We start from the raw sequence: 209,347 nt of genomic DNA on the forward strand, positions 1-209,347 counted from the left end.
GTAAGTGCGAGGAACGTATATTTAATCATTAAAATTAAAGCACAAAACGTTAATAATACGAGTAAAAGGATGAAAAAAATGTTTTGTAAGCCATTCTGCAAAGAAAACTGAATGTTTTTATGAAGAAGTGAGAAAAGATTTAAAAAAAAAAAAAATGCCAACACTTAACACTGTATCGGGAATTCTAAACATATACTGCTGCGCTGTTTTAAATTTTTTGTAATTTTACTGTTGCTGCTATGGAGTATGTGCGAGGGAAACGATGCTTAAGAATAAAGCTAAAAAAAAAGGGGGGTTAGCAGGAGTGAATGCAACATCAGACTGATAAACTGCGAGCTCAGCAAGAGCGCAAAAAACTTTAACAAGCCCTTTTGGGCGACTGTTAAAATCTGAAACCTTTCAAATTCTTTTTCATGTATTTTTATTTTTAGTACCTGATTTTTATTGTAGTTTCACATTTATTTATTACGTATTTTGTGTACTTTAAAATTTGTGATTAATTACTGCATTTTTGAAATAATTTCAATTGTTTTAACATTCTGTATATGTAAATTTGCGTACCTAGATGTTGAATTGTGAAAAAAAGTTTAAAGATATTAGCTTATTAAAAATCTACCAAGCCTTGGCGACAAAATGTTCATGACCAATCAGAATTATTTGACCAATTAGAATTAAAATTTTTATCGTTGATTCAATATTAACTTAGTGATATTTCAGAAATTTCCAAAAAACACGATTTTCAGAAGTTAGAACCGAAATTTTGTTGAATGTTCAAGAGGTTGGACGTTTCCCCCTCTCTTCTGAGTATAAAATCTATCAATAACTGAGAGCTCGGGTTAATCGAAAATAAATTTGCAAACTGAATTTTAACTGAGTTAGGACAGAGCTTCATTAGAACAAAGCAGCTCTCCGGCGCACGTTCAAGAAGATACAAGGGAAGGAACCTGCAGAATGTTCAATTTTCTAGGGAAATCATTGTAGAAATTTTGTTCTTGTATCAGAGGACGCATAGTATAGCAGAGAATGCCAGGCCGCCGTCAACGGAGGCAGTTTCAGCAGTTTTACGACAAACAGTTTTACGAGGGGCATGGTGATCGGATTGAGAAGAGCAGGTTGGTCCATACAGCAGATCTCAGCTGACACAAATCTGAACCCCGTCAGCAGTCCACCGGGTGTGGCAACAATGGTTGGAATAGGGAAATGTGGCAAGTTCGAGGAGGTGCCATTGTAGCCAGAGTGACGTCAGCACGCGGGTAGTCGCATCCGCCGACAAGCGGTGGTGCAGATGCAAGGCACTTCTACCACCATTCTGCAGCATGTTCAAGACATCCTGGATGTCCCCATATTGAAGAGAACCATTTGTCGTCTATTGATGATAGTTAGAGGCCTGCATTCGTGGTGTCCATTAGAAAGACTGACATTGACCCCATATCATAGACGCCAACGTCTGCAATGGTGACGGGCTGGAGAAATTTGGATGGCGGAATTGCACACGGTCGTGTTCTCAGATGAGTCAAGCTTCTGTTTCTCCAATGATAGTCGCTGCGTACGAGCGTGGCGTCGATGTGGAGACGAGACCAATCCAACAGCAACTGTGGACCAATACACTGTTGCTGTCAATATTAACATCAATAACGCGGCACTATGGTTTGGGGCATAATTTCGTATGATTCCAAGCCATCTATTGTTCGTCTTCAGGGCACTATGATGCTTCAACGAACCGTGGATGATGTGGTGCTGCCGGTGACACTTCCCTACCTTCAGGGAGTGCCCAATGCTCTTTATAAGCAGAATAACACCCGAACATACACTGCTCGCATCAGCCAACGTGCTGTGCAAAGTGTACATATGCTTCCCTGGCCACCGTTCTCTCCTGATCTCTCACCAATCGAACACATTTGGGATGTGATCGGACACCATTTTCAGACCCTGCCATTGCCACTTTCAAAAGACGAACTGTGGCAAATGTTTGAAAGGGAATGGAGAGCCATTCCTCTGGACACCATCCATAGTCTCATTGACTGTACCTAGACGTGTTGCTTCATGTATCGCCGTCCAAGGTAGTCCTACAACCTACTAAGGGGACGCTATTTTCGCTCTGTATTATGCATATCATTTCGAAATAGAGATCACTTATTTTTCGTTGCTGTCTCTCTCTGTTCGTCGAGTTTCATCACTCTCTGGGCTCTCCTTCTTGATGTTGTGTTTTCAATGTCGGGTAGTGTATAACTCGCCATGTATTTGAGAATGCAAAAGAGATAAAAATGTTAGATAAATATGAATTTTCACTATTTAAAATTCAAGGATATATAGATTTTTTACTGTCTTAAATTCATTCACTTAATAATTAAAGAACTAAATCAACAATTTTAAATTTCAATCAACAATTACAAATTTTTTAATCAACAATTACAAATTTTTTAATCAACAATTACAAATTTTAAAGTAAGAAAGATACTCCATCGATAAATATTATGTGTCAAAATGTTTTGAAAACACAGGAGTTTACTGAACATCATTTTTAATATTCACATAAAATATTATGCATAAATTATGAAGAAACATGAACTTCTCTACGTACTTTTATAACAGAAAGTTACATCTGTCATATAAAATTATGTCGAAATAAATACAAATTACTTAGTCTTATTAGCAAGATAGAAATGAATTTCACATTCTGTTATGTCCATTCATTTAAAGGTCATGATCATAACCTATGCTTTTGTGTAAAAAACTTGCATAGAAAAGAATTAAATGCTATGTGTAGCTGATTTTGTCACACATGTAGGTGATAAAGCGAAATGAATTCAAGTCGAAAGCTGCACTTTCTAAAATAACATAAATTTTCAAGATATATAACATTACACATTGCACATCTAAAATTATTAATTCAGAAAAATTATATGCAAACAAAAATAAAACATTTTTATAATAAACTCTTTTTATATTTAACACGTGAATATTGTAATGGAATCTCTCATCATTTGGAAAACTTTTGTCTTTTGTATAGAAACCTGAGTGCTATTGAAATTAAAGTATAGAGCATTGTGATACATTAAATTTAAAATGACATCAGTACAATTATTTGAGTTCTAAATCAATTTCGAATCTATTGCTTTCTATCTGCAAACAAGTAACCTTTATCAGTGATTTATATGAAGTAAATAACCAATACGATGTAATTATGTAATTAATTTCATTTTAACGATCAGACTGTAGTGATTTAATCTTAATTGGTTCATATGACAGAATGAGGCATCTACAACATCGTTTTTACATTCATATCTGTGATAATGTTTTTTATATTGCCTGTATTTAAAGATCGTACTCATTTGAAAAGTTTGTTCGACCATAAGAACGCTTCCTAAAAAGTGTTTACAAAAAAAATCTTTTAAAACTTCAAACAATGATTCCTTTACTTATACACAACTGTAAATTGAGCAACTATTAAAAGTTCATAACCTTGCTACTTAAAGTTCTAAAAGTATGCCGTATTAAAATGTTAATTCATTCAAAGTTACTTATGAACTATCGGCAAGTTATGCCTTTGACTACGATCAAATTATACACGAGCACAGAGTTAATTAATATTCAACAAACTTTATCTGTTCTATCTGGTGGATTACATCCTTAAGCGAGAATACGCTTAGGCAACTCCCTCGGAATTCACAATTGCTAAAAATCAAATCTTTTCAAACAAAACACTTTTAAACAAGCTTTTCCTTCAGTTTACCCCTATAAAAATGACTCTCAGCAAATTCGAGGGACAAACAGAAATCGCTGTAAGCTCCAACGAGAGCTACCTATTTAAAAGCAAACTAGCACTAAATATCACAGTCAGTATGGTGGTCTTTTTACGCTAAAAGACATGAGATGAAGTTAACCTGCCTGGGTTTTAAGCTCTCTTTTGCGTGCTCTTGATTTGCATAATCTTGTGGTTTCTTGGAATGCGTATATGACATAAATCAGAGATATGACCGAATTTGAATTTAGCATAAGTAAAACGCAAGATAGTTGTCACCAGTTCTTGCTGTAAGTATAAGAATTTTTCATTAAAAGAAAACAAATGAGCACCTGAAAATTAAACTTACGACCGCAGAAGAATTTCCTAAAATTTAAATAGGAACTATAAGGAAGGGAATCCGTGTATAGCGCATTAGAATTTTTTCCGGAGTGGGAAACAGGAAAAATGAACTATACTCTCGACAAGATTTGAAACATGACTTTTGAATTTGCTAGTCATACATATTACTAATTGCATGATAACACGCTTAGAATAATGCGATAACTCCTTATATTCTCCTCCACATAAAGGGAGACTGGTGAGAACCACTAAACTCATTCGACCAAATCCGGAGAGTGCCGAGTTATCTTCCACAGTATTTTAGTCCGAGCAGCAGTGTAGAGCACATTATATGTTTTTTCGGAGCGGGAAACATGCAAAATCAGTTATTACTTTATCGAGATTCGAACATTTGATCTTGCAGCTACTAGTTGGATTTACACCATATATACCCCCCATGAAGAATGCAGGGAATTCTTTACATCCTTGCATACATTGAACTAAAAAAGGAAGGAGGCGAAGGACTCGTTAAAGCTTCCGTGAAAAACTTACCAAAGGACAAACCCATGAAAGAAATTTATAAGATAAGAATAGTTCTGTAAATTAAAGTTTACAGAACTTTTTTTATCTTATGCATTTATCAATGTCTTATTTAATAAAACTAAAGTAAACTTATTTATGTACTTATGTAAATGTATCTTATTTATGTAAACTAAAGTTTCATAGCTTACAAGATTAAAAATAATCGAGTATTCGAAATTCCTATTTTAAGTTTTGTACTAAGAGTAGTGACCAAAGAAAAAACATTCACAAGTTTGTAGAGATATTAGGTTAATTGGAAAAGCCGAAGAGATGAAAAATTAGCAACCACCTTCGCCGGGAATCGAACCACGGACTTTTGGAATACGTGCCCAGAGAACAAACCACCCCACTACGAAGGCATACAAAGAAGGCGGGAGAAATACCTTATATACTCCCGCTTTTAAAGGGCGACTGGTGTTTTTAGGGACCCAATCGCCAAATCCTGGATGTGGAGAATCATCATCCAACACCCTTTTAGTTTGGGTGCCACTGTAGAGACATTAGGTACTTTTTAAAAGCAGGGAAGATGAAAAATGAGCAACGCCTTCGCCGGGAATCGAACTGCGGACCTCTGGAATACGCGCCCAGCGTGCAGACCACCACACCACGAAGGCATGTGAAGAAGGCGGGAGAAATACCTTATAAGTTCACAAAGAGCTCTTGGAAGTGTTTAAAGTTGAACTCAAGTCATCCAGTCTTCATCTGGCAGATATAGGATCAGCGCTTGGTGACAGTTTCAAAAGAAAGAAAAGAGCATGTGACAGAAATATAATGTGCCCTTTTCTTCTGTTTGCCTTCATCTGCGTAGGTTTTAGTCACATGTAACGAGCTGCAGTAGTTGCTTTAAACATTCAGAAACTTGATCTGAGAAATTTCAAGGGTAGACTAAATTTAATACAGGAAAACATACGGAAGAGGATAGTAATCTATAAAATTTCAAATTGCCCCAATTATAAAATTCGAAACACCAATAAACAGAGTAACAGTTGAAAACATAGAAATTCGCTTTAGAAAACAACTGACAAAGAATCAGTACTAGGACAATAAAGGACAAAATCTTTCTGAACTGCATATAAAAAATCAGCTTTAGTAAAATAAAAGAATTAATCATGGACAAAAATTAAATTCTTTAAAGATACGTTAAAGCTCTAAAATAATTATTTAATAAAAGTATAAGGTATTTGTCCCACTTTCCTAGCGTGCCTTCGTGGTGTAGTGATTTTGCACATTGGGCCGGTATTCCAGAGGTCCGTGGTTCGATTCCCGGCGAAGGCGTTTGCTAATTTCTCAATTCTCCTGCTTCCAAATAACCTAATGACTTTACAAGAGTAAATGATATATTTGAATCAATTTTTTAACTTTCTCAGATAATAAAAATTCATTCAGTTTTCGCCCACATTGATAATCTTAAGAATAGAAAAAAGAATATTCCTTATTTTTCTCAAATAAATATCTCTGCACTGCATTCCTCTGCTAAACGCATCGGATAAAGGATGTGTAAAAATATCTTTCGCAATCAACACCCAACAATCATTTTAAAACAAGGTAGTACCATCTACATATACATCTAAAAAAAGTAATAGAATATCTTTTGCTCTTACCAAACTTGTTTCTAGTCATCGGTGAATTAAAGAAATAATCATCATAATTTCTTACTTAGTTATTCAAAGTTTTACTGTCTTCGGTTTACCCCACCCCCATTGCGAAATTTAATTCGAGAGACACAGTAGATACGATAAATAGAAATTTCTGAACTAATAACGAACGGTTTAATAGTCAGGTATAGAACAGCCCTAGGTATCTTACTCAGACAAGCTGATTTATTACCTTAGAACTTTTTATTAAATTAAATTGTGACCTGTTAGAAGTAGCTGCTAAAACTTATCAAGTTATTGTACGTTTTGTTCGGTTTTCATTACCCATAAATTAGTGGCATATTAACATATTAAGTTTAGTTGGTTATTTGTTTAGTTTTTTCTATTTCAGTTAGTTAAGGGTGAGAATTCGTCATCCTTGCCTATTTCTTCAAACAGCAGGTCATTAGCTGAAATAACACTTATATAAAATGTTCCATCCCTTGCAGCAATCTAATTGTTACTCTAATGGGCTTGCATTTCTTAGGTACTAGAAGCCTTTAAATCAAAACCATCTGAGAATTCTTGCTAGAGATGCAAATGCATTCCCCCCCCCCAGCATATTATACAGAGAACAAAATTGGAATAAAAGGATCTAGACCTCACTCACTAAGCTTGTTCTAAATAGAGCGGGGTGGGTGGGAAAGAAGGTTGATTTTAGTTTATACTTGTATCGCTGCCCCGTCCTCTTCATCCTTTACAGATTCCTTCCTTAATCCTTACAGTCTCCCTTACAGATTTTAATATTCGTGCTTCAAGTGAAGCTTATTGATATAACATGAAATCTCTGAATAACGCATAAGCTTAATTTCACATGCGTGTTATAGATTTCTCATACAGATTGCGATCGATTGAATAATTATTATATTTACTTATACATTAATAGGAGTACTTCTGTGTAAATATCAAGAAAAAATGGTTTCACTTTTACCAGGTATCACAGACAAAATTCAAACTAAAATGCATTCAAGGAAAACGGCTGTATAAGAAAAAATGCACCACAATTGTTTACTTAATAAAGCCCATAAAATAATAAAGCAGCATACTTATTAAAAACTGGAGAAATCGGTTTATTTCTTTTGATCACAAAAATTATTTACATGGAGATATTAAATATAATTAAAAGCTATAGCTTTATGACACTAAAACAATTGCTTTCTCTAAAAAATGCATAGTTGCAGTTAAGCAATGGTTCCTCCAACTTGTCATAAAAATCATTAACATACTTTTGATAACTTTATTAATAGCCTGTTAAATTCCATAAATTAGTGAAGATGGCATACTGAAATATTACAAAAATCAAACTTAATATCTGAAATAAAGAACTGTATAACTGAATTAGCATCTTTGGGGAGAATACCCTAGAATTTCCAAAGAAGGTAGTTGCATAACTGATGCATGTAGAGGAGTCTCTTGGGCTTTTCTTAAACGCATCGGAAATTGCCCCCAAAATCGTTAAAAAACTGGAATGGTCTAGCAAAACATAGACTAATCAGCTGTTACAAAAAGTGTTGAAAAACTTGACAGAACAATTCTCGGTCAATTTTTAAACTTCATAAAACCAAAATTATCGCCTCAATGTAAAACAATTTGTATTCAAAGATTCATTTATTATCGTGTCTCCGAGATTATTATCATATCATCAAGAAACCTCTCAGAACAAATTAATAGTTACTGTCGTTTTTCTCAATAGGAAAAAAGTCTGTTACAAGATTTGATCCAAGAATTAATTTTAAGACATATTCAAAATTAACCATTCCTATATTTGTGTCGCTCAAGCTAACTGCTATACTTCGGTGGCTTCAGCTGCGACCAAAAGCGCAAAAGGCATGCGCCATTCAAACTGATTTATTCTAAGTATACGGTGGATGGACATCAATCATATCTTAGGGATTTTGACTGTTTTCTCAATTTATTTGCATAGCGTTCAAAGGGCACAGACATAAGGAGAAAGAAAATTACTTTCAAGTAATCTAAGTTGATATGCTGATCTTGATTTATAATTAGCTGTTTTTATTACATTGTGTTTCGTTTGGTGCATTTATTTATTTATATATTCGTAAAAATACGAATGTTTTCCAAATTAGTTTTTCTAATACATATATTATTTTACAATAAAGCGCAATATATAAATTTTATATTATTTTATAGTATATTTCACGTAGCCTCTCACTTCATGACACGATTAACGCCCCTTTTGGACGATTCTATGTGTTTTGGCATGCGGTTGAGACGGTTGAACTACATTAGCTCGAAGAAGCGTTAGACCAGAAGGGCTATTAGTCTCGAATCAGCTTTTTGCGCCGGTTTACTATAAACGGCGTATCACTTTTTAAATTGTTGCCATCAAATTTTATCGCTCTGTATTATATTTAAAGAAATTAAATAACGAAGAATCTGCTTGAATGTATGTATGTTTCTCGCACTGTGAAAAAACGACGTTACCTAGAGACACATCAAATTTTGAATAACTCAAACCTCCAAACATCAGCACCAGGAAGCCTGAATTTTGAATTTCTATTTTGTTTTATTGCGTATTTCATATTTTGTAAAAGGTTTACGAATTGTAAAGTAACAAACTCAATGATTTCAGAGCAATGACAACACTGTAAGGAAAAAACATTTTTATTTCCAAGCGCGATACTGTATATTGGAAATTCTAAAGATATGCTGTTTGCAAATATTTTGTGATATTGCTGTTGAGTTGAATTTTATGCGTTTTAATTCGAAGAACATAATATTTAATAAATTAAGGTAACGCACAAAACATTAAATAAATGACGCTTTGGGCGTAATATAAAATCTGAAAGCTTTCAGAAAGGCAGTAATAGAAGAACTTAGACCCTTAATATACCTTAATAAAGACCCTTAATATAGAGAAAAAGAACTTTGTTCCTCTATCTTTGAGAAGTCTCTGTTCGAAAATCATTGGTAAATATAATGCATGTTTGAATGGCTGTTCGAAATGAAGCCCATCCGAACAACGACTCCACCACTATCGTGTTGAAGAACATCATGTGATCGGAAGGCTATCAGGTGTATACTCCGAAGATTATCAGGTGTATTTATCTCTTCCAGATCACATAATGCGCCCAGAATAATTTCTAAAGAAAATCTATACCCATCAATATAAAAAAAATCGGTTCCAGTTAATGCTCCGCATTATTTTAACTAGGTACATTTCGTACCTTGAGTCAATGGGAAATAAATCTCCTCATTTAGAGACCTCTTTTATGAAGCCTTTCATTGACAATGTTTCGAGATATTTGAGATCCTATGCAGCTAAGGGATAATCTGCAATTTTTAAAGTAGTCATTGATTTGTTTTTCAATTATAACCAATAAAAGAAACTGTGACACGTTTTCGGTTTTGGTCTAAGCATCGAGACACATCTGCTTGTTAAACCTCATCAAAAGTTTGGAAATGATGTTTTATAATATTTTAATTCACTGCATAACTTTGCTTGTTATCTAGTTGAAAGCCTTCCGATCACATGCTAATTTATGACAACATTCAGTCTCGCATACTCGAGTTGTCATTAACTTATCGGTTACTATGGGTTTTCAGTTTTAATTTCTGAAAATAATTTAATTGCAACTTTCTAAATAAATGTCCATAAGAAATAATGATTTTATGCAACTGAATTCGTAACCTAATTTCTGTCTTCACAAGGTCCCTTAATAGTGACATCATTTTTAATTAGTAACTAACTGCATAAAAAATTCGAGAACGTAATCTAAATGTTTCATGCTTTTTTTAGTTTAATTAAAATGGCTTGAACGGATACTGAGATTTTCCATACTGATCTCACACTTCTAAATCTATATGTCTAAACTAAGAAATGTTCAGGCATTTGCTTTATAAACAAGCAAATATTATCTTCTATGAACATTCAAGTCAATTGACTTGCTCATATATATCCGCTTTATTAAAATGTGAAACTTTAAAAATCTCAGCTGGTGAGCTTATTCTATCGTAATAATGCCTATCGGTTCGAAACAACACCTATTATTTAATTTATAACATAATATTAAGTAAAAGAATAAAATTAGTATTTTAATCTCACGGATACCGATTAATGTTGCTATCAAAAAGCTACATATTGGAAACAAAATTCATAAATTTGATATCAGTTATGATTATATTAAATTTATTACTTGAGAACTTCAGTCACAGATGATCAAATTAGTCAGTCAAGGCAATTAATATCATTAAGGAAAATTTATACGAAAATAGAGTTCATTTGGTTCAGTTATAGCGGATAGGAGGTCCGCTGCTTGAGTCTCAGCTTAAACCTAGATCATTTCAGGATTATCATGACCTATAATCAAGCCGAGATTTGAACTACTAAGAGAACCTGTTAACTATTTACACCACGAGAGCATACAGTAATTTTTTACAAATTTAGCCAGAGAATATCTCAATCTGCAGAGAAACGAGAGTGTAAAGAGCCTATATATGATCATTTAACGATAAGATTAGTCAGCCAACTCTCTTCCAAAAAGATAACTCTGCTTCCAAAAAATACATTAATTACACAAGTTTGAACATCGGTAATGAGCTAGAGGTGAACGTTTTGATATGTCCTTGTATTTACAACCATTGCTTGAACAAATCGTGCAATAATTTCAAAATGAAATATCGTTTATGCTTGAGAGTTTAGCGCGAGAAAATTAAATGATACACACAGGTATTTTTTAATCTTAGTAAACATTAAAATTTATTTGATATCTAAAAATATTTGGCTAGGTATAATCATGTATGAAGCAAAACGCATAAATAATTTTCTTAACATCATCAGCTTGGGAGTTACGTTCATAGTCAGTTATGCACAATTTTTTCGTCTTTGTGCATAAAGTATGGTTATACGTTTTTTAAGCTAATATACTGAATAACAACAATTCTTTTATTGCGAAAAAAAATATCGCTGTGTTTAAGTCTCAGTGAAGTAATTTATTCGGATTATTTTGACAGGAATAGGCCATTATTCCCTTCTGCGTCGCTTATAGCCTTAGAAATATGCACAGATTTATACATAAAACGTAAAAAGAAAACTTGTGCAAGTTTAATTTGAGAAACTGAGCTATCATTTCTAATCTTCTTAAAGAATCCACAGTCAATATTATCTGCTGGCTAACAGAAATAGTTAAACGATAACAAAATGTTCAGAGTGTTTTTTAATTTATCTTTTGAGTTTATTTGTATTTAGGTACAGTTATTGCCGAAGGATGTGAGCAAATGTACATCTCGGAAATAAGTCAAAATGGTTTTAATGGAAAACACTCTAATTGCTTCCAAAGGTTGTAAAAAACCACAAGTTTTGGCTGAAATCTGTTAATACGAATCATAGCATTTAACTCTAACCTACTCATTCATGAATATAAAGGAATTCGCCTTAACGGGCTAATTGTTAAGAAACTTTCTAATAAGTTCTTCCTATTAATTCAAACTATTTAAATAGTCCTCAAAAATTAAAATCGTCTCAAAAAAAGCTTTTCAAAGATTATTACAATATTTATTTGGATACAATATACTGTACGCTATTCGTGTGATGGACACTTTATTTTTACTTTCAAGCATATAGACTGAAGCATTTAAACATGCTCTTAAATTTTTCAGTGCATGAAACGAAATATTTTGGAAATACAGCCACCATGTCACCGCTATTTTAGAATTCTCATCAGATGAAAATTTGTACCCACAGAAGTTTTCTTTGAGAACTGGGAAGAAGTAAATATTACTTAAAATCAAATCAGTAACATATGAACTAAGGAAGGTCTATATAGACGACAGACGATAGAGTGTATGTAATATATCTGATAAATATATGGCTGCTGTACTTTGATATCAGAAAATGTAACAATATGTTTTTGGAAAAAGCATCTCCAGTTAATGCAGTTCAATTCAGTACACTACTGATATATTTATACTATGCTGTAGGACGTCATTTGAATTTACAAAACGAAATATGTTCCTTGTAGGTGATAATATTCACCTATAGATGATCATTTCTTTTCGGTTTGGTTTTCTGGCAAAGAACGCGAGGGTTGTCTGCCTGAGGGAAGGAATGCCTTCTTGAAAGACTCTGAAAACCACGTTACACATGGATAAAACCATGAAAATGCCCATGCAAGTTGTCATTCGACAGGAGTTTAATCCGAGTAGAACTACCAGGGCACAGCAACTTTACCGCTTGGTCACTAGTGAGCGTCGTAACTATTGAGAAACTTAAAACTGCTAATTATATTGTTCAGATCTGACCCGATGTGATTTTCTGTTCTTCCCAGATTAAAAAGAAAACCTTTTCGACTATAGATTTTGAAGTGATTAGGGCGCAAAAACAAAGGTGGCACGGTGGCTAAACGTGGCACAGTGAGCAAGATATCATATTTTACAAACTAAATGCCAAGATACTTATTCTCCACTTAGAAAAATGCTCAGTCACTAACACTATCTGAAATAGTCAGGTTTCCAAAGAATATAGAAAGTGCACCATGTGTTTAACGTACAATACATTCAGACGATAATTGTAATAAATTGAAATCAAATAACGGTTTAATAATTTATTTAAAATGAACTGCTTTTAATGTCAGTATTAAACATTCTAACTTTTATATACATTATGCCATTGATCAGGTTAATGTTAACAACAGAAAAAGTGAACCAAATTAATATAACTAAGTTAATATTATGTTCACTAATTAGAAAGTAGGAAAACTCATCATTGAACAATACAGTTTGAATTAATTTTCCATTATAAACCTCAAGAAAGATCAATAAATCTGCTTATCAGTTACTTCGTAGAGATAAATTGAGATATCTACACAAAAGTTATCTTTAAATACTGACGTAAAACTATCTTTAAAGCAACAGTTTTAAAAGATAAATGAATAACTAACATAGTAAATAATTTGCGAATTATCTGTGTTAGGAGAGCTTTAGGAATCATAGTTACTGATTTCCTGAGCGGATGCTTACTTTTATGTATTTCAGAACGAAAACTTACATGAAATCCACTTCGGATTGCTATATCGTAATAACAATTTTAATATATTTAGGTAAAATGTATATGTTTATGTCAAAATGAAATTATAATAAAAATAAAATATGCTAAATTATGTTACTAGTAATAGTTCAGTAAACTGCGTGTAATCTATAGGAAAATGATTCAACAATAAAACACTTTCCTCGGTACAAAAGATCTTAACAAAAGCAGTTTAATTTTGTTTGATTTTTATTTTATTTCAAAACAAGCACTTAAAAACTCAGAAGAAAAGACCTCAAAATTCTGCTCTTCCGAAAACAAATGTTTACGATAAAATCGCAACACTTTACTGTAGTAATCCAACCATTTTAAAAGCTTCAAAATATTAATTCAGATCGGCCGATTTCTTGTAGAATCTCTAAAAATAAACATCGAACAAAAAGAAAGTTTCTTCTTTAAAGGCGTATCGAAACGTGTCGAACGAAAGCGAAAAGATCCAACGGAAAAAGGGGAAACTGAAGAATCGAAAAAAGAAGAAAACAATAATATTAAAAAATCAAGCAAACAAACAAGCAAACACTTGCTCCGATTTTCTGTCCGCTGTGTGAGAGTATATCCCGCCAGAGGCGTTCCATGCCTTCAAGGTTCAGTGTCCTATATTTTGCAAAATGGCGATTCCCTTTTTCTTGTCCCAAATAGGTCGGCCATGTCTTATTGGTCCAGGCGAAGTATAAAAGTTTTGGAAGGCCGGTCGCCACAGCATTCATTCGCTTTTTCCTCAAAGTCAATTAACCCCAACAAACGCGGAGAAAGTTTTTCAAGCGAGGCGGGAGTGATCTCAGGTAGGTCCAACTTCTTTTGGGTCTTCCTCACCAATTGCTGGATATTAGTGCCGACATTTTTATTTCAAGTGGAATACTTATTGGACACTGTCCAAGGTTTTATAAACGGATGGACTTAAGTTCTTCAGCGCATTGCCTTATCGAGTTATATCCTCCTTTTAGCCTTTGTGATTAAAGGATATTACCCATCATTCAGAAGTTCCAATTAAAATCCTATTCCAAATTAACTAAATTTTTCGATCATTGTATCGATACGCAGTTTCCTCACTTTGCCTTCTATGATCAAGGAATAATACTGATAACTCGGCTACCGAGATCCCCATTATATTCTTCATCAGTTCATGGACGTCATAATATTAAATTCGTATATCATTATATTTTTGCAACTTCTGGTTAAAGGATATTACCGATAATTCACCTTAGAGTTATATTCAGATTTAGAATATAACTCTTTAAAATGCATTTAATTTTTGATTGTTTACAGAGCCCATATGCTACACATATCTTGAATGTCTTAACTATTGCTTTCTTATGTTTTAACAAATCATTAGCTTCTTATAGTTAAGGATGAATGGGAGCGTATACAATAATTAAATTGCATTATGAAATACATCTGAACTCTTCGAAATAATATTAAATATTTCTTGCATAATTTAGAAAAATTTTTGTCGTGAGATTCATTGAGTGAATATAGCTAACGATAATTTGGATTATTATATAAAAGCACTGCTTTTAAGTTGTTCTAGTATAAAATTATTTTTCGAAGATGATTTATTATTTCTGTTCATATACTCATTTCATGTTTTTATACATTTTTCTTATTTATATTAATTAGTTAGTTGGAATATTAAAAATAAGTCGTCTGATAAGATTTAAATAATCTATGCCTCAACAAATATTTCATTTTAAATTTTATAATTGTTATATATTTAACAACTTAAATTTTCTAAAATGTTATCAGAAATCTTCTGTGTTCTCTTCAACCATCCGTTTAAATGATAGTTTCTGCTTACTGCATATTTTTTTTTATCAATGAGGCACAGTTATAAGAGATGATCTTGTTACGATACATTTTTCTAAGTTCGTCTGCTTAAAACTCTATTTTAGAAAGAAATGTTTAAAATGCATTTTGAAAGATTTTTCTTAACTTATAATCACATATTTTATTATTCCAGTTAATCAAATGAAACAATGTTGAAAGAAATAGTCTTTCGCTAAACAAATTTCATTGCTATTTATTATGCTAGGTTTAAAACATTTGTGATAACGCAGAGATTGTGTGGCAAAATACAATTTTAGAAATTGACTTTTAATATTTTGATAGTGAAGTTTAAAACATAGCGTCTTATTTCTAATCAATTAAATGCTTAAAAAGTATTTAATTGATTAGAAATAAAGTGTTAATGATAAATGTTGGAAATTAAATAATGTTTTTCATAAATTAAAAGCATAAAAGCAGCATTGAAATATTAACTAAATATTTAATGAACAGAATTAAACTTTGCATTTGTGAAGTACAATTAAAAATTCTAATCTAGTTTGTTTTCAAGTAATTAACATTTTACTACGAAATTTTTGTTACAATTTAAATTGGTTTTATTTCTCTGCCGTTAAAATTCCAATGGAAACCAATACTCATAAAAAACAGATCCAAGATAACGATTTAAAATTGCTTTCTGACAGCTTCTGGAAAAGAAATATTTTTAATTTCTGTGCAGTGAGTCATCAACAAAGAACATAGCTGAATTTTGAAACTAGGCGAAATTTCTCCTTAACTGGAGTTAGGCTTTTAGTATTCTATATATTTCGAAAGAATTTAAATTGTTGTGAGTTGGAATTTTCATGACACTTCCTTTGACCTAAGTCCTTAAATCCCCAAAATTTATAAAATTAGACCATATTTGCGGTTGACGTTAACATAAAATTCAGTCCTCTGCTATGTTGATGAAATTCACATGAAAGAATAAGATAACTTTTTTTCATGAACATAATAATAATAATTGGATAAATATTTAAATTAATATTATTCATATATATATATATATATATATATATAAATATATATATATAAAACATGTGGACCGTTTTTTGTTGCAAATAATTAAAATATGTTGCAATCATCACCTGTTTACGGACGTTAGTTATAAGAATAAAATATATTTAAAATTCTGTATGTTTGACCTATCCATCTTTAAATAGCTTGAACTGCAATAAAATGTATTTCTTTCTTTGAAATCTGTCCCTACCGATATAGCCTTAAGATTGGTTTTTCCTGTTAGTACATATGCCAAAGGAAATGGTTACTTTACAGGCGTAACAAGCCATTTCGTTTTAGGTGAAACTGATAGACACAAGGAAAAACAACCTTCCAGAATCACCCGTTCTGGAGAATTGAAAGGATAATTAATAGTGTATAACAGCTGCTCGTTTGCATTTCTTTTCATTTTTTAAAGTTCCTTTCCATCTTGAATTTTACCTGATCTCTCACTCTTACTTATGAATTATTAATTTTATTCATACCTTTTGTGCCAATTTTTTTCTGAGAGCGCTTACAAATATTTATTAAAATAAAGTGCATAAAATTTCAGGATATAGTTTATTTATATTTAGCTTAACACCGAATGCAAATTCAGTGCCATAGCCTTTAGAAACTTTCAGTGAAATAGCATTTACAAACATCTCTTACTTTTTACAGCATAATGAATATTAGAAAGAAACGTTTCTGTCTTAAAATGAGAAAATGTTAAGATAGAAAATGTGCAAGCATATTATAATTCCTGAGCAAAATTAAAGGAAAAAATATTTCTGTAAAATTATTGCAGTTGTCAGTAAATTTCTTTCATTTTGCAATTAAATTCAAAATAATTCAGTTTGATTTAATTTTTGTTATATTTAACAAAAACGATTGTTTCCGTCCTTATGTCAAGAACAGTGTTCTGCCTAAATAATTACAAGTACATAATATATGGTTTTAAATCTATGTTTCAGAAATTATACTAGTGGCATAAAGTTTAATAAATTTGCTAAAACTGAAATTTGTCAAACAACAATTATGTGACGTTTTAAATGACACGTTGAATTATACTTTTGAGAAGCAACATACTGTTGTAATTTGTAAAGTAATAAAAGATTTTATGCTGCTTGAAATGACAATTTTCCTGTCGCTTGAAGGATTAATGAGAGTCAGGGAAAAAACAATTGAAGCAAAGTAAAAGCGTAATTTTGCAAGCATATTGTGTGCAAAAGTTAAAAGGGTAAGTCTGAGAAAGATTGTAATATACAATTAATTATGAAAGGTTCATAAAAAAGCCAGTAATATAAGTTCCATAGATCATGAAAATTAGCAGAGAGGTTGTACAGAAAATAAGCACGTAAAAATATGCCTAAATTCAGTTGCTGTTAAACTAACCTATACTTTCTCAATTTTTTTAAATATTTTGTGTAATTATTTTAAGTATATAAAGTAAGCATTTTAAGTATAAGTAAGTGTGTATAAAAAGGCTCACAATGCTGAAATAGAATATTGCAGCCTAATTTTAGAAATGACACTTAAAAGAGATTTAAAAATAATGAACATTTTCTCCTTTACTATCTTCCCAATAAATTTCATGCTTGTACATTATTTCTTTTCATACTAAAGAGCTCTGTTATAGGTCAGTTGATAACAATAAAATGATATTTACTTTTGAAGTATAACGATTAGACTTCGTCCATAAAACTTTAAAATACAACTGCAAAATAAAATATTTAATTAATTAAAACGCCGGATCTGATATATGAATTAGGAATAGGATTAATAGGAATAGGAATCTAATAGGAGAAATGTATTCTTAAGACAACTTAAATTTGCACTACAGTTTGCTTTAAAAACATAAATTCACACTTTATAAAAAGGCTCTTAAATAAACAAACGACAGTTCTTCATATTTGAATGAACAATTAAAGCTTTCTTGTTTTTGCGTAAAATTTAAATAATGACAGCTTATTATATGACAGCCTGTCAACTCCACATCACCATAATGTAAAGCGAAAATACAAAAGTAGGAGATTCTGTCTAAAAATGAAATATTATTTAATGAAAAGGTTGTACACCATAATAATTAAGTATTCCTTTGAGCTAAATTGCAATCTCGTACTTTCAACTAATAAAAGAAAAAATATATTAGTTACTTAATCTCCATCTTTAATTTTCCCAAGTGCTTCACAATACATCGAAGTTACATAATATATGATAATTTAGCACTTCTCAGATATTGTTGCGGAGAAAGAAATTAAATATTTACTGATTAAAATAAAGTCTGTGTTACCTAAAGCACGCTTTATTTCTGTACTAGTAAAATGACAGGATAGCATTTCAGTGAAGAATATATTCATTCTTTTTTCCTTTCTTTTGCCTGGAAATCGTAACATCCTGGCTAAATCGAAGTCTCGGAATAAAGTTTCTGTCTGATGTATTTAAATTACAGGAAATCTGACAATAGGAAATGGGATTGCTAAGACTCTTTCAAACTTTAAAGACAAAGATATGATGATACTATAAAGACCTTACTTTATTCTAACCAATTATTTTTAGTGAGACTTTTTTAATGACGTAGTATGGAAAATCTAAGTATTTTCAAAAGCAGTATTTAAGCTGCGGTTTCAAGAGTTCGTGAGAAGTAATAGCGGAGTTAGTTCCGAGTTTATGCTGCATGTTTGAAATAGCTCTAGTTGGTGTTAGTCACCCTCTTTAGATTTCATTTAGTCTCGGCTTTGCTGTGTGCAGTCGATTTAGCGGTTTAGATAACTAAGGACCCAGTCGTTTAGACATCGTAATTTATTGTAATTTTACATTTTTATTTTCTGTTCAATTAAGTTTAGCTACAAGTGGTGGTGAATTGTGAGCACAGACTGCGCGCATTTGTTACTTTAACTCAAATAAAAAGGTTATTTAATCCTTCTGAAGTATCTTCTACGTAGGGTATACCGTAAATGCTCCCTATAGTTACTCCCCTTACGCGCAGGTATAAATTTATTTCAGTCACGGAACTAAAAAAGAAAGGGGGAAAATCAAGAACATCTCGATTCTGTTTTAAACCGAGTAGCATTTTACGTAATTTAATCATCATTAAATTTTCATTTCGATCTATAATCATGAAATCAGTTCATTACAACTTATTGAAATGTTTTTTCGTGACAGATAGTGACCAGGACTTTCAGCAAATTGCGTGAGATCAACCGCGTGTGAAAGAGTTCTTCCTTCCGCTTCTTGATATTGCACTCTTCGTTTTTCCTTTTCCCTAACCGTTGTTTGCGCAGTCGGTCTTACAAGCACGAACAAAGGAGAAAATATCCTGTCAGTAGTTTTAGTTTGTAGATCATTCAATGACACAGTGAGAAAGCAGAATACAACTGAAAATGGAGACTTTAATTTAAACTTCAATTACTAAACTTTTAATTGGTTTAAAAGTGAGAAAAAATAGGTTTATCACTTCGCTATCATTTATGTACAGAAAATTGTTTTTATCAACGGTGGTTTATTCTGTGTTACGTGTTATTAATATGAATTGTGAAGAAAACTCGGTTCTGTTTAACGGAGCAGTAGTTAGGAAATTAAACCATAATTAAACTTGAATCTCGATCAATAATCATATGCAAAAGGGAAACCTTACGTTATATTCAGAAAGAAACTGAATTCTAGCTTCACGCTAAATTTAGAAGACAGACTCTGGCAACTTCGGGAATATATGACACGTGTTTTTAATTTTCAAAGAGAAAAAGCCTTCTGTTAGTTTCTCACGAAATGCATAGAACTTCTCTTTAAATTTAATTCTAGTCTAAACGTGAATTTATCTAATTTTAAAATGAGTATTATTACATAGAAAATGTACATCAAACTGTCTTATTCTATATAATATCGCAATTACGTATAAAAGATGTTATACATTTAGCACTTTTCTTTTAAAATATTACATGAATGCAATTTCATTCCTGTTAAATTCTCATATGAAAATACAGTTTAATTAATAACCTTTAAATAACAAATTGCCATTTTAAACATCTAAATTAATTAATATTAATACACTTATCACTTTGAAACACAACAAAGTCATACCAAAATTTAAATTAGAAAAAAGATAATTCTAGGAGTCAAACATATTTTATACTCCAAAGCGTCTATCTTATGACTATCTTTTTTCTTATAAGACATAACCAAGAACACTGCAGGCGCAACATATTTTTGCAGTGTTAGTACGTTTATAAATATTTAAAGAGAAATGTTTTCCTTCAATTTCCAGACATTAAGTAAAACTTCACTGGAAGTTTTTAACAGAGGTTTAGAATAACAATAAATTCAAAACAAGTTCAAGTTCTCTTTCATTGCTAATTTAGTCTTCAGTAAAACCCTACGCATGCGAAATAAACTGGTTTCAACATAAATATATTTCCTGACAGTAAATACAAAAACTGTTTATAGCAAATAAGACATTCGTGCTCTAGAAATGGCCTAAATAATTCCTATAATTGGCAAAATAACACTACTTAATAAAGAGCAGGATGTATCTTCAACGCTCGGCTACAATTTCAATCTCCCATCCCTGCAAGGAGTGAGTTAAACAAATAAAAACAACAACAAACGCTTCTTTTCGTTCAGACAGACGTCTATGCGGAAGGGAAAGATAAAAAATAGCCTCCAGTTACATTACATCACCCCGGTCACACGGAAAGCTCGGCCTTTGTTTGCTACTGACAGGGCGCATGAGTTACGCCTCCTCACTTTCACCGTTTCGCTGCTATTCGGGTCATTTTACCTCATCACTTTCCGACTTCAATAGGTCACGTGTAGTGCCGGCCGGAAGAAACAAAAGGGAGTCACAGCGTGGTCCAGGACAGACAGAAAACGGACCGGCTGTATTAATGATGAGCACTCGGAGTAGATAGTTACGCACTGTCTCTTGAAAAGAAAGAATCAGATTAAAAAAAAAATAAATAAATAAATAAATAAAAATACATCTATATCTGATGGATTATGCAAGGACATGTATTATCAATGTACTACAACGTATATTTTTTTAAATAATTGGAAAATGATTAGTTATCAATCCTTTCATGAGTAGAAATCACACTGGATTCTTTTATTTCGCGCAGCTTAAAAGCTTACCTTTTTATGGTTCTTTATCTCCACGAAAAACATGAATTCGAATGAAGTTTTAAGGTGCAGATAAAGAACTTTTACTTTAATTTTAAATTGAATAACTTCGCTTCTTCAGTCTCCTCTTTGATCTAGTTTATCTCATTCAAATAGGCTTAAAAATCTTAGTACTTAGTAGTACATTTGATGCAAACAGACATGAAACAGGCAATAATGTTTTTCTTTTTGTTTCTGGTAACTTTTCAAGTAAACTTACATGGTAAAAGAAACATAACTAGACTTAATTAATTCTTAAAAATTGGTCTGTTTTTATTTTTCGGAAATTTCAGGATCTAAAATCTATACTTTAGCTCAAACATAAAATGGCTTTTAACTTTGGGTGAATAAGCACAGCGCAATTACTTATTTTTTTTTAAATCCTAATCTTGCATAATTCTCTGGAGAATTCTAACGGAACTATAATTCAGAACTGTTGGTCTACAGCAAAAGGCTTTTTTTCATTGTTACAAAGTCCAATCAGGAACTAAGTATCTTTATTTCAAATATTATTGGACAGAAAATTGGCAAAGAATCCATCATTTCTTTTCATGAATAAACTTGTCATTTTTGATTGGCAAATACGTTCGAAAAAAATCTGTATGTTAGTATTACTCGGTCAAATTGTTAAAGTTTTCTATATGATTTTCAATCGTTCAATTTCAAACGAAACAAGTTCCTGATTATTGCATTTTTATATTTTATTTCAGTTCAGAAAAGCAGTTTTGCACATTTTGTCGAAACTCCATTTAACTTTAAAACGAGTTTAAAAGATTAAAGAAGAATTGCATTATTTAGTTTAGTATAGTATATGAGAATTCCCGTTCGCCCATGAAATATGCTAGAAACTTGCAATTTTTGTCCGAACTTTTTTCACATATGCATAACTTTCATTATATTAATTTTATTTTGATTTCTACTCAGCTGTTAGACTTAAGTGGCAGTCCAGTAGAAACTTCGATTTTTTCACATCCATTTTAGCTTCATTTAAAGCTAACGAAAAGTAGCTTTTTACAAATTTGTTTCAAAATTTATACAAAAATACAACTTTCAAGATTTTATATCAACTAATTTTATCTCATTAATTTCCAGGTCATAATCATTCCTTTCGTAGAAAGTGTAATAATACAAATAATAAAAAAAGTAATTGCCATTATTTTAGAGTTGTTTTATTTTTTTAAGTTCAAATAAATTTTGAACATCATTTTGGATGTTTTAGGTATATAGTTTCAATCATAACATTCTTCTCGGTCAGAATCTTCTTGACGAATATTTACATGAGATAAAAATCCAGAATCTCCTTGACGAATATTTACATGAGATATTTCAGTTATTTTGCACACTTTTAATGACGTATTGTGAATAGTGTTATATCTTAGGCCAAAGCTATTCCTTCTGCAAAATTCTTGCAAATGTTCAAGCAAAACTAATTCTATGTATCTCAGATATAAATTTTATTACAGAAAAATTTACTATACTTTATTTGCTTATTTAATATAAAAAGATAAAGCATGCGAATGTTATTTAGCGAAATGAAACAGTCATTAAAATGTTCAGCTTCAGCTTAAGCTTACATAAAAAATAAATAAAATAAATAAAACTTAATTTCATTCAATAATAAATGTGCTATCGTGCCTTTTTTTTATCTTCAACATTATACATTTCAATACATTTAGAATTTATCTCTAATTTTCTGAAACATAAATAATATTGCTAAATACAAAGATTTCCTACTGCAGAATTATTTTTAAGAATGAACACGCTCATTTATGTCGACTGAACGGATTTCTTTTATCGCTATTACTAATACTGTTTATTAGCACTGCAGTTATTTTATTGCCCACTCTACGTATTTCTGTTATCATATAATAATAATGCCAGTAAAAGTATATTATTGCAGACTTCTGCATTAACAAGTGTATATTTCGTAGCAAATACCTTAGAATCCGTATCGGTAACTGCAATTTGGTAATTGTATTATGTTTCCAGACTAACATGGGTAATTAATTAATTAGGTAGGGTACGTTAACCTTTTTTTTTTCTGATTCATATTTATGGTTGCTTCAGTTGTATACGGAATTTTGAGCAATAGCTTTTAAAATCCGATGAAGGAAAATTTTTCTTCTGAGCATAAAATTTAAATATATATATATTAATTAAGAGCATTTAGTTCATGATATCTTAGAAAATCTGCTTATCATTTTTCAAACCTAGATTACTGATGCAGAAATAGTTTGAAAATAAAATGTACATAATAAAATATTTTCAAATTTTTTTATCACATAAGCGCAGAAATTTACCATAAACAAATAATAAGCAATTTTTCCTTTGTTTTCTTAGAAACTACAATGCTCAGGCTAAGTCTTGGAGCGCTGCTGCTCACATGCTTGACGTTGGTGCACGCCAGTGGAGAATGGGAATCCTCTCACGATGAGTGGAAAGCTCAACCTATCAAATATATCATCAAAGAGAATCCGAAGCTCATCACCATTCCACACCATGTGCCGGTACCCAAGCCAGTTCACATTCCCAAGCCGGTACCCGTCATTAAGCACATTCCAGTGCCCAAGCCTTACCCTGTGCCACATGTCGTTCCCGTTGTTAAACATATCCACAAAGAAGTCCCTGTTCCCAAGGTGATCAATATCCACAAGGAAGTTCCTGTGCCCAAGCCTTATCCCGTTCCTAAGGTCATTCGTGTACCCAAACCTTACGTCGTACCCGTTCATAAAGAAATTCCCGTGCCTAAACCATATCCAGTTCATGTTCCTGTTCACATTCCCAAGCCATACATCGTCCCCATTCACAAACATGTGCCCATCCCAGTCCCGAAGCCAGTCCATGTGCCCATCGAAGTCATCAAGGAAAAGTCCGTTGTGATCAAGAAGCCAGTGCCAGTTTAGTGAGTACCACATATTTTTTAAAATTATCAGTCCGAGTTCTATTACATCAAATGAAAGTGCCAGATTTCTTATGATAATTTACTTTCTACACTTATTATAAACTAAACCTCAAAGCTCCAGCGTTTGTATACGATGAATTTCTAGCGTCAAGTTCCAAACTTTAGGCAAATATCTGTGGACAGCCGTATCTCAGCAGAATTTTACTCTTCTCAGAGTACCTGCCGTTAGCCAGTCAATGAATGAACCTGTAAATAAACTTTCTAACGTTAAATAACAAAATATTTTTGAAAGTTATAATAATCTATTCATCAGCTGATACTTTATAACATTACAATGATAATTAACACCAAGATAATTAAAATTAATGTCAATCTACTGGATTATCTATCAGCTTCTCACTTCCAGGGAAATTTTTTATGTAAATAATAGAATTTAACAGAATTTATATATTTCCTCGTAAAAAATTTAGTAATTACAACTTCAACATAAAAAAGAAAGATAAATAGTCCTAATAAAAGATATGCTATCTGTAAAAGAAAATCAGTGAAAGAAATATGATACTTTCGCATGACAGAAATTTTCTTGATTTTTAGATAAGATAAATTATTTGGGTAAAATCTTAACTTGAAACTTTTCAGTTCTGCAACTTTTAGAACATCAAAATTTAAAACTTTTCATTCAATTACCTTTGAAAATAAAACAAAATACCTCTTATCAGCTGAACTTTTAAAACAAACACTTTCAATTTCAAAATTCAGTTGATGTTACAAAAATCAAAATTTAAATTTCAGATTTTCAGTGGTACGATTATCAGAGTGCCAGCAGATTATTATTATAGGATTTTACTATTTAGGTGCACCAGAAAATAAAAAAAAAATATTATGACGAGTATTCATATGGATGCGTTAGACTGGCAATGTATAATGCTTTCGAAATGCTAAATCCATGTTTTCTTGAAGAAGCGAAATATTAAAATAATCAATTCCTTTTATCCTAAAAATTACACATAATATGTAAACAAAATCAGTGGCAGGAAAATGCTGTCTAGATTTGATATATAAAACACAAATGGAGCAGATATTTTTGCTGTTTTACATACGAATTTGTACACACTTCTCTCTCTCTTGAAATATATACTTAAGTTAAAAGACATTATATTTTTATAACTGACAATAATTTGTAACTCGAAGAAAAAGCAAATTTTGTTATTTTAGGTGCATAAAATGAAATGTGAAGTATTTATGAAATAATTCCATACATTAAATTTCAAAAAAACTTTAAATATTTCACTACAACTAAAATAGTTGCATAAAGTACATAAGCATTTAGATGTGTTACAACTTAAAATTACAGACAAATTTATTTCAATTTAAGCAGCACCATAGATGTGCAAATAAATCTTAATGTATCTTAAAACTGGTCCCACTACACTCAAATTGATATAATGAACATTTTTAAAATATGAATCAAAATCTGTAGATCATTATTGTAACTCTGTTCATTAAACAATGCTTAATAATTCTTTTTGCTTCTCATTCTTTAGCTTGGAAGAAAAACAACATCACGGCTGGGACAAGAAATAAATGATGAGAGAATCAATAAAAACCGAGGATGGCCATCAGCAACAAAGGAAAACCTGGGAGAATTCCATCAAATGAGAGGGGCCAGAAAGGGTGCAAGGGTTTCAACATCTCGTGGTTACATGTTTCTCCTCGTAGATATTTTAATTGTTGAAAAAAACAAAAGAAAAATACACACAAAACAAAAACCATTGGCTACGATTAACGGACTAAGGTTGCATGGATTGGATCTTCGGAATGAAGCACAGCCTGAAGAACGTTACGCTCTTCTATAGAGATATCTGTTTTGAGGCTGTGTTCTTGTACAATAACTGTACAGTTTACATTTTTGTTTTTATTAAAGTCATTCGCCTATTTATATATAAAAACAACATTTGTTTTTCTTTCTTCTCTCCTTACACATAAATACTTCACTAATGACTCCGTACACATGATACTTCGCTCTCTTAATGGGAGAACAATCTGTGAGCCCCAACATTCTTATACCATACAGCACATTAACAACCATCAGTAGAGAAGCAGCATTATTTAATTTAGCTGTCAGTATATTTATCTCAACACACAATAAATAATAAAGATAAGATAAATGGTACCAGAAATTGTGTTAATACATCAAAATATGTATATTAATTTATTACTCTCTATAAAATACAGTATTAGCATTTAAAAATTATTTTTTTAAATTCACACACAAGATTGGCCATGAGAAAGTTAACATGTATGAAACTATTTCTGTATTATCAAATTAAATATCAGCGTGATATTTTAAATGAACTTTAAAAGAGAATGCATCATGACTCTCTCAATCGTAAGCATTCATTTGAATGAGTTAAACTTATATGTATACCATTATGAAATATTAGGTTAGTTTTGTTTAGTTCATGTGATTACGGGAAGGCCTCGAGGGAAAAATTGCCTAAAGGGAGGGATGCCTTCGTGGAGGACTTTCTAACGGAACTGGCTCGTATACACGTTACACATGGGGAAAACCACGAAAACGCCCATGCAGCCAGCCCGTTCGCGGGATTCGAACCTCAGACTGAACTACCAGTGTTCAGCGCTCGGCCACTGATCAGCCGAAATATTAGATATGTAGCATAAAAGCATCAACGAAGAAGGCAATGACAATCTAAATAATTGTAATCTAAATGTAAAGCATTATCAGCATCTGCTGTTAGTTTCAATACTGCTGAAAAAATTATAAATTTATTATATTATAAATCACATTAACTCGTTGCATTATAAATTAAAACATTTAGAAATATTATTAGCGTGTTTTAGCGACCATCTTTGCTTAAAAATATTTTCAAATAATTAATTTTACAAATAATTCAGCCTGAAACTAGATTGGAAAATAAGCTGCATGCTGAAGATTTAATCTTTACCAAGGTGTTAGAAATATCTTCTGTTAACGAGAGTTATGATGCAAGAAATTATAAAAATTATCATTTAAATATAAATTGTCATAAATACAATACAAAATATATAAATTTCTACATAAATGAAAGCTTGAATACAATGCAACAATATGTGAAAAACGAATGGATTAAAAGGGAACTGAAAATCCCAAGATATGAATGTAAAGGAAATAATTTTTTTTAATTATGAAAATTCTGCTGATGCTCATAATTATCAATTTATTAATTAAATGTGTATTAGAAATTAAACGTATGCCAAAGTACACCAGGGAGAGTAACTGGAAAATAGAATAAATATTTAAACGTTTCTAACATTAAAATATGGAATTTGTAAGAAAGTTAAATAACTTTAAAATAATTTCAATAATTAAAATTGGAAAGCTTGATAAAGCATATATTGAATAATATTAGTGTGAATTTAGAACCACTTAAGAAATCCAATTTTTAAATTTAATAAAGCGAATTTTTTAAATTAAATTAGAACTGATTACCTAAAATGGTAAATTTGAAAGTTAAAACCATTCTGCTATCTAAGAAGATTTGTTCATATTTATCTAGACAAGAAAACCTATTTAAGGTGCGCTACAGATCCGATATTTGATAGAGTGATTATGCATCAGTTTGATGTATGTCATTAATTTATCAATTTTTTTATACAAAACTGATATATATCTCAGAATTGCAAAACAATATATATATACCAGCAGCTAAAATTTACAACTTGAAAAGTTTATAATTCTTATAGAGAATAAAAAAGATCTAGCTCATTATTCTTTTAAGCATCATAAAACTTTAAAATGAGTGTAAAAAAATTCATTTTTACTTTAGCAGACGCCAGATTTTAAATTAATAATTCCTTTGTATGCACAATTTTTAAAATATCTCGTAAATGAAAATAGAGGCTTTTAGTCGCAATAAAATGTCCCATTAATGGCGATAAATGACTTTTTTGTAGCACCCATCTTCATGGGAAGTTCTTAGAAAGAGGGGACAGAAAAACGTTAAGCAGTTCGTGGATTAGATAAAAGAAAGGAGGGGATCTCCAATTAAATTTCGCGCAGTTCGTATCCTACCAGAACCGAGTTCTTGAATGTTAAGAAGAGATCGTTGGCAACGACGCTGATTATTGTGCTATTTTCTCTCCCAGCTGTGAAAATTATAATTGAATACCTTGCTAACCGTACAGTAAATGGACTGTCCTTTCCAACGCTAAGCGAATACGCCGTGACTAGAAGAATAGAGTTTTGGAAGAGCTGATGGTCTAAATACTCTTGAAATAAGAACACCAGTGTTAAAACTTAAAACATAAAAATCGAACAATTCGCGCCGTTAGGTCACGGCGAAAATGTAAGGTTTGTAAGATCCGTAGTTAGAGCTGATATGCTGATTCTCATGAAGAACTGCAATGGCGTTATTTTAAGGCATACCTCACCTCGAGGATAGACTGTCAATACCTAATATTAAGCTTAAATTTTTGAACACCTACCAGCATTGCAAAAGAAGCGATGACACTTTATGCAAAATTTTCCCATTATTCTGCAATTGTAACGAAATTTTAGTACTTTGTAGAAAAAATCTTAAGCAAGCACACATAGTATGCTTTTCGAGAATATAAGAAACTTTTCATTTGCATCTAAATTTTATGCATTTGACATCATATATTAATGCTATTTCTAATAAAATCTTATAGCCGGAAATTTTCCGCATATAGAATACTACTGAATTGAACTATTTTAAGAACTTTTAAACATCTGAAGGGAAGCATTTTGAATGCATATTTGAAAAACATGGATGATTTTCTATGCGACACGTAATATCTTATTTCAAAAATATTTTTTTACACAATTAACACAAAGCTATAACTGTACATAAAAATTATCATTCGGATAAATTTGCATTTACATCAAATGCATTATTTAAAGAAAGCAAAAAAGAAGACTCAAATTATCAAGAATAGCGTTTGTTGTTTTAAAATAACTCGGTCCCTTAACGATTTTTAAATCTGAAAAATAGATGAAAGATTTTTATGTTTTGCCGAACGGCAATGCTGAGGACTGGCCGAGCGTGAAGGTTTGTAGAAGATAAAGAATATTTCATTAATTACAGAAAAGCTGCAATGGTGTATAAATATTACCAGTTGCTTATACACTAATGAACAGAATTGAGAGAATTTTCACATTTACGCGATTATCTCTAGAACTGATGGATAGATTTTAAGTGAATTTGGTCGGACACAGAATAAAATAGCAATACAATACTATAAGACAGAAAAATATGTTACACAAAAGTCATTCTACATACGCATGATGTGCGTAAGGCTCATTGGCGCAGGAAGGTCTAAAACAGAGGTTGCAAGTTTGAACAAGAAAGGAGGCTAATACAGGTTAAGGTCCTCTCTGACAGTCATTCAGCTCTCGCAGCGTGACTATACTGGAAATGAGGCAATTTGTGAGCCCCTTTAGTAGTTTGGCTCACACCTGCAGTAACATTGTTTGTAGGTTCTAGGGCGAGGGAGGCGAATAGTAACTGCTTCTCATGGGCATCAAGGACGTATTCTAAGATTTACGGCTGGAGATCTAGCTGGCCAATCTATCCGTTTAATACCTGTAACTTACCAGAAAATCTCTAGAGTCATTTTAGAATTCTTCAAAGTCAAGGAACTGAGGTAAACCGTAATGCTTTCGCCGGGACTTTTGGAACATTCGCTGAATATGCTACCATTACACGACGAAAGCATACGGAAAAGAGAGAGAAAATGAACCTTATAAATCATCCTTTAGATTAGTCTTGTATGAATGAGATTTATCAGTCATAAAAAATCAACCGAAAGCTAACTAGATTCTTGAAAAGACGAACAGAATTCAAAGATATTATGTTTGTAAGATGTCTTGTTATTTGCATCTCGATCTCTTCTGCGTACGAGACAGCTTGTTTAATATGATGCAGGAATTGATTTTGGACCAAACCTCAATCTCAACAGATGAGTTCCAAGTCAGCCTAACTATTGGTTATCTACTGGCAGCCTAGCTGAGTTCATCTCGAGAAAACCACGGAATTGCTATCCTCAAACATTCGAGGAACGGACTATAAATGCTACGAGGTATGGGGAACAGATCTTAAAGTCCTACATTAGCCTTTTTCGGAGAACAAGGTCTCAGTTCATCTGTTTCAGTGACAACGCTTTTCCATATAGCACAATCTGATGGTTTATCTAGAAAATAAGGGTATTAATCAGATTGGGCAGTTGGATCTTCAGACCTAAAGACAAGTCTGGAACACTCTTGGAAAACAATTACAATTCGCGGTTTCTCTTCTGAATCCTCTAGTACCTGAAAATAATATTATTAAGGGTGTCAAACCTGTTGCCACTGAGACTCATGAATTACACCATTTCTATTATGAAGTCACATTGTGAGAGCTGTGTGACTTTTAGAGAGGTCCATACTCCCTATTTGCGTCTTTTTTTGTTCGACCCTGCAGCCTAGGGTTTAAATCGGTCAACTACAGCCTCAATTTGTAAAATATGCGTGGGCTATTTCAAAAAAAAAAAAAAAAAAAAAACCCGAAGTCACAAACGCGTTTAATATATTGTAAAGAACGAATTCCTATGAGGATTCAGACCTGTAAAGATACAGATTTATCACTAAAAACACTGAACAAATGGTTCAAAGGTTCAACAATTCAAAGGTTTACTATAGCAAATCTAGAAGTTGAATGCGCTACGATCGAAAGATTTGATAAGACTCTGAATGAGGGGTTACAGCCGAAAACATCGCGGACGAAAACGTCGTGTAGAAAACAACGCAAGGAGAAAACGTCGTGGTGCAAAACATCGGGGGAGAAAACATCGCAATTCTAAAACATCGTGGTACAAAATATCGTTGTCAAAAATAAAGCGGTTCAAAAACTTCGCAGTTTAAAAGCATCGTCGTCAAAAATATAGTGGTAAAAAATAAAGTACGTACAAATCATCGCATGACGATAACATCGCATGCATGGGTTTTTCAAATCGCATAGTGACATATTGCGCAACTGAATTTCGTTATAAATAAGAAATCGACACCAAAAAAATTGATTGCATACATGAAAATGTTAAAGACACTTTAAGAATAAACAGAAACAAAACAATATGTAATTTTCATTAAAACAATATCAGATTAACAAATGTGAAAGAAAATAATTTGATCATTAACTAAGCAATTTTCATAGAGGTAACCTTATGCAGTTATTTATCTTCCTTTTTCTAAGCATTTTTTTTTTTAGACTGTACATTTCATGAAAAATTGTCAGTTAAATTTTATAAAGGAAGCTTATGATCTTTGTTAATTAACTATATAAATTTAAAATTCTTTTAAGCTTTTTAAGTTGCATTAATTTTCTACTCATTTTAAGTTTTTAAATGCTTAAGTTTACTTCTTATTTTTTCAGCAAAAATGTATTAGTTCGTTCAAATATATGAAATATAAAAATAAAAGAATCCCTCTTTACTTCTTGAGCTCTATGATCTTTATACGAATATGCATTTGCGTCTTTCAAAACCTGAAAACGCATACTTTTTATGACGATATATTTGACGACGATGTTTTTAAATTGCGGAGTTTTTAAACCGTTTTATTTTCGACCATGATATTTTGTACCACGATGTTTTCTATCCCGATGTTTTGTACCACGACGTTTTCTCCTTGCGTTGTTTTCGTCCTCCATGTTTTCGGCGGACACCGAATGAGAAGGTTAGAAAATATTTGGATGGAAACAAAACTAAAACATCATGTCATATGACTCTTATATAAGGCTAGTGATGTAAACGGAACTAAAACTCAAACAGCTAATAATAATTTTACAGCAATATTATTATCCAATTAAATGCACTGAGAACTGGAACTAACTCATGATATTTTGTACCACGATGTTTTCTATCCCGATGTTTTGTACCACGACGTTTTCTCCTTGCGTTGTTTTCGTCCTCCATGTTTTCGGCGGACACCGAATGAGAAGGTTAGAAAATATTTGGATGGAAACAAAACTAAAACATCATGTCATATGACTCTTATATAAGGCTAGTGATGTAAACGGAACTAAAACTCAAACAGCTAATAATAATTTTACAGCAATATTATTATCCAATTAAATGCACTGAGAACTGGAACTAACTCATGATATTTTGTACCACGATGTTTTCTATCCCGATGTTTTGTACCACGACGTTTTCTCCTTGCGTTGTTTTCGTCCTCCATGTTTTCGGCGGACACCGAATGAGAAGGTTAGAAAATATTTGGATGGAAACAAAACTAAAACATCATGTCATATGACTCTTATATAAGGCTAGTGATGTAAACGGAACTAAAACTCAAACAGCTAATAATAATTTTACAGCAATATTATTATCCAATTAAATGCACTGATAACTGGAACTAACTCACTCTGAATTAAGATATATCCTGAACACAACTTACTTGCTTTCTACACTTTGGCCTAACTGCACTGCTGCAAATATTCTATTTATCAAGAAATAATTCAAAAATTATGATCCGAAAGAAATATCGCATCACAAATTAATTAAATTTGTTAAACTAATAACAAAAATTCCAAATGATTCGCGCCATGTTAAAACAAGACTAAGCTAAAAACTTAACGTAGCTGATATTTTTCTGACACATGAATTCCATACCCAATTTCATCGGCTGTCGTCAAATATGTCTCCGAGGCCTATGTATCCTATCATGCGCAATGATCACGCCTCCGCGCCAGAAATAGAAATATATTTCCCTCTACAAACGAACTAGCTTTTATAAAGCAAAAGCGCGGCAGACTTGTAGTTTACAGCAAAAGCGCGGCAGACTTGTAATTTACAACAAAAGCGCGGCAGACTAGCAGAGGTACGTGCGGCAGACTAGTAGAGGTAAGTGTTCGGAGCAATGTCTCCTCGCGTAGACGGTGTTCGAGATTTGCAAGAACTACCTGTTCTCCTTTCTCCTAATAAACTTAAAATAAAATAACTTTACATATCAAATTCCAAACCGTCATATTTATTTTCAAAATCCGTAGAACTACAAGAAAACTATAACAAAAATCTGATGGTTGCCACTCTTACCGTGACAAACTATGAAAAGAAAGATAACAACTGAGGCTGGGTTCTAACACTACTCCCACCTTTTGATTGATAACATATACTTAATCAATCAAAACAAAATATAAAAAAATACTGTCCACACAAATATTAAGGCTAAATAGTAAACAAAAGAAAAAATTAAGTTCTTAAATTTCTACTCTAAAATAACTCAAGTAGTGTTCAGGTTAGAAATCTAAATGGAATTTTGATTTGTCGTCTACTTCTAGTCACAACAGTCAATGTCCTTTGATAAATCTGCAGCTGGATTATTCTTTGGTAATTTTGAGACTAAACTGTCTTCACCCTGCGTCTCAGTTTCATTTGCCTCATCTGACTCCAAAGATAAAGGTATTTCGAGGTTGAATATTCTCTGGATTGGTCGAACTAATTCTCCAGACATGGTTTTGACACGAAATACTCGAATGTTGCCGTCTTTTCCGGGATATAGTTCAATCACTTTTGCTAGAGGCCACAACACCTTGCGTTTGTCATCACATTTAATAAGAACTATATCCCGACTTTTATCTGTTGAGAAATCGGCACTGTAGATGGACGTTGCTCTAGCAGGCCGACATATTCATTTCTAAATCTCTTTCTCAAGAACTCTCGTAAATTCTGTAAATGCTTCAGTTTCTTATTGAAATCACCTTTATCAAGATGATCCAAGTCAAGAACCGATTGTGTGGCACCCTATGTTTACAGCAGTCTCCTTTAATATGTATGAACGCTGTGATCCTGTGTCGATAAGTGAGTGCCCTTACTGTCTTCTGCTTTTTGTTCGCGTCGATATTAATTAATAGTGTTTGAAGAAACACTTCATCTAGGAAATTTAGTGCTCGCAAGTGATACGTTTTGTGTTTCCTCTTCTTTATTCTTTTCAACATCATTGCTCTTTTGATTGGTGGGCAAATCCGAATACACGACACCCCAATGTCTTTTCGATCATATCAAACATCGTACATTTGTGTTGCATTTCTTGGCCCTGTGTCCAATTTTGAGGCAGAAGAAGCAACCGTTATTATTCTTAATTTCATCATTCTTTTGACTCAGAGGCATCTTCTGAGCAACAAAGCAATCTCGACTTTCATGAAATTTTTCACAAACTATGGAAGAATTCTTCTCACTATAATTGATTGCTTTATTTTGGCCTGAGAATTGCCATTTGCTGTAGGCACGAAATGTTCACTCTGGTACTTTTTATCTTTTCTACTTTCTTTTTTGGCACCCGAATCAATTAATTTAAATCCAGCTTTTGCCAAAGAAATTCTCTGCTCTCCTTCCACTTCATTTTTTAAAAACAATAATAATTTTTTCAATTTCTCAGAGTGAGAATTTTCTGCTGTAATTATTGATGCATAATTTCTAATCCAAACTCGTAAAATTTCCTCGGGAATGCAAGATTCCACGAGCGGAAACAGCATTGCAACGTATTTATCGCTCGTCATTCCTATTGACTCCAACGAACGTATATACGACTCTAACTTGTCATACAATTCTGATATACTGCATTTTCTCTTTTGATCAGAGACACTTTTTAATAATCAAACCTAATAATTCCCGAATATAGAATTCTACCAACAGTTCTTCCCTGCAAACCTATTTTTTTAAGCTTTCTATAACTTTTTCATAATTTTCGGCAGTTGCAGGGAAGCTGTTTGCAATATCCTGTGGTCTCGTACCGGGTACGGTCGCTTGAACGAGATAATGCATCTTATCCTCGTTTTGAATTTCTTTATCTTCATGTATTCGCCAAAATTGTCCCCAAAACGGTAACCAATCTTTACTTTCGCCACCGAATTGTTTTAACTCTATTTTAGGTAATTTCAGTTTCCGTTTGTTCGAATTCGGCGGAATACTACTAGTAGATTGTATCATTTGGCGATTGAAGAATAATTCCGTTTTTACTCGTATTAAATATAATTTTTCTTTGTATTCTTCCATTTTCGCCCATTCATTTTCAAACTGATCATTTGAAGAAAATTCTGAATTTAATAATTGAGTATCAAATGCATTAAGTTCAACAGATAAACGTTCTAAAGTAACAAGTTTCGTTTTTATAAATTCTTCATCAGGAATTTCCTTTTCTAATTCCTGCAAAATTGCATTAATTGTTCTCGTAAAAGACGCTCTGACAGGTTTTCGTTTCTCAATTAACGATTCCATTTCAATAAAAATAAATTCAATAAAGTCAAATAGAATTAAATTCGATAAAACCAATAAAATTACCTTAACTTGTTTTACCGATCACTTCCGTCGTCACCAAAATTGTTCGAGATTTGCAAGAACTACCCGCTCTCCTTTCTCCTAATAAACTTGAAATAAAATAACTTTACATATAAAATTCCAAAGCGTCATATTTATTTTCAAAATCCGTAGAACTACAAGAAAACTACAACAAAAATCAGATGGTTGCCACTCTTACGGTGACAAACTATGAAAAGAAAGATAACAACTGAGGCTGGATTCTAAAGAAAGATAACAACTGAGGCTGGATTCTAAAGAAAGATAACAACTGAGGCTGGATTCTAACAGACGGTGCTTTAATTATTAACAAACTAAAAGATTTAAAAGCAATAAACGCAATTTTTCATCTCTATCATTTTTATTAATTACTAGTTGAACTCGTGAAATTACACTACCTGAGCTCATTAAAATGATTATCTTTTATATATATATATATAATAACTATTTTAAACGGCTACTATTTAAACATTTCACCCAAATCACCAGTCATTGAATACATCGAGTATTCGATGAAAACGCGAACCATAACTTGCTTTCATTGTCGAGTGCTTTATAATAACTTATGAATCAGTTAACTTCTTATGACGCAGTATCAATAATATATATCCAAGCAAAAATATACTTAAAAATGAGTTTTCTTTCGAAGAATTATTAGTCCTAAGGAGCAATTTGCCCTGAAGGACTATTTCGTTTTGGCATTTTGCGTTGAAAACTTTAAAAGGCTGTATCACTTTTCAAATCGTTGTCACCATATATTATTAACCTGTCTTATATTTAAAGAAATTAAATACTGAAGAATCTAGATAAATGTATGTATGTTTCCTGCATTGTGATAAAACAACGGCACTTAGAGCCATCAAAATTTGAATAATGCAATCTTCCATAAAATATAGGCATGTGGAAGCCCTAATTTGAATTTGAATTTGAAATTTGCTTTATTATCGATTTCAGATTTTGTAACACTTCAACGAATTTTTAATTCAAAAACTAAACGATTTCAAAGCAAGCAATGGCAACACTGTACGGGAAAAAAAATTATCTCCAGCTCGCGAGACTCTGTATCAGAAATTTTAAAGATATGCTCATTTTAAAACTAATTTGCGATATTGCTGTTGAATTGAATTTTATAATTTGAGTGCGTAGAACACGGTAATTAATAAATAAACGTAACACACAAAACATTAAAAAAGAAGCTCATTTGGACGTAATTTAAACTCTGAAACCTTTCAGATTTTTTTTTTTAAATTTAATTTCTATTTCTTTTAAACTTAACACTATAAAGTATAATATTCATCACGAAACCTTAATAAATATCTTTTCAGGCTATCAAATGATGGCCTAAAATGATAGCCATCAAATAACGGCAAATTAAAAAGAATTATTAGTTATTAAATAGTAGTTGATGGCAACAGTCAAAAGCGCAGACGATGAAACAAAATTTTGAACCCGTGCGTAATAATTTTTTCTTGAATAGCTGACATCTGTCAGATTGTTGAAAAAACAAATAAATTTTACAAATATATTTCTTATCAACAGTATTCGAAATTTAATTATAAATTTCACTGAGTTTATTTTGTAAGTATAAATCCGATTATTACTTTCATATTCATTCTAGAACAACATTAAGTTTAACATTATTAATTATTCTTTAAGATCGAAAATAATATATAAATTAACATTTCAGTTTCTAAAGTAATGTACATTAGGAAATAAATCAAGTTACTTTCTAATTAATATTTAATTAAATATTTCTAATTAAGTATTTAATGTTTTTCATATATACATGCCAATATATGTATATGCAATAATTTTGTTCTTTCAGTTATTAAGCATGACGTCTACAGTAATGATGACGCCAAAACAGGCCCATCAAGAAGTAAGCCATTTTGTTTACAAAATTTAATGATAATCATGGTATGTATTATTTAGTTTAATATAAGATTTTAAAAGTTCCAAAATTGTAACCTGAAAATAAAAAAATTAAATGCAAGATATTATAAAAAGTATAAATAACAACATTATGATCTTCGCATTTAGCTTCCACTTTGACACTTCATTCAGATTCCAGTTAAACGCCTGAAACAGTTTTAAATTAAGCAGTTAAACGGTAGGAAAAATTTGCACCAGTTATCTGAAACTACCAGTTGGGAGTCTTGTGCTTTATTTAATTTTTAAAAAAAATCTGAAAGTTTTCAGATTTTATATTACGCCCAAAGGGACTTTTTTTAATGTTTCGTGTGTTATCTTTATTAAATATCTTGTTCTTCGCACTTAATCCATAACATTCAATTCAACAGGAATATCACAAAGTAATTTAAAAAGAACATATGTTTAGAATTTCCGACACACTGTCTCGCGCGCTGGAGATAAAAAGGTATCCCCTTATCTCGTACAGTGTTGACATCGTTTGCTTTGAAAGTTTGTTATCAAAAATTCGTTACATTTTTACAAAATGTGAAATGGATAATAAAAAAAATTCCAAATTAGGGCTTCCAAATGCTCATATTTGGGTGCAGGATTAGGTTATTCAAAATTTGATGGATCTAGGTATCCTTGTTTTATCACAATGCGAGACACATACAAATTTCTTTAAATATAACACAGAGCGATAATATTTGATGGCAACAATTTGAAAAATGATAGATCGTTTTAAAGTTTTCAACGCAAAATGCCAGAACGAAATTAACAGGTCTTTTGAGCTAAAAAATATTTGACTATTAAAGATAAAACTATACTTTTTTTTTTTTTTTTCAACTGGATCATACGTGCACTTGCCAGAATTATTTCCCGTAAGTCAGGCGGCAAACAGTTGCTTTTTGCTAGAATATAAAATTTGTTTAGTGAAAAGACAAAAATTTCCTCCGGTGTGTTAAGGGAGGGAGAGAAAAAATATTTAAATTCTACACCCTTTTATGGCATTAAGAAAATTTAGATAAAGCAACTTTTAGCACAAAAATTTCGCCAGTCTCAAAGCAAGTAAAAAAATAATTTACAAAGCATATTTACTACAAAAGTAACATATAAAATATACTATATATATAAGAATGCGGAATTACTTATAATCTCATCTATGAATAATAAGTATATTTTACCATTCGATTACAATCTAATACTTCTGTTTTAATTTGTGGAATATGAAATCTTATAATAAACTACACTAGAAATAACAGAATATTACATATAAGCAAATATGCATTACTAATATACAGCGCCTCAGGCTTTTTTCAAATATTTGTGTTTTTAAAATTTATTTGAATAAAACACATAGAAATTATAAAAGAAATGACTTTAGATTTTTTTCCTACGTACTGTTGTTTACTTACTTCAAAAGCTAAGTAATGAAATCTATTATTTAATTGCATTGTAAAATATACAAGCCATTGCCTTTTATAATTTATCATGGACGCCCCACGCGTTTATTATTGACGATATAAAACTGTAAATGAATTCCATGAACAGAATTATTTAATCTGTTGTTCTAATTAAATATAATAAATTATTTTCCTCCTTTTTAGTGCATTAATTATGATACAAGTTTTAAATAAAAGCTTATTGTATAAAAACCTTTTTTTCAATACATTTTATTTTATATTATTAAGAATCGTTTTCCACATACTTTTTTGCAATAATCAGTTGTAAAATACGTAAATATGTATTAATTAGTTGGAAAAAAATAGGCATTCTTTAATACCCCCAACCTTTTCTTTGCTGTTTGTTTTGGGGGGAAAAAGTGTCTCTCCCAAAAAAGAATGTGAGCCTCTGTGTTTATTTCAAGTACTTCATTAAAATTTTGCACAGAAAAATTACCATAAATGAGTTTATACATAATTACGTACATCAAAATTCTGCACCTACGTATTTTTTTACTTTTATTTATTCATTTTTCAGTGGGGAAAAGTATTTCCCCAGGATTTTACAACTATGGAAGGATCATGTCTATTTATAAAAAAATTAATTGCTGTGTCCTTATCTTCAATAACATATTTAAGAGGAGTTTTCCCAGAACAAGCATACGGAGAAAGAAGTCTGTGCGGTAAGAAACATAAATATATTGAGATATAAATTTAATATTTTATTCAGTCAGAATTTGGTATTATCACTGCATATCGTTCGGAAGAAGATTCTTGTATTCAGGATCGATTCAGAGCTTGAGGCCCAATTCACAGCATTCTATTTTGAGGCTCTACATTCTCAATTTTGCTTGTTTTAATAAACGAAAAGTAGAAGCTGTCTTGCATAAATATTAAATAAGTATGAGACAGAAACGATAGGTAAACTTTTATGTGTATTTTTTAATGCGTGTGCTTTTGCTATAACAAATTGAATTATGCGATGACTATCTCTACCTTTAGTTTATCATTGCGTTAAAAATGAAGATTTATGAGTTAAGCATTAAAAATTTATTACCATATTAGTAGCACATTTTCAACCTTGGATTCAATGCCTTTTTCACTCGTTCGAAGCAAAACGCATAAATTCACCGTCAGTTTAACGATATCTTAAATAGAAGTTAATAGCTTTTAAAACTTACGAACAGTGAATATCATATTATAAATTAAGTTTTGTAAGTCAACATTCGTGAGTTTCAAACTAATGAAGAAATTTATGTTTGTTTCTTTATTTAATCTGTGGCAAGTATATACGCGCTATCTGCCTTAAGGTAAATCAACTTTTATGTTCCGTCCCATCGATTAAGGCAGTACATGTTCAAAACCCTATCCTCTGTATTAGGCAGGAGAGTTAGGAGACAGTAAAAAAAAAAAACCACCTCAAGAGAGGGATAGACAAACTCACTTACTACAGACAGAACATTCAATCCCGGAATGCAGACTTTAAAATAAAACTCTCTCTTAGGCCTGACGCTGAATCGGAACACCGAGCATATGACTCATTCAGTGTAATTTGGCCGTCACACGACCCCTGGGATAACCGAAGTCAATATCAGTCACGCTGCCCTTTCATGTCAGTGAAAATCGGGTTCGTGTTATTTTGTCCTCAGAGCCGCTACTGTTATAGCATATAATATTAAGCGAGTGCATGCAACCCCATGGGTCTGTCTAAGGATGGATGATTTCGTGGAGGAATTTATAAGGGAAACTGAACTCGGACTCAACATTACCTCGATGAAACCCAAGAAAACAAACACGCAGCCAACCCATTCACCAAGATTTCAATGCGAGTCAAACTATTAGTGTTAAGCAGTTTTACCAACTCGTCAATTGGCGAGTTCTGAAGATTACGAGAAAGGAACAGCGAATGTGGAATCATCCGATTCCTAATGCGAAGATGGCGTGAACGTGAATAGTGTATTTCTGATGAAGTAAGTGACGCTCTACAATGAAAAAAAAAAAAAAAAAAAAAAAAAAAAGTTGGCATTTATCAAGGAAGAGTCTGTTTAACACATTAACACAAAAAAATTTAAATACATAAACAGATTCTTTGCAGTAACATTTCTGTTTTACGTGTTTTTAAAATAAAAACAGCTAGATATAGTAGAAACAAAAATTTCAGCATTTTGTAACATACATCAAATATGAAACTGAATGAAGTGTTGACTATGTAGCGATAGTCTAGATGTAAGAACAATTTCTTTTAGTCTCCCAATAATCGCTACATTAAGATTTGACTAAATTTGTAATCACAAAAAATTAAATTTCGATTTTATTATTTCTCATTTGCAAGAACTGATACGCTAGCTTTATGAAAACATCGTATAAGTCACATATTCATTCTCTACTTCTGTAGTGACATTAGGTTTTTTTCAGAGCATGGACCTTTCAACTGCTAGCTGGACATGCTACCACATACACTTCAAAATGCACGAGCGAATGCCATAATTTTGTATATTTTCTTTCCCTTTACAAGGCAAGTGGGGACAGATACGAGATTCAATCGACTAAACACGGGATATTTCGAATTACTGTCCACTACATTTTTAATTCGGGCGCAACTGTACGGTTTACATTTCTGCTGTAATCGGTATAGTGGTTGGTCTCAGGTTCGAATCGCGGGGGAAGAAATGGATGTTTGTAAGTGTTTGTGCGGCAAAGGAGCACTCAAAATACACGACAAGGCCAAAAGTCCTCTCAAGTGGTTGCTGGTAAGGGAAAAGAAATTGGAGACTCTGGGATCGCCCCCGCCAGGATGCTCTCCATAAAAACTGAGGCAGATTTTAATAGCCAGTGCGGCGGGACTACACTGCCACAACATCAAAGGTGAATAACTGGTGTACTGTCTCACTTACACTTGTACCTGTACTTGGTGTGACTGGTGTCCTGCCCCACTTACACTTGTACCTGTACTGGTGTGGCTTATTTTAACTGATGCCAGTTTACTTCTTATGTTTAAACCAGTCCTGCACTACTTTTCCATGAACTCCACCAGAATATGCAAATGAAGTGAGAATAATGAATAGTGAAAAAAGAGCGAAAATCGAACTTAGGTAGATATCGAAACAGAAATTAGATATAGAAAGATTTGGCTTCATCATCCTGACGAAATGAAACTCATCTGTTACAGTTCGCCTTAAGCGCATTTGCTACCACCTGATAAGTTTCTCTTTAATTTAAAATTAAGGTCTGTTCAGGCGGCAGACAACAAGCCAATCTTTACCTATTTTACACTATTATAATTACTTTCAAATGTCAATTTAGTTAATTGTGTTACTTCTGTAATTTCAGATGGAAGTTTCAATAATTTTTTTTCAATTATTTAACACTGTCGCATTTACATTGTGTTCTGCTTTTAAAAATTAAAGACAGGTCAATAATTCGTTCGGCAATTTTAGAAGGTAAGGCTATTATTTAGTTTAAATCAAATATAAACTTATATTTCCTTGTATTATATTATCATTACATATTTTCTTGGTAAATAAAGGCAAAACAGGAAAACGGTCTGTGGTAATATTCCGAAATTCCAATAACAAAATGAATGTAATGATACGCATTATGACATTGGCCTTTAAATCATTAAAATTTAAATTGCAAGGAAAGCGAAATTTAAATCCCAGTATTTCCAAATTTACGGAAGTTAGCAATAAAATTAAAATTAGTGATTTCGGATTACATAAGTGGGCTCTAGCTCAAAATACACTGAGGTGACAAAAGTCATGGGATACCTCCTAATATCGGGTCGGACCTCCTTTTGCCCGGCGAAAGGCAAAAACTCGATGTGGCGTGGATTAAACAAGTCGTTGAAAGTACCATATTTAGCCATGGTCCATAATTCCGAAAGTGTTGCCGGTGAAGGATTTTGTGCACGAACTGATCTCTCGATTATGTCCCATAAATGTTCAATGGGATTCATGTCGGCAGATCTAAGTGGCTAAATCATTTGCGGAAAATAACCCAGAATGTTCTTGAAACCAATCGCGAACAGATGTGGCCCGATGACATGGCACATTTGTCCTCCATAAAAATTTCATCGTTGTTTCGGTACATGAAGTCCAAGTGGTGCTGCAAGTGGTCTCCAAGTATGTGAACACAACCATTTCCTATCAATGATCTGTTCAGAGGACCCATGCCATGCTATTAAAAAACAGCCCACACCTTCACGGAGGCATCACTTGCTTGCACAGTGCCTTGTTGAGAACTTGGGTCCATGGCTTCGTGGGGTCTATACCACACTCGAACTCTACTCATCAGCTCTTAGCAAATGAAATCCTGACTCATCAGACCAAGCCACGTCTAGGGTCTTTTCCAGCCGTCTAGGGTACAACCGATATTGTCACGAGCTCCCGGTAGTCCATTAAAGCCAAATTTCGCCGCACTATCTTACCAGACATGCCCGTCATATGTCCCACATTGATTTCTACAGTTATTTCATCACGTCTAGGGTACAACCGATGTTGTCACGAGCCCACGGGAGGCGTTACAGACGATGTCGTTCTGTTAACAAAGGCTCTCGACTCGGTTTTCTGCTGCCATAGTCCATTAAAGCCAAATTTCGCCGCACTATCCTACCAGACATGCCCGTCATATGTCCCACATTGATTTCTAGTTATTTCATGCAGTGTTGCTTGTCTGTTAACACTAACAATTCTAGGCACAAGCACCGGTCTCGGTCATCAAATGCAAGCAGTCGGCCACTGCTTTGTCCATGATGGGAGGTTATGTCTGAAATTAGGTATTCTCGGCATTGTGGATCTCGGAATGTTGAATTCCCTAAAGACGTCGGAAATGGAATGTCTCTTGCGTCTAGCTCCAACTACCATTCCGCGTTCAAAGTCTGATAATTCCCGTCGTTCGGCTATATTCAGGCCAGAAACTTTTTCACATGAATAACTTGAATACAAATGAAAGTCCTGCCACAATGCACTGCTCATTTATATATTTTGTACGCGATACTTCTGCCATTTGTATATATTGTTATCCAATGACTTTTGTCACCTCAGTGGAAATCTAACTGCAATCGATAGTATTTTAAGAAACTTCCGTACAACTTACTCTTCAATGAAAGAGAGGAAAAGTACTTTATGTAATTTTATTAGGAAATTGTTTTGCACATTAATCTATCACTTGAAGTAATTATGATATTTTGTATATGGCATAGGATTTTTGGAAAATATATTTTAAGCAACTTTTTCACAGTACAGAGAAGCAATTCCACTAATAATACTTGGAAGATAAATTTAAGTTTCAATTTCCTGTTTCTAATTGCAGAAATGTTGAACTATAATTCTAATTTCTAAATCATGAATTATTATTATGTTCATTATTATAAAAAAATTAGACTTTATATTACCCACACAGATATATAAATTTTAATTTTAGGCATAAAGCTCAAAATTTTAACCGAAGACAGTGGAATCCCTGCAGTATCAAAATTTATTAATACAATACGAAGTTGCTATGATGCCGTGGATAAAAAATATGTAAGTAATTTATCTGCACTTAAAACGAAAGCAAATTAAAAGAATAGATTTATAAAACAATCTAATATCTTACGAGTATAATTACTAATTTTCAAAAGAATATCTAATAATAAAACCCACCAGTTTTTTATCACAACTTAAATTTCTTAATAACTTTCTAAAAACTTAAATTTCTTAATAATAATTTCAACTTTTCTACACTTGGTGCTGCTCTATTCAAAGTTCAACTTGTTCAATTTTCAGCTGAGAATAGAATTCAACATTTAACTTGGGACTCTCATTCAAAAAATCCTGTAATCAGAAAAATCCTGAAATCAGACAATTAATTCATTGCCACAATTGATTCATTGCACCACCAGAAAAGTGCTTAACAATACCCTCAGCTGAATGTTTAGATATTGTTTACATGAAGTATTGATGAGTACTGAATGGACAGGATAAAAGTGTAAAAGTGATACTGTTAGTGATGCACATTTCTGCACATTATAATGAAGTGCATAAGAATATGTCTGCAGTTAATTAGGGCAAAAACAAATGTGCAAAGTGAACTCTCTTGTAGCCTTGTAATGTAAAAGTAAAAATGCACATCACTTCTTTTAACTAATTTTCATCCTTTTTCAAATTTAAATTTATGATATGCCTTTTCTATCGTTTTCCCTTTTTCTTCAGGTTGTTGCGTTCACTTACACAATTTAAACCATATTACTTATAGATAGAAACGTTTTTATAAATTCTTTTTTTAAGGGGGAAAAGGTGAAGATGAGGTCTAAACATTAAGTACAAGTCCGATTCTATGAACTCCAAAAAGGGCCCCATTGCCTTCATAGAAGACTTCCTGGCTTATACTCATGTTACACATGGGGAATGAAATTCAACTGTGCAGCCAGTCCATCTTTCTGGGTTCAAAACCAAACCAGATCAAACTACCAGTATTCAACAGTCTTAATTATTTGGCCATTAGAAGAGCTCATTAAGCAAGGAAGATAAATTCTAATTAATATGCATCTAAAAAGAGTGTATTAATTTATGACTAAAAGGGAACAACAATAAAAAATTCCCGACAACTATTTTTTTATTAAAATCACATTATGTTTTGTAGCATAATTATTTAATATTTTAAATATTCTTTAACAATTTTAAATGAAAAAAATATTATTTTGAAAATAAATTTAACTTATTCTTTGAAACTTATAATATTAGTATATTTTCAACTTTTCAAAAAGTTTGAATTAGTAATTGTGTTTCAACAAAAATTACATTAATAAATAATGAAAAATTACATTATATGTGAATATTCAAAGTACATACTAAGATACTGAAATTTTTCAAATTTGGATCTTAAGGTAATGAATGCTTCTTTCATTATATATTACTTAAAGTTAACAGGGTCTTGTTCTTTTTTATAATTACACAATTTTTGAGCGTCAGATACATAATTTTTTCTAACAATGCTTTTCTTTGCAGCTTCAGCAGATGAGTCTTGGGGTAAGATAACAATTTTAATTTTCAAACTTTATCTATCCATATCAAAACTAATTTTAATTAAAACACACACATATATTAATGTTAAAAAATTAGAAATTTTTCATTTTATGATCACAGCACGATTTTGTTCCATTCTTATTCTATAAAAACATTTATTTTTTAAATAAATTGAGAATTTAACTTTTGATATTTCACTACTATTGTTCTTTCAACTTTAATTTCAAATCCTGATTGTATGAAAAAATAAATGATAGTAACAGCTATTGACTTATAATGTTACATACAAATGAATTAAATTGCAGTTATTGACTTATTATGTACAAGTTACAATTAGTTTCTTTTGAAATACTCAGTGGCGTAGCTAGGGTGGGGTAAGGGGGGACATCTGTCCCCGGGCGCAGCATCCAAGGGGCGCCAAATTGATGCTACGAAATTTTTTAATGGAATGTTTTCCATTCTTGACACACAGAAAGGGGCGCAAATTCTTCAGTTGTTCCCGGGCACTGGAAACTCTAGCTATGCCCCTGTAAATACTTAATATCTAATTATTATACTTTTTTTTTTCCCACCTAGATTTGCCCGAATTCCCAAAAGCGAGATGTAAGTTTTATCAAATACAATTTTAGTACACAAAAATGTCATTTTTTATATATGTCTAGTGTTATATAAAAAGTATAAAACATTTTAGGAAGTTATAGAAGCATATAACTTGGTGTTCCGTTACAAAGAGGATGAATATTCTATCACATGGTATGAAATATTGCATAACTTCTTTCATTTTATATATGACTATTTAGAAAAAAGTATTTAAATAAAACTATGTAAACTAGCTATAAAATTTATTTTAAATGCTAGACTAAATAGAAAGTAACACTATGTTTTGTATACTGAGTAATTATTTTTTCTTTTAAAACTTATATGTCCAGCAATGGCCAAATGGATAAAACCACTGAGCACTAATAGTTGGACCTGGGTTCAAATCCTGAAAGACTGACAGACCGAATATGTTTTTCAATATTTTCCCCATGCATAATATGAATACAAACTAATCTTTTATGTAATCATCCATAAAGGCATCTCTTCCCGCTGATGCATAGTCCTTCTAAGCTTTTACAGTATATGACTAAATAATTTTAAAATATTAACACATATATTAAACATTAAGCAACAACACTAATGTCCTTAAAAACAGAAGAGTTGAAAAGTATATAGCTATAACTATTTTTTTCCCTGAATACATAAAGTATGCATTACAGAACTAATGTAATTGAAAGAGAAAGATGTCCACATAAAATCTGAAACTATCACCCCCACAAAAAAGGCAGCCTTAAATTAGTGCAAATTTTGAATGAAACTCTGCAGATTATAAATATTATCAGACACATGCCCTTTTTCTTCAGGAGGAGGAAAGGGGGGAATTTTTGAATAAAATTTCAAATGAGTAGAATATAAAAATAATACACATTTTATATCCCAATACTGTTTAGTTTTCTCAGCATCATCCTTTGGCTTTCTCTAAACAAATGGAACTGAATTAAATAAAATTTTAATGATGTCTTCAAAATCATCATCCAAACTGCATTAAACCATAATCAGAGTTTATCAAGGTTTGCTGCATGTTGTGAAATGAACTAATGTAATGAAGCAATAACTGGCACGAGGCGCTGCTGTTCGTGACATCAGCCTGCGTGCTGAGTGTTTCCAATGGTTTGCTTGTAGAGAGAACGAAAGCTGATCTCGGAAGAGAAAGACTGTTTTGAAGAAAATAAAGAATGGCTTATTAAGAATTTTTTGTCTTTATTCATAATGCACCCAGCCTCGGGTAGAAGCAGCCCGCAACTGAATGAACTGTTTTGAATATATTTGATTTATATATTTTCTGTGTTCTCTTCGCAACACTGCAAGTCTACCATAATACATCAATCTTCATTTTATCATATCAACATTCATTTTATCAAATCAAAATTCATTTTAACAACTAGAAGGTGATGGGAAGAAAGAAGTGGTTAACATTAAAGAAGGTTCATGTTTGTTGCTGTAGTATAAGAAGTGGCACTGTCCTACTGAAAAATTATCCTGGGTAAACACTGCAAGTATAGAGATAATATAATGAGTCATAGAGTGTTGCAGATCTACTGAGAACTCGTTATTGTTGCTATGAGAAGTGATCTGCTGACTCCAATCTAATATCACTTCATACAGAGTATGCCTTTTGGCTGCAATACAGTCTTTTTGCCATCTCTCACTCCGTTGTTGGCAGATGCACACGTGACAATCATTTTGGCTTGATAAAATCATTATTCATCAAGTAAGCACAAAGTTCATGCACCATTGCAGTCCACCAGTATGTTGCCGAAGTATGAAAGATAATTTGAGAAGTGATTAAAGCAGCCATAACTTAAAGCATACTAAATGGTGATTGTATTGTAAAAGATGCCATTGGTAAATGTGTTATCTGTTCATTGCTGCTGTAGGACAAATACTGCCAATGAGTTAGAGCAATTTACCAAAAATATTCTAATAAGATCCTCTCTCAATGTTTTCCATATGTAATGTTCAAAATCTTACCTTTCTGTCTTACACCATTTTCCATCTTTGCCTATTCTTTCAATCACAGGACAGGCAGAAGTAGGCAGAATATGATAATTTCTACAGTGGCTGTAGAAGAACAGTCTAATCACACTAATGTACCACATTCACCTGGCAATAACAAGAAAATAAGCACTGTGTCCTTTTCATACACCTAATATGTCCTTAGTCGAAGCCACCAATGTGAATATATGATTGTATTTCATAATGCAGAAGCATCCTCACTCATAGATGAATAAGAACTAAAATTCTTATCTACACTTTTAGTAAAATGAAAGGTAATTTACATATGGGTACTTTTCAGTTCTCATTTCCATGGCATTAAAATTTATGGACCAATAATGCTGAATGCGAATTATTTCTTGAAAAAGTGTTTAAAGAGGAGATGTAGCTACATTCCTTCAAGATATTTTCTCTTTTTTTTTTTAAGGAACAGTCGAGTAATGAGCATTTCAAATCTACATATAAAAAATAAAAGAAATTGATTTTTTATGATATTAGGAATACAAAATTATTACTACTATCAAAAAAAAAAATCATGCACCTAGAAAGACTGTTTGATCATAATAAAATCTGATATAAGCAGTGAGGAGACAAAGATGAAAAACTGATTAAAACAGAATAACAATCAATCTATTTAGTAAGTAAACATAAGTACAGAACTGTTAAATATTAATATGACATCCAGCTACTATTCTTTGGAGACATGGGTTTATGTGCAACAGGGAGTTATCTCGCTGAAAGAATTCCAGATACATGAAACATTTTTCACACCACAACAGCTTATAGCATATAATGGACCATTATTAAATTTGGATTAAAATAATACTGCAGATTAAAATGCTGTGAAATTCCCTAATGATCACATAACATACTTAATAAATTCCCAATTGAGAACAGCAGGTGTGATTGATGTACATTGCTCCACTATGATGTAGGCAAAGTAGCAATGACAAGGCAACATTCACATATAAATTCTTTGATCACCTGAGCCAAGTAAAACCAGGATTAATTGCTGAAACCAACATGGCTTCAACTCTATATATTTCAGGCTTCTTGATACAATAGCAGATAACTATCGCTATAAATGCTCATGAGTTAGTGGTAGTAGAAGATACAGAGATGCCAATAGTGAAGATCAGCCTTCTTGCAGTGATGCTTCATGACACTAGACATTCAGAAGATGAGAGAGATATAGTTCTAAATAGCACATAGATGAAAAAACTATTGATGCACTTATGACAAGTATCACTGTTTATTACATGTTATTTTCAAAATGCTGTCATCCTAGATCTGTAGCTGCCTTCATGATAACTATGTGTATCTTGTTGGAAATACTATAAAAAATTGTCTGACTGTATTTTGCATGATCAACTCCTCCTGGAGATGATGACAACTTGATAGTGGCCTCCGTCAAGCTGGCTCAATTACAACCTTTGAGATTGTCAGGTAAATAACTGAGGTATTCATATTTGCTAATGCAAACAATATTTAACACATAAACAGTCAAAATGATACAGAAATTTAGGAATGACATTACATTTGTTTCAGGGTGCGCATCGCTCTTGTAGTTGAGAGCTGCTTGTTGTTGTTTATCTATTATTTGCATATCAAGGCAAAAAACATTTGCAAGTTTTGAATTTATTGGATAAATTTTCTAGTTATATGGACTCAATTTTTTTTGGGGGGGGGCGTGCAGTAGATGCTAAAAGTGCAATTAAATAAAAATACCAAGTTAAAAAGTTGAAAAACAAAACCATATTAATACCTGAAACAACACTATTTAAAATCCCATGCTCCTTTACTATGAGCTAGTATCAATTTGATCTGATTTGGGCAAATGATTGTGCAAGTTTAACACAAACAGGTAAAATCTTCAATCTAATGGATTTAAAATACTGATTTTCACAAAAGACTTTTATTATTGCACAAAATACATTTTAAAATAGCAGATGTTTTATTAATATACAACATTACTTGAAAGTTAAGTTGCAGTAGAATTTTTAACTCGAATAAGATAATAAAAAACAGACTCCCTACAATTTAAACCCAGTAGGCTTTTAAATTAGAAAATTATAAACATAATAAGAAATTTTAAATAATTTTATTATAGGTATTAACAAATATTTTTTTATTTAATTAGATATATACTATATAAATATAAGCTATCTAATTTATTGTGAGTCTTCAGATATATCAATGCTCTTATAACTTCTTCTGAAATCGAATTCTTATCTTCATTGTTACACTAAAGCATATCATCACTGATTAGATTATATAACATTTACTTCTAAATCACAATCTGAGTTTAATATTTAAAAGAAGATAAATATAATTTTAAGAAGTATTAATTTAGGGAACAGTAAAATGCAATGCAGTAAATCACTTATTGAGCAAATATAATTTCCAATATGAATTGTTCCCTTGCAAATAAGTTTCCATTACTTCATTCACATATATGTAAAGTGAATTATAAATTCAACTTAAAAAATTTATTTCTTCATTACTGAATTATTTGCTATTCAATGTTTGAAATATTAAGAAAAGGGTTTTTTTCCCCCTATAAATAAATCTGAGTTAAAAAGATTAAGATTATACATAAGATTATATAGTCAGTATTTTAAAATGTTATTGACATATTGTTTAAGGAAGGATTAATTTGAAGAAGAATAACAATGTTTTATAAAACTTTTAATTACTACTTTATAATACTTATTTTAACTGCTTAAGGCAAAATTTATAATATCTGTATTTTAGTGATCGATTATTCAAATTTTATTTTAGCAATAACAACAGAAAAATATTTTCACCAAATCTAAGCGATCCCACAGTAAAGGCCACACTTACAATGCTACAAAATTTATGTCAACTAGATGAACTCCTCACACCACTCCCTCCACATGCAAGTCTCAATATGAAGCTCCTGTATTATGATGATAGTAAGCAAACTTTTTTACAACTATATAACTGAAAGTATAAACTTATGAAAAATATTTCAACAAAATTAATATTCTAAATTTTAAGAGCATTAACACAGCTTTTTTTAGAAAAGCACTATTATTTTTTATAATATACTAGCATATATAGTTATCCTATTATCTACTAGCTTATATGTATTTTTACTACCTTCCTACTGACTCCTACCCAGGGGCCAACATGAGACAGTCAGCAGTTTAATATCAGAAACAATCAATTTATCAAAATGACAAAGTAAATGTAAATTTACTATAGGTAGTTCTGATGCTAAATGTTGACTATAATATCCACTGCCAACATGAGACAGTCGGCAGTTTAACATAAAAAACAATCAATTTATCAAAATGACAAACTAAATGTAATTTTACTATTGGTAGTTCTTATGCTAAATGTTGACTATAATACACACTGGTTAAATATTTTAATATTTTGAATACAGCATTAAATGTATATTAAATTTTACTACATAAAAATCCATTAGTTAATCCAGTGTTAAATAATTAGAAATTATGTACATATTACTGTAAATACTAAAATATTTAAATGATACTAAAATATTTAAAATAATTTTTTTCATATATAGATACATCATTTAACCTATTTTAATAACATTTTTCTCATTTTACTAAGTCACACCACCTGATTATGAGCCTGAAGGATTTGAGCCTAGTTCTACTACTAAATTCCAGTTTCCAGAAAAGGCAGTAAACATATTACTTGGACAAATTGCTACAGATTTTCATAGGTACTTCATTTAATTATTTACAAATGTATAATGATCAAGCATATAACAAGTGCTTTCAAAAATCAAAAACTTTTCAGCCATCAAATTATGAAATACTAATCAGTTTTTAATGATTTTTTAGTTACAAGTTTGTTTTAAAAACTACCAATGCTATAAACTACTCATTAACTCAGCCTACCTCTGAAGATCCTGTTATGATTGGATCTCAAGATAGAGTAAGTTTCTTAGGCGAATAGAATTTTTTCCTGTAATACATGAATAATATAACTGCAAAATACATTTTTTGTCTATTATGCCTTTATAACAAAAAAATGCATATAATTTTATATATGAACATATTAGGGATATACATAAATAATCAATTATTCCAAAATAAAGTATATTAACTCCTTCAAAGGACAATTCTATTATTTAATCAATAATGTAGTTATAACTAATAAAGATTGCTTGATTGCTTTTATAAACTCATTTCTTTTTGGTGAATAATAGTTTAATAAGGGTTTACAGCCATTAGATTAATTATCCTTTTTAACAAGTAGATGCTCTAGAAAATATAACAAATGGTAACGTAGAAGTGCCAAGAAAATATGGGTTTAATAGAAAATGTCCCATTTCCATTATTTTCTTTCAACAATTTTACTTATTTAGGTTTTTATGTTATTTTTTTAAGAATAAAATATATTCTAATCACTAATGCTGATGTATCTATCAGCAGTTTTAATAATAGGCTGGCCCTAGACTTAAATTGTTAGAATTTTTTTATGTTTTGAAATATGTTTAAATAAATCATTCCACTACTATTTCAAAAAATGTATAAAAAGTCTGTCAAATTAATGGTTGTGGGATTTTCGTTAAAAAGTACTATCAATTCTCTTTGAAAGTGGTATATAGGACCCTTTAGTAGAGAATGCATTACTTTTGAATCACATTAATAGTGAGCTACATATTCTACATGGATTCTCCTTACAGGAAATGATGAAATTTTTCTAAAATCCGAAGTCTGTTCATGAAATTTTCTCATTCCATAGAAATGCTTTGGAATAATTTATCACATCGATGTGGTGATTTCAGATAAGTTTTGTATCCTTTTCTCAGATCATTTATGTCTCATTATCAAATTTCAGTTAGCAGTCCCTTTTCAGGCCTGTCTGACAGGTCAAAAATGTCCACAATAAAATTCTGAAACCAATTCAGACATTTCTTTCCAGTGCTACTGAAACAACATACTATGAAGATTGAGCTACTTAGAAGGAGTTAAGTCAATCAGTTCATTTATGTCCATAAAAATAACTCATTAAAAAAAGTTAGAAGAAGATATGCTTAATTTCTTGAAAGATTAACACAAAACTAATCCTAAGCATCACTTAAATGATTATTTGATAATTTATAGGTATTCCTAATATAACTACTATAGATATAAATACACTGTTAATTATCCATCATTTAGAAAGTATAAGTTAATGATTAGCTTTATTTATAATTATCACAGGCAGAAACAGCTAGAGATACTACAGAAGATCATCAGTCATCGAAAGAAATTATATCAGGTATAAAAATTAGAAATTGATTTCTCATGCATACTTTTTTTTCATTATTTCATTTTTTTTAATAACCCAAAACTATGAAAATACTTGATTTAAAACAGATTTGTATTTAGAGATATATTTAAAAATATGCTTTGATTAATTTTACATATAAATGCAAAGCATACATCCCCCATTCATTTCACATACTAAGGGCGAAAGCAATTTAAAAAATGGAAACCAATGGAATGCAAATTTTGAATAAAATGAATGCATGAATTTTCTGCATATTGTGTGAATGTGTGCTAGTTTCCCTAAGAAAATTCTGTATAAAGAAAGATTTTGCCTTAAAGATAAAACGTCCATTAGATTGTAATTAAGGGTGGGAGGGGAAACTGCCAATGTAAAAATTAAAATCAGGCAAACAGACAACTTTAACTGGCATAGAATGAAAAAAATTAGTTTTTGAGGACATATCCAACAAAGGTCTCTCTTCTTCAGGAGCAAAAAATTTTACACATACTTTAACAATAAATAAGGATTCTGAAATTAAATTATTTAACTCAAAAACAGACAAATATTATTTATTTTCCACACTGGCAGGAGATAAATCTTGATGTCCTACAAATTAATTTAAAAAAAAAATTACAAACAGAAAAGAATATGTCATATACCACAAACATCTGATACACACGAATTTATATTTTCATTCTTGAGAAATTAATAACTTGCATGTTCTATATGAATTGTTTCTGAACTTCTGAGAGCTGTGCTTTCACTTTTTTTTTAAAATGTTACTTAGCAGGTTTTCATTTACGTACCATAAGCTTCCAGTATAACCATCAGTTAATACTTTTTAACTTTGAAATTAATATTTTAATCTTACCTCTCTACTCATAGCCTATTTTATTTTTTAAAAAAGCTCAATGAATAGCTTATATATTATTCATTAAAACTGAATGATTTCAGGATATAATGGGATCTTTGATACTCTGCAGCTACACACAGCTACTGCATTATAATATCAGGATAGATACAAATGTCAGAAATTGCTCCAAGCATTATACACGTTCTGAGCATTTTAAAAAAACTCTAGAAAATAGGTTTAATTTCAAATATACAAATCAGCACTGGTCTGTTGTTATCAGGACGGGGTCCAGAAATGTATGTATGTATGCATGTATAAATGTAAATACAAATGTATGTGTGTGTATACATATACATATATATGCACATATATACAAACACATGTTCATAGACTTCTGAATCCGGTCCTGATAACAGAACAGTACCTACAAATCATATATGTGTGAACTGTGAAAATTATTATTAAATGAACAAGTTCACTTTGCAATTTCAAACCACAACACAATGCTAAAAAATATGCATTATATCAAATAATATCAAAGTTTGAAATATTATATTATTATTTAATAGGTAAATGATAAAATAATTAAATACTCTTTCTCTCTCTGCAATACACACATATATATATACATATATATATATATGCTTTTTATTAAATAAGCGTTTTATAACTGTGACTTTTACAAAATGGAAATTAAATGTTTAGTCAACAAGACATTGATAATTATGAAGCTTTTAACATTACAGATTCTTGGAAATCAGATAAAGATGGAAAAATACAGAAAAGTCAAAAGTCTAAGAGATGCCCATGTACATGCACTGAAGTAAAAATAATTAATAATTTTATTATCATTTAACAATGTATTTATTTACACGTCACTGTAAAAAATGAATTGTATTTCAACTGTAAATATAAAACAAAACTTAAATCCTTAACAGAAATAAAGTACTTTTAATTTATTTCAGAGACATGATGATGATTTCATTGCATGCATAGTTTGCCAAAGCAAACAGCATAAAATTTGTTATGGCATTTTGAAAAATGAAGATATTCCTGAAAATTTCTATTGCAACGATTGCTTTTATAATCATTCAGATGGCATGCCTGAAACCAATTTAGTATACAGCTTCAAAGGAAACGAATTAGAAGTTAGTATGCATGTATTTTGTTATGTAATCATATTAAAAATGTATAATAGAATTTCATAAAACTCATGCTCACAATATTTTTCTTTTACACAAATTTTAAATGATTTGTATAATGCAACAAGAATTATTTTTTCAAAGGAAAGGACCATTTTTTTTTCGGAGCAAGCTTTTTCTTTTGGCTTCCAATCCCTCCTCCATTACAATTATATACTAATTTTAATAGGAGTAAAATGAAAGTAGGAGAACATAGCAGTTCTTTTTTTAATGTACAAAAGCTTTTTATTCCATTGACAAGCAAAATGCATTAATTTGATAAAAGGACTAGCAATTTTTCATTACTCTAAAAGCATATTTCCTTGCTGTACTGGCTGAAATCTGTATTTTGACAGTCTTGGCTCTGGAGGCACAACGTACACAAACTGAGTTCCCAGTTGTTACCCTCACTTGTGGATGAGTAGAATGGCAGACTTGCTCAATTATATCAATACCCTTCAAGATAACACTGAGGTGGCCTTCCCTTACCCTGAACAACATGTAGAACTAGAAAGGCTAAAGTACTTGAAAACTAATTTTTCTTTAGTCCTAATTTGTCCTTTAAAGGATACACTTCTCCTGCCTAATATGAAGAAGCCCATAGTGTTTTGAATTAAATGAAGCGGGATGGTGAGAATGTGATTTTATTTTTATAAAGCATACGTATCTCTCTGGAAACAATAAAATATGTAAGACACAACAGTTTGTACTGTGGAGAAACAGCAGCTCTTGGTAGAAAATTATTTTAAAGTAAGCTATTAACTTGAGATTTTTTATGAAAAGTAACAGCTCCATTGTTTCCACAAACTTACATGAGGATCAATAAAGAGAGAGAAAATCTAGTTTTAACCTTTAGAATGTTGGTAACCAGTTTGGTTAAAATACTGAAAAACTGTCTATCATCAAGATGTCTGAAATTCCATTTGCGATTCACAACAATTTCTTTGCCTTCCCCCATTCATTAATGAACAAAGAGGTGTGAAAATTTCAAATTATACCATTTCCAGTGCCTAAGAAAGGAGTTTCCTTTAGCTCCTAAGTCATCATCTAAGTAAGTCATCTTTAACCTAAAGATAAAAACATAGGACAGCTTTTGGCTATGAATAGCTATGTGGGTACAAATCACAGCTTGAATGTAACACCTGAAATATTACAATAATGAAATAATATTAGCCAAAAATAACAAAAATATATGCATACTTTAAAATTTTAAGATTTTTAAAGTAAAAATACAATGTAAATTTAGATCTCATTTCATTTCATGTAATATACATTTTTTTTATTCTTGATTAACCATGTACGCTTTTGTTTAGTTTCACTAACCAGCTATTTTATGTTAATGTGCTTCTTCGTCCTTCTCATATCCCATTTTCTGTCAGAATCTACATTTCTAGCTCACATGTATTCAAATGAGGTAGAAAAGAAATAGTATTTTCAAAGGAAGATTTTAGAGGGTAGAATTAGAGTGTGTTCTGCCTGTTGAAGGGCACATTGCATATCTGAATCTTTTGAGAGGTGTATTCTGTAGTGTTATTCTCGCCATTAGGCTTGTCATGCCAACTTGCATGTTTCTTGTGTTAGTCATTGGGCTAACTTACATTTACTTAGTTAATTTCTTTACCTTTAATTTAAGCCATAAATGCTGGCTATTCTGTAAGCTCAAGCAGTGCCTTACGTTAACTTTGATTTAAAGAAAAGAATCCTTTATACCCTTTCTCAGTGTCTGTGGTACTTTACAAGTACTATTCACTTAAGAGCTTTAAAAGTTTTATACATTTGATACTATCAAAGAAAATAAAACTTTATAACTAATAACAATTTAAATCCTTGCATAAAAATCTCTTTCTAGGAATTTTGTGCAATGCGAAGAGCTCTTGTAATTTGTTCCCAACTGAAAACTCTTACTACAGCTAACTTGGCAAAGCTACTAGGATGTACTACAGCATTAACAAATGCACTGATCAATCGTCTTGAGAAAGAAAAATTTTTAACAAAACGGTAAGAATTATGACATCAAATTAAAGCATAAAACTGTAAGTTTAAAGGTAAGATTAAACAGTCAGTTTTAAGAAAATAGCAACAAAACATTCTTTTAAAAGCCATATTTACAGCTTATTGGTTTGTAATGCAAAATTTTATTCACATGAATGCTAATTAATATTCTTACTAATAAATAATATTATTAATATAACTTATTTTCATTTTACTTAGAACAACTAAAAAGAGTGGATATAATGTCGAAAAAGAATATATATTGAATGTTGGCATCCCAGAATATTTTCCACTAAGGAAAAAACAAGGATGTGCAAATCCTCAGAATAGACTTTCAAGGAAAAAGGTAATTTGTTTACATGAAATTTATTTTGAAAACAATAAATATAACTTTTTAGCAAATTAAAAAACAAATAAAAATTCATGCATATTCAAAAGTTAATATCTTGTTGCAACAAAAGTTTTCAACCAAAAAACGTTCTTAATAAAGTTGGGGGGGGGAACATGAAAGCAGTACCTTTAGTGTAAGTAGTAATAACTACCCAAATCTATGATTTTTTGCCAATGTTTTGGTAGTTTCCAAAGTTTTCAAAGCCTTAGGCCAAAAACAGACCAACCTCATTTCGGATGTTCTGTTGCAGTATGGAAGATAGCCCCAGCAAGATGTAGCTTCAGGTGTGAAATAAGATAGAAGCTCGAATGAGTGATGTTGAGTCTACATCGTAGGGGTGGCAAAAGATCCCATTTGAATCCATACAGAGTCCAACTGGCGATGCAGACACATGTGATCTTGCATTATCTTGATGAAAAATTATTTTTTTGGGCTGGAATTCAGTGCGGCATCTTTCCTGTAGGGCAGCATCAACATGGTCTAGCATTTTATGTTTGTCCAGATATTCTGTGTGGATAATACCATGGCAATCCCACCAGATACAAAGCATGAACATTTTATTAGTAAAATTGTACTTTGCAACGCTGCCAATGGGCTCACCGGGTGCAGAACAAAACCCTTTTCAGTCTGTGTTGTTGAATTCATCAGTGACAATCCGGTCCAGAATTTGACCTTGCATTGATATCCAAGCAGATTAGTGCAGGCCCAAACAACATCTGTCCTTATCTGCTTGAGTCAGCTCATGCAGTAACCATCAATTGAACTTATACGTTAAGTTTATGCGATACATAGCATGATTAATGGACATAGCACTAGTGTCTAATTTGTTAAGTGGTTGCATACTGATCTTCCACAAGTTCTCGCACGCGAGCCTCATCAACATCAATAGGTTGGGCACAGCGCTCTGCTTCTTGAAAGTTATAGTCCTTGTTTTTGAACTTTTGGTACCAAATCTTCACAGTGTCATATGGTACAACATTAGTACTTAAAGCTATATACATGATTTGGTGACATTGTGTTGCTGACTTTTTGCAAAAGAACTGGAAGTAAACGATGTGTCTAATGTGGTAGAGTGATAATTCTATTTCAGACACCTTGTATTTAATGATAACGATATTTTTTTACAAATTTTACAACACAATGTTTAAAAGCAAGACTCTTTCTTACAGTTGCCAAAAATCGTTTGACAAATATTAAGCATGCCAACATGAACTGTTTGTGCAGAAAATATATTTGCAGTGCTAGGAAACTTCTGCTAAAACCCGATATTTTAAATAAACATAAAAAAGTGTATGCACATACATATACACACTCGTAAACTGACAAATCATTACAAAATTCAATAGGTATTACAATACTATACATTTTCATACATGGATACTTATATAACATATAAGTAACATTGCTTGGAGATGGCCTTCCATTAAACTGATTTTCAATTCATTAAACTATGGTGACTCTTGATTGTTAGCAACATTCTGACACAAAGTTAAAATTAAAATAATTTGTTGATTAGTTATCTTTTGACAATATTGTTATATATAAAAGCATAAGCGATACATTTGGAAAACCTGTCGTAAGAATTTATCATATAGTTTCATACGATCTATTACTGTGATATATATAATAGATAAGTAACAGATAGTAACAATAATATCAGATAGTAAGTATAATACATAAATAGCAGAATAACTTATTACTTCCTTCATCACAACTAAGTATTCACATTTATTAATTTCTTAAAAAGCATTTTAAGTAATACACACAGAGAACAGAATAATAGGCAAACATCTTGATAATTGTAAAGAATAATGAGATATGTGATCCATCAGGAAATTTAATAGCACTATAGAAAATCTTATGATGATTCTAAATAAGCCTTATTGCTACATGACTAAACCAGTCTTTCTGCAAGTATGCCACTTAAATATACAAGAAGTTATCTCTATATGAATTATTTAAGTTAAATGCTATCATAATAAAAAATTCTGATAATTGAAGGAAAAATATCAAAATCTCATTTCTCTTAAATGAGAGATATTAGAAGAATATTCTAAATTTCCCCATCAAATAACACAAAACTGAAAACCTGAATTTTTTCAACCAAGCAATTGCATACAGGACTTTGATCAACTTGCAGTATCAAGTTCTAAGACACCAACATAATTAACAATTTGAATTTCAGATAGCCAAGAAAATAACAACTTAGCTAGCCTTAAATTATAGGTAAGCTTTCTATGCTTAGCTAGCTTTAAATTCTAGCATTTACTGTAATTAAAGTGATGAGAAATTTACTGGGAAAAATAAGAGAGAGAGAGCAGAATTAATGCAAAATAAGTGTGTTATAAATATAAAATATGAAGTGGCAGTATAATCAAGTGGCTTACTGGTTTAGCAGAGATGTTTAAAATGTATTACAGGTCTATAAAACAACAGTTTATTTTGGAAGGTTTATAAAAAATGTTTTCATAAGATGAATGTAGAAGAACCTAAGTAGTTTTGTTACGTATCTCACTTGAATACTACAAATGAATAAATTATAAATATAATAATGCAAATATGAAATAAGCACAAAAATGGATTATGCATTTCTTCTGGCTGTTTTTTTTTTCGCCATGAAAGAAGTATGACAACCTTGCCCTATACAACTTCTTCCTTTGGAGGTAAGTGAAAGATCAGGTGGTTCTGCCATTCCCCATGAACTTAACAAATGGTTTTCAGCTGGTTTCAAAAGAATTACCATTCATACTTTTTAGAATATGCTTTCCAAGTATTTTCATGCCACCTTGATATAATATGCATAATTAAAGGAAATTGCATCAAATATTAAGTAAATAAAATTTAATATAGTTTTCTTTTAGATCTATGCATTACTTATCATTCTGTGATGTTAATTTTTAAAACTGAATGATTCTTTCAAAATTACCCTACATATATTTCATGTTAATATCAATATTAACATGAATAATCTATATATTAATTTATATTAGAAATCAGTAATAAATTTAACTAGTGAAAAATCTATCTTGAAAACAGGCCAGAAAAGATGAAAATGCAAAAAGAAGTCACGAAGAAGAAGATGATGATGATATGTGTATATCAAACGACAAAAAAAGAAATAAAAGCATTGTAGAGGAAGTAATTATATCATTCCAATAAGAAGCACTTTAATTTCTGCTTTTTAAAACTTATATTATTGATTCATTTTTTTATCAATACATACATGGGCCACTGAAAGAATGAACAGTTTGAAAAATCATGGCCATTTTCATTCTCTTTTATATTTTTTTTTTTTTTTGTTTTGTTTTGCATGTTATAAAGCATCCTTTGGAGATTAAAATGGCAATGCATGATGTTCAGTAACAAGTAAAACTTATTGAATTTTTTAATTCCAGTGAAAGATCAATTATTTAAACTTGAGAAAACAGCAGCAGCATTTTTAATGTATGCCCCAGCAATAACATCATCAGGACTGTATGGTCCAGTTTGAAAGAACTGAATCAAACTGTGATCTTTTCTTAAGAGGTCCTAAGTACACTGATGCAACAATGGTCTTTCAATGGAATAGAAACACCCAGTAAGATTTACTCATTGCTGGACTTTATATGTACACATTTTAATCTCCAAGGAATGCTCTGTCACCTCTCACCTGAAAAAAAAAATATAGCAAACAAATCATGTACTTTTCAAACTCTTCAATCTTTCATCGCCCTCTTGCTTTATCAGAAATTTTTTTAATGAATGCTGCATACCTTACAAGGTACAAAAAAGAAATGAATTCTAGAATTCTAAAAAAGTGCTTCATTCAGTGTAGTTAGTGTAGTTACTACATTCTCAAGTATTTATCACATCTTTAGTGGTTCATAACATTCCATTTCTTTCCCTTCTTATGAATGCAAAATTATAATTTTTTTTATTAAAACATTATTATTAATAATTATTTTTAAACAGAAAATTTATACATCATTCACTCAAAAATGTAACCATATTAATTAACTAAACTTCGACTTCAAGCCTTTAGTCTTTAAAAACCATTTAGCTTATACTAGATTTCATTCCAAGTATGCTCAAAAATTTATTGCCTCCCCCCCAAAAAAAGAAAGCCACAATAATTTACTCTTTGAAATATGCAGCTTCTAACACAAAAAATACTTACACTTTAATATGCTCTCACAAGAAGAACTAATGAAATGTAACATCTAAAGAACTTAATTGCTAAAACACTAAGCCATATTATCAAAACCATTTAGAACGAACTTCCTTATTCCAGTATTTTCACAACATTTATCAAACAAGAGATATCACATATTGATGCCACATATTTTAAACACAAATGATAAATTTAAGGGACAGCAAAATTTTTACTATCCCAGTAAAATTCTTTTATAACAACAGGTTCTGATCTAGCAATCTTTGAATTCCTACTGTCCATAAAATGTTCTCGATTTAATTTTTTGTATGGTGTTGAGGACTTTTAGATCACAATTTATTGGTTGCTTATTTCACACATATTGCTTGCATTAGATTGCAAATTTACATATTGCTTACATTAGATTACCATGTTTTTGCCAATTTAAAAGGAAAAAAATCCGAAATATGGTCAAAATATTATGATAAGAATAATTTGCAGTTATAGAACAAAAATTGCAGCTTTATAAAAATATTCCCTCATTCCTATCAATATTCTATTAACATGCAGTTACGTTAAATTATCTGTTACACATATATTAATGTTTAATCTACCATACAAAGAATTCTATTCATTCATAGTATATATGTTGTATGAAGTTTGAAATCCGGTATTCTATAGAATGCCTAGGTATTTATTGTATATAATGCTTAAAACTAGCCGGAATGCCAAATGACAAACTGGCAAAGTACGAAAATACATTTCTGATTCATCTCGAAGAACCAAACTACTTATCAGAAGTTAATAAATGATTTAAAAAGGCCAGAATGACTACTACGAAGAACCACAGAACTACCAGCCGCTGAATCGCTAGGATGTGATATTGTGGAAAACAAAATTACATTCATTTATTCTGTTAAAGAAAGCGTCAGTAGTATACAGTATTACATCACGAACGCCGAGTTATTTCCCATACTTCATGAAAACTCATTTGAGTACTGCACATGGACAACATGACAGGATGTTGAAAGAACTTTCAACCAAATACAAAAATGTTACATGTAATGATATTGAACTGTACAACCAGCTTTGTGAGCCCTGTTGGAAGAAATAAAAAGTATTAAAAAGGCCATTGTTGTGAAACTTATGATTGTTTCTGAATTCATTTCTATTGTCAGATAGATCTTACTGATTCCCAGAATCAGTCAGATAGAAAGTACAAATTTATTATGTTGTATCAAGATCATCTCACTATCTTCTTTTTACATATTTTGAATAACAGTTTTTTAATGCCACTCTTTCATTAATTTTTTCGAGGGATGAACACCTTTTAAATAATAGTCTTATCATAAATATTTTTTCATACTTTGCCTATAGAGCATTTGCCATTCTATAGATTGCCTATGTATTATGTACAATGCCCAGGGAAAATATGCAAATAATTTTCATATTTCGTACTTTGCCGAAAATCGTCCAACATTATACACAGTGCTTAGGCATTCTATAGAATACTGCCGTTTCATACTTTGCCAGTAACATATAAGTTCAGAGAGATCCCAAGAATTCTATGTTCCTGCGTCAAATTCTAATCCATACATTTGGAATATAATTAATTGAAAAAGTGCATCAAATGTATGACCCTTGAGGGACAGCATTTTGTGTTTAGATATCAGTGAAAAGATAATTTTCATCCTATTGGATTGTAGTAAAACCTCATTAATTTCTAGTATTTCTATCTAGATACTTCAAAAAGTGGTGAATTTTTCTAGTCCGTCAACCAGGAAAACTTTTACTAATTTGCAGTCCTTATGATTTCATTGTTTATTGATTTTATTTCAATAATCAACTCCTTAAAATAAATTTATCACAGAAAATATGCAAAGAAAAGTTATTAAACAAATTACTTTGAAACATACAAAACTTTTCTTTGCATATAAATAAATAGTTTCTATTTCATTTCTTTAAAGGTTGAGGTGTTAAGCATTCATAGCTCACCAGAAATTCTTCAAAGCCAAAATTCACAAAAAAGAAGTTCATCTCAGGTAAAAAAAAAAAAAAAAAAAAAAAAAAAAAAAAAACTATATAAATGTCTAATTTTTAATATCTTTTAGTGTTTCAGCAGTTAAATGTTGATAATAAATTCTAATTATTTTTTCTATATCTTACTAGGTATTTAGCAGTCAAGAAGTCTTTCAATCTACAAATAAAAAAAAGCGTGGATACTTCTAATAATTGGGACATTGACATTAAATCTTTAAGCAAAAAAATAGAAAGAAATCTCATTACCATTTAATACAAAACAGATTTGGCTTACAAATATTTCAATGTATGGATGAATTAAATATTCATGAAATTATAACCTGGATTGATCTTTACTATTAAACAAGTTCTATGTGGTATGCTACTTTGTTTCCATATTTATTATTCAGAAAGAGTACATAAATAAGAATGCTGACACTTAACACAATTTCTTTTTTTAAGTACACATTGGAGAATTATGGAGGAAATCTCCCAGTATAAACTCTGAGTGTGTTTTAATATTTTACTTGCTTTCTTATAACTAAAAGAATTTATTTTTGACTTTGAGATCTGTAAAAAACTACAGCAAGATTATCATGATAGAGGGATGTGTTGACTACAATTAAATCTTCTAAAGCCAAACAAATGGATTTTTTTTTTTAGCTGCTAATGGATGTTGTTTTCAGTTGTTACAAAAAAAAAAAAAAAAAAAAAAAAAAAAAAAAAAATTAATAACCAATTCAACTTTAAATTCATTACCAAATAAATAAACAGGTAATCTGAGAGATTAAATTTCTACATGAATTAATTTACTGCTATAAAAACTTAACCTCGAAATTTCTGAATTTTTTTATCTATCATTTCTTCTTTCTTGGTATATGCATATTCTTAAGATAATCAAACATAAATTATTTTCTGCATTTCTCTTAAATGTCTCTTCTTTATTTAAATAAATATATAACATTTTTTATTTAATCTTACCAAATCTTAACATCTTCAATCATCAGTCTTCAATCTTAAGAAATTTTATTTTTATTTAACAATTTTTATTTTTATTCATTAACAAACATAAATCTCTCCACCTGTCCGAAACAGTTGGAAAAACAGCTGACTAGACCAAGCTACTTGTTTCCAGTTATTAAATATCCAACATCTAACCTGCTTAGCCCAGGTAAGCATAGTTGTCATGCTTTCAGAGGTGTTCTCATTCAATGTCAGCTCATAAAGCCCATATAATACAGGGATATAATATATATCCTATTGCACAAAATGATTTTAGATAGTAAATGCTAGTTATGTTCATCCAGTGTTCTTTCATGGCCAAATATTTATGTTCATTCAGATGTTTTTTTCATGGACAAATGTTTGTCCTAAATTCAGAATTTTATGAGAATTTGGGTAGTCATGGTACACTTCAAGGGCCATACAAGAAAATCCATATTTCGCCTCTACTGCTGAAATGGTATGACCCATCTAATGAGCTTCAACTATTAGATGACATTAACAATACTGCAAAGCGTAAAAATTGGCTATTCTGAGAGTAAAAATACCTCTATAAGGGCTTTCAAAAATGTCTGCTACTTCATATATGCACTAGTGGACTCAATCAATGACACATATAGGCAGCATTAAAGTGCATTCTGCATCTGTTCCATGTGTACCAATTACTTTTTTTTGTCAACTCAATGCATTTTAATTTTTTAAACACTGAGCAGCTGATATTACCATCATGAAAGATTCCACAATTTTTACGATTATTTATACTCAGGGAAAAGTCAAATATTCATGGGATAAGAAAGAAGTGGGATGACTGCAGAATTAGCTTTTTTAACAATTTGTTGTTTAAATCTAAACACCAGTCAGTATATATCTAATTGCAGGCACTTAAAATATGTGTGTCATATTTTATACTCTATTTTTTATTAATTTTATTATTTAAATTTTAAAACATAACATAGTTTTATTACAAAGCAAATTTTGTCCAATTTGTGTGTAAGCTGGGACTATTTGTAAGTAAGTGTTTAATAGTCATGACTTATCTAGTCCAGTAATTATAATAGTAAATAAATAAATATGATGAGAAGTAACAAGAAAATAATTCAGTATTTAATGCTTGCATTATATTAGCAAAATGTACATCATCTAAGCATTTGAAGAGTAACATCAATATTTCTCCAATGTGGAGCAGCTAATGCAGGATCTAGAAGAAAAATAATAATAAAATCAATTGATGAAGAACAACATGAATTATATATGACGTAAAATAAGACAATCAATTATCTTTCATTAACAGCAATATTTATTCTAACTTTGTCTAAACTAATAAGACTTATTTTTAGGTAAATGAGATTAATTAAATTTCATTAAAGTTACTCTGAGGTAATGAAAAATATAACAAACAAACTTTAGCAGCCAGAATTATGCAAACATGAACTTTCATATAAAATTTTCCAATCCTTGATTATATATACGTGCTTATCCTACAATTAAATCTCTAATAAACTCATCGGAAGCAAATGTAAAATGTGACAAGTACTATAAAAATACATGTATCTTAATTTTATATTTGGTGAAAATCTCATATGTTTGCCTTAATCCTTTTTGGATTACTAAAGTGTTCAGCGAGTGTTTTCTCAATATCATCAGTATATTTAAAATTACATTTTGCTGTGATTTATACCTAATAAAATATTTTTGAACACAGAAATGATCTTTCTTTAATTTCATTCTTATGATTACTTTAAACCAGCAAATATATACTATATACACTATCCACCAATAAGTATTTGGATACTTATGATTAAAAAAAAAAAAAAAAAAAAAAAAAAAAAAAAAACATTTATTCACATTCAATAGTTTGTCGAGCCTCCATGAGCGTCAATTACAGCTTCAATACTCCAGGGCATGCTTTCTACAAGTCGTTGTATGATGACTATTGGTATTTTCTCCACTCAGCTTGGAGAAGACTTGTATGTTCCTTCACTGATGTTGGGCAGATTTTGCACTCCTTAATTCGGTGATCCAACTGGTCCCAGAGGCTCTCGATAACGTCTGGGTAGGCCAATCCATTCAATTAACCCATTTGTCACCATAACCAATCCATGCTGAAATTAACATGGTCCAACCCGTAAAACTGCCCCAATGTAAGAAGCACATTGTCATCCAAAATACTGCAGTAGGCATGGGTTTCGAGCTTGCCATGAATTTGGACCAAGGGCTACAGTCCATACCAGGAGAAACAACCCCAGATCATAATTCCACCTCTGCTGACCTCTATTGCGGGCACAATGCATTCTGGTTGGAAGCGTTTTCCAGGCAAATATTACACACAGACCCTGCCATCCGAGCATTTTTGTATTGTTCTGGAATATTTCTGAAATGAGTTAGGCAATTGTCATTAAATAGCATCACTGCATGACTAATTGCAACCTTTTCAGGATATTTCTTTTCAACAGAGTCCAAAACCTTTTTCTCACATTGCCAACACATCCTTTATCTCACTTGAAGAGATAGCTTCCTCCACTTCTGCCTCCTCTGAAGTCTCCTGCAGAAATTCTATTTGTTGCAGCATCTGTAGTTCCATCAATTTTTCCACCATCAATTTATCCGACTGTGCAGTAACAAATTCTTTGATATTTCCCTCATCCACTTCAAGGCCCAAGGACATTCCAAGATACACAGTAGCAGCATTTGAAATCCATGTCTAAATCCTTCAAAGTCTCTCTCAGTCACAATGTCAAGCCATGATTTTTTTTGATGATGCAGAGGTCAAGCTCCTTCCTGCTAGGCCATGCCAACAATTTTGAGATGTATGCCAATGATATAGTGGCTAAATAACTGTCTGTGGCAATAAAAATACATAATTAAATAATGCAAGAGAAATGCTTCTGCAGCAAGGTGAATTGAAATGGTGGATGAGTCTGAACAGTGTTGACATCACAGACAATTTGCCATGGACCTTACCTTATAAGAGACAGACTAGGGAAAGTGCACATCACCCATATGTCCGCAAGATGGAGTAGGAATGATCTGGTTTACTTTAACACTGAAACCTATGGTGTATGTATTAAATAACTTTTTTAATTATTAAATGTGATACATAGTATGAGTGATGAGATTACGTGATGTCATAATTTTTTCAAATTAGATTTAATGCACTTTTTACTGCATTTTGCACACTTTTTTCACATGCAATTCTTGTATAAACACCTTTACTTTGATAAAATGATAAAAATGCTACCATAAAATTGATGAACTTACTTTTGTGTACAAATAAAGTAAAATTAAATAAGATTGATGATTTGAAACAACATGATGTTTTGAAACAAATAAGGTAAAATTAAACAAGTTCAGATAATTTTTTAAAATTTTATGAGTATTTTCAGGCAGAGGTTTTTAAAATTATTATAACATTACATCATTTATCTGATTATATGATTATTAATTACATTAGAAGATGATCATAAGATGATTATTTATTTTAATAATTCAAAAAATTCAGAGCAAAAACTTTTCTGATTGTAATGGGGGCAAGAGATAAAATAAAATAAAATCTGAAAGCTCTCAGATTTTATATTAAGCCCAAAGGGGTGTTTTTTTAACGTTTTGTGTTTTACCTTTATTTATTAAATATTATGTTCTTCACACATAAACCATATAAAATTCAATTCAACAGCAATATCACAAAATTTTTAAAAAGCCTGAAAGCACTGAGTTTGTTAATAAAAAATTTGTTAAAGTTTTACAAAATATGAAATGGATAATAAAATAAATTCAAAATTCAGGCATTCAGGTGCCCATATTCAGGAGGAGGATTACATTATTCAAAATTTGATGGCTCTAGATACCGCCATTTTTTTTTCACACTGCGAGAAACATACATGCATTCATGCAAATTTCTTTAAATATAATACATGGCGTCAACATTTAGTGTCAACAATTTGCAAAGTGAAATGGACATTTATAATGAAACAATGCAAAATGCTGTTTAGCCTTTCTGGGCTACCGCCTCTTTGGGCTAATAAAATAAACTCACAGTAAATAATAATAATAAAAATCTTACGCCGAACTAGAAATAAATTTAAAGAAAAATCACTATAAAGTACTAGCACAATTAGTTATCACAGTTAGTTAAATACAATTTTTAACATTAGAATAAATGTGTAAAAATTATTAAAGTGTTAAAAGTGTTTATCACTATGATGTATTAAGAAATATAATTGAAATAAGACTCCCTTATTGAATATATTATTCACCTATAATTTTAAAAATGCAGCAGAACAATTAAAAATTTAAAAAAAAAAAACTTTCAAAAATTCATTTTTAGAAATTTTAGTATTTTTTCCTTATTTACACCAATAAAAAGCATAAAAACTGTTAAGAGAAAATTGTTTGTTTGAATTTTTCTATTAGTTCAGATTTAAAATATTGTTTTCTAAAAGAAATAGTTACATATTTCCTTACAGCATAGGAAAAGCTAAAAAATATCCAGGCCTGAAAGCATGTAACAGCTTTATAACTATTTGGAATGTTAATTAGACTTGATAAACATGCTAAATTTTTAAAAATCAATCTCTGTTTAAAAAATAAAAATATCTAAAAATTCTTATTTGTGAAATGAGGCACTATCAACAGCTTTTTCTTGACAATTATGCGCTGCAATAGCCAACCATTATTAAGTTTCTGCAAGTATTCCCTATTTCTCCGGATGTAGTGAAGGGGACAGCCGAGAATGCATTAGATGAGGGAGAAAACCCATTTGGGTTAGTCTATTTCTTATAAGGTCCATCCAGTCTGTGCATGCAAGACTTGCAAATCTGGCTAGTGGTTCAGATTTGCTGTCTTGTGTGGGCCAACTGCTGTGACGTCACCTACGCCAGTTTGTATCTCAAATTTTGACTTGTAACTCAGGCAAAAAACTGGATCTACTGACTGCTCCTACCTCAAAAAACTCGTGTTGGGCACTCATATCTCAAGGTACCACTGTAAATATTTTAAGTTCAATTTAATATATATACATATATATATTATATATATATATAATGAATGATGTAAAATTTATTTAGTTCGAAAACAAGTTTTTCTAATACTTGCGCAATAGCTGCAAAGTAAGATAATAATAATTTATTTACTAAAGAAACACTGATTATATTATCTTCTAATATAAATTTAGTAGAACTATCAAAAAAGAGGGAACCCATTTTTAGGAAGTTTAATTCCAAAAATTGTGTTTTAAAGTAACTTGAATGTAAATATGAAAAAACATTTTGCAAGTTTGTCATCTAGTGGAATGACATTTAATGAATTCAGTTTGAGAGATATGAGCAAGACTTAAAAGTAAGGAGGCTGCTAACCTTCAATACAGTAAAGTTTTTGTAGAAAAACTTTTAAACTTAAAAATAAAAAGCGGAGATTGTGCAACTACCAATGGGTTTCCTCTTTTTTGATACTTCTACTAAATTTATATTAGGAGATAATATAATCAATGTTTCTTTAGTAAATAAATTATTATTATCTTACTTTGCATCTATTGCGGAAGTATTAGAAAAACTTGTTTTCAAACTAAGTAAATTTTAGATCATTCAACATTTGATATACTATATAGCAGCTATTAGCACTATTTATCTTTTTTAATGCATTACCCCCATATATTACCTCTGCTTTTTATTTTTATTTTTAAGTTTAAAAGTTTTTCTACAAAACCTTTACTGCATTGAAGGTTAGTAGCCTCCTTACTTTTAAGTCTTGCTCGTACCTCTCAAATTGAATTCATTAAATGTCATTCCACTAGATGACAAACTTGCAAAATGTTTTTTCGTAATTTACATTTAAGTTACTTTAAAACACAATTTTCGGAATCAAACTTCCTACAAATGGGTTCCCTCTTTTTTGATACTTCTACTAAATTTATATTAGGAGATAATACAATCAATGTTTCTTTCGTAAATAAATTATATATATATATATATATATATTTGGCAGCGCTAAATAAGAGGGATTTAATTCACTCATCACCACAATAAAATCATATATATATCATATTTCATAGTACCTGTTATGTTTGAAACAGAACTTTTTTGCTCTTGATTTATTGATGCAGCTATAGAATTGGCAGTTGAATCTGGACCAAACCTCTGAAAAGTACAAAGTATGAATGAAGAACTTAGTCAAATAAATTACTTGTGTAACTATTAAGTATAACCAACATGCTAACAGAGCTTTAATAGATTTCAAAATATTTTTCAATTTTATAATTAAAAAAGAAGTAGAATAATTGAAAGTTCGTTTCTTTTTCAGAGAATTATTAAAATGATTTGACATAACAAAATTAGAATTTCTGGAAAAAAAAAAAAAAAAAAGTTTAAAAGAATATTAGTCTCACCATATCAGAAGAAGAATTAGAATTTTCAGGATGGTACCAAATATTAGGAATTTCTGATTCAATTTCTTTAATCAAAGCACACATGTGTGTTTGCAAAGACTTCGCTTTATCTTCATAAGAAAACTGAATTAAAGTTTTAAGAGTATCTGAAAAACTATCTGTAATAAAAGGTGGAAAATATATCAATACAATGTATCTTAAATTACTTAAAATAAAATATGAACATGAAAGGAAATTGTGCTGATTCATATAATAAATTATGAACAATTAAAGCTAAAATAACATTTTAAATGTTTGACCAGACAAACATAATTACTCAACTTTAATGTTGCATAACTCTACGCATTCTTTTCCTAGCATTTCCTATCCTTTACATCAAAAATTAGTAAAATTATTTTATTTAAAAGCATACATAAGTATCTAATCTAATCTTATTAGCATTAACGCCTTCATAATAGTTTTACATATAATTTTAAAAGATTAAATAAATTTTAAAAGATTAATATAAATCAACAAAAATGCATAAATCTATAACAATACTATATAAAATACAGCAGCTGAAAAGTAATTTGTAAAGTAATCATGCAATTTAATTTTATATGGCCAAGTTAAAGGTTATAAAAAGCAAAAATTATACAAAATTTAAACGGATATGAAAAAGGGTGAAAATAAAAATAAAAAAAAAAAAAAAAAAAAAAAAATTTCTGAAGGAAAAAATTCCTTTATAACCTTTCATAGTATCCACTTTTCTTAAAATTTCTGATAAGGCAGCTATATGTGCTAAGTCTTCATTGGGGCTGCCTTCTTTTAAGCGATACTTTTTCAATTCATGTTTTCTTCGGCTTTTTGAACTTTTCTTTGTCAATATGGACCTAAAATGAAAAATCAGATAATCTTAAAAGAATTATACTAGCAATAATTATGATCCATTAATTCCTGAAGTGTAACCCCTCAAAAAAAAGTCATAACATTTTTTGCTATAATACAGTCATTGAAAAAGGTAAATCTGATTTTAAATCCTATATTTTGCTCTATTTTTACACAATCTTCTTAGTTAAACATGACGTAGACTTTGAAAGTAACATTGATAAAGCAGAGCGAATAAACGTTGGCATGTGCAGAAGCTTTGCTCAGCGGTAATAATGCCACTGCATTTATTAATCTGCCAATTTACAAAAAGACTATTACCTCTGCTTTTTATTTTTAAAAAAATAGAAATAAAAAAAATTAAAATTAGAAAATAAAAAGGCAAATGCAGGTTGTGGCACATTGAATTTAAATCTATTATAATAGTTGAAAACAAATTTTGGTAAACGTTTGGGACACAGCCCCCTGCTGCATAATGATCACCTGTTGCTATTGCTACAATCACACCAGACATGACATAACTTATATGGAATACAGTCAAAACTTGTTAATTCGGACACCCATAATCCGGACCTGAAAGCTACAAACTTTCTGGGCATGCGTCGCATTCACGCATGCGCATAGGCATTTACGAGTGCGCGTAAGCCCTTTACGGCTGCGAATATGTGTGTGCGCATGCGTGTTTAATGTGCAACGGACGGTATAAGCTAAGCTAAAATTATCTAATTCAGTTGTATCAGTAATTATCTAATTAATGTTGCAGATTGCATTGTTCCTTAGTCTTCGAATTGGATCTGGCTTATTATTTTTTGCAGACTGTTAGAGCAAATTTTATAAAAGTAAGCTTGAACTTTCGATTATGTCAAATAGAATTTCTGATATATATTTACTAATATGTAAAGTATCTACAAAGCGAAAGTATGTTTCGAAATTCGAAATCTGTTTATCAATTTCACGCCGCGGCGCGCAATGAATTGGAAGTTGATCTGTCAGCACTATCCTTATCTTCAGGGCAGATGATTTTATTTTATTTGGCTTATAATTCCTTACTAGTATTTCATCACGATGTACTCCGTCTTTGATATGATTAAAATCAAGTTCCTCGTCATTATAATTCGCTTTTGATAGTGAAGAAAGTGACCCAGAGGTTATTGAAAACGAAAAAATTTCGATTGACAAATTAGTCGGTATTCTCAACACAGCAATTATAGGACTTCAACAATGGAACTTTGTAACTAAACAAGAAATTATGTGTGTTTAATAGAATTAAAGAGAAAGTATTATCACATGAAATGAAGCAACTTAAACAACTTACATTGAAAGAAATGTTTAATAAAGTAAACAAATAAATATTAAGCTTTTTCTTTTTGTAAATTTTGATATCCTTTAGATCATATTTGTTCTTTATTTCATAAATTACAGTTTCATATTTTTAATTTTGTAATTTCTGCATGCTATGTTACCAGATTTAAACTGATGATCTATAATCCGGAAAAATCGATAATCTGGAATCGCCGAATCCGGATTAACGACTTTTGACTGTAGCACGTTGATATTTGCATAGCAATTACCAAAGCTCAACTAGAAATTTACGAATCATATATTTAAAAAAAAAAAAAAAAAATTGAATTTTAATGTTTATTTTGCAATAAAATTCTAGGCTGCTTCAATTTTTTTTTTCAAATAAAATCAGATTAAAGTTAGATTATTTTAAAATCAGATAATGTATCAACTACTGTTCAATGGATAAAAACATTCAAGTCAAAAATTATCATTACGTGCATGAATTCACATATCTCTCAGGAAGTGTGAATTATAATTTTATAAATTTATGTGGAATGATATGACATTATACAAAGGGAAAAAATTAGCATATGATACAAAGGAAAAATATTGGCATACTGCATACGATATAAAATTTTAACATGAAACAACTAAAAGGCTAATACAGTCAAAAGTCTTTAATCCGGACTCGTCGGGACTTCGACGATTCCGGATGATAGATCATCAGTTTAAATCTGGTAAGATGGCATGCAGAAATTATAAAATTAAAAATATGAAACCGTAATTTATGAAATAAAGAGCAATTATGATCTAAAAGGTATAAAAATTTACAAAACAAAACAAAACAAAACAAAAAAAAAAAAAAACCTTAATATTTATTTGTTTACTTTATTAAACATTTCTTTCAACATGCGCATGTGTAAAGCATACATTATGCATAGTCAAAATTAGAAAATTGCAACCAGAAAACTATTTGATGTGTGTTCGTGATATTTATAATGACGAGGAATTTGATTTAAATCATATCAAAAACGGAATTCATCGAGATGAAATACTACAATTAGTAAGGAATTATAAGCTGAATAAAATAAAAACATCTGTCCTGAAGATAAGGATAGTGCTGACAGATCAACTTCCAGTTCATTGCGCGCCGCGATGTCCCCCCCTCGCAGAGCAGCGTGAAATTGATAATTTGGAATGGTTAGAGAAACAAAGGATATGCCTTTATCCATTTTTTGCAGCAATTCCACTTTTTCTTTGATGGACATCGAAACATGCTTTCGCTTTGTAGATCCTTTGGCAGCTCCAGCATCGGAAATTCTCTTTGGCATAATCGAAAGTTCAAGCTTACTTTTATAAAATTGCTCAAACTGCAAAAAATAATAAGCCGGATCCAATTCGATGATTAAGGAACAACACAATCTGCAACATTAACTGAAATAGATAATTAGATAATTTTAGCTTAGCTTATACCATCCATTATACATTAAATGCGCATGCGTAAATGTATTATGCGCATGTGTGAACACATTATGCGTTGATGCATGCGCAGAAAGTTTGTAGCTTTGAGGTCCGAATTATAGATTATTCCGGATTACGGGTGTCCAGATTAACGACTTTTGACTGTAATATACAACAGGTAGAATTCAGGGAGAAAAAAAAAGCTGTTTGTTTTGAAATCGTTGAGTTTCTTAATAAAAATTTGTTAAAGTTTAAAAAATATGAAAGAAATAATAAAAAAAAATTAAATTCCAGATTAGGGCTTTTAGGTGTCCATATTCAGGTAGAGGATTATGTTATTTAAAATTTGATGGCTCTAGGTAAAGTTTTTTTTTCCACAATCCAAAAAATATACATACATTCATGCAGATTTTTCATTATTTAATTTCTTTAAATATAATACAGGGCAATAATATTTGATGGCAACAATTTGATACAGTCATTTATAGTGATTCGAAACAAAATGATGTTTTGAGAAAAATAGCCCTTGTGGGCTAACACCCCTTTAGGTTAAAAAAAAGAGGGGAATAAGGCTCATAAATTTCATATGGAATCAAGTCTCTATGAGTTTAACACTGAATCTTATCTCTTTGTATACACATATCACATGTTTGCCTGCTGGCAATAATGTTGTTAACCACAGTTTAGGGAATTAAGTTCCATTACTCCAGCAATCTTCAGAGTCTTCAGAGCATTTACATCTCTAGAAGGAGAATGTCTTTGTGCAGCTGCTGTTCCAAGGTAGTCCCATAAGTTCTCTATTGGGTTAAGATCAGGAGATTTTACTGGTCATGATATTCGCTCAATGTCTTCAGTTTGAAAGAATTCGTCAACAGTAATGCATGTTGGTCATGGATGAGTATTACTGCCCATAAATAAAAGGTCAGATTCATATTCACCTGTAAAAGTATTATATTAGATTCTGCCCATAAATAAAAGGTCAGATTCAGATGCACTTCTGAAAGTATTACATAAGATTCTAAGATCTCATCCTGATATTTCTAGAAGTTCACAGCTTAGACGTTGAAAACATGTAGGGGCATATGCCCATCGATCATTATTTCTCCTCCTACCATTACACTTGCATTATCAAAACATTCACATTTTATAATGTTCAAAGGAACACTTCACATTCCAGACTCCCTCTAAAAACATTTAGAGTTAGATGTTAAACTGAACTTAGATTCATCAGTAAAGAGATCATGAGACCATTGGTGTTCACTTCAGTTCTGATTTTTTTTTTCCATCAACTAAAGCAATCCTTCTTTTGTTGTGAAGACAGTGAAACACATACACCATGGCTTTCTGGCATAAAGGTCTTTTTCACTAATCCTTATCAATACAGTTTGCCATGATACAACAGTTCCAATGACACTGCAAAATCTGAACTTAAACAGCAGTAGGCTTCTTTTTACGATGGGCAGTTATTGCCAGATATCAAATATAAGAAGCAGTTGTTGTTCGTTTTTGTCTTTGTCTGGGCCTTCTTACAAGAGATTCAGAGTTATGAAAGTCTTTCCATAGCACAAAGAATGTCTGTCTTAATCACACATTTCACACATCACATGCTTCCACAATTGTCTGCCCTGCTTTTAAATGGGCAATAATTTGCAATGGTATAGATTCTTCCAGATAATATTTCCGAGGTATAATACACTGTTTTGAGCAGGGCTATGGAATCGGAATCATGGCGTCGGGCAGATTTTTGGGTAAAAGAGTTGGAGCTGGAGTCGCTAAAAACAGCTCGCCTTCAACTCCCGACTCAAGTTTTTGTTGGACAGTTTGAATTTGAAATGAAATTAAAATGAATTGAAAAAAATTAATGACAAGCTTTTTATTTATGGACTATATACATTAATAAATAGTTATTTTCTATTTTATTGACATATTAATAAATAAATATAAGGGAGGAGGATGGATGTGATATTTGCCATTAGTGATTAAACTGATTCATTTAGTTACAAATCTCACTGGTAAATTTAGGTAAGCAGCAATAGCAGCAAGAACTGTCAAAATTGATGCCATTCTTAGGAAGCGGGTAGGAAAAGGAGCAATTATTGATCAAGCACTGAGATAAGGAAGTACATATTTGATGATAAAGAGGTTTTTAGAATTAAGAACTTTTTAGAAGATGTAGATAACCCTAATGTTTCACTAACAGAAAGACTGTGGAATGATCGTGCAGAATTGAAACTCTTTTTTTCCACACCATATATAGCCACAAAAAAGCTACAATCTGAAGAATTGACATGAGGCGAGAATGGAAGAGTGGTATGTTTGTTATTTCTGAAATGGAGGGTTTATTGCAAAAGGAATCATTTCTTCAATGAAGAAAACAGAAACTATTTAGAGAATGAGATCTTGCTGTGTTCAATATATGTAGATCCGAAACACCAAATTTTCTTGGATGACGAGCAAATTAAAAAGGCAAAGAAAGCCATCTATGAACTTTCATTAAGAATAAAATTATTCTCAGAACAATTAGAGAATTCGAATCAGGACAGTCAAACTGCAGACATTGCAACTGAGTCTCTATCATCCTCTTCCAGTGATGAATTAGATTTTGAGAAATATTTTTGGATAATATTGAAAAAGACTAAGGCAACACGAATGAAAATAAAGAACCAAGAGCCTTTAGATACAAAAATGAAAAAATACAAACAAGATTTCTACACAGCCTTTGAAGAAATAGAGAAATATGATTGCGCTTGCAAGACACCTCTTTTACAACTTACAAAAATCTATCCTGAAAAGTTAAAAGAAGTAGCCCTAACAGTAACAGCTCTTCCTGAAGTTAGTATGGAAAGACTCTTCTCAGCTCTGAAGTTAATCAAATCGGATCTATGGCCCTCCAACAAAGAAGGTCTTGCTGAAGCTATACTGTTTCTTAGAAATAACTAACGCCAGTTTTTCCATTTCATAATAAATGCTAATTAATATAAATAATTTGCTATGTCATCATTTTTTTCTGTAGCATCTATTACTTCTTTTATATTAAAAAAATGAGCTGTAACCCATGTGTATATATATGTTTGCATATAAATTTAAACAAATTTAAATTTCTAACAAACACGTATAAAAGTAAAAAAGCAAATTTAATGGAAAAAAAAAAAAAAAGCCAAAATAATTTTTTAAAAAATGTGCAAACATATAAAAGATTTAATTCTTGAACTAATCTACAATATCATTTAAATTCAGAAGCATAAGCAAATCAAGTACAAAACCAATCCATGAAATAAATATATATGAGAGAGTCAGAGTCTTTAAAATTCCAGAAGTCGGAGTCGGTCATTTTTAACAAACTATATTCTCAAGAGAGAACACTCCATTAACTAAGAATGAATAGAATAAATTCTGCTGTTCCTCTACACAATTTTTTCTTTCGCTTAATTTCTGTTCCTAGACAGATGTTAAAAATTTAAATAATAATTAAAATACAAAATATTAAAACAAAAATTTATACAATCATTAAGAATATCATTTTGAATCAATGACTATTCATAATATTAAAATTTAGGCATTGATTTTAAAAGAATTCCTAAATGATTTCAAAGAATTTACTACTTTGCACACAAATCAGTTAAAAATAAAAAGGATCTTAGTGCTTAACAGACAGAAGAAGTATTTTAATAAAATTTTTATTCATGTTAGATTGGTTCTGTTAGGCAAGCAAAATAAATAAAATTTCATTAAGAAAAATGGTTAATACCCTGTGATTGATTTTGATTCAGCATAAGAAGAAGCATCATCAATAATGCTACTTGTTTCAGAAAACAGATCATCTTCACGATTCTTTGCAAAATCTAGAAATAAAATTATATGTCTAAGACCTGCACTTATGAACAACAATTTTTATGAACATATAACGCACAAAAATAAACTTGCATAATATTTTTACTTCATGCCCATTATTTGACACATGTACAGCCTTTATGTATAGTTGAATATACAGTCAAAAGTCGTTAATTCGGACACCCATAATCTGGAATGATCTATAATCCGGACCTCAAAGCTACAAACTTTCTGCACATGCATCGTGTTGACGCATGTGCGTAAGACCTTTACGGCTGCGAATATGCGTGTGTGCATGTGCAAAATACGTTTACGAATGCGCGTTTAATGTATAACGGACGGTATAAGCTAAAATTATCTAATTCAGTTAATGTTGCAGATTGCATTGTTCCTTAATCTTCGAATTGGATCCAGCTTATTATATTTTGCAGACTGTAAGAGCAATTTTATAAAAGTAAGCTTGAACTTTCGATTATGTCAAATAGAATTTCTGATATATATTTACTAATATGTAAAGGATCTACAAAGCGAAAGTATGTTTCGAAGTCCATTAAACAAAAAGTGGAATTGCTGCAAAAAATGGATAAAGGCATATCCTTTGTTTTTCTAACCATTCCGAAATCTGTTTATCAATTTCACGCTGCTCTGCGGGGGGGACGTCGCAATGCACAATGAACTGGAAGTTGATTTGTCAGCACTGTCCTTATCTTCAGAGCAGATGTTTTTATTTTATTTGGTTTATAATTCCTTACTAAATGTAGTATTTCATCTCGATGTACTCCGTCTTTGTATGATTTAAATAAAATTCCTCGTCATTATAATTCGCTTTCGATAACGAAGAAAGTAAAGTAAACAAATAAATATTAAGCTTTTTTTTTGTAAATTTTCATACGCTTTAGATCATAATTGTTCTTTATTTCATAAATTATGGTTTCACATTTTTAATTTTATAATTTCTACATGCTATCTTACCAGATTTAAACTGATGATCTATAATCCGGAAAAATCGATAATACGGAATCGCCAAAGTCCCGACGAGTCCGGATTCCGACGAGTCCGACTTTTGACTGTACTAATTATAATACTAATAAAAATTTATTTCTCCCATTATTATACCCATCAATATTGTTGCAGTCTTCTAGCACATCTCTGAAACTGGAATTCATGAAATCTATTGAATGGATCTCCTTTATCCTTTGATGTGCATGATATTATTTTAATAATTTTTTAACTAAAAACTCTAGAAATTGAATATTATGATCCTAGAGACAAATAATACATGAATTTATAAAAAAAAATCTACTCTTGTCCATTGTCCTGTGGGGTAGTGGTCGCACTGTGAAAGGCAGAGCGCGTCTAGGACTTAGAAACTTACTGAGGGAGTAGGGGGAAAAAACTTACATTTTTCTGTGCACATTTCCAAAAAATGATGAAATTTGCGAATTTTTGAGAAAAAAAAAAAAAAAAGTATGTAACAATTGCATTAAATGAAAATTTTTTACATTATTTTACAAAGTAAATCAGCAGAACAAATTAAAAAATAAACATTTACGTAATTTTCCTATAGCAGTGGAAATACAAAAACCTAGATAATAAAAATGTTTCGATAAATGGATTAAAAGAACTCAGTAAAGAAAGGATAAAAAAATCTTGGTATTTTTTTTTTAAAAAAAAAACTTTTTTTTTTTTTTTTTTTTTTTTTTTTTTTTTGTGACACTGTTCAAAGCATGTTTTGTCTTTTTGGTACATGCACAGACCCACACTGCACATTTCGCACATGTATCTTGTTCTATGAGGTTTCTCCCTTGTGCTGCAAAATGTACACTGCCTGGCTCTGTATTTTACTGGTATATGTCCAGCCCAGCGTTATTTAGTCTCTTTTTGTCTGTCACATGAAATTTTTGGTCTTTTATGTTAATGGGTGAGGGGGGCTTGGTCTTTTTGGCTTTGGTACGATTCTTTCGTTCTCCATTCATATTTATTCATATTTTGTCCCAAAATATTTAAAAAATATTTTTAATTTAAACAAAACTTTTACGTGATTTCTATTTTTAATTATATCAAAGTATATTTACATTATATTTAAACCACACAAAATAATTTATAAAATCACAATACTAGCTTAGGAAGCAAGTGTGCTGAGGTTAGAGAAAAATCTCTGAAAAAGAAAGACCTTTTCACTGCGAAAGTGCAGTGTTGCCAGAAATTTTTCAACTAAAGTCGCAAATGATGTCAGAGATCACATGATTTTTGTGACGTCATAGTCACGCATGCTCACATGACATCTGATGTCATCACAAAGTTACTGTCCATTGGTTTTGTAAGTTACTGTATTCGATTTTGTTTCTGTTCTGCATGGTCGATTTATTTCAGATTCTGATTACTTATGAAAGGCTTGTTCTTTCACTGTTAAATTTATTTGTGTCATTATTTAAAAAAATGGTGTTGTTTTGATTTTTAGTACAATTTCATTTCATAATTCTTAGCAATGTTATGAATCATGAGAATGAATTTCTTTTCTTTCTTTGTCTGGGTACTTAATAAATGGCGTGCAAGCTACAAGTTCTTTTGTTCGATTCGTTCTCACCATAGAACTGGGGGGGGGATGACTTTAAAACAAAACACACGGGAAACGAGAGGGGAAGGTAGAATGTCCAGAAGCAGTTTTTTTTCTTTCTTTTCCACTTTTTCCTTTTCTCCTACCCGCTTTTCGTTATACCGGCGTCAGGCTCTGCAGGCTTGAAAAGTAAACAAGATTGCCAGAAGCCAATGTTTTTTATTTATTTTTAATTGATACACTATTTTAACATCAAAGCATTTTACAATATATTAAAAAAATCTTTGAAATCACAAAAAGTAGCATAAGGAAATGATGGATGTCACAAAAATTTCGCAAAATCGCAAATACTAAAATTTTACTAGCACAAGTTTGTCAAAAGTAACAAATTTGCGAAAAATTGCATGACCTGGCAACACTGGGCAGGTGCATGTATTGTTTAGTTATGAAATGGTTTTTCAGTTTTAATAATCTCAACCTTGCTGCCAACCTTGAAATCTTAAATAATGGGAGATTTATGTGAGAAAACCTGGAGGGTTTTATGTTATGCAACGACACCATTTGAAAGGAATTCCAAACTGACTTTTAATGCACTTAATATGAACTATTTGTAAATCAATTCTGGTGTAAAATATACTAATATTAATTGAGTATTCTAAATTATATATTCTTTGGCCCATTTCATTTTTTAAATTTCTTATACTACTATATTAAGAAAATCCTGAGTGGTGAAAAGTTTTAATTTATCAAAGTACTTTTAAATGAAATGAAAATAAAATTAATTATGAGTATGCATAGTATTTGTGTGATAAACTTAGTAATCTATCATAAATAACAAAATTAATCATAAATAACCAAATTAACAATGTTAAATACAAATAATAACTGATTAAAAATTACTTGAATGTTCATATAAAAATTTACAAATGTCTATACAAGACCAAATGAAATTTGATAAGAAAAATGATAAAATATAAAGAGAAAAAAAATACAATTCAGATGATATAAAATTTAATAAGAAGAATTTTTCAGAAAATCATTAGGGTTGGAGGAATGGAATTGGTCTAATTTAAGTTTCATTAACTCAGCAAATTTAATTTATTGCTGGTAAGTATTTTCCTTTGTAAAGGATAAAAACTAAAATTTGGGAGATTCAGTGATTTATAGGGGAGTTGTGGTGAAAAACCAGAAGTCTCCTGGTAAAACTGGGAGAGCTGGAAGCTATGAATTATATTTTATAGTTTTTTTTTTTTTCTATAAACTTTTTTTAATTTGCTGAAACAATTATGGAGACATTTTTTTATATGTGAAAATTTATAACTTTATGATTCTTTTCTGAATGTTGGCAGCTTATTTGCGAACAATCAAAAGCAAGACAATTATTCAAATTATGCTTCACAGTAAGAATATCATTTATTTTTGCAGCTTTCCTCGCTGCTTCATCCCCCCCCAAAAATTAGGATCAGAAATTTTTTAAACATATTTCAGTGATAAGCATTTAAGGAAAAACTAATTTCAAGTGCCATCAAATAACTAAATCATAATGCAGTTAACTTAGGAATATGCAAATAATAATATATATTAATTACTGATCAAACATGCCAGATTTTAATTTCTAAAACTATCTAATTGTTTTCTGAAAAATAGTGTCATTAATTTATATTTTGCTGCAAGGAATTTTTATACATAGAAAAATACTATAATTGGTATATAAAAATATTCTTTTTACATTTAATTTTGCATACTGACCAGGTAGTTCCGACAGCTGTCGTTTTTGGTTCCTTAGAAACTTTAATCTTTCATAATGCTTGTGAAAGTCATTAGATAATTGATCTAAATGAGCAGTCAAATAAGAATAATGCTCAAGCAATGCTGGTTTTATGTGAGTTTCTGCAATATCTTTACGTCTGTATTTTGACATCTAGGAGGTAAAATTCTTAATTAATGATGATTGTATAAAACATTATTTTTAATTGAACAATTTAACAATACTTCAGTTTCTCTAAAGATTTTATTAGTTAAGAGTTATTTAATATTTTTTCAATTATCATTTTTAAAGTATAAATATTAAAATATTTAAAAATAAAACAAGCATATTTCAAAATATTAAGCTTAGTTATGAGTACAGTAGAAGACTAGAAATTCACAATGCTTAGAACTAAACGTTGTGCAGATTTTAGGATTTTGTGGATTTCAGCACCAAAAGTGCAAAATAACATTAAGGACATATACAATAAAGGACACATACAAACATTAAGCACATATACAATAAAGAGATTTGAAAATAAGGGACATTAATAAAGTGTAAAACATCTCAATTTTTTTAATACATTATAGAGTCTGTCTCTCTTGTTCCACATAAACCAGAATAGACCCTATAATGACCTGGCGAATTCTCGCACAAGCATGAATAAAAACTACTGACTCAGACGAAGGGTAAAGATAACCCTTTATTAATTCAAACTAGTTAACAGAAAGGCACAGACTTTGTGCGTTACAAAGACACCGTCAGCTTGCGGTGGAAACTAAAATGTAGAATACAGAGGCTGTTCGCACAATTTTTAGATGATTTTGGTAAGCGGTAATAAAAATTCGTTTACTGCAAAAGAAGTAATTGCAATTGTACTGTGTTTTTAAAAGTCAAAATTATCGTCTGTGACTTGAAAGTTTAGTTTTTATTCAAAATGGCGAATTTAACAGGGCAGTGGTTCGAAGGCTACATTTACGTTCTTTACGAAGAGAAATATGCATACTCCATTATCCAAAAACGATATGAGAGTCATGGTTTTGTGATATCTAAAGTGTCGATAGGTAATATCATCAACAAGAAAGCAAAAAAAACGTCAAATTGGAGCCTCATGTGGGACAAAAATTCCAAACAAGTATCCAAGGAAAAAACGGACATCTTCGACTATTGCAAAGGTACATTGTTTAATGTTAAACGAAAATCCCCCTAGTCAAAGGACAGTTGCAAAATCATTAAAATGCTCGATGTCCACTGTAAACAAAATGATAAACGTTGATTTAAATCTTAAGAAAGCGAAAAAACGCAATGTACATTGTTTTCTTCCAAAGCATATCGCTCAAAGCAGGACACACTGCTATATGATATACACGCTGCTATATGAGAAACACTTATCCAAAGAAAAATGGAAAACAATTGTCACAATAGATGAAGCATGGGTGTATTTAAATGATTGTAAGAAAAAAAGAGCCATTTATTATCATAAAAGGGGAGAAAAAAATTTAAGTACATGGTTCAAAGAATCGAAAGAAAGTTTTTCTAAGGGATTTATGATTGCTGCTGGTTTTTCTTATAATGGCAAGTTAAAAATAAAGAGAGTGCAAAAAAATGTCAAGATTAACTCCAAATACTATCAGGAACATATTTTATCACCAATTTTTCTGAATGAAATACCATCGCTTTACCCACAGTGCCATCAATCTGTGAGACTCCATCAGGACAAAGCTAGCAATCACACATCAAAATCCACTGTAAATTTTCTAAAAGAAATGGAACAAAAAACTGGTATCAAGGCCATACACTTCACTGATATCCCTACTAAATCTCCCAATGTGTCACCTATGGATTTTTGTACTTTCGGACTTTTAGAAACTGCATTATCCAAACGTTGTCCCAAAACCCTAACAGAACTCTGGAAAGCTGTTTGGGAGGAATGGGATAGAAAACCTCTTCTGCCACTTCAAAAGGCATTATTATCCTGGAAATTGCGGTGTTGAAAGATAGTTCAGAATAAGGGATGTCAAATAGAACATTTAAAACACAAGAATTTTATGTAATTTAGTTTTGTGAATACAATATACATCATCTAAAAAATGTGTAAACAGCCTCTGTATAATATAAGTCAAACCTGAAATAAATAGTGCAAGATTGCACCTAAGTTATGCCTAAGAGGTGGACTCACAGGAATCTAACTGGTGCGATACTAATTTGAGAAGGCCAAGAGGCTTACTAGCGTGACCACAAATTAAAAACGAAACCTGCGCTTGAGTAGCGAAACATGCTCTAAACTGAGATATTCCCATGTTTAAATAAGCACTTTACTTAACTTTAAATTTACATCCTGGCGAGAAAATGTGAGGGGAAGTTGAAAAGTCTAGAACAGGTTCAAACTTAAAATAAACTGTTATGCAAAATAAGGAAAACTCTACATTGTTTCAAATATTTTTTTGATAGAGGTTTCTTTTAAAACTTTACGGTGCTCCAGAGTAAGATTTTTTAAGTAAATTATATACAGTCATAATATCTTGCTTTGTAACACAGCCCTGTTGTTCTAAAAAATTTTAGGCATTTTTCATAATGGTCCAAATCTTCATTACAAGATATTTTCTCCCTCATACCAAATTCTTTATCTGTGTTGGTATCAGAATAATTTTCTTGCTGTGTCAAGTTCAAAACTGAGCCAAACTTCATCATTGGCCATCTGATATGCCAGTGTCGGCTCATCTGGACTCATCACCCATTCACCAACATCTTCTTCTTGTAAAGCCTTCTCATTTGTTCTTTCTTTCAAATACAGAAGCAATTCTCTTGCTTTAACCTTTGCTGCATTGACTTTAAAACCATGAAATTCACTGTCATTCTCAGTTTCATTCCACAGAGAAGATTGCCAATCATTACGCCAACCACTTACTAATGTTGTTTGGGAAACAGAATTCCAAGATTCTTCTAACAAATACGAAATAGGATTCAAAAGTTTCTGGACTGAGGCTATAACGTAAAAAATATTATGAATTAAATTGCAGAACCACATCCTCCTTCGAAATAAAACCCTTGTGCAACAACACACTTTTGCCAGCACCTGTAAAGTTCATCGAAGCATGTCTGGAATCGATTTTTGGCCATGTCCTTTAATTCAGTCTGCGATGGACATTTAACTTTATCTGAAGATTGAAATCAATGACCCTGCAAGTGTCTTTCCAGGTCAGGAAATAGGCTGAAATCGCAAGATGTAGGATAAGGTGAGTAAGGAGGATGAGGCAAAAAGTTGCTTTCGTTTTCGCAAGAAAGTCATTGACGAGTAGGTATCGGTGAGCAGGAGCGATGTCATGCAACAGCACCCATGACTGTTTAGCCCACATTTCTGGTCTCTTCTTCTGGATCGACTCATGCAAACAACGCAGGATTTCGACGTAGAGTTCTTTGTTCACAGTGCATCCTTCAGAGATAAATTCCAGATGCACAATGCCCTGGATAACGAAGAATACCTCTAGCATGACCTTTCCTTTAGAGCAATCTTCACAGAATTTCTGCTTCTGTGGAGATTGTGGTGATTCCACATTGCCAATGCTCTCTTGGTTTGTGAGTTGTACAAAAAACACCCTTTCTCACCTCCAGTAACAATCCTGTCAAGTAGGGAAGGATCTTTGTCAAAAGCCAAGATTAAGTCTCTCACCATTTCCATTTGAATTTGGTTTATGTTTAAAATGCGAGAAACAATGTGTTGACACACCCTATGCATGCTAAGATCCTTAATCAGTATCCAATGACATGTGGCCTCTGATATCCCAACTGATACTGCTATTTGGCATGTTGTTTGCTGCCTGTTCACACATACCGCCGCAGACACCTTTTTGATGTTTTCATTGGTGCACAAAGTCACAGGACGGCCACAGCGTTCGTCATCTTTGGCACTTTCCCTACCTTCTCTGAAACAATGATGCCACTCAAAAGCTTGCGTTCTCAATAACGTTTCACTTCCATACACATGCTTCAATATTTCGAAAGTATCCGTAGCACTCTTTCCCAAGTGAACACAAAATTTGATATTAATTCTCTGCTCAACTGATGCCACTTCTTTCTATCGTCGTTACTAAATGCACCTGCCTACAAAACATGCAGTCGCCCCGAGTTTTCGACCACGTGATTGGGGAGAAACCACTTTTAGAAAAGGGGGAGAGTGTAGTAAAACAAAAATGTTCTCGTTGTCACACTACTGCAAAAAATTTTTACATTATAGACTCAGTCCGAGAACTTTTGAATCTTCCAACATAAATGCAGTCTTTGATGGTGAATTTTTTTTTTTTTTTTTTTTTTTTTTATATATATATATAATTACAAAGTGGATTAATTTTTTTTTAGAAATTCCGATTAGTGGCATTTAATACCTAATCCATTGGTTGGATCAATGATGAGCAAGGGGGAAAAAGAAGAAGGAGCCCTGACATTTTCATATGCTGAAGCGCTTGCATTTGGATGTGCTAGCAATAACAACAGTTGTCTAACAATAATAAAATCTTTTAATCTGATGGTAAGCCCACACTGTAACAATGTCTTTTAACCTCTTTATTGAAATGTTCCATGAACCAATTGGTCATAAATTGTTTCACAAACTAGGAATTTTTATTATTCCTGTAAATCACAGCTAAGGATTTTACTCCTTTCAGAGCTCTAGAACTGGTGCATTTAACCACTATCCTTGGTTTACATTTGTAAGTTCCAACTGCATTGTTGCATATTAAAATAGTAACTGTTTCTTTAGCTTTTTTCACCCTTAATGGTGTACTTGTTAGTCACAAACATCTTGCTTGGCAAACATTGCCAAAAAAGTCCAATCTGGTCATGTTATGGGCTAAGATTTTCTGCCAACAGCACAGAAAATTCATCAACAAATTCCTCTGCACTGTCTTTATCTGCTGAAAGTCTTTCCTCAGAAAGTCTTTTAGATAAGGTATACCATATGTTTGCTTAAATTTGTTCGGCCAACCGCAGCTGAATCTCTGTTTCTTCAATTTTTAAATGTGTGAATCTGTTTTTCGTCCTAAAACTGTTACTACATCACTCCACTGCTGCTGGAGCCATTCATACAGCATAGCGTCGAGGTCTGCCAATTTTGCCTTGTGCAAAGATATCCGGTTTTGGTTTCTGGGGATAGAATCATTGTTGTGAGAAAATTTCAACAATTTTCTTAATTTTTCCATACATCATATATGGCCTGTGTTGCAATTACATACCAATCTCCTATAAACAAGCACCTTCCTCCATCTTTTGCAAAATTTCCACTTTTCAAATTACTGTCAATACAAAGTGTTTACGTTTTTTAAGACTGCCAACAGTAAAATCATGAACATGTTTCAACATGTTTCTTATTATTTGCCAATGTATTAAGAAGTATTGGAATTAAAAATACTTTTTTCTACAAAAAATCTAAATAAAACAACAAAACAGCAGCACTAAATCTCATGAAATAACAAAGCTCAGGAAATACAACCACTTGAGCCATGAACTTGAAACAGAAGCTGAGTGAAATCGTCTGCATCTGTAGCTCGATGCAGACTGGCGGGGGGGGGGGGGGGGGGGTTACTAAGATGTCAATGACTTGGTAATCATTTTTAATAATGTTTTTCCAAAATTTAACACACTTTTAAAATTTTATAATTAATATTTCAATATAACTAATACACAAAAAAAATTAGTTAAAACCAAAAACATGCAAATTTAATAAACAAATAGAGGACAATTCAAAATTATTCACAAAACAAAAGACATGATTACAATGACAAATAATAAAGGCGAAAAACAACACGACAAAGTACATTTAAAATGTTAGTCATAAATTTCTGAATCTTTTGCATGTGTTTATCATGACTAAAAGTATAATATTTTTTATCTGAAATTAATTTATACACCCCCCAAAAAAAGATTATATATTACAATAAAAATCAAAGGAACTGAAATATAACTGTTTAAACCAGAAATCACAAAATCATACATTTTAATCGGAATATATTAACTTTCTGTAATGTATATACACTTAAAATAAATCAATCCTAGTTTGGATTAATTTAAATATCCAGCTATTTTTGCTAAATTTTAACTTCCTTTGCCAGTCTTATATTTCAGGCTTTAACACCCAGGTGTCAAAAATATTCTCCTCCCATTTCTAGCAATTCTATAAAGCATTTTATCAATTGCTTTCTGCAAAATACTTATTTCCCATTATTTGATTTTTAATTCAATATTAATTGATATTAATAGATTGTAAAACTTAAGGTTCAGAGTCAGCAATATTCCATTTCAGAGAAAATTTTTATTTTATATACAATTATAAAATTCTAACATCCAAACATGCAATAAACAAAAGTATGTCTGGAATCACAAATTTATCAATCTTTAAGTTATTCACACAGAAAATAAATTTTTTTAATTAAAAAAATTGTACTTTTTAAAAATATTCCCTTTATAAACACAAGTATTTTAAATAAACTAGAAAAATATATTAACTTACAACAAATAAAGCAGAATTCCATTCACATCCTTCAATTAAAGTAACAATACTTTCTTCAGTGTCCTGGTAAAAAAATTAAACAGAAATTAAAAGATGTTCCTAATTTTTGTCACAATTTCTACAGATATAGTAAAAAGAATACTGAAAGGTTCCTTCCCTCTTTTTCAAAAAAAAAAAAAAAAAAAAAAAAAAAAAAAAAAAATATATATATATATATATATATATATATATATATGGAAAAATAAGGCAAAATTTACCTTAACATAATGCTCCAATAAATATGCCGCATCCAAATATCTGTGGCTGCTTTTTAATCTTTCTAAAAATTAAAATTAAATATTTTTGATAATCATTCCAAATTCGAAAAGCACAAAATAAAATTACATTTTTATATGCATATTTGAATTATAAATGATAATTATATTTCAAAACATCTAGCCTATAATATATGCAGTCTTTCATATCAACACCTTGATTATTTGGTTATTAAGCATCATGAAAATGTCTTTTGATTTTATTTAACAAGCAAAACACATTCAATAAGAAGTGCTATTCAAAAATTTATGACAATGGGAGAAAACACTTACCAATCATTTACAACATTTTTATTTACCCTCCCAAATAATGCAATACATATTACCTAAGACTGCCTTGTCAAATCCATCTAAGGCAACTTCATTTTAACTTAACTTTGGTTTTTATGTGTTTTGCAATTTTATTAAATATGAAAAGATGATACAGAAGAATAGAAAATGAGCTTGCTTATTGTTTTACAAACTTAATAAAAAAAAGGAATCCACAAAATATTTCAGCAAACATTTGATGAAAATATTTTAGGGTAGATAGTAATCTAGACATGGTTTATTTCTTTCAAAAAATGGCTGAATGTCAACTGTAGATGATGACTTGCCTAAATAGCATTCAATATTCATAATGTCTGCGGAGTTATTGAATTATAGTGCATGTTAGCAAATTATACTCAATGAATTAAACATAAAAAAGATTATAAACAAACATGTGTCATGAATGTATTTATTATGTGGCAGTTTTGGGCATCTAGTAACATGATAGTCGGTTTTACACTTCTTACTCTCCAGATTTAGCTTCCTATAGCATGTAAATGAAAACGAAACAATAGAGCAACAATTAGCTCCAAAACCTAGGAAGAATCACTGATGTTATTAATTGCAGTAATAAAAGATGGCTTTATAAAGGCATTCCAAACATGGACACAATGTTGGGAATGCTCCCAGTACAGCTGAAATTAAGATCTGGCATGTTATCAGAAATAAAATAAGCAGCACATTTTATTACATTAAAATAAAACAGAGGCAATACATTCTTTATTCTTCAGTTGAATTGCAAATACAGAATAAATTATTTTGAAAATGCACACTGGTTGGATTCCATCATAGACACTAACAGAAATTAAGGTAATCTTAGCTCCTCTTAAGACACAGACACAAAAATAATTTAATATTCAAATAAATAAAACAGAATATCCTGTATTTATAAAGTTAAAATAGCAAAAATAAAAGTTAAGTGCAGGTAAAAAAATTCAATACGAGGAAATAAAATAAAATAAAATAAAATAAAACTACATGTTCTTTGATATGCAAGTTTTTTGTCAAACATTATTTGATAAGCAAGTTTTTTGTCAAATGCAAGAAAACAGAATACCTTACAATTTAAATGAAAACTGTAAAATGAAAAAGTGCTTAATACTTTTTTTTCTAAAATAAATAAATTGCACATCTATATGTAAGAAATTCTTTAAAAGGCATTAGTATATTCTACATAAATATTTTAGTATATTTAGAATTTAAATTTATGTTACCATTGATAATATTTACCTGTAAATAATAATAAACTAAAATAAATATAAAACAGAACATTTTGATTCTTTCAATACACAAATGAAAATAAGACAAATTAAAAATAAATAAATAATGAACCATTTTCTTACCAGACATTTCTTGGCATAAAGCAATTATTTTATTATCAGGATAATTAAGGTCAACAGCACATTGTAGCACTGACTGCCAATTTAAGCTTTCCTTATATGCCATAAGAGCTCTCTCATTCTCACCACAGCTAATAAAAGCAAGCCCAGCTTCATCAAAGTATCTCTTTTCCATTAAATACTTTCCATATTCTTTCCATACAAGCTATATGAAAAGATGAATTGTAAAAATTTAGAACTGAAGCACAGCAATATTAACTAAGAGATGACAAATTTATCAAAACATAGTAAATTCATTAAAGTTTGCAGATTTTTACTTATTGCAAGCTACAAGGTCATGAATGTTTCTTTAAATAATCAATCCAGATGAGCAGGAAGAAATTGATGATTTATTGTAATTAACAACAGTATACAGTAAAATACATGGCTGCAAATAACTCAAGCAGAACACACATATTAAGCAAACCTCCTTAATACATGAGAAATATCATAACTTACAGATAGTACACACATATGGCAAACTCAATTCAGCTAACTCACTTTGAACCACAGTTTTTCTGAAATCACTCAGAACTGACAAACTAACTGAATATTAGCTATCAGAACCGTATTTATATGGTACTGCCAGGCCTTCTGGAAGTTTTGTTAAAAATCCTTCTTAGAGTTTCCAAAATTTTTCCTGAAACTTTCAGAAAGTCACCAAGTTGACATGAATTAGCCAAATATAGTCAGTCATCCTAGTGATGAAAAAATTGTTGCATAGGCCAATCAGGAGGGTTTCTGCCTGTATCCTGGGTTCTTACTCAGCTATTTTCCCAATATTGATATTTCAGAATCACAAAATCTACAATTCTAAATAAGAAACAACCACTTCTAAAAATATATGGTTGCTAATGTAATCATATCAAAATACACCCTAAAATGTAATAAATAACTAAATAAAAGAATAAACAAAAACCACAGTTCAATCAAACAGATTTAAATATTGACAGAAATTTACAACATGCTGGTAAGAACACTTAAAACATTCATTGATCATATTAAAACTTAAAGCTTATGTTTACAGCATTGGAAAAGCTACTAAGAAAAGCATATAAAATTCTAGTAACCTATTTTAAAAGCAATTAAATTCACATTTCAGAAAAAGTTTAGTTGCCCTCTAAGTTAATCAAAACTCATATGTATAACTACAATAGTATCTTCTGATGCAAAGTATTAATAATTTTAGTAAGATACTTTTGAAGATATTCATACTTCTTTGGCTGAAAAAAGATGAATTTCAGACAGTAAATGCTACTGTTCCCTAGGATGCATCAAAGTAGAACAATCAATCAATGATATTGCCGTTTTCTTTGACATTGACTAGTTGATAACTTCTTGAATACGGAAAAAATTCCAAAGAAGTTGAAACCATTGTCTGGAGATCTGTGCCTGATCAGACAAGGGTTACCACCACTTCTGAAGATACTATAGCAGCCAAGTGGAATCCATGAGCCATCTAGACAAATGTTATATCCATGGTTGCAGCATCACATGGAAAGACGATATCTGCCAGTACTGTGGGCTGAAGGTTTCATATAAGCGGACTGTATGCTCAAGTACAAAGAGTTCGAGTTCTGCTAACTGTCCAATCCACAGAAGTAAGATTAAAGTAGAGTACATAAGATCTCAGATTATCTCAGACTAGTGCAATGTCTTCATCACGGACAAGTCCAGATTTTCCAACGAATCAGATGACAAGTGTGTAAGAGTCTGGAATGAAAGAGGTATATGGAGTCAGGCCCAGAACAACAACAAATATCATGCAATCAGAGGTGGCAGCATCATGGTGTGAGCTGAAATTTCAATGGGATGCAGCATGCATCTTTACAGATGGTCTATGTTGGCAGCAAAGTATTGAGAAAAAGTCCTACACCACACTGCGAGATTCATGTTGCAGCAATTGGTCTTGATTTCTTCCTTATGGATGATAATCCGTTTCCCATTGAGCCAATGACATCGAGTACCTGCAGAGTGAGGGCATTTCTCATATGAAGTAGTCACAGAATTCCCTTGAACTTAGTACTATTAAAAATTTTTAGGATGCTATCAGGCATGTTACCTCTGCATACAGTCTCAGACCTTCCAGACAGTCTCAGACAATTGAAAACAGTCCTTGCAAACATCTGCAATGATAGATCACCTTATTGAAAGCATTGGCAATCGCAGTGAAATTTATGTGGAAGTTTGGGGTAGTCACATACCTTATTAATGTAATTTTGTTTCTTTGTTTTTAGCTTTAAATACCAAACTATTAATGACACAAATGTCATCACATAATTTACGAAAATCAAATGCTGTTTTAATTTTTGCACATAATGCTTGTTTTCTTTCATGCATGAACACATTTGATACTTTCACATGTAATCTGGTGTTAAGCTTTGCTTTTCCATTTTTCTTGTTTTAGCTTCACATATGCTTAACCCTTGGAAGCCAATGTATGTTTCGAGGCTTACCATAGATATTCAAAACAGCAGATTAATAACTATTGCAATATAAAAAAGATTTTCATGCAATATATATAATTACAGTTAAGCTTAATTAATATAATTTGCAAATAATGCATTACTAACATTAATTAGAGAAAATACAGTACATTTATAAACTACACTACTAGCTTATAAAGTTATGTAAAATATATCATACTCTCTCTCCTGAAACCAAGGGATTCTGACATTTTAACTAATTCATCAAAATACATATGCACTGCATTCGATTTCACTTTGAAATAAAAAGTTTACTTTTTAAAAGCTGTCATTAATAGCGATTGATTTTACTTCATGTCAAATTGCATCTAACCAATTGCCTCCTTTCTGTGGTAGTTCTTTAACATTTCAAAAATTAGAATTCAGTAATCTCTGGCAGTTTGTTAAATTGGCTTAACACATTTTAAAACCGTAATTTAAATTTTAAATTGAAAACTGAACTTCATTGTTATACAATGCAGATTTTCATGTAATAAGAGTAATCAATAGAAGGCATACAATTAAATAAAGATGTAGCAAGGAATACAAACTGTATTACATATTGCCATAAAAAAATATTTTTCACATAAATGTTTTTCTTGCTCAAGTGTGGCTCCCAATATGATTTCGAAAGAAAATGTTGCAAACTGTGTGTTTTGGCATAAAACTGTTAAGGCAATCAATAAAACGAAAAGCTTTCTTGAGAAGCAAGAGCCTAAACCCACTTCTCTAGCACAAAATTTGATGGAGTTGCTATGCATAATGGATATGCAGAGCAATTCTTACTTCGAACAATATATTATTTCTTGTCTTTTTTTTTATTTCCACCACACCATAACTGAGATAGATGAGTGAGAAATAGTTTCAAATGACGCTAGAAATAAGTACCTTCAATTTTCCTAATAACACTAAATAAAAGATGTAATAAATCTCATTGAATGTTAACTTCAAAATACAAATCAAGGGAACAAAGAAAAAATATCTCAAAAGAGAGAGAGAGAGAGAGACAGAGGGGAAAAGAAGAAAGAAAGTAATCTGAACACATAAATAATTAAACACCTAATTATAATATACTAAGAAGCAACATTTTAGTGCAAATATTTTTCGAAGTATATTAAATATTAACTCAGTCTTCCTTACATTAATTTGCCACTGAAATTCAAGAAATGAGTTATTAATAAACAAAAGAAAACATTTGTAACCATGACCCTTCTTACATTTTAGGGACTTACAGAAAAAAAATAAGTTGGTAAACAAGAACTTTAAGAACAGAAGAGCTATGATAATATGTTACTAATGAGAGCAAAGCATGTACTGATGGTAGAGTTAGAAACAAATTAAATGTGTTAAATTATTAAATGTGTTAAATTATTAAATGTGTTAAATAATGAGTTAAAAAGAAGAAATAGGTTATGGATACATAGACTAAATTAAATATTCTCACACCACAAAGATTCCTAACCAATATATTTGTGGGTATCAAGTGGGAGTCTGAACTTAGAATTTGAGAGATTTCTCGTAAAGTAAAAATACACATAAAATTCTGCAATGATCACTTCCATTCCCTGCATTTTGTACCTCAAACTGAAATGAGTGTACCAATGCGTGGCAAAGCAGTACTGACTTATTTGAGCTGTTATAATTTGGCTGAATTATGATCTATTTTTAGTTCTTTATACTTTGAAAATTAATGATTCCCTCTGCCACCAGTTTTAGAACAAGCAAATATGAAAACCTACTTTAAATATATGCACTTAAATCTGCAACTACACATGAATAAAAGTTTAGAAAAAGGGTTAATGCTTTGTTGTAATAAGAAAATTGAGGCATATTACCATACGATGTGGATGAGCAGAGGGAAATAGATGCAATGCATCAGTATAAAGTCTCTGGTTCTTCATCAAAGCTAAGAATTCTGCAAATTTATTTTCTAAATAAAGAAATACATCCATACATCAATATTAAGATTTCTCCTGAATACAAAACTAAGCATCAGAAAATTTATAATTTTCAGTAAGCAAGAAGATAAAATAATTTCACTTAAAAATACTAGAAGAAAATACTTTAAAAGGGTGGAGGAGAAACTATACACTTCAATGCTTAATGAGAAGGAATTACAGTGGAGATATTTTTAAAGGGTATTTTTCATATTAACACTTAAAAAAATTACATGATTATCTCAAACAAAAAGCATATTTATGAAATAATATATATATATATGTATATGTAAAATAAAAAAAAAAAATACGATGGCTTTGCTCTTTGCGAACCAGCAACCTTTAATTAGTTTTCTGCAATTCAGGATCGTCTCCTAACCCAGTACCTGCTAGAACATTTCACGCCTATTACATAACCTCCTCATATAAATGCTGCGTCATAAGTTTTCTACATTTTTCTAGAAGCTACTCTGTTACATAACCTTTCATATAAATGCTGCATCATAAGTTCTCCTAGACAGATGCCTTCTCGCCTTCGTCCTGGTAACGCTTCCGCTATGCTCCTCTTTCTTTGTTAGAACGTTATGATGTATTAAAGTTTAAAGTCAGTCGTATCTAATAGTTCAATTACTGAATAAGTTATTTGATTAACTTCATCTGGAAAAAGTCATCTGCTATAAATTAAAATAAAGATATGCTTGCTGTTAAAAGTGAAAAGTCCTGAGTCGTCATTTTTCTCCGTGTTTCAATCACCCCAGCTTCATTAACCATCTGCCAGAACGTGTAATGGAATAGCCTCACCATTCGCCCACGATGTGTTGGAATAACTGAAAACATTACATATATATATAATGTTGTAAGATCTTGAATTCATTTAGTGCGAAAACAAATTACTACTACTTGCGCAATTGCTGCAAAGTAAGTTAATAATAATTTATTTCCTAAACAATATTGATTAATTGATTATATTATCTCCTAAGTTTAATTAAAGTAGAATTATTTTAAAAGAGTGAATCCATACTGGTAAGTTATATTTTGAAAGATGTTTTGAAGTAACTTGAAAGTAAAATGTTAATAATGTTTTAATGGGGACTGGAATGGAAGAACAAAATTTCAATTGTAAAAGGAAAAATTACTTCAAAACATCTTTCAAAATATAACTTACCAGTATGGATTCACTCTTTTAAAATAATTCCACTTTAATTAAACTTAGGAGATAATATAATCAATTAATCAATATTGTTTAGGAAATAAATATATATATGTATATATATATATATATAAATAAATAAACCCAATCTACATATTAATTCATCACTGAATTTCACAAAATAAATTAATGATTGCCTAAAATGCAAATATTGCATATTACAAGAATTTTAATATAATATCACATGTAATATAATATTAATTTTTCACATTTTCAAACTTAATAAATATAAACTGAACTAGAATAGTAATATAAAATTAATATCAAGAAAATTTAACAACTAATTAAACAATTAATAAATACAAATTTATCATTAAATACATAAAGATGACAGAAATAATAGAAAAATACTTATAAATTAAAATATAACTCTACAAATATTTTAGCAGACTATAAACATAAACATGAATTTCTATTCTCGTAACTAAGATAATATGTAGCAATTACATCAGAATCTAATGTCACATACAAATTAATTCAGGGTTGCCACTCAAATAGAAGAATGAAATTCCCTGACTTTCCCAGGTGTGTTTCAAGAAAATACCAGGCTATCTGTGTAGTGAATGTTGGCTGTATTAAGGGCAAATTAATTATGGTACCACTTGAAAACACAAAAATTTGCCAGTTACATATGACTTTGTATAATATATACATATATCTCCAAATAGTTGTTTTCTCCTCTGAGGAATGAGATTAGAATCTGTCCATCAAGACTTAAAAACGTCTTTACAGCAGACATTTTGCAGCTAAAGGAAGAAAGAAGTCTATTTAATGATGTTTTAAAAAAGAAAGAAGTCTATTTAATGTTTTAAAACAAACTCAAATATTTTATATTTATTTAGCAGCATATATAAGTAAAAAATTGTGCACTAAATTTCGTGATGGTACATCATATTACTGCTACAATTAGTTTTACAAGTATGCTAGAGAAAATTGCCTAAATTTTGAAAGTATTACTAACTCATAATAAATAAATTTAGAAGGAAGAAGTTACATTAAATGGTATGAATAACATTAATATAAAGTTCATTATGTAAGGATTAAAAACTGAATGACAAAAATCGATGGTATTTTGGTGAATATATATAATAAATGGTTAGCCTAAATGACTGATTATTATTTTTTTTATTTTACTGAAAAATGACAAATAAGGCATTTAAGAAAGAAGAAAAAGGTTAAAAAAATTTTGCTTTATATGAGAATGGAGGGAATTTACTTTCGTTCAACATGCACTACACATATGAATTTCTGGATTTTCGAGGTTACTGGAAACCAAAGATGCTGGAAACTTGCTTTGTCTTTCTAAAACACAATCTGATTGGCTCTGAGAAAATCAGCTCCACTCCAGGAAGTTAACGCTCATAAAAAAAGATCAAGCATCAAGGAAACATCTGTTTTTATATATCTAGTCTATGACATTCACGTGATACGTGGCTCGCCACGTAAGAGATTGCTTCCGATTGATTCCGAAAGAGATTGCTTCCGATGTTGGCGGAAAAATCGCTTTCTTGGGGATCACAGTATGAAAATCCCTGACTTTTCCAGACTTTAACTAAAATATTTAAATTCTCTGATTTTTCCCTGACTTTTTTGGCCAATTTTCAAATTCCCTGACAAACTGTTCCCAGTTTTTCAGGTTTTCCAGGTATTGTGGCAACCCTGTTAATTTCATCTTAAATTGGGAATATTTTCAGTTTCATCTTTTTGTTTCATCTTTTATGTAATCTCATTTATTCTTACCCCCCCAAAAAAAAGCGGGGGAAGAAAATAACATCATCAGAGAATGCAATCTAAAAATGCAAGTAACTGAATTCATTTAATATATATCATTTAATTTAATAATATCATTTCAAATAGAATATATATCATTTAATTTAATATTTTATATTTAAATATAAAATTAAATTTATATCATTAAATTTATTTATAAATAATTTATTTAAATATATATCATTTCAAATAGAAACTTGCTAATATTTATAAGGATTTATATAACTTTCAACACCTGCAAAATGACATGAAAATTCAAAATAATGAATTTAGAGCAATTTATAATGCTCAATACTCTTTTCTTACAGCCTCATTGATAAGCCAATGAAACATGCAAAAATATTAATTACCATTAACATAGTTTATTGTTTAACAATGATAATTCAATAAAAAGAATTGAAAGTTATTAGAAATAAATCTGGTGTTAATCATAACAGCTGTTGAAATCTCAATGAAAATTCCTTTAACAGTTTCCTAAGATAAGTTATATACTAGATTAGAATTGATAAACTTAGGTTTTTAATTACTGAAAAACACATCAAAGGTTATCTTTTTAAGCAAAGATCCATTACAGAATATGAAAAAATGGATCATAGATTGTCTTTTTCATGAAATAATGTATTTCAAAAAAATAAATTATTCCATGAAAAAATACAACATTCAGAACATTCCAACATAATGAATATGTTCATCATGAGTCAAATCCCTAACAAAACAATCAGCCTTCACTAGGTTTTAATCACTTAGCCATCAATGAGCCTTCATATAACAGACTGGAAGAATTTATAATTTGTAATGTTTAACAGTTTCACCATCCTCTCCTGTCTGAGAAATTTTCTCCCCAGCGGCCCTCAGTTTTTTGCCGCATATAGTGTTGTTTTCTCTGTACAACTTTCACTTTCCATCCACTCGCAGTGGATGAATGTAAATGAATATTAAGTAAAATTATAAGGAAATAAAACATGATTATTATTTTGAAAAATATATACCAATTGTACTTACATTTGTCTTGAATAGATAACTCCATTTCTTTATATATATATATATATATATATTTTTTTTTTTTTTTTTTTTACAGTATGATAAAACTCCAAAACATGGGGTAATACATAGTCCTACATCACATTCTTTACAATAGTATCACATTTCTTTGCACACTTTTTTCCCTAACAATGTTTTTCTGCAACAAATGTAACACCTTCTTCTTGGTTCTTTCTGATTGACAGTATGTGGAATGTGGTCTATAAAGTGACTTTTGGTAAGACATGATACGTCACAGCTGCTCAAACAACACTCTTTCTGTGCATTTGTTGTTGGCTTGTAATAATTATCAATGGTTTTGTCTACAACATCAAGCCTGAAAAACAAGAGATCTAATTTGCCACCTCTTTTCTTGTACAAAACATATGTGTTAAACATGGCCATATATAATAAATGTCGAAATATTTTTAAATAATAATTTCTGATTATTTCTCACAGCAGAATAATTTGACAGCATTTGATCCAGGCGGTCAACTCCTCCCATTTTGCTGCTGTAATCTTTTACAATTATAGGTTTTTCTACAGTTCCTTTGTTTGTTTCAATATCAGTCGTTGAGTTATTATGAACTGTACTCATCAAAAATATATTCTTCTTGTCTTTATAACAAGAACACTTCATAACAAGAACTTTTCCCCTTTGGTAAGCAATCGTTTCATTTTTCTTCAGTTTCACTGGCTGTAAGGCAGGCATGTCTTTTCTGTTCGGTTTTACAGTGCCAATTACATCAGTTTTTTTCTTTAATAATATGTCTGACAGCTCTGGACCTTTTCCTAATAGAGGGTTTGCTAAAGATAATACTACCTTTATCCTTCTAGATGTAAATTCTGGGGAAACATATAGATCTGTATTTTTTCCAGTATAAATGATAAAGTCCCAAACATAACCAGTACTTGATTCCCACAGTTAAAAAAAATCTAGCGCGTTTTAAAGGTAGATACTGGATCCAGCTCAGATGGCCTTTGTACAAAAGTAAGCTTTCATCGACACATATAGCCCTCATAGGAATATAAACACTAGAGAAATGTTTCCTGAGGTATTCTGCAATATTCCAAATTTTGTTTAACTTTGGATTTTGAACATTACTTGAAGTGGCTTCAACGTTTGAAAATGTAAAAATTTCCTAAGAGGAGAAAATCGGAGAAAAATGGTGTCTCAATAAAGTGTTTTTGGACCAGTACCATTTAACTGCTGATTTTTGCACAATGCCTTGAAAAATAAACTTATATCTTTCTCAGCTGCATCCTTCTATTCATGTACATGAGAAATTTCTTTTAGAATGTTGCTGCTAATGAACTGTTGATAGCAAAAATTTGTTTCTTCAATGATAACATTTATCAGTCCTTATCGAAATATATTTTAAAAATATCAAGCGTTGAATGATCATTTTATAGAACATTTAGAGTAATTCCGTGTTTTTCAAGGGAAAAAAAGTATAGGCGGTGCACACGACATATTCAAAATCTGGTTCCATGTTCTTGCATCAGCCAGATTATATTGTTCATCTTCACTTTCCACTGATATAATTAAAAATTCATAAGCTGAGAGTTATTCACTCTCCTTATCTGAATCAGATAAATCACAGTCATAGTCTAAAAGAACATAACTCCTCATTTTTTTCCTTCTTTTTTTGCTGAGTAGACGTTGAAGACTTCTTCCAATGTCATGTATCTTATGCAAAATGGCATGAATATTCATAAAAGCCGGGGAGAAATTCAATTAGAAATAGAATGCTTGATTAGTGCTGCCATCTAAGAGGTGTTAGAACAAACAAAAATAAACACTCAGTCAACTAAACATTTACAAAGCGTTTTAAATGTTAAAATGTTTTAAAATGTAACAGAACGCTTGAAGCGCATTATGGCCACCCTACAGAAGTTTCACTTGAATGCGTTAGACATGTTATGGATGACGAAGAGGTTAATAACTAATAATCCATTGCATTAACAAATTTAATTGTATTAATCAATTTTGAATACTAATTACATATTTAATGAAATACTTATAAACAAAGAAATTAGTTAATGCAAATAAATAATATACATAAATGCTACAATGACTAAAATACAAAATACAATACTTATCAATATTACTCTTACCACATTTGCTTAAATGCTGTAGTGCTTTTTTATATCTCTTCAAATGCATGTCAATTTTATACTTGCGATAATTTTCTTCCATTTTCAATAAATTATTATAAAATTCTAGAAATTCCTTAGGATCCTTGGGGGGGAAAAGCAAGAAAATCACAGTTAGACTAAAAAGAGAATATTAAATGTTTAGGTATAAATGATTTCATAAATGCAATACACAATTTCTTAGTTAATAATAGTAATTTAAAATAAATTTAAAATAATTTTTTTTTTCAAAATTCTACTCTGCACTGGAAACAGTTTTCATTTCAATCTAAATTTATTCATTTATTATTCAGTATTCCATTCTTAATAATCATGGAACTAAATAAGAAGTACAACTATGGGTGAGTAAAATATTTGGATGACTGAAAACAAAATAATGAGCAATATGATTAAAAGAATTATAAATAGTTTTCTTAAGCAAAATATTTTATGAAAACTAATTAAATAAAGCCAAACAAAATTGCTTCAAGGCCAACCAAGATGAAATTCAGAGAACAAATTAAATAAGATAGTTGCAAAAAAACAGCATAATTTGGAATTATAACCTTCAGATTTTATTCAAATATCTTGCTTTAAACCTTTTCACTAAAAAAAAATTTCAATATAAAAATAAATAAAGATAATTAAAAGAAGAAGAAAGTATGAAACTTCAGTTGAAATACATTTAATATTTTTAAAGTATGTATGCAAAGAACACACACAAACACATATTGCTTCAATAACTTTATCAAACTTCTCAGAAAATGGTTCATGTACATATAAACAGATTTCATTCACTTAAGTTATCAATACTTTAGAAAAGGAAAAATATTTTTCAAATTTTTAAACTAATATGAAAGATGAAAATTAAAAACAATTTACAAAAACTTTACCTTCTGTGATTTCTGAGATACCATGAGAGCTGTTTCCAAATTGTATGTTCCGAGTGCAATATCAATAAGTTCATTGACATCGACTAGGTAGAGTAGGAAATTTAAAGCATTATCGACTAATTCTTGAGTACTTTCATCTTTGTTTGTATCTAGAAAGTAGAATACAAACAAGGTATAAACAGTTAGTAGTTTTAAGTTACTCATGATAATTAAAAATGGAATTCTAACTCAATTTTAACGGAAATTTTCTTCGTTCAAAAATTGTTTTTAATAGCTAAATTTTTCACACAAATGCATTCAATAGGAAGGATCATACAAATTTCAACTTTCTGTTATTGGATTATATGTTCATTTATTATTGATTTAATTAGTGCACTTACTTATGACAATTTTATGATCATTTATTGCACATATTGAGTAACTTTTAATTTGTGGTTACTTATTGTAGTTAATAGGTTTAATTTTTCGTTATCTTATAGAACATATTATTCTCAGTAAACTGATCCAAAATTGTAAAATTAGCTTAAGAAGAATTAAAAATAAGGCTAGTTACTCCTACAGGGCTTTAATGACATTTGTCAGTTTCTTACTAGGTTGGTGATATTACAGAAATTTCCAGAGAACATACATTTGTGATCTTAGGAAAGATTTTCCTAGAATTAAGAGATGATAAACAAAACTGGTTGCTATTCAGTGATTTTAAAATCTGAAATTTCTAGTATTCATTTTTTGTTTAAAAAAAATTCCAGCATTATTTCTCTGCTCTGCTTGAAATATTTTTAGCTGTTTTATTCATCTGCTACAAGTTACTATTAAAATGTAAGGTTCATCTAGCCTGGTTGTTTATGTCCACCTTAAAAAAATTTTAACACATAACCCTTAACCATATTCTTACATTTTATGTGAATTTTCCATACTTGCAGAAAACAGTGTATGTGATTATTTGATTTGTGGCAAATATTCACTTTTGTTCACCAAACTGAAATCACCATCATGATATCAGGAAGGTACCTATTGAGAAGAATTTAATGCACAACATACTTCAACTGTAAGGGTTTGAAAAGATATTAGAAGAGCACTCATTACTTATAAAAACTAATATGTAATAACTTTGTTATTTGCATACATTTGTATTTCATGTAGACATACGAAATTCAAAATCAACAAATTTCAGCAAGTCAAAATATTTAATATTAACAAGAATTTTTATTTTTTTTAAATCATAGGATATGAAGAAATTGCAAATTTTCTAATTATTGCTTGTCTCCTTTTTTACTCAATTTCCAAGACTATATGATCCTTGTAATTCTACCTCAGTTAAATATGTTCACAGCTTATAAGATACCTAACACTAACAGTTTTATTAATAATAATTATTTCAACATTGTGAAATGTTAAATGCTTTGAAAACTGAATAGAAAAAATTTTGAAGACAAAATGCTACCAAAGAATCTTTCACACAGCATAAAAAGCTAATCAAGTTACAAAATATAATTAAAAAAATGAGACTCAAAACTGTTTAAAAACTAAATTCAGACACAATACATTTTCTGCAGATGATGGGGAAAATACTTTAGATATTCATTAGAAAAAATTACATGGCAATATTTTAGATAAAAAGCACTTTTTAATGGCATATATGAAATTATAAGTACTAAAGAGAATCCCTATCATAATATTATTAGAGCATGTTCTACTTTAAAAAATTTCAGCAGTAAATGCAGACAATAACAAGAGGATATGGAAAGTTAATGAGTAAATTAACTAACAAAATGATTACCCAAAACTCTAACAATCCAGGTAGAGGGAAGAACATTATTAATTATTTAGATAAAAGATTGCAAATGATTTAAAATTTCAGACAGTTACACAAGTGATCAAAATTATAAATTTAGCATATAATTTCTGTTTTGATGGTAATGTATGGCTGTATAGCTATAAAAATTAGCTTGCTTTAATATCTTTTATACTTGGACTTTTAAATACACTAATACTTAAAATTTATGCAACCTTTTAAAAACTGAAGCCTTGAAAGAGCATCTTCTGTTTCACCTTTCTTTGCATATGTTGCCATAAGGGTTAAAAAGAACCTTCAATAAAGAATTACAAGAAATTAAAACCCAAAATTTCAGTCAATTCAAAAAATGATAATTATAATTACAATAAAAGTATTACTTATTGTCCTTTTTCTTTTCTAAATATTTTCGAAACGCATCACAAACAACAATAATTTTGCTATCTGGTGAAGGGGAAATTTCTGCTTTTTGCTTCTTTTTCAATGCCAGTGGATACATAGTAATACAAACATCCTCATTTCTGAAAGCAAATACATTATAAAATACAAGACATGTAAATTGCTTTTTTGTTATTTATGAATTTCTCAGTAAATTTACAGAAATGTAACACACACCGAAAACCATGTATAACTTAACAATGCAATTTCTTATGTATAATTTACTTCATATATGATTTACTTCAAAAAGCAGATATCATTAATTATATAATTTTAAATTAATTTATAATCATTATTACAAAATTCAATGTCAAATGCATTTTTTATTATAGGTAGTAAGAAATTAAAATTTGTTAAATTTCTCTCAGATAAATCAGAAACTAGAAAAATCAGAAACCTAAAAATGTATTTGAAGCCAATAAAGACTGAAAGCTTACAACTGAAGCATAAATCAAGTGGTTCAAAAGTAATAAAACAGAAAAAATTCAATAATTCGAAAAGTGTATAGAGTAGCTTGAAGGAGTTATTGCAGAAATACACAGAAAGGCATTAAAAGTTTTAATAATGGAACAGTTTAGTGAAAGTATAGTTACACTTTTTACTACAGATGGCGCTGCAGCACATGGGGAGAACTGGCATTTCATATGGCCCTATGTGATGATGACTCAGAATTATCCTCAAGAGATATCCTTATAAAATAGAATAGATATAAGAACTGAAAACCAAATTTTAAATTCTAAGTCTTCAATGCTGTCAAAATGGTAGTTTTACAAGTTAAGACAACAGATTCAAATCCTGATAATTCCTGTACCACAGAGTCAAATTAATGGTGCAAATTGGATATGTTGCCCAACTTGGGGAAAGCTATGAAGCAAAAGTACATGTGAATCAAAAGTAATAGAAAAAGTAAAAATTCCATAATTTGAAAAGTACAGGCAGTAACAATATGCAGTTTCCACAGAAATGCACAAAAAGAATATATACATATTTTCTAATAATGAGAAATTGACAGTATAGTTATATTTTTCACTAACAGATGCCGATTTAGTGATCTGTGAGAACTGTCATTCTGTACGGAACAGTAAGATAATCATACAGGATCACCCTCAAGATGTATATAATGCAACATGTACAAAATATGCACAGCACAAATGAGCAAATTCATGCACAAATGAGCACCGCCAGACATGCCCAATGGCCATTGCAATGCAATTGAAATGACCATGTCCTTAACCCCTTAACTGCCACGGAAAACGTACAAGATTCACTCCCCATAGCCACCATTTTTTACACAGGCGCACATAGTTATGCAGTGTATTAGGGGGGAAATAAGTGCAAGTTTTGCTGTCCAAAAACTGTTTACTTTCACAAAATAAAGATCCCCCAAAATAGAGTTTCTATTAATTTATCTTTAGACCAGTAAAGTTAACATCAGGTTTAAGTGTTATACCTTGTAAAATCAGTATACCTAAAAAAAACATATATTTTTCCTGAATTGGTTGAATGCCAAGACTTTGTTTTTGATTTTTCTTTTGCAGGATGCTGGTTCATATACTGGTCTGCAAAATGGTTAGTTTCAGTAACAATATGAAGGACGAGCAGTTTATCAAAAAATAATTCAAAAAAGATATGTGGGTTTGAAACATCAGTTATATCTCTTTTTATTACTGGCAACTACTACAAACAGTAAACAAAAAGGGAAGACACAGAATTAAGAAAAATATGTTTTACTCAAACAGAGACACAAGCAATAACCACACAGTCATTACTTTCACCACCACCACCACCACCACCACCTACTACAAAAAGCAGCTACTGCAAACAGAAGTTACTACAAAAGCAGTTACTACAAATGAAAACAGATAAAACAGAATAAAAAAAAATATGTTTTACTCAAACAGAAACACAAGCAATGACCCCGCAGTCATTATTTTCACCATTTCAGAAATATCCCCCTCTTCTCTGAAATAGTATCCTCCTTTGCATACTCTGTCAAGGTCATTGTGGAGTTGCATTCCAAAGCTTTGCCTATAAGGAAGGGCATATATATATATACGCCCAAAGCAGTTAAGGGGTTAATTGCTTTTCCTCGCACAAATGGCCACCAAGATCTCCAGATTTTACACCTTGTTACTTATGCTATGGGGCTATTTAATGTCACAAGACATACAGAAGTTGTCCTGCATTATTGCCCACACCGAAAGAAATTATTCACCAACATATGACAAAATTACAGCTAAGTCCTCTTTGAAGCTGTGCAGAATGTCATGCTTTCTCCTACGGCCATTTTCATGAAGGATGGTCATTACACTAGAGATTTGCAATTCTAATTGCGCTGCACATTATGCTGTGCAATTGTATGAACTTCTCACCACAAAAGTTGAAAGTGTTATTGAAAAATGCAACTGTTTTGGCAATAAAATTAAGACATTTCTTTTAAAAAAAAAAAAAAAAAAAATCATATCATTCTATGCATTTCTGTGAAAATCAAATTATGCTGCTCTCTCTACATTTTAATTATTCAATTTTTATTTTTTCTGTTACTTTTGGATTTTCTGGCATTAAAAATTATGGGCATGCATACAAATAGTTTAGTTTGAATCAAATAAAAAAATGAAAATAAAATATAAAATGCAATCAAGTATAATTACAGTATTCAAATGACTTACTTTAGACTGGCTAAGAAGAGATTGAGATTAATTGGAGAACCTATCTGCTCAATAACTGCTTCAACATTTTCTAAAAATTCCTGAAAGTAGTTTTTAAATAAAATAGAACATATGCATTATTATATACAATGTACTACATACTATTAAAAACAAATTTATTAACCTATTAAACAATACACACATACACACACACACACACATATATATATAAAATATACGTACACTACAATATATAAAACTCAACTAAAAACACTATGAACTAATCTGAGAATGTTTTTAATTTTTTTATGAGTCTAGACCTCCATAAGTTGTCTTGTTCTAAATATCTGATAATTTTGAATCAAAACTCCAGTCTTATATTTTGGAACTGGACAGCTTTCTATATCTCATAAAATAATAGATAGCTCTTTCATGAATGTTAATACAAAATACTTATAAATTACTGAAAAAGTTATAATATTTAATTAACAATAAAATGTTCCATTACTAATGCTAATAATGAGATTCAAAATAAGATTACAGATTTCTATAAATTCGAAGTAAAAGCATTATTTTGTGAAATGGGAGAAAGGGTTATAACATAAATTAAATCCTATCAATCAACAGAATTTCATTTAAATTCCTTCATTACAACTCAGTTTTTTATATAAACTGCAAGGGAGAAAGATAACATTCTAAAACTAAATCATACTTTCTCCAAAGATGATATTTTTAGTTTAAAAGTATATTGAAACATAACAAAGGTGCCAATGTTAATAAGACTCCTATTTATCTTTTAAGAGAAACCACATCAGAATACTACTTTATACATTGTTTCACTATGTCTGCATATCCCAAAGAAATCTTGATTGAGATTCTTTGAAACAAAGAATGCATATCCCACAGAAATCTTGACTGAGATTCTTTGAAACAAAGAATGCATGTTCCAAAGAAATCTAGCCCAAGATTCTTTTCCTCATTAAGCATTCAGCTGATATACACTTAATCATGAAAACACTAAGATTTAAAATCCTTGGAAGTGCAGAAAATATTAGGTTAAAAGATTTTTATTCACTTATATCTAAAATTAAATATAATTTAATGATGGCCCTATTTGCCCTAAATATATTTAATGATGGTCCACAGGCCTTATTTGCATTTTAACCCCTTAACTGCCACGGAAAACATACAAGATTCATTTCCCACAAAGGCACGCATAATTATGTGATGTATTAGGGGAAAAATAAGTGCAAGTTTTACTTTCTAAAAACTGTTTACTTTCACAAAATAAAGAATAAAGGAAAAAAAATGAATGCACAAAATTTAATGTTTTGAGTAAAAATATAATAAAAAGATGTAAGTATAATAAAAATGATGTTTTTATAATAACAAAGATCCCTAAAATGGAGTTTCGATCAATTCATTTTTAGACCAGTAAAGTGTAATATCAAGTTTCAGTGTTATACCTTTGTGAAATCAGTATGCCTAAAAAAACATATATTTCTTCTGAACTGATTGAATGCCACGATTTTGTTCCTGATTTTTCGTTTGCAATGTGTTAGTTCATATACTCGTCTACAAAATGGTTAGTTTCAATAACAATATGAAGCACGAGCAGTTTATAAAAAAATAATTCAAAAAAGATAAATGGGTTTGAAACATCAGTTATATCTTTCTTTATTCCTGGAAGCTACTACAGTAGCTTCCAGGAAAGTACACAAAAACAGAGGACACAGAATAAAAAAAAATACGTTTTACTCGAACAACACCAGCCAATACCACGCAGTCATTACTTTCACCACTTTAGACACACTCCTCTCTCCAATTTCTCCATCAACTTCTCTGCAATATTATCCTCCTTCATATACTTTGTCAAGGTTATTATGGTGTTGCATTCCAAAGCTTTGCGAATAATTTTACGGGTAGCAGCGCAAAGCAAATGATAGTAGTTTGGAAGGGCACATATATATATATATATATATATATATATACTCAGAGCAGTTAACGCATGGGCTGAGCAAGGCGTATATATACGTCAAAATACTGACAAAATTACAGTTTTTTTACATAAAAATTATACTATAAAAATTTTTTATTCTTTAAAATAAGCATTTTTATATTCAATATTCCTTTACAAAAGCACAATAGTTTTAAAATTTTGTTATTAGTAACCTCTATTTCTATCACTATTTTACTGGGAAGTAATTCAATGAAATTGTTTAGCATCAAGAAGCAATGACAAATGTTTATAGAAATCCCAGAGAACATCTTCTATCCTAAAGTACAAACTTTTTAGGGATATCAAAAGTTTATCTATCTGTCCTTTCAGTCTGAGGTTACTGATCAGATGAGAGATACATTACCTAGCATCAACTACCTGTTTCACTTTTCACAGTCCTTCTTCCACTTTTCATAGTCCTAACAACAGCAACTGGTAAACATCCAATGAATAGTGCCACTTCAGAAACACCTATTCCTAGCCTTTCAGTCAGCATAATATTGCTTTTATCAAAGCTGCTTAACTCATCAAGCTTCCCCATTACATGCACACATTTTCCACAAAATGAAGCCTCAGTATTACCAACAGGTATTAAACAACCATGTTTTGTGAATGGCCTGATATAGACATATAATAAAATTTCAAAGAGAAAATAAGAATATACCTTAGGATTATAATCAAAAAGAAGATTCAAATCAATCCTATGCACCTTTGCCAAATCAAATGCTTCTTTGTACTGTAACCTATAATAGAAATGGAAATGTTAAACCACAGATAAAGAATTTGAATGCTATTTTAAAAAGAAAATATGTTAAACATGATTAAAAAAAGTTAAATGGTTAAGTTTGATTTAAAATTACTGAATTTTTTCAATTTAAAAAATAACATTATTTAATAGATCTTTATCATTTGCAAAACACACAAATTTTTTACAGCACAGCAGTATTAAACATATGCTTTTTTTTAAAAAAAAAAAAGTGTACAGAATCTCTTTTCCCCCTCCAAACAAAGAAGCCAACAGAATAAAGAGGAAAAATTTAAGTAATTCAATTTGCATAAGCTAAAGATTTCTGCAACATGTCATAAATTTGGCATTTGAGTCATTTCACTGATTGATGAGTGAGAATCTTTGCATATAAAATGTACTTTGATATGCTGATCTCATGATTGAGTTTCCCAGTCTAATATGGTCTAAAGTTGTATACCTAAACAGCGAATTTTACATAAAGATTCAGACATATTTAGCAATAATTTACAAACAACGGCATGTATATATACATTATTTGATGTGAACATAACTACATAGGGAAATACTTACTTATTGAGATATTTACAAATGTGAGATAACATAAGTGGTCTCGGATGAATGGTTTCAAGATTCCCTCTAGGCATCTGTAATATGACTTTGGTGCTACCATTAGGAGAGGTGATAATCGTTGACTTCTCTATTCTTTGACTCAAGATATCAGTTAATACACTGAGTTTATTCTTCAAAAGAGCTACAGAAAAAAATATGCATTTAGCAACATTCAACAACTGCAAAATACTTTAAATTTTCATTTTACATCTACACAATCTAATGGAATCCTAATCCCCACCACAAAAAAATAATAAAAATTGATATAAATATAAAGCAATTTTTTTACATCTTCAAACATTTAAAAAAAGGCCTATTATTTATAAATATTAGAAGGGGGAATGAACAGGAAAATTTTATAAGTAAAATTAATGTCACCAAGTCTATTTGATTGTTTAGACTACCTGATCTTGTAGCATTAGAATCCTCTCATAAAATTAAATTTTTCATGCTAATATAAATTCCTATGAATAAAAAAACCAACCAACTAAATAATGAAGTAAATTTTGAGTTGCAAAAAAATTTTTAGATCCATGTTTCAAATAAAAAAATGAAGCAGAGATTTGTTTTAGAAAAGTATTTTCAGACAGTTTGTATAAAAATATGCATTGTATTAGATATTTTGCATAAAAATACATCTTTTTTATAATCAGAAAATATTTGTAGCAATAAAGTATATTTAGAGTAAATGTGTGCATGTGAATGTGCGTGTGTGCGTGCACGTAAACATACAATGCAATTCAAATTTCAAAGTTTTTGTGTTCCAAATGCTGTTTAAGAATTAAGTATTTTATGACTATCCACACCCCTACAAAAAGTTGGCAATTCATTGTCGATTTTGTGAATTAGCAAAAAATGTTTTGCTATCTGTATGGCATATTATTCTATTCATAAGTAATAATAAAAATGAGCATTTTATGAGAAACAAGAAATTTTAAAAGAAAAAAAGTATATGACTGGTTTTTACATTTCTACAAATGGTGGACATTTTTCAGTGAACTGATGGTTAAATACAAAGTATATAAATTAACATATACTTAAATATGTGTGTGGACGATATATGCATTGGTTGGCTACTGTCACATGTATATATGCCACAAAAAGCAATTCTGCTGAACCCAGAAAATAGGGATGCAGATAATAAGAAAGTACCAAGAATTAAATAAAAACAATTCTAAAACATACACAACTATAAAATAATTTATGGTTAAAACTGTCTCAATTTAATACTTAATATGACCCAGTTCTCAAATTCAGATTGTGATTCAATAAGCACAGTAGTAACGTTTTTTTGAAAAAATAATAAAGATAAAATTCAGAATCTTGATATTCAAAGAAAGGTCAAGATTTTCATTTAAAGGATTTAACATACTTATATTGAACATACATAAATTTTCTTTAGTGCTGTGAGTGTTGACCTACAAAATTTAGAAAAGGATTCTTCAGCATCATGATTGCTTGTTGATATTAACAGATGATGGATAACCATTTTATCTTATTTATGACAATGACCTTTACATTAATTCCAAAAGTCTTGCAAATCTTCACCAATTTGAAATTATTTTACAATCATGTTATAGAAACAAAATTTGCATTTGAATGGTATATCATTGCTCACAAAATATTGCATATCATTGCTCAAAAATCTGATTGGAATCAAATAACTTCTTTTCAACATCTAGAAACTTAAATGATCAAGACTAAACACTCTACATAATTAATTAATTACTAAATTATACAGCATAATTAATTACTAAATTATACAGCATAGAAGAAAATGCAGTAAAATTTCTGCAATGATAGAATATTTTGCCCCAAAATTGTTAAAGGAGCATTCTTTGAAACTGTTCTTAAAGTAATGGTCACGAAATTTTCACCAGAACAAAAGATAAAAAACAGTTTGTTAGTACATTTCTGGTTGATTTCTGAGATAAATACATAATTTAAACATAAAATATGCATGTAATAAACAGGTTTTATAAGTCATCATTCTTTTTCTTCAATGAAAAACCATCAAACTGTGCCAAGGTAATTGCAGTAATATGTAAGTACTTTGGATTCTAGGGTAACTTGAGATTCAAAGATCTCGCTTGTATTTTACAGAAGGATTAGTTTGTAATGTACTTTTTGCACAAGTCTAATAGAAGGTCATAATAAAATTATTTAAATTATCAAAGAAATTTAAAAGACTGAATGAAGAAAATTCTGAAATTCAATGAAAATTTTGATATTCACAAAATTTCGGAACGAAAATGAATCGTAGAAAAAAACTATGTCCCAACAGAATTACCGCATTATCTATGACTCATGGTTCCAGAAATGTTTAACCTTTAAATATTTTTTTAACATCTCATAAAATGTAAGCTGAACATCTAACAGTCCTATTGAACACGATACTAGCTATCAAAACCATGTCAACTAGAATAATGATATTTTATTAATTAATTACAGAGGCATAATCAGAAATACTGAAGAAGTAATAAGCTTTGATATTTATAAACTCACCAGGTAAATCCCAATCTTTTAAGAGGCACTTCAGTGTATTATCAGTTGCAGTAATCAAAAGAAATTCATCATGAATAGTGTAAGATGTGCAATTTGATAAAATAACATGATCATTGCAGAAAAGATTATATCTTTCACTTAAGCCAAGGAAATATTCCTGAAAAATGATTATATAAATGAAGAAACACAATACACACTTACTTAAGCATAAATAATTGACTTTTTTCTAGAAAAATTCACATCAGAATTAATTTAATCAAATAAGATATAATTATTTATTACAATAAAATTCAGTCTAAAAGTTATAACAAGAATATTTTAAAAAGTGTTTTTTCATTGCTGTTCAAGTACTTATATTTAAAGTTATTAACAATGCATATATAGTAAAATATATACTACAGTTAAGAAATAAACATTATCATTTAGTATAAAAAGTACACATTTCTTACATGTAAAAAAGTGATAATTTTTTTAATTCATGCATAAAACTTAAAATAAAAAAAAAAAATGTAAACTAAATCCAATGCTAACAGTATGAATACAAAAAGGATTTTTCCAGTAATATGATTTCAACAAATTAAAAAACAAATTTTACTTTTATATTTTTGATTTAATATATTGATTTTTTATGTAAGAATATAATTTGCGAACTGACAGAAAAATACAAATCAATATTCAATTTGATATGTGTACATTAAATTTAATTAATAGTTAATAATATTTTTTTAGTTTCTTAATATTTTTGTAATTAAAGTCATTTTGTCAATTCTAGCTAAACAAAGCAGCTAGAATAAAATGACGATTTTTTCAAAAATTCTTTAGAGCATATATTTTTAATATTTTGAAAACATTTACCAAATATTAAGCAGATTTACAAAAAAATCTGATTTTTTTGAACCAGATGTTCAGTATTACTCTCACCATAATTGGCAGAAATAGAAACTTTTCTACACCAGATGACAATTGAAATTTAACTTAAAATGACTGTTTAAACTACTGCTGTTGTTAGTCCTTAATACCATATTTCAGGAATACTATATAAAACGGTGAACTGATATCAAGGGAGAAAATTTTTTTCGACAAGGAATTATGCAAGAAGTACTTCAATTCAGTTTAGTTAAATGTTATTCTTAAAAACTTTGAAATGTAACACCGCAAATATGCATCCCTCTGCAAACACCTTACACAGTATGATAATTAGAATCACATCTATTAATGAAATTTAAATTAGCAAGCAATAAAAATTGATATATTGTTAATTACTACAGTACAAAGTCCAAGATATGGACTAGTCCGGACCTCGGCGATTCCGGATTTTTCCAGATATTAGATCATCAGTTTAAAGCTTGTAAGATGGCATGTAGAAATTATAAAATTAAAAATATAAAATTGTGATTTATGAAATAATGAAGCATTTATGATCTAAAGCGTAGCAAAATTTACAAAAACAAACAAAAAAAGAGCTTAATATTTATTTGTTTACTTTATTAAACATTTCTTTCAGTGTAAGTTGTTTGAGTGTTTTTTTTTTGGGGGGGGGGGGTGTATGCTAATATTTTTTCTTTTATTCTGCAGATAGACATAATCTCTCATTCAGTTGCAAATTTCCATTGTTCAAGTCCTGTGATTGCTGTGCCGAAAATTCTGACCAAGTTGTCAATCGAAATTTTTTCGTTTGTGATAACCCCTTTATCAGTTTCTTCGTTATTTTCTGGATCTAGAACCATACTGCAGATTTTGCTGTCCATTTATTGAATGATAATTGGCCATTGTCATTGCAATGAAAGACTTTTGTTATATCATCCTCATTTATTGTCTCTTCTCCGCATTTCTTTAAAAAATCCATTCATTGGAAAATTTAACCTTTGGTTTGCAATATCCGAAAACCTTCACATTCGCAACTATTATATTCATCAATCTTCAAAAAGTTCCTTTTCTGTTTTCTTATGCCATATACAGTTGACTTTCTAATGCTGTACTCCTCACATAATTTTGATACAAATATACCTTTATTCATTTTTTACAGCAATCTCACTTTCTGTTTAATGGACATCAAAACATGCTTTCACTTTGTAGATCCTATTGCAGCTCCAGAATTAGAAACTCTTTTCTACATGATTGAAGGTTGAAACTTTAATTTTCATCAAATTGCTGTATTAAAAACTGCCTGCAAAAAATAATTAAGCTGGATAAAATCAGAAAGTTACGGAACAGTGCAATCTGCTATATTGGCTAAAATTCATTGGAATCACAGCCTAACTTAATAACCTCCACTATACATTATTCGCTATATATCATGGGATTGGCGATGAAAGACAAGTTGTTTCACTAAATTTTGTCTTGCTTCTATCGTGCACCAAGACAATTAAGCCTGATTGTTTTAGTTTAGTTATTTATTATACTTACGTCTATTTCTTGTACATGCTTAAGGCTTATCTGAGTCCTGAATAATTAAATCTCCACATATTTTATTTTTAGCATACGCAAAGAAATTTTTTCATCAATATTTTTTAGAGAGTTTAACTTAAATCTGTAATCATTGCCAAGCATAATGTCAACATAAAAAGTTACCATACTCTTTGTACTAATATAACAAATTACTAGTATAAAAAAAATTGTTTGGGCATCCTGCATGAGTCATTAAGTTGGCATGAGTTGATAAACATGTGGTGATGAAACAAAATATAATAAATAATGATTCACCAGGTTAGCATCAGGGATATAAAATATTAGTAGGTGTAAAATCAATGATGTTTCTATCTAGAATGTTTCAGTTTGAGATGTATGCCAAGCAGATATGCAGCCAAATTATTGATGACAAAAATTTATGCTAAATTATTGTTTCTTCAATAGTGAGGTATTTATTTAGTGCTGAAGGGAAATTAAGAATCGAGACTCTCCACGTGTTTTATCTATTGGGGAAAAAAATCAAATGTGCATGCGTAAAGCATTAAAAAAAATTTTTTTTTAGTCAATATGCTGTTAAATACTTTTTTATAAATTGATAAAATACATTGAATACATTTTATAAGGAAAATCAAACCATTTTTTCCTGTTTTCAACACAAATTTTATGTACAGCAATATTTATTATAATAAACTATAAGAGTATCAGCACAAAAACCATGTAGATATAATTTGAAACTAACATGGCTAACACAGTTATTACACTATAATTCATTCGTTTTACTGAGGGTCCTTACATATTTTTTAAATAATTCTGAACCTATTTAAAATGTAAAGTGTACTTTTAAATGTTTAACCTGATATCCTTTTTCTGGATTATATATATTCTGGATATATGACTTCCATGATAGAAGGATTTCACATAAAATTTCCAGGGGTACTGATTTCCAGTCTTGGCCACAACTTCACACAGTCCATCAGTTGTGTTGGGTTTACTCTTAGAAAGAGCTCTTTTCAAGAAAACAAAGGCACAACTGTTCATAGGCAAAATTCCAGGGACTCATAATAGCCCACAGGTGAAATGTCAGTAATTGCAGAAATACGTTAAAAACATATACAGTAGACTCCCGATTATCCGCGCCTGCCGCACAAAGTTTTTTTTTTTTTTTTTTTTTCCAAAGCATAAAGCAAAGAAAATAAAAATGTTCACAAAACTGAGTGAAAAGTTAAATTTGCTAACATCGTGCTTATTTATGGCAAAAATATCCAGGCCTTCTCGGAACCATTCCCTCGGCCTTCTCGGAACCTTCCCCTCTGATGAGTAAGTGATTTCTTACTCACACTTGCAGTGCCCGCTCCACCGCCCTCTCTCGTCTTAATCTTATTAACACGTCCACTTCATCCCTTTCGCCACTGTTAGTTTAAGCCTGATAGTGTTTGCACCTGGTCGGAGTTAATTTCTTATCTTTTATTGTGTTCAGTGCTTGTGCTTTTTGCTTTTGTGTTTTCCGTTACCGATTTAAAATGTCAGGAAAATGAAAGAAGGTTGCGTTGACGATTGAACAAAAACTAGAATTAATTTTAAAAGTAGCAAATGGCGCTACAAGGCAGCAGATGGAATTGGATTATGGAATCGCGGAAACAACAGTCTGTGACATCCTAAAGCAAAAAGACAAACTGGTGAACTTTGCATCACTGTCGGACAGTGCTTCCGCAATTAAAATGCGAAAAACTATGAAGGGTTCTACCTTTGATGAGCTAGACATGGCATTGGTAGAGTGGTTAGGTCAAGTTCGAAAAGAGGGTACTCCTGTAAATGGCCCTATCAACTGCGGCGGAGGCAAAAACCTTTTTTGAGTTGTTAGGCCTGAAAGGAAATTTTGATGTGTCTTCTGGCTAGTTGACTCGTTTTAAGCAGCGACATGGAATTTGAGAAATTGGACTTCATGGGGAGAAACTTAGTGGTGACCAACAAGCAGCCGATGACTGCCACCATGAATTTGAAGAATTTGTTTTAAAAGAAGAGCTATCTTTTGAACCAATTTACAATGCTGACGAATCGAGACTTTTGTGGAAATGCCTTCCCACTCGCACTTTAGCATTTGAAAGTGAAAGTAAAGCGGCGGGTCATAAAAGCAGCAAGAAAAGGATCACTATCGTGTCTTGCAGTAACGCTACCAGTGGACATAGATTTGTTGTCATTGGAAAGTAAAAAAAAAAAAAAAAAAAAAAAGAGAGAGAGAGAGAGATCTTTCAAAGGCACAAGGATAGAAAATTTGCCCATTGATTACTTTAACAAAAAAAAAGGGGGGGGATGGATGAACCGAAACATTTTTCAAGAATGGTTCGAAAAAATATTTGTTCTTCAAGTGTGTAAACATCTTAAATCGAAAAACCTGCCTGAAAAAGCTGTGCTACTGATCGACAACGCACCTTCTCACCCAGCAACAAGCGTGCTAAAGTCTTCTGATAGACAAATTTTTGCAAAGTTTTTCCCTCCAAACGTTACTGCACGAATCCAACCCATGGACCAAGGAGTCATTGCAACAATGAAGAGAACATACCGAACCAAGCTGCTAATGACCAAAATTGAAGAAGGTTATGATCTGAAAGAGTTTTGGGAACACAACACAATCTTGGACAGCATCTACGATATTGCATCTGCATGGGACTCGGTGAAATCATCAACCCTCATAAAATCATGGAGAAAACTCATGCCTAATGTTAAAGCCAACAACAACTTAACAACAGTCCCTTTGAGTTGTGAAGAAGAGATTGAAGATGTAGACACGCCCATGGCACCTTTTGCCGATATGGTAAAAACAGTTCCGGATAGTGAGAACCTCGATGCTGAAAACATTAACGAGTGGTTGGAGTGTGACATCAACGAACCTGGCTTCGAACGCTTGACAGATGACGAAACTGTGAAGAAAGCAAGAAGAGACACCGAGAATGAAGGAAAGCGAAGTGAAGGCGAAGAAGAGCCCACTGTGCAGATGCAGAAGACTCATGAAGTGGCGGCCCCCCAGTAAAGTCGCTGAACACTGGTAGTTTGCTCCGAGGTTCGAATCTCGCGAACGGACTGACTGCATGGTAGTTTTCGTGGTTTTCCCCATGTGTAACGTGTATATGAGCCAGTTCCCCTTAGAAAGTCCTCCATGAAGGCATCCCTCCGTTTAGACAGATAGCTTTAGAGGCTTTGCCATAATCACATACACACGAAGTGGCTTTGCAACAAGTCGACAGACAGCTGAGCTATTTGGAAGAACAAGATGATGCAGAGTTGGCTGAGAATCTTATGATACGAAAAATGCAATCTCAGATCAAGAGAGAATGCTTCCAAAGCAAGAAGCAATGATTGATTTCTTCAAAAAGGTGTAGTTTTACAGTTATGTTCTGTAATGACATAAATACATTACAGTATTAAAACAGTACATATGTATTAATTTTTCTGCGTATCCTTGATGCCTCTCGTAAGTACAAAGCACTTTTCTGTTTTCATTAACAAAATGCATTTTAGATTAGTTTTGAGTGATATACTAAAATATTAAGTGTTAGTTAAACATTTTCTGCTGTTTATTTTACTTTTTATTGTACATAAAACGATTTTTCAAAGTTGGAATGACTGTTTTGTCTTTTGCTATACCCGTTTTTAGCATTTTTCGGATTATCCACGATTTTTGTTATCCGTGGCGGCCACGCCACCCAATACCGCGGATAATTGGGAATGTACTGTATATGAAATATCTGTATCAGTCTTCATATGTTTCAAGGAAAGCAGTGGTACGTTTTGAAATATCAACTATTATTTGTCTTATTGAAGTTTCACTCTTTGAAAGCCATTGGGAGATCTTTAATTAATTAAATTAAAGATATCAGGCAAAATTATGACAATTAATAATAATCCAGTACATGAATAAAATATAAAATAAAGAATTAAATTTCTTTCCATTAAGTCTTCACTCTACAATATCAGTCACAAATGACAATAGAGAACAGTATTTAATTGTCGAAAAAAGGCCCACAAAATTAAAATATGTTTAACTTTTTTTTTCTTGCTCTCAGTTTTATATTTAAAATATTAGAATTATAAAAATACATAACATTTTTATTTATTTTAATAATTAGATAAAACTTGAACCCAACAAAAGTGAAGGCCAGAGTCGTGTGCACCATTTTCCATTAACTCTGCAATTCAGAAGATCATTTTTGCATAGTAAAAAAATATATCCTATTCATGAACACACCTTATCAAGAATGGAGATGACAGAAATGTTGGTGCAGAGTTGTGGCAAAACTAGATTCTTCCCATCATCACATAACCATGGAGTTAACAAATTTTCTGAATCCAGTGAATTAGAATTTTCATCTAAATGATCAAAATGTCTTAAAAAAGCAATAATAATAAGGGTAAAAATACAAAATAATGTTTGGACACAAATAAAAATTCGACATAATCAGTACAAAAAACAAAAACAAGATGTTTTCATTCATCATTTGAAAAACTATTTTAAAATGCTGTTAAACAATAAAAATAAAAAAAATGGAAAATGATCAGAAAAAAAAAAAAAAGAATAAAATTACTGATATATACTAGTAAAAAAACTCGGTAAAATGTTATATAACCAGCTTTACCTTTTGCCTTTTTATGCAAAAACAAAGATGCTACATTTGTATAAAAAATATATTAGATGAAAAAAAGCTATCAGTCAGCTAAAAAAATAAGATAAGGAATAATTTAATACTGTATATACTCACGTATAAGTCAATACCGCGTATAAGTCGACCCCCCCCCCACTTCAACATAACAAATTCGTAGAAAATAAGAAACCCGCGTATAAGTCGATCCCCCACTTCCGAAATCGATCGAGAAACTTCGAAAAAAATTTTTTAAGTACTACATTCCTTTAAAATCATCTGAGAAAAAAAGTAAATATACGATAAAAAATACCTTGGTAAATAAACAAAATCAAAATCCTCCAACGTCTGATTCATGGTCAGATTCGCCAAACATTTCATAGAACTCTTCTGTCGTCATTGGCTCATCATCATACATATTTTCAGTCTCGAACTCTGTATTGTTACAATCACTACTACAGCCTTCTTCGTCATTTTCACTTTCAAAAACAGTATCATCTTCTGTGCCGTCTAATTCATTGCTAATACAACATTTTTTAAATGATTTTATAATCATTCAGAGGGTATTTCGTAGGCATTCGCATTTTTCAGGGATAAAAACATAAAAATTTCCAAAAGTGTCCACAATTTTGGCCAACACTGTAGTTCATCACATAATTTAAGTCATGAAATTACTTCAAGTACGTGACTTATTTGATAAGTCGTCCAATTCGAGTGCGGGAAGAAAACCACTGCATTATACAAAGAAATTTTTGAACTTCCGATTCTTTTAATTTTTTATGGCCCCGCGTATAATTCGACCCCCCCCCCACTTTGAAGTCTTTTTTTTGCCTAAAATATCTCGACTTATACGCGGGTATATACGGTAATTGGATCTGATGCTAATTTAATATTAGCAAAATCCTGGTACAGTCTTAATTACATATACATATGTGCATAGACATGTGCATTGTAACTGCATCAGTTTTAAAAGACATGGGATTTAGCTAGAAGAAAGATACTTTTGCATTTCTTGTAAATATTTAATAATTTTAACTGTGAAATATGTGGTTATATAAATATTATTATTTAAAATTATGAGTTAAAAAATTTTCATCATTTTAGTGAAAACCTTGGTAGTTATATTCAGCAAAAGTCAATAATACTAGAATTAAAAAAGCAGAAATCTAATCAATTATTCTCTAGAACAGGAGTTCCCCACCCTATGCCCGCAGGCACCATGGCGCTGGACGACGTGCGCCTGCCACTGTGCAATCACAATAAAAATGTTTTAGCTTTCAATATAAAACTCTATGTGAAAGTTTTATCATTTTTAATGAAATAGAAATTGCGTCCCAACACAGATACCAGCACACAGTGAAATGCGACCAATCTCTTTTTTTATGTGCTCTATCCAACTAATCACCTTGAAAAAATAAATGGTGTCCACCATCCAACAGACATTCTAGAATGTGCTCTTAGAGACAAAAAGGATGAGAACCCTTGCTCTAAAAGGTCTTTAATAACATGGAATAATTTCATTACTTCAGATTTATGCTGACAAATACATACTGGAAAGATACCAGATTGCTAGTGCTAGTGTTTTTTGAACTTAAAGTTTTTATTAACCTATAACACCTTTTTTCTATCACATTTAATAATAAGAAGAAATCTACATTTGTAGCTATGCAATGACTTAGTTAAAATTCATTTAATCGTGCTGCCATTTTATCTTATGCATTTTCTCAGAATTACTATTTCATGCACTTATATATGACAAATTACAGATATCTGTTAAACGTCTTTGAAACAAGAGTTCTTTATACTGGATTTCCAGTTGATTGCAGTGTATCTGGTAATGTGAATGTAAACTTCTATGCCAAAGAGGGGTTTCAATCCTTCAGAAATATTTTAAATACTTAGCTTTTTACTTCATAAAGTAATAATAAATATGAAATCCAAGAGGTATATCAAGACCGAATACATGCTATTGTTTACATACAAAAAAATAGTTGGTACTTAATGAGAGGACTTCTGTGATTTTTGCCATTCACAGAAGAGTTGATGTTGCTTGTTTTAGACTTTTGACTGGACAGAATTGTCTGCACACCCTTCTTCTTTTTTTTTTAAATTATCATGAAGATGTATTACCTGAATTGTATTTTGTGTGACTCTTATTATCTCAGGCTGAATACATGGATGTGTTTTTGGTAATTTTGTCAACTCAGTACTCTTCACGGTTATTGAAACCTCAAGGTTTAGCATTGCAAATGAGTAATGGAAAACCCACAAAGTGATGGCTAGCATAATGTACAATTGCATAATGCATAATATAGGATCTAATCTAATGAATCTAATTGCATAATGTAGACTATTAAAATTCACTGGAATTTTGCTGATAAAGATGAAATAAATGTATCTGAGAAGGAATTGTAAATGGAATTTTTTGTTTTTAATTATTGCTTACAAATTTACTAAGTAAATTTGAACTGAAATATTTCTTTTTAAAATTTTTTACTATTCTACATTATGCAATTAGAAAGCTAAAAATTAAAAAACATGGACTTCTGAAATGAAGTACATTATAAGTAATACATGGCATCATTAGAAGATACAGTAATATAAAAGTAAGCAAATTTCATGTCAATGAGCTACAAAATGTAATGATTACTTGCAAGATAAATTAATTAATAATATTTATACAATATTCTAATTTCATTTTTATGTTTATTAAAACTAAAAGGAAATAAATACACATAACGAAATGTAATTCATATCTCACTTTAGAAATTACATGTAATTAAAAAATATATATATATACCTAAATTAAGTCGCAAAACTTTACCATCAGTCATCTGTACAGCGATGGTGTTACCATCACAACTTGAGCAGATCCCTAACACAGCATTCTCCAATTTTACCAGAATACTATTAAATGAAAATGGAAATCAAACATTTTTATCAATCATCAAACCACTACAATATTAAAATGGATTAAATTTAATGGGAATTCACCTGGGTACTAGTTCTTGAATTTCTGATGAATAAGTCTGCGGTAATTGCAGACACAGAATGCCACAACTGGAATTTTCATTGCTTTTGGGATAACAAACACATAGTAACCTGTTTCCTTTTATCCAAGTCCAGTGACATAATCCAAAAGGATGAGCATCCAAAGAATCAATCTTAATACTATTGCATGAAAAGAAACATTAAAATATAACCAATTACTCTTTAAAAAATAAATTAAAGCCATTAAAAATGAAGCTATTATTTTATAATACAAAAATCAAATTATAATACACGATTTATTAATTTAAATCTGTATATCTTTGTCACCCATTTAATTTGAAGCATTTTAAAGGGTGAGATATGAAAAAATTTCTTACTTATAAATTCCACAGAATGAATAAGGCTGTACTTTAGTTTTAAAACCATTACCACCAGCAGCGACCAATTCAAATTTGCAATCTTTGGAATCAACAACTTCTATTGAACCTAAGGAACAAAATGCAAAACTAAAAAAAGTATATTCTATACCAAGCTTAAATTTAATGTTTTATGTGAAATATCTAACATTATTGTTCTTATTAACCCTAAAACTTGAAATTTAATACTTCAGAAAATAAATACAGCATGTTTCAACAGAGTATGGATATGTTATATCAATAGTTGTTTTATTTGAGTAGAGTTTACATGATATAAAATTTGGCATATGGTCTATGGATAAAGTTTAGCTATAGGCAATATATATGTTATCAGATATGAGTGGTGTCTACACAGTCAACTTAAATGATTAAAATTAAGTATAAAATATATTCAGATCAGGTGTAGATAGTATTGCGTAGACTGATGAATCATATAGAAATTTTGCAGACAGGACACATGACATATCTTTTATTAACTATAACTGTATACATGTATATGAAATAATTAATCTCCATAATAATACAGTTTGGCAATTTCTATGAACTAAATCAAATTAACTATAACTGTATACATGTATATGAAATAATTAATCTCCATAATAATACAGTTTGGCAATTTCTATGAACTAAATCAAATTAACTATAACTGTATACATGTATATGAAATAATTAATCTCCATAAAAATACAGTTTGGCAATTTCTATGAACTAAATCAAGTTTGTTCAATTCACTTCCTTTAGTTAATTAAGTTATAAAGAGTTCAGGCTTTATTTGTTGAGTAGGCTATGGTATTTTAAATGCCACGATTTTAAAATAACCTTAAATTTTTTTTTTTTCTTAATTGAATTGTCTTATTACTGGCTGAATATTTCATTAGTGGCATCAAAATGTTATACTTGTTCTACCATGTCATAAAACTGAAGTTATAGTGCCAAAGATGTTTCTGGCATAAACACAGTAATCTAACCTACACTACTGGATAATCGCTCAGGACAAATTTCAATTTGCAGAGCAGCATAACATTAAGCAGGGACGGAAGCTAAGAAGGATAAAATAATGCTACATTGTTCGGACATAAGAATGAAGAATATTTATTATCCAGGAAAATGCAGAAGTTTTGAAACATCTAAAAGTAAAAAAGTATTCTTTTGATGTTGTAAACAGAGAAATGGGAAAATGCACATGAATGATAGCACCTTTAAGAAAAATGTCAATAGGGGATATACCCACAGTGGAGTATGATGCAACTATCCATCTTGTTATGAATAATATTATCCAGCTGCTGTTGAGGCAATTGATCACATTACTCTGCCAGTGCGTGGATGATGGTATTTTTTCCATTGGAGGATATTTTTGACCTGATAATTGCCTCTCCAGTGCATCCCAAATATTTTCAATGGGGTTTAGATAAGAAGAACATGTTGGTCATACCAGGCATAGAATATTCTCATTGAGCAAAAAATTCTGAACAGCAAGTGTCCGATGGCATGGTGCATTGTCATCATAAAAAGACACTTATAACTGAAAGCACCACGGAGAAAGAGAACATAAGGCAGTGGAACTTCATGAATGTATTGCTAGCCAATCATAGTCCCAGATGCAAGCATATGGGCATTGAAAATCATGCCAGCACTTACCATGGTACAATATCTCGGATATCAGTATCTTTCCTGGATATTTTCTGGACTATACACGATATCAATCCCATTGGATCAAATGGGATCTACAATGAAATGACAGACTGAATTGAGCCTTATCTGAGAACAGTATGCAAGTTCAATCCTGTTCAATATCAATGCAATTTCATTACAGATGGGTGGTATGGGCTATCTGGACAATGAGACACAATAGGTCTGCAGGTACATAGTCCTTCTCCTCCTTTTTAAGACGTCCACTGGCCTCTGCAAGAAATTCGTTTGCCAGCTCTTGAGCTATGGTGTGCTGGTTTCTTTTTGCCAATAGGGCAATATACCTCGCAGGCACTGTACATCTAACACAACCTCCCCTTGTTACACTGTCTACATGTTCCAGTTGTTTTAAATGTCTTCCACCGCCATGAAACAATGCTGTGGGTGATATTGCACTCTCTGGCAACACCTGTTACTTTTCGCCCTCCTTTGGTCTTTCCACTAATACAGCCATGCATGAGTGATGGTATGTAAGTTGCCTTGTGTAAGTGATGCTATGTGAGCCATGCTAAATGATGTTGGGAAGACAAATAAAAACTTTTCAATTCCAAATTCCTTCAATTTTTATGAATTTTAAAAATATTTACAGATTTATGGGACACCCTGTAAGTTTTACTGTATATTACTGTAAGTTTCTCTGGTACTTAGGCTACAAAAGACCATCAATGCATACTATGAACATTATTATTTAAATAGTTATTTTATGTTCTCTATTTTTACAATAGGAATATAATAAAAATACCATATTCTTTGAGGAATGTAAATATAGCATAATTGAATATAGTCTAATAATATAATCAGAAAACAGCACCTCAGGTACTTACCTTTCTGAAAAAAAGCCAATTTACAGTCTTCCAAATATAATCCAAATGCTGGAGCATTTGGAGAAAAAAACATAGACTGTATAGCAGAGGAAAGAGTGTACATATATGCTGACATGGGTGGCGGTACAAGAAGTTTTGCAAATGGAGTGATGAAAATATCACCTATAAAAGACACTGTACTTCAAACACTATTTTAAAATAGATTAATAGACATAAGTGTAACAATAAATAATATAATATTTGTTTTATGACATTTAGAAGACTGGCCAGAAACATATAATAACATGATCAAAAATACATCAAATTATCAAAGAAGTAACTTGTCACGCAAGAAGGTTGAAACACGAAAGGTTTAAGCATTCTTTTTTCTATTTAATAAATAGATTTTTTTTCTGACCAATTTTCTGACTTGCTTACATCTAATAAGTTACCCTAGTTTATACATGCAGTATACTCTCAATTATCTAGGGTAATGCCAGGGAAGCAGGTCACAGATAACTGGAAAACAAGGATAATCTAAGTTATCAATTTTAATGCATATTGTATGCATTTATTTCTTTAAAAAAATCAGTAATTACTTCGTTTTTGAGAACATTAAAATATCTTTCAGATTTCATTGCGTATCTTTTGAAAAAAGATTATTTTACTCAAATCCCTTTTGTCCACAAAGTCCAATTGTGTTTCAATGTAAGTCATTGCTGTCTTAGAACTGATGTAATGAACTGTCAGGATCTTCTTCACCTGTATTTTTAGTATCACTCTCTGCCTCTTCTGATTTAGTGACATTTGAAACAGTATCCACATCACTCAAATATTGAAAGTCCGATCAAGCAGCTATTAAACCATTCCTCAAATTTCACGATCGACATTTTTGAAAAATTTTATATTTTTTATTTTTTGGCAAATGCCAAAATCTTTTTCAAAAAAAATTACATAAAAACTTCAGTTATTACTTCTTTTTCTTTCTTCTTTTTCTTCTTCTTTTTCTTTCAATTAGTTAAATCTCCAATTTAAACGTTAAGAAAAATCTTTCTTCGCATTCAAACTTGTGCATGTGTGTTTTTTACATACTCTTGCGCATAGCATTAAGTGTGTGTGTGTGGCAGCCACCACGCACAGATAATACCCAAACCAGATAATCTGCAACCGGATAATCAAGAGCCCACTGTAAATTAGCCAATATATCCTCTGCTACAAAAATTCACAGGAAAGTAAAGCTATTGTGAAATTGGCAATACTTGAATTTAGCTGTTAAAGAACACTAGCATATTTTTATTAGAAGAGATGCATGACATGATATTATCTGCAACGGTGTAGTTTATATTACACTGCAAAAAAGCAGTTAAAGTGTCTTTTAACCATTCAACAGGATATTGTATTTTATGCAATGATGGGTTTCTTTAATCAGAAATACATACTTGTCACACAAATACTACCTTATTTGTCAAACTTCTTAACCTCTGACCTGGCTTATCAAGATGAATTTATTTATATATCAATATTTTCAAATGGTTGAAAGCTAGGTCTCAGCAACCCATGACCCGCAAGTCAATGACCCATTTCATAATTTCAAATGACTCACTTGAGTTCCAAAAATAAAGTATAACATATAATAACAAGTTATAAAACATAAATATGAAATGAGTATTTGGAAAACACATAAAAATATAAATCAAAATAAATAATAACAATATTTTCGTTCGATTACACCATTTACAGCAACGAACATGCATTTTTTTTAAAAATTAAAAAATGTAACATAATTTCAGAGAAATTGATAGATAAGCAATCGCAATCCATAATAACAATAAAGGGCTTTGCCATCTTGTCCACATTTAGTTCAACTTATAAATGCAAGCAAATATTTTCATACATGAAATTTATTTTGTTTTTTCTTAAACTTGCTTTGAGAGCTTTGAGAAGTTGAATAGACCCACGTGTGGAAATCACACCTTTTGTGAGTTCCACAATCTTTTCACTATACAGCTCTTCCTGGAAAGAAAATTTCCCAAAGCTTTGCACAGCTACAATTATTGCCAGGCAGGTTAAGATTTGTTTTGGAGAAAGCTCCATTTCAAGGCAGTTATTACAAGCTATATATGACCTGGTACCATCTTCATTAATTTTCATTCCTCTAAAACAGCAGGTCTCAGTCAAGTAATGGTCTTTGTAATTTCTCTGTTTGCACCAATTTCACATATCTGATGGACTTTCTAAATAGATTTCTCTTTGAGTTTATATTTGGCAATGGCATTAGCACCTTCAAGAGTGACAGGGATTTAGTTGTTATGATTTCTTGCCTTTTTAACCGGTTCATTGGCTGCCTCATTTTCATAGATTCCAACATGTGCAGGCATCCATTGCAGAGTGCATGTCTTTCCTATCTGGTTTATTGTTTGCAGGTGTTGGTGTACATCCTGGGTGAGTCTTGAATGTCTTTGCAGTATTGCCTCTAGCACAGAGGCAATACTTTTAGAGTCACAGTAAATTACAAGTCCTTTGGCTTTATCATTATCATTTAAGTCAATGTAAATTCTCAGGATCTCCTGGATTGCTCTTAATTCACATGTGAAGTTGGAAGTGATATTACCTGCTCCATGGCTTTGGAGTATAGTTGCCCCATTTGGTCGTGATGCGAATACTGGTTCATCCTGTTGGATAATCTCATCTGATGAACCACCTGTGTAAATTTTTACCAAATTAGCTCTCAAAAAGGACTCAATTGTTCGAGTACCTCTTGGACAACAGCTTCAGTTTCCTTTTATGTACAATGTTCCACCAGATCAAGATTTATTTTGGTGTTCATGGATATGTGAGAGGGCAGGTTAGGCTCTTGATGAACAGTGTAGGTGTTGTGTTTGAGAGCAATATTTTCTCTGATTTCATTGTTATATTTCAGAGTAGATGACTTCTTAAGTGTTGACCTCTTGTTTCAGTTTTCGAAAGTCCTTCTTGAGATGTGCCCCATGTCTCATATTTCCTTCTCAATAAAAGGGTCAGAAGTCCGTGCTCCTCTTCAGCCTTAACGTTACTGGTAGATGAAACAGCTCCAGATATCCAATTTTTTTTTTCGGGGGGGGGGCTGCTCTTGCCTGTATCCTGCCAAATTTCCCCAATGTGGTCTCAGAAGCATGTGCCCAAATAGGTGTCGCATATTCAAGGTTTGGTTTTATCAATGCAATGTAAGAAGATTTTAGTGTTTTTAGAATTCAGATGCCTATATTTTTCTTAAGACAACTAACTGTAAACCCCACTTGATTAAACTTATGTCACAAATTTAGCATCAGGGAAGTGTTAAGACAATATAATAATATAGTATAGTTAAGACAACATAGTATATATAATACATTAAGAACTGAAGATGTATACTATACATAAGCAGGTTCAAACACTCAATACTGGAATAAACTTCACTACTCAAGACGTAGAGCAATCCTGTAAAAAGGATAAACTGACTTACCTGGGTAAGTATACAGATGACTATCAGAATGCTAAAGGCAGTGCTTGGTGTAGAAGTATAAAAATAAATATTTCCTACTTCTACTACCTATATTTTTATCACAAAACAGAATTTTTTCTTTCTTTTTTTTTTTTTTTTTTTTTTTTTTGCAAGAGTGACTGATGCAAGTCGTTAAAATCTTTAGAAGTCGCTATTCTCAAAATTGTAAAAATATAGTTTAAGACTTTTGCCAGAGCACTTTTATTAAACATTTTTAAAAACTAAGGACAGTTTCTATGGTTTCTTCACCTTGGCTTGATTGATACTGCTCTCTTTGGACATGTTTATGAAACAATCATTTTCAAAACAGAAGCCACTGATTTGATATAGAAGAGAAAAATAATGTTTAATCAGTCATGTTTGTTTTCATAATATTTATAATTCACATTTTTATGCTTAAAGTTTAAAGCATATTCTAACTATTTTATCAAAATTTACTTCAATATTCACCAAGAAAGACTTCTAAAATGAAAATACCACTGATCCGAAACGTATTCTTAATACACACATTTTGGTTGGTTTTGACCTGCAAATAAAAAAAATCTGCAGATACTTGGTATAAGCTATCAAAAGGAATGTGATAGTCAGTCTATGGCAAAACCAAAGATGGTATCTCCAAATGTTTCTGGAAATATCAGGAGTGCTGTAACAAATGTGTGTTTCTGGACTTAGTTTGAAGGAAAACAGACATGCATACGCATATTGTGAATTATTTAATTATTAATGTATTAAATAATTCACAATATGTGAATAACCAATTTTAGATGCATATAACTCCATATTTATGAGATGTTTATTAATTTGGCATACATCAAATGAAAAATAAGAGACCTTCAAAGTGCTTTTTTCAGAAGTACTCAATCGGTGAGAGTATTCAAGATGATTTATTGTTCGACAGCTGATCCTTAGCACACTGAGTCTTATATCAATCCAGTTTTTCTTTTGGAAATACATTAAAGATGATGTGTTTTTGCTAAATTATACAACAAATTTACATAATCTCAGAACTCATTGTCACAGTCATAGATATAAGAGTAACCTGAAGCTAATGGGAAGAATTTGGTCTTTTTATTGGCAATGCTTGTCTCACTGATGACAGCCACACAAAACATTTGTAAAAAAATATTTTCCATTTTCTTTTACAAAATATTTTTCTGCTGTATGCTGTAGGTTAATAGAAATTTGATTTTTTTTTTTTTTTTTTTTTTTTTTTTTTTTTTTTTTTTTTTTTTCAGGATTTAGATCAGATGAACAGGAAGACGTAACAATTTTACTCTAGCTTGAAATGAATAGCAATTCTTACACAGAAGATAAACAGCAAAAAGGAATACCCAAAGATATGCAGAAATCTTTTTTTAAACATGTAAATTATATTGCAGATCACTAAAAATCACCCATAGAAAGTCAAAGGAAATAATCACTGAGCAAGAAGCTCAACATCAAAACAGTTGCATGATACTGAACTAAGGCTCAAATGTAGACTGTTCTTTATAAATTCCCTTAATAAGGACATTAAGCATTTCTGCAACATATATATATATTGCCACTGTATTTTCTAAAAGCTTTCAGAATGTCGCTAACTTTGCAATAAAAATTTCCAGTGAGATCCAGTACAAGCTTACGTATATCTCTAGAGTTAACTTGAGATTTCTTTATAATTTTACTGTTGTTTGAGATAGAGTTAAAAGCTGTACCAAGTAATACATAAAAAAGATAAATACAATACATGGCCACAAATTCAAGATTAAGCAATATAAACAATAAATAAAATCATCATACTAAATGCTCTATATGAAAAGCAATACATGACACTACAAAAATACCAAATTATAAATAAATACAGATATTTGCAAAAATTTACTATTTTCTACTAATCAGTCTGTGTTTGAAAATTTAAAAAAAAAAATAAAGAAAAAAGGTGTTCTTGAATACGTGGGAGTAAAATGAAGTTCAAATCAGAGTAATGAGACATTTTCAGGTGTCTTGTTGATTTTATATTTCAATTTGCCAACTGTAAACAACTTCAGTCCAGCTATTGTATTTATTCCCCGTAAATCTTCAGTATTTTGCATTGTATATTATTTTAAGCTACACTAACAACTGTAATAAAAATAAAATTTCAGTTCTTATTCAATAGCATTACAAGTTCATCATTCTCCCATGGGTATATGCTTTGATATCTCACATATGCTTTGATATAGTCATTAAGTTAAGAAGTAGTGAATTTAAGTAGTAAATTTACAAGTAGTGAATTTAAAGTACTTACAAGTAGTGAATTTAAAGTAACTTACAAGTAGTGAATTTAAGCTTACAGCTAGTTTAAAATCTTAAGTTAATTGCAAAATTAACAACTAAGGACAAAAAGGGGGAAGTTATACATTCTAAAGACAAATAGTGGATGAGCTGAATTTCATTACAGCTGTTGGACAAAATCCATGCTATATAGAATTTATTCATTCTTTCAACTAAAATTTTAATGTACAATATTTCACCTATGCAAAAATTTTATGGGGAAAGAAAAAAAGCTTGAAATGTTAAAACACATTGCATCAACTTTAATAAAAACTAGAACCTCAGCTGTATTTCTATTTTTGTTGCTTTTACTTTTTTTTTCTTTATTCTTCTTAATGCATTCTTTCAGTATTATTTTTTTTTTAATTTAGAAACTGCATATTAAAAAAAAATTCTTTTAATCATAAAACTTTAGTTTTGTGTCTTTTAAAAATACTTCGTTACACGTTATAAAATTTTTGCAAATATAAATATCTAGAACTAAATAAAGGCTCAAATAAATACAAATTTGCAAAACATAAATACTCTAGAACAGTTTTACCATTATGAATCGAGCCAATAATAGCATCATCACATCCATTCAGATATGGATTTTGAAAAATTGTCCATGCCCATTCTAAAGTATAAAAATCCCCAGATTTCTTATTATAACAGTGCAGTTTTCGTGGTTTACTTACATCCCACTTCACAGCTAAATCTGGCTTAAGTTCAAAGCTCTGTTTTAAGTACCAGTGATAATTGCTACATGTATAAAGCATAACTAAAAAGAGAGAAGGAAATACATTTCAATCAAAAAAAAATTTCAAGCATATTCAAAATTTAATAATTTTCTCACATTTTATATAAATATGTTTTTATAAATAACATTAATGAATATATCTATTTATATAAATAAACTTTAAAAGAAAAAAAAATTCCAGTCCAACTCTTAAGGTTGAAAGGAAAAAAGACCCAAATAACAAATTAAACCAGGTATATAATATTTGAAGACTTCGGCTAATTTGTTTCATATTTTAATTAAAATACACTTTTGAAATACTAATAATTTAGTTTCAAAACATGTGTTATTATTGCATCCATCCCTGAAAAAAGCAGGAAAAGAAATCTCCAGAGGGGGAGGAAAAGTCTTTAGGGATATTAAATTTTATTTTTTCTTTAATAAAATCATGTAATATATCTTCATATATTCAGATTTATATAAGATATTTTGCAAATTCAGACATTACATGAATAACATTTAGAGAAATATAATTTCATCTAGTTAGAGAGTTAAGAGATATTTCAAACAGAAGCATTAAGCTTAAAATCAGAATATTAACCGTAATTTCAAAAACTTTTACTATGTATATTACATTCAAAGCATAGTACCTTTAGAACAAGATGGGGATTCAACTAATTCTTGAGCTACAACTAATAAAATGGTAGAATCTTGATTCCATAATAAACAAGTTACCTAAATATAATGAGAATTCAGAATTAATATTTAAATATTGATTAAACTTTTAACAAAACAGCATGAATATACAGGCTCAGAATATGAACATCACTTTAATACTACTGGAATGAAAAACTATAGAATAGTTATTGCTAGTCAAATCTTCACACTAAACTGCACATTCTTTTCATCTTTTTAATTTGCTTGGCCCTTATAATAAATTTGAAATACAGTGATATTTATGACAGTAAAAATCAAGCAATAAAGCAGAAACAACTACTAAAGTCGGTGCTTCTCTTGAAGAACAACTTAGAGTACTATTAGAAGCTCCAACCAGCAAACTACCGGAAGGTGACCGCTTTAAAAAATTAAGTCAAGAATTTACTCTGTCAAAAAGTAATGGTGAATTGACTGTAAATTTAAAGTGTTTACTTGAAGCTATATTTACAGTATAAAACCAACGTCGATTGAATCTGAGAGGGCGTTTTCCGTGGCCAACAATTTTTAGGCCAAAATTAGGTTGAAGCTATCAGATAAATCACTACATGCACTGGTGTTTTTAAAATATTTTTTCATTAATATAAATGCATAAATAAATGTATAAGTAAAGAAAAAGTTTCTTTTAAATTTCTAAAAAATATTTTTTTGTATTATAAGTCCATTATAAGCCTTTTGATAATGTAAGTATGTCAACTTCAAATGCCCGAAAAAACAATCAAGCTCGAGCTTAACCGAGCTTCAAATCATCGAGCTTTACCAAACTCTTACCTAAGGGTGGTGCAAAGGTCCATGCCCCTTTGTTGCACAGACATCATATGTTTACAAACATCCATGCTTTCTCTAGGATTCAAAATCAGGCCTTACATCAGTCAGCGTCACTTATCACTATCCTGATTGGACAGCCCTGATGTTACTTTTTTTTAATTATGCACACTTAGACTCTTTCAAGTATATGGCAGCTTGCAGTCCAATAAATGAAGGAAATTGCCCCTGTAGTTGGTAAAGTCGTAAAGAAGTCTAATGAAAGAACACAGCCCTGATGATATACAATGAAAGTAATGCATTAAAATAATACATACTGGCTATCCTAAGAAAAGAGAATGATTATCAATTGCATAGGCTAAACTATGAGAATGCAATTAACTGACAACCATCCATTTGCCGTCATAAATAGTTAGCATATGCTCATGGTTAATTGTAAAGTTGAAAGTTTATATGGAATCATGTTAATCATTTAACATCTCATGTTGGCTTTTGTCCAACAGCAAATCCTGATCTTAGCAACTTTTTGATCATTTACAAATCAGATTAATTATTTGTACAGCTCAATAAACTCAACTGATACATAGAGAAAGAGAGACAGGTATACATAGATAGATAGATTTAAATTTGTTTATTTAAGCTAAATGAAAGTATGTAATAATGCAAGCTTCCCTCCCCACAGCCAGTTAAACAATTACTCAAATGTATAAACACAAAAATAATGACAATAGTAATGTATCAGCAAAATACTTAACAACACGAAATTATAAAAATGTGCAAATACAACAATAAAAGCAATAAATATGAATGGACATGTCATTGAAAGTAAACTAAGAAAATATTTTACACTTTATTTGCCTGTTTGTAAAATGTAAGTGGTTGTCATAATAAGTCTGCCACTGCCTTCATGTGTTCATTTCTTATCTTGAAATTAAGATAGAGTTGAGATCATTATTCAATTAAGGGAGATTAGCTACACTTTTAGTAAGCTATCCACAGCTGATCCTAATCTTACAACACTTAATGAAACTCACACAGTTAAGAAATTATCAAGAATTTCTAACCAAACATTATCAAAGAATAATTTGATAATGTTGTTTTTTGTTAATGTTTGTCCTCTCTTTTTTGTTATTAGTTGAAGACATTAGATGCAATACAGTAATAAACAATGGCTTTTGTCACAAGGCAAAAGACATATTGGCTATGTCAGAGATACTATAAATACACTTTTGATAATTTATTGAAGCAGCCCAAAGCATTTTATTGTGCGGTAAAAGTTAATAGGAGTTTATCTGAAATGTCTCTAAAATCCTTTCTGGTGTTAATAAAAATATGTCTAGATTTGAAGACAGCCTTCATGAACCTTTTCTGCAATTTATGTCTTTATCAATTAGGTTGTAGCAGTCAGTGCGACAATTAGGCTTTTCTAGTTTGAAGACTTCTCAGAACATAAAAATATAGTAAACTTCTTAAACAGGGAAAAAATTCTAGTTAATGCTAAGAAACAAGGTTAATAAATATAGATTGGTCTACAGCTTACAAAAACAAATCACCTGCATCAAGGTGAAAAAGTAGTTTATCATTTATAAAGAAATTAATAGGAAACTATGATACACTATAAATGTAGCATCATAAATTAAGTTTCTTAACAAAAACTCCAAACATTTAACATGTTATTTATTAACCAAAACACTAATTTAGATGCTGTCACTGCTTTTCAGACATGTAATTTTGATACACAATGTTATTAACTATAACCAATTAAGTTTCCAATAAATAACTTTAGAGCTCATCATGCTCAATGATCATGACTCCTAGTGCAGGTGCTGAAAATATGTACCTACTTGCCGACGATATGCTTTCCCAACATTGATGGATCAGTGCAGATGCTGCGATTATCAAGAGATAATTATTAGGATATATGTTGCCTCGTATAGCTATCACATAAAGGCACACTAATAAATTTTGTTTGAAAAAACAATATTTATTTTATCTAGGATTTTCTGCACCCGTGTCAGCACTCTGACTCTCTAGCATCAGCTCTCTCTTCTTATAAAAAGCAAGGTTCACAAATCTGAGTAAATTTTTTTGCTTTGGATAAATCCCTATATTTGGGTGCATATTTCCATCTTTTAATAGTAATTCTGAATCTATGTGATCTATGAATTTTAAATTTCTGTGGCATCTGTTATGAATTTAGTTTTTCACAATTTTTTTTCAGAATCCACACAATGAACGAGTGAATTATAACAGCTGCAAACAGATATAGATTCTTGAAAAACAGTGCTTATAAAGACTTTTCTGTATTACAAATTAAAACCATAGTTTAAAAAAATCAGGATAAAGAACAGAGGAATTTTCTTTCAATGAATCCAAACTTTCAATTCTAGCACTTTTCGTAGCATTATTAATCCCTCTGCGCATGTGCAAAACATAATGGCAGAATTACTGCAATAAGGGAAATCCTTATTATTGGTGGGTTCTGTAAGCAGTATATTTATTTATCTTTTCTATTGTTTTAAATTGTAAAAGTTACTTTGAAAGTAGTTTGGTTGGTGGACATAAAATTTTTATTTATGAATTTCAACCTGTTTTTTAAATTTAATGAATTATTAATATCTTTAAAAAGTATAACAGTTTTACATTCAAAAATTTTGATTTTGTTATTCTTAAAGTATAAACATGTTTTTATTATTTATTAACAAGGAATTCTTGCAAAATACAAGAAAATTGGCTATACTACTCATGATGTCCTTAAATGGCCCACTGGAACAAAGAGATAATATTACTTTATTGTGTCATCACTCAAAACCTCAATCAGCTTCCTTGATGACAATGATGTGATATTTACTGAGCACGATGAGCTGGAGTATCATCAGATGGGTCATCAGGGCTTTCTTATTTGCTAAAGCAGAAAACATTACCACAATAAGCACTCGAACTGACACCATGACAATAAGTAGCTTGAATTGAAGCATTCAAGCAATGTATATTAGTTTTGTATGTGCTTTGTTTCTTTTGCGCTTTTAAACCTCCACTCATTAAGAATTTTCTACTGTTTAACATGTCTGGCTAAGTATCATTAGAATGTGAGATAATATTTTTAGCTGTGTAAATTTTTTTTGGTTACAGATAGATTTGCTCTGTAACCAAAAAACAAAGTTATCAACATTATGCAATGTTAAATCCTTGCAAATTAATGTACAACTTACTTTAAATGTATTTATTTTAAAAGGCAAAATAAATTGCCCATGCTGAAGCCCATTCTTCTCAAAAAATATTATCTTATGCCTATTTTCATCTTGCTGGCTACATGCAATACAACTTCCTGAAGGCCTAGGAAAATCAGTGCAATTTATAATCTTTTAAAACCAAAGTCATAAAATGATAACTTTATTTCAGAATATGCAGACATATTAAATTGTGATATCACTTCAAATTACAAAAGCATGTATTATCAAATGAAGAAAATAAATAAATAATGGTCTACAACAAAAAACGAAATAAAAAAGGTATTATTAACCTCTTATTTTTATTTATTTTTCCTTTTCATCCTCTATTATTTTTTTATTTATTTAATGAAGAATATATCATATCATTCCTGCACATCGAATAAAGGCTTTTTATTTTTTGAGCTTTTGAGAATAAAGGTTACAATAAAGTCCATCTCAAAAATCATTTTACTGAGATGAGATTTATAAAAAAATAACTTCTCACATTATCAAAAAGATATCTTTTTACAAATATATCATTAATAGCCAAACTTTCTAGATCTATTTTTTTCCATCAGATTCAAAACCTACATACAGGATTCAAACTGATCACCAGCCCCTACTGATGTCTGAGACACAAACTAATCCAGCAACTCACATAAATTTTTGATAAATGATTTATGATAGATTTACGCATCTAAAGTTAATATCCATTCGTTTTATTTTATGGATTAATTTTGCAAGTTTCCAAAATTACATAATGAACGTAATCTAAGTAATTAAATGAACAGAATGTTTTGCTCTTTGAATGATACCACTCATCTTTATTTAACTAAAAAATTGAGAATCTCCCAATTTCATAAAATTTTAATTAATACATAGAGTATTTTATATTGCAATTCAAACAAGGAAAATATTACTTCCAACATAAAGGTTCCTCCAATCCATTTTTAACTTCCCCAGTGTATTGCAAAATTCCATTGCGATTCCATATTCGCAGAAGTCTGCATCCTAAAAAGAAATGTTTGGATCATGAAAGTCGCAATAGTAACCAACACAGTTATTACACAAAAATTTTAACACTTTAAAACTTTCTTTTTTAAATAGGAAACAACTGCAATTAAAGAAAAAAAACTACAGCTTGTTTCTGCACTAACAGTTTTTACATCAAAAACGACCCAAACAGATACATTTTTAGCATAACAATTTGACATTTTCATAGTAACAAGAAAATGATAAAGGTCAGGTAGAAAATATTTTTTTCTAACTACTCTGACTAATCAGATAATTTGTTATCTATCATATAATTTGTTTGGTATATCAAGAAACAATATTAAAATCATTTTAGATGTAATGCAAAATACTTATGCAGACAAGTACCTCGAGCATTATCAACATTTGAAGTGACATAATATTCTCCATCTTCTCTCCAACTAATTCTTGGTCGATGATCATCATATGGCAATGGTGATTTTGCTTCCTTCAAAAAATAATCCATAGTAAATAAATTTTTACAAAACATATAACACTAATATGACTTCAGATAACCAGACGTTAATACAGTTTATTCTGAATTTATAATTTTTTTAAACCGAAATCAAATTTTGAAGGAGATGCAATTCCATAAATGGAGGTTTAAATTTTGCATACTATCTTCACTTATTTATCAGATTGTTTGAGAAATAATATTGTATAGTTAAGACTAAGTATGAATTCAGAAGCAATAATTTATTATATGCTATAAAAGTTACACGTAAAACACTTTTTAAGTTAACTTGTTATATTTATGCAAATCCTTTCATTTTTAATGCATACCTAAAGATTATGCAAATCCTTTCATTTTTAATGCATACCTAAAGAAATTAATTTAGTATAAGATACCATAACTTTTCTTTTCGGAGAATTTTACTTTATAAATATGAAAATTATGCAAAAATTTACGATTATTTATTTCCATAAATTTCCTAACTTTCCACAGTCAACGGCTGGTTGGTTTAAAATTATAATTACTGATATCTCAAAATGGACTTTCTACCTTGAAGGAATGTTAATCATTGGTAGTTCTAGTGTTAATTACATGTTCTCGATCAGTACAATGGTTAGCAATGTTGGCTGCCATATCAAATTAGGGCAGATTGTATTCTTGAAAAGATTTGAATATTTCTAAGTGAATGGTATCTTTGCAGCCATCGGGACATTTAAAATACATGCCAATCTAAAAAACTTCTTGAGTGGTTTAGTGATAAGGGGAAAGTAGTAGAAAATCTTTGAATCTTTAAAATGGATTCAAAAAGGATAGCTTTGTGACGTCTGTATATATGTAAGTAATTATGTATGTATATCGCATAACTCAAAAACAATTAGCTGTGGAATGTTGAAATTTTACATATGCAACAGCTATAACATCTACTTATGCACCGGCCCTTTTTATTGCAATCAGTAGTACTAAATGCATAACCCTTACCCAGCCTTTATTTTTGCAATTGTTGGTCACAGTCATTACTTCCAATTACAGAAGTGTTTTAAATGACAAAGATATTCATGTTTCGGCAACGTCAAATTTTAAAAAAAAATTAACTTTAACAAACAAACAACAAAAAGAAATCGAACTTTTTAACCCATTTCAGTGGTCTCTCATTTTACAGTTGCTATGAAAAAAAAGTAGAAGAAATTTGACTTACATAGGATAAAAATTGATCAGGGTATGTAATTTCAAAATTTGCAGTTTTTTACGTCAATTTCAACTTGCCTTGAGGGATCAGTTATTTAATTTAGAATAATTTGAAGAAATAAATTTAAATGAAGTGCAGCAAAAAAATTGTATATAATTTAATAAGCCATACAAGGAAGACATGCGGTCTCCCCGAGACTTTTTTCTTTTAAATTTAAACCTTTAATAAACACTTTTGGGTTACAAGTATTATGAATGGCATAAGAATATTTTACATACTATTTGTTTTGGACGAGCAGCTTCCTTTCCTTCTGAGCCATGAAACTGGGTTTCTTTTGATCCCCATCCAACAGATATGGGCTTGCCTGAAATGTTAAAAGAATCTTGTATGTACCAGCAAATTTAAATAAAAAGTTATAATTGCAACATTATTTATATTTCTGACATTTATAATAATTAGGGTTGTCAGTCAGCCCCCCCTTTTCTTGAATTAGCTTCTGCCCTTATTCTTACTTGAATTTAGGAAAAATGCCAGACGCCCTTTATTTCAAAATTAAGAACAATCTCTTGTAGCTAAATGATAATACTTGGTATTCTAACTTAACATGTGACACAAGGGTGTGGTGAATTCTCAATAACTTTTTGCAGAGTACAACAGATCTGCTGAGGGACACAGGCTGTGATCTTTGCTCGATGACATAATTCTCTTGGCATAGTAGGCCATGAAATACTGCCATATTTTTCACTAGCTTCAATTTCTCTGCCACCAGACATTATGATCAGCAAATGCCAGAAAGTGCTGTGATTGGGTAAAGGGCAAATCAGCCCCAAGTACCTTGCAGCTGGCAGCACTATTTAACAGTCACTTCATCTTCTCTCTCAGCATCCATGAAGAATGCACCTCATGTGCATTCATTTTGTTCATTTTAAAGTATTTAATGTGCCTGGCTATATATAATATTCACCCTTTAGATATGATCTGTTTTTGTTAAATCATTATACACATGTTTTTTGTGTTTATCTCATTTCATTTAAGTGCTGTTATCCCCATTAATAAATTATGCAATCAACAAGGAAAAACAAGGCCACGCAATTACATTTGTATTGCAAATATTAGAGAAAAGATTGTGAATGTTAAGCAGTAACTATTAATCCACAAGATGAAAAATGTAATATTTACTAAAGTGTTTTTAGAATTGGATATATAAGCGTTTTAGCAATAAAGTAACACGAACAATCAGACTGTCGTAAAAATAAAAGCGATGCATTATGATTCAGTTCTTTAATTGATAAATTTATTGTAAAAGCAAATTATGAAAGGAAGATATAACAGTTACTTTAGAAATAGTTCAAATTTATCCTGTAGAAACACAATTATTCCTGTCACTCATTTGATTGCAGTTTGAAATTAAATTAGAAAACTTACTACAATTACAAAATAGCTGCAAAAGTATCTTGCGGTTGAACAAAATGTAAAGCAACTGTTACAAATGTTGCTGTTGCCTAGTAAGATGTTAAGAGTTTCTGCAAATTGATAAATCATGATATACTGCTATATTTTTATCTTCAAATTCATGCTTTGAATTAAAAATAATAATAAAATAAAAATATTCCCAGCGTAAGTGTTCAATGTTTTAATATGGAATTCGATACAGGGAATTATATTATTGACTGTTTTGAGAATGTAAATGAAAACATAGATGGAATGTTCCAATATTCGAAAAATACTATGAATAAATCACAATTTGAACAGATAAAGTGCTAATAATGCAAACTGTAACTTTGAAATAAAACATTCCATATATACTAACATTCTTGCATTAAATGAAGGTGTTATTATAAGGCTAATTGTAATGTTCCCAATGTACACAATATAGCAAAAAGTGCTATGGGAACTTGAAAGTGGAAATGTAAAAAGTATTGCCCTAAAAATCTATGGCCATTTCTTAATGTCAGCAAAGAGACATGAAACACTTAAGGCATTTCACATATTTGTAGAAACAGAATTTTCTGAAATGCTCACACGTGTGATACTACTGTGATCACACATATGTGTCTACTAGATGATTTGCTTTGAAACAATGCATTGAAGGAATTTTAATTTTATGGAAAGCCTACGTTCTTTTTTCTTAGGCACATCAACTAATTGCTCTAAGCAATTACTCAAACTGCTTTTAATTGATGAAAATCTTATAGAAATTACTTTGATTACTGAAATATATTTACTATTTTCACAACATTTAATGTTAATATTCAGCTCAGCTGTTGAAGAACTATAGAAGAATGAAACTACTAGTAAATATGATTTCAATGCTTTGATTAACTTAAATAATAATAATAATAATAATAATAAGCTTAAAACTTGAGATGATGAGTTTTTTTTTTTTTTTTATTCATTAACATATGAAAAACTTAGATAATGCAGAATTTAAAAAGATAATGATATTTCTTTTAGCAATTACTTATTTTAAAGAATATTTCAATGAAAATTCTACAGTTTTCAAATTGTCAATTCTAAGTCTGTTAAATAATTCACTTAGAACAAATCTGAAATATGTAAAGCTAAAAAAAAAGCAGATTGTTGAAGTAACATTAATTCAAAAAACTTCGACACTATTTAAAGTTATAAACATTTACAAGATCCAAAACACCACACACCAAATGACTCACTTTTAAACAAATCTGATGATAAAAGTATGAATATTTTTAATACAGTTTTCTATGTATTATCAGTTCTTGCAACATCAGCATACTGTGAAAGAATTTCTAGCCTGATGTCAATTAAATGAATAAGTTTTTCTACATTTTGAATTAAAAAAATTTTTAAACTTATTTCTAATGATTATTCTAATAGCACATATTTTGCATTTAATGAGTAGCTGTAACCTAAATTACCATAAAGTAAAACATATATATATATATATTTTAAGCTTTAAGATAATTTTAAAATTGTATTCCTATAATTTGCAACAACAATAATAAAAGAAATTGATATAAAGCTATTCTATAGTGCACTTTATTGTGGTTCATCAGAATTGCCAACAATAATAATAATTGGGTGCAATCTTAAAAATTTATTTTGTTCCAAAACTGCAAAGATAAATTGAATATTCCTATTTTTAATGATTTTAGTTTTCTAATTTTTTATATACTTTCAAGTTTATTGAATCACATTAGTAATTACTTTAATATACGATCCCTCCCTCTTCACATTCTAAAGCTTTTACTCCTTCTAACAAAAGGCTACAATAATTTATTCTTTAAGCTTTACAAAGTTACTTCAATTTCTTTAAGCTATTATAAAGTATTTAAAGATGTATTATCTATTAAATAATAATGCCAATATTCTGAAGGGCTACATATTGCTTCACTTCATAAATTCTGTACTAGAACAAGAGGAGAAAATTTACATTAAGTTTAAATTAAACAGCAGATTTTGAAATAATGAGTATAACTTTCAAAAGCATAAACATTTTAAATAAGCTTTTTAATTTTTAGTAAAATGTGAAAGAAAAAAAAAGTTAAATTGCTAAATTCACATAATAAGTACTTCATTTTCCCATTCAAGGGCGTCTTTAAAATATGATATTTCTTTGAATCTGGGCAGAACTCTTAAGCAGCCAGATACAAGAGATGACACTACCAGCTTTCTCCAACCTGTATAGTAAAGATAGAATTTAAGATTGAGCACCACAGCCATAAGCACTGAACAAACCTTGCTTTGGTCACACAATACCAGTTGACATTCCTACAAACTAGCATATGTATTACTAATGTGGATTCCCATCTGTGATTACTCTTCAACATTGTCAAGCAAGTAACATGTGTTGTTTATTTTTGTTATAAATATATATATATATATATTTGTTATATGTGTATATGTCCTAAATTAATGTATTATGTAATTTAAATAAAGTAGTGGATGTTATAAACAAGTATGTCATCCTTATCTTTGCATGCAAGTCTATGTATCTATATCTCTACATACAAAGAATGGTGAGCCTACAATCTCTCTACTATGCTAAAATACTAAAATGGCCATCTGAATTCTGTGACCATACCCTGCTGAAATCTCATACAATTCAGAAGTAAGGTGCATTAAATTTTAGTTATTATCGTTCTAAATTAAAGCTTACCTCTAGAATGCATACATGCAGATATTTTTTCCTCCAATGTTCTATATATTATTGTATCACCAATATTGTATATTTACCTTAAAATTTTACTTTGCACATGTTATAAATCATTTTTGCACTTTATTCATATAATATCTGTAACTTTTCAAATGTCTGCATTAACTTGAGTTATTTCAGTTTCACTAGTACTGCATTACATGAATTTATCAGTAACTTATTATTGCATATTTACTTATTTCATATTTGATTTTGATTCATTATATCTTGTACTGCAAAAGTGTGTTTTCTTGTGTTTGATACTGTTAGTTTATGAATATATATATAGTATGTAAGATAAAATTGTATGAATCAGAATTATAATATAACTATAAACATAAATTCTTCCTCTCTATTCTAAAATCGTAATAACTTATCTGCATTGCGTCATTCAAATTAATCATGCGATCTTATGTAACCGTTAATACCAGATGCCTCTTGACAACCAATCACCGAATTGTAAACCAAAACTTTTCTCTTCGCGTGCTTCCATCTTTCATAACTAAGCACTTCAGCTTTTGCCCTCTACTCTGCTAAGATGTAATTTCGCTGGCTTCTTTCTATCCCAACAATATCAAAAATGTAAATCTTCTGTGGAAAGGCACGACTAGAGTGCCAAGTGATTGTGGCCACAAATATCAATTGGAAATAAAAATGGAATTAAAACTGCCTCGACTGCCAAGTTCTTTAAATACTACGCAATCAAAATTCTTCTTCAATATGGGTCTGATCACGCATCGACACTGCTCCGTCTTTTTTCCTTTGCTTTTATTATGACATATATATATATATATATATATATATACACACACACACACACATTTAAATACTTAACTGTTGCGATTTTTTTTTTTTTTTTTTTTTTTTACACGGGAATTTACAAGCACAATTCATTGTAGACAACCTTAATGTCTCATGTGTTTCTGTCAAGCCTCCTCCACTTTGGAAACTAAAGCCCAGTTTATGATTCCCCCATCTAGAAGTCCAATTTGAGATCAGCATAAAACTGAATCCATGAAATTCAACCACATGTTATCTGCAATTGAATCTGATATCCTCAATAACATATGTTACATCATTTTACAACACCCATTGACTGGCAGATACTATACCCTAAAAAAAAAATCTAATTGAGTTGTTGCTGGGAAGTTTCTTGGAGAACCCTTATTAAAATCTTTGTGGATATTTTGTCTCCTGAAAAGCACACAGAGTATCCTCATTACCTTAAGTAATGAAATCTTAAAACTTGCAACCATGGTTGAAAAAATTAACGACATTTTTAGCACTCCTTAATTCCATATACATTTAAATTTTTTTTAAATGTATACAAATTTTGCATTTAATTTTTGGTTTAGAAAAATCATCAGTTTGAAAATTAAATGCTTCAACAAATTCTTTTCTTTTCATCTGTCTATCACAAAATCTTTAAGATCTTTTTTTATTAAATCTTTGGTCTCCCTAACATCAATAGTGTTGCAATAGCACTTACCTTGCACCTTGAAGAGCAAATTGCAAAGCTGACTAAATAAACTTGCACAACCTCCTAAAAGATTAAAAGAAAAATAATAAATTCCCTGTTCCTACGAACAGGGTACCAACTTAATAAAGCTTTGAAAAATCAGGACTTTGTTAATGCTGGAAGCTCAATTGTCATTCTCCTAGTCAAAAGTGAAGTATTATGGTTGATGCAATATTTCTATCGGAGTTATCTCAAATGTTCAATACACTAACAATTACCAGCCTTCAACCTTTTTCTCATAAAAGCCCTCTCCCGCTGAACAAAAATACAGCACAGATACCAGAGGGAAAAGGACTCCCTCTCAACCTGGCTGGTCTGAAATGACCTGCATGTATGATAGAGGGTTACTCACCATTCTTGCAGTTATGCATATTTCAGACACAAACTTGAATGTCAATATTCATTTTTTATGCATTCACTTCAAACTTAAATTCGTTTTCCCTGCCACAAGTTAGGTATTTAAATTATATAGCTCTTCAGCACAGACATCCAGGATATATCTCGCTCCAAAAATGCTATTACAGATTCTCTCCCATGCATTCAAAACATCGATGTGAATGTAACACTGGATATCATTCTTATTGCTCACACGCAAGCCAGAGATGATGAGTTAAAATGTTGCAGTGAAGATCCAAACTGTTCACTAAAATTACAACTTACTGTAGGCTTACAAACAGTGAGTGACACTTCTAATAACAAACTTCAACATTGCATAACACTTGACTTCAGAGAGAAAAAAACATTTCTGACTCTTCCCGCTGTCTATCACACTCAGGAAGCATATTTAAGAAGGATTAATCTGGTTGTCCAAGTTAAAGGTTGCTGCCATTTGTACTCATTCCTTCATCATGTGCCAACATTCCAAAATCAACCAGCATATGCACAGTCCTTTGCAAAAGACCTACATGACATCTGAAAAATTTGACCCTATCCATATAGACATCACTGGCCTTCTACCTCCATCTGAAGGTTACAAATACCAACTTAAAACTGCTGAGAGATTTACTTAATGGCCCAAAGGTTTTCTCATAAAAGACATCTCTGCTGAATCTGTGGCTTGATAATTCACCTCTGGTTGGATTGCACAATTTGATGTGCCATCATTTATAATCCATACAGGGATCACAGTTTCACCTTCTCGTTTCTTTAATATCTATGCTAGGAATATGGCGAATTTGCACTTCACTGTATAATCCTTCTGCAAATAGCCTGAAGAATTTTCATTGTGGCCTAAAGGCAGCCTTCATGTATCATAATAACATTTGCTGGACTACATCACTTATTCTTGTGCTTCTTGATCTAAGTTCTTCCTTCAAGCAAGACCTGAAAAGTATATCTGATGAACTTGTTTATGGTATGATGCTTTAACTACCATCTGAGTTCTTTCAACCATCCCCTGCTCGAGTCACAACATCGTCCTTCCTACAGATTTTCTGAGAAGTGATGAAAATGCTGCCTCTAAATCATAAATCATGCATGACACAACACATCTATCTTGTTTGTGCTTTCTGCATGGAGAACTTGCTCTCATATTTTTGTCCATAACAATGAGAAAAACCTCTGTTCACTCCTCCAAACAAAGGTCTCTTCAAAATTTGTCCATGCAGTAAACATTTCACCGTTCTCGTGCATGATAAGGAAACAATCCTACAAATCGATGGGCTGAAGCCTGCAGTCTTAGAAGCTTTGATTCCTCCTGCTTTATCCTAGTACTCCACCACTTGTCACCCTTTGGGGAAGACATACATCAACACAGTATATTTATAACTTTCTTCGTACCTTCAGCATTTGGAGAGGAATACCCTGGAGAACACTTAAGTAGTAGCCCAATCCAAGAGATGGTGCTACCAGCTTTCTCCATCTCATTTAGCAGATGAGAGTATTTGAAACTGACCCATGACAGTTTATTTCTCGCAGATGCAAGTGAAGCATCAAACTGATCTTGCTCTGGTCATGGAATATAGTTGACTTTCCTGCAAATTTGCATACATGTTACTAATGTGGATTCCGGTTGTGATCACTCTTCGATTGCATTAAATGACTCACATCTTATTTCTTTTATCTGTATATATGCACTAAACTAATATATTTTCTAATCTACTTAAAATAGTGGACGTAAAAATCAGGTATGCCATCTTTATCCTTGGAAGAATACACATCTCTGTGGAATGGTGACCCTACAATTTCCCTACTATGGTAAATTACTATAAATCTAACATATGACTGCTTTTAAGATGCACCCTGTAATTTGAATTCCATAAACAGAAAAAAAAAGACTTTTATTTTAAGAAAATAAAATAAGTAAAATAAATAAAACATCAAAATACATTTAGCAAATATTCTTGGGGATCAACATTTATTTATTATCAATAATATTATTTAAATTTAAATTAGTAATTTGAAAAAAATATGATTTTTAAAATTATTAGTAAAGGGGAAAAGTGTGTGATTCAAAAATGCCTTGATTCAAAGATGTATGCTATATTTAGCAACGCTTAAAAAAAATGTTTGTCTTAGGTTCAAAGAACTATGGTACTGTTGCTGTTTAAGAAAAAAAATTAATTATTTAAAACAGTTAGCTAATGTACATCATATTTTCCACAGTATATAAAACACTACATGAAAATATGAGCAATAAATCTGGTTACAATTTTAGGAAAAACTGTGTTTTTTTACCATTTTTAGATATAAAGAATTACCTGATGGTACTTTTAAAATCACTAGTACCAAACATATAACTTATCTTACTCATACCTCAAAAGAAAATTCATATTTTTCTAAACTGATTGGTGAAATCTCACAAAATCATAGCAGCCAGCTATGAATTAAGCACATTTTTTAGCTAATTCCTTTACATGCTGAAAAGTATTACAATAACTGTAATTAACACAGCAAGAAATGAAAAGTATTGTGCCTACATTATTATTAAAATTTATTCTCACTTAAATAGAAATGAAAACTTTTGTTAATTTTCTATAACTGAAATATCAGAATTAAGTCCAATTTGCATTTTATTTTTTTTAATCAAGGCCACAGATAAGAAACAAGAAATTTACTCAAACTGTAGTTAGCACGAAACTGCTTATACAATTTATTGGCCAAAATTAGTTAAGGAAAAAGAAAGTTACTCACCAAAATGTCACAAATCTGTCAATTCAACAGTTCCCTCCTTATATCAGAATAATATACGTAAATACTTGATTATAATCTAGAATGCATAATGCTTTTTCTTATAACAGAACTCCCAAGCTAATTTTGAATAACTAACAAGCAACCCAAGAGAGTAATGCAACACCACGGTACTTAGGTCAAATTGAAAATTTACTCACCCTTAATTGAAAATTTAGGTAGGCATTTATGAATAAATACAAGGAAGTAACTAGTAAAAGGAATATGTAAATAATGATTAATGATCATGTGCAATAATGAATTTTAGCCGTATCTAAATTGAATGAAGAATTTTTTTTTTTTGAATAATTATATTATATATAGGAAGAAGGAAGAAATGATGATGGTTGCAAAGTTGCTAAAAGTTCAGCGACTGGTAAGAAAATGCCAGGCCATCTGGGAAAGTGTCATGCGAGCTGGTGATAAAAGCTGAAAGCATAAAGATGTAAAGCAAGACATAACTAAAATAATTGAGAGGTTAGTGCGAATCTTTGGTTCCAAAATATTAGACCTTAAGTTACAGTGCTATTACCATGTTAACTACATTACAATGCATACAAAATTATACCATATAATAGAGGAGACACACAGCGAGAAATGAATCAAATATATAAGAATGATACAATTATACGTAGAATACTAATTAAGGAAAAATTAGTAAACAGGACGGCCATGGGCCCTCAATAGTTTGCTAGGTAATTTTAGAATTGTGATTGCATACAAGAATTCATCAAGTGATGGATGTAATCTGCATACATTTAAAAGGAACCAAAAAAATGTTTTCAAATATATTAAACAGCATAAACAGCTTATCAATGGCATGTTCAGCAGATATAAGTTCAGGCATTTGAATAACTAACAGTGAGCAAAAAAAAGAGAAAAAAGATGCCATTTATTAACCAAGTAGATTTTACCCATTTGTCAGATTTACTTTTAAAATAAGTCTCCTAGAGAGACACCACCACAGGAATAAAGTTTTTTTTATTTATGCATCATATTTCATTATTTTTTAACAACAGCAAGAGCTCAAATTCAGAAAAATAGTAAAATTCATAAAAGTATGCAAACGGAAAATAAAATACCTGTACTCTAAATAATTAGTAAAATAAAAAAAAAAATAAAATAAAATAAATAATAAAAAAAACCCTGCATGAATACCCTTTCTTAAAAAAAATCTGTAGAAAAAAATCAGAAATCTAAAGACAATAACTTAAATACAGTCAAAAGTCGTTAATTCGGACACCCATAATTCGGAATGATCTATAATCCGGACCTCAAAGCTAAAAACTTTCTGCGCATGCGCCGCGTTGACATATGCGCATAGGCGTTTACGCCTGCGCGTAAGACCTCTTATGACTGCGCATTTGCGTGTGCGCAAGTGCAGAATACGTATACGTTTTCGCGTGCGCGTTTTATGTATAACGGACGGTGTAAGTTAAAATTATCTAATTATCTATTTCAGTTAATGTTGATGATTGCGTTGTTCCTTAATTTTCGAATTGGATCCCGCTTATTATTTTTTGCAGACTGTAAGAGCAATACTATAAAAGTAAACTTGAACTTTCGATTATGTCAAATAGAATTTTTGATTCTGGAGCTCCCAAAGGATCGTACAAAACGAAAGTATGTTTCGATGTCCATCAAACAAAAAGTGGAATTGCTGCAAAAAATGGATAAAGACATGAAGAATGTGACAGATAGGTTAGTGAAAACGAAAAAATTTTGATTGACAAGCTAGTCAGTATTCTCGGCACAGCAATTAATGGGACTTGAACAGTGGAACTTTGTAAGTGAACAAAAAATTATGTCTGTTTATAGAATTAAAGAGAAAGTATTATCACATAAAACGAAGCAACTTAAACAACTTACATTGAAAGAAATGTTTAATAAAGTAAACAAATAAATATTAAGCTTTTTTTTTTTGTAAATTTTGATACCCTTTAGATCATAATTGTTCTTTATTTCATAAATTACGGTTTCATATTTTTAATTTTAGAATTTCTGCATGCCATCTTACGCGATTTAAACTGATGATCTATAATCCGGAATCGCCGAAGTCCCGACGAGTCCGGATTAACAACTTTTGACTGTATAAAAGAAAAAAAGAAGCTGCATTTTACATTTGGAAAAACGTACAGACATTGGTTATTCTGATAATCACAAACAAATACATCTCAAATAGAATAGAAAATCAAAGAATTATAATATCCATATGCTGTTTTGAAATACAATTGATAATACTGTAATTCTTTTACACAGTATAGTATACTTTATAGTACTCCTTTTACACAGTACTACTGCTGCATTATATTATGTGTCCCTTAAGTCATTCATACTTTATATGATATTTTAGTTAAATAATATCTTGAAATTAAAGCTAGACTTGATACATTATACAGAAATTATTCATATATATATATATATATGTCTGTGTGTGTGTGCCTGAGGGGTATGTGTATAAATATTTTAAACAGTACATGTGATACAGAATACAGAGAAAGATGGTGTAGAATTCTATAAATAGAACTTTCTCACAACCCTACACATACACATCAAAGGGAGGGGGGAACTTCAGCCTTTTTGCATTAGAAGAACTATCACAATATTCCTTCCATAGACATCTCCTGAAGTACTAGATGTAACATAAATTTTAATTTCTTCATTATTGTTCCACTGCATAACTATACTGTATAACTTTTAATTTTCACAATGATTTTTTTTTTAATTTCTAAATCACATGATACTATTATAATCGTTTAGTTTAACAGAAAAAATACACAGATTAAAATATCTTACTTTCACCAAATTCATTACAATCAAGACTGTTTTCTGCTATAGCTTCGAAATCCTTTGTCAGCAAAATCAAAGTATTTGCTCCTAAAAGGAGAAAAATGAATCTAAATGAAATAAATATATATTTCAAAACACAAACATACAAGCAATTCTTAAATGAGGAATACAGATACTTTCAGGAGTACAGAATTACTACCAATTACAGACACATACTATACTGCTACATCTCAAAAAGCCAATATTTCTTGGAACGGAAATAAATCTACAGTTTTATGCATTGGTAAGAAAATTCAATGTAAACCTAGCTGCCTTCTTTTATCAAAGACATATTAATGCACTCATATACTCAGTAATTCAAAACTAAAAAATTCATTAATTTGAAAAGCATAAAGAATACCATGATGTGGTTTTCACAGAAATACATAGAAAGACAAGGAATTTTTTTAATAATGAAAGATTTATTACCAGAATAGTTATATTTTTTATCGACATGTGATGAATCCATTATCTCAGAAGTTCATATAGTGGTGCAGCACAGTTTGTAATACAGCTATGATTATTAATCTTCAAGATACCAGATGTCATCCATGATAAAGGTGGCCAGACCTGGTCCAACACTCTGCAAAAATTGCGAGACAGTTCAGCAGTAATTCCTGTCACATGATGATAAGCAGTTCTTTTCATTACAGCCAATAACATTGGTTAATCCTATGCACCTGCAGATTCAAGATGCGTCATAAGTGACAAGCTGCAAGGTCTCAAGACTTTCACTGCCATCTGTGCAGACATTTGTTGATGAGGATATGGTCATCAACAAATGTCGATCAGTGCACATGCAGAGGCTCTTCATTCTGCATAAATGTTACATTATGAAGCCCTTACATCTTTTCCAAAAGGGAATGCCTTTTAAAAGCGCTGCATAACATTTCACTCTAAAAATTTTCAAAACACTGCCCTGTCAACTTTCCCCCCAAAAAGGGGCTATTTATAATGAACTGCATCATCTTTGGCCTATATGAAAGGGTTTAAACAATTATGTGTGGGTTCTCTCTCACCCAGATGCAGCAATTATATGCATTTACATTTCCATTATGCAAAAAGGTGCACAGGATGCCTTGAAAAGCCTAATTTGCAATTTTATGATGTCTCTTGAAGTTAATTGGTTTCAGTTCCTGTATGTGATGGATTTTGTAATTCTTCTATAAAATGCTAGTTTCCAGGACTGCTATAACACAATCAGCTATAGGATAGAGAAGGAAGTCACTTTATATGGAAATTAAACTTTTTCAATTACTACCTTTTTTCTTCTTCTCTTTTTTTTTTTTTTTTTTTTTTTTTTTTTCCTCTTTCTTTTTGACAGATGCATTGTTTGTTCTGTGCTCTGTTCAGTTTTGCTTTACCCCACACACTGATTTTCATATAAAATTATTATTTCTCCTTTCACTTTTGCCAAAACTTTTCTTGTTCCTAAAGAAGATGGACCTATATCTACTCACCCTCAAAATCAATATAGAGTTTCATTCAAAATCTATGCCAGTCTAAGCTTGCATTTTTATTTAGCATTTTTGCATTTATAGGTTAGATAATTATATATTTCTCCATTTTGTGATTCACATAAAAATGCTTTTATACCAAATCTGGCTCTTTTACGTAGGATGTACTGGATCTATTTTGGATGACAGTTATAAAGCAATTCAACTTTCATTGTTAATCACCAGTTTTCTAGCATAATAAAATTTCCAAATTACCTAATCAAATTTCCTTAAGTAGGTCAAATTTTGTTGAGTTCTCAGCAAAATTGTAAAGAAGTTGTAAGAATAATACAAAAAAGACCAAGGTCAAAATATTTTTTGCCCAATGTGCTGCAAAATTAAGGAAATATATATATATTTCTTACTTTATGTATATATATACATAAAGTAAGAAATTTAGAACTAATTTTTCACAAAGATGAAAAATTGAAATTTATAGTTAATAAATTTCAAATAATCCTATAAATGGAAAAAAAAAAAAAAAAAAAATTTAAAAAATGTTAAACCAAAACTTTTCAAACAAGCAATACCCCAATGCAAAAATTTAAAGAAAAACGAACATAATAGAAGAGGAATTCAATCAACTTCAATGCCACTTCGTCAGAAGGAGGAACATTAAAATCCATTGAAATCTCTCTTCCATAAAAATCCTTGGTTTTCTGTATCCAGAATTAGGAGTTGAACCATTTCAATGTATTTTTAATTATATTAGTTCACCCGAAAATTCTGAACCCTCCGAAAGCAAGGGGGAAAACAACAAAGCAAATTCTAATTAGAATCTTGTACTTCAAGAGAATCCTAGTTAAAGAATGAAAACGTAAGTGAAATAATAAAATATTCGGTATACCAGAAAGTTCTATCCGTTTTATGACAAGAATTTTCGACACGTAAGTGCATGTTTATTTGGCGCAGGATCAGCTCTCTATTTTTATTTCCTAATGTATACATACTGATGTAGCAAATTAACAAAAACAAAGTTGATTCACGTTAGTGTTAAGTGTGAAGCGATAGTGTATTCATGGCTACTGATAAAGTTCATTTACGTCACTGTATTTTATACCAATTTTAACAAGGAAGAAATGCTACAGAAGCATGTAGAAATTTAATTAAAAGTGTTTGGTGAAGGTACAGTTTCTGACAGGACATGCAGAAGATGGTTCGAAAAATTTGAAACATGTGATTTCAACCTTTTGATAAGCCACGTTCTGGGTGACGATCTTTGACCAACGACGATGTTGTTAAGACTGCGTTGGAACAAGGTCCTTTTCTGAAAGCATTGGAGATTGCAGAAAGGCTTAATTCAGCTCAGCAAACCTTTTCGGACCATATTCAGAAGATAGGATTGGTGTGGAAATATTCAAGATGGGTGCCACATGAATTAGGTCAGAAGAATTTGAATGATTGAGTCGTCATATGCAAATCTCTACTTGCTTGGAACAAAATCAAGACCTTCTTGAGCTGGATATAACTGGGAATGAAAAGTGGATTAACTACGGAAACATCATAAGGAAAAGGGCATATTGTGAACCCAGAAAACCAAGCCCTTCTACTTGTAAACCAAATTTGACTCTAAATAAGAGAATAGTGGGACATTCGAACACAAATACATTATGAGCTTTTAAAACTGAATGAAAAGCTCAATTTGGAGAAGAATTGTCAGCAACTACACAGTTTAAAAACAGCAGTTCAAGAAAAGAGGATGGCGATGTTCAATAGGAAGGACATCATACTGCATAATGATAATGCCAGGCCAAATACTGCGTTGGGGACTCGTAAAAAAAATCGCAGAACAAGGCTGGGAAATTCTGTCGCACCCACCACATTCTCCGAACTTAGAAATTTCCAATTATAACTTGTTTTTGTCCCTATAAAAATTTTTGAAGGGCAAAAAATTCAAAAATGAAGAATATATCAAACAAGTACTGGCTTAATTTTTCGTATCAAAAGTTACAACATTTTTCAAAAATGGGATATACAAATTGCCCTCATGGTGGCAAGAAGCATTAATAATAATGACAATAATATTTTTTATTAAAGTTTTTAGATGGTAAGAAAAATTTGTATTTTGTTTTATTCCGAAAACGGACAGAACTTTCCAGTAGACTGAATACTTCAGTGAAAATTCAAATCAAAATTTTACCTTTAAACAAATAGAATATAATCCAAATAATTTAAAATGTCAGTGAAATGATAAAACTTTAGTGAAAATTTAATGATATGATAAAAATAACTTTATGATAAAATTTTAGCGAAAATTTTGATTTGAATTTTTCACTGAAATATCTTATTATTTCACTTACATTTTCATTCTTTAACTAGAATTCTCTTAATTTTAAGCATAAGATTCTAATTAGAAATTACTTTCCCCCTTCTGTTTTTTCCCCTTCCGAAAAGGAAGGGCCAGAATTTTCGGGTGAACTATTATAATTAAAATACATCGAAATGGTTCACGGGTAATTCTGGATACAGAAAACCAAGGATTTCTATGGAAGAGAGATTTCAATTGATTTCAACATTCCTTCTCCTGATGAAGTGGCATTGAAATTGATTGAATTCCTCTTCTATTATGTTCATTTTTCTTTAAATTTTTGAATTGGGATATTGCTTGTTTGAAAAGTTTTGGTTTTAACATTTTTTAAATTCTTTTTTCCATTTATAGATTATTTGAAATTTATTAACTATGAATTTCAATTTTTGGTCTTTTTGAAAAGTTAGTTCTAAATTTTTTATTTTGTCTTTACTTATAATTTTTCAGCAGCTTGATGTGCAAAAATACTAGGCATGTTTATATTTCGTTTTTAAAAAATTGTTTTGTAATTATATATATATATATATATATATATATATATATATTATGTATAATCCCCAAAGCATTACTATTATAACTATAATTGGAGTTGTTTCCTCTACTGAAGACTGAGATTAGAATCTGCGTAATCTGGATTAAAAAATGTTTTTTTTGCAGACATTTTGCAGTTAAACAAAAGAAAGAAATCTATTTAATGACATTTTTAAATAAACTCAGGTATTTTATATTTATTTAGCAGCATAAATAAGTAAAAAGTATGTGCATTAAATTTTGTGATCGTACTATCACAAATACTAGAATTAGTTTCAGGATTATGTTAGAGAAATTGCCTGAAATTTGAACGTATTATTAACTAATAAAAAATAAATTTAAAGGGAAGAAGCAACATTAAATAATACGAATAACAGTAAAACAAAGTTAATTACTTAAAAACTGAATTACAATATTCAACGAAATTTTGGCAAATATAGTTATATTAGCCTAGATTACTAATTATTATTTTTTTATTTTACTGCAAAATGACAAATAAGGCATTTATTAAAATGGAAAAAAAAAAGTTTAAAAGATTTTGCGGTAAAATCCTAGTATATGCTACAACCTTGGCACGATTTTGAAAATTGTCGCCAACCATCTTAACCCTTTAACTGTCGAGTTATTTTGATGATTTGGGTACACAAATTGTCAATTTTTTTTATTGGAAAAATCAAATGTTTAGTACAAAATAAAATATACTTAAGTAGTTAAAAATTGATATTTTGAAGTACATGGGTAAAATTTTTAAAGTTTTGTAGCCACTGCGTTTTTGCTTGAGGCGGCTGCCACTCAACATGGCAGTTGTAAAGTTCGCTTCAAGAGGAGAATTATTTTCTAAAAAAGAAAAAAAAAAAAAAAAAAAAAAAAAAAACTTATTTTCTAAAAAATAAATAAATTTAAAAAATAAATAAAAGTGAATACCTATTAGTAGTTTAGTAATTCAGTCTTGTGTGGTACAACTGGAAACACTTTTCCAAGCACAAACCAACTCCACAATCCCTACACCAGAATCGTGTTTCCTTCCTTATCTTTTTCCCATTTTTATCCTTTTTCGAACAACACACTTTGCACTGTCTTGTAGGCTCACATTTCACAGGAGTAGGAGGAATATAGGAAATAAAATGTCGTTCAGTAAGACGGGCAGGGTTATCTATTGTAGGTGGTCTGCCAATATTCTTTTGTCCAGAAGCTGCATCATCATATTTATGTAAAAGCTCTTCTACAACTTGGATTCGAAATTCTAAAAATGTAATATGTTTCCCAACTCAATTTTTATAGAGTAGATATGAGTTCCAAAGTACCTTGTCTAGTAAATGTAAAAACATCTTTTTATAATATTTTTTCTGACGTTTTCGGATTGTTGGATGAAACGAAATTTCCTGATCACAGTGATCTACACCAACCATAGATAGACTGTACTCAGAAAGAATCTTTGGCTTGAGTATATCTTCATTTTTTTTATTTTTGAGGCTGACCATGTAAGTGTCATGAATACTGCTCATCAGACACACTTCTTCGGTTGAAGAATCCAAATCATCTATATAACGTTTCAAAGAACTGGACGCCATTTTACAACAAAAAGATCCCGTGCACTTTGAACCAAAGAACTTATAATCTCTAACCTTTGAAATCTTCTGTTAAGTGCTGTCATCTATTGAACTGAGCAAGATACAGATATACTTTTCCCAAGATACAGTCGGGTTTGACAAAGAAATGAAGCCGAAATAAATGTCTCCCGATATATATTCGGGTATAACAATACGATGCACTCCAAAAAAAATTACCCGAGTAACACTCGGGCGTGACATTTTCGAACACCAGTGCTGTGCCCGAGATTATCTCGGGTATGACAGTTAAAAGGATAACGTCGCCAAATCCCGTATGTACCATACATGAAGGTTAGAATAGAGTGGTATACAATACTAGGATTAAACCGATTTTGTTTTATACGTGAACAGGACGATATTTTCTTTAGTTTAACATGCACTTCACATGCGCATGCAAATCTCTCAATTCTCAAGGTTACTGGAAACCAAAGTTCCTCGAAACTTGCTTTGTCTTTCTAAAAGAAAATTTGATTGGAGCTGCGAAAACTGGCTCTACGCCAGCTGACCGAATGACGCTAAAGCGGTACATAATTCCCCAAAATAGTGATCGCTTCCAACGTGGGCGCAAAACTCGCTTTTTTGGGGGGATCGCCATATGAAATTCCCTGATTTTTCCAGATTTTGACTGATATACTTAAATTCCCTGACTATTTTGGCCAATTTTTTAACTCTCTGGCTTTTTCTGGTTTTCACAGTAGTGTGGCAACCCTGTGATCATTATGCACAATGTCGCAATAAATACATATAGCAGTATAGAATGTATATGAAAACTAAAATGCTATGTTAAACTCATTGCTTTTTCAGGAATGAATACACATATATGGCAATAAATCTGTCTCAACGATAACATGATACCTTGCGAAAACATACAGCAGATAATGAAAAAGCAAATATAGACTGTTAGTACAGTCAAATACTGAAAATCCGCTGACTTGAAATCCACTAACTCCTGCAATTAGCATTGCCTCTCAAAATATAAACATTCAGTTTATAGGTTCCGGAAACCGCAACATGGAGTACGAAATATCGAAGAAAAACTACTTAAAAAATAATGACATCATAATTACCGAATAATAATTAGTCATAACGAAAATACCAACTTATTGACATCATGAAGTATTTTTCCCTCTAATCTGCATTGAGGTAAAAAAGCAGGCGATTCATTCAACTCTTTCAAGTTCACAATTCATGTTGTACTTTCTGAGCTTATTTGACAAGATTGTTTAGTGCTGTCTTTTCTTTTATCCGGATATTTTGTGGATAAATTAAGAATATTTTAAATTTTAGCCCTTTTTAATACAATTACAGATAAGAAACTACTCGCAACGTTGAAAAACGTAAACACGTTGCATTGACGGTAGTGCAAATTCTGCAAAAGATGGAGACAGGTGTTACTACTCAGTTTATAGAAAAATTGTATGGAATTGCGACATGATTGTGCATAATATACGGGAAAATAAAAAAAAGCTGTTGAAATTTTACAGCAACAGTGATTCTAACACCGGAATTCGAAACCGGAAATCTTTGCATGAGGCAAAATAGGCAAACCTCGATGCTGTGTATATATAATAATGAATAATATAATGAATTTATATATGTAATAATAATTTAATGCATATAATAAGTTATTGCAATAATGTATATAATAATTTAATTAAATGTATCTAATACGTCTTATTTATTTTGCACTTTTAGTTTGAAAATTATGATTTATCTTTTTTGTCCTGAAATCCGCAAAATCCTAAAATCCGCACAATGTCTGGTTCCAAGCTTTGCGGATTTCTGGACTTATACTGTAGTTGTAAAGCAAAATGCAAACAAGTGGATTGGCTGAGAAGAAACAAGTATGGAAACAATATGAGATGTGACACAAAAGAAATGAGACTAATTGTATAGCTTGAAAACGGAGTTGGCAACAATTGTTTAGGTGACGTCATGGCACACATCTCCTCTATCCATGCGACCAGTTTCGACTTAACCAACCACAACAGTGGGGAGTACTGCGTCATTGAGTGAACATATGCAACTGCATTCTGCTGGAAAAATGTCTAATGTAAAAATCGAACAGTGAATCAACATCAAGTTTTTTGTGAAGCTTAAGAAATCAGCTCCGGAGGAAACATTTTAAATGTTAAGCAAGGCTTATGAAGATGAAACTTTGTCTCATGTGCATGTGTTTGAATGGGTTCAGGGGAAGGGACAGTGTGGAAGATGATGAACGTGCTGGGCACCTCTACCCAGCATATTTATCATGATTGAATGGGTTCCCAATGGTCACACTGTTAATCAATACTACTACACTGAAATATTAAAACGACTTCATGAAAAAAATTAGTGAAAAAAAGGCCACAGTTGTGGAGTGATGGATAGCTGTTGAACTAGGACAATACACCCGCTCACACGGCCCTATCTGTCAAGCAGGTTCTGACCAGCAAAAACATTACTGTGATGGGGAATCCTCCTCATTAACCTGATTTGGCTCCACACAATTTTTTTTTTTTTTTTTTTTTCTGTAAGTTAAATCTTAAAGGGAACTCATTTGACCTCAGCTGAAGAAGTTCAGGCAAAAATGGAGAATCTCCTGAAGGGCCTCCCAAAAACCTTGTTCCAGAACTGTTACCAGCAATGGCAGCACCAAATGCAGAAGTGTGTCAATGCTGAAGGGAACTACTTTGAAGATGATAATGTCACAGAGAACTGATTCTGTAAGTACAATGATTTACTGGACCAGTCTCTTTTTTTTTTTTTTTTTTGTCACACCTTGTATTTATACAGAGATAAGTCATAAAAAATTTTCCTGATATATGAATCTATAGCAGTCTATCTGTTAAATGAAAATAATGAAATTTCAGATATTGTTATTTGAAAGTACGAGGGCAATCCCAAAAAAAAAAGGTCTCCTATTTTTTGGGTACGTAGAGAAAGTTTTAATACAGTTGTTGGCAACACTGTTGTGAGTGGTGCCTTCTCCGCTACCACATAAGCATGCAGGTGCTTCGCTCGGATGCTCAGTCTTGGCTTGGCAGCCATTCGAAATGGAGCTCCCGATAAAGGTTACTGCCAAGTGCGAAGTGCGCTCAGTTATTCGATTTTTGAACACAAAAGGCGTTAAACCGGTTGAAATTCACCGCCTCTTGGCGGAAGTGTGTGGACAGTCGTGCATGGATGTCAAAAACATTTGCAAGTGGTGTAGAGAGTTTACAGCCGGTTGTACTGAAATTCATGACGAAGAAACGAGCGGGAGGCCGTCATTTGCCGGCGAGACAATTGCGAAAGTTGAGGAACTCATGCGTAAAGATCGGAGGATCACTCTAGATGCTCTCTGCATTTTGGTTCCTGAGGTTTCTAGAAGCACCATCCACAGGATTTTAACGAAAAAGTTTCAATATCGGAAGGTGTGTGCAAGATGGGTGCCGCGCATGCTGACAGAAGACCACAAACGGCAATGGGTTGATTCTTTCCACGAATTTCTTCGCCACTATGGAGACGAAAAGGACAACTTCTTGAACTCAATTGTCACAGGTGACGAAACCTGGGCATTCCACTTTACACCTGAGACAAAACAACAGTCACGCGAGTGGCGGCTTCCCTCTTCGCCCAAGCCACGAAAATTCAAGCAAACACAATCTGCCGGTAAAGTCATGGCAACTGTTTTGGGACAGGAAGGGGGTACTGTTGGTCGACTTTCTGCCTGCTGGGACAACAGTCAATGCTGACAGGTACTGTGAAACACTGAAGAAACTCAGAAGGGCAATTTAGAACCGGAGAAGAGGGATGTTGAGCAAGGGTGTATGCATTCTCCACAACAACGCCCGTCCTCACGTTGCCCGTCAAACCATCGATCTCCTGCAAAATTTTGGTTGGAACATCATTACACACCCACCCTACAATCCGGAGTTGGCACCCAGCGATTTCCACCTGTTCCCTAAGTTGATGGAGCATTTGTCTGGATGGCGGTTCTGCTCCGATGATGAGGTGAAAGATGAGGTTCAATGCTTCCTGAAGGGCATGGCGGCAAGCTGGTATGACATGGGCATTGTAAAACTGCCACAGCGTCTACAAAAATGCATTGACCGATATGACGATTATGTTGAAAACTAAAGCATTCTTCAATCTTTAAAGTGATGTAGCAATTATAGAAAATAAACGGTTCTTTGTATATCTAAAAATATAGGAGACCTTTTTTTTTGGGATTGCCCTCGTATATATGCTCGAAGTTGTGATGATTTAAAACAGTACAGCTCTCACAATTACAGCTACAGTGAATAAATTTTGAAATTTTCAAATAGCAACACCTATTTTTTATCTGCACAAATTGAAAATTGAAATTCCTGCACATTGAAAAATCATAAATGGCATAGGAACAATACATGTATGATGAAAATTGCCTATGTAAAACATTTGTAAAGAAGAGCACCGTAAAGGACCAATAACAGCACAAGATAGGAGAAGGGAAAGAACTTTTATTGGAATTACAAGTTTTCAATGTGTTCACCTCTGCAGACAACGTATTACATGAGGGAGATTGTTGACAACTATCTATGACGAATTTATCATTGCAGGAGGAATACGTATAACTTCGCGTTTTATGGCATGTCTCAATTCTAACAAATCTCACAGATTTGATGTACATCTTAGATTTCAGAAACTAGACCAGAGACAGAAATATAGTGAAACAGAACCAAAACCAGAAATCCATAGTGAGATTCAGGGATCACGGTGGCCACGAAACTGCAAAGTTACAGGAGTTAACGCTTATATCCAAAGTGCCATTGCAACACCTGCTGAACACGTGTGGCAATGTGTGGAGAAGCACTATCTTGCATCCATAGAATGTCATTAACACCATTTCACTCCTGCAATTCTGCAACATTGTTGTGTATCAAGCACTTGTGATCGAGCAAGTTTCATACTTGTGGAAGTGTTCCGAAGAAATATGGACTGAGAATGAGTGCGTTTGGTGATGTCACACCATATAATCATTTTAGCACTGTGTAAAGGTGCTAGTGGCAGATCATGAGGATTTCATTCAGCTCAGTGATCAGAGCTCTTGGTGTTTACATTCTTAGTTAAGGAGAAATGTGCCTCATCCATTCATAATAACCACAGCAACCACCTGCAATCTTCCTCATATCTGAAAAGATTTACACAGTCAATGTTTTTTGCTCATATCCAGGATGCAACAACTGAATAAAGTGAAACTGATAAAGAAATATCTGCATAACAAAGCAGCACAGGAGCTTGAGGACTGTGGTTTGTGGTACATCCAAACTGAAGGCGACACTTACTGCAACATGCAATGGGCCTGCAGTAATCATATCATACACTTCTTCAACAGGAACACATAGTCATCCAGATTGCGGTCAACCACATGCATATCCAGTTTCTTGAAACTTTTTTTTACCAAAGCTTGTACAGTTTTTATGAAGCATGGGCTTCATCCTAGTTTATGATTTCACCTATAAATTCACACTGCTTTGGCACCATTTTCCCCATTTAGATAAAATAGTTTTATGAATTCACCTCATTGTTTCCCTGTATGTGTCATCCTGTTAGGATGTTTGAACCTCTGATTGAAGAAATACTCTTCCCATACTGCTTATTAAAGGTTTTCCACAGGCAATGCTTTGCCCATGGTGTTCTGTGGCTGGTGCTTCTACTGCCTGTGCAATGTGCATTGATATGCAATTGCAATTTTGAATTAATGTGCAATGTGCATTGATGTACCTCCTCTGAGTTCATCGTTACTTATATTTCTCGTTATATTACATGATTACTTTTTGAATTTCTCAATATTGCAAAGAGTTGGTGCTACTAGTCCTACTTTCTTAACATTTTTTAAACTGAGATTTTCCACCTTGAATGGAAGACCTAACCACTTTGTAATTTCTATAATTTTGCCTTCTTTGGTTATTTCTGCATGCTTAAATGCTTTCATAATGTATTTAGAGTGTGGGTCTGAAGAAAGTGAGTTACATAACCAAGATTGCTTTTTTTTTTTTTTTTTTTTTTTTTTTTTTTTTTGACAAAGTAAGCAATAAAATAATCTGCAACAAATCATTTCAGTGCATTTTTGTCTGATGATCAAGAAACATAGTAAAGCTGTTTTCAAGGTAATGTTGGAAAACTATTTTTCAAAACGCTGTTTACATATTTTTAACAGTTCTTTTTATGCAGTTACTTATCTTAAGTACCTCAAGCAATACATTATATATACAGGGTGCACCGTAAATGTTGCAACAAACTTCAAAGGGGAGGTAGGACACATCATAAGGATTGATAATTGCAAAGGAGCCTATACCCGGAAATGACAGAGGTAAGTGGTAGCAGAGGTAGAAGATGGGAAAGGAAACAAGAGAATGATTAATTTTAACATTTATTGGACATGAATACAAATGGTGTTTCAACAGCTTGAATGTTACAACAGATGCTTGAAGTCTGCACCATCAGACGCCTAATATGCCTGACACCGATGGACCACTGATTGGCAAACATGTTCAAACACACCGGGAGTTTCTTTGATTGTAGCAGCTGTACAGGCAAGTATTGCCACAAGATCCATTTCAGACACAACAGGATCATCATACACGACACTTTTGATGGCTTCTCACAAAAAGAAATGAAGACTCGATAAATTCAATGAGTATGGGGTTCAGGAAACTGGTCCACCATGCCCAATCCATCAATGTGGAAATGAGCTGTTCAAATGGTTACAAACATCCAGTCCAAAATTAGTCCATGATTTATTTTTCTTTAATAATTTCTCCTTCTTTAATGACCCGTAGTCACACAAATTTTGATGCAGACATGCAAACAAACTGTGGTGTGGTTGATGTCTGTCAGGGAAGCATTTTCAATAAATGTGTGCAGCGCCTTTAGCTATTCCATACACTAAGTACATGTCTGCAAGCTCTCCGTTCAAATAGCAATCCATGGTCTTTGTACAGTGGCTACCACTTGAATAAGGCAATACTCACTTTCCACTAGCATTCTCCTGTAGAGCAACCCCCTGGAGGCATACAGTGATGTTTCTGGGCATGAGTTCCTATGCAATTCTTAATCCTTACGATGTGCCCTAGACATTTGTCACAACATTTATGGTACACCCTGTATTTACACAGAGAGAGTATTTTTAAATTTAAAATTTGGGTGCATTGCTGGGAAAACTAGAGATCAGTGAATGGGCTACTATATGCATGACCTCCAGTAGATCAATCAAAAAACACCTTACTGACAAAAATGTTTTGCATTTCTGAATTGAGGATAAAACATATGCTAATTTTCAGCAATTAAACAAAACTTTTTTTTTGGATCAGAAATTTGGAAAAAAAAAAAAAAAAAATCCAACCACAAAGTGGTTAAAGTTTGGGTACTGTCTGATTACCCACACCCCTAGTTTTAACATCTCGTAAAAATATAATTGTTTTGACATATGTTTTTGTATATACAGAATAGCAGCTAATTCACACATGCACATACTATACGTGTGCTTGAATGCACATGAATTTAGATGCTTTATATTTAACTGTAATTTTGCTGAAGAGTACTCAGTGGCTGTAATGTAAATGTTGGCCATACAGGCTTGTGCTTTTCATAAAAGAAAACACTTCTTTTTATTATCATCTGTGAACAACAGAACAGCATGTATAAGCAGTAAAGACAGCAAAACAAAAATGTTTTGCCGATTTGCAAAATTGATAACAAGTTGGTTGATGAATTTGCATCTGGTCATGGTAAACTTGTAAATTACCTGTTTTGTTTTCATGGAGAGGTGGATAATCAAAAAATACCAAACTTTGTAAAGAAAAAAAGAATGTGAATGTAAGACATGTTCAAAAATTCATTTTATGGTGTACCCAGTATTACAAGATGAAGTGTTTTCTTCATTCCACTTTCATAAAAACTGGTTAAATAAAAGGACTTCCAAAACAAAAGCTAAAAAAACCAGCTAAAAAACCTAAGCTTTTTAAAGTTTTAGCTAAAAAAACCAGCTCTTATGTCTTTCCATAAATGCTGTGAGAATCAAACCCATGAGGCAGGCACACACAAAAAGCAATTTCTCTTCTCCAACTGAACTGACACCTAAGAGAATCCCAATTACCAAACTGTTTATGCTGGTAATACAGCTTCAAAGGTTAACAGAATCAGAACAAATCAAATACTTTGAGAATGAAGTCTCATTTTCTTTGATTCATTTGACTACAAGATAAATACAGAGAAGTCCTGCTGAAAGCCTGTGCATTCATTTCAAATATGGTGCTTAAAATAGTAAACCTCAGCTTAGTCTCAAAAATGAACATATTATATACCAAACTTTTTATTTTTATAACCAACTGTAAAACAAACCATAATAAAACATTTTTCAGCATTTCCTTCATAATCACAGAAATTTCTGGACTCTAAAGCAGCTGGATGAGGAATATCCCAAAACAATAAATTTCCATTCATGCAACCTTCCAAAGTATTGTTGCGTGTGTGCGGGTTCGTTACGAATTGAATGCACAAGTCCGATGAAAAATGAACAAAATTTATTATTATCACAATAAATAAAACAAAATGCTTAAATTTCCTCAGATATTCGTACAGCATTACAATATCTCACAGTAGTTAATCTTTTAACTACTCAAACGTTCAACAGAACTTAATTCAAAACAGCTAGAGAAAGCTAATCCGTGAATTCGCTACAGTTAACAGGAGCAGTTTTCTAAACAAACTCTTAAAACAACAACTAATTAACAAATTGAGAGGTTTTCATGCCACATAAGCTTTTTAAATGCACGAGAATGTTCTAGCAATTTCTCAAAATCAAAAACAGATATTTATTTATTAAACGTTAAATGCACACGCTCTTGTATTTTTAATTTTCCCGGCTTAGATTTCTCCATCACGCGCTGTACTGCACGGGGAATAAAACAATTTAATTTATAATTCTACTAACATTAGCTATTTAAATACCAGATCGGTAACAATATCATTTGACACTGAATCAGAAACATTACACTATTTCCAAATCAACAGGCAAACAAATAACTTAAGTACATGTCTAAGTACTGAGTACATGTCTTACTTAAGCATTCTACAACCACTGCTAATACAGAGAATTATCTGATGAGTTTTTTGGATTTTTTTTTTTTTTTTTTAATCTTCTTCTTAAGAGCATGTCCCCAAGCATATGAAATTAAAAGTATAATAGATTGTTTATATATGAATTTCTTGTCTTAGCTTATTCCAAAAAGCATTTTTGGCCAAAAGCATTTCATGAAGACCATTAATGGTTCTTTTTTCATATTAAAGGTTTTCCACAGAAAGAAATTCAATGTTGCTTTTCGACATTAATTTCCTACTGAGTATAACAACTTAAAATCAACTTCATAATTCTCTTTTCAAATTATTTATTTAACTACAATTCTGAACATGTAACACTGAGAGCTTCAACTCCTAAATCAAAGATTCTCAGACAGAGGAAATCCCCGAGGGAAATTTTCTAGCTAGAGGGGAAGATGCAGTCAGGCTTTTGTTTATCTTTTAAATATTTAGTTTTAGCTTGACAATAAAAACTACTTTTATTTAAGTTTTAATATTCACCAACACTTTCTTTACCTTTCCTTGTTTAATTTATAAAACAGATTTAAATAATCTAAATTTAAATAAACATATATGTATTTTTTTAGTTTTGGAAAAAGGTGGGAATGATAGTCTAGCAATGGTAAAGGATGGAGCAAAAGAGGTTGAGAAGCGTACTAAAGAATGTAAAATAAAAACTTTATAAAATAAATTGATTGCTCTTGATTATCAAGGTTTTTACAAAACCTAAAAGGTATCTTAACTTAAAGTTCAATGCAGTAGTCACAGAAAATATTACCTTAATTACCAGAAGTGAACAAAATATTTTTGCTAATGACAGTTAATAAGTATTCTGGTTGATCATTGAAGCAAGATTAACTCATTTTACTTAAATATTAGTATCAATGGAAATATAAACTGTTCAATATAAAACAAAGCAGCTCAGCATAATAGCTCAAGATCAGCGAATTTGCTGACATCAATTTTAGAATAATTTGGGAAATGCACAACTTCTAAGTTCCTGCACAAAAGTTCTCTCAAAAGAAAACCAAATGATTTCTGTGTAATATGTATTCATTTAAGAATATGTAGAATATGCATAGAATATTAAAGAGGAGTACGATTATTACTCCATATTTGACATTAACTCCATAAATAAAAACTGTTTCTAGAATGTACAAGTCAAACTTAAAAGGAAAATTAAAAATAACTAGTATAAATAAATAGTATTGATCTGAGAGATTTAAATATAAATATGAAAATACTCTTAAAAATTATGCAAAATAAAATAATACATGAAATGTCATGGAATGTTTGCAACACATTATCTAATGCTTATCAGTATACTGTAATAATGTGTTTGTAATAATCAAAATCTTATTAATAACATATGTTATAGTTTAATGTATCAATGATAGTGAATATCAGAACAGTTTTTTTACATGAAAAATATTATTAAAATATGTACAGTACCTGTTAATAAAACCAGTAATTCTTGATCAGGGCTCCAAGAATATCCCTCTAACTGAGAAGTAACTAATCCAGTGCAATGGAACTATAGTAAAATATGAAATAAAAAATAAATAAATAACTATGCTTATCCATAAGTGCCTGCTTCTTGCTAATGCCAATATAACATAGAAGTACAAAATCTTGTAAGAAAATTCCTTACCTTTTATGGTGAAAAAAGCTCTAAGAAAGGAATATTTTTAAATTTTATAGTCTGAAACTACTCAAGAAAAGAAGTTCCAATATCTTTCTACCTTCAAACCCTTTTGTTCTTACTTAAAATATTTTTTTATTAGTTCAGAACCAGTTTAAGCTTTTTCTTTAAACAAATTATACATGCTCTGTAAGAAATTTCAATTTTAAATGTAATTCCTCTTTAGCTGCACTAACCAGAAGCATCATAATAATTTAACAATTCAGTCTTTTGTTTTATAATCAAATCACTGTAGCTAGACATTTCCAACATTAAAATTTCACACACAGCGAATTAGGAAGTGTTTCTTCCAATGTTCACTACACCTAAAACATTCTAGTTTTCCTTTCAAGTCAATATAACATCTCACTTCATGATTACAGGTATGACCATTGCATTCTGTGTCCTCCCCCCTTCCTAGTCTACAATGAACACCTTTCTATTCAAACAGCAATAATATATGATGATAAGAAGCATTTTAAGACGTTTCCAAATAACTCCTAGTGAACATTAAATGTATAACTTTCACTGAACTGATCAATTATGTTTAATAGAAATTAGCGGGATATTTTGGCACTGAAGAACCAGTCTTTTTTCAATCTAATTTCTATAAACAATAGTAACAGGTTTAATAGTTGGTGGTTTTTTTATTTAGTGCATACTTATTATGGTTGCTTGAAATTTATATAATTTTATTTACCAGAAAGTTTAATGTGCAGGGCAGTTTAATAAGAATTGCAATATACTTTATAATAATTGTTGAAATAAGAATCAATTATCAAAAGCATTAAAATGAAACTAAAAGCTATCCCATCCAAAAAACAAAAAAAAAAAAAAAAAAAAAAAAAAAAAATTACAGACACTGCATTATATGTATGTAACACATTAAAAATATAATACACAGAATATTATTAAAATAACAATAAACACTAATATAGAATTAAATGTTATTAAATACAACAATGTAGAACATCTAAATTTTGTCCAATCTTATTTAATATGGCTAATTATATGATATGAAGCTAATTGGAAAAGAAATACGTAAATTCTGAAATGAAATTTAAAACTAGGCAAAAAGTCAACTCCAGATTGGCATAGATTGGAAAAAAATTATCAATTTTAAAGTGGATCAGACATAAATTTCTCTTTTTCAGGAGCAAAAATTTTTACATTTTTCAATTTAACATGTACACTTTTCATACAAAGATACAAAAATTTAGATCTATTTTATAAAAAGGTTCCTGTCACGATTATAATTCACTGTAAAAACACTGTTATTTCTGCTACATATTGGTAAGATAATCTAGTAATAAACTATAAAATTATCAGCAACTTTCTTACGTTAAAGAAAAGAAATTTTAATAATAACTTACCGTCTTTTGATATAAATCATATAAAAACATTCGACCAGATGAAAAAACTAAAAAAATACTGTCTGCTTCAAATATATATTCTATGCCAATAAGATAATGTGATGTACCATTAGCATCTTCACAAAGCTCTGTTAGCAGAGAAACCTTTAAAATAAAAGCAAATATTAGTTCGAAGACACAAACTGTAAATACAGAAACAGGAAAAAAGATTATAAATTGCTTGATAATTTAATACCTACAGCTAAAATCTGAAATATACAGAAGTATTATGAAGGCATTTCAAAGTACTTTAATATTATGTTTTTAAACTGAGAAGTATAAAAAATTATATTTATTTACAATTTATTAACTATATTCTGTGAGAGGTTTTACATTTTACTGAACTTTTACAGTTTCATTATTTATTTTCTGCACATGTAAGATAAAATTTTAATTTGTAATAAACACATTTCAAAATTTTAATAGGGCTATTTTCCTTTCTATTCTAAAAAAATATAATGCTTATAATGATTCTCTCTTAAATGCCTCATTACAGATTAATCCTCATTATATGATTCTTATATAGCACTAAAAAATGTATAAATGCAAAAGTCTTTTTTTTTTTTTTTTTTTTTTTTTTTTTTACCTGATGATATTCTAACTGAACTTTTATCTAGAAATAGAAATAAAGAGATACTCTGCTTATCTACTGAGAAATACAATAACTTTCACTATTATTAACCTAGCATCATTAATATAACCTTTGGCCTTCAAGGCTTGCCTTTCCCAAGATGCAGTACACTTATCATTCTGTAAGATGTAGTTAAATATCACTCTTTCTTTTACTAATTGTAGCACTGCAAATATGCAAACCTATGCTTTAAATTGTTGTAAAACCTGATGCACCAGTCATGGTACTTGGATTGCTTCAATATTTTTATGCTTAAATAAAGATTATCTGTGAAAATAACATGATTGCATCTTCACTGAAGGAAAAAAAAAAAAAAAAAAAAAAAACCACAGCTTTTTAATCATCTTCCTGATCATCTATGATAACTTTTTTCACATACATGTATACGAGACTAATATATTATAGAATTTCATGTTCTCATAGACAGCAAAATGTTATTGGAAAAAGAAACTGTTGTCCACAGCTTCTCAAGTACAATATAAAATAATACAAAATGCTAAAACTATTCATTTTCACACCAAAAAATCATTAGTTTACAGAGAACAGATAATTTTATTGTGACAAATTACATAGACTGTTCAAAACAGAAGAGCAAAACTTTTAACAAAAAAACAAAACAAAAAATACAGATGGAATTGTAGGAGAGGTGTATTTGTTTAGAATAAGAACTGGTGCATTGTACTACATACAAACTTTAAAAAAAAAAATTTTTAAATAAAATTAAAAAAAAAAAAAAAAAAGAGAGAGAGAGAGGAGAGAAAGAAAGAACAAAATAAAGTAAAAAAGGAGAGAAAGAACGAAAGAACAAAATAAAAGAAAAAATTGTGAAAAGTTTCAGTTTTAATGATCCCTAAAAAGGATTTGTTGGGTTTTTTTTTTTGCTTTCGCTGAGTTTGCAGTCTACAAGTTTGTTATTTCACTCACTCCTGCAAACCCACTTTTTTTTTTTTTTTTGGTCTCTTTAGCTTTATTATTAAGCATTATTGCACTTACACCATATGCAATTATACAGCAAAATTTTAAAAATTTTAAAAGCATAACAGCATATGTTCAGGATATCTGATGCAGTGCTAAGTGTTGGCATACTCTTTTCTACTATTTTAAGTCTTTTCTCATTTCATCTTATCAATGTTCAGTACTCTTAGCAAGATGGCTTGCAAAACTTTTTTTATTATTATATTATTAACATTTTGTGCATTAACTTTATTTATTAAATATGTTCTTTGCACTCATGCCCCATAAAATTCAATTCAACAGCAAAATCACAGAATAGTTAAAAACAGCATATCTTTAGAATTTCCTATACACAGTCTCGTGCACTGGAGATAAAAATATTTTATTCTGTACAATGTTGCCACTGCTCACTTTCAAATATTTGAGTTTGTTAATAAAAAAATCATTAAAATTTTACAAAATATGAAATATAAAATTTGAAATTTAAAATTCGGGCTTCCAGGTGCACATTTTCAGTTGAGGACTAATTTATTCAAAATTTGATGGCTCTAGGTATCGTCGTTTTTTTTTTTTTTTTTTTCCAACATACTACTGCATTCTGTGGTTTCATGGGTTTGGAGTGACTGATGAAGAATCAAAACACAATTTATTCCTCAGGATTACACAGGGCAGTTCCAAAGACACGTTACAGTTGTTGAAAAACTACAACAAACATGCTGAAACAATCAGCACATGGATTTAGCCAATTTCCAATTAATGCCACAAAATATCTGGTCACTCGGAAAATATATTAATAATAATTAAAAAATATAAGTAAATCACCTTGTCTGATATCCTATCCAAAACAAAAATGCCATTATTAGATGCAAAATATACAGTTCCATCATTACCAAAGCAATAACAATCAGCTTGTCCAGCAAGTCTATGATGACAACTTAACAATTTCAAATTTTTCATTTTCTGTTAAAAAGAAAAGAAACATCAGAATGCATACTATACAGTTAAAGACATAATATTAACATCACATGGATGACATAACACTGATGACAACTGTTACACTTATAATGTGATTCATCTGTACTTTTTTGGGGGCAGGCATAATTTTTAACAAGGGAAAAACATTTTTTAACAAGAGAAAAACTGTATAATACTTGCATTCCCACCATGCACAAAAAATTGGTGGAGATCCTGCCAAACTTTCTAGTAAACCTTTAGAGGTACAGATTGCTCTTTAATTATATAAGCATGCATCTTTACTTATTTAGATTAGCATTAATAGCATTTTAACTGTGGGTTATGACCTCAATGGTGTTGCAAAGCAAAATGTGTTGGGGGTTGCAAAAAATTTAATTCAGATATGTAAATTTAAAAAGACATTTTTCACAATCCCTTCATTACCTTTAACTTAATACAGTCAAAAGTCTTTAATCCAGACTCGTCGAGACTTCGGCGATTCCGGATTATCGGTTTTTTCGGATTATAGATCATCAATTTAAATCTGGTAAGATGGCATGCAGAAATTATAAAATTAAAAATATGAAATAAAGAGAAATTATGATCTAAAGGGTATCAAAATTTACAGAAAAAACTTAATATTTATTTGTTTACTTTATTAAACATTTCTTTCAACGCGCGTGTGCGTAAAGCATACATTACGCATAGTCGAAATTAGAAAATTGCAACCAGAAAACTATTTGATGTGTATACGTGATATTTATAATGACGAGAAATTTGATTTAAATCATCTGAAAGACGGAGTACATCGAGATGAAATAGTACATTTAGTAAGGAATTATAAGCCGAATAAAATAAAAACATCTGCCCTGAAAATAAGGATAGTGCTGACAGATCAACTTCCAGTTCATTGTGCTCTGTGACGTCCCCCCTCCCCCCCTGCAGATAAGCGTGAAATTGATAAACAGATTTCAGAATGGTTAAAGAAACAAATCACCTCTCTGTCACTTTCTTCATGCATTTATCCATTTTTTGCAGCAATTCCACTTTTTGTTTAATGGACATCGAAACATGCTTTTGCTTTGTAGATCCTTTGGCAGCTCCAGAATCGGAAATTCTTTTTGACATAATCGAAAGTTCAAGCTTACTTTTATAAAATTGCTCTAACAGTCTGCAAAAAATAATAAGCCGGATCCAATTCGAAGATTAAGCAACAATGCAATCTGCAACATTAACTGAAATAAATAATTAGATAGTTTTTTCTCAGCTTATACCATCTGTTATACATTAAACGTGCATGCCTAAATGCATATGCGCATGCATAAATGCATATGCGCATGCATAAATGCATATGCGCATGCACAAATGCATATGCGCATGCACAAACGCAACGCATGTGCAGAAAGTTTGAAGCTTTGAGGTCCAGATTATGGATGTCTGGATTAACGACTTTTGACTGTATAGTACAGTGCAGTTACAAAATTTTAATTCTGGCTAAGTTGAAATGTAAATTATATTTGCTTATTGAAAAATACTGCTCAATATTATAATAGCAGTTGCATTACAATTTCAGCACATAAGTTATTTCAGAATCGTAATATGCTACAAATACACAAAATATAATTTCATGCACAACACAGCCTTGCCAAGGATAAGGTCAGCACCACTGCAACTAGAGTAGTGATAATGCTTTTCCAGCATAATCAGTTGTTCTGTTTCATTGCAAAAAGTATATACCTTGCAAGAAGAATATAATATTGTATTTTACTGTTTTACTTGACTAAGTTTTTATTTGAATAATTATTATCAAAGCTTTTATTTTATTATTATTTTAGGATAAAAATATTTTCTACCCATGGATAAATAGCTGAACTTGAGTTAAAAAGGTAATGACACAGATTGCTACAAACTCTCTTCACGCAGGATCTAGTAATCAGAAAGAAGCATCTAAGATCCAAAAAAGAAAATATAATGAGACCTTCAATTAGGCTCAACTTTCAAAGTTTAGGATGGTAATGAATAATCTTCAATCAAGTAATGAACAACCTTTAATTTTCAATAATATTTTGGCTATGGAATTTATGAAACCATCAAAATTAAAAAGGCATCTTGAAATGTACCATCTTTCATACCCCAATAAACCAAAAGAGTATTAAAGCGACTGTTAAAAATCTTCAAATAAAGAAAACTAATATTTTGAGAAATGTATGACTGCTAACAAAAAATATTTATTTGCATCATACAAAACTGTGCATCTGATATTAAAAATAAAAAAACCACATGCCTTCAAGGATCAGGATATTACCTTCTGCTAAATAAATGGTGGAAATACTTCATGGAAGTAAATGTGGCGATAAAATTTGGAAACTTCATTTATCAAACAAGCCTGTTACCATCAGAATTTCTGAAATTAGCAATGACTAATTTGAGTAACTTATTATTAAACCTTAAGAAAGCCCAAAATTTACCATTCAGATGGATGAACAATAAATATCAGTTGTAAGTAAATACACTTTTAAATGAAATTTCAATGAAGAATCATTATTTTGTTGTCCTCTGGAAGCACAGGCAAGAGGGGAAGACATATATAATAAAGCTGATGAATTTTATAAAACTAGAGGTTTCAAATTGAAAACTTTTAGTGAAGTTGTCAAAGATGATACAAAGTGATAACAAGCAAAAATATTGGTCTCACATCATTTGTTGAAGCTACTGGAAATGATCATGGAATTTGCACACTGCTTAATCTATTGAGAGCAGTTTTCAGCAAAAACAAAAGCAACAGAATTGAATGATGAGCTTCAGGATGTATTGAAATTGTTCTCTTAACAGCCATTTATATTCAAATCTCTATAAAGTTATGGATTCCAAATACAAAAAATTTATTAGTATATGCAAAAATAAGATGGATATCAAAATTATTATATTTTTAACTGAATAATTAGATAATTTTTAACTGAATAATTAGAAAATTTAAGTCTGACCTTGCTGCACATTTTCAAAATAATTTAGTTATCAAAGCTGTGCTATTCGTCAGATATTTTTGAGAAATTAAACAATCTCAGTTTGTATATTCATGGAAAAATAGCAATATATTTACTTCAAGTGGTAATATTGAAGGTTAACAGCAGCTAAAACAATTAACAGTTGTTAAACTAATCAATTAAGTTATTAAACAATATTAATTGTTAAAAGATTAACAATTGGAAGAATAGGGTAGAAAATGATTAATTCTTACAGCTATGAAAGCTGTGCTACCTCAATTTTTATATTCAAAGAAAACTAGCAATATATTTACCTAAATTGGTAAGATTGAAGGTGATTATAAGGTAAATTGGTAAGATTGAAAGTTGGAAGAACAGGATAGAAAATAGTTATTAAATCTGTGCTATTTGCCAGATATTTTTTAGAAACGAAACAATAGTCTTTTCAAGGAAAAATAGCAATTTAAAATGTTTTTGACTATCAACAATTTTTTAATTGAAATAAATAACTAAAAATTTGCAAAAATTCTTACAGATAATTTAAAAACTCTAGAAATACAGTTCTGCAAATATTTTATATCAAATTTTAATTTCAAAAAGTTATCTTGAAGCATTTATTTAGATTTACATTAATGAGATTAAACATCTTATAAACTCCAAGGGGAATTTTTTAAGCTATTGCGTGACTCTAACTTGAGTTTCCAAAAAAATGCTTCATTGAATTCTGGATCAGAACTACAAGTGACTACCCAACAATTTTTTAAATGCATTAAATAATGTTCTGTTGTTCAGCACTACATGCTTGCATGAAATAACTGTTTCAGCTTTAAAACTTACTAGACTCAAATAATATTCATGCACTGCAATTTAATTTGTTAAAAAAAGAGCATATTTGTCTCATTAAAATGTGCTTTCTTTAATTAATTTTTCTATACCTGAAACACATCCTAAAACTACTACTTTTCGTATGTATAATGTTTACTAAACAAATATATTATTTATAAGAAAATATTCATTTTTATACCTTTTATAGTAAATATTTTGGTTCATGAAAAATCTCTATTAAAAAAGAGCCATGCATGAAAAATTTTAAGAAGTGGTGATTTAGATAATTAACAGATATAAGTTATGGATATAGCATATAAAAAGCTTTAATAAATAAAAATTTTGAGATAATCTAACAAATAATCTCATTAAAACTTGCTTCAATCACTCCAGCAGCCAAAAGTCCCAAACAATTTTTAGAATAAGAATAAAAAAAAGAAATGAAATTTCAAATTGTGGGCTTCCAGATGCCCATATTCTAGTGAAGGACTACGTTATTCAAAATTTAATATCTCTCGTAGGTGACGTTTTTTCACAATGCGAGAAACATAAATATATTCATGCAGATTTCTCATTATTTAATTTCTTTAAAAATAATGCAGGGCTCTAATATTTGGTGGCAACAATTTGAAAAGTGATATGCCATTTTATACCAAATGATACAAAATGCCAAAGTGAAATTAATAGCTGTTCTGGGCAAATTGCGCCTTTGGGCTAAAAATAGTTATTTTGATGCGAAATCTAAATGATGTGCAACGCAATTTATTGTGCAATTCTGTCAAACACCGGAGTTTTTCAATGTTTCCTGTACGTGTATCAATATAACCAGTTCTATAACTTTGAAAATACTCCACTGCTTCTAGAAAACAGATCCCAGTCTTTAAAATGGAACAATAAAACAGAATAACAGCTAATTTATATCCTTTTTAAAAATTAAGCTGGTTCATTGAAGATTTAGGCTAAATAAAACTGAAGTATGTAAGATTTTAGAAGTGTGTTAGAAAAACCATGCTGCTCACAGCAAACTTTGTGATACTGAAAATTTTTTGTCCCTAACTTCTGCTGTCTGGTGCCCTGTCACTAGCCCTATACTGAGGCCGAATTACTGTCTGGTAATAGATTTTGTTTGTCAAAAATGGTCACAGGAAAAATAGTACATAAGTATCTTGATATATCTATACAGGATAAGTTATAAATAAGGATAAACAACAAAAAGGTAGGAAGGAAAGTATGCAAAAGATTAGATTATATGTGAGGTAATGATACAGAAAAGATACTAGCGAAGACTAAAAAAGAGAGCTGATACTTTTTTGTTATTTCCTGTTGCCAATTTTATAAACATATATGAAATAAAATTTTATGCATTATTTTACAGCTACTTTATCATACTTTCTACGGTATTTCAGAGCATTTTATACTACAAATAACAGTCATCAAATCAGTAAGTGTAGAAATTTTATCATTCTTAATTTCTCATTACATTTTAGCTTCAGCACTTACTTTGCAGCATGCTTACCAGATGCCCTGTATATTTAATACGTAATAAGATAAACATGTTGCTTTAAATCAGTGATCTGCTATAATTCAAAATATGCAATTTTTAATATTCTAATGATTCACTTTTATATCAAATGATCAGAGTCATAGCTAGGGTTTTCAGCACCCAGGGACAACTGAAGATTTTGTGCCCCCTACTGCTTGCCAAGGATGGAAAACATTTACTAATTCTAAAATGTCGTAACATCAGTTTGGATTCTGCGCCTGGGCACAGATGCCCCTTTCTAGCTACACCCCTGCAAATGATAGACAGAATACATTTTACTTTATGCAAAATAATAGTTAAAATAGAGCAGACTATTAAAATAAATATAACACAAACATACTTGCAAAATACTGTTATTTGCAGAATATATAATGTTTGTTGTAGTTTGTAGCATTCATTTATTTCCAATATTAGTATATGCATATTTCTGTGCATACCCACTACATAAGTGGTAAGAACCTAACAAGAGCTTATACAGATGAGCACTACTACATAAGGAGGAAAAATTATAAAATTTTAAGGCTAATCTTTGGAATATGGTAACAGGTAGTTTGGCGACATTTTGGTAAGGTGATAAAGGTTTACGAGCTAGGACTTTAGCAGTGTACATGGATAAAGTCAAGAGCAATGCCATTTTTTTGCAATTCTAGGATGTTTTTTTAAGTGAAAATAGGTCGACGTGTACATGGATGATACCGTGTATGTGGAATTCTTAAAAACGCGGCAAGCAATGGGCGATTCTGCACTTTCTCCCAATTTCGCACCTAATCTTCATTATGATTAAGCACTTTTGTTCCATAAAAGTTCTAGCATAAGTGTAATTCGGCTAGTAGATTGTTGTAAAAAAATGTTGAGTTAAAAAAAAAATGCCTTTACTTCGTAAAAACAAAATGGCATCAAAAAAAAAAAAAAAAAAAAACTAGCAGGTTGCTGTAGCAGGGTTGGTCGCCAAATTACCATAATCCGATGATTAACCAATTTTAATAATAAAGAAAGGGTGGAACATTTCAGCTCTCTTAAGTTTCTGTTCAAAACAATTTCAGAGTTATTTTATTTGAGCTGATTACATGAGTTTTTGGTGTATTTGATGGTAAAATAAATTTCAAATCATTATTCAATACATTTATTACTTACATAATATTCTAACAACCTTAAACTTTTTTTATAGTAGTAACGATTTTGTATAAAATTTCTTCCCACTTTAAGTAAGTAATAAAACAACAAATGAAATACAAAAATGTTTCTACTTAGTTGAATATGGCAAAACACAAAAAGTTATCTGCTTAAACAGAGACATGCCTAAAATATCTCAAATTCATATAACATACAGGCAAATTCATGAAATGCTTATGCAACAAGCTCCTTTACAAGGATTCAAACTTTTTCAGAAATACCACTATTCAGCATTCTTATACACTTGGCCACTAATATAGCTTAAGCATGGGGAGAGAAAAAATAAAACCCTAGGAACATGAAGCTGACAGCTAAGATTTTGCCCCACTCATTCATTTGAGGCTTTACAATGTATATGTGACACATTACATTTAAGTCCTTATTTGGCATATGTTATTATTATGTACAATGGGCAAAAAAAATAGGGGACAGTTCTATATCTCCTGTTCTACTGTGCCGATTGACGAAAATGAATTTGTATTTTTCATGTCTCGAAAGTGCGACTTAGGATACGTATTAGATTTATATATAGCTCGGGTGGCCAAAGTGTGGCTCAGGGGGCTGATACGGCTCTCGCAGTCAATTTGTGCGGCTCGTGCATATAAAATATATGTATGAAATACGGTAAACTAAAACTATTCAGTGTCCAAAAAGAAGTAATTAATTAGTTTAGACTCTTTTTACAAAGTTATCAGGGATTTCTTTCTATTTAAAACCTCCTCCACTACTTCTATAATGATGTAAATATGAACTTTTGGCTTTTAGAAAAATCTAGATGCAGCTGTTGAACATTCCTGAATTCAAACATGTGGCTCTTACCGACATGAAGTTTGGACAACACTGATATATAGCATTGTTCTAATATACATATTTTGACACAAAATCGAACTTTTTCTGAAATAACATTTGGCTTTTAAAAAAATCTAGATGCAGCTGTTGAACATTCCTGAATTCAAATGTGCAGCTCTTTACTGACATTAAGTTTGGACAACACTGATATATAGCATTGTTCTAATATACATATTTTGACACAAAATCGAACTTTTTCTGAAATAACATACCATTTTTTTCCCCTATATTTGAATTCTACGACTCAAATTATGCCAAACTACCAAGTTTTGTAAAAATCGCACAAGTAGTTTTTAAAAAATTTGCTCTCAGTATTTTAGCTGCTCAATGTTAATCGAGTTTGGTATATATTTATTAAACTTTTTTTAATAAATTTATTTGATTCTTCCTTTCACATTTCGAAATTCAGGTTCATTCCAAATAAAATTCACCCATTTTTTAAGATTTATTTTTAAATAATTTTTATAAATTTCTCAAAAAAATTTTTGAATTATAATCTAAAAAATTTTTACAATCATCTTAAAGTAGACATATTTCTAAGCATACCTGCAAAAAATTGCAGTTTTTTTAATTCAAAATTTCCGGAAATATACTTGAATTTATATATTGACAAGTTTTGAAATTTGGCATATTTCTTGAAAGCGATAAAACATCAAATGTGGTTTAGACATTCTGCTAAAATTATTTTAAAGTAGGAACGATGCGAGTTTTTTTCCGCTCATGCACAAAGGTAGGTACCAGGTGCCTTTTTTACCTCTCTGGTATAATGGAAAGGAAAGGGAAATTGGTTGCCATATATTAAGAAGTTTACCAAATGAATTATTCGGTACTTTTCCGTTTTGCCGGCGCAAGCGATAAAGTCGCCAATAATGGTACAACCGATGCCAAACGGAATATTCTCGCTGGTAACCTTTTAAGCCTCATTTTCAAAACAAGTCGCAGCTTTTTCTTATCAGATTGATTGTTTCTTTCAATACTGGCATATAATTACATAGAATTTTTATCAGATAGTTCAGTTTTATGTCTAAGGCCATTTTCGGTAATTAAGTCAATCAGGATGCAATCACAGCGCTTAACCCGAAGCTGAAAATATAGAAAAGGTAAAGTCAAGTGTTAAATTCATCAATTCTAATGAGAATGCATTAGCAAAGTAAAGCACTGCAGTTTTACATAATTTCTGAGTAAGCTATTCGTACGAATTGAAATATTTCTTGCATTTAAACTTGTGTTCCAAATTAAGATTTAACTTGAAATTAATGTAGATAATTACTGAGAGCATTAGATTTTTGTAGAGTAGTTTACGTGAGATGAGATCGCTTGGTGTCACGTGATATAAACCGGCGAATCAGGATGTTGAACCATGAAAGCATAGTAAATTCTTAAATTAATGTCTTTTTACAAATTTATTGTCTTTATTTATTGGCTTTTTATAAAATTTTAAGCGATATTAAAATGTTTATGCCTTCGAAAAAGGAATTCTTAGAACTAACATTTTTTTAATATTTTTTATGTGTATACTGTATGTTGTCGCCAATAAAGTCTGCTTGGCGAGATTTGCGCCGGCAAAACGGAAAAGTACCAATTATTCTTAATGCAAACTGAAAAAAATGCGACAAGATAAATTTTTGAATTTATCCGTAAATTTTGCACCAAATTTTACAAAATTTAATATCTAGGCATAATTTGAATTGTCGAATCGAAATATAGGGAAAATTTGCATGTTATTTCAGAAAAAGTCCGATTTTGTGTCAAAATACCTATGATAGAATAATGGTCCGTTGAGCTTTCGAGACATGAAAAACGCAATTTGAATTTTGTCAATTGGACCAACAGAACGGGAAATATAGAACTGTCCCCCCCTTTTTTTTGTACAGTGTACCTCTACCACTGCAGCACGCACAAGATATTGAATTACGCAAAACAAGCACATAGATAACAAAAAGGGAAAGCAAGATTTTAGCTAAAATATATAGCCCAAATTCTACAGTTTTAGAAATGTTTAACTCATTAATGATAATATAGAGTATATCCCTTCTTTTCGCATAAAGCTCGTCAGAGGGAAAAAGATGTTCGGCAACATATAGTACACATGAAAACATCGGAATCTTTCTGTTAACAGTCTCTAACTACATCCTTTACTGAAAATTAATCTTGGCAAGTATAGCAAATATTTTATTAAAAAATATCCAAAGTTACTCACGAAAAGATTTAAACAACATGCACAAAATTAAAGAATTGCAACCATATTGTTGTTTACTACTAAACAGCAGAAGAATAACAAAACGATTATGAAACGCTTATTTTCTATTATATGCCTGGATTACTCCTCTATTCCATAACATTTAAATGATAGAAAAATAGCGATTACAATTATAATTTTCAACTGCAGTTAGTTGATTATTCATAAACATGAAGTATCAATCAGCAGTAGTGATTGGCAGTAATCCAAATCTAAATTATATATATACACACACTCATATATATATATATATATATATTTTAAATACAATATGCAAATGCGTATCTTAGATTACACTGCAATAAAATCAAAGAGGTAAAATAATATATTCGAAACTAACAAAACATACGATGAAAAATTTGCCCAGTTTCCAGAAATTCAGGACATGTGAGAAAGACAGTGTGTTTCGCTCTTGTTTTGCCACGCTAAGATTTTCTGCCCGCAGAGATGTCTATTTGTTTTGCTGAAGATGGTAGGTAGATGGGTAGAGGGGAAAAATAGTATTCTCATAAAATGCGCAAACTTATATGATTATCTTTTAATAAACGAGAAAACTGCAATCATAAGATACATAAATGTTTTTTAGATATGTGCTTTTGTCTTTTCTTATTTATAAGGACTTGAAAATTTGATTAAGAAAAAAAATTGTTGCTGAAGCATGTGATCTTAATGAAACAAATTTTAATAACAGCTCAATTTATTTTTACATATTGGTTAGACCAATTTTATAATTGGAAAATTTAAATTTGTACTGCAATTTTTAGTTTGCGATTGCCGTATCTGATAACCGCCAACCGAATTAAGTGGAATGACAAAGCTGTTAGGCTTTTGCTAAATTTCGGATTTGTGATTATTTGATCTATAAATTGCTACTTAATTCCAAAAGTGATGTTCCGAAATCAATACGACAACGATGTTACTGTGTGGAGTCCGCAGGGACGTCTTCATCAGGTGGAGTATGCTATGGAAGCGGTAAAACAAGGTTCCGCAACGGTAGGATTAAAAAACAGTACACACTCTGTTTTGGTTGCCTTGAAGAGAGCTTCTTCCGAATTATCCGCCCATCAGAAGAAAATAATACCCATTGATAATCACTGTGGTATAGCTATAGCTGGGTTAACTGCCGACGCAAGATTACTGAGTAAATATATGCGTACAGAATGCCTAACTAACCGCTTTTCTCGTAATGCTCCTCTGCCCATCAACAGATTAGTTTCTCGCCTTGGTAATAAGATGCAAGTATGCACGCAACGCTACGATCGCAGACCATATGGAGTAGGACTATTAGTTGCTGGTTTTGATGATTTAGGTCCTCATATATATCAAACTTGCCCATCGGCAAATTATTTTGATTGTAAAGCAATGGCTATTGGTGCAAGATCCCAGTCAGCTAAAACCTACTTGGAGAAATATCTCAATACATTTCAAGATTGTGATCTAGAAGAGTTAGTGAAACATGGCTTAAGAGCTCTACGTGAATGCTTACCCAATGAAGTGGAATTAAATTCAAAAAATGCATCGATTGCCATTGTGGGAAAAGGGATGGATTTCACAGTTTTTGAAGATGAAAAAGTTGCTCCTTATCTAGCTGCTATTGAAGGAGATGAGAGGCCACGCCGTGGAGGTGGTGCAGCTGGATCAGGCGATTCTCCACCAACAGACAAGCCAGATGACGATTCCAAGAAACAACCAGAACCTCAAGTTGCTGTCGAAACTATGAGTGTGGACTAAAATTACCATACTGTTTCAATTAGCACATCTTACATTGTATCAGTGGTGGTTTAAATAATTGCTGATTTAATAAAAATGTAATTTTTTATAAAACATGGTTTTTTATTAAAAATGTTAGCGGTGACATGCATTATTATTAAAAATGTTAGCGGTGATCTTTTTATGAATAACTGAAAGGTTTGGCACTTATTTGATGTTATTGTTCTGCTTCAGAGAAATTACCCAATTTTTACAATCGAATATTTATTGAATAAAATTTTTCATTTTGTAGAAAAGGTATGCGATATTAGTTATATTTGATACTCGACTATTTATACATATATTTTATTTACAGGTGAATGGGAAAGTTATTTGGCTGTTTGATTCTTCATGTTTAGAGCAATTTTATGCTTAAATAGTGGTAGTGATGAATTTATTGTGAAATTTGGTATCTTTGTGCGTAAAAATTAGAACTGCAAAGATCGAGATTAATTCATATATTGTTTTACTATAAAAATACTTAAGTGTGTATCTTTTGATGTAATATGCTATCGAAGCATTTTTTACTCTCATGCTGAATTGCTAGAAGTCTGCATGGATATATAAATAAATACACATACAATGTACCTAGTACTGCACACTTAAATTTAGAAATTAGAAGTCCACTGATAGTTTTGTTCTTAAAAGAGAAATCCTTGAAGCCTTTAAAATTTATTCTATTTAATAGAAAAGTTTGCATTCCTTTAATTTTGTTAGAATCATTTATACATGAATTAAGATATTTCATGCAATTTTTATTGTATTTCAATCATATATTCAATATTTATTTTACTGCACTCAGATCTGATTTTATATCTTAATGATTTATCAATTCCATCTATCATCCATGCTTTATCATTTATGAATTTGTCTGTAGCAGAAATATATCATTGTTTCACAGAATACATTATTACACTGATAAGTGATTCAAACATACTATGTAAACATTTAAAAGAAAATTTGAAGTTTGATTGGTTAAGGATAATTTTCAAATGACATTCTGTATTATCGTTACATAGTGTTGCTTAAAACAGTGCTTGTTAGGAGCAACTTAATGCAATTTTCTTTATTCTCAGTATTTTACGTAAAAAAAAAAAAAAAATCTGTTGTTATTTTAAGTTGCTATATGAATTTAAAACCATCTGTTACACAGATTTTTCTCTGCTTTAAAGTCCAAAAGTTGTTTTGAAGTTTATTTAAAAATTGAAAATTTGTTACTGTTATGATTTGTTGCTATTATATGATATGTTTGTTACTATTATTACCCACATGAATATATTAGACTGACGTATTATTTATTTATTTGCAATTTTAATTTTCTGTTACAAAATAACTTACATTATTTGTATTCACTACAGATTTGTGTGTTAGTTTATGTAATTAAATTGGTTAGTTTTTTAAAATCTAAAACTCAAGCAGTAAGAAAATTTAATCCTTTTGTTATATTTGTATACATAATAGGTCATTCAAACAAAGTTTTAGTGCTAAAAGCTGGTGAGATTTAATGTCTTCAAACTATTATTTGTATTTTGTTTTATTTAATTACTTTTAATGACAGAATTTTATCTTATTGGGGAAAAAAAAAAAAAATCTCATCTTCTTAATTAACGTCACCTTTCAAATTTATAATCTGAAATGGATCAATTTAAATGAAAACTGAAGTCATCTGTGAATCATTATTATTATTTTAATCACGATATTAGTAAATTAGAACTGCCTGAGAGTAAATTTTGAAGCTATTCAATTTCTAAGTTTGAAAAAAATGTGCAAATTTATAATTGAAACTATTTTCTCAAACAAATACAGTGAAATTTCTATGAGATGCTATTCTTATAATTAAGTTCTGCTCTCAATTAGTATATCCTCAGCATTTTTTGATTATATGAATGTCTGGTTTTAATATTTGATTGATATAGCTTGTTTTAATATTTAATTTTTGTATGCATGCAATAATAGCGACCTATGCATATGCATACTATGCACATATTTGAGTACATGTGGATTTACATACTCTGTATTTTTTTGGCTGAACAGCGGAAGAAATGTAAATTTCAACTATAACGATTTTTATATTTTCCTCATAAAATTTCGTGTATTGTTTTTAAACAGAAACTGCGGTACAACTCTAATATACGCCCTAATTTCACCAAATGTGGCGATATGTGTTCTGCCCTGGTTTTTGGCACGATTGCGTGTTCTATGGCAACCCCGTTGACATTGAAAAATCTTTCGCTGGAGCTCGTTGATCCGCCTCTGTGTCTGAGAAGATGGGAGGGAAAGATAAAATGGTAGTTGTTGAATTGAAGTTCGGCAAAAGGAAATATCATTGTGGCTATCCTGTTGAGGGGTAGTGGGTATTTGGAAGTGTGGAAAGAGGGTCTGGGAGATTATTTTTAATGGCAGTGCATGATAGAAGTAGGGATTTGTGATTTTATTTATTTGTGAACCATAGTATAAATTTTCTGGATAGTGTGTCTGGCTGTCATGTAAATACGATAGTGATTAATTACGTGGCGGTATGAAATTTATATTTCTGCTATTCGAAAACGCATTAATTCATGGTAAGTGCATTTTATTTTATCCTTGTTCTTATTTTGTAGAATGTTATGTTCTTTAGTATTCGTTTTTGTTGTTTTTTTAAATTGTTTGAAATTTATTTTAGTTTATTTTGTTGTTTAGTGTCTAGACTGTGCAATTCGTAGATGTTTTTTAAAGTTGAAACAGAACACTGTGTACATGGTATTACTTGAAATTTATTGTTGTTACATCATTTTATTACAAGAGTGCGTAGATCGTAGATTCCTTCCTTGCCTAAATTGTGCAATTCATAGAATTTTTTTAAAGTTTAAACAGGATGCTGTGTACATGGTATTCTTTGAAATTTATTGTTGTTATGTTAATTTATTAAAGCGAGGTATGTGTAGTTTGTAGATTCGTTCATTGCCTACATTGTGCCATTCGTAGATGTTTTTTTAAGTTAAAACATGTCGCTGTGTACATGGATTCTTGTCAAATATTTTTGGTTAGAAACTTTACGTTTTTGCTATCTAAATTTTTTGTTTTTGTTTCGGATTTTCAGCTAAATTGTGTGTTCAAAACGTAGTTTTCGCATGTGCGAAAACCGCGTTTTTGGAGTCATTTTAGGCTAAAAGTTCGAAATGTAGACAAAAATTTAGATAGTAATATGGCAGCGTAAAGTTTCTCGCCAAAAATATTTGGCGACTTGAGGGCGCATATCAGAGTAGTTCCGAAACTGCTTGTGTGCAGTAGTGAACTAAAGAAATGTTTTTCACCAACTCATTGGCAACTTTTCATGGGGGTGAGGATAACTAGAAAGTATTTCTTTTGTACCATGAAATCTGTAAAAATATTATTTGAAGCAACTTTCCTTACACTGATGAGTAAACTGATAATGTACGCTGAAGAGCCAAAACATTATGACTGCCTAATCAGTAACATGTTGTGTGTTCTTTGGCCTGCAAAACAGCTGCAACTCGCCTTGGCATGGATGCCACAAGTTCTTGGTAGATTGAATGTAGACAGGTTGTACCAAATGTCTAAATGTTTCTTGCCAAATGTTTTCTTTGTTACTCTAACCAGTGGTCATGCAAAGTCAATATATTCTGACATGGTGGTGTTTGAGCTCTGAGCCGGCACTTCATGACATCCCCAGTGTACCCTATCAAGTTAAGATCCGGTGATTTGGGTGGCCGTGACCAGGGAATTAGAATTCATGCTTATACTCCTTGAACCACTCCAGTACAATTCCCACCTTGTGGCATGGGACGTTGTCTTGCTGGAAGATTCCATTTCTAGTTGGGAAGACAGACGTCATCTACGTGTGCAACTGATCTGCAATTATGTTCAGATATTCTGCAGCTTTTCATGGTCTGTTTTACTTCAACTAACGGTCCCTGAAATTATAATACTAACACTATCAGCCTGTGTATGACCTGTCGTATTGGGGGAGGAGCAACTGTTCTCGTGGAAGACAGCAGACCTTGACACGACCATTGTAGTGATGAATGAGAATTCGTGATTCATCCGACCCAGGCAACTGTTTTCCACCACATGGTCCAGTCTCAATATTCCCACCCTCACTGTAGGCATAGTTGCCAGTGTCTATCATGGATTTTGCTGTACCAAGCGAAACAGTCTCTGATGTCCTTTTTCTTCAGTGATGTGTGGATTTCCAATATCTTAGCGTCAGTGCTAGTTTCACTGTCATTTATCCACTTTACGTAAATACTAACAACGGCAGATCTTGAACAATCTACCAGTCTTGCAGTTTCGGAGATACTCATTCTGAATCTGGGCCATTACAATTTGTCCTCTATCAAATTTGCTTAGATTAGCAGCCTTTCCCATCACTAGCAAAAGTAAGTGCAAATAGGCTTCTTCTACATAATGATAACAGAGCATTCCTGAAATCTCTTGCAAATTGATATGGCTTAAAGTAAACTTACAGTTAGTATTAATTTTTATGGAAATGACTCACCTCAGGTCCAAAAAGTAAATGAAGGCCAAGTTTTTGTCCAAAAAGTAAATGAATATCCAATTAAATCAATAAAAAGTATATAATATCTAATATGTTAATAGAAGTAATAATTTCTGTATAAATACTGAGTCCAGTTAAATAAAAATAATATAATGAGTACAATTTCAATTTCTAAAATCAGTAAGTAAAGTATAATATATTAGAAGAGATGGCGGACCAGCACATGTAACCTCATAATCAAATAATCAAGTAGTTCTAATGCAGTTCATTTCTCTTTAAAAGTCTAAACTTGTTTATGCAATTCACATATTTTTTTTTAACAAATACATTTATTTATCATTATATTTAAAAAATTTTTCCAGAGTAGAACAGATTTATTTTCTTTGTTACTTGCGAATATTGTCATTCTGTTTTTGTACTGCCTTGCAGCATTTACTAGTTAGCTCTAATTTTAATAATACGTCTGCTAATACAAATTTTATTTCTTAGAAACAATTCAAATTAAATTTCTAAGTAATAACATTTATTTTATGTGACCAGAAAAAGGCTAATTCCCCCCCTTTCTCTTTACAAATATGTTTCGCTTGCTATTTTTTAAATTCTGTGTTGAACTAACTAGTTTATTGTCTGGCTTCTGGGCTAGTTGCCCTTTCCAAATATGTTGATGAAACAGTTTGTGATTGTTAGATAGTATGAGCAAGAGAAATGCTAAGAAGCTTTAATATTCGTAGTTTTTACATGGTCTGGATTTTAGTGCTTGCTGGTGTCAAGTTCAGAGGCAAAATGAGTAGGTTCATTAGCTAATTTGGGTGCCTGATATCAGGATAAAATGTTATTTGTTGAAGAGAGAGATTTGATTGAACAAGTGTAAACTAAATTTTCAAGCATGTGGGAGATAAGAGGAGGCTTTTTCCAATCTGTACTAATTTGGAAAGAGCATTGAAAAATTGGGCAGTGGGAAAGGGAAGGAGTTTAAGAAAAAGTTCATGCATTATTCTAATTGCAAATAGTTATTTTATGCCTAACTATTTCCTGAAAGATAAGAAAAATAATGTGCATATTTTTACATCTGGCTTTCAGCGTTCTTACGTTTTCCTTGTGTTTTTATTAGTAAAAAATGGTTATTTGGGAAAGTTTTTGATGGCTGAAAATATTTTCTGTTTCTCTCAGAACTTTTAAATAAATCAATGAATCATGGTTTTCTATTTATGTATAGCTTAATCGTAAGATTTGGCATCTCCATTATATTTAATGTCTGTTATTAAATCTTTAGGAATTTTTTATTATGCACAGCTGGGGGTTGAGGGATGATAGTAGTAGTAATAATCCTATCGAACTTTTAAGCATTTAATGAGATTGGGTTTAATTTAGTTTTTTATTCTGATATTTCTTGTTTTTGTTTCATGGGAATTTAACACACCCACAGTAAGAAACCGGGGCAGATTGTGAACAATTAGCACAAACTGGGTTATTTATTTTTCTTTTATGAGGAGAAAGTACAATTTGTGGGATTCGCGCTGAGGTGCTAATAAGCAATCTTACTTGCGTATTATCAAGTCGACTGTGAAACTGTCTCCAAACAGTGTAGTTTAGTATCAGTTACGGGATAAGCATGATGGGTACTATTCCGTTTTAAGAACCGTAAAAAAATTGCAGCGATGTTAAAACCATTTAACAGTGAGCCAAATATACCGTATGCGCTCATTTCCGATTGCCTAAGTTTATATAGTTCTATATTTCTTAAGATGTCATTGAAATACTAGTTTAATTTTTAAATCCTTTTTTGATATCCTATGGATTTAACAATTTGGGAATTGCACATGACGAAAAGTCTGCAATAGAATTTTGGGTAAAGTGCAGAATCACCCACTGCTTGATGCGTTTGACAGTCCAGATTATAGATCCTTCCGTATAATGGACGTCCGAATTACGGACTTTGTACTGTACAGTCTTTCATGCTGGAGATAATTTTTTTTTTTTTTTCTTTTTCTGTAAAGTTTCTTTCATTGCTCGCTTTGAAATCATTCCATCTGTTAATCAAAAATTAGTTAAAGTTTAAATAAAATAGATAATAAAACAAATTGAAAATTCCGGCTTCCAAATGCCCATGTTCGGTTGGAGGGCTACGTTAATCAAAATTTAAAGGCTAATTGATGGACCAAAATTTGAAATAGCTAATTGTGTTTCTTCACAATGGAAGAAACATTCATGCAGATTCTTCATTATGTAATTTCTTTAAATATAATACATGGCGATAATATTTCATGACAACAGTTTGAAAAGTGAATCAACACAAAATGGCCTTTTGAATTTAATAGCCCTTTGGGCTAAAAATCATTAAAACTTGGAACCTGCCATCTACAGAACAGTAAACAGTTTCCTATTTTCAAAATTATGAGATCCTATGATAAAAAAATATGTGTATTAATCAACGGGATATGGTTAGCTGAATATGGCTAAGAATACACCAATAGATCGGAAGAAGTTTGTACTCATAGCGTTCTAAACAGAACTTCCGGTAAAATCCATGAAAGCCTTTCTATGAAATGTAAAAACAAAGCTGATCAAGTACTGATCTCAGTAACTTTAATGGGATCTCGGCCAACTTTCAGAGTCAATGGGATAGCGTTGTAAGTACCTAAACAGTTGCCTGATGCGTGGCTTTGGGTTTTTACTGATTGATTTTTCAACTTGAAAAGTACAAAAGGGTAGGCTAATTTACTAGTAGATAGTTTTTATGTTTTTTAATGGATAAATTTGCACTTCTTAGAATGGCGTGGGTTGTTTGGTTTGGCTACATGTAAGTTGAACAACCTTGTGTATTTTAAAACCCTTCTCAGTTTAAATATCTACAATCTCATGTTTGTTCATAACTGTAAGCAATCTATGGAGTATTACTATTATGAACCAATGTTGCTTAGAAGTATATGCTCATCACGAATAGTCAAAATTATTTCAGAGATTCTCCATTTGTTTTATCAAGGAATTTAGCAGTAGTAAGTTAAGAAAGCGTTTTAAAATAATAAACATTAAAAGTTACATTTTTGGGGAGGTTAACTATAATTGGAAGTATAGTTTGGGGTTAGAGGGGTAGAATTCTGCTTGCTACGCAAAAGTGCTAGGTTAAGTAACTGTCCTTAATGCAATCTTGGCACTGGAGTTATTACACTGCTGGCCATTAAAATTGCAACACCATGAAGGAAAGCAAATGCAAAAAAAGATAATTATTGCACGTAAACTATATGGTATGAAGAGAAAAGGATTACGGTTTGATTTACGATTGATTAAATTTGTAAGCATTTTGAAGGTTTACAGGGGTCCGAAATTAGTAGAAACAGCTGGCAGCTAAAGCGGCCCTCACCCCATTAGGCATGGAGTCAAACTGGGGTTGTATTACAAAAATGGCCAACTCATTCCATACTGCTTTCATCAACCGTATTAGCTGGAGAGGGATGGCGGGCCAATCTCTCAGCAACTCATGAGCAGATGTTTTCAATGGGTGACAGATCTTGAGATCGTGCAGGCCAGGGCAGATATCAAATGCCCTGTGTACCAAGGAAGGTCAGAATGCAACGTGCAACATGTGATTATCTCATTGGAACATGGCGTTTGGGAACCTTGAAGATAGGGCACAAGCACTGGATGTAAGATGTCAGAAATGTACTTATCTGCATTCAAATTATTGTCGATCCAAAGTTAGCTGATGGCTGACCAACCATCACACCAGGTGCAGGGACCGTATGCCGATATCGAAGGGAAGCAGGTGATGGGCTGTCTTTTTGGACACTCCAGACACGTATACGGCCATCAGAATACTGCACGTAGACCTGGGACTCATTTGAAAAGGCGACATTGTGCCACTCTTGTACCCAGGAGTTGTTATTTGGTGCACCAGAGTCGCCATCTCTCTCTATGCTGCATTGTCAAGGGAAGCCGAAGTAATATTCACCCTGCTCATAGTCCATGCTGCTGCAAACATCGATGCACCTTACGAGCTGATACTGGGTATGCTGCAAACATGCCCATTCCCTGACTAATGGTCCGTAATGTGGTCGTACCATTTTGCAGGGCTGACCTCCCAATATGTCTGTCCTCTCTGGCATTAGTCATGGGAGGGCGTTGAGATCTTTCATGCCATTCAATATGACTCTCACCAATCCATTGATTCCATATTCGCATGACAGTGGTTGGATGTTGACCAGTGCAACGGCAGTATCACAGAACGATAATCTACACTTAATAGGCAATGATCCTGCCTTTATTGAATTCCAAAACTTGCTGGTAGGCATTTCCTCTTCTTATTCGAGGCATAATGCGATATTCTGAGAAAACTCCAGCCTTACAAAGCACTTTCCGAATATGAAATCCACTACACAACTTTTCTTTGCAGCACTTCAGATATCGTTTCTCTCTCCTGCATCGTCTAAATGCGCTGACGTACTAATCATTTGCATATCCCAACTTCTTCCTTTCATGTGATTTTGACGTTCGTCAGATTATTCTTTCCTGGTGTTGCAATTTTAATGGCCAGCAGTGTAGAAGAGTCCAGGTGACTAAAACTATTAGTAACCAAAATAAGGTCTGGGATATTTTTTGGAATATTAGTGTGTTTTGGTTATTTTAAGTGTTTCATTGGGTTTAATAAATCCAACTGGATTTTCAGAATTATCAAAATTTTTCATAAGTTTTCTTTGTGCTTGCTAATTTTTTGGTTTTCTAGTTTCAGTTTGGGGTTGCTTGCATGAGAAATAAGTTCATATTTACTTCACATTTGCAGTCGTCTTGCCTTGTCTTGAGTAGTTGCGAAGAATGACTAGGCGTCAACATTCAGTGCTGACCTCTATCTATCCATGATAATATTGGATTTCTTGATAGTTTCGTTCTAATGTTTGGGATCTCCTGTTTTCTTCTTTAGGTTTAACATATTAGAGTTTATTGTAGAATTGTCTTTAGAATTTTCATAATCCATATTGTTAGTCGCGTTCGTATTATCATCGTTATTCGTGTTAGTCGTGTTCGTATTATCATCGTGACTGGTTTATTCTAGTCTGTAATATCGGGAAGTAAACTTCAACACTTAATGTGCAGTACTCATACTACGAGCTGATCAAAAAAGTACTTTCATCCGTGAAGGCTGAAGGCCGAATTTGGTACTGAATATACCTAATTTAAAACTCGGATTTCAAGTAAATGTTTGATAAAATAGTGTATCTGTCTTGGAAGCTAATTAACAATATTTCATATATTATTTTAATTTGATGCATAAACAAATTTGCATTAAGAAATATTCAATAAATAAAATTTTGTTAGATTCTTATTTTAATATTTGTTTTGGTATTACATTACATCAAATTTCCTATTAACTTTTTGTGTACTTTTAAAGTAACACAAAAGATAAATTCAAATAAAGAAGCAATCAGTTATACTGTTATTTCTCCTTGAGAGACTAGTGATATAGCATTGAAATTGAGACACACCTGATACTGTCACTTATGTGTGCTAAGCCTTGGCCAGTGACAGGAGCTACCTTTGCTTCGTTAGATATACCTTTGCTTCGATGATAAACTCTTGGACCTGAACTGACGGAAGTCCTTAGCAAGAGGATTATTCATAGCAACAACTTTAATTTCAAACTGTTTTAAATTGATGCACTCTATACAAAAGAAAAACTTGCTTATGTAAAAAAAAAAAAATGAGGGGGGGACAGCCTTTGACATAGGTCTACACTAATCTAAAAATTTTCGCCTAATTTTATATGCCACAATTTAAGAAAACTTAGTCACTTGAAATTCTGTTTTCAGTATTTTAGTATGATACTGTAAAAAAAGAAGGCAATTAAAAATAAAGTTGGTAAAGTTAGAAATTAATATTCAAAATTTGCAAGTGTTTATTATATAAAAGGATCTCTGCATTTTTATTCATATATCTTTTTAGCGTCATATTTTAATACTCATAAAGCATCAACCAGATAATATTAAAATTGATTACAAAATGCAAGATTTTTTTGCTCATTTTGAGGTAATAACAAAAACTATCATATTTGTGTTATTAAGCCATGAAATTAAAATGTGAAGTGAAAATGCATGTACACATTATATATTATTTCGTATACACATTATGTATATTTTTAATTAAATCCATTTATGTAATAAAAAAGGGATGCTTTACTTGATTTAGTGTATGGATTTTCAGTCAGATCCTGTATTTTTTTTTTTTTCCTTTAAATAGCAGAAAGTTGTAAAAACTAGATAATTTTTAACAGCTCAACAGTTCCAAAATAGAATATGTCATATTTTTTTTAAAAGAGCAAAAAATGTCAGATCCTAATGACAGTAAATTAACATTTGCCATCTTTTATGAGATCAAATGTGTTGATATTGCTGTCCATAATTATATATAGTATAACTTCCCATTCTTAACATTGTTTCTCTTGAGAAATAACACCATTATCTGTTTCAATATACCATGGCAAAAGGCTGGACTGTTTAGAACTGATGGCAAGCACATTTATGAAAATCATTTTCCAGTTTATTAGAAAAGAGCCTTAGTAAATGCAGGAGCAATGCTGTACAAGTAGAATTTTCAGTTGCTTTGTAATTGAAAATGGCAAACTAAAGCTGCATTGCATAATGATATCTGTACTTTTATTACTCCAGAAAAGTGCTGACATCTTTATGCTAAAATATTGTTATGGAATGATCCAGTCATATAATAGGTAGTAATGAATGTAGGTGAGAGAATATTTTATATCTGCTTAATCAAGTTTGTTCTATGTTCTGGCTTGAAACAAAATTCTTGAATGCTAAGACACAAAATTTTTTGCACGATATTCTTTGTAAGCGAATGAAGCATCTTGATATCAACCCTAGCATTTTTTCAAAATTAAAACCTTATGTTTCTGCAATAAGTATGTAAAACAAATGCTTAAAGTTATTTAGCTTATCTACATTATATGGTGATTTGATGATAAATTTATTGCCTGGGAATTTATAAATGACTTCAGTTATGGGTTATCAGTAGTTACAAAAAGACCATAATTACATTTCAATTTATCATGTGATGTATATGAAATTAAGCATATCATATGTGTAGTGCCGATCGCTTGGAGCTGTGATGAAAACCAGATGCCGTGACGTCATTCTCTCTACGAGCTGCAAAGGCGCCAAGCAAAAATTAGGGGAATTACCGTTTTGAGATGATAGACGATTGACGTGAAAGCAGAGACGCTGCTTCTGTTCGAAAAGAACTTTGACGAATCATTACTTGTTTAATTCTCTTAAATGTTAAATTTATGTAATAATCGTTTGTCTAATTAAAATGTCTTTCGTTAATTAATTTGTTCATCGTTTAAAATTCCCACAAAAATTTTCTCAGAAGTGGGATAGCAATTAAGCACTCGAATGAACTGTAGTTTTACCTGCTTTCCTGGATTACTACCGTTTTGAAGAATAACTGTTGCTGTGCTGGACTGTTTTACGATGTATAATCAACTATGTTTCGAACAAAAACCTCATCAAACTCCTAGGAATGTATGCTGATTTACCTGAACTGAAACTGCGTAATAGTGAGTAAATAGTGTGCGGCTCTATTAAAGACTGGAATTAATTTTAATAATACTGGATGTCAAGTGTCAAGACGTGAATTGTGGCCAAAAATCCATCGGACATAACCTGTTTCTACTCGCCTTTTGTCGACACCATTTGTGATTCATTGGATGGTATGGAAGTAATTTGTTTCGTTTCTGTTTCCGGATTATAGAGCCAGGAACATCGTGGATTACCATTATATGAAGTGAGTGATTTTCTCAATTTTATTAACTATGTTTCTAATTGATGTGCCGGGAATGGAAGATGTCCTGAAAAGTGAAAAAGCGCATAATATAAAATTATTACACAAAATAATATTTAACGATGTGGGCGACAAAAATAATCGAAAAAGGTTAAGACAATTTAGTGGTTTCTCTTTAGAAGAGAATAGTAAAGAACTTAATGAAAAACTCGAAAAAATCAAACAAGATTTTCAGGCTTATGAATTAATTTCCATTGCCAATGTTTTATGCATTGATGGCTCTGCCGCACAAGATGACTTAGCAACCCGAATTGTTTCTTATCTGAATAATTTAGAATTGCTTAAAAATAATGTAATTTTAGAAGAAAGTGAAAACGAAAGTGATTTAGAGGGTGTGGATGGTGGGGATAAAAATGAAGTAGATGATAATGTTCGAGATAAAACGAAACTAAGAAACAATTCTGGTGCCACAGTGAGACAACTTCCTTCCCAATGTGCTAATGATAATATTCTTAGTACAATTGAAAACAAGTCGAATGTATTTCATAACTGTAGTATAAATGTTACTATTGAAGACATCAAATCTTTTGTTGCTCAATTTGATGGCCAAAACCACGAAAATGTCAGTAGTTGGGTCGAAAGTTTTGAAGATACAGCTACCATTCTTCAGTTAAATGATTTACAAAAACTGATTTTTGCTAAACGCCTGATGACAGGCAAAGCAAAACTATTTGTTCTTAGTGAATCAAAGTTGAACTCATGGCAAATTTTTAAGAATGCTATTCTTAATGAATTCCGGTCCAGCTGCAATTCGGCCGAACTGCATGAGTTATTATCAAAACAAAAAATGAAGAGCAATGAAACATTTGATGAGTACTTTTTAAATATGAAAAGAATTGCTAAAAATGGTCAAATTGAAGATGTTGCTTTAATACGATATGTTATAAATGGTATACCAGGCTCCGCGTTTAAAAAATCTTGCTTGTATGGGTCACAAACATTAACTGATTTTAAGAACAAATTGAAGCTTTATCAACAGATATGTGATGATGAAGAAAAGTTGCGAACGTCTAAAACAAAATTTGAAAGTAAACAAAAAATTGAATCTAGGCATAAATATGACTCAAAAAATTCTGTTAACCAAACAAAGCGTAACGTAATTGATAGTCGAGGAACAATTCCTGAAATTAAACGCAATACAACCTGTTTCAACTGCGGTGAAAGCGGTCATATTTTCAAACAATGTGTTCATAAAGATAAGGGAGTCAAGTGTTTTAAATGTAAAGAATTTGGGCACCGAAGTTTCGAATGCTCAAATATGAATTCGAAACCAGAAGTATCAACCGTGAATATTGATGTAGTCTCGAAGTTGACCAAAGAAGTAAAAATTAATGATGTATATGTAACCGGGTTAATAGACACAGGAAGTCAAACTACTTTGTTATGTAGATCGACTTTTGATAAACTGAATATCGAAGGCCTCGTGCCCGTAAGTTCAACGCTGAGTGGGTTCGGTAAATGTCAAGTAAAACCTCTAGGTTTCTTTAAAGGTAATATTAAAATTAATGATTTCCAGTGTACTGCAGATATTTGTGTTGTAGACAACAATGTAATGACACATGAAGCTATTTTAGGCTTAAACGTAATATTAAAAGGTGAAATATTAATAAATGAAAATGGGGTTACCATAAAAAGTAAGTCACAGAGTGTAGAGAAAGTAAATATTGTATCTGTTTTACCTGTTGACCTAGCTAGTAACGAAGAAGAAATAAACATTGCACCTAGTGTTCCAAACTACTTTAAAGAGACTGTTCAACAGTTAGTTTCGAACTATATGCCATGTAAGACCAAATCTACGGACATACAGTTAAAAATTTTCGTTAAAAATGACGAACTAGTATCGCATCAACCGCGTAGATTACCGTTTGCGGAAAAGAAAATTGTTGAAACCCAAATATCCGAGTGGCTAAAGTCAGGAATTGTAGAACAGAGTTCTTCGGAATATTCCAGCCCATTGGTCATTGTTAAAAAGAAAGACGGGACACCAAGAGTTTGCGTTGATTATCGTCGTTTAAACAAAGTTGTCGTAAAGGATAGATTTCCCCTTCCCCTGATTGAGGATATCCTAGACCGCCTTCAAGAAGCACGTATTTTCAGCACTATTGATCTCAAAAATGCCTTTTTTCACGTGGACGTCGAAAAGGAAAGTCGGAAGTACACATCATTTGTTACGCATGAAGGACAGTACCAGTTTTTGAAAGTGCCGTTTGGACTCTGTAACTCACCAGCTGTATTCCAGAGATTCATAAATACCATTTTCCGACCGTTAGTTAACGATGGCATCGTTTTGCCGTACATGGACGATATCATCATTTTATCCGCCTCATACGAAGAGGGAATCGAGAGGCTGAGTCAAGTTTTAAATCTAGCGAGTGAATACGGATTGGAAATAAATTTTAAAAAATCGCAATTCTTAAAGAAACGAATTGACTTTTTAGGTCATGTCATAGAAGAGGGTAAAATTTTCCCATCCACCCTGAAGACGCAAGCTGTTATAAATTTCCCTGAACCATCTAATTTAAAACAGATCCAAAGTTTTCTTGGGCTGACAGGATATTTCAGAAAATTTATTAATAAATACTCTATAATTGCCAAGCCACTTAGCGACCTCCTAAAAAAGGGTAATAAGTTCGAATTCGGTGAAGAACAAAAGATCGCATTCAATCGTTTGAAATCAGCGCTAGCTGAGAAGCCTGTACTTGCAATTTATAACCCTAATTATGAAACCGAACTACACACAGACGCCAGTATAGAAGGATATGGGGCGATTCTAATGCAGAAACCCCCAGGTGATAGCAGTTTTCACCCCACTTATTTTATGAGTAGGAAAACCTCTGATGCAGAGAAAAAGTACTCAAGTTACGAGTTGGAGGTCCTCGCGATCGTAGAAGCACTGAAAAGGTTCCGTGTTTACCTTTTGGGAATTTCATTTAAGATAGTGACGGACTGTTCAGCATTTCAACGGACGATGGAAAAAAGAGATTTAGCGACGCGTGTTGCTCGTTGGGCTCTGTTGTTACAGGAATTCGATTATGTTATAGAGCATCCTAAAGGTGTTAGAATGCCACATGTAGATGCTCTAAGTAGAGCTCCTGTAAACGTCTTATGCATTTCTATTGAAAATATCTTACCTAAATTAAAACTTGCTCAAGAAAATGACACTGAAATAAAAACCATTAAGGAATTATTGAAAACCTCAAGTTATGAAAATTATTGTAATAGAAATGGCGTACTATACAAGTTTATTGACGGTAAAGAATTGATAGTCGTACCGGAAAGTATGCAGACTGAAATCATAAAAGATGCTCACGAGAAAGGGCACACCGGTATCAAACATACAGAGAAACACCTGGATGAATACTATTTCATTCCCAAACTTCGGCAGAAGATAGAAAACGTTATCGCGAATTGCGTTCATTGCATCTTGATAAATCGCAAAGCAGGGAAAAAGGAAGGATTTTTACATCCGCGATTCAAGGAGGACATTCCGTTGCATACTTATCATATAGATCGCTTGGGTCCTCTGGAAAGTACCCATAAAAACTACAAGCACCTATTAGTAGTGGTCGACGCCTTTACTAAATTTACTTGGATTTATCCAACAAAATCTACGACCTCAGCCGAGGTGATAGCGAAGTTAGAGAATCAGAAGGCCATTTTTGGAAGCCCTTGTCAGATCATTTCTGATAGAGGAACGGCTTTCACATCCAGTGAGTTTTCTGACAACTGTGCTAAAGAAGATATTAAACATCATCTAATCACCACAGGCCTGCCGAGAGCAAATGGACAAGTCGAACGAATCAACCAAGTCATTATATCAGTATTAGCGAAACTGTCCTTAAAAAAACCAACCGAATGGTATAAACATACACACGAAGTTCAGAGAACGCTTAACTCAACATATCAAAGAAGCATTAACACCACTCCGTTCGAATTACTCTTCGGTACTAAAATGAACAGTAAGGGCACCGATCAGCTCAAAGAACTGATAGAAAGTGAGTTTCAATCTCAATTCGAGTCTCAAAGAGAAGAATTACGAAAGCAAGCCAAGAGGCAAATTTTCCAAGTCCAACAGGAAAATAAAAAGACATATAATGCCAAAAGAAGACAAGCACAGCCGTACAAAGTTGGTGACTTAGTGGCAATCAAAAGGACTCAATTCGGACCACACTTAAAATTAAGAGCGAAGTATTTTGGACCTTATAAGATCACGAAAGTTAAGGGTGGCAACACCGAGGGTCCCATATGCACCACCACATGTGCCGAATTCCTCAAGAAATGGACGGCACCTTAAAATTTTTCACGAACACTTATTTCTGTTATTGTATATTCTTGCTTGTTGCTTTGTTTTTTTTTTTTTTTTTTTTTTTTTTTTTGTATTTTGCAGTGTCCTGGAGGGCCAGTCCACCCTCGGATGGCCGAAATGTAGTGCCGATCGCTTGGAGCTGTGATGAAAACCAGATGCCGTGACGTCATTCTCTCTACGAGCTGCGAAGGCGCCAAGCAAAAATTAGGGGAATTACCGTTTTGAGATGATAGACGATTGACGTGAAAGCAGAGACGCTGCTTCTGTTCGAAAAGAACTTTGACGAATCATTACTTGTTTAATTCTCTTAAATGTTAAATTTATGTAATAATCGTTTGTCTAATTAAAATGTCTTTCGTTAATTAATTTGTTCATCGTTTAAAATCCCCACATATGTGTCATAGGATATTTTTTGGATGAATAGTGATTACTGAATAGTTCCGAAGGAGCTGAAGATTTTAACTGCTTCTCTTATAAAATGCATTTTAGGACTTTTTAAAAAATTATTACTTAGAGGTGTAAAATCATCATGTTCATATTTATTTTTTATCTTTTTTATGTGATTAATTAGTATGCAATAGAAACAGTAGAAAGGTTTGGTTTATTTGATTATGGCAAAGTATACTAGGGCTATCTGCCTAAGGGGAGAGATGCCTTTATGGACAACTTTCTAAAAGATACTGGTTTGTTTCCACATTACCCAAAAAAACTACTGAAACTCCCATGGAGCCAGCCTCTTCACCTGCAATCGAACTCAAGTCGAACTACCACTGTTCAGCAACTTTGCTGATCAAGCCGCTGATCGGCACAGAAGAAAGAAATACACTGCTTTCAGTCTCCTGAATTAGTAAGAGAACTGAAATCTGAATTACCAAGTAAACCTAGTACCTTATTTTTTAATTTAGTATTATTGGCTGTCTCAACTGCTCATTGCATAAAATGGCTTACTGTCTTAAAAATCTGAATAGAAATTGTATAAAAATATTTTAATTTTTGCTCATGAAAATTTAGTAATATAACATATTTTAAATGTTCACTTAATTTCTAGATGAAATAATTAATAATGTTTACTTATTTTTCAAATTTGAAATTTCTTTTTTAGCAGTAACGACTCAGTTTATTTATATGTACGTTTATATCCGTATAATTTCACAATTTGCAGTATATTATGTTTAGCAGGAAACATTTTATAAATGATATTTCTTTTGAGAGTTTTGAAATTTTTATTATACCTTGACTTCTCATCTTCCTTTAATGTCTTTTATAGTTTCCTCCTTATCAATTTTAATGTTTCAGAAATACTGAAGATGTTCTACAAATAAAACTACATTTGCAATAGGATTTTTTATTTTGAACCCACCCATCAAATAAAAAATATCAAATAGTTGTATCTAGTGGCAGAACAAGCTACTTGCATGAGATTTTTATAATTTGTTCCTGTTATTACATGAATACTGTCAAGATCTTTAAGAAATAGTCCTAGGCAAATATTTTTCATGTACTTTGCCATAGTAACCTTTTTGGGAAGGACAGAAGACTGTGCAATGGATCATTAAAGAAGCAAAATGAATAACAACAAATCTGATGCACCGTTAAAAATAAAGAAGTATGTGAAATGTATCGCAAAATAGGTTGTATTTTTTATGAGATGCAATTTCAAAAATTGGTTTCTTTATAGATTGACAAGCATAAAATAATATTCTGTCTTCTCTTTTCTTGCAGCAGTTTAAAAAGATTTATTAAATAAACATAGTCGAGTTAATATGTAAGTTAAATAAGCTGCTGACATTTAAGTGCATTCCATTTAAAATATTTTATATTACTAAATTTTCAAGAGGAAAAGTTAAAATACAATTTCTATTCAGATTTTTAAGACAGTAAGCCATTTTATGCCATGAGCAGTTGAGACAGCCAATAACACGAATTAAAAAATAAGGTACTAAGTTTCTTAGGTGATTCAGATTTCAATTCTCTTACTAGTTCAGAAGACTGAAAGCAATGTATTCTCTTCATCTGTGCCGACCAGCGGCCTGATCAGCAAAGTTGCGGAACAGTGGTAGTTCGTCTTGAGTTCGATTGCAGGTGAAGAGGCTGGCTCTATGGGTGTTTCAGTAGTTTTTTCCTCCATGGGTAATGTGGAAACAAACCAGTCTCCTTTAGAAAGTTGTCCATAAAAGCATCCCTCCCTTTAGGCAGATAGCCTAAGGAACCTAAAGACATTGGAATTTTACAAACCTTAAATGAAAGAATTTTACAGATATTTACAATGGCGTTTTAATAGTTGTAGTTTCAGAAGACAAAATTTGAAGACATATGAATTTTGAACAGAACTCGGAATAGTGATATTAGGTGTTACAGTTATTTAATTATATTAGAGTTATTACAGAATTGGTGGTTACAGTCTTTACAGTAATTAATGTTTACGGTATTTTCAGTCTTGAAAGGGTTACTATTTATGTTAAGTGTTATCATTTATGAATTTAATTATCTGCATCGCTTTACTTAGAGCTCTGTGATTGCCTGGAAGCAACACTTTTTGTTCATTACTTGTCCATGGCTTTCTGATGACAAGATGTAACAAGAGGAAAGCGGTTTGGAGAATGATTTCTCTCCGCCAAAAAGAAACCAAAGGATATATCCCCCTAGCTGTAGTATCTGGCTTTTCGATCGATTGGGGAAAATTGAGAGAGCAGATCAAGAAACATGGAGTTAAGAAATTAAAAGGAAATCTAAAAGAAGAGGCCATAAATATTCATGTCTTTGGTACCAACGACTACCGCACAGTAACAAAAATGTTCCAACAGCAGGGTGTACCCTACCATGCATTTCTTCTCAATACAAGAAAGCAATCAAGTCCGTTTTAAAAAAACTCCCAAGAAATAGCGACATTGGAAAAATTAAAGAATTTCGATTATTAGGATAAACAGTTAACCAGTCATTAAAGACGGAAATGCAGTACCACTAGCATTCTTCCTTGCTAAGGAAAAAAAAAATATAGAATGGGAAAAAATGGCTACATAAAACCTCTGAGCCACGTTTTTGTCAAAACCTACAGAACCAGATTTGAGCCCATATAGTGCCACAAATGTCAACGATATGGTCACACTCATTAGACATCGTATAAGAAGAAACACATGAAACTTATTTATGTAAAAAAATAACGTGGAACTACTAGCTTTCTGTGCCCTCTGCGGCGAGAACCAAGTTTCATACTAAAAGGATTGTAAATACCGGGTGGCCATAATTAAACTGAAAGTGCTCACAGTGTTCTGTAGCGCGATCTATTTGCGAGAATGACGCCACATTTTGTAGGAAGATTAAACAAGACGGGGGACGAAAGATTCCGCGGAAAAAAAATTAGTTCCAAAAGTCACCACTACGGGAATATTTGGCGCTGTGTAATGGAAAATAGAGTGTTAACAAATCATCATGTTCATATTTATTTTTTATCTTTTTTATGTGATTAATTAGTATGCAATAGAAACAGTAGAAAGGTTTGGTTTATTCGATTATGGCACGGAATAAAATTATAAATTACGGAATAAAATTACCTTTTATTATGGATATGACTTACAGTACGGTATGGAAATTCTTAGGAAAGATTATCAACTTCTATCCGTACAAGATCAGCCGTGTACAGGAGTTACTGACCATGATAAGCCATTGACTTTTGCTCTCACCTTTCTTGCCACAATGGAGGTGGATGATGCTTGGCCGTGATAGATGATCTTATGGGGAGACGAGGAACCTGAATTTACCTGAATGGAACTGTGAATACCCAGAACTACCGAACTTGGGATGACAAATCACCACATGCAGTCACAGCAATTCCCTTACGTTCACCAGAGGTAACTGTTTGGTGTGGGTTCACAGCGGTAGGTCCATTCTTCTATGAGAACATTACCCCGAAAGGACCGGAAACCTGTTCTGTTACCGGAGAGAAATATCGCCACATGTTGAACAGCTTTGTCATTCCGGCACTTCAGCAAAGACAATGCCTGGGGGAAATTATTTTCATGCAAGATGGAGCCCCTCCACACGTTGCTGTACGGGTGCAACAGATGCTACGACAGAAATTCACAACAGAAAGAGTCATTAGCCGCTACTTTCCAACTGCATGGCCACCTCGGTCGCCTGATCTTACCCCATGCGACTTCTGGCTATGGGGTTACCTTAAGTCCAAGGTCTATCAAGGGGTGGTCCAGGACCTGGCTACGTTGAAGGATAACATATCACGGACTGTACGGGCGATTCCTGCAGACATGTTACTTTCTGCTGTTGTGCATACTGTGCACAGAATGCAATATGTGGTCCACAACAACGGCAGCCACATTGAACCTCATTTGAATGCAAAATAAAAGGTAATTTCCATATTGATTTGCATTTGTTAACACTCTATATTACACAGCGCCAAATATTCCCCTAGCGGTGACTTTTGGAACTAATTTTTTTTTTTCGCGGAATCCTTCGTCCCCCGTCTTGTTTAATTTTCCTATTAAATGTGGCGTCATTCTCGCAAATAGATCGCGCTACAGAACACTGTGAGCACTGTCAGTTTAATTATGGCCACCCGTTATATACAAAAAAATTATAGAAAAAGCAAAAACTCCGATCGAAAATGTACCCAAATTTAACTCAAATATAGTGAAGAGCTCCCAACACTCCCAGGTTCCGAACAAGAAGAAACTCAAACTAAAACTACCGTCTGGAAGAAATCAAATGTAAAGAAAATTAATTCATAAAATGGATAAAACACAACTTTCAAAAGCGAGAGTTCTTAGTGAAGGTAAAAGCAACGATATCGTTAATGCAAACGCTGGAAATGGGCATGTCTGCAATCGATTATTTTACAATTATTCTCACCGTGAATTTCAAGTTTCTTAGCAACTTATTGTGATCGCACACTTCCAAAAAAATTCATTTGTACATTTGTATATACTCAAGCACAGTAATACCTCAAAGTTTTCCACATTTTACCAATTTGTTATTACAAGTTTCTTTATATTTTTCATTAAAATCAAATGCAGCTCTCGTGGCTTAACGGATAGAGACTGTTTCTTTGGATACTTAAACTGTGAGATTGAGCTACGAGATCGTAGACCGTAGCTTTACTTCTAGTGTCTACTACTGGAGTACGTAAGTGAAGTAATCTGATTTCGTCTCTTGCTTTGTATATAATTCAAGACTGCATTATCGCATTAAATTTTAAGACCTTCCTCTACATATGCACTGCTTCAAATAATTTATTTGAATTTTTCGTAATAACGATTGCACTGCAGATTATCCAGCCTTCGTCACGAGATGGCGACACGAGCAGGAGATTGTATTCGAAATTCTGAGCTCTGGTCGTACTACTGGCTTAAGTCCGAAGAAAGTGAAATTTTTTATAAGCTTGGATAACTATTAGCTAAAGTCATCCCTACAACATTCCTCCATTACCTAACACAGGGGATATGACAAACCTAAAATATTAATATAAAAATACTATATTTGAATTTCACTTACAAATAAAAAACTTAATTCCCAGCAGTCATAAAGATGACATCCAAAATAAAAAAACTGATAGCCTCCTAAAATTCACAGAAATTACTAGCGAAAGATAGAAAACAATTTCAATTAAGAAAACATTGCGCAGGGAAATGAATGGCGATAATCGCCAAATCAGATTACTACCATTACAGTAAATTCGGAGACTTAGATCCTGAGGTAACCCCGCATAATAAAAAAGAATCTTAATTCCGACTCAAGGGATTTTCAGAAATGAAATAAATATGAATGAAAGCTCTTCCCCTTACTAATAACAGATCTAAAAATAAGTTGGAAAACAATAAGGAAAAATTTATAGAATCTCTTCATAGAGTAGAAGGCAATGTTAAAGCTGGCACTTTGAAAGTTAAATTATATAGCGTTATAGGATATATATCCAAGGCAAAGTGATGTAGATATTACACGTATTACTAGCATTATTATTTTATATATATCATTGGTTTATATTTCCGTATTGATGGATACAAAACAAGGCCTGGACCTTCTCAATGTTATAACTGCCATGTTACTATCATACGCAAGGAGCCGGCCATAATGCTCCTAGATGCGCACAAAATCATAGATCCCATGAATGTCCGATGAAAAGGAAAAAAGATTATCAAGCAGCTTCTGCTCTACGTAATGAGCCACATCCTTCAAGCTATAAATCATATCCAAAAAAGACCAGGCAATTATTCCTCTCCAAAATGATTACTAACGAGTAAAATCCGTCACAATCACAGATTAATAATCTAATTTCATATGGTTCTGCCCTATTAGGCACTAAGAAGAGTTAATTCAAAAGATTCTGACAAAATACCTAGAAACAAGAAAGAAATCAGAAAATAATATACAAAATCAAGATATTAGATTAAATAACTTCATCTGCTTTGTGACAAATATATATGACCTCTATAGAAACTACTCTAATGCAAATTCAATCTCAGGAAAGAGGGGTATCGCTTTTAACGCATTAAGATTTTACGATAATTTAAATAATGAGTAGTCAGCCTAGAAATACCTCTGATGTAGACAGACAACGTATGAATAACGTGAAGTTCGCTTTTTTTTTTTTCCCAACAGCAATGGCCTCAAGTCTCCACACTTGCAGGTTATTCAGTTTATTTTCGAGAAAAATCTGGAGATATTTTTACTCAACGAAACGCACATGAGACATTGTGAAAAGTTTGAAGCCGCCAGCTTTTCTGTATATATAACAAACCGTCTTCATAACAATGGAGGCGGTACCGCTATGATAATCAAAAACACTGTTACTTATTCCTCTTTCGATTTACCACAATTTAACCGTATTGAAACCTGTGCTTTCCTCGTTTATAGTGGCTCTATATAAACCTCCTCAAATAATTCTTAATCTACAAGAAATTGATTTTGTTTGAAACACACGGCACCCTAAAAGTTTCGCAAGTGATTTTTACTGCAAGCGCCAGGCATGGCTGAAAAAGTCAAAATTCTAATGGAACCAGATTATACAATTATATAAATTCAACAAAAATAAATATTCTTGTTCCGGTAGAATCGACTCATCATCCTTCACAGTCGAGACTCCAATCAGATATTCTCAACATTCTTATTGCAGTATAAACATTCTTATTACCGGCAGTAGTACACAAATACCTCATCTAAATGTTAATTGTTATCTTCATTCCAACTATCTTTCTGTTTTATTTACTTCTGAACTGCAGCATTATCTGTCGCCTACTCTGAGTAAAGCAAACTGGGATGATTTTATATATATTATTAACAAGAGCATGAAAATAATATTGAAACTTAAGAGCAATTACAAAAAAGTATTGAAGAGCATCTTGAAAGTTTGAAAGACTTTTTCGAATATTTTTTTCTAGCAGTTCTAGAGAAGATGCAGGATGACATAAAATGGGTGCTGAATGTGTTCGGCATGAGCAAAAGGACCACCCAGCTCAAATTCAGCAGAATCGACGCCTTTATCTCACATCTCATAGCGAGCTACAACTCGTGTTTCAGAATCAGTCTACCAAAGGTTTGGCTATGTGTATAAGATAAATTCAAATTCGGATCTCAGAAAACAAAATTAGTATTTTTGTATATAAATTTATATATTGTTTATAAATGAATATGCATTTTCATTGAGTTGAATATAATGATTAAACTGAAGGAGCTATGTTATTTGGACTTTTTTTATGGTTGGTCTCACCGACAATCTGTTTTAACTCAAATGGTATGATTTATGAGCTTTGAAATAATTTTTCTTTACTGCAAAGTTTTGACAAAACCATGGATATTGGTAGGCAGTTGAGAATAAACTAAGATATTTTGTAAATTTCAATGTTTTTAAAATAAATTTATTGCATTGAATTATGCAGTTGTTCATATCATATATTTTGCCACGTTGTGAAACAGCAAGCTGTAGCATTTACCCAAAGACTCTTTATCACCTGGACGCATCCATGAGGAAGTGTGATGATCTGGGCAATATGTTCTTGGGTAACATTTGGACTCATCATCCTTGCAGGAAAACTCTGAT

General features: G+C 31.2%; 4 protein-coding genes across 8 annotated transcripts; 3 read left to right on the forward strand and 1 right to left on the reverse strand.

Annotated features, from left to right (window-relative positions):
• Positions 1-13,958: 13,958 nt before the first annotated feature.
• Positions 13,959-26,128, forward strand: LOC118182547 (uncharacterized). Its single transcript, XM_035351902.2, has 3 exons — positions 13,959-14,106; positions 23,615-24,176; positions 25,721-26,128. The coding sequence occupies exons 1-3, from the start codon at positions 13,971-13,973 to the stop codon at positions 25,758-25,760; spliced, it is 738 nt and encodes a 245-aa protein (XP_035207793.2). The 5' UTR covers positions 13,959-13,970; the 3' UTR covers positions 25,761-26,128.
• A 10,841-nt stretch (positions 26,129-36,969) lies between these two features.
• Positions 36,970-64,638, forward strand: LOC118182549 (uncharacterized). 5 transcript variants are annotated; one of them, XM_035351906.2, is made up of 18 exons: positions 36,970-37,103; positions 37,351-37,404; positions 39,417-39,561; positions 44,300-44,400; positions 45,865-45,885; positions 46,459-46,485; positions 46,574-46,635; positions 51,259-51,413; positions 52,081-52,195; positions 52,317-52,410; positions 53,685-53,742; positions 55,333-55,409; positions 55,552-55,734; positions 57,617-57,765; positions 57,979-58,105; positions 61,187-61,288; positions 64,247-64,321; positions 64,449-64,638. In XM_035351906.2, the coding sequence occupies exons 2-18, from the start codon at positions 37,360-37,362 to the stop codon at positions 64,506-64,508; spliced, it is 1,596 nt and encodes a 531-aa protein (XP_035207797.1). In that variant the 5' UTR covers positions 36,970-37,103; positions 37,351-37,359; the 3' UTR covers positions 64,509-64,638. The 5 variants fall into 5 exon arrangements, with proteins under 5 accessions (XP_035207797.1, XP_035207800.1, XP_035207798.1 ...); XM_035351908.2 differs by having other exon boundaries at positions 37,061-37,103; positions 37,351-37,442; XM_035351909.2 differs by lacking the exon at positions 64,247-64,321.
• A 1,744-nt stretch (positions 64,639-66,382) lies between these two features.
• Positions 66,383-183,329, reverse strand: Elp1 (elongator complex protein 1). Its single transcript, XM_035351903.1, has 34 exons — positions 183,249-183,329; positions 173,155-173,292; positions 170,709-170,852; positions 169,107-169,188; positions 152,593-152,673; positions 141,217-141,302; positions 139,647-139,746; positions 139,187-139,277; positions 138,267-138,390; positions 134,226-134,310; positions 133,399-133,617; positions 127,067-127,228; positions 124,515-124,623; positions 124,141-124,317; positions 123,947-124,053; positions 120,756-120,877; positions 114,104-114,260; positions 111,560-111,740; positions 110,906-110,984; positions 108,264-108,343; positions 105,537-105,677; positions 105,372-105,451; positions 103,362-103,510; positions 102,451-102,574; positions 96,231-96,325; positions 91,895-92,096; positions 90,186-90,247; positions 89,929-89,991; positions 83,429-83,600; positions 79,040-79,133; positions 72,409-72,551; positions 71,680-71,837; positions 71,350-71,431; positions 66,383-66,498 (listed from the first exon to the last, which is right to left on the reverse strand). The coding sequence occupies exons 2-34, from the start codon at positions 173,287-173,289 to the stop codon at positions 66,437-66,439; spliced, it is 3,948 nt and encodes a 1,315-aa protein (XP_035207794.1). The 5' UTR covers positions 173,290-173,292; positions 183,249-183,329; the 3' UTR covers positions 66,383-66,436.
• A 355-nt stretch (positions 183,330-183,684) lies between these two features.
• Prosalpha6 (Proteasome alpha6 subunit) lies at positions 183,685-184,723 on the forward strand. Its single transcript, XM_035351912.2, has one exon. It carries the CDS (start codon positions 183,788-183,790, stop codon positions 184,628-184,630), a length of 843 nt encoding a protein of 280 aa, XP_035207803.1. The 5' UTR covers positions 183,685-183,787; the 3' UTR covers positions 184,631-184,723.
• The last annotated feature ends 24,624 nt before the right edge of the window (positions 184,724-209,347 follow it).

This window comes from Stegodyphus dumicola, chromosome 2, assembly GCF_044657685.1.
Source record: "Stegodyphus dumicola isolate Sdum_Otavi_A_Nest chromosome 2, ASM4465768v1".
NCBI classification, from domain to species: Eukaryota; Metazoa; Arthropoda; class Arachnida; order Araneae; family Eresidae; genus Stegodyphus; species Stegodyphus dumicola.

What these genes read in the sequence shown, in the direction of transcription:
- Elp1 (XM_035351903.1), bottom strand. Translation starts at nt 173,289, where the DNA reads ATGAAAAATTTGAAATTGTTAAGTTGTCATCATAGACTTGCTGGACAA. An exon ending in ATTACTGGTTTTATTAACAG is followed by an intron (nt 152,674 to 169,106) that starts GTACTGTACATA and finishes TTCTCCTTTTAG; the next exon opens with GAGCAAATACTTTGATTTTG. An exon ending in ATTCAAGAACTAGTACCCAG is followed by an intron (nt 124,054 to 124,140) that starts GTGAATTCCCAT and finishes TTCATTTAATAG; the next exon opens with TATTCTGGTAAAATTGGAGA.
- LOC118182547 (XM_035351902.2), top strand. Translation starts at nt 13,971, where the DNA reads ATGTCTTATTGGTCCAGGCGAAGTATAAAAGTTTTGGAAGGCCGGTCG. An exon ending in CGAGGCGGGAGTGATCTCAG is followed by an intron (nt 14,107 to 23,614) that starts GTAGGTCCAACT and finishes TTGTTTTCTTAG; the next exon opens with AAACTACAATGCTCAGGCTA. An exon ending in AAGAAGCCAGTGCCAGTTTA is followed by an intron (nt 24,177 to 25,720) that starts GTGAGTACCACA and finishes CTCATTCTTTAG; the next exon opens with CTTGGAAGAAAAACAACATC.
- LOC118182549 (XM_035351906.2), top strand. Translation starts at nt 37,360, where the DNA reads ATGACGTCTACAGTAATGATGACGCCAAAACAGGCCCATCAAGAA. An exon ending in ATGCCGTGGATAAAAAATAT is followed by an intron (nt 44,401 to 45,864) that starts GTAAGTAATTTA and finishes TTTTCTTTGCAG; the next exon opens with CTTCAGCAGATGAGTCTTGG. An exon ending in GCTCCTGTATTATGATGATA is followed by an intron (nt 51,414 to 52,080) that starts GTAAGCAAACTT and finishes CATTTTACTAAG; the next exon opens with TCACACCACCTGATTATGAG.
- Prosalpha6 (XM_035351912.2), top strand. Translation starts at nt 183,788, where the DNA reads ATGTTCCGAAATCAATACGACAACGATGTTACTGTGTGGAGTCCGCAG.